This window comes from Salmo salar, chromosome ssa01, assembly GCF_905237065.1.
Source record: "Salmo salar chromosome ssa01, Ssal_v3.1, whole genome shotgun sequence".
NCBI lineage: Eukaryota > Metazoa > Chordata > Actinopteri > Salmoniformes > Salmonidae > Salmo > Salmo salar.
Window position 1 is genome coordinate 16,051,781 of NC_059442.1, and position 288,358 is coordinate 16,340,138.

The following is a 288,358-nucleotide window of genomic DNA, read 5'->3' on the forward strand; positions in this document are numbered from 1 at the left end:
TCTAATACCTCAAATGGACCATATCGCACACACACGGAAAGACACACACACACACACACACACACACACACACACACACACACACACACACACACACACACACACACACACACACACACACACACACACACACACACACACACACACAAACAGTCACACACAGCCAGATGGACTGCTGTGCTAAGGCTTAGTTTAATGACAAAAGGACCCTCAATCTGGACAAGCAGGCAGGGAGGGATTTATCTCTCACTTTAAAGTCCATCTGCGAGACGTTTGGCCTCAAACCCAACTGCTCAACCTCGCAGTCCCCTTCCCTTCTCTTCTCTTGTTTGAACAGCACCAAAACACAAACGCCAGAGGACACCGCTGCTCCAAACCTGTTTGCCAGTTAGCCGTGTGTACCAAATCTAAATAATAAAGGTTTGATCAAGGGAATCATACAGTCACACAGCCCCGGAGCCATATCGTAGCATGTGATCCTCCGCTAGCTAACATGAATCCTTTATTTATTGAGCCCAACAGTGTCCAAGTGCAGCCAGCAACCGGAGAGCAGAGAGAGAGAGAGGGAGATAGACAAGAGTGACAGCATGCAGATAGAATAGCTACCTATTTATATCCCGGGCCATCTGCAAAAGCTCCCTCTTGTCTTTGGTCATCCTGTTCCACAAAGGCTGGAGGCAGATTCCAGCAGCCGCCGCATTCACTATTCATTCCAGGAGCCAGGCGGCCCCATATGGATCCGGCCCACTGCTGTGCCGAGCAGAGCCTGTTTTCCCCTGGATTGACATGGTAATGAAGTCCTGGTGCAATGCTCTGAAACTGAAAGAGACTGGGCCCAGTGTAGAGCCCCGACTCCCTCCGTTTCTTTTTCTTTCTCTCCTAAGGCCCCTTCTTTCTTTATGCTTGCTTCCTTTCACCCTATTCTCCTTTCTTTCTCTTTCTTTCTCTCTCTTTCTTTCTCTCTCTCGACCACCCAAATGATCTCATAATTTTTCTCACATCTGTGAAGAGGCTAATTTGGCCTTTGGTGCTTTATAGTGCCTGATCCCTCTCCTTCAATTGGCAAATGGATTCTTCTGAAGGATGTCCAATGAACACTTGTAGGCCTACATAAAGCCAGGCTAAAGGTAGAAATGTCCCCTAACCACAGGTCTAGGAACAGATGAACCCCTAATCCCTAGGATAAAATATGCATTTAGTTTCCTTTTGGCAGAAACTTCATGGTCTGAGCCACACACGAACACACATACAGTCTGGGAAACACAGAAAAGGACTTACACCCACCCACACACACACACACAGACACACACACCATTTTTTTCACCAGTAAGGGGATCTGAGACTCCCAGCATTTTTTCTGCTCCTGAGGGAAGTGAGGTGGGGTGCTATTGGACAGACAGGAGTGACAGTCTCCACATCCCCTTTCACATCTCACATCCCCTTTTCCTTACTGTGGAACTGGCCAGTGGGAGGGGAACTGGCCAGAGGGAGGGGGGCTTCTGTGGAACTAGACAGAGGAAGGGGGGCTACTGTGGAACTGGCCAGAGAGAGGGGAACTGGCCAGAGGGAGGGGGGCTTCTGTGGAACTGGACAGAGGAAGGGGGGCTACTGTGGAACTGGCCAGTGGAAGGGGGGCTACTGTGGAACTGGCCAGAGGAAGGGGGCTACTGTGGAACTGGGCAGAGGAAGGGGGGCTACTGTGGAACTGGCCAGAGGAAGGGGGCTAGTGTAACCGATGTAAAATGGCTAGCTAGTTAGCAGGGTGCGCGCTATTAGCATTTCAATCGGTGACATCACTCGCTCTGAGACCTTGAAGTAGTTGTTGCCCTTGCTCTGCAAGGGCCGCGGCTTTTGTGGAGCGATGGGTAACGATGCTTTGAGGGTGGCTGTTGTCAATGTGTGCAGAGGATCCCTGGTTCAAGCCCAGGTAGGGGCGAGGAGAGGAACGGAAGCTATACTGTTACACTACTATGGAACTCGTCAGTGGGAGGTGGGCTAAAAGGCAGCTAAAACAGGTCTGGGGCCGATAAGAGTGTGGGTGATACCATGAAAAATGGGCCCTAAAGAGAAGCCAAAAGCTTCAGGGGCCCCACTGTGGAACTGACCATAAACAGACCATCTGTGTCGGCTGCCCTTTATCCCCCTATCAGGCGATTCTCTCTGTCCTCCCATCCAACCAGATCTCAGAGGCCTTCGGAATTTCACCGCATCTCATTAGCATTGCTGAATTATTCATGAGGATCATCTCTGTATGGGGCTGGGGGCAAAACTTTGTAGCTTCAAACGCTGGCAACGAGAGTCACAACATGTGACTGTGTAGATGCTACACGCTCCTCAGCACCCAGTCACAGTCCTAATCAGCACTCTGATGATACAGCTTATGAATAAAGGCATAGATACATCTTATAACCTGTCTTATGAGTTATAATCAATGAATAAATAAATGAATACAACATGAGAATATATGAACACAATAAGGGATCAGCATCGGAGTAACAGAGCTGGAAAGATTGTCCAACCAGTGTACTAATCTGTGCCATCTATGTGCTTGCCTAAAGATTATAGCTACCTGCGAGAGATCACAGTGGAGTATAGAAGGGTGTGTTGTTGGTACCATTCTTGTGCTACTGCAGTAGTCACCTTGGGAGACAGAGCCTGGGGCTAAGGCCAGCCCAGTTAGACCTGTATACTGAGCAGACCCTAACCTAATTAGCTGTCGTCCCAGTGTCAACACTGCTGCGCTCTCTGATAAAAGACATATCAGTGGCCATTTTCTTTCACACACTGATAGGGGGTAAACATTGTCATTTTTTAAAAAAGGACTTTCACATCTGCAATGTCTATTTTGTGCCTGATGTTGTTGTGCTATCTGGGACTTAGCAGTTAGCGGTTAGCCATTTAGCATTACAGTTGTGCTATGCTTTTTCAGATCTGAACAAAACACAAATAATCTCACCACACACATCTCAAGTGAGGTCTAGTAAAGATTAAGACAAATTCCCTGGTTCTGTGACCACATGTTTTTTGTCAAAGACTACAACAGCATATCAAAGAGAAGAATATCCATAGAGGAGAAATGTGGAGTTTTTGTGTGAACAGATCTCATAATAACACATCCTAATATTTCCTTTCTCAACGCAGATTTTATCCCTCTTCAGCTTCATTACGGCACATAAACATTTGTACCAAGACCTCAATTAGAGCAAATCAAATATGGTCGCCCGGCACTGGTATCCAGGCAACGGTTGCTTTTAATGCATCGAAAACCATTCCAGTAATTCCATTTATACGGATAAAACACTCTCGCAAATAGATTACCTGCTGCATGTGATCTCCCTTCTCTGTGAAATCGTGGCACAGGGCCACATCCTCCCACTGCCTCTAAGTCCATTAAAATACAGATGAGAGCATTTTACTGCATGGGGCCAGAAGCGACACCTCCCATCTAATCCGCTAACAAATAAAAACATCAGATGAATTACGTGTAATCGAGGGGCGCTATAACCTGGCACCGGCATTGGAGAAATGAAGCAAAATGAGGCTTTATTTGGGTAAATATTTGGATTTCATCTGATTAAGCTCTGTTCTGGGTGTATAATTAGCTAGTATGTATAGACTGAGAAAACGGGTCTATCTTGGAGAGTGCTTACGTTAGGTGTACTGCTAACTGTTCTGTTTGGCACTGGTGCCTGTGTTCGCCACGTGGAAGGAAGCCTACATGCAAGATGTATGTATGCAAGATTTGGGAGGAGCTGCAGAAAACGTTTAAACACTTCTTTCCATTTTGAAAAGTTCCAGAATTTTCTAAAGTCAATTCCGAGACGGTCTTTCATAGACGCCTCTCTCCATGAATGGTCAGCACAGCAGCACACGTGAAACACTCAATATCTTCAAAGCCAAGCACACAATACTGCCCTGACAGCCCAATCGTTCCTCTGTCGGAATCTCATCTCCTTAAAGCACTATTTATTCAGCACACATCCTTTTAATGCCTGGTCTTGGCAAGAGAGCCTGAAACCCTGCACCTTAATTCCATTAGCCTGTTCCTCCAATGAGGCCCAATAATCTAAGGCTAACAGGAACACAGACTCTCCCTCTGAAAACACAGGGCTTATTCTCTCAGGAGCACTTTAATATCACTAATAGCCTCCAAAGTTTTCATCAATTATTCTGATATACAGTATGTGTAATGCCAAGCCAGTTTAGGCTAATGTGCAAAGATGGATGAAGATATGAAACGCCACACGGACATTCAGAAGCTAATATCAGTATACAAAAAACACATCATCCCTTTGTTATAACACTGTGATTACTATTTAAGGTAGTACTCCACAACATAAGGGCATTTTTTTGGTTATTTCACAAGCAGAATATGGACCACTGCTATTGCACTCGTGTAATAACAAAAAACATAGAACTTGCAATTAGAAACCAATTACAGTACTAAAACTGTTCCTTCTAGTAATAGTGGGAAGGAATATGCATACGCTTAAACCTTATCAGTCTATGTCGGGACTGCAGCTTCCCACCATTGTGGGTCAAAGACAGGCGCTTCATTTCAGTCCTCAAATGGGGCTTAGCTATTGTGGATGAGAGACTGGAGTTTCACTTCAAATGGGGCTTAGTTATTGTGGCTCAAAAGACTGAATCTTTATTTCAAACGTGACTCAGCTCTATAGAGGGGATTCTTTTAGACCCTGATGCCCTTGACGAGTCAGGGGAGGGACATTGGAGAGAGCGAGAGAGAGAGAGGGAGAGAGAAAGAGAGAGATAGATTGACATAGAGACAGAGAGAGATCATTCCAAAGGAGAAAGTGCAGGATAAAGTGTTTGTACCTTTGTGTCTGATCCTATAGAGAGTGTGGGAGAGAGGGGTGAGGAGGAGGGTGAGGAGGGGTGAGGAGGAGGGTGAGGAGAGTGAGGGGGGTGAGGGAAGGATAAGAGCCAAAGAGGATTAGGGGCCGTGAGACCTTTGTTGTTGTGATCAGTTAAAAGTACTAGCTCTCAATCACCCACCTGGCTAGTTGAATGCACTGGACCAGCACATTTGTGTGTGAAGAACGGGAGTACAGGCCACCTTGATGAAGCCTGTAGAGAAAAGAGAACTGACGTCAGTTTGACATTTCAGACGTTTCAGAGTGTGTGAAATTAGTTTCAGTTTGTTCCAATTTGCATGTTTCACGTAATGGCATGATCAAATACACTACAGTTTTTACAGAGCAGCAGCCAAGTAAGACAGGACCTACTGGGATATACAGTATATGGTAACCATAACAACACCAAGGAACTCTACACCTATTACAAACACATGACCCATAAATTACCCCCTCGCAATAACAACTCTAAGTATGGGTGGTAGGTGTGTGTGTGTGTGTGTGTGTGTGTGTGTGTGTGTGTGTGTGTGTGTGTGTGTGTGTGTGTGTGTGTGTGTGTGTGTGTGTGTGTGTGTGTGTGCGTGTTGGACTTGTTCTCTATTCCTTGGTAGTCGGTCAAGCCAGTCACATGGAGAGGAGTGTGTTTCCTACATTAACTCTCTCTTCCCTCTGCGCTGTATAAACAGTGCAAGATTGAGTAAGAACAACATAGCTGTGGGTGATACCTAGGAGGAAGTGAGCCCCGGTGAAGGCATGGGATAGGGGTTAGGCAAGCGGACACTGGGTCTGGAGTGTGCCGTTAAAACTCAGGCAAGACAGTTACCGCAGAATCCAAGAAGTTGCAGGCAGAGGCGGTATCACAAGCCAGTTTCAGGGCTCAGGCACAACTCTCAATTCCCCATCGGTTAGGAGATCATGGGACATGGGATTGAAATGACACCGACATCACATGTCAGCGTTGTGTCTGAAACTTTACATAGACTATCATGGCGCGCAACACAAACACAAAATGATTTAAATCACAAATAAAACCAAACCACCTGACAAACTGACACATTTGGGAAATCCATTCCTATAGGTTTAGAACAACAAGGCACGCCTGTAACTTCAATACCACCATTATCACCATGGATCAGACTGTTGCCTTGGCTACAGATTAAGCTTTCACTCAAAGGATGGACAGAGGAATGAAAAAAGGACAGCAGTAGACCTTCCCCTCCATCTCCTCCCTCCCCCCTCCTCTTCATCCGAGGAGGCTGGTGGGAGGATCTATAGGAGGACGGGCTCATTGTTATGGCTGGATGGAATTAATGGAATGGTATCAAACACATCAAACATATAGAAACCACATCTTTGACTCTGTTCCATTTATTCCATTCCAGCCATTACAATGAGCCCATCCTCCTGTAGCTCCTCCCACCAGCCTCCTCTGCTTTTCATCCCCCAGAAGTGCCAGCTGTGTGCCAGGCGAGGGGGGTGAGGATGGGAGTAAAGGGGACACCAGGAGGAGGGTTGGAGTGGGCCTCTCCAGCCTGAGCCTTCTGGCTGCGTCTCAGGGAGATACTGGCCCTTTGTCTCCCCTCCAATCTGGCCACATCTCCCCCTAAGCATCCTGCTTGCCTGCCTTGGGCTGCCTGATGCATGCTGTAGCCTCTCACATATCAATGGAGCCCCAATTGGGTGGTCAGACAGAGACAAGCCCAGCTAGGATGGCTAGTGAGGGGTGGCAGGGATTGTGGAGGGCCAGCTCTATGTTCCAAACTGGAGACTGTCTGTATGATTGGAGCTTCTGGTGTTGGTTGGTTCTCAGTAATTTACAGCCCACATACTTGAGTTCTATGTCTATTGTCCAATTGTCATTGTATCGTAACTGTAAATTATTCTTAGTTTTGCATAGGAAATATATTGAACTTTGTAACAAGCACATTCATATTGTCAGTTGAATAACTTATTTATATATTTCCTCAGCTTTTCAGTGGTTTATTATGTCCAGAGTGAAAGCGTGAACTTGCTATTATAGCCATTAGCAGTCCAGATATCGGACTTTCTGATGCATCAAATTGGTATAGCCTAATGGAACAAAGTGACTTCGGGTGACAACCTATTCTTCCAAGTCGAACAATAGGAAAACACTAAAGCCCCGCCCCTGCGGTCGATGTTGCTACAAGAGTCGTGCGCAAATGTTTTATGTGTACACTACTGCACCCGACGGCCTAGCGGTAACCTCTCAATCCTGCTCAATCAACAACAGAGCACTATGCTTACATCGCGAATACAGATTGGACACATATGTAAACTTCGCTGCGAACCGGTGCCGCTTGGATGCCCTTCTTCAGTAAGCGAAAGGAACGCAGAACTCGCTCAAACCGAACCTGAGAAATCATTTTACCTCAGCCCCTATCATAATCGGATGATGAGGATAATAGACCGGATGATTTATATATATATATATATATATATATATATATTTTTAAAGGTGGTGTGTTAGATAAAAACGAGATATAGGTGCAACTTTATAGGCTAATGTTAAGATTGATCTCACTTGTTTTCTGAAACGCGTTTAAAGTAAGCTTTGTCTGCAAGTTTTTCTTTAAACAGGCTATATATAATAAGCAATCTATTCCTATGTAATTATTAGCACTGCATAAAAAGGCTTGACATTTTTGTTTTGCTATTTTAAAAAGGCTGGCCGTTTATTCGAACCATTTTATTTTACAACTAAACTTCTTTGACGCAAAATCTTCAATTATTGTGATAATGATCAATCTTATTTGATCTATAGTAGCTAGACTGAACGGACCCTACAGTATGCCTTCACAATGTTCATAGACTAAAATAACACTTTTAGGGATAGTCAAAAAGTGCCTACTTTGTTGCAAAAGGCTGACAATCAGGTATGTGGAGCTGCAGACAATTTCTGACGCTGGCCTGTGGGGCTCACGTCAACTATAGTCTACTGAACAAAAATATAAACGCAACATGCAACAATTTCAAAGATTTTACTGAGTTACAGTTCATACAAGGAAATCAGTACATTGAAATAAATCAAGTAGGCCCTAATCTATGGATTTCACATGACTGGGAATCATATAGGAGGCTGGTAGGAGGAGCTACAGGAGGACAGGCTCATTGTAATGGCTGGAATGGAATTGTTGGAACAGAATCAAACATGGTTTCCATATGTTTGATGTATTTGAATCTGTTCCGTTTATCGCATTCCAGACATTACAATGAGCCCATCCTCCTATAGCTCCTCCCACCAGCCTCCTCTGCTTGGAATACAGATCTGCATCTGTCGGTCACAGATACCTTAAAAAAAGGTTGGGGTGTGGGTAAAAAAAACAGTCAGTATCTGGTGTGACCACTATTTGCCTTATGCAGCGCAACACATCTTCTCATAGAGTTGATCAGGCTGTTAATTGTGGCCTGTGGAATGTTGTCCCACAAGTTTCTGGATATTGGCAGGAACTGGAACACGCTGTCGTACACGTCGATCCAGAACATCCCAAACGTGCTTGTCGTGATGTTTTTATTTAATTTATATTCATTTTTAATCCCAGCCCCCGTCCCCACAGGAGGCCTTTTGCCTTTGGTAGGCCGTCATTGTAAATAAGAATTTGTTCTTAACTGACTTGCCTAGTTAAAAAAGGTTAAATATATACAATTTTTTTAAAGCTTAATGGGTGACATGTCTGGTGAGTATGCAGAACATGGAAGAACGGACATTTTCAGCATCCAAAAATTGGGCTGTACATTATCATGCTGAAACATGAGGTGATGACAGCGTATGAATGGCACGACAATGGGATCTCGTCACAGTATCTCTGTGCATTCAAATTGCCATCGATAAAATGTAATTGTGTTCGTTGTCCGTAGCTTATGCCTGCCCATACTATAACCCCACCGCCACCATTGGGCACTCTGTTCACAACGTTGACATCAGCAAACCCCTCGCTCACACAACGTCATACATGTGGTCTGCAGTTGTGAGGCCGGTTGGACATACTGCCAAATTCTCTAAAATTACATTGGAGGCGGCTTATGGTAGAGCAATGAACATTCAATTATCTGGCAACAACTCTGGTGGACATTCCTACAATCTGCATGCCAATTGCACTCGCCCTCAAAACTTGACACATCTGTGGCATTGTATCGTGTGACAAAACTGCACATTTTAGTGGCATCTTTTTGTCCCAAACACAAAGGTGCACCTGTGTAATGATTATGCCACACCTGTCAGGTGTATGGATTATTTTGGTAAAGGAGAAACGCTCAATAACAGGGATGTAAACGAATTTGTGCCCAGAATCTGAGAGAAATAAGCTTCTTGTGTGTATGGAACATTTCGGGGACATTTTATTTCAGCTCATGAAACATGGGACCAACACTTTACATGTTGCGTTTATATTTTTGTTCTGTGTAGTTGGCAGTCCTGCATTTTTTTATTTATTTGGAGTGGTTGAAGCTTTTATAAAAAATATGTTTAATGAAGAATCAAGTTCTAGTTCAGTTTCCCTGAGATGTTAGCAATTGTCATGTTGAGGAAGTAAAATATATTTTATATTTGAATTGATATTCGAATTGTTTTATATTATTTTTATTTGCATATCTACTTCAGAATGCTTTGAAAACTAAAACTTGGCCTCTATTGTTTAATGGGACAGATGTGTCCAAACTCCTTACTTTGTTATGCTGGCAGCTAGTCCTTTTCTTGTCAAATTATTTTTACAAACTGAAGAAGGGAGACTTTTCCAACTCAAATGTAAGTTAAGAAATGTTAATAATGCAGGTGTGCGGGCCCCGCAGCACCGAGGTGACGAATCAAACTCCGATCTCTCACAGTTCGGTTCCATTGATCAGCTGAGACCTCGCGCTGATTGACAGCCCCCGTCGCCATAGCAGCCGCCTGAGTGGCGCCGTGAGGACTGGCCCGAGGGCTGCTGTGAATGGGTGACGTCACGGGGCTGGCGCCAGAGAGTCTGCGAGAGTATGAGCTCGCGGCGCAATTCAGTACTGCCGCTCGCTTGGTGCCAATTCATCACCTGTCAGGGATCAGTCAGGGTGTCATGCGAAATGTACACAGCTGTGAGAACAAAAAGAAGAGAGAAAATGAAAAAATCGGATTAGGCCTACACCAGATGTGGACACGACTGCAAGAATTCCACATCACATCACAGTAGAAATGCATAAAGGCTTGTTAAGTAGGCGAAGTTGTCTCTTGGCTGCAAAATCAAAACTGTATAATGTTTGTAAATTGCTGCCTTCCAAACATTAAATAGCCTCTTTTTATGCAAGTGTAGGCTATTTCTCTTTGAGAAATGTATTTGTCATTGAGAAATGTCAAGCATGTTGCAGAATAGTTGGTGGGTGGGTAGATGGTGATGTGCATTTGTTTGCATAAGATTTGTTATTGCACATGAGAGCTCAGTCTTAACAGAGGACAGACTACATACACCAAACATCATAATCAATTGCACTGTGCTTGCCAGGATTGCATTTTTTTATTAAAAATACTGTATTTGTTCTGCAATACTATTTAGGGCTTTTGGTGTTTTGCAGCGCATTTCTCTCAAATCTATTTTACCGTCATTTTTGGAATAGTATCCATATTATCATTGTTATGAAATATATCCACACAAAAAAATGTATTTTCAAAATAATATTTTGTTGCAGCTGTGCTCAAGGAGAAGACACACATTCTCATCCATTGAAGACGTTGTCACTATGACCCCTAATGCGTTTGTTAAAAATTCATTGACTTTTGTGAGCAACCCAATTTAATCCACAAAGCAAAACGAATACCCGCTGCAGCCCACAACAGCCCCGGGGCAATTCGTTTGTGCCGCATCACTCCGCGCGCTTTGGAGCTCATTGCACGGCACCAGTTGGATAATGCAGCGTTTAATTTATACACAGGAATGCTATTATAGCCTTAACATGTTCGCAACCGAAGGATCTGTTCAACAATGAATTACATTATTGTCAATCTTTGAGGTCATATAATGGCCTTCCTAACGAAATGTTTTCTACATTGTGTTGAGGACCTTAAACACGGTGTCAATCCAGATGTCATCCAAGTGGCCCTATACACATTGTGACAGTCACTCACTTTGACCAGTGGTCACAGATTTCTCACAATAATGTGCATAATCATACACCTATATTATTTCAAATATTCCCTATTCTGCAGATTCAGAATCCATATTTCCCCACTGATCCAATGCGTGCTCAAGCATGCCATATAGGCTAGGTCCGAAGTCCGGTTTAGCCAGCCGGTTTAATGACCCATTCAAAGTTCACATTTCTCTTATCACCAATTTATACATAGCCGATGTAGAGATAAATTATATCAGTCCAAATGTATTCATTCAACATCTGATGTCGTGCCCTGGAATGCAATTTTAATAGGCAATTCCTACAATCACAATTCCTAGTTTTTCCGAATCTTTAGAAATACAATGTGTGTGTAGGCTACCCATAATTTCAAACAAGAGATAATGATGAAATGAATCACCAGGATGTAGTGTTATGTTGACAGTGAAGGAATGTGTGAGATCGAGACCTCTCCTAATCTTGACTATAAAGCAAGATATTGTGACACTTATCAGCCCCTTCACCTTAATACATCGTGATGCGTAATTGCGCAATTTACGCATGGATACAAATCATTCTAAGGTTTCGTATTTAATATTCTTAAATTAATTCATTGAGAAAGGCTTTAAAACAACATTAAAACCATCAGAGAAATGCACGCTCCAGCTTGACAAGCTCCTGGTTCCAAATTACAAATCATTAATTTTCTTGATCAGAAACAGGTAAGGGCTCAATTTTCCAAATTGCCCACCGGAGCTGAAGAGCGCTCTTACAGTGCCACCATCAACATGCGTTTTCACTGGCTGAGAAGACGGAAAAAAGGAGGGACCTGACTGTGAAGCATGCTCAAGCAATGGTTGGGCACGAGGGGAGTGATTGACGTAGCTAATCCATCCAATCAGCACCAATAAAACCCCTGCGTAGCAAACCCAGCCTGCTGGCTATATAAACCACAATGACAGCTTGTTAAACCAGTCCGTTTGCTCACCGACCGTCTGTGAAGGAATAGAAAGAATACTAAAACAAATATCTCAACGAACGAACTGAACGTCTCACACGAAGTGTCAATATGAAAGCGATAAGCCCAGTAAGGTCTTTCCGGAAAAACAGCGCGAATCTGTCTGAACACAGTCTGGGAATCTCTCGGAGCAAGACTCCCGTGGATGATCCTTTAAGCCTGCTTTACAACATGAACGACTGCTACTCCAAGCTGAAGGAGTTGGTGCCCAGCATCCCTCAGAACAAGAACGTAAGCAAGATGGAAATCCTGCAGCATGTCATCGACTATATTTTGGACCTGCAGATCGCACTTGACTCCAATGTCGCAATAACGAGCCTCCATCACCCGCGACCAGGACAAGCTACACCCAGGACTCCCCTAACAACTCTCAATACAGATATCAGCATCTTGTCATTACAGGTAAGGATGGGCCGGCCTACTATTGTCTGAAATATCCAAAGAATATAAACAAAGACGTAGGCTACATTTGGTTGGGTCGATTTTGCTAATGGTGTGAACGTATTTGAGTGTTTTCTATGCGTAATTATGGTCTATTGTGAAATTACACCATTTGGTTACAAAAGTCATGTTTTCCATTATCAAGCTTGAGAGGGTAGGACTTTTAATGTGTACGCTCATTAATAATTCCACGTAGGCCTATTTGACTGCGGCAGTGCTAATGAAGGCTTGTTTTTCAGTCTCCGGAGTTCCCATCAGACCTGATAACGGATGACAGCAGGACTCTTCATCGTTAAAGCGGTAAGTACGCTTCTATCACCTGTCTGCAATATTATGTCTGGGATTTGCTTGTCCATTAGCCTACTACATCCTGTTGTGGCAGAATAGAAAGAAAATGAACGCCAGTGTGTTTCTGACAGTATAATCACGCTCATTGTTAATGGTTCAATATATAAACGAAATGCATTGCATACATTTTTTTAAACAGTATAGGCAATTATTTGTTATAACGTCGTAATAGCACAGCTGCAGCGACGCTGTCTCCAATGCAGAGCATCTGTAATATAAAATAAATGGTTCAGATTACTACTAGATGTCTGCACATAATTGGTGCAATCGGAGGCTAGGCGCCAGTTGAACTGCAATTACGATCTGATTCTCTCCCAGATTGTAGGCTGAAGTTGTGTGCGAAAGTGCCTTATGCTGCTCTAGTGTCTGTCTGTACTGTGTGTGTGTAGGCTACATCTGGAGCCCAGGGTTTGCTCAGTATTTGAGTGTTTGGTTAAATCTTAATACTGCGGCTTCCTCCCTGACGCCAGTCTGTCCGGATCTCTGCCCTGTTTGCATTTTCTAAACATGCCTCTCCTTCTCAATCTTTTTCAGGCGTTTGGTTAAGAAACAACACACACAGGACCTCGGAACCGGGCTTTTTTCCCTCTATTTTTGTCCTCAGGTTCTGGAATTTCTTTAATTGAATCAAAAGACTTTGCTTAAAGGACAATCTATGTGATGTGTTTTCAGTTCGGACACTCATATTATTTAACTTAAGACTTTTTTTTTGTCCTTTCTTGAAATGGAAGGCGCGCTATATTCCCGAAACTGGGAGAAAAACAAATGAGAGATTATTGTCACAAGGATTTCCCTTTATCCCCCTTGAAGTCTTTTTTTTTTTTTGCGGAGTTGACTCGTGAATAGAAGACACATTGGTTAGTTACTGTATAAAATGTAGTCTGTCTTGTCAGAATTGTTACTCTTCTTGGCACATGAAGGACTGGACATTGTAAAAAATGAAATGAACAAGTGAAACCTTGTGAACTCGCTCTGAGGTTTATCTTGTATAGTTAAAGGAATTGCACATTTCTGCAAAAGTGTAATGCTGTACTTAATTATGCTGAAACTTTTTATAAAAGTAATAATGTAAATTGTACCTTTTTTATACAAAAAATAAACCAAATGCATTATTTGAGCATGTTTTCCTGCTGTATGGAAACTTGTAGCCTAGATGACAGACTGCGAGATATGCTTGAGTTTGCAAAAGGTAAAGACTGACACTTTTATGTCTGGCTGAAAATGGTTCTGCAATGCCAGGTTGTCACGAGTTTCAATTCCAGCTCGTTAACAGGCCTATTCAGTGGTAATGTCAATCTTTTATAACAGTTGTCAACTGAATGAGACGGATGAGAAATTCTTGAGTCATTTCTTTGGAGTGCAATGGACAAACTATACAATTCTTATTGACTACGTGAGTCTTTTACAGTTCACACACAGCAGGACTCTAGTTGACCTTTCATCTTGAGTGTTCAGGAATTGAGTCCTAATTCTACCTCAAAATACAGACTGCAAGGGCATTGTATAGGACATTGGGCCATTAACCCGATTCTCACCTGAGAATAATTCTGCATTAATCTGCTCCTCGGGAAACTGCTAACCTCTATAAACACTTCACAAAACAATGTCATTTTAAATGGCCTGCCAGTGTTGAACAGACTATTTTGTAGAAAAGAAACACTGAGCCATTTCATAGATTCCCTTCAAATGGCTTGGATTAACCATTTACCATGCAAGCCTAAACTATTGCATTTGAAGCATTGTTCCATTTGTACAGGTAGAAAAAGCTCAGGTTCACAATTTTCCCACAAGTCTCATTGGCAAGCTCAAATTCCTTAATTAACAGTACACTCGTAATTGAGCCTATACTTGTGCCCAACATACAAAGGGCATATAATAGTTTAAAATATAATTACATTGCATATGTATATTGTGACATATCAACTAACTTCAAATCATCTTTTCCCCACAAGTGAAAGTTCATGGCCAAGGTTTAGTGACCAAGGCTAATGAGGGTTTTTATGGGGAGTCCGCCACCTACTGGTGAAAAAAGTACCGCGCTGACGCCAGCTAATGCAATTGCGTCTTAACCCATTCTATACTGAACAAAAATATAGACTCAAATAAAGTTTATATAAAGAAATAGGTCAATTGAAATAAATTCACTAAGCCCTAATCTATGGATTTCACATGACTGGGAATGCAGAGATGCATCTGGTTACAGATACCTTTAAAAAAAAAAGGTAGGGCCGTGGATCAGAAAACCAGTTAGTATCTGGTGTGACCCTTTTCCTCATGCAGCGCGACACATCTCCTTTACATACAGTTGATCAGTCTGTTGATTGTGATCTGTGGAATGTTGGCTCTTCAATGGCTCTGTGAAGTTGCTGTATATTGTCAGGAACTCTAACACGCTGTCGTACACGTCAATCCAGAGCATCCCAAACATGGTCAATGGGTGGCATGTCTGAGTTTGCAGGCCATGGAAGAACTGGGACGTTTTCAGCTTCCAGGAATTGTGTACTGATCCTTGCATCATGGGGTCGTGCATTATCCTGCTGAAACATGAAGTGATGGTGGCGGATGAATGGTACGACAACGGACCTCAGGATCTCATCACGGTATCTCTGTGCATTGAAATTGCCATCGGTAAAATGCAATTGTGTTCGTTGTCCGTAGCTTATGTCGGCCCATACCATAACCCCACCGCCACCATTGGGCACTCTGTTCACAACATTGACATCAGCAAACCACTCGCTCACACAACGTCATACATGTGGCCTGCGCTTGTGAGGCTGGTTGGACGTACATCTGTGGCGTTGTGTGAAAAAACTAGACATTTTAGAGTGGCCTTTTATTGTCACAAACACAAGGTGCACCTGTGTAATGATCATGTTTTTTTTAATCGTCTTCTTGATATGCACAGTTGTCAGGTGGATGGATTATCTTGGCAAAGGAGAAATGCTCACTAACAGGGATGTTAACAAATTTGTGCACAACATTTGAGAGAAATAAGCTTGTCAGTATGGTCAATTTCTGGGATCTTTTATTTGAGCTCATGAGACATCGGACCAACACTTTACATGTTGCATTTATATATTTGTTCAGTGTGTATGGGAGCATGGGATATTCATTTAATTCAATTAAATAATGGCACATTTTGAACAAAGGGGCCAACTTTTGAGCTCAAAGGAAAAGTATGTTTATTATTTCACAAATACATGGCTTCACATTGCACTCGAATGGTTCAGAACCTCGGATGGACATCCGTAGTGCATGGGAAACTCAGGTTTACCACATCACTGTTCACACTAAAGATTTCAAATATTTTTTAAATTACAGCACAAAATATCAGTATATTTTTGGTCAAATAGACCTTTCAGTCACATGGAAAAAAAGGTGTCGGAACGCCAATCCACAGCCACGCTACATAAATTAACTCTGAAAATTACATGTTTTAATAGGTACTTGATAACTAGAAATTAGGAAAACTTATTTTGTTTTCAAGCACATAAAGCCAATTCAGAATTCAGTAACCAATCACAAAGTACAGAACACATTGCACCAACACACACCACTGTACTGTAATGTCCCCACCACAACACAACATTAATACCGACATACACAGAACTCCATAATACACTACCATTATCCAACAATTCACTACCATTCTTTAACAATTCACTACCATTATTTAACAATTCACTACCATTATTTAACAATTCACTACCATTATTTAACAATTCACTACCATTATTTAACAATTCACTACCATTCTTTAACAATTCACTACCATTCTTTAACAATTCACTACCATTCTTTAACAATTCACTACCATTCTTTAACAATTCACTACCATTATCCAACAATTCACTACCATTATTTAACAATTCACTACCATTCTTTAACAATTCACTACCATTCTTTAACAATTCACTACCATTCTTTAACAATTCACTACCATTCTTTAACAATTCACTACTATTCTTTAGTAACAGGTAAAGTGAACATGACAGCACACTTAATTGAATTAGAGGGCCATTTAAATTTGACGTATATTCCATGTCATCGTCATTAACTTTCAAATGATTTCACAAAATCTATTCAGGACATTGAATTTCTTCAACCCAAATTATTAAATATTTCTATGGTTGGAAAAAAAGGTGATTCTCTTCATGTAAATTGATTGATCCGCATATCAACTTCTTCTCTGAAATATTTTTTAAATGAAGTCACAGATTAATAGTCCTGTTTTGATTGCCATCCATATCAATGTAACACAAGACTGGTAAAAGGCATTTATTTTTTGTAGCACATCACAACATCAAACATCTATGGTACCTCCTCCAAAAAGGCCAGGGCCCCTCTCACAGGACACTCTCTCTCTCGTCCTCCAAGACGATAGCGTCAGGGGCCCCTGTGCAGCCTTTGAGGGCCTTGCCGGTGCCCAGCGCCCTCTTATGGATGATCCCACACAGGTTCTGGTTGTGGACGGGCCTCGTGGTGGAGGTAGAGCCGGTGCTGGAGCCTGGGGTGATGAGGACTGGGGTGGAGCTCTCTGTGTCTTGGTTGTCTTGGCTAGTGTTGGTGGTGGCAGCATTGTTGCTGCTGTTTCTGTTGTTGTTGAGCGTGGTGGTGCTAGGGGTGCGGTTGAGGTTGCTCACGGAGGAGCTGGAGCGGAACCAGGTTTCGTCGGGACTGGAGGCCATTAGGCTGCCCTCGGACGGGGCCTCAGAGCAGATGGACATGCGGGTGATGGTGGAATCCTGAAGGCCGCTCAGACTGCTGGGCAGCAGGCCCCTCTTCTTGACCAGACCCTCCAGTTCCAGTTTATTAACCCCTTCCTCTTCTGCTTCCACTAACACTTCTTCCAGGGAGTGGTCTGAGGAGCTCTCGCCAGACCTCACACCCGAGTCGGACGAGTCCTTCTTGTTTAGGGCGATGTTGCTGGGCGCTTGGGCACCCCCTTCGTTGAGCAGAGGGGTGTTTTCTGATTCCTCCGGCCCGGACCCCTCCTCCTCGTTGCTGGGCACCTTGTGGTAGCGAGGCCCTGGTCCCTTTACCTTGGAACTGCCTGCTTTGGAGGCGTCAAGCTTCTCATCCTCTTCGCTGATGGGGTCCAGGGGCGTATCAGTGTCAACCACGTCCGTGGCTTTAGCACCTCTCTTGGTAGGGAAAGAGGGCTTACGGCCATCCTTCTCGGACCCGTCTTTGGCTTTCTCCTCTGGGTTTCTGGCATCTCGGTATTGGAGGAACTGGCCCAGGTGGGGCTGGACAGACTTCTCTCCCCCGCCTCCAGCCACATCCAGCTGGGTCATCTGGGCGATGTACTCACGGTAGGCATCGCGGTACTCTGCCTGCTGCTTGTCCGTAAGCTTGCAGATGTCGTTGGATGACTCCTGGGAGTTGAGGCTGGACATACTCGGGGTATGGTGGGTGGCCGCCTGGGGGAGGGGAGAAGAAAAGGGGAACAGGGGGTATAAAATGTTTTGTTATGGTTGAGGGGGGAACGAGCGGGTCATGGACGTTACTGGTATGGGCGAATGGGTGAGAAAAAGCACAAACTCATGAAGTTTGTGGTTATGGCGCTGCCGTTGAACTTACAATGCTTTATTTGAGAGCAGAGAGAGCAAAAATAACAGCTTTTCTAACACCCTGCCTTTTGGTGGTGGTGTCTGTCCCCCGCCACCTCAACTTCCTCAACCAATGACTGCTTGAGTAAATGTAGATGTGTGACTGCTTAGATGTGTGACTGCTTAGATGTGTGACTGCTTAGATGTGTGACTGCTTAGATGTGTGACTGCTTAGATGTGTGACTGCTTAGATGTGTGATTGCTTAGATGTGTGCTTTAAGGGTGTTTGGATGGCTTGGTAAGTGTCTGTGAATGTGTTTATCTGTGTTATGAGCAGAAAACAGTGACAGAGTCTATGTATGTACTGTGTGTGCATATGGACGTGTGTTTCAGTGTGTTTGTGTGTGTGTGTGTATGTATGTGTGTGTGTGTGTGTGTGTGTGTGTGTGTGTGTGTGTGTGTGTGTATGTGTATGTGTATGTGTGTGTGTGTGTGTGTGTGTGTGTGTGTGTGTGTGTGTGAGCTGAACCCCTCACCATGGGCCAGTGCCGTGTAGTCTCTCTGCGTGTCTGGGTGGGTTCCTCCAGGCTCAGGCCCACGTTACTGAGCTCCTCGAAGCTGAGGTTCAAGACGTAGCCGCCCACCTCACGGGGAGCTCCCTGGCTCTGCTGCCTGTCCGTCTCCATGTTGACCACGCTGCTGCCCTGCTCGCTGGCCGCACGGGATTCATCCTGCAGGGCCTGGCCCTCCCTGTGACGCTGGCCCTCCACGTTACGCTGCTCCATCACCTGGGAGACAGAGGGAAGAAGAGAGATGACTTAGACAGGCAAATATACTACCAGTTCTAGAGTAAACCTGTCACCACAATACAAGGTAGAGAATTAACATAGGAAATAACCACGAGCTACAGAGCCAATATACAGTATAACCACTAACTCTACAGAGCCAATATACAGTATAACCACTAACTCTACAGAGCCAATATACAGTATAACCACTAACTCTACAGAGCCTATATACAGTATAACCACTAACTCTACAGAGCCAATATACAGTATAACCACTAGCTATGAAACCCAACATACAACCATTAACTCTACAGAGCCAATATACAGTATAACCACTAGCTATGAAACCCAACATACAACCATTAACTCTACAGAGCCAATATACAGTATAACCACTAGCTATGAAACCCAACATACAACCACTAACTCTACAGAGCCAATATACAGTATAACCACTAACTATGAAACCCAACATACAACCATTAACTCTACAGAGCCAATATACAGTATAACCACTAGCTATGAAACCCAACATACAACCATTAACTCTACAGAGCCAATATACAGTATAACCACTAGCTATGAAACCCAACATACAACCATTAACTCTACAGAGTCAATATACAGTATAACCACTAGCTATGAAACCCAACATACAACCATTAACTCTACAGAGCCAATATACAGTATAACCACTAGCTATGAAACCCAACATACAACCATTAACTCTACAGAGCCAATATACAGTATAACCACTAGCTATGAAACCCAACATACAACCATTAACTCTACAGAGCCAATATACAGTATAACCACTAACTATGAAACCCAACATACAACCATTAACTCTACAGAGCCAATATACAGTATAACCACTAACTCTACAGAGCCAATATACAGTATAACCACTAACTCTACAGAGCCAATATACAGTATAACCACTAACTCTACAGAGCCAATATACAGTATAACCACTAGCTATGAAACCCAACATACAACCATTAACTCTACAGAGCCAATATACAGTATAACCACTAGCTATGAAACCCAACATACAACCATTAACTCTACAGAGCCAATATACAGTATATCCACTAACTCTACAGAGCCAATATACCATATAACCACTAACTCTACAGAGCCAATATACAACCAACAGAAATAGACTCAACACAACATCTATAATATGCCTGATAACCATCGAATACTGTATGAAACCAATACATCACCATCATCTTAATAGGTTACAAACACAAAGTAAGTACTAGTATTTTAGTTCAATACAGAAGGCACCACGGATGGTGATGCTAGAAGTTCAGTTGAACTCTACAGGGCCTGTAGGGATAAGTGGTCCGGTGTCCACGTCAGATGGCTTGGGATGTGCTTCGAGGAAGAGAACATGCTAGTTTTCGTAAAGCTGCGCAGCTGCTTTTCAGAATCAGACCGCTGGACTGCGTGGAGACTGGCTGACTGCAGCTCCCACTGACAATAACCTTCCTCCAGATCTCAGGCTGGACGGCCCTGTCCTGGCAACACAACGTTAGTTCGTGGAAGGAGGCTCAAACGGACATCTGATCAACGCAAGCTACATGTGTTCCTGATTCCAGCCCCTCGAGCGAACAAAGCAGACTGCAGACTTTCTCTTAATACGGATTATAAAATCCTCCGATGTCTCCAGAGAAGGCTCAAGACGCCCCGATTTTAAGAAAACAAAAAAACAACACACAAAAACACAACTCCGGTGAATAAAAATCAGGATGCTGATATTAAAGTACACATTAAATGAATAAAATAAAGATGTAAAGTATTTCAGAGCGGAGGTGGAGGTTTTGTCTTACCATGCCTCTGAAGAGCTGCCAGTCCCCAAAGTTCATGTTCATCTCATTCTTCAGCTCTTCCAGGTTGCACTGAGACAGCACCCTTCCATTCACATTGGCCTAACACAGAGAGAGGCAGAGACAAGTTCACTACTAACCAAATACAGGTACATATGGCTGGTTTGGACACAGATAAAGCCAAATCCTGGAGTAGAAAGCACTTTCAATGGAGATTCTCAATCAAGGTAGATTTTTAGTCCAGGACTATGCTGCTAGGCCTAATCTGTGTCCTGGAAACAGCCCCATACTGTATAAATTAGGGCATAAATAGGCATAAGTTGAGTAAAGTAGGAATAAGTTGATTGAAGTAGGGCCATATGTTCAATAAATAAAAGTAGAGGCATATGGAACTCTTTCAGATGGCACGAAACCCTTCTAAGAGGTTAAAGAAACGTATGCATTTTCAACAGGAGTCCTGTTTTCAAAAGGCGAGCTTGTATTCCGTATATTTATATACTTCCGGTTCTGTACCTCACCAAACAAGGAGGACTTTTCACATGAAGACACAAGAAGCGTTGTTAGCTGGGCTGACTGACTGTGGTCTAGAAGCTTTCATGACATCCTGTCTATAGATCATTTATAAATGGACTAGAAGCTGCTCAATGCAGACAGAGACATTAGCTGTTTTGTTGAGCCATATGAAGTTGATAAAGATATTGATAGACAAAAATAAACCTTGTGTGCAAATGGAAACAATTTAGAATCTTTTGTATAAACATTATTGACTAAGGTGTTGTATAAACAGGAGCAATATGTATGTGTGTGTGATGGTGTGTGTGTGTGACGGTGTGTGTAGCAGGCCTGACCTTCTTGATAGTGCCGGTATATTGGCCCAGCATGCTAGAGTCCATGCCGGCGATCTGTTTGACGCGCTCACACACGGCGTCCGTGTTCAGAGAGCTGAGGAGCACCACAGGGGTTCCCGGTAGCCCAGAGGCAGAACCCTGTCACACATACACATACGTCCACACAGACACACAGAATCACCCATTGACGTTGGAGCGTAGCAGGGCTCACTCACCACCACTGCAAAGTCATACGGTTAGTGCAAACTGATAGCACAACGCTTCAATAACCACAGAACAACGTTTCAACAACCACAGCTAGCTTAACATTAATGGTGGTTAACACTGGAGTAGCTATTCACTGCAACCAGAAACACTATTCCCTTTTTCACAGCATAGCACAAAGACAAAACACTCCAAACCAAATGCATTACTCTTTGTCAGTGCAAGCACCTGTGAGGTAACAATACTAGAGCATGGTAACGAGCAGCACCAGCTGTGCAGTATGGTCTCTGTTGGGTGTCTGCATGTTAATCTGAACACACTGTTGATGGTAGTGCATTATTCACTGTACACAGACGAGCCGTGTGTGTGTGTGTGTGTCTCTTCCACTGCTCTCCTCCTTGAGGCTAGAAGAGTGGTCAATACCCTCGCCCCTAATGCTCTCTAACCTCCCAGCTAGCCTGATATGCCACCCACTAACAGAGAAACAAAACAACCCTTCTCTCTCTCTCAGACTGAGCATCAACAAAACAACAGCTTTGTTGACTTGGGCGGGAAGGCGCCGAGGCTTAGAAGACGTCTGTGCTTGCTCTTTTGCTGCGAAAGCTTGCTAGAGAAAATAAGCTGTACACGTCTTAACAGAGCCTAGCAGAACGGGGGGGGGGTAACTGTAGTCAGAGGGTGACGCTGACTTGGGGAGGTTAGCTAATGTACACAGACAGTCCTGGAGAGCGCAGCGTACTGCGGTGTCAGCTGCACTAATAGGCCAGTGTGTGTGTGTGTGTGTGTGTGTGGCTTTAGCAGGTAACACACTATCTGCATGTCTTTCCCTGATGCGTTGTATAGAGGTTTCTTATGTGTCAGTTTGATTAGCATCCATATTAGCATCCGTTAAAAGCACCGGAGAGCAATTATCCTGTACACTGTAGAGATCCTCAATAATGATAGCCCAAATGATTTCTGTAGATTAACAATTTCTGGCTGGCATTTTAAATCATGCTCCTTAATTTGGTCTTGCAAATTTGGCAAGTAAAACGTTCTTTCTAGAAGGGTAGTGAGGTAGAAAGGTAGTGAGGTATAATGGTAGTGGGGTAGAAAGGTAGTGAGGTAGAAAGGTAGTGAGGTATAATGGTAGTGAGTTAGAAAGGTAGTGAGGTAGAAAGGTAGTGAGGTATAATGGTTGTGAGTTAGAAAGGTAGTGAGGTAGAAAGGTAGTGAGGTAGAAAGGTAGTGAGGTATAATGGTAGTGAGGTAGAAAGGTAGTGAGGTAGAAAGATGGTGATGTGGTGAAAAAGTTAGAGATGGTGAAATCCAAAGAGATGAGTGTACCTGTTTGGGTCTGAAATGCTGAGACAAGAACTGCTTTGGGGGGAGAAAGAGAGGCAGAGAGAGGGGCAGAGACAGTGGCATAGAGACAGAAAGGCAGAGAGACAAGAGGCAGACAGACAGCGGCAGACAGGCAGAGAGGTAGAGATTGATAGAGGTAGAGAGAGACAGACAGACAGACAGACAGAGGCAGACAGGCAGAGAGGTAGAGATTGATAGAGGTACAGACAGACAGACAGACAGACAGACAGACAGACAGACAGACAGACAGACAGACAGACAGACAGACAGACAGACAGACAGACAGACAGACAGACAGACAGACAGACAGACAGACAGACAGGACCACGACATTAGGCCACATGCTGAATTCATCATAGAACACAAGAGAACAGGAGACACATTCACGTCAGACTAGACAAGAAAACATTTATCTTGAAACACAGCGGGCAAAGGCACTTTTACAGCATCCCATCTAGCAAAGACTGAAACTGAAAAGCCATTTAGTTCAGAATTATTACAGGAGGAAATGAAATATATTTTTTATAGAGCGCTTTAAGAAGATAATCTTTGCAGAGAGGACGAGCAGCACAGAGCATGATGTTTGTAGAGAGAGAGAAGCGTAAGGAGAGAAAGAGCGATATCCCCCACACAGAAAAGCAGAAGTTTCCACATTGAGGAAGCCTTAAAAACTGGTCCTCCACCCAGACTGTGTAAGTGTGACTGTGTGTTACACTGTGCCAGTGCGTGTGTGATTACGTATACACATGTGTTTGTATAGGCACGCAAGTGTGTGTGTTTACACACGCAAGTGTGTGTGTGTGACAAGAGACCCCTGTGTGAGATAAGGCTGTAATTCCAGCAGTGTGGGGCGTGGGCAGAGCAGAGGGATGAGGAAGACAGAGGAAACAGAGAGGAAACAGAGAGGAAACAGAGAGGGTGAGGCAGTGCGGGGCGTGGGCAGAGCAGAGGGATGAGGAAGACAGAGGAAACAGAGAGGAAACAGAGAGGAAACAGAGAGGGTGAGGCAGTGCGGGGCGTGGGCAGAGCAGAGGGAAGAGGAAGACAGAGGAAACAGAGGGGAAACAGAGAGGAAACAGAGAGGGTGAGGCAGTGTGGGGCGTGGGCAGAGCAGAGGGATGAGGAAGACAGAGGAAACAGAGAGGAAACAGAGAGGGTGAGGCAGTGTGGGGCGTGGGCAGAGCAGAGGGAAGAGGAAGACAGAGGAAACAGAGAGGAAACAGAGAGGATGAGGCAGTGCGGGGCGTGGGCAGAGCAGAGGGAAGAGGAAGACAGAGGAAACAGAGAGGAAACAGAGAGGAAACAGAGAGGAAACAGAGAGGGTGAGGCAGTGTGGGGCGTGGGCAGAGCAGAGGGATGAGGAAGACAGAGGAAACAGAGAGGAAACAGAGAGGGTGAGGCAGTGTGGGGCGTGGGCAGAGCAGAGGGAAGAGGAAGACAGAGGAAACAGAGAGGAAACAGAGAGGGTGAGGCAGTGTGGGGCGTGGGCAGAGCAGAGGGATGAGGAAGACAGAGGAAACAGAGAGGAAACAGAGAGGGTGAGGCAGTGCGGGGCGTGGGCAGAGCAGAGGGAAGAGGAAGACAGAGGAAACAGAGAGGAAACAGAGAGGGTGAGGCAGTGCGGGGCGTGGGCAGAGCAGAGGGAAGAGGAAGACAGAGGAAACAGAGAGGAAACAGAGAGGGTGAGGCGGCGTGGGCAGAGCAGAGGGAAGAGGAAGACAGAGGAAACAGAGAGGAAACAGAGAGGGTGAGGCAGTGTGGGGCGTGGGCAGAGCAGAGGGATGAGGAAGACAGAGGAAACAGAGAGGAAACAGAGAGGGTGAGGCAGTGCGGGGCGTGGGCAGAGCAGAGGGAAGAGGAAGACAGAGGAAACAGAGAGGAAACAGAGAGGGTGAGGCAGTGCGGGGCGTGGGCAGAGCAGAGGGAAGAGGAAGACAGAGGAAACAGAGGCCGGGGAAGGAGAAATCATTTCTGTGAGGAGATAAGCTCTGTGCTCATTGTGCTGCTGCTGGCCCCAGCCTCTGATGCTAATCCCTACTCACCCACGATATAGCCGCTACGCTATCTATCAACTAAGCCTAGGCAGTTACGCTGGCTGCACACATGTACAGACTGTGTTATATATACTCACATACCAATAGAGAGGAGAGCGTATGAGAGGGATATAGAGAGAAGCTCTGGTGGGATACTGATGGGGATGGAGAGACATAGAGAGGTCAGTAGGGACAGAGAGCCTATATTAGATCTGTTGGGCTTCAATGGTGACGAGATCAGTCAGACATGTTATGCTGCACTAACCAAAGGAAAACTAAACTGAGACATTGGCCCTTTTATAATGTGTATCTCCATGACTGATTACCACATCATTACATTAACAGTGTTTCCCCTATGACTGATTACCATGTAATTACATCATCAGTGTTTCGCCTATGACTGATTACCATGTAATTACATCATCAGTGTTTCCCCTATGACTGATTACCATGTAATTACATCATCAGTGTTTCCCCTATGACTGAATACCATGTAATTACATCATCAGTGTTTCGCCTATGACTGATTACCATGTAATTACATCATCAGTGTTTCCCCTATGACTGATTACCATGTAATTACATCATCAGCGTTTCCCCTATGACTGATTACCATGTAATTACATCATCAGTGTGGCTCCATGACTGATTACCATGTAATTACATCATCAGTGTTTCCCCTATGACTGATTACCATGTAATTACATCATCAGTGTGGCTCCATGACTGATTACCATGTAATTACATCATCAGTGTTTCCCCTATGACTGATTACCATGTAATTACATCATCAGTGTTTCCTCTATGACTGATTACCATGTAATTACATCAGTGTTTCCCCTATGACTGATTACCATGTAATTACATCATCAGTGTTTCCCCTATGACTGATTACCATGTAATTACATAATCAGTGTGTCTCCATGACTGATTACCATGTAATTACATCATCAGTGTTTCCCCTATGACTGATTACCATGTAATTACATCATCAGTATTTCCCCAATGACTGATTACCATGTAATTACATCATCAGTGTTTCCCCTATGACTGATTACCATGTAATTACATCATCAGTGTTTCCCCTATAACTGATTACCATGTAATTACATCATCTGTGCTTCCCCTATGACTGATTACCATGTAATTACATCATCAGTGTTTCCCCTATGACTGATTACCATGTAATTACATCATCAGTGTTTCCTCTATGACTGATTACCATGTAATTACATCATCCGTGTTTCCCCTATGACTGATTACCATGTAATTACATCATCAGTGTTTCCCCTATGACTGATTACCATGTAATTACATCATCAGTATTTCCCCAATGACTGATTACCATGTAATTACATCATCAGTGTTTCCCCTATGACTGATTACCATGTAATTACATCATCAGTGTTTCCCCTATGACTGATTACCATGTAATTACATCATCAGTGTTTCCCCTATGACTGATTACCATGTAATTACATCATCAGTGTTTCCTCTATGACTGATTACCATGTAATTACATCATAAGTGTTTCCCCTATGACTGATTACCATGTAATTACATCATCTGTGCTTCCCCTATGACTGATTACCATGTAATTACATCATCAGTATTTCCCCTATGTGCAACTAGCAGTGGTGCACCGGCGCTGCTAAATCGTGGCCGCCACTGCAAAAAAAAGGGAAGATCCCAATCCCCCCGCTATCTCTGCCACCGCTGCTGAAAGAAATCCTAGGGGAAACTCTGAACCGCCACTCATCTATACTTACTTGGACTTCCTGTGAACTAGTCCTATATGAAGATGCTTCCTATGTAGAATGGGAGCAGGCGCACTCGCATGGTGGTTAGTTCACTCCTGGACAATGAGACTCACATTCAAACAGGACTGAGCTATTACACTTAGCTCCAGAGCAGGCCATGGGAGCCACCGGTGCAACTAGTCAACATGAGACATGACATTGTCACTGATATACCCTGTCAGCTTTCCAAACCATGTTAGTGTATCTGGTTGATGGACAAGGTTAGCCATGTGTGTGAGTGCATAGCCTTTTGGTGAGTTTTTGTGTGTGGCGAGTCATAACAGTCAAGATGAAAGGACACAGATGCTTCAGCGAACGCCAACGCTCCACACCAGCCTGTCGTGTTACCATAGGGGGGTCAGTGGTAGTGGGGGAGGGGAGGCCCTCTCTGGGATCCTCAGCAATTACATCCTGACATGGGCACAGAACAGGGCACGGGGTGGGTCACAGAACTGGGCACAGAACGGGGAACGGGGTGGGTCACAGAACTGGGCACAGAACAGGGCACGGGGTGGGTCACAGAACTGGGCACAGAACGGGGCACGGGGTGGGTCACAGAACTGGGCACAGAACAGGGCACGGGGTGGGTCACAGAACTGGGCACAGAACGGGGCACGGGGTGGGTCACAGAACTGGGCACAGAACGGGGCACGGGGTGGGTCACAGAACTGGGCACGGAACAGGGCACGGGGTGGGTCACAGAACTGGGCACAGAACAGGGCATGGGGTGGGTCACAGAACGGGGCACGGGGTGGGTCACAGAACTGGGCACAGAACGGGGCACGGGGTGGGTCACAGAACTGGGCACAGAACGGGGCACGGGGTGGGTCACAGAACTGGGCACAGAACGGGGCACGGGGTGGGTCACAGAACTGGGCACAGAACAGGGCACGGGGTGGGTCACAGAACTGGGCACAGAACAGGGCATGGGGTGGGTCACAGAACAGGGCACGGGGTGGGTCACAGAACTGGGCACAGAACGGGGCACGGGGTGGGTCACAGAACTGGGCACAGAACGGGGCACGGGGTGGGTCACAGAACGGGGCACGGGGTGGGTCACAGAACGGGGCACGGGGTGGGTCAGGGGGCATTGGATATAGGAATAACCTAAACTAGAGCTGGAGCAAAATAAGATTGGGGTGTATAGGGGGTAAAAAACACATGTCTACACAAACTCCTTGGAGAGTGAAAGGGGTTCATTTCATACAGGCTGCTGACCCACTGACCCGCTGCATTAACCGGATTGTATTCATCCAATGAACAACACAAAGAGAAACAGGCCCTTTTACTTTTTTGGGAGGAAAATAAAAGTGTTGAGAAAATGTAGAAAGGTGAACACGTGTTTCACAAATAATATTGTCAAACAGAATCAGAATCAAAACAATTGTAAAAGTAATCGGCGCTTAACCACTAAGGCAATAAAAAAACTGTTACTATGACTACTATCTACTGACTAGCTACTAGTGCTAGGTGTGCTACTGACAGGCAGCGCTCTGTACTTACAAGCCCATTGGGGTCCCTTGGGTAGCCTGCTTTGAAGGAGGGGCGTGACTGGGTCGGGGCAGGGTGAAGATGGGAGCTGTATTGATGCCGGGGAAGGTGATACACATGATTGGGAAAATAGGGCTATATGGAAACCAGGGAGAGAGGAAGGATGAAGATGGAGAATGGTTAAAACATGTGGATTGTATGAGGGACCATTCATACGCATACACTGAGTATACAAAACATTAAGAACACCTGCTCTTTCCATGACAGACTGACCAGGTGAATCCAGGTGAAAGCTATGATCCATTTTTGATGTCACTTGTTAAATCCACTTCAATCAATGTAGATGAAGGTGAGGAGACAGGTTAAAGAAGGATTTTTAAGCCTTGAGACATTTACATTTTAGTCATTTAGCAGACGCTCTTATCCAGAGCGACTTACAGTAGTGAATGCATACATTTCATACATTTTTTTCTCCGTACTGGTCCCCCATGGGAATCAAACCCACAACCCTGGCGTTGCAAACACCATGCTCTACCAACTGAGCCACAGTTGAGACATGGAATGTGTATGTGTGTCATTCAGAGGGTGAATTGGCGAGACAAAAAATTTAAGTGCCATTGAACAGGGTATGGTAGTAGGTGACAGGCGCACCGGTTTGTGTCAAGAACTGCAACGCTGCTGGGTTTTTCATGTTCAACAGTTTCCCATGTGTATCAAGAATGGTCCACCACCCAAAGGACATCTAGTCAACTTGACACAACTGTGGGAAGCATTGGAGTCAACATGGGCCAGCATCCTTGTGGAACACTTTCAACACCTTGTAGAGTCCATGCCCTGACGAACTGAGGCTGTTCTAAGGGCAAAAGGTGTGTGTGTGGGGAGGGGTGGAACTCAATATTAGAAAGGTGTTCCTAATTTCTGGTACACTCAGTGTATATCTACATTAACCCCAGAACTGTGAAGAATAATTTTTTCGAGATGAGGTCAGCACTGTCACATTTCAAAATGAGGTTAAGTAAGTAAACGGCCCTGTCTTGTGAGGTCTGTGCACTGAGGTAGCTGGGCAGTCACATTAACAAACAGAGGTAAGTAACCATCACTTAGTAACCAAGTCCTGTCTGTATGCGAAGGTAAACTGAGGTAGGTACAACTGCACTGTGATTCTTTTTAGACTAAGGTATGAATGGGCAAGACAAAATATTGAAGTGCCTTTAAACAGGGTATGGTAGTAGGTGCCAGGCACACCGCTTTACTGGTATTCTGAAGTACGTTGAACAAACCTTCGCTACTCTACTATATACTAAATGAATGTGTACTGAGCTACGTTCAGGTGCAGTCATCTGCCTGTCTGCTGCTGTGTTGTGTTGACGTCTCACCCGAGTGTAGAAGGGGTGCTGGGGGGCAGGCATGCTGTAGTAACTGCTGTGGGGCTGGGGGGGCACAAGCCCTGGGGGGGGCAGGGAACCAACGTAGGAGCCTGTGGGGGAGCAGGCGGCCGAGTGCTGGCCGAAAGAGGAGGGGGTGCGGGCTGGGACGTCCTGCAGGGGCAGCGTGGGATAGGCCACTCCTCCAATGTGCATCTGCTCCCTGGCAGCACGGACATCTAATGGAAGAGAGGGAGAGGGGAGGAGAGATGAGAGAGAGAGCGGGAGAGAAAGACAGAGAGAGAGGGAGAATGGGTGGAGAGACAGAAAGATGTAATGAAAGAGAGGGAGAGGAGGGAAGGAAGAGACATTTCATCTGTGAGGCTGATGTAGATCACATCTTGACCCCGAATATAAAGACACTTTAGATCCACCCACTCAAACTGATCATTCAAACTCAGCCAATCATATTTGATCATTCTTATTGAGTTCAAATAGAGATGTTCTGTGGAGAGCAAGCAAATCATATTCCACATACATGGAGAAACTTTGATTCTGTGATTGAGTGTACTTGATGGAGAAGGGTGTAAATTAAACTGTTCTTTATAGGCTTTACTGAAAATAGACAACGTTCATTCAAACTGTCACTTTTGCCAAGAACATCGTCTTTTTAACTGATGAATTGTATTTTGACAAATAGAGTTAAAACATAGTAGAATCAGTGGCCTGGTAAGAAACAGGAAAAAAACGTCTCCGTCATAAGAGTGTCTGTTGTTGAATGATGGGTTGAGTAGAGACCCAATCCTGCAGTAGGGAGCACAATGGAGGCCTTATGTCCACTGGCTTTATGCCCACTGGCTTTATGCCCTCTGGACACAGGAATGGATGACTGGCTAGGGACAGGGGTATACAGTTGAAGTCAGAAGTTTCCATACACTTACGTTGGAGTCATTAAAACTCGTTTTTCAACCACTCCACACATTTCTTGTTAACAAACTATAGTTTTGACAAGTCGGTTAGGACATCTACTTTGTGCATGACACAAGTAATTTTTCCAACTATTGTTTACAGACAGATTATTTTACTTATAATTCACTGTATCACAATTCCAGTGGGTCAGAAGTTTACATACACTAAGTTGACTGTGCCTTTAAACAGCTTGGAAAATTCCAGAAAATGATGTCATGGCTTTAGAAGCTTCTGATAGGCTAATTGACATCATTTGAGTGAATTGGAGGTGTACCTGTGGATGTATTTCAAGGCCTACCTTCAAACTCAGTGCCTCTTTGCTTGACATCATGGGAAAATCAAAAGAAATAAGCCAAGACCTCATAAAAAAATTGTAGACCTCCACAAGTCTGGTTCATCCTTGGGAGCAATTTCCAAATGCCTGAAGGTACCACGTTCATCTGTACAAACAATAGTACGCAAGCATAAACACCATGGGACCACGCAGCCATCATACCGCTCAGGAAGGAGACGCGTTCTGTCTCCTAGAGATGAACGTACTTTGGTGCGAAAAGTGCAAATCAATCCCAGAACAACAGCAAAGGACCTTGTGAAGATGCTGGAGGAAACAGGTACAAAAGTATCTACATCCACAGTAAAATGAGTCCTATATCGACATTACCTGAAAGGCTGCTCAGCAAGGAAGAAGCCACTGCTCCAAAACCGCCATAAAAAAGACTGAATACGGTTTGCAACTACACATGGGGACAAAGATCGTACTTTTTGGAGAAATGTCCTCTGGTCTGATGAAACAAAAATAAAACTGTTTAGCCATAATGACTATTGTTATGCTTGGAGGAAAAAAGGGGAGGCTTGCAAGCCGAAGAACACCCTCCCAAATCGTGAAGCACGGGGGTGGCAGCATCATGTAGTGGGGGTGCTTTGCTGCAGGAGGGACTGGTGCACTTCACAAAATAGATGGCGTCATGAGGCAGGAAAATTACGTGGATATATTGAAGCAACATCTCAAGACATCAGTCAGGAAGTTAAAGCTTTGTCGCAAATGGGTCTTCCAAATGGACAGTGACCCCAAGCATACTTCCAAAGTTGTGGCAAAATGGCTTAAGGACAACAAAGTCAAGGTATTGGAGTGGCCATCACAAAGCCCTGACCTCAATCCTATAGAAAATTTGTGGGCAGAAATGAAAAAGCGTGTGCAAGCAAGGAGGTCTACACACCTGACTCAGTTACACCACCTCTGTCAGGAGGAATGGGCCAAAATTCACCCAACTTATTGTGGGACGCTTGTGGAAGGCTACCCGAAACATTTGACCCAAGTTAAACAATTTAAAGGCAATGCTACCAAATACTAATTGAGTGTATGTAAACTTCTGACCCACTGGGAATGTGATGAAAGAAATAAAAGCTGAAATAAATCACTACTATTATTCTGACATTTCACATTCTTAAAATAAAGTGGTGATCCTAACTGACCTAAGACAGGGAATTTTTACTACGATTAAATGTCAGGAATTGTGAAAAACTGAGTTTAAATGTATTTGGCTAAGGTGTACGTAAACTTCCGATTTCAAATGTAGGTCATCTTCCAGAGGAATGGATGACTGGCTAGGGAGGGACAGGCACACTGGTCACCTTCCAGAGGAATAGATGACTGGCCTGGGAGGGACAGAGGCACTGGTCACCTTCCAGAGGAATGGATGAATGGCCAGGGAGGGACAGGGGCACTGGTCACCTTCCAGAGGAATGGATGACTGGCCAGGGAGGGACAGGGGCACTGGTCACCTTCCAGAGGAATGGATGACTGGCCTGGGAGGGACAGAGGCACTGGTCACCTTCCAGAGGAATGGATGACTGGCCTGGGAGGGACAGGGGCACTGGTCACCTTCCAGAGGAATGGATGAATGGCCTGGGAGGGACAGAGGCACTGGTCACCTTCCAGAGGAATGGATGACTGGCCAGGGAGGGACAGGGGCACTGCTCACCTTCCAGAGGAATGGATGACTGGCCAGGGAGGGACAGGGGCACTGGTCACCTTCCAGAGGAATGGATGACTGGCCAGGGAGGGACAGAGGCACTGGTCACCTTCCAGAGTGGAAGGTGGGCTAACAGAGGAGATCACACACACACACACACACACACACACACACACACACACACACACACACACACACACACACACACACACACACACACACACACACACACACACACACACACACACACACACACACACAGATTAATATTAAGACAAATACACACACACTAAGATGTAGAGACATGTACACATCAACACACAGACACAACAAGCATACACACATGCACTCATCTCATACACATAAGAACTGTCCTAAAATACAAAATCTATTAGAATGGATAACTGGCCAGAGAGTCACTGGTCACTTTTCTGTCCCTGTGACCACCATGACAAAGGCGGTCTCTGCTGGTCAACAGACAGACTCATTGTGACACTGTGGTCACTAACAGCATGGTGACATCACAGTAAGGCCAGGGTAACAACTGTTATGGTGGATAAATACATCATTTGTATTAACTGACCAGCTCAGCGCACAGTGACGCCTGTGTGACAGCCCGGAATTGTCCCAAACACCATGTGGCCAATAAATGAGTAGGTGAGCATTGCGTCATTCACACTAAATAGCATCTCTGCTGATAGTGACGTCAGCCCTTTGAGCTGGATAGCTGATCAACTGTTGTGTGAGAGTCTTTGGCAGCATTCAAATGCGTTTGGTTGCAGATCAATGCGTAAGCAACAATTTAGCTAATTACACCACCTCACTTCTCCCAACACGTCTCCTGCTCCAGATGACTGTGTGATCTCCAGATGACTGTGTGATCTCGCTCTCTGTGGCCGATATGAGCAAAATGTTTAAAGAGGTTAACAATCAGAAGACTGAATACCAGGGCGCGTCTCTCAAAGCATGACCAGCTGTCAAGCGTCTTCACAGACATTTACAATCTCTCCTCGTCCCACTCTGTAATCCCAACATGTTTCAAACTGACCACCATTGTCCCTGTTCCCAATAGTTCCAAGGTAACATTCTGACATGACTATGGCCCTGTAGCACTCACATCTGTAATTATGAAGTGCTTTGAAAGGCTGGTCATGACACACATCAACACTATCATCCCAGACACCCTAGACCAACTCCAATTCACATACCACCTCAACAGATCCACAGATGACACAATTTCAAATGAACTTCACACTGCTCTCTCCCACCTGGACAAGAGGGGAAATAACTATGTGTGAAGGCTGTTCATAGCCTACAGCTCAGCATTCAAGACCATAGTCCCCTCCAAGTTAATCACCAAGCTAGGGACCCTGGGACTGAACCCCTCCTTCTGCAGCTGGATGCTGGACTTCCTGACAGGCCGGCCCCAGGTGGGGAGGGTAGGCAACAACACCTCCGCCACACTGACCCTCAACACGGGGGCCCCTCAGGGGTGTGTGCTTAGTCCCCTCCTGTACTCCCTGTTCACCCACGACTGCATGGCCAAGCACGAATCCAAAACCATCATCAAGTTTGCTGACGACACAACGGTGGTAGGCCTGATCACCGACGGCGATAAGACAGCGTATAGGGAGGAGGTCAGAGACTTAGCAGTGTGGTGCCAGGACGACAACCTCTCCCTCAACGTCAGTAAGACCAAGGAGCTGATCGTGGACTATAGGAGAAAGAGGGAAGAGCAGGCCCCCATCCACATCGACGGGGCTGTTGTGGAGCGGGTCGAGAGCTTCAAGTTCCTTGGCGTCCACATCACTAAGAACTTAACATGGGAAAAGTAAGGTGGACTGAACACAGCGGTGCAGATAAAAATTTAATAATAACAACACAAAACAAATGATAAGGCTAGAGAAAGGTATCAACCAACATTACCAAAACGATCAACACCCAAACATGACAGAGGGTAAACATGGAGAACCAATCCCCAAAAGAAAACGTGACTCCTTGACGGACACAGATGATTTATGCTTTTCACAACTGGGAATGGTAAGGGGATTTGTTCAAGCTAAAAGGTACAGTCAATGAGATTGAAACAAACGTTAATGAACTTAAAAAGGAGAACATGTTTCTGAGAGAAGCCTTACTTGACCTACAGACTAGATCTATGATAAAAAATCTGATACTTACTGCTATCAAAGTAAAAGAAGGGAGAAGATCCTGAAAGTGTGGTAAAATAATTCTATCTTACAGCGCTACAGAGCCCAGGTGATGGTGTCGGCAAAATCCAACTCGAACGTGTACAGCGTTTCGGAAAGAGATATGAGCACCCAATGGCTGCCAAATTTGCATTCTTCAGAGATAAAATAAATGGTTAAAAGCCTGGGTAAAAGACTTGCATGCCCGAAAATAGGAATTAATGATCAGTCCCTGAAGGAAATTGCAGAACGGCGCAAAGTTCTGTACCCAATCTTCAAGCAGAATAGATTAAAAGGGAAATGTGTAGCTTCGTAATCAATAAACTGTATATAACCAAATGTTCTGAGACACAAAGACTACTCCATGGCTATTCTAAATATTACAAAGTTCCCATAGAGGAGTGGAATAATGGAACACCCAATAATATCCATGGTAGGGATTGTAATAAAGAAATATGTAGGAAAACAATAAAATACAACAATTGATACAAAAATAAACTACAACTACACCATCCCATTCAAGATAAGGAATGTTTCAAATAATTTGAATTTGACTTAATTAGTATTAAATAGATAAGACGGCATTAGAAGAAAACATCATTAGTATTAAATAGATAAGTCAGCATTAGAAGAAAGCATAATTAGCTAAATAATACATCTAATATAAGGAAGCAGAACACAAAAGTACTCAATCAACATGGTAGAGATAAAACACAGCAAACAGGGGACATAGAAGGCACAGTATGTGGGTATGTGCAAGTGTATTGTGATGGAAGGTGGGGTGTGTGTTTTTGTGTTTGGAAAAGTGTGGAGTTAAGTGAGAGAAAAAGGAAAATGGTTGCATATCCCAGAGCCCATGTATAGTCCTCAACACTATACTCTAGACACCCACCTGAGCGACCCATACACTAAGAAGAAGTCCTTATCTGTTTTATGGGCCTAATGTAAGTAGTCTATACGCAGCCAAAACAGAAAGATTAATGCGTTCAGAGAGCCACTGGAGCAGCACAGCCCCCTCAAGATTCTGAGCCTGCCTGGCAGGGTTGGTCCTACAAAGCCAAGGCCCCCTGATGGGAGAGCATAATATACAAGCAAATTCTCAAAGCTGCTAATGAGAACCTTGACGACCTTGTACCTAGCCGGCGGGGATTCCGGTGGGGTGCCCCCACCCAGGTAGTAGCAGTGCTGGCAACACTAGCTGCAGTAACCCATTGGGAGGGGGTCACACTCGGATAATCAGAAAGGGGGGCAAATTACTGTGGCCCTGTTGGCACAATTAATCAAAGGTCTGACAGCACGGAGATGCTTGGGAAAATGGTCAAAACGGGGGACCAGCGTGTGGGTGTTTCAGGGTATAGGGGTGTATCTGAGCCCCATCATCTAGGACTTAACATTGGTTAATAAAATCTCCCAATTTTTACTAACTTTTTTTTTTTACTAAATTTTGCATGCCTTCTCAAAAAGCTGCAACTGTATATGCATTCGCACATTAAGTCCTTTCTTGAGTTGGGCTCGGGGATGGAAAAACATCTGAGCTTGTGGTTGTTTGTGGGGGAAAGGGGTTGAGTGTGTATGAGTATGTTTGTGTGTGTGTATCCCACATCTGTTGGCATGGGGTAAAGATGTAAGGGACAATATAGGATGAATCACAATTATTGCTTGCTAAAAGAATAATTACTTGCCAAAAATGTAATTGATGTAATGGCAATCCTGGTTATAGGTATTAATCCTTCTCATCAACTTCTTACAATATTACGCATATTACTCGTTCATTTTGGAAATTAAGAGATACAAGCTTTTTTTATGTACAGTACCAGTCAAAAGTTTACACACACTTACTCAAGGGTTTTACTTTATTTTTACTATTTTCTACATTGTAGAATAAAAGTGAAGACATCAAAATTATGAAATAACACATATGGAATCATGTAGTAACCAAAAAAGTTTCAACAAATCAAAGTATATTTTATATTTCAGATTCTTCAAAGTAGCCACCCTTTGCCTTGATGACAGCTTTGAGCCAATCAGTTGTGTTGTGACAAGGCAGGGGTGGTATACAGAAGATAGCCATATTTGGTAAAAGACCAAGTCCATATGGCAAGAACAGCTCAAATAAGCAATGAGAAACGACAGTCCATCATTACTTTAAGACATGAAGGTCAGTCAATATGGAACATTTCCAGAACTTTGAAAGTTTCTTCAAGTGCAGTCGCAAAAACCAGCAAGCGCTATGATGAAACTGGCTCTCATGAGGACCGCCACAGGAAAGGAAGACCCAGAGTTATCTCTGCTGCAGAGGATAAGTTCATTAGAGTTACCAGCCTAAGAAATTGCAGCCCAAATAAATGCTTCACAGAGTTCAAGCAACAGACACATCTCAACATCAACTGTTCAGAGGAGACCGCATGAATCAGGCCTTCGTGGTTGAATTGCTGCAAAGAAACCACTACTAAAGGACACCTATAAGAAGAAGAGACTTGCTTGGGCCAAGAAACATGAGCAATAGACATTAGACCGGTGGAAATCTGTCCTTTGGTCTGATGAGTCCAAATGTTAGATTTTTGGTTCCAACCTCCGTGTCACTGTGAGACACATAGTAGGAAAATGGATGATCTCCGAATGTGTGGTTCCCAACGTGAAGCATGGAGAAGAAGTGATGAGGCTTTGCTGATGACACTGTCTTTGACTTATTTCGAATTCAAGGCACACTTAACCAGCATGGCTACCACAGCATTCTGCAGAGATACGTCATCCCATCAGGTTTGCGCTTAGTGGGACTATCATTTGTTTTTCAACAGGACAATGACCCAACACACCTCCAGGCTGTGTAAGGGCTATTTGACCAAGAAGGAGAGTGATGGAGTGCTGCATCAGATGACCTGGCTTCCACAATCACCCAACCTCAACCCAATTGAGATGGTTTGGGATGAGTTGGACCGCAGAGTGAAGGAAAAGCAGCTAAGTGCTCAGCACATGTGGAAACTCCTTCAAGACTGTTGGAAAAACATTCCAGGTTATATTTTAATTTATTTAACCTTCATTTAACTAGGCAAGTCAGTTAAGAACAAATTCTTATTTACAATGACGGCCTACCCCGGCCAAACCCGGATGACGCTGGGCCAATTGTGCGCCGCCCTATGGGACTCCCAATCATGGCCGGATGTGATTAAGCTTGGTTTCAAACCAGGGACTGTAGTGACACCTCTTGCATTGAGATGCAGTGCCTTAGACCCCTGCGCCACTCGGGAGCCCCAAGTGAAGCTGGTTGAGAGAATGCCAAGAGTGTGCAAAGCTGTCATCAAGGCAAAGGGTGGCTACTTTGAAGAATCTAAAATATATTTAGATTTGTTTAACACTTTTTTGGTTACTACATGAATCCATATGCGTTATTTCATAGTGTTGATGTCTTCACTATTACTCTACAATGTAGAAAATAGTAAAAATAAAGAAAAACTCGAATGAGTAGGTGTGTCCAAACTTTTGACTAGTACTGTATATACATTTTGTAATAACTATATATAATACAAATCGAGGTGAGGATGTTTAAAATGCTTTTGGCAGTTGATCTGCTTCTGTTCTGTGGGTGGCAATGTGTTCTCTTTTCGAAGGATGGGTCCCGGTCTCTCGGGGGCCCTGGAATCCGGAGGGACAGGGGTGGTCTGAAGGTCACTGGGATGACAATCGAACTTGGGATGGGGAGAGGGAGTTTAGCAGGTGGACTAGTGGAGAACAATTGGAGGTTTACTTAGTAGCAATACAAATATCATATTACAGCTATATGGACACTCAAACACCATGGTACTTTTTAATGGTAAGTTTACAAACATATATTATGATACATAGAATTTAAATTTGTATCTCATTATGGTAAATGGTGAAATGTTAATAGCCAGTTAAAATCCTAATGGCTTAGCAGATAATAAGAAAATACCATCAGTATTTACCTGGCTAAAGAGAAGGAATATAATATCTATTGTTAACAGGAAAGTCATTCAACAATTTTAGACGAAGTTGTGTGGAAAAAGGACTGGGGGGGGGGCGAAATGTACTTGGACAAAGGAACTCAAAAGGGGTGACGATATTAATTAACAATCATTTTCCACAAGGTAGATTGACGATTGATGTTATTGGACCATACACGGACATGGCTCATTCATCTATAAGGTCCAAATAATGATGATCCATGCTTCTTTGAAAATATATCTAATAATTTATCAAACCTACAAGCAATACAATACTCTATTATTATGGTGGGAGATTATAATACAGTTTTAAATACCTCAATGGACTGTAAAGGAAATAACACTATACACTATCACGCTCACGCACTTAAGGAAATCACAAATGTCATGGATATATTGGAACTAGTGGATACAGTGCCATCAGATAGTATTCAGACCCCTTAACTTCTTTGGGATAGGGGGCGGTATTTTGACGTCCGGATGAAAAGCGTGCCCAAAGTAAACTGCCTGCTACTCAGGCCCAGAAGCTAGGATATGCATATAATTGGTAGACAGAAAACCCTCTAAGGTTTCTAAAACTGTTAAAATAATGCCTGTGAGTATAATAGAACTAAAATGGCAGGCGAAACCCCGAGGACAAACCATCCCCCCCAAAGACAAACCACCCCCCTCCCAAAAAAATCATCCTACCACTGATTTCAATGGCTGGCACTTTTATAATAGGGCGGAATCGTGCCCAATTGCAGTTCCTAGGGCTTCCACTAGATGTCAACAGTCTTTAGAAAGACTTTCAGGCTGTTTTTTGGAAAAATGAGCCAGAAATTTTAGTTTTTCTAGGTGGCTCCCATTTTGGCTGTAGTGTTTCCAAGCGTGTGAATGAGAGCGCGTTCTTTGGTATTTTTCTTTTTTTTGCTTTTGCCGTAAAGCTAACTTTTTAAGTTGGGCCCTTCAGATCTTCAAAAAGTTCTACAGCTGCAACATCGAGAGCATCTTGAATGGCTGCATCACCGCTTGGTATGCCAAATACACCGCCCTTGACTGCAAAGCGCTACAGAGGGTGGTAAAGTGAACTTTTTCCACATTTTGTTACGTTACAGCCTTATTCTAAAATTGATTAAATTGTTTTATTCCCCCTCATCAATCTACACATAATACCCCATAATGACAAAGCAAAAAAACGTTTTTTAGAAATGTTTGCTAATTTATTAAAAATAAAAAAAACGGAAATATCACATTTATATAAGTATTCAAACCCTTTACTCAGTACTTTGTTGAAGCACTTTGGGTAGCAATTACAGCCTCGAGTCTTCTTGGGTATGACGCTACATGCTTGGCACACCTGTATTTGGGCAGCTTCTCTCATTCTTCTCTGCAGATCCTCTCAAGCTCTGTCAGGTTGGATGGGGAGTGTTGCTGCACAGCTATTTTCAGGTCTCTCCCGAGATGTTTGATCGGGTTCAAGTCCGGGCTCTGGCTGGGCCACTCAAGGACATTCAGAGACTTGTACCGAAGCCACTGCTGCGTTGTCTTGGCTGCGTGCTTAGGGTCGTTGTCCTGTTGGAAGGTGAACCTTCGCCCCAGTTTGAGGTCCTGAGCACTCTGGAATAGGTTTTCATCAAAGATATCTCTGTACTTTGCGCCGTTCACTCTCTCGTCGATCCTGACTAGTGTCCCAGTCCCTGCCGCTCAAAAACATCCCCACAGCATGATTCTGCCACCACCATGCTTCACCGTAGGGATGGTGCCAGGTTTCCTCCAGACATGACGCTTGGCATTCAGGCCAAAGAGTTCAATCTTGGTTTCATCAGACCAGAGAATCTTGTTTCTCATGGTCTGAGAGTCTTTAGGTGCCTTTTGGAAAACTCCAAGCGGGCTGTCATGTGCCTTTTACTGAGGAGTGGCTTCTGTCTGGCCACTCTACCATAAAGGCCTGATTGCTGGAGTGCTGCAGAGATGGTTGTCCTTCTGGAAGATTCTCTCATCTCTACAGAGGAACTTTAGAGCTCTATCAGAGTGACCATCGGGTTCTTGGTCACCTCCCTGACCAAGGCCCTTCTCCCCCAATTGCTCAGTTTGGCCGGGTAGCCAGCTCTAGGAAGAGTCGGTGGTTCCAAGCTTCTTCCATTTAAGAATGATGGAGGACACTGTGTTCTTGGGGACCTTCAATCCTGTAAAAATGTTTTGCTATGCTTCCCCAGATCTGTGCCTCGACATAATCCTGTCTTGGAGCTCTACGGACGATTCCTTCGACCTCATGGCTTAGTTTTTGTTCTGACATGCACTGTCAACTGTGGGACCTAATATAGACAGGTGTGTTCCTTTCCAAATCATGTCCAATCAATTGAATTTACCACAGGTGGACTCCAATCAAACTGTAGAAACATCTCAAGGATAATCAATGGAAACAGGATGCACCTGAGTTCAATTTCGAGTCTCATAGCAAAGGGTCAGAATACTTATGTAAATAAGGTATTTCAGTTTTTTATTTTTAATACACTTGCATAAAATTATAAAAACCTGTTTTCGCTTTGTCATTAAGGGGTAGATCGCTGATGTTTTATTGAATCCATTTCAGAATAAGGCTGAAACGCAACAAAATGAGGAAAAAGTCAAGGGGTCTGAATACTTCCCGAAGGCACTGTATATGGAGGCTTAAATATCCTGACCTAGTGAGATATACAATTGAAGTCGGAAGTTTACATACACTTAGGTTGGAGTCATTAAAACTCGTTTTTCAACCATTTCACAAATTTCTTGTTAACAAACTATAGTTTTGACAAGTCGGTTAGGACATATACTTGGAGCATGACACAAGTCATTTTTCCAACAATTGTTTACAAACAAATTATTTCACTTATAATTCACTGTATCACAATTCCAGTGGGTCAGAAGTTTACATACACTAAGTTGACTTTGCCTTTAAACAGCTTGGAAAATTCCAGAAAATGATGTCATGTCTTTAGAAGCTTCTGATAGGCTAGGTGACATCATTTGAGTCAATTGGAGGTGTACCTGTGGATGTATTTCAAGGCCTACCTTCAAACTCAGTGCCTCTTTGCTTGACATCATGGGAAAATCAAAAGAAATCAGCCAAGACCTCATAAAAAATTGTAGACCTCCACAAGTCTGGTTCATCCTTGGGAGCAATTTCCAAATGCCTGAAGGTACCAAATGCCTGAAGGTACCACGTTCATCTGTACAAACAATAGTACGCAAGTATAAACACCATGGGACCACGCAGCCGTCATACCGCTCAGGAAGGAGACGCGTTCTGTCTCCTAGAGATGAACGTACTTTGGTGCGAAAAGTGCAAATCACCCTAGAACAACAGCAAAGGACCTTGTGAAGATGCTGAAGGAAAAAGGTACAAAAGTATCTATATCCACAGTAAAATGAGCCCTATATCGACATAACCTGAAAGGCCGGTAGGCAAGTAAGAAGTCACTGCTCCAAAACCGCCATAAAAAAGCCAGACTACGGTTTTATGGCATCATGAGGCAGGAAATTATGTGGATATATTGAAGCAACATCTCAAGGCATCAGTCAGGAAGTTAAAACCTGGTCGCAAATGGGTCTTCCAAATGGACAATGACCCCAAGCATACTTCCAAAGTTGTGGCAAAATCGCTTAAGGACAACCAAGTCAAGGTATTGGAGTGGCCATCACAAAGCCCTGACTTCAATCCTATAGAACATTTGTGGGCAGAACTGAAAAAGCGTGTACAAGCAAGGAGGCCAACCAACCTGACTCAGTTACACCAGCTCTGTCAGGAGGAATGGGTAAAAATTCACCCAACTTATTGTGGGAAGCTTGTGGAAGGCTACCCGAAACGTTTGACCCAAGTTAAACAATTTAATGGCAATGCTACCAAATACTAATTGAATGTATGTAAACTTCTGACCCACTGGGAATGTGATGAAAGAAATAAAAGCTGAAATAAATCATTCTCTCTACTATTATTCTGACATTTCACATTCTTAAAATAAAGTGGTGTTCCTAACTGACCAAAGACAGGGAATTTTTACTAGGATTAAATGTCAGGATTTGTGAAAAACTTCATTTTAAATGTATTTGGCTAAGGTGTATGTAAACTTCCGACTTCAACTGTACATGGCAGAGGTTCAATTAAGCTAGTCGTCTTGACTACCTTTTTATGTCATTCTCGCTGGCACCAAAAGTAAAAAAAACAGTGTTGACCGGGGACAGAATGCGGTCAGACCATCAAATAACTGGCATATACATTACTCTTACAGAATTTCCACATGGACATTTTATCAAAGCCTATTGGATGATAACTTGTTTTTAACCCAAGGGGGTTGGCTATCATTGTAGTGACTGGCTGTATTGATACACCATCCAAAGTTCAATTCATAACTTCAACATGCTCAAAGGGAATTCGGATATTACTCATCCTAATCAGACAGGTTTTTTTTACATGGATGATACTTTGGAGATAAAATAAGAGAAGTACTGGAAACAATAGAACACTATGAAAAATCTGGAAAACCAGGCCTGGCATTCATTGCTGACTTTGAAAAGGCTTTTGATAAAGTACGACTAGAATATATAAATTCCTGGAATATTTCAGTTATCGAGAATCTCTTATAAAATAGGTTAAAGTTATGTATAGTAAGCATAGGTGTAAAATAGTAAATAATGGCTACTTCTCAGAAAGTATGTCAAGAGAAGTAAAACAAGGCTGTCTACTTTCGGCATATCTATGTATTATGGCCATCGAAATGTTAGGTATTAAAATCAGATCCAACAATAATATCAAGGGGTTAGAAATCAAGGGCTTAAAAACAAGGTGTCATTATACACTGATGTTTCAAGCTTTCTTTTAAATCCACAATTTGGATCCCTCCACAGCCTCATAGAGGATCTAGATACTTTTTCTAACCTCTCTGGATTAAAACCAAATAATATTACATATTGGATCACAAAAAAATACAACTTTTACATTACCGTGTAGTTTACCAATAAAATGGTCTGACGGTTATGTGAACACACTCGGTATACATATCCCGAAAGAAAGAAATTATCTCACTACAATACATTTTAATAGAAAATATGCAAAAAATAGATAAGACCTTGCTACCATGGAAAGGAAAATACCTGTATATTTGTGGAAAAATCATCCTGACTAACTCTTTAGTCATATCCCAGTTTACCTATTTGCTTATAGTCTTGCCTACTGTACACCTAGCGAACAGTTTTTGTAATTATTTGAGAAAAAAATATAAAATTTTATTTGGAACGGCAAGCCAGACATTTTAAAGCATTAGACCTCTCACTAAAGATTTCAGTCATACAAAAGTTATACTTAAATCCAAACTGGTTCTCTAGCAAATTAGTAAGAATGTCTCACCTTATGTTCAAGAATGTCACTTTTCCCTTTATTCAGATTACAACCTCTCACTTTCGGTTATTTGAAAATGAAATCATCTCCAAAATATCGCAATTCTTTAAACAAGCCATAGAAAGTTGGTTGCAATTTCAGTTTAATCCACCAGAAAAGACAGAAAATATAATACAACAAATATTGTGGTTAAACTCAAATATATTAATTGATTAAAAAATATATAGATATATTTTTAAAGGTATAATCTTTGCAAATAATATCATAAATAGGACAGGTGGAATTGTCACACATGCAGCTAACAAAAAAATATGGAAATGTCTGATCTACCCAAAATGACAACCAACTAACTGCAGCATTACCGCAAAAATGGAAGAGGCAAGTGGAAGGGGGAAAAAGTAAGGAATTTATCTGTCAGCACTGCATTAAAGACCCAAATTATTAAAGAAAATTGGGATAAATAAAAACCAAAACATTGACAGCTGTGCAATTTTCAATGTACAATCCCAGCTCTGCAGATTTTGATGCGAAGAGACAGTCATGAGATCATTTGTTTTGGTACTGTCAATACGTAGCTTGTTTTTGATCACAGGTCCAGGAATGGCTGAAGAATTGCAACATTTACCTGGAGCTAACTCTGTATATAGCACTACTGGGTGATTTGAAAAGTCGTAGTCAATCGATCAATAATATAATAATACTTTTAGCAAAAATGTTTATCTTTCATTTACAATCTGTTGAAACTATGAGAATAGAAAGGTTAAGAACTTTTGTGAAACACCACAGCACAGTTGAAAAATATATGGCAAATAGATGGGAGGGGTTGAGTGGAGCTGAAGGGTGGGACTAATAACAACAAGATAACTAATGTATAATATACTGTGTCCGTAAAATGTATATAGGTTCAGAACTTTTGTGAAACAGAACAGTTAAAAATATATGGCAAATAGAAATCAAACTGGATGGTCTTCAGAAATAGATGGGAGGGGTTGAGGAAGGATAGAAGTAAAAACAAACAAAAGAGAACTACTGTAAAGTAGATTGTGTCCGTAAAATGTGTTTATAAGCTGGAAATAGAAGCCTTAGTGTTGTTGTTCATTAGTTTACTCCAATTAGGGGAGGGGTGGTAGGGTTAGTGGAAAATAATAAATGAAAATATATTTTTAAAAAGAAAAAAAGAACTTAACATGGCCCACACACACACATAGTCATGACGAGGGCATGGCAGCGCCCTTTGCCTTTCAGGAGGCTGAAAAGATTTGGCATGGGCCCCTCAGATCCTCAAAAAGTTCTACAGCTGCAACATCGAGAGCATCTTGAATGGCTGCATCACCGCTTGGTATGCCAAATACACCGCCCTTGACTGCAAAGCGCTACAGAGGGTGGTACAGATAGCCCAGTACATCACTGGGGCCGAGCTCCCTTACATTCAGGACCTCTATACCAGGCGGTGTCAGAGGAAGGCCTTTTCACTCTGCTACCATCCGGCAAACGATACCGGAGTATCGGCTATCGGCCATACAAGCTTCAAGACAGCTTCTACCCACAAGTCATAAGACTGCTAATAGCCAGACTGAGAAAGTCAATTAATGTTACCCCAACTATTTGCACTGACCCTATACACACTAACTAGACTATATATACACACCATATACACACTCACTAGACTATATATACACACACCATATACACACTCACTAGACTATATATACACACCATATACACACTCACTAGACTATATATACACACACCATATACACACTCACTAGACTATATATACACACCATATACACACTCACTAGACTATATATACACACCATATACACACTCACTGGACTATATATAAACACCATATACACACTCACTAGACTATATATACACACCATATACACATTCACTAGACTATATATAAACACCATATACACACTCACTAGACTATATATGCACACCATATACACACTCACTAGACTATATATACACACCATATTCACACTCCCTAGACTATATATACACACCATATACACACACTCACTAGACTATATACACACTCACTAGACTATATATAAACACCATACACACACTCACTAGACTATATACACACCATATACACACTCAGTAGACTATATATACACACCATATACACACTCACTAGACTATATATACACACACCATATCAAATCGAATCAAATTTTATTTGTCACATACACATGGTTAGCAGATGTTAATGCGAGTGTAGCGAAATGCTTGTGCCTCTAGTTCCGACCATGCAGTAATATCTAACAAATAATCTAACCTAACAATTTCACAACAACTACCTTATACACACAAGTCTAAAGGAATGAATAAGAATATGTACATAAAAATATATGAATGAGCGATGGCCGAACGGCATAGACAAGATGCAGTAGATGGTATAGAGTACAGTATATACATATGAGATGAGTAATGTAGGGTATGTAAACATTATATAAAGTGGCATTGTTTAAAGTGGCTAGTGATACATTTATTACATCAATTGTTCATTATTAAAGTGGCTTGAGTTGAGTCAGTATGTTGGCAGCAGCCACTCAATGTTAGTGATGGCTGTTTAACAGTCTGATGGCCTTGAGATAGAAGCTGTTTTTCAGTCTCTCGGTCCCCGCTTTGATGCACCTGTACTGACCTCGCCTTCTGGATGATAGCGGGGTGAACAGGCAGTTGCTCGGGTGGTTGTTGTCCTTGATGATCTTTTTGGCCTTCCTGTGATATCGGGTGGTGTAGGTGTCCTGGAGGGCAGGTAGTTTTCCCCCCGGTGATGCGTTGTGCAGACCTCACTACCCTCTGGAGAGCCTTATGGTTGTGGGCGGAGCAGTTGCCGTACCAGGCGGTGATACAGCCCGACAGGATGCTCTCGATTGTGCATCTGTAAAAGTTTGTGAGTGTTTTTGGTGACAAGCCAAATTTCTTCAGCCTCCTGAGGTTGAAGAGGCGCTGCTGTGCCTTCTTCACCACGCTGTCTGTGTGGGTGGACCATTTCAGTTTGTCCGTGATGTGTACGCCGAGGAACTTAAAACTTTCCACCTTCTCCACTACTGTGCCATCGATGTGGATAGGGGACTGCTCCCTCTGCTTTTTCCTGAAGTCCACGATCATCTCCTTTGTTTTGTTGACATTGAGTGTGAGGTTATTTTCCTGACACCACACTCCGAGGGTCCTCACCTCCTCCCTGTAGGCCGTCTCGTCATTGTTGGTAATCAAGCCTACCACTGTAGTGTCGTCTGCAAACTTGATGATTGAGTTGGAGGCGTGCATGGCCACGCAGTCATGGGTGAACAGGGAGTACAGGAGAGGGCTGAGAACACACCCTTGTGGGGCCCCAGTGTTGAGGATCAGCGGGGTGGAGATGTTGTTACCTACCCTCACCACCTGGGGGCTGCCCGTCAGGAAGTCCAGGACCCAGTTGCACAGGGCGGGGTCGAGACCCAGGGTCTCGAGCTTAATGACGAGTTTGGAGGGTACTATGGTGTTAAATGCTGAGCTGTAGTCGATGAACAGCATTCTTACATAGGTATTCCTCTTGTCCAGATGGGTTAGGGCAGTGTGCAGTGTGATTGTGTCGTCTGTGGAACAATTGGGGCGGTAAGCAAATTGGAGTGGGTCTAGGGTGTCAGGTAGGGTGGAGGTGATATGGTCCTTCACTAGTGTCTCAAAGCACTCATGATGACGGAAGTGAGTGCTACGGGGCGATAGTCATTTAGCTCAGTTACCTTCGCTTTCTTGGGAACAGGAACAATGGTGGCCCTCTTGAAGCATGTGGGAACAGCAGACTGGGATAAGGATTTATTGAATATGTCCGTAAACACACCAGCCAGCTGGTCTGCGCATGCTCTGAGGACGCGGCTGGGGATGCCGTCTGGGCCGGCAGCCTTGCGAGGGTTAACACGTTTAAATGTTTTACTCATGTTGGCTGCAGTGAAGGAGAGCCCGCAGGTTTTGGTAGCGGGCCGTGTCAGTGGCACTGTGTTGTCCTCAAAGCGAGCAAAGAAGTTGTTTAGTTTGTCTGGGAGCAAGACATAGTGGTCCGCGACGGGGCTGGTTTTCCTTTTGTAGTCCGTGATTGACTGTAGACCCTGCCACATACCTCTCGGGTCTGAGCCGTTGAATTTCGACTCTACTTTGTCTCTATACTGACGCTTAGCTTGTTTGATTGCCTTGCGGAGGGAATAACTACACTGTTTGTATTCGGTCATGTTTCCGGTCACCTTGCCCTGATTAAAAGCAGTGGTTTGCGCTTTCAGTTTTGCGCGAATGCTGCCATCAATCCACGGTTTCTGGTTGGGGAATGTTTTAATAGACGCTGTGGGTACAACATCACTGATGCACTTGCTAATAAACTCACTCACCGAATCAGCGTATTCATCAATGTTGTTGTCTGACGCTATGCGGAACATATCCCAGTCCACGTGATCGAAGCAATCTTGAAGCGTGGAATCCGATTGTTCGGACCAGCGTTGAACAGACCTGAACACGGGCGCTTCCTGTTTTAGTTTCTGTCTATAGGCTGGGAGTAACAAAATGAAGTCGTGGTCAGATTTTCCAAAAGGAGGGCGGGGGAGGGCTTTATATGCGTTGCGGAAGTTAGAATAACAATGATCCAGGGTTGTGCCAGCCCGGGTCGCGCATTCAATATCCTGATAAAATTTAGGGAGCCTTGTTTTCAGATTAGCCTTGTTAAAATCCCCAGCTACAATAAATGCAGCCTCAGGATATGTGGTTTCCAGTTTACATAGAGTCAAATGAAGTTCTTTCAGGGCCGTCGATGTGTCTGATTGGGGCGGGATATATACGACTGTGATTATGATCGAAGAGAATTCTCTTGGTAGATAATGCGGTCGGCATTTGATTGTAAGGAATTCTAGGTCAGGTGAACAAAAGGACTTGAGTTCCTGTATGTTGTTATGATCACACCACGTCTCGTTAATCATAAGGCATACACCCCCGCCCTTCTTATTACCAGAGAGATGTTTGTTTCTGTCGGCGCAATGCGTGAAGAAGCCAGGTGACTGTACTGACGCTGATGACGTATCCCGAGTGAGCCATGTTTCCGTGAAACAAAGAATGTTACAATCTCTGATGTCTCTCTGGAAGGCAACCCTTGCTCGGATTTCGTTTACCTTGTTGTCAAGAGACTGGACATTGGCGAGTAGTATGCTCGGGAGCGGTGCGCGATGCGCCCGTCTACGGAGCCTGACCAGAAGACCGCTCCATCTGCCCCTTCTGCAGTGCCGTTGTTTTGGGTCACCGGCTGGGATCCGATCCATTGTCCTGGGTGGTGGACCAAACAGAAGATCTGCTTCGGGAAAGTCGTATTACTGGTCGTAATGTTGGTGAGTTCACGTTGCTGTTATATCCAATAGTTCCTCCCGACTGCATGTAATAAAACCTCATATTTCCAGGGGTAACAATTTAAGAAATAACACATACACACTCACTAGACTATATATACACACACCATATACACACTCACTAGACTATATATACACACCATAAACACACTCACTAGACTATATATACACACCATATACACACTCACTAGACTATATATACACACACTCACTAGACTATATATACACATTACATTTTTTTTTTACATTTAAGTCATTTAGCAGACGCTCTTATCCAGAGCGACTTACAAACCACATATATATATATGTGACTATATATGCACACCATATACACACTTACTAGACTATATATACACACACTCACTAGACTATATATAAACACCATATACACACACTCACTAGACTATATATAAACACCATATACACACTCACTAGACTATATATTCACACCATATATACACACTCACTAGACTATATATATACACCATATACACACTCACTAGACTATATATACACACTCACTAGACTATATATATATATATATATATATATACACACTATATACACACTCACTAGACTATATATATAGTATATATATATATATATACACACCATACACACACTCACTAGACTATATACACTGCTCCAAAAAATAAAGGGAACACTTAAGCAACACAATGTAACTCCAAGTCAATCACACTTCTGTGAAATCAAACTGTCCACTTAGGAAGCAATACTGATTGACAATAAATTTCACATGCTGTTGTGCAAATGGAATAGACAACAGGTGGAAATTATAGGCAATTAGCAAGACACCCCCAATAAAGGAGTGGTTCTGCAGTTGGGGACCACAGACCACTTCTCAGTTCCTATGCTTCCTGGCTGATGTTTTGGTCACTTTTGAATGCTGGCGGTGCTTTCACTCTAGTGGTAGCATGAGACGGAGTCTACAACCCACACAAGTGGCTCAGGTAGTGCAGCTCATCCAGGATGGCACATCAATGCGAGCTATGGCAAGAAGGTTTGCTGTGTCTGTCAGCGTAGTGTCCAGAGCATGGAGGCGCTACCAGGAGACAGGCCAGTACATCAGGAGATGTGGAGGAGGCCGTAAGAGGGCAACAACCCAGCAGCAGGACCGCTACCTCCGCCTTTGTGCAAGGAGGAGCAGGAGAAGCACTGCCAGAGCCCTGCAAAATGACCTCCAGCAGGCCACAAATGTGCATGTGTCTGCTCAAACGGTCAGAAACAGACTCCATGAGGCTGGTATGAAGGCCCGACGTCCACAGGTGGGGGTTGTGCTTACAGCCAAACACTGTGCAGGACGTTTGGCATTTGCCAGAGAACACCAAGATTGGCAAATTCGCCACTGGCGCCCTGTGCTCTTCACAGATGAAAGCAGGTTCACACTGAGCACATGTGACAGACGTGACAGAGTCTGGAGACGCCGTGGAGAACGTTCTGCTGCCTGCAACATCCTCCAGCATGACCGGTTTGGCGGTGGGTCAGTCATGGTGTGGGGTGGCATTTCTTTGGGGGGCCGCACAGCCCTCCATGTGCTCGCCAGAGGTAGCCTGACTGCCATTAGGTACCGAGATGAGATCCTCAGACCCCTTGTGAGACCATATGCTGGTGTGGTTGGCCCTGGGTTCCTCCTAATGCAAGACAATGCTAGACCTCATGTGGCTGGAGTGTGTCAGCAGTTCCTGCAAGAGGAAGGCATTGATGCTATGGACTGGCCCGCCCGTTCCCCAGACCTGAATCCAATTGAGCACATCTGGGACATCATGTCTCGCTCCATCCACCAACGCCACGTTGCACCACAGACTGTCCAGGAGTTGGCGGATGCTTTAGTCCAAGTCTGGGAGGAGATCCCTCAGGAGATCATCCGCCACCTCATCAGGAGCATGCCCAGGCGTTGTAGGGAGGTCATACAGGCACGTGAAGTCCACACACACTACTGAGCCTCATTATGACTTATTTTAAGGACATTACATCAAAGTTGGATCAGCCTGTAGTGTGGTTTTCCACTTTAATTTTGAGTGTGACTCCAAATCCAGACCTCCATGGGATGATAAATTGGATTTCCATTGATTATTTTTGTGTGATTTTGTTGTCAGCACATTCAACTATGTAAAGAAAAAAGTATTTAATAAGATTATTTATTTCATTCAGATCTAGGATGTGTTGTTTAAGTGTTCCCTTTATTTTTTTGAGCAGTATATATACACACCATATACACACACTTTTACACTCAATTTGCTGCTGCTACTCTGTTCTTTATTTTACTCTTATTATTATCTATCCTGATGCCTAGTCACTTTACCCTGCCTTCATGTACATATCTACCTCAAATACCTTATTATTATCTATCCTGATGCCTAGTCACTTTACCCTGCCTTCATGTACATATCTACCTCAAATACCTTATTATTATCTATGCTGATGCCTAGTCACTTTACCCTGCCTTCATGTACATATCTACCTCAAATACCTCATTGATCTGGTACTGGTAAATACCTGTATATAGCTCCACATTGATCTGGTACTGGTAATACCTGTATATAGCTCCACATTGATCTGGTACTGGTAATACCTGTATATAGCTCAACATTGATCTGGTACTGGTACTACCTGTATATAGCTCCACATTGATCTGGTACTGGTAAATACCTGTATATAGCTCCACATTGATCTGGTACTGGTAATACCTGTATATAGCTCCATATTGATCTGGTACTGGTAATACCTGTATATAGCTCCACATTGATCTGGTACTGGTAATACCTGTATATAGCTCCACCTTGTTCTGGTACTGGTAATACCTGTATATAGCTCCATATTGATCTGGTACTGGTAATACCTGTATATAGCTCCACATTGATCTGGTACCGGTAATACCTGTATATAGCTCCACATTGATCTGGTACTGGTAATACCTGTATATAGCTCCACATTGATCTGGTACTGGTAATACCTGTATATAGCTCCACATTGATCTGGTACTGGTAATACCTGTATATAGCTCCATATTGATCTGGTACTGGTAATACCTGTATTTTGCTCCATATTGATCTGGTACTGGTAAATACCTGTATATAGCTCCACATTGATCTGGTACTGGTAATACCTGTATATAGCTCCACATTGATCTGGTACTGGTAATACCTGTATATAGCTCCACATTGATCTGGTACTGGTACTACCTGTATATAGCTCCACATTGATCTGGTACTGGTAATACCTGTATATAGCTCCACATTGATCTGGTACTGGTAATACCTGTATATAGCTCCATATTGATCTGGTACTGGTAATACCTGTATATAGCTCCACATTGATCTGGTACTGGTAATACCTGTATATAGCTCCACATTGATCTGGTACTGGTAATACCTGTATATAGCTCCACATTGATCTGGTACCGGTAATACCTGTATATAGCTCCATATTGATCTGGTACTGGTAATACCTGTATATAGCTCCACATTGATCTGGTACTGGTAATACCTGTATATAGCTCCATATTGATCTGGTACTGGTACTGGCACTGGCATGTATCCAAAAACAGTCTCACAGTAGTAGTGGTGACATTGGATCAGTTTTCCCTTTTAGATCATAATGAATAAGATTACATGGACAGGAGGGGCCTGATCCTGGGTCCGTACTGCTACTCTGATATGTTTTATGAATAAGGGCCTATAGGTCTTTGAACTAACTGAGTGTAATGACCATTATAATAGTGAAAAGTGGTACTTGTGTGTAAATATAAGGACCTGCAATGATCTCGCGGAGTTTGGGGTCCAGGTTGACGGTGCAGGGAAGGAACATCTCCACGTCGCGCGCTGTGAGAACGGGTGTCCGCGAGGACAGGAACACTTCGAAGCTGCGGATGTCCCCGTCGATCTCCAACAGGGGCTCCACGTCTTTGGTGGTGGGGATGTTTTTGGAGATTCTAGAGAAGAGGAAACGAGAGAGAGAGGAAATAGGAGGGAAGACCGTTAAAGATGACACTGAGATAGCTTGTCTATCTCTAGTAGGGGCCGTGCAGCGGTCACCGCTACTCTTGCTGTTCTGGTGTCACGAAAGGAGAGAGATAAGTCCATTTAGCTGGTGACTGATCGCTCCAGTTTGTTATCTGGGTCTGACAGCAGAGGAAGCACAAGAGGATGACTATCAGAGGTCTGCTGCTCAGACTCATTAAAAAGCTGTGTTGAAATGGGAGCCTTCTGCAAACGAGGATGTTTCAGCTTTGTTTGTAGCCTCGAAGTAAATATATATATTTATGGAGATATCATTGAACGTTATCTTCCAAACAGTGCAGGTCCATCCATTACATACAGATGTACGGACGGTGAACCAACTGCTTTGTGAACTTCTTTCCCCCCCAACCACCAGAAAATGGTATCAGATACATTTAACCAGTATTGTCTTTCTTATTAGAAAGGTTATTCAACCACAGCATAAAAACAGCACATATTGTTCATGTGACACCATTCATTCTTATGTAAAGACTCGATACACATTTGAAGCCAAGGAAGTCAGTTAAGATAGCATCTTGTGTGGGATATTTATGTAGACATATCATGCGCAGATTGAGCTAATCCAGGAAGTGACGTTGCAGACAAGCTCAGTGCTGCCCCATCTGAGAACATCAAATTGAAGGCCCGTCTGGTGTAATAGAAGCAATTATTGGTTCCATGATTGTCTTCAAAAAATGTATTTATTTAAATTAAGATTGCAGTACCGCAGTCGGCCTTGAACTTTGTGGCTTCAATGAGAGGGTGCAGTCGTTCTCCCCTGATCCATTCTAAGGCAGCATGGAATATATTATTAGGTAAAAATGTGAAAAGTACATATCAGTGAAACACATTATTGGAAAAGTACATATCATTATGCATGAGGAACTCAGCATGTCTACCCTTCTATGAAAACTAATTCAAATATTACATTTTAGAGTGTGTGGATGGATGTCATAAAAAACAAGAAAGGGACCAACATCAAACATTTATGTGACTTGATTTTGTAGGAAAAACTGACAGGAAGCAAACATTAACAACATACATCACTGGTAATCTGTTGATCCATTTAACCCCCATAATAATATAATTCAGACATGAAAATATGAACTGCAGTGAGATTCATGTCTCAGGCCATTCATCATTCATCCGTGTGGGCGTCGGTCTTATCAGATGAATGAGCAGTTTTCTCCAGAACACAGACCTTTCTTTTGCTTATCGTTTTTCCCTCTCTGTATATTTCTCTGTCTCTGTCTGTGTGTTTTAAGTTGTGGGAAAGCTGGGGTTTGGAGGGTATTTCCCATTGCCTGATCTGTTTTGGGGGAGGAACAGAGGTTGGTCTCTCTGCTGGTTGATTAGCCCCTCACTGCACCATTGTGAGTGAGCTCACGGCCTGGCCTGGGCCCAGCTTTGCTGCTGTCAGCTAATCACATTTCTACAGGACGAATTTGCTCAATTTGCGGAGGAGAAATCGTTACACAATTGAAGCTCAGATATCTTAATGGCCAGCTGAGCTGAGATCTGCTGGGTTAACAGACTGGGGTTAAGACCTTCCGAGGCATCGTTGTTTTACCCACACAGTGCATACACACACACAAGCAGGAACACACACACGCAACCAGATGTATAGATGGCTAAATGCTGTTACAGAATCAGTGGTCTCTGCACCTACTGACACGCAATCCACAGTCTACAAGCTCCTGACTCAGAGACCTCAGTAGCAGAGACCAGTGATGATTTGCTCTAGCTAGTGTTCTGGTTAACTGTGCTACTCCACATTTGACCTTGATCAACCTAGGTGAAATGGGGTCAGAATAGTCTGAACAAGTCTACACAGATTGTTATTAGTGTGGTTCATTTCTGTGTCAATTAAATTATCATTACAAAATAAAGGAAACACTTGAGTAAATGAGGGATACAAAGTAGTGTGGTTCTTCCTGAGTTAATTCAACAATTAACATGTATAAAAATGACAAGTTGCTCATTATTTTTGCTACCATGGCTAGAGGAAGAGATCTCAGTGACTTTGAAAGAGGGGTCTCAAAGGAGCATAGGGGGTTTAAAGGGTGTGTGTGTGTGTGTGTGTGTCTCAGTCAGTAGATCTCAACCCATTTGAATAATTATGGGAGATTCTGGAGCGTCGCCTGAGACTGTGTTTTCCACCACCGTCAACAAAACACCAAATGATGGAGTTTCTCGTGGAAGAAGGGTGTCACATCCCTCCAATAGAGTTCCAGACACTTGTAGAATCTATACCAAGGTGAATTGAAGCTGTTCTGGCAGCTCGTGGTGGCCCAAAACAAATCAAAGTTTATTGGTTGCTTACACGGTTATGCAGATGTTATAGCAGGTGCAGTGAAACACTTGTGTTTCTAGCACCAACAGTGCAGCAATATCTAGCAATACAATATCACACATAATCCAAAAGTAAAAATAAAATTTAAAAAAGAAATTAAGACATATCATACCAAGTAATGTCAAAATCCCAAATATAAATATATACAGTGCTTCAGAAAGTATTCACACCCCTTGACTTTTTCCACATTCTGTTGTGTTACAATTTAAAATTGATTAAATTGAAATTTTGTGTCACTCACTACAAACACACAACACCCCATAATGACAAAGTGGACTGATGATTTCCGATTTTTTTTTTTAACAAATTAATTAAACATGAAATGCTGAAATGTCTTGAGTCAATAAGTATTCAACCCCTTTGCTATTGCAAGCATAAATACATTTCCTTAACAAATCACATTCCGTAATAAGTTGCATGGACTCACTGTGTGTGCAATAACAGTGTTTAACATGATGTTTCAATGACTACCTCATCTCTGTACCCCACACAGATAATTGTAAGGTCCCTCAGTTGAGCAGTGAATTTCAAACACAGATTCAACCAAAGACCAGGGAGGTAGCAGTCAAAGTTTTGGACACACCAACTCATTCAAAGGTTTCTTTATTTTTTACATTGTAGAATAATAGTGAAGACATCAAAACTATGAAATAACACATATGAAATCATGTAGCAACCAAAAAAGTGTTAAACAAATCAAAATATATTTCATATTTGAGATTCCTCAAAGTACCCACCCTTTGCCTTGATGACAGCACTCCTGCATTGTCTTGGCTGTGCGCTTAGGATCGTTGTCCTGTTGGAAGGTGAACCTTCGCCCCAGTCTGAGGTCGAGAGTGCTCTGGAGCAGGTTTTCATTTGGGTTCTCTATGTACTTTGCTCCATTTACCTTTCCCTCGATCCTGACTAATCTCCCAGTCCCTGCCGCTCAAAAACATCCCCACAGCATGATGCTGCCATCACCATGCTTTACCGTAGGGATGGTGCCAGGTTTCCTCCAGATGTGACGCTTGGTATTCAGGCCAAAGAGTTCAATCTTGGTTTCATCAGACCAGAGAATCTTGTTTCTCATGGTCTGAGAGTTCTTTAGGTGCTCCAAGCGAACTGTCATGTGCCTTTAACTGAGGATCTGGCCACTCTACCATAAAGGCGAGATTGGTGGAGTGATGCAGAGATGGTTGTCCTTCCGGAAGGTTCTCCCATCTCCACAGAGGAACTCTGGAGCTCTGTCAGAGGGACCATCGGGTTCTTGGTCACCTCCCTGACTAAAACCCTTCTCCCCCGATTGCTCAGTTTGGCTGGGCGGCCAGCTCTAGGAAGAGTCTTGGTGGTTCCAAACTTCTTCCATTTAAGAATGATGAGGCCACTGTGTTCTTGGGGAACCTTCAATGCTGCAGAAAGTTTTTGGTACCCTTCCCCAGATCTGTTCCTCGACAAAAACCTGTTGCTACAGCTTGGAGTCCACCTACGGTAAATTCAATTGATTGGAAATGATTTGGAAAGGCACACACCTGTCTAAATAAGGTCCCACAGATCACAATGCATGTCAGAGCAAAAACCAAGCCATGAGGTGGAAGGAATTGTCCATGGAGCCTTTGTGTGTCTTTCCAAATCATGTCCAATTAATTTAATTTACCACAGGTGGACTCCAATCAAGTTGTAGAAACATCTCAAGAATGAACAATGGAAACAGGATGCCCCTGAGCTCAATTTTGAGTCTCATAGCAAAGGGTCTGAATACAAATAAAGTATCTGTTTTTTATTTTTAACACACAGCAAAAATGCCTAAAAACCTGTATTAGCTTTGTCATTATGGGGTGTTGTGTGTAGATTGATGAGGCCTAAAAACCTGTATTCGCTTTGTCATTATGGGGTGTTGTGTGTAGATTAATGAGGCAAAAAAATGATTACATCAATTTTAGAATAAGGCTGTAACGTAACAAAATGTGGAAAAAGGGAAGGGGTCGGAATACTTTCCGAATGCACCGTATGTGATGGGATGTATAGACATTATGGACAGTATGCAGATATACTATATAAATCCATCTGTAGAACACGTAGGATAGAATAGTATATGTACAGAAATAGTTGAATAGAATAGGCCTTGACTAAAACACAGTATATACATATGAAATTAGTAAAACAGCACGTAAACATTATTAAAGTGACCAGGGTTCCATTATTAAAGTGTTGCATGTCTATGTACAGTTGAAGTCGGAAGTTTACATACACCTTAGCCAAATACATTTAAACTCAGTTTTTCACAATTGCTGACATTTAATCCTAGTAAGAATTCCCTGTCTTAGGTCAGTTGGGATCACCACTTTATTCTAAGAATGTGAAATGTCCGAATAATAGCAGAGAGAATGATTTATTTCAGCTTTCATTTCTTTCATCACATTCCCAGTGGGTCAGAAGTTTACATACACTCAATTAGTATTCGGTAGCATTGCCTTTAAATTGTTTAACTTGGGTCAAAGGTTTCAGGTAGTCTTCCACAAGCTTCCCACAATAAGTTGGGTGAATTTTGGCCCACTCCTCCTGACAGAGGTGGTGTAACGGAGTCAGGTTTGTAGACCTCCTTGCTCGCACACGCTTTATCAGTTCTGACCACTAATTTTCTATAGAATTGAGGTCAGGGCTTTGTGATGGCCACTCCAATACCTTGACTTTGTTGTCCTTAAGCCATTTTGCCACAACTTTGGCAGTATGCTTGGGGTCATTGTCCATTTGGAAGACCCATTTGTGACCAAGCTTTAACTTCCTGACTGATGTCTTGAGATGTTGCTTCAATATATCCACGTAATTTTCCTTCCTCATGATGCCATCTATTTTGTGAAGTGCACCAGTCCCTCCTAGAGCAAGGCACCCCTACAACATGATGCTGCCACCCCCGTGCTTCACGGTTGGGATGGTGTTCTTCGGCTTGCAAGCCTCCCCCTTTTTCCTCCAAACATAACGATGGTCATTATGGCCAAACAGTTCTATTTTTGTTTCATCAGACCAGAGGACATTTCTCCAAAAAGTATGATCTTTGTCTTCATATGCAGATGCAAACCGTAGTCTGGCTTTTTTATGGTGGTTTTGGAGCAGTGGCTTCTTCCATGCTGAGCGGCCTTTCAGATTATGTCGATGTAGGACTTGTTTTACTGTGGATATAGAAACTTTTGTACTTGATTGATTTGCACTTTTCGCACCAAAGTACGTTAATCTCTAGGAGACAGAATGTGTCTCCTTCATGAGCGGTATGACGGCTGGGTGGTCCCATGGTGTTTATACTTGTGTACTATTGTTTGTACAGATGAATGTGGTACCTTCAGGCATTTGGAAATTGCTCTCAATGATGAACCAGACTTGTGGAGGTCTACAATTGTTTTATGAGGTCTTGGCTGATTTCTTTTGATTTTCCCATGATGTCAAGCAAAGAGGCACTGAGTTTGAAGGTAGGCCTTGAAATACATCCATAGGTACACCTCCAATTGACTCAAATGATGTCAATCAGCCTATCAGAAGCTTCTAAAGCCATGACATAATTTTCTGGAATTTTCCAAGCTGTTTAAAGGCACAGTCAACTTAGTGCATGTAAACTTCTGACCCAACTGGAATTGTGATACAGTGAATTATAAGTGAAATAATCTGTCTGTAAACAATTGTTGGAAAAATTACTTGTGTCATGCACAAAGTAGATGTCCTAACCGACTTGCCAAAACTATAGTTTGTTAACAAGAAATTTGTGGAGTAGTTGAAAAATTAGTTTTAATGACTCCAACCTAAGTGTATGTAAACTTCCGACTTCCAATAGTACATAGCCTCTAAGGTGCAAGGTTAAGTAACCGGGTGGTAGCCGACTAGTGATATTGATTAAGTTCAGGGCAGGGTACTGGGTGGAGTCCGGGTAGTGATGGCTATATTACAGTCTGATGGCCTTGAGATAGAAGCTGTTTTTCAGTGTCTCGATCCCAGCTTTGATGCACATGTACTGACCTCACCTTCTGGATAATAGCGTGGTGAACAGGCTGTGGCTCAGGTGGCAGAAGTCCTTGATGATCTTCTTGGCCTTCCTGTGACACCGGGTGCTGTAGATGTCCTACAGGGCAGGCAGTGTGCCCCCGATGATGTGTTGGGACACCGCCTGGAGAGCTCTGCAGTTGCGGACGGTGCAATTCCCGTACCAGGCGGTGAAACAGCCCAACAGGAGGCTCTCAATGGTACAAATGTAAAAGTTTGTTAGGGTCTTAGGGGCCAAGCCAAATTTCTTCAGCCTACCAAGTTTGAAGAGGCATTGTTGCGACCTTCTTCACCACACGGTCTATGTGGGTGGCCCATTTCCAATTGTCAGTGATGTATAATCCAAGGAACTTCTCCACTGCGGCCCGTCGATGTGGATGGGGGCGTGCTTTCTCTGCTGTCTCCTGAAGTCCACGATCAGCTCCTTCGTTTTGTTGTTTTCCTGGCACCACTCCGCCAGGGCCCTCACCTCCTCCCTGTAGGCTTTCTCGTCATTGTTGGTAATCAGGCCTAACACTGTTGTGTCGTCTGCAAACTAGATGATTGAGTTGGAGGCGTCCGTAGCCACGCAGTCATAGGTGAACAGGGAGTACATGAGGGGACTGAGCACGCCCCCTTGTGTTTTCTTATTTTTTATTTCACCTTTATTTAACCAGGTAGGCTAGTTGAGAACAAGTTCTCATTTACAACTGCGACCTGGCCAAGATAAAGCATAGCAGTGCAACAAAAACAACAACAGAGTTACACAAACAAATGTACAGTCAATAACACAAAATAAAATAAAAATAGAAAGCTCTATGTACAATGTGTGCAAATGTAGAAGAGTAAGGAGGTAGGCAATAAATAGGCCATAGAGGCGAAAATAATTACAAATTAGCATTAATAATGGAGTGATATATGTGCAGATGATGATGTACAAGTACTGGGGTGCAAAAGAGCAAGAGGGTAAGTAATAATATGGGGATGAGGTAGTCGGGTGTGCTATTTACAGATTGTCTGTGTACAGGTACAGTGATCGGTAAGCTGCTCTGAAAGCTGATGCTTAAAGTTAGAGGGAGAGATATAAGACTCTAGCTTCAGAGATTTTTGCAATTCGTTCCAGTCATTGTCAGCAGAGAACTGAAAGGAAAGGCGGCCAAAGGAAGTGTTGGCTTTGGGGATGACCAGTGCAATATACCTGCTGGAGTGCATGCTTCGGGTGGGTGTTGCTATGGTGACCAGTGAGCTGAGATAAGGCGGGGCTTTACCTAGCAAAGACTTATGGATGACCTGGAGCCAGTGGGTTTGGAGACGGATATGTAGTGAGGGCTAGCCAACCAGAGCATAGAGGTCGCAGTGGTGGGTAGTATATGGGGATTTGGTGATAAAATGGATGGCACTGTGATAGACTACATCCAGTTTGCTGAGTTGAGTGTTGGGGACTATTTTGTAAATGACATCGCCGAAGTAGGATAGTCAGTTTTACGAGGGTATGTTTGGCAGCATGAGTGAAGGAGGCTATGTTGTGAAATAGGAAGCCGAATCTAGATTTCATTTTGGATTGGAGATGCTTAATGTGAATCTGGAAGGAGAGTTTACAGTCTAACCAGACACCTAGGTATTTGTAGTTGTCCACATATTCTAGGTCAGAACCGTCCAGAGTAGTAATGCTAGTCGGGCGGGAGGGTGCGGGCAGCAATCGGTTGAAGAGCATGCACTTAGTTTTACAAGCATGTAAAAGCAGTTGGAGGCCACGGATGAGTGTTATATGGCGTTGAAGCTCGTTTGGAGGTTGTTAGCAATGTTCAAAGAAGGGCCAGATGCATACAGAATGGTGTCGTCTGTGTAGAGGTGGATCAGAGAATCACCAGCAGCAAGAGCGACATCATTGATATACACTGAGAAAAGAGTCGGCCCAAGAATTGAGCCCAGTGATCGCCCCATAGAGACTGCCAGAGGTCCGGACAACAGGCTCTTGGATTTGACACACTGAACTCTGTCTGAGAAGTAGTTGGTGAACCAGGCGAGGCAGTCGTTTGAGAAGCCAAGGCTATTGATTCTGCCGATAAGAATGCGGTGATTGACAGAGTCGAAAGCCTTGGCCAGGTCGATGAAGACGGCTGCACAGTACTGTCTTTTATCGATGGCGGTTATGATATCGTTTAGGACCTTGAGCGTGGCTGAGGTGCACCCATGACCAGCTCGGAATCCAGATTGCATAGTGGAGAAGGTACGGTGGGATTTGAAATGGTCGGTGATCTGTTTATTAACTTGGCTTTCGAAGATTTTAGAAAGGCAGGGCAGGATGGATATACAGTGGGGAGAACAAGTATTTGATTACCTGCAAAATCGGCAGTGTTTCCTACTTACAAAGCATGTAGAGGTCTGTAATTTTTATCATAGGTACACTTCAACTGTGAGAGACGGAATCTAAAACAAAAATCCAGAAAATCACATTGTATGATTTTTAAGTAATTTATTTGCATTTTATTGCATGACATAAGTATTTGATCACCTACCAACCAGTAAAAATTCCGTCTCTCACAGACCTGTTAGTTTTTCTTTAAGAAGCCCTCCTGTTCTCCACTCATTACCTGTATTAACTGCACCTGTTTGAACTCGTTACCTGTATAAAAGACACCTGTCCACACACTCAATCAAACAGACGCCAACCTCTCCACAATGGCCAAGACCAGAGAGCTGTGTAAGGACATCAGGGATAAAATTGTAGACCTGCACAAGGCTGGGATGGGCTACAGGACAATAGGCAAGCAGCTTGGTGAGAAGGCAACAACTGTTGGTGCAATTATTAGAAAATGGAAGAAGTTCAAGATGACAGTCAATCACCCTCGGTCTGGGGCTCCATGCAAGATCTCACCTCGTGTGGCATCATTGATCATGAGGAAGGTGAGGGATGAGCCCAGAACTACACGGCAGGACCTGGTCAATGACCTGAAGAGAGCTGGGACCACAGTCTCAAAGAAAACCATTAGTAACACACTACGCCGTCATGGATTAAAATCCTGCAGCGCACGCAAGGTCCCCCTGCTCAAGCCAGCGCATGTCCAGGCCCGTCTGAAGTTTGCCAATGACCATCTGGATGATCCAGAGGAGGAATGGGAGAAGGTCATGTGGTCTGCTGAGACAAAAATAGAGCTTTTTGGTCTAAACTCCACTCGCCGTGTTTGGAGGAAGAAGAAGAAGGATGAGTACAACCCCAAGAATAACATCCCAACCGTGAAGCATGGAGGTGGAAACATCATTGTTTGGGGATGCTTTTCTGCAAAGGGGACAGAACGACTGCACCGTATTGAGGGGAGGATGGATGGGGCCATGTATCGCGAGATCTTGGCCAACAACCTCCTTCCCTCAGTAAGAGCATTGAAGATGGGTCGTGGCTGGGTCTTCCAGCATGACAACGACCCAAAACACACAGCCAGGGCAACTAAGGAGTGGCTCCGTAAGAAGCATCTCAAGGTCCTGGAGTGGCCTAGCCAGTCTCCAGACCTGAACCCAATAGAAAATCTTTGGAGGGAGCTGAAAGTCCGTATTGCCCAGCGACAGCCCCGAAACCTGAAGGATCTGGAGGTCTGTATGGAGGAGTGGGCCAAAATCCCTGCTGCAGTGTGTGTGCAAACCTGGTCAAGAACTACAGGAAACGTATGATCTCTGTAATTGCAAACAAAGGTTTCTGTACCAAATATTAAGTTCTGCTTTTCTGATGTATCAAATACTTATGTCATGCAATAAAATGCAAATTAATTACTTAAAATCATACAATGTGATTTCCTGGATTTTTGTTTTAGATTCCGTCTCTCACAGTTGAAGTGTACCTATGATACAAATGACAGACCTCTACATGCTTTGTAAGTAGGAAAACCTGCAAAATCGTCAGTGTATCAAATACTTGTTCTCCCCACTGTAGGTCTATCACAGTTTGGGTCTAAGGTGTCTCCCCCTTTGAAGAGGGGGATGACCGCGGCAGCTTTCCAATCTTTGGGGATCTCAGACGATACGAAAGAGAGGTTGAACAGGCTAGTAATAGGGGTTGCAACCATTTCGGCTGATAATTTTAGAGAGGGTACAGATTGCCGAGCCCAGCTGATTTATAGGGATCCAGATTGTGCAGCTCTTTCAGAACATCAGCTGTTTGGATTTTGGTGAAAGAAGCGGGGTGGGGGTTTGGGCAAGTTGCTACAGGGGGTGCTGAGGTGTTGGCTGGGGTAGGGGTAGCCAGCTGGAAAGCATGGCCAGCCGTGGAAAAATGCTTATTGAAATTATCGATTATCGTAGATTTATTGGTGGTGACAGTGTTTCCTAGCCTCAGTGCAGCGGGCAGCTGCTCTTATTCTCTATGGACTTTAGTGTCCCAAAACTTTTTGGAATTAGTGCTACAGGATGCACATTTCTGTTTGAAAAAGCTAGCCTAAGCTTTCCTAACTTACTGAGTATATTGGTTCCTGACTTCCCTGAAGAGTTTCATATCGCGGGGGCTATTCGATGCTAATGCAGAACGCCACAGGATGTTTTTGTGCTGGTCAAGGGCAGTTAAGTCTGGGGTGAACCAAGGGCTATATCTGTTCTTAGTTCTACATTTTTTGAATGGGGCATGCTAATTTAAGATGGGGAGGAAAGCACATTTGAAGAGCAACCAGGCATCCTCTACTGATAGGATGAGGTCAATATCCTTCCAGGATACCCGGGCCAAGTCGGTTAGAAAGGCCTGCTCGCTGAAGTGTTTTAGGGAGCGTTTGACAGTGATGAGGGGTGGTCGTTTGACCGCGGACCGATTACGCACGCAGGCAATGAGGCAGTGATCGCTGAGATCCTGGTTGAAGACAGCAGAGGTGTATTTAGAGGGCAAGTTGGTCAGGATGACACCTAAGAGGGTGCCCATGGTTACAGATTTTGGGTTGTACCTGGTAGGTTCCTTGATAATTTGTGTAAGATTGAGGGCATCTAGCTTAGATTGTAGGACGGCCAGGGTGTTAAGCAAGTCCCAGTTTAGGTCACCTAACAGTACGAACTCTGAAGATAGATGGGGGGCAATCAATTCACATATGGTGTCCAGGGCACAGCTGGGGGCTGAAGGGGGAAAGGTGGATTTTTTTTTGTAACAGTATTTTTATTGGAGTTTCACAATTTTCACCCATATTAAGAGATACAACGACAAAGACAAGGCAAAAAAAACAGCACTCACTTACACATATCCGTATGTGTACACACACACACACCATTTCTCTCCCCGCTCAGCGTTTCTCTCACCCCATCCCCCTCATTGCGTCTCTCAATACATACATTTTAAACAAACAAACAGAAATTAAAAATAAAATTAAATAAATAAATAAAATAAAAAAAGCTCAGTTTAAACCAAGAAGTTGGGTTCCCCACATGGGACGTACAGTGTAATTCTGAAATACATAGATCACCATTCTAAGAGAATCCTCGCAGCATAATAGCTGATACTTCAGGTTCTAGGTAATTTAGGTAAGGTTCCTATACTTTGTAGAACTGATCTGTCTTAGAATGCAATGTACATGTCAAATATTCCAGCGGCACCCATTCAAATAGTATCTTATGCCAATCTTTAATAGAGGGAACCTTATCACTAATCCACTGTAAAAGTATGTTTTTCCTCACTGCGAAGGTGAGGATGTTGTAAAGCCTCCTCTTACCCACAGAAGTTACATGCCTACTAGGGAGACCTAACAGTAGAGAAACTGGGTCCAATTCTAGATCGACCCCTAGGATCTTTTCAATTTCTTGCAGAACACCAGACCAATATCTTTGTATTTTGGTACATGACCATAAACAATGTGTTAGGGTGTCTGTATCAGTTTTACATTTAAGACATTGAGGAGAAGAGGAAGAGGGGCTAAAAGCATGTCTGCGATTTGGGGATATATGCAATCTGTGTATTATTCTTAATTTAATTGCTCTAGTACAATTACATATAGATATTGTTTTTGCATATTTCCAAATGTCCTCCCACAGAAAGGTGGATTTTTAAAAGAAGAAGTTCAAATTGTTTGGGCACAGACCTGGATAGTATGACAGAACTCTGCAGGCTATTTCTGCAGTAGATTGCAACTCCGCCCCCTTTGGCAGTTCTATCTTGTTGAAAAATGTTATAGTTAGGGATGGAAATTTCAGGATTTTTGGTGGGTTGCCTACCTTCACTAAGCCAGGACTCAGACACGGCTAGGACATCCGGATTGGCCCGTGTGTGCTAAAGCAGTGAATAAAACAAACTTAGGGAGGAGGCTTCTAATGTTAACATGCATGAAACCAATGCTTTTACGGTTATAGAAGTCAACAAATGAGAGTGCCTGGGGAATGGGAGTGATGCTGGGGGCTACAAGGCCTGTGTTAACATCTACATCACCAGAGGAACAGAGGAGGAGTAGGATAAGAGTACAGCTAAAGGCTAAGAGAACTGGTCGTCTAGTGTGTTCGGAACAGAGAGTAAAGGGGGCAGGTATCTGGGCACGGAAGGATAGATTCAAGGCATAATGTACAGACAAAGGTATGGTAGGATGTAAGTACAGTGGAGGTAAGCCTAGGCATTGAGTGACGATGAGAGGTTTTGTCAACAGGGCTAGCTAAGGCATATTGAACAGGGCTGGAGGCTCTACAGTGAAATAAGACAAAATTACTAACCAAAACAGCAATAGACAAGGCATATTGACATTAGGGAGAGGCATGTGTAGCCGAGTAATCATAGGGTCCAGTGAGTAGCTAAGCGAGCTGGAGGCATGGAGATTCAGATAGCTAGCAGGCCGGGGCTAGCAGCAGGCTAGTGGATGGGCCTCAGGGGGACGTCGCAACGTGGCAGCCTGTTGAAACCCCCTCGGACGGTTACGTCGGCAGGCCAGTTGTGATGGATCGGCGGGGCTTCGTGTCGGCAGCAAATGGTCCAGGCCAATTGGCAAAAGAGGTATTGAAGCCCAGTGATTATCTGATGGACTTCTTCAGCTAGCCGGGAGATGGGCCTAGCTCGAGGCTAACTCCAGGCTAACTGGTGCTTGCTTCGGGACAGAAACCCCCTCGGACGGTTACGTCAGTAGACCAGTCGTGATGGATCGGCGGGGCTCCGTGTCGGCAGCAAAGGGTCCAGGCCAATTGGCAAAAGAGGTCATTGAAGCCCAGGAATTGCTTGATAGATTTCTTTGGCTAGCCGGGAGATGGGCCTAGATCCGAGGCTAGCTCCAGGCTAACTGGTGTTTGCTTCGGGACAGAGACATTAGCCAGGAGTAGCCACTCGGATAGCAGCTAGCTACCTGCGATGATCCGGAGTAAAGTTCAGAGCTTGCGGTAGGAATCTGGAGATATGGTGGAGAAAAGCGGTCCGATATGCTCTGGGTTGATATCGCGCTGTGCAGGCTGGCAGGAGTTGACCGGGCTGAAGCTGGCAGATGTCCCAGTTAACGGTGATGGCTAACTAGCAGTGGCTAACTGACTACTAGCTAGTAGCTAGTTAGCTGGCTAGCTTCTGAAGGGGGTTAAGGTTCTAAAGTATAAAAAATAGCAGATCCATACCGCATTGGGTGAGGCGGGTTGCAAGAGAGTATGTTCAGTCCGTAGATGGAAAAAATTAGATAAAAAATATATACAAAATATATACGAAGAAAGAAACGATATATACAAGGCACGGGACAAGACAATCAAAACATCCCACTGCTACACCATCTTGGATCAGGGCTGCCTACCTTCACCACCTGGGGGCGGCCTGTCAGGAAGTCCAGGACCCAGTTGCACAGGGCGGGGTTCAGACCCAGGGCCCAAGTTGAATGATAAGCTTGGAGGGTACTATGGTGTTAAAGGCTGAGCTGTAGTCAATGAACAGCATTCTTACATAGGTATTTCTCTTGTCCAGATGGGATGGGGCAGTGTGATGAAAATTGCATCATCCGTGGCTCTATTGGGGCGGTATGCAAATTGCAGCGGGTCTAGAATGCCAGGTAAGGTGGAGGTGATATGATCCTTAACCAGCCTCTCAAAGCACTTCATGATGACAGAAGTGAGTGCTACAGGGCGATAGTCATTTAGTTCAGTTACCTTCACTTTCTTGGGTACAGGAATCATGGTGGACATCTTGAAGCAAGTGGGGACAGCAGACTGGGATAGGGAGAGATTGAATATGTCTGTAAACACTCCAGCCAGCTGGTCTGCGCATGCTCTGAGGACAAGGCTAGGGATGACGTCTGGGCCGGCAGCCTTGCGAGAGTTAACACGCTTAAATGTCTAACTCATGTTGGCCATGGAGAACGAGAGCTCATAGTCCTCTGGAACGGCCCACGTCAGCGGCACTGTTATCCCCAAAGCGGGCAAAGGTGTTTAGCTTGTCCGGGAGCAAGACGTCAGTGTCTGCGACGTGGCTGGTTTTCCCTTTAGAATCCGTGATTGTTTGGAGTTCCGGCCACAACTCCACTTTGTACTGACATCTTGCCTGTTTGATTTCCTTTGTATTCAACCATATTTGCAGACACCTTGCCGTGGTTAAATGCAGTGGTTCGTGCTTTTAGCTTTGCGCGAATGCTGCCATCTATCCAGGGTTTTTAGTTTTGATAGTTTTTAAATCATCACAGTGGGAACAAGATCCCTTATACACTTCCTGATGAACTCAGTCACCGTGCCAGTGTATACGTCAATGTTATTCTCAGAGGCAACCCGGAACATATCCCAGTCCACGTGATCAAAACAATCTTGAAGCATGAATTATGATTGGTCAGATCAGCGTTGAAAAGAGCTTGGCATGGGTACTTCCTGTTTGAGTTTCTACCTATAGGAAGGGAGGAGCAGAATGGAAACATAAATAAAATACTGCAAAGTTGCTTAGGAGCCAGAAACAGAGCCGCAATGTCTATCGACACCATCTTGATACCCTAATCTCACTAACAAACACATGGTCCACTACCAAACACACACAGTCTCAAACATACAAAAAACACAGTCCACTACCAAACACACAGTCTCAAACATACAAAACACAATGTCCACCAATGTTCCCTCTAAGCTGCGCATGTGAGCGGCGGTGCACTTGCTCCAGGACTGCTGTACAGAAGAAATGTTACGCAGAAGAAATGCTACGCTGCGCAGAGACGGAAGAGATTAAGGGTACAGCCTCAGCGTTCACTGTAAATACTCGCTGGAAGTTGCACAAAATTCGCACAATGTTCAAGTTTCTGCTCACAAGACCTAAAATTTGCTCAGTGCCCCCTAAAAATGTAAGGAACATTGGTGTCCACTACCACACACACCTGGGATGCTCAGTGCCGATGGGGATTTCCATAGAAAGATGCATGGTAGTGAGGGAATGTGAGTTTGACTCCATTTCCCTCACGCTGAGAGCCTTGTGCTGGTTGTGCTGCTCAAAGACGGAGAACAACAGGAGCCAGTGACACATGTACACACACACACACACACACACACACACACACACACACACACACACACGCCACTGAGGGGGACAGTGGTTACAGAGTACACACTCCACTACTGCCCATCTATCTAAAGAATCTTAAGTGATGCGTTGTCTTTCTTAAGAAAGCCCAGAGCAATTCCTCATAGTTTAAAAAGATTATGCCAAAGAATTGCAAATGAATGTGGCCACACAAACGTATTCTGAATCCTTCCCCTCGGACGTCACCGATCATGGATGTTTTATATCACAAATGGATTAATACATTATTTTGAGTATTAACTCCCTATAACACGTATTTCACCCAATATTTTTTAAAGGACCAAAGAGTTTGGTCTGCTTCCCGTTGTCATTTTTGCCCTGGAAAAAATATTGGGATACTGGTATCGTCACAGCCCTAGAGGAGAGTCAAACATACTTTTACTGAGATAGAGCTACACGTGAGTACTTAGAGGAGTCTTCTATTGACTCTGGTACATTGAGGCTCACAGCACACATGATGTTACCAGCATCTTCCAAAGACAACTAGAAGGGCCTGCATGGACTAAGTAAATGCATCCATCCCTGTGGCACTGAGACCCCATTCCTAGCATTCATTCACACCAGGCTGTCTAGTCGGAACTGTCTGCTGGCAGCCACCAATGAGCCACAAGGGACTGAGCCATCCAAACGTCATCCCCCTTCATACCAGTGGCCATGTTCTGATAATAGCACAGGTCAGGGAAATCAGACAGGTTCACATGATGGCATGGGTTTATTATCTGGTGTAACACTCCCAAGTGGCTCAGTGGTCTAAGGCACTGCATCTCAGTGCTAGAGGGGTCACTACAGACCCTGATTCGATCCCGGGCTGTATCACAACTGGCCATGATCGGGAGTCCCATAGGGCAGTGCACAATTGGCCCAGCGTTGTCTGGGATAGGAGGGGATAGTTTGACCGGGGTAGGCCGCCATTGTAAAATAAGAATTTGTTTTAACTGACTTGCCTAGTTAAATAAAGGTTAAATAAAAAAATTAAAAACGGCATCCAACATGTTAACCATCCAACGGTGGCACGAAGAGTACCCTTTTAACTGCTACCAAATATGTGAAAGGGACACTTCAAGAGACAGATTTTCAGTCAATTGAGGAAGAGTGGTTGGCCTTGACATTAAGTCATTGATGTTAATAGCTTTTGACACTGGTGGAGGGAGATAGGAGTGGCTTTTTTCGATTGCCTATCAGGCCATCTTTCATGAGACTGACAAGCTGGAGGATTGCACTTTGGCGAGTCCAGAAGCCAACATGTTACTTTTAAAAGGCTGTAGACAGTGAAATAAAGCACATCAGGAATCCTGCAGCCGGTTTCTCACAATAGCCCCATTGATGGGATTTTGCGTTACAAGCACAGCCTCGTATTCACTGTCTGTGTTGCAGCGCCTAGTGCTTGGGAGGTTTCTAGGCTTCTCCAAATGCTAATCGATCCCAAAGCTGGCTCAGCGAGCCTTTCTTCTCCTCCAACACTCCCACATACTGCAGCTGACGGGAAAGAGAACATTTCTCCCTCAATTCCTCCCCTCTCCTCCCTCTGCAGGCGCTGAATGTGCCACTTGACTTTGCTTACAGCCACCCTCTGTGTGTGGACCACGTGCGGATGCCCCACAATGAGGCTCAAAGCATTTCCATAAAGGTTCCCGGAGAGAAGCGAAATGCCAACACACATTTGTTTTTCGGAGGGCCATAAAGAGAAAGAATGTTCGGCTGTGAAGAGAACAACAGTGGTCAGTCACAATGGTGAGCCCAGGCCTTGGTGCTTTCCTCAGGCCGACAGGCAAATTAGAAAGGACGGACAGGCCTCTAACCAACGGACGGACAGGCTGGAGCGTGGCCTTGTAGCAACAACACTCCAGAGTGGAGTATTATTGTGCAAGAGGAGCTTACCAAGCCCTGGCTACCCAAAAGCAGAGAGCAAATATGTTTTCACTTGAGATGACACCATGTTTTCCTCTACTTAAACCATTGTTTCTTTGGCCGAATTATCAAGAGTTATTTACAGAATTATGCGTTCTTTGCTTGGGTCTCGTCTTCTCTCGGCTATGCCAGCGGACATTAAAAGCGAATTTGCTTTTCATATACATCCGTGTCAAAGTTTGAGACTGTAATTCCATTCCTATGTACTAAGCCGGACCTTTGCATTTGAAATGGACCACAGAGAAATGCAGCATAATAGGAAACATACCACTCTGATAAAAACGCTGCAGCCTCTCTGAAATGGGGTTGGGATTTAGAGTTTCTCTGAAATGATTAAACTCATCTGTACACAAACCGTCCCGTTCCAGACCTCAAAAACCTTAGCTGAACCCTTCATTCAAGGGAGATGAACTCAATTCCTGACAAACCCTGTACAGGATATTAGGAAACCGGGCCCAGTTTGATGATTTATGTAAAAGGGAACATTTTGAACTCCAGTCCACTGCTGAGTGTGGCTAAGAAGTCAGTCAATGTGGGTGTTTGATGCGTGTCAGGATGGAGACGGTATATGAGTCAAACATCCGGACCGAGCCCATGTCCTAAACGACCCATGAGTGATTCATGTAAACCTTCTAGGTAAATAAAGTTTGTTATTTTCTAGAAAAACATGAAAACAGCCCCAACAGGTAATCCTAACATCATTGAGGAGGAGATACCTCAGACACAGGATGACCTGGTGAAGAGTCAGACAGAATCATAAAGGGAGAGAGAGAGATGGTTCTATTTGGGGATGACCACTGATTCATTTCTGCACCTCGCCTCTATTCGCATTCCTGTCTGGGAAAGGGAGAAAGAGGGGCCAGCTAAGAGCAGGATTCTCAAGAATTAGTTCTCAAGAATGATTCCAAGTTCTTAAAAAAAACGTATAACTCGTCATCCAAGAACTCTGTATCAGATAAATGTGATAAATCCTTAAGCTATACAGTGGCTGCATAACTATGGTCAGAATAAGAAGCTGCTTTTACATGGTGGTGATGAAAGACACCCCGTTCTTTTTCATTGCTCAGGTTTAAAACCAGATCGAGGGCTTTCCAGAAAAGACTTCTGAGAAGAGTTGGCATTTTCACGCCCAGGCTTTCCTCCACACACCTTTATCTCTAGTGACCATCCTTTCCTCTATGCTTGCTTGCCCCATTTGAACTTTGTGGGCCTGGGTGCCACCTCAAAGTTTGAGGGGGTTGAGTGTGCACTAGGCCCTGCGACAAGGAAGTCACCCTGACCCTCGCAGCCCAGCACTTCTATTTATAATACGCCTGCCACCTTCTCCCACTCACGGCACAATAGAGAGGGAGGGAGATCACTGATATGTCCACAGGCACATCCAGAGAGACAGACGCCAGCATAAACATGCTCGCTCACCCACACAAATGCTCATGGGCTCACCACACACTAGCATATACAATAGCACACAAAGCAAAAGTGATAACAGTGTAGTCACACAGTGTAGTCACAGGTAAAAATAAGCACAACATATACCTGGGCAGTTTGTTTCCTTATGTTCTGATTATGATATTTAGTCTTTGATAGTCTTTCCTTGATTTACATCATTTTATATCACTGTCGGCTATACAGCCGATTACAGACTCATTTTCAGCCGGGTACTTTTTCCACTTAAATTAACTAGGCCACTTTTCAACTAGCTAGTCAGAAAAAAAAGTCTGCTGAGCCCTCTCCCGCTAGAATGAATGATATGCATCTTCTAGCGATCTATTGATAGATGTGATGTCTGTCACGCCTCTAGGTACTTGGGTGTATGTGTTGTGTGAGCTGTGGTTGTAGTCTAATTTCTTTATGTGGAGGGAGAGAGCATGAATTTGCACGTCCCATATAGTATGTTAACAATGAGTCAAAATCCACTTAACCTATTGTTTTCTGTGACATTCATTTATTTATTTTTCTTTCCTATGGAGAGTCCGACATTAACGATCGCCCGGGGCCAGTAAAAACATGTGCCGGGCCAGAGCATCTCATCAGTCAACTTTCACGGGCATTTTTGCATTCCAGTTCAACATTTACCTGCCCTGTCGCAGTCTACCATTGAAGACTACACTCGTAAATGTCATGCTATTTGAGCAATATGATTGGCCGTTCATTCAAGCACCACCATACTCCCGCGAGTTCTTGAGCAGTACAAGTTGATGCACACGCAAGCTGTTCAGAAGTTCTACTCACTGAGCTTATTTATTTTAGGCAAAGTGATTTACAAAAGTAAACCTTCAATTGTGAACATTCTAGAAATATGCTGACTACTGTTGATAGTCTGCAAAAAGAAAGCTATAAAAAAGACACCTGACATTTCTAGTCTATGTAGCCATGTTGATGTCTCTCTGGAACGTTTCTCTTAGCCCTCTAGAGTCGATACCTGCGGCCCCGCGGAAACCTAATTAGCATAATAAAACAATTCCCATCCAAATCAGTCAGTTAAAACTAGAGAATTCAGGTGTTTTTGCATGTCATTTCCTGTGTCTCAATCCACTGCATCCACCGATGTCACCCTTCCTCATCTGCTGTGAAAAGTGGCAGATCTAGAGCGGTGTTTGTCAGACCATGAGACATACCGAAAATCGGTCTTCTCACGAAAACGTTGCGTCCGAACGGTTTGGCTCCTCTATTGAAAGATGAGACTCTCACAAACACAGTGGTATTCCGTTTTGCATCAGGGGACTCGTCTGAAGTCGATCCATCCGATGTGACAACTTCTGTAGCGTCTGAACAGTTTGGGCTACACACTAATACAGTATTACTCGTCGATGGAGTGTCTCACAAACATGTATATGTCAGTTGTTTTCCACATCTACAAGCCTCACAAGACAAGTCTCAAGGCAGACAGGTACATGAAGTATATATGTAGATAGTTTAGTGTCTAAAATAAGGGGTTAAATACATTTTAAATTGTTTCCTGATATTTGTTATAGCTCTCAGATATAGGACAGACACTTCAGAACATAGTCCCCAAAAATTCTAAAGGAAGTATCTGTTTATCCATATGAAGCTGTTATTTGATGCATTTCCACGGGCTAATAGCAGTAAAGCCAAATTCAATGTTTCATCAAATATTTTTTTATATATTTTACCTTAATATATTTTACACCCCCAACCCTAACCCTAGCTGGACTCGTTTATTAAAGGTGTTGAACTGACTGAATAAAGTCGATCTCATATATCCTTCCCATTCATAAATTATACAACGTACTTCTATATCTATGGTATCGCATTGGGACAACTAAAGATCTCGTTTGTATTTTCGATATGAAGTTCATCAGAACTTGCCAGACAGTGATGTTAAAGTGAGTTACTCTTCAGTAGCCTACAGAATTGCTTCGGTAAGAGAGCTGTTCATTTGGCTCCCTCATTTGTGTAATGGTAGGCTTTTTGGCGATTATCTACAGATAAATTATTAAAACATTTGATGAAGATGGTGAATCCTCCTCACTGCAGGAACAATAGGTAGGCTAGTGGAGAAAGAGCCTCACTCTGGTCCAAAATATGATAAAAGAAAACAGATTGTATTGTTTTAAAAGCAAAAATTATATTTATATGGTATTTTGAAAGATACTGATATACAAAGATACTGATAACATGACCAAAAAGTGTGTGGACACCAGCTCATTCTAAAATCATGGGCATTAATATGGTGATGGTCCCCCCTTTGCTGCTATAACAGCCGCCAGTCTTCTAGGAAAGCTTTCCACTAGATGTTGGAACATTGCTGCGGGGACTTGCTTCCATTCAGCCACAAGAGCATTAGTGAGGTCGGACACTGATGTTGGGTGATTAGGCCTGGCTGGCAGCCAGCGTTCCAATTCATCCCAAAGTTATCCGATGAGGTTGAGGTCAGGGCTCTGTGCAGGCCAGTCAAGTTCTTCCACATCGATATCAACAAACCATTTCTGTATGAACCTCGCTTTGTGCATGGAGGCATTGTCATGCTGAAACAGAAAAGGGCTTTCCCCCGGGCCTCCCGAGTGGTGCAGTGGTCTAAGGCTCTGCATTGCATTGCTAGCTGTGCCACTAGAGATTCTGGGTTCGAGTCCAGGCTCTGTTGCAGCCGTCCGCGACCGGGAGACTCATGGGGCGGTGCACAATTGGCCCAGCATCGTCCGGGTTAGGGGAGGGTTTGGCCGGCAGTGATGTCCTTGTCCCATTGCGCACTAGCGACTCCTGTGGTGGGCCGGGCGCAGTACACGCTGACATGGTCGCCAGGTGCACAGTGTTACCTCTGACACATTGGTACGGGTTGTGGGCATTGTGTCAAGAAGCAGTACGGCTTGGTTGGGTTGTGTTTCGGAGGACGCACGGCTCTCGACCTTCGCCTCTCCCGAGTCCGTACAGGAGTTGCAGCAATGAGACAAGACTGTAACTACCAACTGGATACCACAAAATTGAAGAGAAAAAGGGGTAAAATATAAAAAAGAAAAGGGCTTTCCCCAAACAGTTGCCACAAAGTTGGAAGCACAGTTGGAAGCACTAGAATGTCATTGTAGCGTGTAGCATAAAGATTTCCCTTCACTTGAAATAAGGGGCCTAGCCCGAACCATGAAAAACAGCCCCAGACCATTATAACTCCTCCACAAAACTTAGTTGGCATTATGCATTCGGGCAGGTAGCGTTCTCCTGGCATCTGCCAAACCCAAATTCGTTCATCGGACTGCCAGATGGGGAAGCACAATTCATCACTTCAGAGAATGCGTTTCCACTGCTCCAGAGTCCAATGACGGCGAGCTTTACACCACTCCAGCCGACACTTAGCATTGCGCATGGTGATCTTAGTCTTGTGTGTGGCTGCTCGGCCACGGAAACCCATTTACTGCAACTCCCAATGAACAGTTATTGTGCTGACGTTGCTTCCAGAGGCAGTTTGGAACTCGGTAGTGAGTGTTGCAACAGAGAACAGACGATTTTTACATGCTACGTGCTTCAGCACTCGGCGGTCCCGTTCTGTGAGCTTTTGTGGCCTACCACTTCGCAGCTGAGCCGTTGTTGCTCCTAGACGTTTCCACTTCACAATAACAGCACTTACATTTGACCAGGGCAGCTCTAGCAGGGCTGAAATTTGACAAACTGACTTGTTGGAAAGGTGGCATCCTATGACGGTGCCTCGTTGAAAGTCACTGAGCTCTTCAATAAGGCAATTCTACTGCCAATGTTTGTCTATGTAGATTACATGGCTGTGTGCTCGATTGTATACACCTGTCAGCAACAGGTGTGGCTGAAATAGCCAAATCCACTAATTTGAAGGGGTGTCCACATACTTTTTTATATATAGTGTAGGTCTACTGATTTAATCAAAGCATTGACTATGGAGTAATGGGGAGCCTGGCTGGCTACTTTTTCTATTTGGCTGGCTACTCCATGTGCTTGTGGAAAACACTGTTTAATCTGAAAACAGTCTTGATCTCTTGTTTCAAAGTGTTTAATTAAGTTCAACTTATGAAATAATGAAAGGGCTCAAAGTGGATTTAATAACAAGGAATGCTACATAACAGACCCCTTTTCCATCACATAGCTATTAAAGAAATGCTCCGGAACTTTGGCAACTTCTAAGTACTTTTTAAACCTCCTGCCTTGGGCTGGATGTGTCAATGTGTACTTCATACATGCATCCTCTACTCTATGAGCGGAATTACTGTTTTACCTCAATTAGCCACGAAATCCTAGTTTGAAAGCGACTGTTTTTCTGGAAGCTGTGCCGCACCATTTTCCCTCACGTGGGCCAGTCCCCTAGCAATTCGAGTTCTAGCCAATGAGCTTCAGCCCCCCCCCGCCATTTGAGTGACAGCTAGCAAGATGCACACACAGCAGAGCAAGAGAGAGAGCAATGACGTGGTGCGCATATCTACATATGTGTGACAATTTTCGGGGAGCACTTTTGGCTCGTCAGCAGTACTTTTAGAACTACTGGCTAAAAAGTATACAAAAGTACCAGAGTATGTAGTGGTAGGGAAATGTGGCATCCCAGTGCCGCTTCATCTGTGCCGCTTCATCTCCACAAAAACAAACACTCATATCAGGGACTCACCTCAACAAAGGTTGGGCCTGTGGACATCGACCACAGCTCTGTACGAAATTGCTTTTATGAATTTTCTTCACATTTTGAGCCATAGACTCTGTGGACATTTTGTTTCCTCTGTGGGAGCCTGGTGGAGCTCGTCTAACTCCTGCTGATTCATCCCTTAGTCACAACGGCCCAACACCTGAGGGATGTGTGTAGCTAACACACCCACACCCGGGCCCTGGTGCTTCTCACATCTTCACACACACAACAGATGGGTAGTGCTGGACCAGTCCAGGGCTGTTCCCACTGGAAAAACATGTCCATATGAGAGGCGAGGGCAGAGTACGCCTCTGTGAAACATCACCACCTGGACTGACCAACACTCTCAGCCCACCTGAGAGAAAACATGCTTTACTACCAGGTGGACACTGGACACAGCAACGACCAGGGCATAGGGCATTAAAGTGGTCACTGCTCGTACACTTTTCTGTTCAGTACTTGTACCAATACTCTGGGAATCATTTCTAAATTATGAAATCCCCCCACCAGTCCCAGTAGTCGCTGGAACCTATAGTCAGAGTGCTATGTCAACGTGCCAACAATCATGGTTTATGAGGACACCTAACCTTGACAAGGGGTATTCACATCAGCCACAATTGTAGTCCTGTAGACTTCATAATAGCTCTGTATAGAGGTCCCTTCACCCTCTCCATCTCCCCTATCTGGAGGTCATACGGTTTGGCACAGACACTGTGTGGACTCAATAAAGAGCTCCCTATCAGAGATAGACCACACTCTATTGGGAAATGGCTTTTCAGCAGCTTTATAATTTAGAGCGCTTTAGGGCCTCTTGGCAAATAACGGCAGCGCTATTGAATTACAACAGTACTCTTTCCACCAAAATGCCTCCTGAAGGATTTAGCTCAGGGACAAAAGGATCCCTCTGAGGGAAAGGCGACAGGGAGAAAAGTGTTTTTCTACTGTTAGCAGTGCAATCAAGATTTTACAGACAAATTGTGTACGTGATGGAAATATAGTATTAACAATAGCGTACCGAGGGAGAAAAGCAAAAAGACATTCAAGGGCATCGAAGTTCAAAAGTTTTCCTGGAAAAAAAGCTACTCTTCTTTTGTGGCCAAGTATTTAGAAGCTTATTAGGATTTTACATAAAGGGAATCACACACATTCTCTTTAGAAAGCGCTTTTATCTCAACACGTAATTGCGACGAAATTACAATAATTGTCCCAATTAAAGTAATCCCGAATGAACAGTATGTCATCTTAATGTTTCAGTACTTGGGAGAAGAGGCTTCCTAATTAGCCCAAATTGCCTTGCCCGTATTCATTTCAAGTGTCATTAGTTAAAAGTTTTGAAGCGCTCAGAGAATCGCTTGAATGCCTGGATCCGGGCATGTCTCTGAGAGGCCAATTGTTCGCTGGATCAATGAGGGAGGGGAGGATCGTTACAGCGGCAGATTCAGAGAGAGCAGAACATATAGACGAAAGCATCAGAGTTAAATACCTTCCTGCTAAAGAGAGTAGCCAGGGACAACTTAGTGATGGAGGCCTCTGGCCAAGCAATAACGCCTAGCTGGAAGTTTAAGAAACATTGTTCTTGTACTGGGATGTTGTAATCTACACTGAACAAAAATATAAACGCAACACGTGTTGGTCCCATGTCTCATGAGCTGAAATTAAACATTAAACAAAAAAATCCATACGCACAAAAAGCTTATTTCTCTCACAGTTTGTGCACTAATTTGTTTACATCCCTGTTAGTGAGCATTTCTCCTTTGCCAAGATAATCCATCCACCTGACAGGTGTGGCATATCAAGAAGTGGATTAAACAGCATGTTCATTACACAGGTGCACCTTGTGCTGGGGACAATAAAAGGCCACTTTAAAATCTGCAGTTTTGTCACAATGCCACAGATGTCTCAAGTTTTGAAGAAGCGTGCAATCGGCATGCTGACTAGAGAATTTGGCAGAAGCCCAACTGGCCTCAAAACCGCAGACCAGGTGTAACCACACCAGCCCAGGACCTCCACATCTGGTTACTTCACCTGCAAGATTGTCTGAGGGGGGGTGGAGGGGAGTAATGAGGAGTATTTATGTCTGTAATAAAGCCCTTTTGTGGGGAAAACTCATTCTGATTGGCTGGGCCTGGCTCCCCAGTGGTTGGGCCTATGCCCTCCCAGGCTCACCCATGGCTGCACCCCTGCCCAGTCATGTGAAATCCATAGATTAGAGCCTAATGAATTTATTTCAATTGACTGATTTCCTTATATGAACTGTAACTCAGTAAAATCTTTGAAATTGTATTTTTGTTCAGTATAATTCAATGAATTAGTAAAAACAATGTTTCCTATGTGTAATAATAAGAAATAAATGCAGAAATGTATTGAAACATGTTCTCAGTGCAAAGGAACTATTGGTTTGCCTTAACCCAGAAACTGAATACAGCTTTTGAATAGTGTGATGTTGTGAGAGACAGAACGAGCCATGGAGAGACATATGGGCCAAGGCTTTATTGAGTAGTTGAGAAAATTATTTTTGGTGCGTGACACGCATTCCTGGCCTTCTGTTTCCAGTGAGGGGCTGTGTATGTGTATGTGTGTGTGTGTGTGTGTGTGTGTGCGAATGAAAGTGCCTTGCTCGTGTCTCAGAGTCTGATTAATTACAGTGACCCTCAGAGGAGCAGGGGGTGACATATGTTCCCGTGCCGCGCTGCTCCTGTGTGAGAGTTTGGAGGCTTGGAGGTGTGTGTGGAGGGCACCGGGAGACGGGGGGCTCAGGTACTGAGCCAGGCCTGTGCGGGTACTGCAGGGGCATCCTGGCACAGACAGGGCACCAGATGTCAGAGCAGACCCAGGACCCGGCTCCGGCTTGAAGGACTGACCAAACAACACTTTTCAAGCTAAAAATCCAATTGGAGCTCCCGAAATAGACTCCCTGAGGATCTGACTGGGCTCAAACTTCCCCACAGATCCCGGATACCGACAGCCGGAAAGCTCTATTCGTGTTCTTTTGTGATCGCCAAAATAGTTTCCATTTGCTGCTTTCCGGAAGCTTGCTTTTTTGGTGCGATGCTGAACATAACATACCACTCTCGAGTACTGATCTGAAGATATGTATTCCTGGTCTGAGAAAAACCCAAAACAGAACCCAGCAGCAGTTATTCATCAGTACAACGACCAGAGGGACCCTGATTCACATCTCTATTAAAAACTCAAATGAGAAGGCTGCTTAGAGCCTTTTACACCACAACTCACAGACTCTCAAGACTCTAATTCAATTTGAGCAAAACAACAATAATATGCCATCTTGATTGAAATAGTAAACCTGACAGCTATAAATACTGGAATTCTCAGAAACACTTTCCGTAAGTGCGCTAGGCAGGCACTGTACACTGGCTCGCAAGTGAGACAAATATGTTGGCCGTTGCTGTGTGTGTATCTGTGTGAGACTGTGGTTTGGGGCTTTTAACTATTTTGATAGCCTGTTGATGTGATAACAGGAAAGCAGAAAGCATGTGTCTGAGAAGTCCGACATGCTACGCTTACATAAACCTGTTACTGAGAAAGAATAATTCTGCTGCATATTTTTTGCAAAAGGACATTGTGACAGTTACACAGAAGAACATGACTAACATGACTAGGCTATATAGCTAATATACTAATAAGACTATAAAATACACTGAGTGTAACAAGCATTAGGAACACCTTCCTAATATTGAGTTACACCCCCCCACCCCCCTTTTGCCCTCAGAACACTCAATCCGTCAGGTCATGGACTTTACAAGGTGATAAAAGCATTCCACAGGGATGTTGGCCCATGTTGACTCCAATGCTTCCCACAGTTGTGTCAAGTTGACTAGATGTCCTTTGGGTGGTGGACCATTCTTGATACACACAGGAAACTGTTGAGTGTGAAATCCAGCAGTTGCGGTTCTTGACACACTCAAACCGGTGCACCTGTCACCAACTACCATAGTCCGTCCAAAGGCACTTAAATATGTTGTCTTGCCCATTCACCCTCTGAATGGCACACATACACATTCCATGTCTCAATTGTCTCAAGGCTTAAAAATCCTTGTTTAACCTGTCACCTCCCCTTCATCTACACTGATGTGGATTTAACAAGTGACGTCAATAAGGGATCATAGCTTTCACCTGCATTCACCTGGTCAGTCTATGTCATGAAAAGAGCAGGTGTTCCTAATGTTTTGTCCACTCAGTGTATATCACATCACTGTCTTCCAACGACATGCTGCTCTCTGTGGCCTACATGGGCTGCAATAAACCTTAGAGAGAGAGCACTCTGCAGAGAGAGAGAGAGCACCACTCTGCCTTATGACTGAGATGTGGAATGACAGTTGACCTATGAGGAGTTGACTCACCCCACATACACTTCAGCAGTAATCTATTCACTTATTAGACGCTTTGGGGAAATGAAGTGCTCTAGTGTAGACCACTGAGCATCACACCTCCCCCCATCAACCTCTCCCCGGTCATGTTACACTCCAATGAAAACTGACAAATCCTTCATGAGGGGTAAAGATAGCAGTAAAGATAGTTTATTTGATTATGCCGTGAACAATTATCTAATTGGCGGTTGAGCAGAAGAGGAGATGGCAAAGGGGTGCTGAGTTTTGGTTGAGAGAGAGGACGCCGTGTTGACCTGACCACAATGCCACCGTAAAAACAAGAAGCAGCTATCTGGTCCTCCAGGGAGACAGGGGCCTGAGGTTGAAGTGAGGCAAACGACCATCAAGAAAGACAGGGAGTGTGACTCACCCGGCTATAAAAAGAGAATGGGAGCCTACATGACGCGTCGCATTAGAAGAGGCGCTTCGGGGAGAGGAAGAAAAAGAGCAGTGAGAAAGAGAGAGAAAGAGAGGGAGAAAGAGAGGGAGAAAGAGAGAAAGTGAGAGGGAGAAAGAGAGAGAAAGTGAGAGGGAGAAAGAGAGAGAAAGTGAGAGGGAGAAAGCGGGGGAGAAAGTAAGGGAGAAAGAGAAAGTGAGGAAGAGAGGGAGAAAGCCTGATCAGTGGGGAGATCTCTCCAGATAAGGGCCGCTTGGCTCAGCGTGGTGTCCAAGTTGGTTTGGTGCTTCCTTTCATCACTTATTGCCATTGCAGTGGCCATTTCATACGCAGCGGCAGTCACGTTTTGGAAACAGACAGTGCATTGATGGAGGGAGGATAGCCTAACATGGCCATTTTAGATGATACCTGCAGGTCAAACTCTTTGCTTAGGAGTCCTTCTAAAGCACAAGTTTATTATACAGCACAAGTCTATTTCACTCTGAGGAAGACGTCAGCTTGATGTCGAAACGTCAGTCACCTGCACTCATCCTGAACAATGGACTAAAGTGAGCAAATAAGAAATGTATCTCTGCCTTGTTTTTTGAGTGCTCCAACTCCTCTGCCTCGAATTAGTCCTTTTGGAAGTTTTTTTTGGTAAGCCATTTTGTTGGATTTTTGTCACTGTTGTGGAGCACCTTTGTCTGCTGCAGCAAGGAGGCCTTCCTGAACTGTCCTTTAGATGCGCTGCCTCATATATATTTGTCCAGAGCCATTTATTTGACCAGAAGCTCAGTGAAGGATGGGGATGGAGGGGGAGTGGTGATGACTGTGTGACACTGAGTGCCGGTGACACTTCAGCGCCCCAGGAGTCCTGGGCGCTAGTGTATTGTGACAGAGTGGCAGAGTGCAACCTTTAAAGGGCAGCTATTGATGCAGAACAGCTCCAACCCTAATGACTCAGACTATGTGCTGATTCCCTTCCCCTTGTCCACACTCTCATGCCTCGTTAACCAGTCACTGGCTGTGCTTCATACACTTTATCATTTCAATCAACATATTAATAATGATATGCTTCTTATTTCAATGCATTCAGCTACGTGATTCGAATACAAGGTGGAAATACAGTCTATTTAGTGGTGTTCAGAGAAACCTTCGGGTGTCCGTACTACTAAATGGTGTGGTGGTTGAAGTGGATATGAAGATCCTCTGCTGCCCTCTACTGGTCAATATGATTTTTTCTACTGGTTTTCAAATAAACTTTCTTTCATTGTCCAGTAGCCAAAAAGCACAATCCTAGTCATATTAGCAACCCATGCTAGTTGTTGCATCTTTAGACAGATATTTTCATCTGTCTCATGAAACCGCTTACATGTGCGGTGTAATTTTGACAATGGTGTTTTTCCGCAAATTGCATTATGGAACGCTACCTTGTGCGCATTGCTGCACTTATATGTGAAGAAATAATAGTTTATCAATACTGGAAGCTAAACGTTCTGATCTGTTGCATCAGACTCATTGTTTAAAAAAAGATATGTAGCTTAGGCCTACTGGTTGTATGAATTTGGGATCTATAGTCCAACAACTGTCCCAGCGTTTGTTAGGAATAGCTCATTCCTTTCTCGTACAGAACGACAAGTTGACCAATAGAATAGGTACACTTTTCTACTATGGGGGTTAATAGATTGACATAGACTAGTGAGCACGGTGGGTGGACACCCAATGCATATGGGTCCGGTCAATTTCTCAAACGTCTGGAAACGCTGGCGTGTGTGTGGTGGAAAAGGAACATTTCAGAAATAGTCTTAAACATCTGCTTGTGTGTGTCTGCCTGTGCATGCGTGCTTGTTTCAGTGCAGATGTGTGTGTGTGTACGTACCTCTCGTAGATGGTCTTCAGGGTGACCTGGTCTGAGATGCCGTCAGTCTCCTCCAGGAAGAGGATGAGCCAGGAGGTTCTGTAGGGCCACTCCTCCGTCATGTTGATCCATGACGCCAGACGGTCCCAGTTAAAGATGATATGATTGGCCCTCAGCAGACGACCTGGACATATCACACCCAAATGAAAAGTCAGCGACAGTTTCTCTACAAGTAGAGGGACTCTGTGTGCAGGCTTTTGTTCCTGCCCTGCTGTAACACACCCAATTCTACTAATCAGTGGCTCATCAGGACTACCATGATTAGCTGAAGACATTGTGTTAGAGCAGGGCTAGAACAAAATCATGCACACCAAGAAGGTTGGCCACCCCTAAGCGACTATAAGTGCCATGCTGGTAGGACACCCCTCCGCCCTTGGGTAATATAAAGGTCATAGGTCATCTAATAGGAGATGTGTTACCTGTATGGCTCAGTTGGTAGAGCATGGAGCTTGCACCGCCAGGATTGTGGGTTTGATTCCCGAGACCACCCATATGTCGGCTGAATGGCATATATTACCTGTGACAGAGACGATGTTGAGCAGCCTCCTCATGGTCTGGGGGCTGATGTCACTGAACCAGTCCTCAGTGACCAGCAGCTTGGTCAGGTCAAAGGACATCTGTCTGGTGACGGTCCTCTGAATCTGCCTCCTGCGGTATGTGTCCTACACACAGAGGAGACCTCAGATTAGCCTAAAGACTATCTTTATACTATTTGTAAATGCCCTTGGTCTTTCCACAATCCGGAGTGTTTATTTAGTCTGTGGCACATTTATATAATTAGAGTTGACCTTGTTCAACCTGTCCTATGCTCAACGTTTTAAGTGACCCTGTGACCGAGTGGGTGACCATCTCATGATGGCATCATCACCCTGTGCAGTATACCATGTGACCATGTGTGTGACCTCTAGTCTAATTCTCCTTCCTACACTTTCTCCATCCTTCCTTATTTCACCACTCCACCCATCCAACACACAAGGGCATCTGTTACTGAGCCCAATCAACTGGGAATGTCCCTTGTTGGACACAGAAATGCACTGTGTGCTACTGACATAGAGCCATCAGATAGGAGAGGAGACGACTGTTTTGCTCATCTTGTCCACAGTAAGACAGAGTAACTTTCCTTACACATTTAGACAAGCGTGTATTTGGATCCCCACTAGCTGTTATAATAACAACAGCTGCACTTCTTGGGGTCCACTGTAACCTATACGCAGGGAGTCAGGAAGCAGGTGTAGAAGGTGAGTTTAATCATAAGAAACATGAAGATAATCAAAACAGGAGAAGCGTACTGAACGTAAACAAAACCAATAGTGCCTGAAGACTGAAGTAACTGAGGGCTAAATAAAGGGAGAGTAATCAGGGTGATGATGATGATGAAGTCCTGGAGTGTGTAATAGTGGTTGCCAGGACCGCTGGTTAGTAGACCAGAGTGGTAGGAGGCGTGACATCCACACAGTGTTGTGCGTGTGGTTCATTAAACTATGAGGCTACATATCACCTCTTACGTGTGGAATGTTGTCTCTGCAGGACCACAATAGGAACTGATTGCTGAACAGTACAGCAGTGGTAACAAGAGGAGAAAGCTCCTCTGGTCATAAGCCTTCAGAACATCACCATCACCAAGCTGACTTCGACCTCACCGGTAGAGAGATAGTGTATGGCCAGTAATGAGTCAGTATTGGATCAGTAAGGAGGAGAGTGATTAGTTCTCCTTTGATCTTAACTTAGATGTTTTGGACATGCTCAAAAATGGAAAATTATTGGTGAAAGTTAATAGTATTATAGTTTTATTGTTCGTTTTTTTCTGAATAACCAGACTATCAGGAGCAATTGTTGAATTTTGATCATGAAAAGCCACTGTGATAGTTGGAATCTTTCCTCCAAACAAGCAAACTTACTTTGTTCACATCAGGCCAGAGCCGAGCCCCCATATTGTTTACAAGCCTAAGCTGGCCTCGCCTGCCTCCCATGACATCTTGTAAAGATAGACTCGGCTAAAGATCCACAACTCGCCTCCCCTGCCATCTTGTAAAGATCAACTCGACTAAAGATCCACAACTCTGCAATTAAGCAGCTGAGAGACAGAAAGCTTTTGTTCTCCCTCCATCCTCCAATCCTTTTTAGCTCCTCTTGTAAAGAGAGCCCCTCACTGCTTCCTGGCAACCAACGAGAGGGCCAACAAAAAGAAGCGTGCGCCGAAATAAAAAAGGACCCAAATAAAATAACAAAAAAACAAGAAAATAAACCAGGCGCCCAAACAAACAAACAAACAAACAAACAAACAAACAAAATGGGGTCCTCGCAAAGGGAAGGAGGCAGAGCCACTTAGCCTCCCACCAGCAGCCGCGGGTGCCAGTGTTTTGTCACCGGGACCCACTGCTGCTCCTCCCTGCCATTAGGCAGTGTGGCGTCGCAGCAGGAAGGATAAACAGACATTGCATCAGAGGCTCCTCCACAACGAAGACACAGACACTGGCTTGTTTGCTCCCGACCTCCTCCATCCCTCTCTGCTATGTTCCCCACAACGCTGGAGGAAGCTAGCTAGGCCCCCGTGCCTGTGGGATTTGGTGCATCATCTCACCCTTTCTATGTTAGTCTTCTCCATCTGTGTCTATGAGAAAATAAACTTCTGTACCACTTCAGAGGTCTGAGGTATTTCACTGAGCTTTCATTGCCAGGACAGACGACCAATCTCCTCATGCTCCTTGTTGAATCACTTGTCTTTGTGCCAGAACTCTGCAGGTAGAGGCCTCTGCAGGTCCTGTGCAGGTAGAGCCTGGTCCAGCCTGGGCATGGATAGAGAGATAGGGGAGAGAGTGGTGGATGTCTAGAAGAGCTTACTCTGCGGTTGAGGGCCGTCTTGCTGCCAAACTTGGCCTGATCCCCCAGACTGTTCGAGGACAGCTTCCTGTCCATCTCCTCATGCCATCCTGTGAAGAGAGGAGTGGAAAAGGAGAGAAAGAGGAGAGAAAGAGGAGTGGAGAGAGAGAGAAAGAAAGAGAATTAGGACAATCAAGGATGTCTCATCACAACACCTGATATAAAGTATCAACCTATTCAGTGAACACATACGATTCCTATTTCCTACTCAATCATAGCAAGATAGAATGTTAGAGCCGTAACCCCATGAAACCCATAGTGATTGTGTGTGTGTGTGTGTGTGTGTGTGTGTGTGTGTGTGTGTGTGTGTGTGTGTGTGTGTGTGTGTGTGTGTGTGTGTGTGTGTGTAAAAATGTGCACCCCTTTGGGTCCCCAGGACCAGGATGAAGAAACACTGACCTATGTGGGTGTATGCATTCAGGCTTTTGTGTGTTTGTGTGTGTGTGCATTCCTGCAGGCCTGCCTATGCATATGTCTGCGTACCCTCAGGGTTGACCAGGTCTCCGTTGGGAGTGGGGTCGGCCATGCACAGCTTCCTGGTGGTGCTAAGGCCTCGGCTGTTGAGAAAGACAGGCAGGTGGACGATGTTCCTCATGTAGTCGTGGCCGTTGATGTTGGAGTCCCTGAGCACGCTGTTCAGGTTCTGGTTGATGGCCTTGATGATGATGTGGGGGTCACTGGCGAAAATAGAGATGAAGGGGCCTTTGGAAAACAGCACCCTCACCTGGTGGAGGAAGGGAATAGCAAGAGGATTTATGACCAGGACCCATATCCACAAAGCCTCTCAGAGTAGGAGTGCTCATCTAGGATCAGGTCCTCATCTGACCATATAATCTTATTCATTATAATGTAAAAGGTTAAACTGATTCTGGGTGCATTCACTACAGTGCTCATCTGTGGTGTTTGGAATGATAAAAGCCTGAAATCCACTGAGCATGAACCTTGTGTGTCAGGTTTGTAGTGTCCTATTAGTGTATTCGTACACACGACTGGTAAAAACTACTCAACATCAACTTCTTAAAATCTGTCAACTGCGGACATCATTTGTAGTTTCTTGTTAGTTTGTGGGCTTCTGTTGATCACATTTCTGTTAATCACATTTTGTTTCTTAAGGAGCATGCAACAACAATTCCGCTGGGGGGACTCCCTACTACTAGTCTCTCTAAATGAATGTGGTGAGACCTGATGGAGGACAGGCAGTACACACACAGCGGGACTTTCCAAGCTGATGATGAGAGACGTCGTCCAAGTGTCACAGGATCCTGATCTGTGCTTTATTTACAGTCTATTAGCTGCAGTGACCACCCTCGGGCGGGCGCAACCAAACAACTATCTGATTATACTGAGTTTGTCCCTGTAATTCACTTATAGCTGATCATCACTCGTTCTGTACCTCTTCCAACCCCTCCTATTCATATCCATGTACTCATTATATGACTATAGCGCTGTTATATCATACATCTATCTATCTGCAATAACAAATGGAAAAATATTTAGTTCACCGAAAAATTACATTTGCTAATATTCGTATATAAATGAGAAACAAGAAGATGAGAATTTAAGAGTGTCTCATTGATTAATTTGTGCCACAAATGGGGCTTTTGAGAGTTAGCTGGGAAGGAGGCGCTGGTTCGTTCGCACAGAAGATTTCATTAGCGCACAGGAGGCTGTCAAACTACTAGGGGGATTACTTGTCCCCAAATAATAACATTTAGCCGGAGAAAATTCTATTACTCCAGCTGGAAAGAGGAATTTGAACTAAGTGGAGCCTTTAAAGGGGCAGAGCGTTAAAGGGGATGGCTACTGTATATGTGCTTTGTGTCCATAGTCAATACTATTTGTACTTTGTGAAAGAGGCTTTGAAAGGTAAATCGTGGTAATATGTTATTTTACGACACTATAGGAACTTTTCCGCATGAGTTTGACTTTGGTGCCAATGATTAATTACCAATGAGTCATGGGTAATGACTTAACCCTGGGTGGTTATGGGTAATGACTTAACAGTGGGTAGTTATGAGTAATGACTTAACCCTGGGTGGTTATGGGTAATAAATTAACCCTGGGTGGTTATGGGTAATGACTTAAAGGTACTACACACAGGATATTTTGTTGAATTTTTGCATTGTAATTTCATATATCTGTAGTAATAGTGGAATGGTAGTGTTTCACATTATTACTTACCTGCCAGTGTTGTGATTGGCTGTGATATTCACCTACTGATTTCTCCTGCCGGAGCTGCATCTGTTGTCAAGATGGGAAAGTCGTTCTGACTTTATGGCTGTGTTATCTAGTGGAAATTGCCCTGTCATTTCCTAGTTGCAAAAATTCTACACTGTTTGCTCAATTTATGTGAGAAAACAAGCACTGACTAGTGTAGGGAATTGTTGTACTATCTAAATTTCTGTGAAATATATTTTCAATAACAGCAAATATCGTTTTTACAGCTGTTTGAAGCTGGTGGACCAAAACTGAAAGCAAACAGCTCAAGCTCGAGTCTCCACCATTTTACGGGGAAATGGGATGTGGGAGAGAGGGGCGATTTGTTTTAAATGCAGCCTAGTGCTAGGTGAATTGCAAGATATTTCACAGCGATTTAGATGGAACAATGATTCCCTACATTATTCATTGCTTGTTTTCTCACACAAATTTAAATTGAGCGAACAGTGTAGAAAATGACATAGCAATTTCCACTAGATAACACAAACAAAGTCAAAACAGCTTTCCCATTTTGACAGCAGATGCCGCTTTGGCGGGAGAAATCAATAGGTGAAAATAGCAGCCAATCACAACACTGGCAACTAAATAATACTCTGAAACACTACCATTCCACTATTACTGCAGATTTATTATGGACATTTTCTGAAATTACAATGCAAAAATGTAATAAAAAAATCCTATGTGTTGCACCTTTAACCCTGGATGGTTATGGGTAATGACTTAAACCCAGGTGGTTATGGGTAATGTCTAAACCCTGGGTGGTAAGAGGTCATGTGTGTTTTGTAATGTAGCCATTGTTACAAACAGACACACACAGCACACACACTTACATGCTGACCACACTGTCCGCAAGCGTTGCAAAATAAATGTACACATACATGTTATTCAATCATTGCCCCCACACTGCTCGTGAGCGTCTGCGTGGCCAGTCGCTAAAATAAAACTTGGTTCTATTTGTGATGCTCAACGCGCACCAAGTCCTGCCTCTCCCATCTCCTCATTGGTGTTTAGGAGCATATACCCACGTGCCATCTCCTCATTGGTGTTTAGGAGCATATACCCACGTGCCATCTCCTCATTGGTGTTTAGGAGCATATACCCACGTGGGTGATGGAAAGATGAACTGACATCCACACTCCAGTTGCAGGTTGCCAACCGCCATAAAAAGTCAAAAGAAGAAAAAGAAGCCTGAAGGAAGGAGGAGAGATGACGAGAAACGAATTTGGTTTACCGTTTTATCTGTGGATTAATTGTTGGAGTAGAGGACCTTGTGCATTTCAGGTAAAATAACAACCAAATGTTTATATCCCAGGACAAATTAGCTAGCAGCAGCAAGCTAGCTAGCTAAATTGCCATAAATGTTTAATGCTTTTCGACCTGTCCCCAAATGAATATAATTGGTTCAGAGTTTGTTCTGATATTTCAACCTGCGTGTCCTGATCGCGTCTGGCGTGGGTGAACAAACGGACGAACGCGCACGTACGGTTTGGTCAGCATGTTACACACACACACACACACCGTGTCGAGCATCTGCAGCACTTTGTCCTGCTCGCAAGCGTCTAGGCCGTCGATGATGACCGTCATGCGGGTCTGGTTCTGGGTGAAACCGTCGATGGTCTTGGCCATCTTTGACATCAGCTCCACCTCCTGCTTCAACACCTGGCATGGAGAAACCAAACACACACACACACTTCATCAATCAGTACACACTACATATTATATTCAATAGACATACAGACATATGATTACATCTAATTAACAACACAGTTTCTATCATTTTTTTAAACATTGAGCTTTTAAGTGTCTAACATTATCATGTAACCAAACATCTGAGGAGTGAGACTGCCCCAGTAGAAATAATATGACTGTTTACACTACCTTCATGAAGCCCTCGCTCTTCAGCTTGTGCATCTTGTTGGCAGCACTGTGCAGCCTCTTCCTCTGAGAGTTGAGGACGGAGTCGGCTACCTGCCACCAGGTCCTGCAGTTCAACAGGAGGGCCAGGCCCACCACACTGGCCATGGCGATCAGCACCGCGTTCACCGTCAGGTTGTCATGCTGCACCTTCATAACAAAATAAACAAGTTCCACTTTTAAAAAGTTGTTTTCAATTATTATGACTTTTTATGTACAGGGGAATCATACACAGACCCAAGTCACACACAGTACTGCACATACTGGACATGGTGTGTGTGTGTGTGTAGGTACCTTGAAGATGGCCAGCAGTGCCATGGCGGTGATCAGGCAGCCCAGAGTCACGACAAACAGCATGAAGCTGGGCACGCAGCACGTCTTCTTCCACTTCTTACCTGGGGGGTTATGCAAGCGATAATGCATGAAAGAGTGTGCATTATTAGGGCCTGGACGATACCAGCATCGCAATACTCATTAGTATCGTGGCAAGGAAACGAAACACGAAGCGGATTAAACTCTTTATGAAAACTGCCCTAATAGTGGAAACAAACTTCATTATGTTGTCATCCAGAGTTACATTTACATTCCAAGCTATAGCACACAATATTTTACATACAGCAGGTTTTTAAAGGACTATAGAGTTTGGTCTGCTTCGTGTTTACATTTTACCATGGAAAAAATATTGCAATACTGGTATCGGGGCGGCAGGTAGCCTAGTGTTTAGAGCGTTGGGCCAGTAACCGAAAGGTTGCTGGATCGAATCCCTGAGCTGACAAGGTAAAAATCTGTCGTTCTGCCCTTGAACAAGGCAGTTAACTGACTTCCCTAGTTAAATAAAGGATAAATTAAACAAAAATAAATAAAAAATCGTCACAGCCCTATCCATTATAGGGAAATAACTATGCCCTTCCTGTAGACAGACAGGAGGCCAATGACAGCCACATTAACACTGACTGTGCCCTACCTAGTCCCTTTACCCCTACCTACATGTACAAATGACCTTAACTAACCTGTACCCTACCTAGTCCCTTTACCCCTACCTACATGTACAAATGACCTTAACTAACCTGTACCCTACCTAGTCCCTTTACCCCTACCTACATGTACAAATGACCTTAACTAACCTGTACCCTACCTAGTCCCTTTACCCCTACCTACATGTACAAATGACCTTAACTAACCTGTACCCTACCTAGTCCCTTTACCCCTACCTACATGTACAAATGACCTTAACTAACCTGTACCCTACCTAGTCCCTTTACCCCTACCTACATGTACAAATGACCTTAACTAACCTGTACCCTACCTAGTCCCTTTGCCCCTACCTACATGTACAAATGACCTTAACTAACCTGTACCCTACCTAGTCCCTTTACCCCTACCTACATGTACAAATGACCTTAACTAACCTGTACCCTACCTAGTCCCTTTACCCCTACCTACATGTACAAATGACCTTAACTAACCTGTACCCTACCTAGTCCCTTTACCCCTACCTACATGTACAAATGACCTTAACTAACCTGTACCCTACCTAGTCCCTTTACCCCTACCTACATGTACAAATGACCTTAACTAACCTGTACCCTACCTAGTCCCTTTACCCCTACCTACATGTACAAATGACCTTAACTAACCTGTACCCTACCTAGTCCCTTTACCCCTACCTACATGTACAAATGACCTGTACCCCTGCACATTGACTCAGTACTGTTACCCCCTGTATAAAGCATTGTTATTGTGTTATTTTATTTTTTACTTTATTTAGTAAATATTTCCTTAACTCTATTTCTTGAACTGCATTGTTGGTTAAGGGCTTGTATTTGGCGCATGTGACAAATAAAGTTTGATTTGATTTTGATTTGAGTGTACAGGAAGTACACCGTATAAGAGACAGGTAATAAGACAAGATTCTAAAGGATATCCAAAGTGGACACATAAGATAGTACCTTGGTTCTCCTCGTTCTTGAACACTCTGAAGAGGCGGGTGGCCATGAAGCCAAACTCCCTCTCACAGGCGTCAGACAGAGTGGCTATCATCTCTGCCATAGACGTCTCTCCTCCCACACTGGACAGACGGTTGTAGTCTGTGAACAGGAACCTGACACACACAAGGAAAATACTTTTTCTATTCAAGGCTGTACACATCAAGGTGTAAGTGTATATATATATATGTGTGTGTGTGTGTGTGTGTGTGTGTGTGTTCATCTGTGTGTCCTGTATGTGTATTACCTGACAGGCAGGGCGCGGGTGGTCTGCTCAGGCAGCTCGGGGGGGTTGACGAACATGAGTTTAAGAAGCAGCTCCAGGTAGCCCACCTGACGGGCCAGACGGGTACTGAGGACCCACGCCCAGTTCCAGTTCTCCCCCTCACGATGACCCCCATAGTACACCAACACTGGAGAGAGAGAGAGAAGAATACATCATATTTCTGATTGACCATCAGACTTTCACCCACCTACGTTGACATCCAGTGGCAAGAACCTTAAAAATGTAGTTTTATTTAATGAAACACTGTACAGCTGCTCAAAACTAACAGACCAATGGCGCCCTCTAGTGATATAATACGTGCAACTTTCCCTAACTGCATAACACCCAGGTATTCTATTGTATACTATTCTCTTCCGCTCCATTCTACTCTACTCTATAAGCATCTCTACTCTACAAAATATTATCGTCTTCCGCTCCATTCTATAAACATCTCTACTCTTCAAAATATTATCGTCTTCAGCTCCATTCTATTCTACTCTATAAGCATCTCTACTCTACAAATTATTATCGTCTTCCGCTCCATTCTATTCTATAAGCATCTCTACTCTACAAAATATTATCGTTTTCCACTCCATTCTATTCTATAAGCATCTCTACTCTACAAAATATTATCGTTTTCCGCTCCATTCTATTCTATAAGCATCTCTACTCTTCAAAATATTATCGTTTTCCGCTCCATTCTATAAACATCTCTACTCTACAAAATATTATCGTTTTCCGCTCCATTCTATTCTATAAGCATCTCTACTCTACAAAATATTATCGTTTTCCGCTCCATTCTATTCTATAAGCATCTCTACTCTTCAAAATATTATCGTTTTCCGCTCCATTCTATAAACATCTCTACTCTACAAAATATTATCGTCTTCCGCTCCATTCTATTGTAGTGTTTCTCACCAAAGAAGACATAGAGCAGGGCGAGGAGGCTGAGGGAGACGGCGATGGCCAGGCGGTGGGTGACTGTGAAGCCCAGGACCAGAGCTACAGAGCCACACAGCAGCAGCGTGAGGAACACCACCAGCCAGGAGAACTGGAACAGAGGTTCAATCTGCTGGCCCGCAAAATTCTTCATCTCATCTGTAGGTGGGGGGGAAGCAGGTTACACATAAGAATAGGCAACTGCAAATGAGTCAGGGCCTTTAGCTGGTCCTGCCTAACACAGAGACCTACACATGAGTCAGGGCCTTTAGCTGGTCCTGCCTAACACAGAGACCTACACATGAGTCAGGGCCTTTAGCTGGTCCTGCCTAACACAGAGACCTACACATGAGTCAGGGCCTTTAGCTGGTCCTGCCTAACACAGAGACCTACACATGAGTCAGGGCCTTTAGCTGGTCCTGCCTAACACAGAGACCTACACATGAGGCACTAAGGCAGAGAACTGGGACTGAGTAAAAATGAAACACATTGTACAGGTAAGGTCCAGAACTTTACTAAATAGGCTGACATGTTCACTTTGAGATTGATATTGCTGTTGTAGTAGTATTTTACTATTTTTACATGAGCGCGCTTCGAGACACTTCAGCTGAAACAAAACAGTCAAAAACAGCCTCAGTGGTGTTCCTGGTGGTCCTCTTACCCTCCAGTTTCTTGAGCAGGAAGGACTTGCCGCTACCCCACTGGGCGTACAGGCCCACACAGATAGGAGGCTGCATGGTGGGCTCACTGAGAATGTCTGCTAGGGCACTGCTGTACAGATCATACCCCAGCATGTCACCATCAGACTCAGAAGGAGACAGGTGCTCTGACAGATATGAGAGAGAGAGAGAGAGAGAGAGAGAGAGAGAGAGAGAGAGAGAGAGAGAGAGAGAGAGAGAGATCATAACTTGATAAATACCACAATTTATCCAAACTAAGAGTGAGCGAGCTAAACCTTCAGAGTAATGATTCATATTAACAGGTGACTTAAATAATAGCAGTTGAATGTTATATTTTCTTTGTTACATTTTTCTTTCATAATAACAGGTTCAAATTCAACACTAGAGTACTTGTTAACTATATCTGTTTTAATATGCATGTCTTCATGATAAAGTATAATTTCTCACTGGCTCCAAATATCTGGGTGAGGATGCTTTTCTGGTGGGTGCAGTCAATGTTGTAAGGCGTCTCGCCGGCCTTGTTGGGGCGGTAGAGCAGGCGGCCATCTTTAGGATTCCTCAGGAGGAGCTCAGCCAGCTTGCGGCTCCGCCCTCTGATGGCAATGTGAAGGGCTGTGTCTCCTTTCTGGACACGGGGAGAGAGAGATGAGTAGAGTAGAGTAGAGTAGAGATGATTAGAGTAGAGATGAGTAGAGTAGAGTAGAGATGATTAGAGTAGAGTAGAGTAGAGATGAGTAGAGTAGAGATGAGTAGAGTAGAGATGAGTAGAGATGAGTAGAGTAGAGATGATTAGAGTAGAGATGATTAGAGTAGAGATGAGTAGAGTAGAGTAGAGATGATTAGAGTAGAGTAGAGATGATTAGAGTAGAGATGATTAGAGTAGAGATGATTAGAGTAGAGATGATTAGAGTAGAGTAGAGATGAGTAGAGTAGAGATGATTAGAGTAGAGATGATTAGAGATGATTAGAGATGATTAGAGTAGAGATGATTAGAGTAGAGATGATTAGAGTAGAGTAGAGTAGAGATGATTAGAGTACAGAGGATTAGAGTAAAGGTGATTAGAGCAGAGGTGATTAGAGCAGAGTAGAGTAGAGTAGAGATGAGTAGAGTAGTGGTGATTAGAGTAGAGATGAGTAGAGTAGAGATGATTAAAGTAGAGTGGAGATGATTAGAGTAGAGTAGAGATGATTCGAGTAGAGTAGAGAGGATTAGAGTACAGAACCTGTGATGATATTGGAAAGACATAGGCTCTATATGTTGTGTTTCTCCAGTACCTTGTCGACAGCTGCCACCTTGGCCCCTCTGTGCAGGAGCAGCTCTACTATCTCAATGTTCCTCATCTTGGTGGCTTTGATCAGAGGGGTCTCTGAATCCTGAAATACACAACATCATCATCATCATCTCAGACCTAGAGAATATAAGCAAGCAAAGGTTTATTTGCAACTTTAATGACTTGTGAAAAGAATCCTTTTGAAACAAGGATAACTTCATCATGATGTGTAGAATTTCAAGTGAAGAATGTGTCATAGTGCAATGAAATGACTGTCAATTAACATAGAGCAGCTGTGGCTGTTCCTTACCTTGGTGCAACTCTCAGTGTCCGGGTTGCACTGGAGGATGTCTGTCACCATGGTGGCATTCCCTTTCTCTACCGCCCAGTAAAGAGCAGTCTTACTGTCCTGTTTAGCACAGTTGAGAACATGGTCGTATTCATTAAATCAAATCAAATGTTCTTTGTCACTTGCTTCATAAACAACCGGTGTAGATTAACACTGAAATGCTTACTTATGGGTCCTTCTCTATCAATGCAGAGTTAAAGATTAAAATAGTGACAAGAGGAATAAATACACAGTGAATAGCGAATAACAGGCACCAAACAGAACAAAACTGACAGAAACAGGGAGGGACTACCTGAATATGTCCAATAAGAAATGTTTGTTTTTGTTTTCCATTGTAAAAAGTTTTGCTACAGTGTGCCCTAATGAATGGGACCAGTAATGGCATGATGATAGATCAAATAAATGTTAAAGGCCCAGTGCAGTCAAAAATGGGATTTTTCTGTGTTAGATATATTTCCACACTATGAGGTTGAAATAATACTGTAAAATTGTTTTAAATTATGATAATGCCCTTTTAGTGTAAGGGCTGTTTGAATAGATGCCTAAAACTTTTAGCCTGTTTTGGTGGGATGGAGTTTTGGCCTGCCTTGTGACATCACCAGGTAAAATTAGTTAATAGACCAATAAGAGAGGGTTCCAAACCGCTCTGCCAATAATAGGTTGTTTTCAGTTTTCCCCTCCCTACTCAGACCACTCCCAGATAGTCCTAGCTAAACTCTTGCTTGAGAAATTGCTCTTCGCTAAGAAGCTGGTTTTTTTTTCAATTAAAATGGTTAAAAAAAAAAATCACAGTAAGGTGATTACCTAGAAATTGTTACCCAGAAATGATTTGATATGGAGATAGAAATGGCTGCATTGGACCTTTAACAATGTGGATGTGTCACATTAGAGACTCCTACCTGTCCCCTGACGTCAATGTCGGCATATTTGTTCAGAAGGGCTCTGACGATCTCCACGTGTCCTCCTCGCACTGCTCCAATCAGCACCGTCTCCCCACTCTGTGTGACACACACAGGAAACACCACAGGCTTTCACTACAGAGAACACACACTGAATCATCTCACAACAGAGGAGGTAGACTATACTGTATAGCATGACCTTTATCATTCAGGTTGATATAATCCTGTCTAGCATGACCTTTATCATTCAGGTTGATATAATCCTGTCTAGCATGACCTTTATCATTCAGGTTGATAGAATCCTGTCTAGCATGACCTTTATCATTCAGGTTGATATAATCCTGTCTAGCATGACCTTTATCATTCAGGTTGATAGAATCCTGTCTAGCATGACCTTTATCATTCAGGTTGATATAATCCTGTCTAGCATGACCTTTATCATTCAGGTTGATATAATCCTGTCTAGCATGACCTTTATCATTCAGGTTGATATAATCCTGTCTAGACTCTACGCTGTGTATTAGCAGGGTTGTCAGGGCAACATTTCAGCTAATCTTTAGTGACTGGTGATGGTTGCCTACCCTGTCTGGTATGTTGACCCTCCTTTAAACTAACCATCTTTACCTACAGTATGTATCTCTTCCTATCTAGTCTATAGCAGTGGGCACCAACCGTTTCTGAGTCAAGATCCCATTCGCAGTCTAAAAGCAAGCTGAGATCTACTGCTCAGATTTACATTTTTTACATTAACCTCACACAAACAGTTCTGTAGGAATGACGTTTGGGCAGTAGGCCTAATACATTATCACAGCATATTGGCTATATGATTGGCCTGCCAATATTGTTAATCAGACCATATTATATTTCAAAACTCGAGCTTTGATAACAAAATAGATCAGTTGGTTTAGCACTTGTGAGGCACTGTGGAGCATGAATCGAAATCTTTCGGTTTTTTATTTTACTGGACTGATGGAACATGCATCTGATGGTCAATGAGGTCAAATCACGACATCAGTAATCTTCAGGTCGAAAAGTCGGAGCTCTAGAAAGATGCTTGAGTTTCCGACTTGGAATTTAGAGTTGGATGACCGTTCAAAACTATTTTTCCCAACCGCCTCTCACAGTCCCTGCTCTCTCCTTCCTTTCCTCTGGTGAGACTGACCAGAGAGAGGGGACACCGTCTTCCACCGGATGGTGAAACTCGAGTCGCACCGCATCTGCCTCATGCACAAATTCATGTTGTTCCTATGACCAGAGATATTAAAATAAACACGGCGAGCTGCTAATAATAATAAAACGCACAGCTATCGCTACGTGGCTACTCATTCACTGCAGCTGCAGTCCGAGCGGAAGTACGGAGAAGCACATTTTGTAATAGTGTTGAATAAAAACAGTGACAGTGCTGAATATAAACTTTAACATGAACTCACTCAAAAAAACAGCAGCTCTTTGCTGTATTCATTGACAGTCTCTCTGTGGTCATGGTTTTAAAAGTTATTAAATCTTATGTAGGCTAGTAGCCTATTAAAAACGTGGCTGTGGCCAGGGTCACGGAAGCTCTGTAGCCATGGTGATTTGAGCTATCTGATTGGGCAGCGCAGTAGGTGCACTCGATTTAGTCACAGTTTGTCTCATGGGAACACTTTGCTTACCCGGTGCGCAGGACTTTTGAATCGCGATCGACCAGTTGGCAACCACTGGTCTATAGTTGTCACGTGTGCTCCCTCTCTGGCCTCTAGGTCCCCAGGCTGCTCGTTATGGCGCACACCTGTCACCATCGTTACGCGCACCTGCGCATCATCAGACTCACCTGGACTCCATCATTTCCCTGATTACCTTCCCTATATATGTCACTCCCTTTGGTTCCTTCCCCAGGCGTCCTGGTTTCTGGTCCTATGTCAGTTCTGTGCCTTGTTTGTGTTTCTTATTTTTGTATTATGTTGTGTTTAATTATTAAAACTTGCTTCCCGACTCTCAGCGCACATCACTACAATAGCCTGTGTTGTTGTCACCTACCCTGTCTGGTATGTTGACGTAGGTGCCAGCATCCAGCAGGTCCTGCACTATCTCAGTATAGCCCTCCTTGGCAGCGATCATCAGGGCTGTGTTGCCGTCCTTGTCTGTCATGTTGACATTGGGGTTCCTCTTCAGAAGCTCCTTCACCACCTCATTGAAACCACCCCGCACCGCCACGATTAGAGCTGTCATGGAATTCTGATAGGGAGAGAATAACAGTATGATTTGAGTGATTTAGCACAATGCTGAGAGGGGAGAATAACAGTCTGATTTAGCACAATGCTGATAGGGGAGAATAACAGTCTGATTTAGCACAATGCTGATAGGGGAGAATAACAGTCTGATTTGAGTGATTTAGCACAATGCTGATAGAGGAGAATAACAGTCTGATTTGAGTGATTTAGCACAATGCTGATAGAGGAGAATAACAGTCTGATTTAGCACAATGCTGATAGGGGGAGAATAACAGTCTGATTTAGCACAATGCTGATAGGGGAGAATAACAGTCTGATTTGAGTGATTTAGCACAATGCTGATAGAGGAGAATAACAGTCTGATTTGAGTGATTTAGCACAATGCTGATAGGGGGAGAATAACAGTCTGATTTAGCACAATGCTGATAGAGGAGAATAACAGTCTGATTTAGCACAATGCTGATAGAGGAGAATAACAGTCTGATTTGAGTGATTTAGCACAATGCTGATAGGGGAGAATAACAGTCTGATTTAGCACAATGCTGATAGGGGAGAATAACAGTCTGATTTGAGTGATTTAGCACAATGCTGATAGGGGAGAATAACAGTCTGATTTAGCACAATGCTGATAGGGGAGAATAACAGTCTGATTTAGCACAATGCTGATAGGGGGAGAATAACAGTCTGATTTAAGCACAATGCTGATAGGGGAGAATAACAGTCTGATTTGAGTGATTTAGCACAATGCTTCCAATTGGTATGACTGGGAATATCATCTGGGAAGCCTTTATTATACAAGGCCTCATGTACATTTCAATCACAACCTCTAACAATACTGAACTTGTTTGGTGAAAATAGCAAACAAACAAATGCCTGTCTTGCGTGAACCTTTAGTGAGTCGTTGTGAAGGGCCAAACTATTATTTGTGACCGTATAGGGATATCCTGGAGTTTTAATGAGAGTAGGGAGGTCCACTTACCGCTCCCTCCTGGTCTACATCAGCCCCATTGACCAGCAGGTGCATCACACTGTCAAAGTGGCCTTTCCTGGCTGCCCAGATCAACGGGGTAGTGCCATACTGAGAACAGGGAAGGAGAGAGAGAAAGAAAGACAGCATTGATGATTATTGAAACACCTTAAGTAGGGTCATTGGCATAGTTTAAATAAGATCCTAACTTACTTTAGGTTGCTTTTTTAAAATCATTTTGTAGAAGACAGAACCGGTGGTGAGTATGTGTCTGTGTGCTTACCTTGTCAGAGCAGTTGACTTTAGCGCCATGCTTAATGAGGAGATGGACGATCTCAGCATGGCCTCGTCCGGCTGCCCAGATGACAGGGAACACACTGTACTGGAAGGACAGACATTAGCATATTTAACTAACACTGTAATACACTAATGATATACAGTACCTAATTATGACAATCAGTTATTTAATGTATGAATAAATACAAGGTCTAAAGCTCTTTATATAGGAATAGTACCTGGCCAGTGATGTTGGGACTAGCTCCTTTCTCCAGCAGCAACTGGGCCACCTCCACACGACCCTTATAGGAAGCCCACATGAGGGCGCTCCATCCCCCCTGTGACAGACAGACAGACAGACAGACAGACAGACAGACAGACAGACAGACAGACAGACAGACAGACAGACAGACAGACAGACAGACAGACAGACAGACAGACAGACAGACAGACAGACAGACAGACAGACAGACAGACAGACAGACAGACAGACAGACAGACAGACAGACAGACAGACAGACAGACAGACAGACAGACAGAGACAGAGACAGCAGCGGAGTGGTCATATAGCACGACATGTATGTAGCCACACAGTGGATTTAATACTGTTATTAGTACAGACAGGCTGGCACCAAACACTACTGTTATTAGTACAGACAGGCTGGCACCAAACACTACTGTTATTAGTACAGACAGGCTGGCACCAAACACTGCCATGACTGATGTCACCTTAGAATAGAACAAGTCCACTAAATAAAACATCTGAAATGAAAACAGCACATCTCAGAAGGTAAAATGTATCTTAAGTGAGAAAGCTTTGGTCATGATGACACTCATAATGAACAAAGAGGCATTAGTCTTTTCTCCATTACCCCCCCCCACCCACCCCCCAATGCTACTTAAATATCACTCTCTGAATGCTTTAATTTGCAGAGGAAAACCAAAAGGCTCATCTCTCTCATTGGCATATTGCAAAAACAAGGCATTTAGAATAGCCTTGACAATGAACTATACTGTGAAACGTGAATGAACACAGAACTGTGGAAAGATACTATAGGATATGAAATGGGCTTCCTTCCACTGAGAGGTTGTTTTACAGTTATTAACCAGGTTAATGTACTCCAGACATCCAGAGCTCACAAAATGCAATTATTACAAAATGGAGGAGATCATACTGAAGCTAATGGAATCGTGTCCGAAGATAACGGATGAATCACTACAAAGTAGGCCGTCATTGTAAATAAGAATTTGTAAAAAAGGTAAAATACATTATTTTATTTTTTTAAATCAGCCTGGAATGGATTGCAGTGACACATAAAAAAAATAGAGGAATAATGTGAAGAAACTAGTTCTACCATTGTATGTCAGGTCTGGTAGTGTGACAGCAAAAAATAAAGAATATCCGTGCAAATGGACCAATAAAGCAAGTATTGTATTGTATTGTTTTGTATTCTGCGGTTTAAACCAATCAGCATTCAGGATTAGACCCACCCGTTGTATAAATTGTATTGTATTCTAGCTCTCATACGGAATATCCTATGGACACTATTAATGCCAGATACACTGCTGTGCCAGAGTTGTAAGCTACCTTCTTCACCCCAGAATGTTTTAGACATGAAAGCTTTTCAAAATATATTATTACCCAGAAAAAAAGAAGATCAAGCATAATCATCCTTTCATCTTTTTCTGAAGATGTTTTTCCTAGCTTTTTCAATGAAACTAGTCTTTCAAGAGAAATGTTACACACAGGTTCAAAAGCTTTACTGCTTCCTTCAGAGTGCCCACTCTGCCAATGTCTCTTCCCAATACCCAGTACCCTCCCCTCTCCTCTCCTCTCCTCTCCTACCATGTCCCGGTGCTCCAGGCTGGCATTGTTGGCCAGCAGCTCCTTCACCACCTCCACATGGCCCTCCTTAGCCGCCGAGATCAGCGCCGTCCAGCAGTCCTGTTGACGGGCAGAACACACAGGGGTTAGACTGGGTCGCCACGGAAACCCCAATCACGTCATGGCTCCACAATGCTGTACCTACCAGCTGGTCGTACCAGGTGCTCATGGATGCAGGGTGGAGACAGTTAGTGTCAGACAGAGAAAAGAGAGAGAAAGAGAAAAAGAGAGGGAGACGGTGCCCAGGTCTGGTCAGTCTCACTCAGTCTAGTGTAGTGAGAGTCTGAGTGTGTGTGTGTGTGTGGTTTAGTAAGAGGGTGTGTGTGTGTGTGTGTGTGTGTGTGTGTGTGTGTGTGTGTGTGTGTGTGTGTGTGTGTGTGTGTGTTGAGAGTGGGTGTGTTGATGGAGACAGCAGATCTACACCCTGTCATTTACTCTAACTGAGGCCTGAGGCATTCTACAGGTGTTCATTATGGGGCTCTGTATTAACCCAAACACAGTGTGGTGAGTTCTGCAGCCTGGACACTAAGACCTCTGTGCCATGTCTGAATAATGTGGCTAAAATGACACCAAACCTCGAAGCCATGGTCGAACTACCATTTGGTGTGTGTGTGTGTGTGTGTGTGTGTGTGTGTGTGTGTGTGTGTGTGTGTGTGTGTGTGTGTATGCGCGTCTGTGTGTGTGTGTGTGTGTGTGTGTGTATGCGTGTCTGTTTACCACATCATCCAGGTTGACATTGGCTCCCCTCCTGAGGAGCTCCTGGACCATCTCTAGGCTGCCCTGCTCTGATGCCACCATCAGGGGAGTCTGACCATTCTGAGGAGACAGAGATAGAGAGAGAGAGAGAGAGAAGAGAGATAGAGAAGAGAGAGAAGAGAGAGAGACAAACAGTTATCAATCACACCAAAGTAGCCTAACAACTAAGCCCAGATTTCATTGGAGCATCACTTTAATACGATGATATAATTAAGCAATAAGGCCCGAGGAGGTGTGGTATATGGCCAATATACCACGGCGAAGGGATGTATCCAGGCACTCCGCTTTGGGTTGTGCATAAGAACAGCCCTTAGCCGTGTTATATTGGCCATATACCACAAACCCCAGTGGTACCTTATTGCTGTTATAAACTGGTTACCAACGTAATTAGAGCAGTAAAAATAAATGTTTTGTCATACCCGTGGTATACGGCTGTCAGCCAATCAGCATTCAGGGCTGGAACCGCCCAGTTTATAATGTGGTATGAAAGATTCAAAAATGGGTTTACACAGAATACTAATGACTGTTTTAGTTGCTTATTCACCTGGTAAAGTGTTAAATATGTGATGGTTGAATTATTTGGTCGATTTAAGCTGCGATCACACAGGCAGCCCAATTCTGAGATTTTTTCCACTAATCACATTGACTAATCACATCAGATCTTCTCACATCAGCTCATTTTCAGAAAAGAATATCAGAATTGGGCTGCCTGTCTAAAAAACAATCAGCATCCAGGATTTAAAATCTTAAATAAAATGTGAGGGGTATCCTACGAAGCAAGCTAGATCTACTCAGGGTTTTCTAAAGCTCAGGCTTCATCCGTACTACTACGGTGGATATTGCTCTAGCTTGTAACTGCGTGTGCATGTCACATATGGCTAGTGGCTGAACTCTTCATTGAAACAATGTTAAAGGGGAAGTTCACCCATTTTTACATATGGCCTTATTTTCATTCTTTCTGTGCTAGTAGTTGATCCCCGAAACAATTTTTCTTAAATATTTCGTTTCATTTCAGAGAAAAAAAAATCTCACATTTTGCTGAGTCATCGCTTGCCATTGACTACAATGCATTATGTAAATGTATCTAAAGCATGTTATGAAACACTCCAAACCAACTCCTATTACATCACAATCTCACTCTGGATAATATCTCTGCACTAAATGTTGTTGTTTTTCCCCACCGTGCCATAAATCCATGTTTGAATGATGCTGTTTACAATAACAAGAAAAAAGATGCAGACATGGATTTATGGGACAGTGGGAAAAGAAATCTAAATTAAGTAGAGCGACATTATCCAGAATGAGATTGTGATGTAATATGAGTTTGTTTGGAGCGTTTTATTAAGATGCTTAGAAACATTTTCATAATTCATTGTCGTCAATGGCTCAAAAATATAAAAAAAACTGTTTGGTTGATCAACTACAAGCATAGAAAGAATGAAAATAAGGCCACATGTAGAAATGGGTGAACTTCCCCTTTAATGTTTGCTTAGCAGTGCCTTCCACTCACCTCGCTCCTGCTGTCCACCTCCTTGAACTTGTCCAGGTGGGCTTTGATGGCCGGCACGTTGTCCTCCTCCACGTAGCTGAACAGGCTCTGGATGGCCAGAGAGGTGCTGGTGTCCATGGCTACGCCTCACTGCCACGACTGAGACACACAAAGAGAGGGGTTATTATGACACATAAGCCTGGCTGGCACAGTAGCTGGCTGGACATATTTGAAGCTCATGTTCACAAGAACATCATAACAAAACATCCGTCCAAAAGGCTTCGTAACAGCTTCTACCCCCAAGCCATAAGACTCCTGAACAGCTAATCAAGGGCTACCCAGACCCCTCTTTTACGCTGCTGATAATCTCTGTTTATAATCTACCTACATGTACATATTACCTCAATTACCTGAACTAACCGGTGCCCCCGCACATTGACTCTGTACCGTCACCCCCTGTATACAGCCTCACTTGTTATTTCACTGCTGCTGTTTAATTATTTGTTACTTTTATTTTAAATGTTTTACTTATCAAACTTTTTTTACTTAACACTTATTTTTTCTTTTTTTTCTTAACTTCTTAAAGCATTGTTGGTTAAGGTCTTGTAAGTAAGCATTTCACTGTAAGGTCTACCTACACCTGTTGTATTCAGCGCATGTTACAAATAATATTTGATTGTTGATCGCTTCTCACGTCATTTCCGGTCACAACTTGCAGACTTGTTTACGTGCTGCTGTGCGTTTTGTTGCTAACCTTACTTTGCTACCTGACGGTTTTTACTTTTAATTACCATTTATATTTTTAGTTTTTCCCTCGCTCAACTTTTTTTTCATTCAACTTTTTCACTCCGGACGCTTTATCTAGACGTGATTCGTCAGGACCTCCACCAGCCGAAGCTAAGTAGTAACATTAACATGATGCCTTCTAATTGCAGTCGCTGTACTCATAATATACAGGAGAACGATCGCCTTACGGCGAAGATAGCTGTGCTGCAAGCCCAGCTTCAGACGCAATCGTTAGGCAAGGGTAATTTCAGTGTAGGAAAGGATGAAACAGCGTCTGTGCCACCAGTAAGTACAGATAGTAGTATAAATGCTCTCATCTTATCTACGAACATAGACAGGGCTCTAACTCCCCTAGCTCCACAATGAAATAGGGTGCAGGCCAGGCAGCAGGCTGTTAGCCAGCCTGCCAGCTTAGTGGAGTCTGCCACTAGCACAGTCAGTGTAGTCAGCTCAGCTATCCCCATTGAGACCGTGTCTGTGCCTCGACCTAAATTGGGCAAACCTAAACATGGCGGTGTTCGCCTTAGCAATCTCACTGGAATAAAGACCTCCTCCATTCCTGCCATTATTGAAAGAGATTGTGATACCTCACATCTCAAAATTGGGTTACTTAATGTTAGATCCTTCACTTCCAAAGCAGTTATAGTCAATGAACTAATCACTGATGATAATCTTGATGTGATTGGCCTGACTGAAACATGAATTTACTGTGTTAAATGAGGCCTCACCTCCTGGTTACACTAGTGACCATATCCCCCACGCATCCCGCAAAGGCAGAGGTGTTGCTAACATTTATGATAGCAAATTTCAATTTACCAACAAAAAAATGACGTTTTTCGTCTTTTGAGCTTCTAGTCATGAAATCTATACAACCTACTCAATCAAGTTTTATAGCTACTGTTTACAGGCCTCCTGGGCCATATTCAGCGTTCCTCACTGAGTTCCCTGAATTCCTATCGGACCTTGTAGTCATGGCAGATAATATTCAAATTTTGGGTGACTTTAAAATGGAAAAGTCCACAGACCCACTCCAAAAGGCTTTCGGAGCCATCATCGACTCAGTGAGTTTTGTCCAACATGTCTCCGGACCTACTCACTGCCACAGTCATACTCTGTCCTGTGGAATAAATGTTGTGGATCTTAATGTTTTTCCTCATAATCCTGGACTATCGGACCACCATTTTATTACGTTTGCAATCGCAACAAATAATCTGCTCAGACCCCAACCAAGGATCATCAAAAGTCGTGCTATAAATTCTCGGACAACCCAAAGATTCCTAGATGCCCTTCCAGACTCCCTCCACCTACCCAAGAACGTCAGAGTACAAAAATCAGTTAACCACCTAACTGAGGAACTCAATTTAACCTTGCACAATACCCTAGATGCAGTCGCACCCCGAAAAACAAAAAACATTTGTCATAAGAAACTAGCTCCCTGGTATACAGAAAATAGCCGATCTCTGAAGCAAGCTTCTAGAAAATTGGAATGGAAATGGCGCCACACCAAACTGGAAGTCTTCCGACTAGCTTGAAAAGACAGTACCGTGCAGTACCGAAGAGCCCTCACTGCTGCTCGATCATCCTATTTTTCCAACTTAATTGAGGAAAATAAGAACAATCCAAAATGTATTTTTGATACTGTCGCTAAGCTAACTAAAAAGCAGCATTCTCCTAGAGGATGGCTTTCACTTCAGCAGTGATAAATTCATGAACTTCTTTGAGGAAAAGATCATGATCATTAGAAAACAAATTATGGACTCTTTAAATCTGTGTATTCCTCCAAAGCTCAGTTGTCCTGAGTCTGCACAACTCTGCCAGGACCTAGGATCAAGGTAGACACTCAAGTGTTTTAGTACTATATCTCTTGACACAATGATGAAAATAATAATGGCTTCAAGCTGCATACTGGACCCTATTCCAACTAAACTACTGAAAGAGCTGCTTCCTGTGCTTGGCCCTCCTATGTTGAACATAATAAACATCTCTCTATCCACCGGATGTGTATCAAACTCACTAAAAGTGGCAGTAATAAAGCTTCTCTTGAAAAAGCCAAACCTTGACCCAGAAAATACAAAAACTATTGGCCTATATCGAATCTCCCATTCCTTTCAAAAGATTTTAGAGAAAGCTGTTGCGCAGCAACTCACTGCCTTGCTGAAGACAAACAATGTATACGAAACGCTTCAGTCTGGTTTTAGACCCCATCATAGCACTGAGACTGCACTTGTGAGGGTGGTAAATGACCTTTTAATGGTGTCAGACCGAGGCTCTGCATCTGTCCTCGTGCTCCTAGACCTTAGTGCTGCTTTTGATACCATCGATCACCACATTCTTTTGGAGAGATTGGAAACCTAAATTGGTCTACACGGACAAGTTCTGGCCTGGTTAAGATCTTATCTGTTGGAAAGATATCAGTTTGTCTCTGTGGATGGTTTGTCCTCTGACAAATCAACTGTAAATGTTGGTGTTCCTCAAGGTTCTGTTTTAGGACCACTATTGTTTTCACTATATATTTTACCTCTTGGTGATGTCATTCGGAAACATAATGTTAACTTTCACTGCTATGCAGATGACACACAGCTGTACATTTCGATGAAACATGGTGAAGCCCCAAAATTGCCTTCCCTGGAAGCCTGTGTTTCAGACATAAGGAAGTCGATGGCTGCAGATCTTCGACTTTTAGAGTTCGGACAAAACAGAGATGCTTGTTCTAGGTCCCAAGAAACAAAGAGATCTTCTGTTGAATCTGACAATTAATCTTGATGGTTGTACAGTCGTCTCAAATAAAACTGTGAAGGACCTTAGTGTTACTCTGGACCCTGATTTCTCTTTTGACGAACATATCAAGACAGTTTCAAGGACAGCTTTTTTTCCATCTACGTAACATTGCAAAAATCAGAAACTTTCTGTCCAAAAATGATGCAGAAAAATTAATCCATGCATTTGTCACTTCTAGGTTAGACTACTGCAATGCTCTACTTTCCGGCTACCCGGATAAAGCACTAAATAAACTTCAGTTAGTGCTAAACACGGCTGCTAGAATCTTGACTAGAACCCAAAAATGTGATCATATTACTCCAGTGCTAGCCTCTCTACACTGGCTTTCTGTTAAGGCAAGGGCTGATTTCAAGGTTTTACTGCTAACCTACAAAGCATTACATGGGCTTGCTCTTACCGATCTTTCCGATTTGGTCCTGCCGTACATACCTACACGTACGCTACGGACACAAGACGCAGGCCTCCTGACTGTCCCTAGAATTTCTAAGCAAAAAGCTGGAGGCAGGGCTTTCTCCTATAGAGCTCCATTTTTATGGAATGGTCTGCCTACCCATGTGAGAGATGCAGACTCAGTCTCAACCTTTAAGTCTTTATTGAAGACTCATCTCTTCAGTAGGTCCTATGATTGAGTGTAGTCTGGCCCAGGTGTGTGAAGGTGAACGGAAAGGCACTGGAGCAACGAACCACCCTTGCTGTCTCTGCCTGGCTGGTTCCCCTCTCTCCACTGGGATTCTCTGCCTCTAACCCTATTACAGGGGCTGAGTCACTGGCTTACTGGTGCTCTTCCATGCCGTCCCTAGGAGGGGTGCATCACTTGAGTGGGTTGAGTCACTGACGTGATCGTCCTGTCCGGGTTGGCGCCCCCCCTTGGGTTGTGCCGTGGCGGAGATGTTTGTGGGCTATACTCGGCCTTGTCTCAGGATGGTAAGTTGGTGGTTGAAGATATCCCTCTAGTGGTGTGGGGGCTGTGCTTTGGCAAAGTGGGTGGGATTATATGCTGCCTGTTTGGCCCTGTCCGGGGGCATCATCGGGTGGGGCCACAATGTCTCCCAACCCCTCCCGTCTCAGCCTCCAGTATTTATGCTGCAGTAGTTTATGTGTCAGGGGGCTAGGGTCAGTCTGTTATATCTGGAGTATTTCTCCTGTCTTATCCGGTGTCCTGTGTGAATTTAAGTATGATCTCTAATTCTCTCTCGGAGGAGGAGGACCTGAGCCCTAGGACCATGCCTCAGGACTACCTGGCCTGATGACTCCTTGCTGTCCCAGTCCACCTGGCCGTGCTGCTGCTCCAGTTTCAACTGTTCTGCCTGCGGCTATGGAACCCTGACCTGTTTACCGGATGTGCTACCTGACCCAGACCTGCTGTTTTCAACTCTCAAGAGACAGCAGGAGCGGTAGAGATACTCTGAATGATCGTCTATGAAAAGCCAACTGACATTTACTCCTGAGGTGCTGACCTGTTACACCCTCGACATCCACTGTGATTATTATTATTTGACCCTGCTGGTCATCTATGAACATTTGAACATCTTGGCCATGTTCTGTTATAATCTCCACCCGGCACAGCCAGAAGAGGACTGGCCCCCCCTCACAGCCTGGTTCCTCTAGGTTTCTTCCTAGGCTCTGGCCTTTCTAGGGAGTTTTCCCTAGCCACCGTGCTTCTACACCTGCATTGCTTGCTGTTTGGGGTTTTAGGCTGGGTTTCTGTACAGCACTTTGAGGTATCAGCTGATGTAAGAAGGGTTTTGGTTAAATGTCAGTCAATATGCTTATGAATGTGTTACGGCTTATACATACATAGGCTCTAAGCCAAGCAATGAAAAAAAGGGGATGTCTGTTGTCCACTTGCTGCTTTCGGTTTTAAAGGATGGTATTTCTTTGAGCTTTAAGCTCAGAAATGTTATCAGTTGAAACAAAGATCTCACTTGGTGGCAGCAAACAGTGAAAAGTGCAGACTTTCACTTGCATTTCACACGGGCCTAATAAGGAAGGCAAAGTACATGAGACTGGGCAGCAGCTCATTATGACAGTAGGCTATGGAGGACATGAGACTAGGCATCAACTCATTATAACACTAGGCTATGGAGGACATGAGACTGGGCATCAACTCATTATAACACTAGGCTATGGAGGACATGAGACTGGGCATCAACTCATTATAACACTAGGCCATGGAGGACATGAGACTGGGCAGCAGCTCATTATAACAGCAGGTAATGGAGGACATGAGACTGGGCAGCAGCTCATTATAACACTAGGCTATGGAGGACATGAGACTGGGCATCAACTCATTATAACACTAGGCTATGGAGGACATGAGACTAGGCATCAACTCATTATAACACTAGGCTATGGAGGACATGAGACTGGGCATCAACTCATTATAACACTAGGCCATGGAGGACATGAGACTGGGCAGCAGCTCATTATAACAGCAGGTAATGGAGGACATGAGACTGGGCAGCAGCTCATTATAACACTAGGCTATGGAGGACATGAGACTGGGCATCAACTCATTATAACACTAGGCTATGGAGGACATGAGACTAGGCATCAACTCATTATAACACTAGGCTATGGAGGACATGAGACTGGGCATCAACTCATTATAACACTAGGCTATGGAGGACATGAGACTAGGCATCAACTCATTATAACACTAGGCTATGGAGGACATGAGACTAGGCATCAACTCATTATAACACTAGGCTATGGAGGACATGAGACTGGGCAGCAGCTCATTATAACACTAGGCTATGGAGGACATGAGACTGGGCATCAACTCATTATAACACTAGGCTATGGAGGACATGAGACTAGGCAGCAGCTCATTATAACAGCAGGCAATGGAGGACATGAGACTAGGCAGCAACTCATTATTACACAAGGGCAGGGTCTAGGCCTAATATGCCAATTTCCTTTCACTTTCAGCGATGGCCTAATGCTTAAGTGTGAGGCAATGGGACGGTAGGCGGTCATTAGGCCTTAGCCTACATAGCATGATTGAGTTGAAGTAATTCTCCAACAAATCAGATAGGGAAAACTTTTAAGGATTGGCTTGGCTAAGTGGAAACTGAGTGTTGCCACGACTTGCAGAACTATGCGGTACACTCTTAGAAAAAAAGGTGCTATGTAGAACCTAAAAGGGTTATTTGGCTGTCCCCATAGGAGAACCCTTTGAAGAACCCTTTTCGGTTCAAGGTAGAACACTTTTGGTTCTAGGTAGAACTCTTTTGGGTTCCATGTAGAATTCTTTCCAGAGGGCTTTACATGGAACTCAAGAGTTCTACCTGGAACTAAAAAGGGTTCTACCTAGAACCAAAAGTGTTCTACCTTGAACCAAAAAGGCTTCTTCAAAGGGTTCTCCTTTTGGAACCTTTTTTTCTAAGAGTGTATGCTCGATTAACCTCTTGGGGTTCCCTGCCCGGTATTGGGATTCATTGTCAAGAGACCATGGCGGGAAATTCAAAACTGCAAGAATCTAATAATTTCAATTTCTCAAACAATCAACTATTTCTCACAATTTGAAAGATAAACATCTCCTAAATCCAACCACATTGTCCGATTTCAAAGAGGCTTTACGGCGAAAGCATAAAGTTAGGTTATGTTAGGAGAGTACATTGAAAATAGCTGTGTGTAATGTTTTGTCAATTCAAAGACAGGCGTCACCAAAAGCTAAAACCAGCTAAAATTATGCACTAACCTTTGACAATCTTCCTCAGATGACACTCCTAGGACATTATGTTATACAATACATGCATTTTTTGTTCCATCAAGTTCATATTTATATCCAAAAACAGCATTTTACAGTAGCGGTGAAATTCAGATTTTTTTTTCTCTCAAATGCTTCCGGTGAACAACGTTGCAATTTACAAAATTACTATTCGAAAACATTGGTAAATTATAATATTGTCATTCAAATAATTATAGTTTAACATTTCGTAAATGCTACTGCATTGCCAGATTTTAAAATAACTTAACTGGGAAATCACAATATTCCCAAATTAGCATAATTTTAAGCAATATTGTGAATTTCAACCCAAGACAAAAAAAGAGACGAAAAGGTCTTCATTTGGCAATGCAGCCTGACAATCTATGCCTAAACAAAAAAATATTAATTTAAGACTTATATAATTAATTAGGACTAGAGGTCGACCGATTCATCGGAATGGCCGATTAATTAGGGCCGATTTCAAGTTTTCATAACAATCGGAAATCGGTATTTTTGGACGCCGATTTGGCCGATTTAAAAAAAAAAAAATGTACACCTTTATTTAACTAGGCAAGTCAGTTAAGAACACATTCTTAATTTCAATGACGACCTAGGAACGGTGGGTTAACTGCCTTGTTCAGGGGCAGAACGACAGATTTTTACCTTGTCAGCTCGGGGATTCAATCTTGCAACCTTACGGTTAACTAGTCCAACGCTCTAACCACCTGCTTTACATTGCACTCCACGAGGAGCCTGCCTGTTACGCGAATGCAGTAAGAAGCCAAGGTAAGTTGCTAGCTAGCATTAAACTTATGTTATAAAAAACTAGCAATCACTAGTTAAGTACACATGGTTGATGATATTACTAGTTTATCTAGCCTGTCCTGCGTTGCATATAATCGCTTAGGTACACGTTGCTCCAACGTGTACCTAACCATAAACATCAATGCCTTTCTTAAAATCAATACACAAGTATATATTTTTAAACCTGCATATTTAGTTAATATTGCCTGCTAACATGAATTTATTTTAACTAGGGAAAATGTGTCACTTCTCTTGCAAACAGAGTCAGGGTATATGCAGCAGTTTGGGCCGCCTGGCTCGTTGCGATCTGTGAAGACTATTTCTTCCTAACAAAGACAGCCGACTTCGCCAAACGGGGGATGATTTAACAAAAGCGCATTTGCGGAAAAAGCACAATCGTTGCACGAATGTACCTAACCAAAAACATCAATGCCTTTCTTAAAATCAATACACAGAAGTATATATTTTTTAACCTGCATATTTAGCTAAAAGAAATCCAGGTTAGCAGGCAATATTAACCAGGTGAAATTGTGTCACTTCTCTTGCGTTCATTGCACGCAGAGTCAGGGTATATGCAACAGTTTGGGCCGCCTGGCTTGATGCGAACTAATTTGCCAGAATGTTAAGTAATTATGACATAACATTGAAGGTTGTGCAATGTAACAGGAATATTTAGATTTAGGGATGCCACTCGTTAGATAAAATACGGAACGGTTCCGTATTTCACTGAAAGAATAAACGTGATAGTTTCCGGATTCAACCATATTAATGACCTAAGGCTCGTATTTCTGTGTGTTATTATGTTATAATTAAGTCTATGATTTGATAGCGCAGTCTGACTGAGCGATGGTAGGCACCAGCAGGCTCGTAAGCATTCATTCAAACAGCACTTTCATTTTGCCAGCAGCTCTTCGCAATGCTTCAAGCATTGCGCTGTTTATGACTTCAAGCCTATCAACTCCCGAGATTAGGCTGGTGTAACCCATGTGAAATGGCTAGCTAGTTAGCGGGGTGCGCGCTAATCGCGTTTCAAACGTCACTTGCTCTGCATGGGTAACGCTGCTTCGAGGGTGGCTGTTGTCGATGTGTTCCTGGTTCGAGGCCAGGTAGGAGCGAGGAGAGGGACGGAAGCTATACTGTTACACTGGCAATACTAAAGTGCCTATAAGAACATCCAATAGTCAAAGGTATATGAAATACAAATCATATAGAGAGAAATAGTCCTATAATTCCTATAATACTACAACCTAAAACTTCTTACCTGGGAATATTGAAGACTCATGTTAAAAGGAACCACCAGCTTTCATATGTTCTCATGTTCTGAGCAAGGAACTTAAACGTTAGCTTTCTTACATGGCACATATTGCACTTTTACTTTCTTCTGCAACACTTTGTTTTGCATTATTTAAACCAAATTGAACATGTTTCATTATTTATTTGAGGCTAAATTGATTTTATTGATGTATTATATTAAGTTAAAATAAGTGTTCATTCAGTATTGTTGTAATTGTCATTATTACAACAAAAAAAATTAAAAAGCGTCCGATTAGTCGGTATCGGCTTTTTTGGTCCTCCAATAATCGGTATCGGCGTTGAAAAATCATAATCGGTCAACCTCTAATTAGGACTATTTAGCCTACCCACTCTTAATAATATGAATGTCCGTAATAAGCTATTTGATCCTCGGATAGGCCTAATTTGTTTTTCAATATCATAAAACATTTGTTTTTTAAATGTACAGCAAAAATTTAAATTCTGTCTGTAATACGATTATAAAAAATATGCATGTTTTGAGAACCAGTGACTGGCTAAATTGGTCTGCCACGAAAGAGCAGATGAAGAAATTGAATCAGTCAACACGTCTCTATTCAACCTCAATTATCTGCCCATACATAACTCTAAAGAAAGTATGGCTAGGTTAACAGGCTTTGTTAAAAAAAAGGTCTATAATAAATTTTCTCTCCGATCAGATCATTCTGTCATACACACAACTGAGTAGAGCCTTTGTTTACAGTTCAGTTATTGAGGCAACAGGAACCTGCTGAGCTGACACACCCTCATGTGTCTCAGAGGCAGCACAGCTGCTATAAGCAGCGCCAAAGATTAGACAGAGTGACACCAGGCAACAATCAATGAACCTCAAGGATTCTCTGCACGTAGTATTGAGTGAGGAGCTCACCACTTCACCTCATCCACTACCATTGCAAAACAGAAACCAACAAAAGACCAACAAAGAAACACCAAGAGGTAGCCTAAGACAAGTATACTAAATAGTCTTAGTAGTACACAGGCCTCAAACATAGCAATGAGCAAAGTCCAATAATTAACAAAGAACTAAGTGGCTTACCTTTATGGAAAATGTCAGTTTGACTGCACTGAATGGCAATGGTTGTTCTTCAATTACTATCCCTCAGCCAAACTGACTGAGTATCAACAAGCGTTGCCTAGGCTCCACATCCCTCCCTGTCCCTGACTGCCATGAATAATTGATGAACAGGCAGAGCAACGCCCAAACCCCTCTCCAACACAATAGACACACGCCACCATTACCATACGTGACATGCTCTACTGTTCCAACAATAGAGTTGTATGGGTACAGGCTTTAGATGTGAATGTAGGTATATTTAACTGTTTAGGCTATGCATTCATGTAAAAAACAAAACAAATTAACGTAGGAATCAACGAGAAAGTATAATGAGCATTCATTGTCACTGAATGCATCTTTTCTTGGCTTACAAAAAGTGATGTTTCAATAATGCAATGGTCAAATACCAATTCATCAATACATATTACTTTCTCATGCACATTTACAATAAAAAAAGTAAGCAAAAAAGTGTTAAATATATTTTCAGTTGTTTAACACTTTTTTGGTTACTACATGATTCCATGTGTGTTATTTCATAGTTTTGATGTTTTCACTTTTATTCTACAATGTAGAAAATAGTAAAAGAAAAGAAAAACCCTGGAATGAGTAGGTGTGTCTAAACTTTTGACTGGTAGTGTAGGTCTAGGTCCAAATGCCACAAGAAGGACAAGGTTAAAGGGATACTTTTGGATTTTGGAAATCAGGCCCGTTATCGACAGTACTTTCCCAGAGTCAGATAAACTTGTGGATACCATTTTTATGTCTCTGTGTCCAGTATGAAGGAAGTTTGAAGTATACTAAACAAAAATATAAACGCAACATGCAACAATTTCAAAGATTTTACTGAGTTACAGTTAATATAAGGCCCTAATCTATGGATTTCACATGACTGGGAATACAGATATCTGTTGATCACAGATACCTTAAAAGAAAGTTAGGGGTATGGATCCGAAAACCACCACCATTTGACTCATGCAGCGCGACACATCAGCAGTTTTGCTATTTAGAGGGACTAATGGTAAAGAAAGGCAGATGGCCGATAGACTACAAAAAGCCAATATCAACCCGATATATCAGCTCGGGCCGATTATCCATCGTTCTCTACTAGCAATTTCCTTCAAACTGCACACAGAGACCTAGAAATGGCATCCACAAGTTCATCTGACTCTGGGGAAGTAGATAAAGGGCCTCATTGCCAACATTCTTAAGTATCCCTTTAAGACTATCTCCCGACATCAACCTCATACCTCTGTTATGTGTGCACTGCTGGCGGGAGAGATTAAGTTCCAAGATCTCTAAATGTAACCAGTAAGCTCGTTATAGCCTGTCTGTGGAGGTGAAACTGCTGAGGATACGTTTCCATGGGATGTGTTGCTCACAACAAGGTCTTATTTTTGGAACAGCAGAGGGACAAGGGTCAAACAGCTTAGAATAAAATGTATCCTGAATACAGCCTATGTACAGAGAAATGTATCCTGAATACAGCCTGTGTACAGATAAATGTATCCTGAATACAGCCTGTGTACAGAGAAATGTATCCTGAATACAGCCTGACTACAAAGAAATATAGCCTGAATACAGCCTGAATACAGAGAAATATAGCCTGAATACAGAGAAATATATATCCTGAATACAGCCTGAATACAGAGAAATATATCCTGAATACAGCCTGTGTACAAAGAAATATAGCCTGAATACAGCAAAATATAGCCTGAATACAGAGAAATATAGCCTGAATACAGCCTGAATACAGAGAAATGTAGCCTGAATACAGCCTGAATACAGAGAAATATAGCCTGAATACAGCCTGAATACAGAGAAATATAGCCTGAATACAGAGAAATATAGCCTGAATATAGCCTGTGTACAGAGAAATATTTCTTCATTGGGTCAAGGCGTAACATATAAATTAAGAATCATAGGAGACTAGGCTATATAAAGGCTCTACACTGAAATGTTTTACAAGGAGTACACGTGCTCCTAAGTTGAAAAATGTAGGAGCTAGAGGTCGACCGATTAATTAGGGCCGATTTCAAGTTTTCATAACAATCGGTAATCTGCATTTTTGGACGCCAATTATGGCCGATTATATTGCAATCCACGAGGCGACTGCGTGGCAGGCTGACCACTTGTTACGCGAGTGCAGCAAGGAGCCATGGTAAGCTGCTAGCTAGCATTTAACTTATCTTATAAAAAACAATCAATCTTAACATAATCACTAGTTAACTACACATAGTTGATGATATTACTAGTTTAACTAGCTTGTCCTGCGTTGCATATAATCAATGTGGTGCCTGAAATTGTGTTACTTCTCTTGCGTTCAGTGTAAGCAGTGTCAGGGTATATGCAGCAGTTTGGGTCGCCTGGCTCGTTGTGAACTGTGTGAACACCATTTCTTCCTAACAAAGACCGTAATTAATTTTACAGAATTTTACATAATTATGACATAACATTGAAGGTTGTGCACTTAGGGTTGTCACCCGTTCTAACGGTTCCGTATTTAACTGAAAGAATAAATGTTTTGTTTTCGATAGTTTCCGGATTTGACCATATTAATGACCTCAGGCTCGTATTTCTGTGTGTTTATTATATTATATTTAAGTCTATGATTTTATATTTGATAGAGCAGTCTGACTGAGCGGTGGTAGGCAGCAGCAGGCTCGTAAGCATTCATTCCAACTGCACTTTCCTCCGTTTGCCAGCAGCTTTTCGCAATGCTTGAAGCACAGCGCTGTTTATGACTTCAAGCCAATCAACTCCCGAGATCAGGCTGGCAATACTATAGTGCCTATAAGAACATCCAATAGTCAAAAGTCTATGAAATACAAATGGTATATAGAGAAATAGTCCTATAATAACTACAACCTAAAACTTCTTAACTTGGAATATTGAAGACCCATGTTAAAAGGAACCACCAGCTTTCATATGTTCCCATGTTCTGAGCAAGGAACTTAAACATTCGTTTTTTTACATGGCACATATTGCACTTTTACTTTGTTCTCCAACACTGTGTTTTTGCATTATTCAATGTTTGCATTGTTTCATTATTTATTTGAGACTAAATTGATTTAATTTATGTATTAAGTTAAAATAAAAGTATTCATTGTTCATTCAGTATTGTTGTAATTGTCATTATTACAAATATATACAAAAATCGTCTGATTAATCGGTATCGTTTTTTTTGGGTCCTCCAATAATCGGTATCGGTGTTGAAAAATCATAATCGGTCGACCTCTAGTAGGAGCACATAAAGACTTTTAGGAGCGCAAGGAAAAATATTTGAGGTATTAATGATGAGCATTGCCAGCAATTACAAAATACTGTTTTTTTCCCCTAGGGGCACTGTCCGCCCAAATAAAAATTCCAGGTAGCACAGTAAAATATTTAGGAGCATATGCGACCAAAATGGTAGCCCTGTATAGCCCTGAATTGCTGTTTTAATATGCCAATATACAGTAGCTCCTAGCTAACAGATTGTAACAGGCTAATATAATGCTCCATTAGCCATTACAGGATAGTTAGGGGAGAGTGGGGTAAGTTGAGCCATTGTTTACATTCAGCATCACTCAGTCAAGGGAAATATAGCATTCTTTCTAACGAAGATATCCACATATATTTCAGGATGTTGTGTATCCCTGGAAATAAATTAGAATGAATGTAAAAATTAAAGTTTTGAAAACATAGCTTGTTTTGGCATAATTTACCACGGGTATGAGGTAATTTGAGCTGCTGGACAGGGTAAGTTATGCCGCCTACACATTTCTGTACTGAATTAAATATTACCACAACCTTTTCAAAACCATAGCTCGGTTTCCATCCCAATTGGCAACAGATTTTCATGCAAATATTCTTACATCTGCATCAAAACAATATGCACATTTTCCCACCAGAGATGTGTGTCCATCAAATTGACTTGTTGCGGATAAAAAGCAGTGCATGATTAAGTAGTGCACATAAAAATAACTTTTGCGGTTAAATTCCCATGTACAGAATAAAATATACTATTTAAAATGGGTTTCTATCGCATTTTCAACTCTACTGATGGTTTTGTCCCCCACAAAAATTGCACTTTCACCACCCTGTGAAGTTCATCATCATTTATTTCATCTGTAGCCTAATAAATTGGATGGTTTCCCAAGTCGTAGTGTGAGAACCACAAAACAAGTCATGACTCCAAGCTTACTTCAATATGATGGTTATTATATCTATATTTGCGCATAATGGCATTTCCACTGCCATTTCTCGCATGATTAATTATCAGACACAAAAACATGCCACCTTGTCTAGCGTATTTAGTTTTGTAGACATTTGGAAAGTTTACTGACAAATTTGCTGTTTCCATCTGGCCTGTCGAGACATTTTTTATCCAACATGTACTGCTACTTTACAAGCATAAAAAGGTTGAATGGAAACCCGGATAACTCTTAAATGTAACTAAATATAATCTAAAATGTAATCCACGTAATCCCAAAAACCAATTAAGGTTATTTATCATGAGAGAGCCATAAACAACTAGTAATGCTGCTTACTCCATGAAAGGTTCAAATCTCACCGTTCTGGTAAAAATTGCTGGTAAAACACTACATAAAAGAGAGACAGACCTAAGACAACAACATAGCAAGGCAGCAACACATGACAATGCAGCATGGTAGCAACACAACATGACAACAACATGGTAGCAACACAACATGGTAGCAGCACAAAACATGTCACAAGGGCAGAAGGTATCAGAAGGTATAATGATCAAGACATCACGCAAGTAGCCACAACGGTCATTAAGAGTGTCCATGTCTGATTCTTTGAATTAAGAGATTGAGATAAAACTGTCCAGTTTGAGTGTTTGCTGCAGCTCGTTCCAGTCACTAGCTGCAGCGAACTAAAAAGAGGAGCGACCCAGGGATGTTTGTGCTTTAACAGAATGTGACTGGCAGAACGGGTGTTGTATGTGGAGGATGAGGGCTGCAGTAGATACAGATAAAGTCGGAAGTTTACATATACCTTAGCCAAATACACTTAACTCAGTTTTTCACAATTCCTGACATTAAATCCTAGTAAAAATTCTTTATCTTAGCTCAGTTAGGATCACCACTTTATTTTAAGAATGTGAAATGTCAGAATAATAGTAAAGAGAATGATTTATTTCAGCTTTTATTTCTTTCATCACATTCCCAGTGGGTCAGAAGTTTACATACACTCAATTAGTATTTGGTAGCATTGCCTTTAAATTGTTTAACTTGGGTCAAATGTTTTGGGTAGCCTTCCACAAGCTTCCCACAATAAGTTGGGTGAATTTTGGCCCATTCCTCCTGACAGAGCTGGTGTAAGTGAGTCAGGTTTGTAGGCCTCCTTGCTCGCACACGCTTTTTCAGTTCTGCCCACAAATTTTCTATGGGATTGAGGTCAGGGCTTTGTGATGGCCACTTTCAATACCTTGACTTTGTTGTCCTTAAGCCATTTTGCCACAACTTTGGAAGTATGCTTGGGGTCATTGTCCATTTGGAAGACCCATTTGCGACCAAGCTTTAATTGTCCTGACTGATGTCTTGAGATGTTGGTTCAATATATCCACATAATTTTCCTGCCTCGTGATGCCAGTCATCTCTAGGAGACAGAACACGTCTCCTTCCTGAGAGGTATGACGGCTGCGTGGTCCCATGGTGTTTATACTTTCGTACTATTGTTTGTACAGATGAACGTGGTACCTTCAGGCATTTGGAAATTGCTCCCAAGGATGAACCAGACTTGCGGAGGTCTACAATTTGTTTCTGAGTTCTTGGCTGATTTCTTTGGATTTTCCCATGATGTCAAGCAAAGAGGCACTGATGTAAATAAGGTATTTCTGTTTATTATTTGTAATAAATTTGCTACACAAAAAAAAAACAGTTTTCACTTTGTCATTATGGGGTATTGTGTGTCGATTACTGAGGATTTTTTTTTCATATAATCAATTTTAGAATAAGGCTATAACGTCACAAAATGTGAAAAAAGTCAAGGGGTCTGAATACTTTCCGAAGGCACTGTATGCGTTGTCAGTGGCTGTGACGTAGGCTTCAGCCAGGAGTTGATGGACAGTCTGAAGAGCAAATGAAATGGTAGGAGGGACTTCAGGTGGTGTCAGACTTCACATCCTGCTTCACACAGGCAGCAGAAACATACTCCTGTGTCTGTATATATACAGTACCAGTCAAAGGTTTGGACACACCTACTCATTCAAGGGTGTTATCAAGGCAAAGGGTGGCTACTTTGAAGAATCTCAAATTATAACACACTACCGGTCAAAAGTTTTAGAACACCTACTCATTCAAGTGTTTTTCTTTATTGTTACTATTTTCTACATTGTAGAATAATAGTGAAGACATCAAAATTATGAAATAACACATATGGAATCATGTAGTAATGAAGAAAGTGTTAAACAAATCAAAATATATTTTCTTTTGAGATTCTTCAAATAGCCACTCTTTGCCACGATGCCAGCTTTGCACAGTGTTGGAATTTTCTCAATCAGCTTCACCTGGAATGCTTTTCCAACAGTCTTGAAGGAGTTACCACATATGCTGAGCACCTGTTGGATGCTTTTCCTTCACTCTCAATTTGGTTGAGGTCAGGAGATTGTGGAGGCCAGGTCATCTGATGCAGCATTCCATCGCTCTCCTTCTTGGTAAAATAGCCCTTACCCAGCCTGGAGGTGTGTTGGGTCATTGTCCTGTTGAAAAACAAATGACAGTCCCACTAAGCCCAAACCAGATGGGATGGTGTATCGATGCAGAATGCTGTGGTAGCCATGCTGGTTAAGTGTGCCTTGAATTCAAAATAAATCCCAGACAGTGTCATCAGCAAAGCACTCCCACACCATAACACCTCCTCCTCCATGCTTTACTGTGGGAAATACTCAACAATAAATGCGGAGGTCATCCGTTCATCTGTCTCACAAAGACACGGTGGTTGGAACCAAAAATCGCAAATTTGGATTCCAGACCAAAGGACATTGCTCATGTTTCTTGGCCCAAGCAAGTCTCTTCTTCTTATTGGTGTCCTTTATTAGTGGTTTCTTTGCAGCAATTTGACCATGAAGGCCTGATTCACCCAGTCTCCTCTGAACAGTTGACATTGAGATGTGTCTGTTACTTGAATTCTGTGAAGCATTTATTTGGGCTGCATTTCTGAGGCTGGTAACTTTAATAAACTTATTTGCAGCAGCAGAGGTAAAGCTGGGTCTTCCATTCCTGTGGCGTTCCTCATGAGAGCCAGCTTCATCATAGAGCTTTATGGTTTCTGAGACTGCACTTGAAGATACTTTCAAAGTTCTTGAACTGTTCCATATTTACTGACCTTCATGTATTCATTTCTCATTGCTTATTTGAGCTGTTCTTGCCATAATTTGGACTTGGTCTTTTACCAAATAGGGCTATCTTTTGTATACCATCCCTACCTTGTCACAACACAACTGATTGGCTCAAACGCATTACGAAGAAAATTCCACAAATTAACTTTTAACAAGGCACACCTGTTAATTGAAATGCATTCCAGGTGACTTCCTCATGAAGCAGGTTGAGAGAATGCCAAGAGTGTGCAAAGCTGTCATCAAGGCAAAGGGTGGCTATTTGCAGAATATCAAATATATTTTGATTTGTTCAACACTTTTTTGGTTACATGATTCTATGTGTTATTTCATAGTTTTGATGTCTTCACTATTATTCTACAATGTAGAAAATAGTAAAAATAAAGGGAAACCCCGGGAATGAGTAGGTGTATCCAAACTTTTGACTGGTTCTGTATACATACATACACACACACTCATACACATATATACACATATATATACACACACACACACACATCTCTCTACTATATATATATATATATATATATATATATATATATATATATATATATATATATATAAAGCTCTATGATGACTGGTTCTGTATACATACATACATACATCATACATACATACATACATACACTCTTCTCTCTCTATATATATATATATATATATAAAGCTCTATGATGACTGGTTCTGTATACATACATACATACATACATACATACATACATACATACATACACACACTCTCTCTCTCTTATATATATATATATATATATATATAAAGCTCTATGATGACTGGTTCTGTATACATACATACATACATACATACATACATACATACATATATACACACACACACACATCTCTCTCGATATTATATATATATATATATATATATATATATATATATATATAGTCTTTACAGGGGACTCTTATTTTGAAGGGAAAAGAATCTGCGCTCGTGCTGCCAGCATCGCTGATATCGTAGACAGAAGGGTTCTAATATCCTGCTGAAGCTAACTAGCTACCATGCTTGCTAATCACAAAAACCCAGGTTGCTTCGAATCTTACCTTTTAGGAGTAATAAACAATACAACCTCCTCTCGTCCAAGCTGGGTTACCCTGTGCTTCCTTTTTTATTTTCCAACGTTCCGTTTCTTGACTGTTTTGACACCACAACCATGTTGTAACTTTCAGGCAGTTTAGCTAGCTAGGAACATTTGACGATTTGAGTGGCTTGTAAAATCTCCGCCTACTATTACAGTGAAGGCGTGGCATGGAGAAAAGTTAGCAAAAAAGTGTCAACAGCTGCACGGTGCACGCGGCCGCAGTACGCGCTTACCTTACGGGTCAACGTTTCACCGCCTCATCTGTTGTTGTTCAAGGCTAGAAGTGTGTTGTTCAACACTGGCCTGCCTTACCATGTAAGCTAGTTAATTGATATGCCTACATTACATTGCATAACCAAAAAAAAAAATGACCACGAAACGTATATAATCAGCTGGTTTAATCAGTAGGCTACTGCCAAGAAACATACATCACCAACACAGTCAAGATATATAACTGAAACATTTAGACAAAACAAAAATACATAGGCCTATGTCCCAACAGCCACAGACGGTTACAAAAAAGCATTATTACAAGAAAGTATAAAAGTGGTCAGTGCTTCACAGTGTTGACAAAAGTGACCAACTTGACACCACCCCCACGTTTTTGTGAATAATAAATAAATAAAAAAACAGCCATTTATTAAAATGATACTCTTATTTAAACAAAGATAGCCTAAAGAACAGCCAGGTGAATTCAGGAAAGGCAAATTTGGTATGACTTATGTTAATTTCACACGTGGTATTGGAAGTGAACTAAAGCAAAACAAATTAAAAAAACTAATGTCAGAATACGAGACTGAATATTCCTCAACCTACTCAAAACCAGGTCAGCGTATAGTAGATTAGAAAGATCCTCCAATAAACTTTTAATCCAAATGAACTGTAACTTTTAAGAATGCTAGCATAAACTGGAAAGCAAGCAGTGTAAACAGTAAAGGGTAGAAAGCTCACTCACAAATCTCCTTAGCTGAAGTGAAGACAGATGCACAGAAAGGCATTGTAAAGATAATAATACAATTGGTTATTCACTGTATTTATTTATTCCTTGTCACTATTTCTATTATAATATATATATATATATATTTTTTTTTTAATCTAATCTTTAACTCTGCATTGTTGGAAAAGGACCTGTAAGTAAGCATTTCACTGTTAGTCTACACCGGTTGTCTATGAAGCGTGACAAATAAAATTTGATTTCATCAACGCATCCCAATTTCTGGATTCTTGGAATAAGAGTCATTTGCATTATACAATCTACCGAATAATGATAGCTAATGCCTGGGAGAGGACTTGGTGGAAATATTCCAAATATGATCCAGAACTGATATAGCATTCAGAGCCATGTTTACTGACACTGATACATAAGTATTATTAGCAGTCGTGTGGTCCTGTCCACTGATGGTGGCAGACGGTGGGATCAGACAAATGTGTTGCGTCTTACATGCATTTCCAATAATCTGCATTTTACCATAGACATGACTGTTCAAAACAAATGCTTCCAAGTTTAATAAAAGGACAAATATACAGAACCTCCCTCTCACACACACACACAAATAAAGCAGAGGATTCTTATTTGTTTTAGGTTGGGAAAGGAGAGGGATCTCTTAGACCCAGATTTCAAGCTTTTTCATTTCCACTGTGCTTCTGATTAGGTGCAGGCCAGTGACTTTGTGCTCCTGAACCTGTCTCATTTTCCAAGCGCTCTTTCTAGAGACCTAGAGGGTCAGAGTCAGACACTTATGGTATATCTCAAATAGTCCAAAGTGGCATAATCTTCTTTCCTCCATCTATACCAATTTAAAATAACTGGATTTGTGAAAGCTTGGCTGGTATCAATGGTAGAGATCTACCATAGTGCTTTCACTGGGCCTATACTTTCAGACTAGTGAGGATGAAGGGAAGGAGACAAGGAATGGAAGCCATGTAGGACTATTGGGATGCACCCTAACACATCCCTATCAAATTATCCCATGAGGATAAAATATTTCTATCCACACTGTGAATCCCCATCCCTTTTTTGCCTTCTTCCCCTTGCATTTCCCTGGCAACTTCCCTGTGTAGCACTCCACACTCACATTCCTATCAAAAGTGCAAAAGAAGGAGAGCGAGAAGACTCTCTGGTTTTAAATCTCTTCATTAGTGTTAAAAAAAGTATTTTTTTATTTGACGACATAAAATCTGTTTTTTTTTTCTTCCCAAAGGACTTATACAAATCTTTCATTAAGTTCTTTCTAGACACAAAAATAACAATGATATTTTCACATACGTATCTGGGCCGTTTATGACTTGGCACTTTGGACATATGGAGCAGTTTGGATTGATCTGCTGGTTTGGGGTAGCCTGGATAAACCACACAATGTTGCACAAACAATTGCGAGCATAGTGTTCAGTCTAGTTTAACCAGGCTAGATTTGGGTGGCCATGCAGTGCAATTTTCAACTAGTTGGTAAAGGTAGCATCCCTTTCCTTTCATCAGGCATTATGCCTTGGCTACAAATACACTCATAGACCACATGAACATCTAAAAATCACATAAATACACAAATTTATGGAAGGAGTATGCACGTTAGAAAAACAAGATGAATTAAGATTACATTGGAAAACCCGAATCTACTGCATTGTTACTCATGATCACAAAAGAAAGCCCCAAAAACGGGTTCATTGGCTGCCATTTTGGTTGTACTACAGTACTAATCCAAGTCTTACCATCTAATAAATGTTGTATGGTCAAAAAGGTGTTAAATGGCTGCCTGCACTGTATGAAATGGAATGTTCCATACCCAGGGGCGGACTGTCAGATAGGCTGGTCCATTTTAAGCCCAGTGGGCCTGTGTAACTTTTTTTTGTAGCACAAAATGACAATTATCTGGCTAACAATGGGGACTTCAAGGAAAGAAATGGGCCGGTGTGGGGGCCTCGAGGAGTGTTAGAAATTCCATGGCCGATTCCTCGTCCCAGTACGCCTTTGTCCATACCTCTGCAGAAACTGGGCGCTGTGGAACCTTAGCCTACACACGTTCTGGTTATGCTCATGGGCTGTCCTCTGCACCACAATCAACACCCCCCTCATAGAAGAGTTGGTTGGACCCACCAGATGTATCTCTTACCCCAGTGGTTCCCACATTACAGTAATGATGGAACCTCTTGGGTTGTGGCTTATGTCTGGGATATGGCTTTGAATATGATTTTGTTTATTAAAAGGGTCACAAAACAATTGAGCATACGAGTTATGCTTCATAATTGGAGCATAAGAATTAAGCATTAAACAAGTAAGCATTTCGTTGGATGGTGTATACCATGTGTATCCTGTACATATGATTAATAAAAACTTGAAACATAATAATAATGTAAATTTTTCCATTATTCCCAAATAATATTACATACAGTAGGTTTCCCAAACGTCAAACACATATTGCCCAACCTTTAGTGTTACTGAAAGGAAATTCAGACACATCCAAGTCAGCTTCATTTGGACTACAGTGTAGCTCTGTAGCTTTAGAAACATAATTCACTTTACAGTTAAGCTTCAGTTAGTGTGATATTAATCATCACATCCTATATCTGATTACTCATACAGTATGGTCACAATACAGTTTGTTGCATTTCATTTAGAGGCTATGGATTCAAAAACTAATAGAGGGAGATTTTTATTTAAGTAACTTTTCAGAAAGTAAATCTAACATAGTCGTAGATTTCAAACCACATTAATAGTACTGAACTTGTAACGGATGCTACAGAGGCAGGCAAGACATCTGAACCTAGAGGAAACCTACAGTTTGTAATCAATTACAGTAGGAAATTAAACCCATGTCAAAAAAAGCCCTTAAAAACAATTAATCTAAATCAACAGTCACCGTGAACACACTTATTTTGTAACGCACCCTCATTTCTATAGAAGGAGTATCATTCCAAAAAAGCAGCAGATATGAAAAAAACTAAAGTGACAGTAATCAAACAATGCTTAGAAGATCCTAAGGCAGCCTGCTTGGAGTTGGCATCAGACAAAAGTTAGATTTCTTTCATATATTTCTCTCACTTTTCTACCACGCCTCTTTTTCTAGTAGAGGTTACATCCTTTTCGGACACTGACAAAAACCCTCTAGATACATGTCTGACTAGCCTGTATAGCGCCCTATACATGGCGGAGGTCCAACGACAACTGCTTCATTTCCCAACGCCACAAGATCTCCCCTCAGCACAACCATTCTCACCCTGCAGAATATGCACCTAGCCTGGACGCTAACCTGCTAGCAGTACATAGAGGGTTTAAGGCAACTTCAGAGCCTTGGCATTCTGTCGATTAGCATTGCACTGTTAGCATCATCGCTAATGTCATTATTTTCGCTCATTAGATCCTAGCCATTTGGTGGCCCTCAGATACCACTCTCTCTATCCATTCCTCACATTTCTTCTCATTTCTCCAAAGCATGATTTGCGGTCTCTCCTCGCTAATGGAAGGTTTGACGGGTTGTTGTTGGTTGTTGTTATTTGTGTTTGTTATTGTCGGTTATGCCAGTGTTCTTGTCAATTTTCTGGGTTCTTTGTGGTATCAAAGAATTGCCGCACTTTGTCTCAGTGTTGGAGCAGAGTTCTGTTCTCCCTGTGCCGGTTGTTTGAGCGCTGAGGTGTGGGGGGAGGGGCTTCCTCCTAGGTCTCATGTGGCTTTGTGTTTCTGGTTGCAGTTGTTGTCTGTGATGGAGTGGCTGTTGTGGTCTTCGGTCAACCCCCCCTGTAGGCTGTTCTGCTGCTGTTGCTCCTCCTTGATGCGGATGTGCCGGGGCTTCACTGGAAGGACTATCACAAGGACCAGGCAGGCTATGTGTATGCAGTAGTACCATGACCTGGAAAGAGAGGATCAATCAATCAGTGAATCAATGAAGATGTCATCCGCTCCGTATAGCACTGTTCACAAATGCATGTGTCACATAACCGCCATCCAGGCCTAAGCCCCTGAAAGAACATGCCAAGGAGAGTTTTCTATGTAGCGTTCTATGTAGATTCCAGAAGAGTTCACAAAATGTCACTGTGAATATAAATTACTTGTATTCATTATGGGTGAACGAGTCCTGACAAGTTATTCTAGCTAATCCTAATGAGAAAGAAAATCCTGCCCGCTATGTACCGACAGTGTATTGTGACTGTGGGATTATTAAAGTCCACACCTGGTCAGCAGCACAGTGGACCATTAAACCCTAAAACAGAAGACCATGTCCTCAAGGCACCTCATGGCTTCAGACTAGGTCTCCCTCCCTCCCTCCCTCCCTCCCTCCCTCCCTCACTCCATCCATCCATTCCAGCAGCCAGCCAGCCACTAAAACTCTCCTGTTTAATGACTGGGGTTTATATGCCTCTCAGCCTGGCAGATTTAACAACCTTCCGCAAAATGACACCGTAGATTTGCTTCTATTTCACTGGAGTGCCCTGATCACATATAGCCCCTGTTTATTTCTCCCCGTCAATCGTCCCGGTCTTCTAGTCGTTAAGCTGTCTCGTTAACAGTTTGACGCTGAGGGAGGCCACAAAGAAAGTGGAACAGAGGTTCTTTTCTGTGCCGTGTCCCTGTCTGTGCCTTACTCATTTGCATATCATTGGCCTGCATTGTTAAACTGGCATTTGGAGAAGAAAAAAAAAATCACTAAGAATCACAGGGGTTTTGAACTTAGTGGTGCTTCCCACGTTTCCTAGGACCAAGCCATGAACATTTGTAGTCTACGCAAGCATCGATAAAGTTACACTGTTTTGAATATACATTGTTACATATAACATAACTTCTTACATATGTATTACATTTCAAAAGAGCTGGTAGAACATGTGGAATATCAGTAACGCCACTCACCTGTAGAACTTGAGTGACGGCCCAACGGCCAATAGAACGAATGGCACCACCGTGTAGCAGATGGCGATCTGAGTCCCCGCCCACGTGATGACATCGTAGACGCTCCTGTGTGTCGTTGAACCCAGGAAGTAGGGTCTGATGTTGTGTCTTAGCTGGAAGTGAGCCACAGGAAGAAATTGTGAATAAATCACAAAGTCAATGCAACATAATGTTTTAAGATACAGAAAGTAACAATAAGTATTGCATAAATCAGAGAAGACGCAATGGAGGTTAGAGAAGATGGGCCCATTAGTGAAGGCAGTTACATCTCCAGGAACAAGTCAACACAAATCAGCTTTCAGACTGAAATGGCCTCTTGTATCCATTATAAACTAACTCCTAACAAGAAGTTGACTGACCCAGTTCTTTATACTACATGAACAGAAGCAATCAACTTGGACGGCCATCATTACTGCATAACTCACACATGACCAGTGTTTAGAATGCATTTTTAGTATCAATATGAATCTAGAGCTTTTTCTTTCTGAAATTCCTTTTCAGGATATCGTGGCTGTGTTGTGATTCGCTACCGTTCTCACCAAGGTTTGCACTCACTTCACTACCGCCTTGTGGTTTGTAAAACAAATGCACTGGTTTAACACACACGAAAACTCCCATAGGAGCCTGTGCTGATACCAATCATATGCTTTCGTTAAGCAAGTGCAAAGTGTATACTTCCGGATAGGGAATCGTAACATCTAGTTGTTTATCATGACAGCTTATGACTGTGTTATTCCTAGATGTGATGGAGAATGCAGCTGAGTGTGGAGGAGATGTGGAGGTTATCTAGGGACACCATCTGTCTACCACGGGCCTCTCTGTCCTCTATGACTCTCCTACGGTCACAATGATGATCCCCTGTCCATCGCCCCGTCTCCATCATACTGCTACACACCCGCCCCGTCCCCATCCCCATCATACTGCTACCCACCCCCACCCACCCCATCCCCATCATACTGCTACCCACCCCCACCCACCCCGTCCCCATCATACTGCTACACACACACCCAGTCCCCATCATACTGCTACCCACCCCCCACCCACCCCGTCCCCATCATACTGCTACACACACACACCCACCCCGTCCCCATCATACTGCTACACACACACCCCGTCCCCATCATACTGCTACACACACACCCCGTCCCCATCATACTGCTACCCACCCACCCACCCCATCATACTGCTACACACCCACCCACCCCATCATACTGCTACACACACACCCCGTCCCCATCATACTGCTACACACACCCACCCCGTCCCCATCATACTGCTACACACACACCCAGTCCCCATCATACTGCTACACACACCCACCCAGTCCCCATCATACTGCTACACACACCCACCCCGTCCCCATCATACTGCTACACACACCCACCCAGTCCCCATCATACTGCTACCCACCCCCACCCCATCATACTGCTACACACACACCCCGTCCCCATCATACTGCTACACACACCCACCCAGTCCCCATCATACTGCTACCCACCCCCACCCACCCCATCATACTGCTACACACACCACCCCGTCCCCATCATACTGCTACCCACCCACCCACCCCATCATACTGCTACACACCCCGTCCCCATCATACTGCTACACACCCCACCCCGTCCCCATCATACTGCTACACACCCCGTCCCCATCATACTGCTACACACACCCACCCCGTCATACTGCTACCCACCCCCACCCACCCCGTCCCCATCATACTGCTACACACACCCCGTCCCCATCATACTGCTACACACACCCACCCCGTCATACTGCTACCCACCCCCACCCACCCCGTCCCCATCATACTGCTACACACACCCACCCCGTCCATACTGCTACCCACCCCCACCCACCCCGTCCCCATCATACTGCTACACACACACCCACCCCGTCCCCATCATACTGCTACACACACACCCCACCCCGTCCCCATCATACTGCTACACACACACCCCACCCAGTCCCCATCATACTGCTACACACACCCACCCAGTCCCCATCATACTGCTACACACACACCCCCACCCCGTCCCCATCATACTGCTACACACACACCCCACCCCGTCCCCATCATACTGCCACCCACCCACCCCGTCCCCATCATACTGCTACCCACCCCGTCCCCATCATACTGCTACACACACCCACCCACCCCCATCATACTGCTACACACACCCACCCACCCCCATCATACTGCTACACACACCCCGTCCCCATCATACTGCTACACACACCCCGTCCCCATCATACTGCTACACACACCCACCCCGTCCCCATCATACTGCTACACACACACCCCGTCCCCATCATACTGCTACACACACACCCCGTCCCCATCATACTGCTACACACACACCCCGTCCCCATCATACTGCTACCCACCCCCACCCACCATACTGCTACCCACCCCCACCCGCCCCGTCCCCATCATACTGCTACACACCCACCCACCCCCATCATACTGCTACACACACCCCGTCCCCATCATACATCTACACACACCCCGTCCCCATCATACTGCTACACACACCCCGTCCCCATCATACTGCTACACACACCCCGTCCCCATCATACTGCTACACACCCACCCACCCCCACCATACTGCTACCCACCCCCCACCCGCCCCGTCCCCATCATACTGCTACACACCCCCACCCGCCCCGTCCCCATCATACTGCTACACACACACCCGCCCCGTCATACTGCTACACACACCCACCCCGTCCCCGTCATACTGCTACACACACCCACCCCGTCCCCGTCATACTGCTACACACACCCACCCCGTCCCCGTCATACTGCTACACACACCCACCCCGTCCCCGTCATACTGCTACCCACCCCCACCCACCATACTGCTACCCGCCCCGTTCCCATCATACTGCTACACACACCCACCCCGTCCCCATCATACTGCTACACACACCCCGTCCCCATCATACTGCTACACACACCCCGTCCCCATCATACTGCTACCCACACCCTGTCCATTACCCTGTCTCTATCATACTGCTACACACCCTTGCTCACTATTGCTCATGTGTAACCAGACTGAGCCCCCTCCCAAACACACAAACCCATCCGCCCGTGCCAAGGGGTATGTGCTTTAAACCCTAGCGGCCAGTGCCCAAGCCTCTTAAAAAAATCATATCAGGGTCACAGCTATGTTTCCCTGTGGTCTTCACATGAATATCCTCCCAGTCCACCACTTCACTTCTACTATATCAGAGGTCGACTCCAGGTCCAGTGGTGACTGACACATGCATTGACAAATGAGATGGGACAACACCAGCTAAAGACATCAATGATGTGCTTTTGTAACCTTGCCTGACACTTGAGGACTTGTGTTAGCTGCCAGAGTTAACACTTAGGCTTTAGCTCAGAGGGCTTATGCAGTTTTTGAGTTGGTTTGATTCCTGGTCGGTAACACCAGCTGTGTTGACTGTGTACTCACTGCCCGTGCTGCCATGGTCATACTGATGCCGGTGAGGAAGGTGAGGTAGTACCCAGGGTACACGCCGTGCCACATGGCCGACAGTAGGAAGGTGGCCGCCGTGGGGTTGATGGGACAGCGCTCATAGCACACCCTGTAGAGAACAGACATGGTACAGGTAAAGTATTAGCATACCAGCTAATGCTAATCACAATACTAGCATCTCAGCCTGAGTGCACATGACACAGATTCAGCATTAGCACACTAGCTTATGCTAACTATAGCATTAGCATCCCAATTTGTGTAGAGATGTGATCTGTGCAGAGATGATGGCAGCGCTAGCAGACCAGTGCAGATGTTTTGTATACTATATCTACAGTTTATCTACAATATACTATCATTTAGATTGTACTATCTACATGACTACTGTAGTAAGATAGTACAGAGTAATCTGGTTTATGATGCATTTTACCTTTTGAGCCATAGTGCTGTCTGGATATTCCAGTTGTCAAGGAACATCTTGAAACTGGTGGCAAACTGAAAAGACAGATGGTGCTGTTCTAGTAGTGAATGTAGCCAAACGAAGAAATACAAGCCTACACTACTACTACAGTACTAGTGAAAATGTGAAGAATAAAAAAAAGGTAGGGCCTGACCTCAATGTCCAGTATTCTCAAGTTGGATATCAGGTCCCATCTTGGGGAGCCATCTTTGTTGTAGCCGTTGAAGCCGAAGCCTGCAGCGTTGTTGATGGCATCAGCTGTTCAATTGGAAAACACAACAAAGGTTACCAGTGTCATGGACGTTGGCCTGTGGGTAAGGTTTATGACCCCCCCATAAATACCTTTCTCCCTTCCCCTCTCTCTCTGACTCTACTGAAGGACTGTTGAATAGCCTTTGTTAAACATAGAGAGTCTGGGAACATCAAACAAGTGGGGGAAAGGAACCATATTTCTGTAATAGAACCAGTTGGAAATATGCCAGGTACTTAATGAATATGATGTCTGTTCGGTTGTCATCTGAGACATTATGACTGATGACAGGACGACATAAACTGTACCTGGGAAAGTATACACTGTTAGGAGATTAAATGTAATTTTAGTTCCAAATGAGAGAATTGGGTTTTCATAAGGAAAGAGCCCTGACCAATCAGTGGCCCGCCCCTGTGAAGAGACGGGGGTTATAAACGATGAAACACACCCTTCTCCCCTCGCCACTATATAAGTCAGTGACGAAAACATAACCAGCCTGTTCCGGGTACGTGAGGTCTGCAGCCTCTGCGTTAAAAGGACACACATGTCAAGTACAGAACTAAGCCAACCTCAGCGTGAGCTTTGGTTGCGAATGGTATGAACTTTGAACCCTTATTCACTACAGAAGTGATACTTCCTAGCTGTTGAGTTAGCAGCGGCCGCTGTAGACGTGGGCTAGGAAAGGACGGACGACGGATCCAGTCTAACACACAACGAAGATACTACAATGTCTCCATTTTACCACCAGTGACATTCTTCCGAGGACAGGAAGATCTCTGTTGGCCAACACGGCCAGCATCTACGACCAACCTACCGAAGCGCAGCTCAGAGTAAATATTTATTGCATTTTCCTTTTCCAAATGGCCAGTAATTTAGAATGCATAAGATACTGTATTTACGATAGCAAAGCTGTTTCTGTGTTCCTTAGTCTTCCCGCTTTTTCATTCAAGCCGCCATGCCGGTTTAGCCCACTAGGGCACATTCTCCTATCATTTCCTTGTAACCATATCTGTTTATGCATTTCTGTGAATTATTTAGTTGAGTAAATAAACGATTTTAAGACGATGTATGGATGACATAGTGAAGACTGGGTTCGTGCAGATAACCAACAATTTACAACGTTTGGAATGAGACTAACGTGAGGTAAACTAACACATCATTAATCAGAGGACTCATAGATCAGATATTATAACATCTGAAAGTTATATTAGGAAAATTATAACTTTGTAATCTGAATATTTTCCTTGGTGCCCTGACCTCCTAGTTAATTACAGTTACACGATTAATCAGTTTAATCGCGTAATAATAATTACAGAGAGTCATTTGATAAACATGTCTTCAGTTTAATGATGCCAAAGACACGACACCAGGCAGAATGTCAGCGGCCAAGACAGAATAACAACATCTCTTACCGTCAAGACCATTCTGTTAGATGATAGTAGGCGTACTACTGAATGAACAGAGGCTCTGTGATAGTGAGTTCTCCACCTTGAGACTAGAGGGCAGTGTAACACCGCAAGTAGCCCAACTTTTATGTGAGTTTAGAAGGGCCACTATCAGAACCAATATCACCCTGATTTGTTATAAGGTGTGGCTAACACCCACATTATTCTGCCCCAGCAGCCTTCAAATCCCAAATACTTCACATATGCATTCTTTTTTTACTTCAGATTTAGTCACAGGAATAATACTAAAGTGCACTCACACAGGGTCCAAATGAAGTAGTACTTGGGCCGGGTGGCCAACATGGAGAGGTACAGGTAGAGGACCTGGAGGATGAAGGGGGTAGAGGCGATGAACTTGTCGTCGATGGAGCGCTCCACCGGACAGAGCTTAGACACAGACAGGAAGATGGCCAGGGAGATGGCACAGGTACAAAGTTTGGAGATAATGTCATTCTGTGGGGGGAAAAACAGATATGAGATAAGACATAAAGGAGGTCATACATGTTTATAAGTCTTACGAAGCATTATAACCAGATAATGCATTACACCTGCAGGCTAGGGTTACCAAAAGGTAATTGCTTAAGTCCGTTTATAGTTTAGCAATTTTTTTCAATATGTGAAGATGTGAACTCGAAGTCGATAGAACCAAAAAAAGTTAAAGCGGTCTAAGGCACTGCATCTCAGTGCTAGAGGCGTCACTACAGACCCTGGTTAGATTCCAGGCTTTATCACAACCGGCCGTGATTGAGAGTCCCATAGGGCAGCGCACAAGTTGCCCAGCGTCGTCCGGGGTAGGCCGTCATTGTAAATAAGAATTTGTTCTTAACTGACTTGCCTAGTTAAATAAAGGTATACTAGCATCTGAAATATTAGCTTTGTGTTATGCAAGAAACTTCGGAAATAGAACCTAGAAACGCCTATGCCATTATGTACAACAGCAGGAGCTATTTGACAGCAGTAAATATTGAACGTGCTGTGTTGCAGCTTTTGTGTTTTGAAGAGACAAAGAAAAAGCATGGGTACAGCTCTGTTCAAGAGTAGCCTACAAGTCCCTTAAAACACCCTTTAGGCTGACAGAACACTCCATATTTGACACTGCTTATATTGTGTCCCTTCCCTGAATACCTTCGCCATAACAGTAGCTCACTGGAAAAGCTCAACACTCAATCTCCGGAATGGGATATCAATTATACTGTACACAAACATATACAGTGCCTTCGGAAAGTATTCAAACCGCTTCACTTTTCCCATATTTTGTTACGTTACAGCCTTATACTAAAATGGATTTAAAAAAAATTATAATCCTCAGCAATCTACACACAGACACACACAATACCCCATAATGACAAAGGAAAATAATTTTTTGGAAATGTTTGCAAATGTAGATTTTTTTACAGAAATACCTTATTTACATAAGTATTCAGACCCTTTGCTATGAGACTCCAAATTGAGCTCAGGTGCATCCTGTTTCCATTGATCATCCTTGAGATGTTTCTACAAATTGGGAGTCCACCGGTGGTAAATTCAATAGATTGGACATGATTTGGAAAGGCACACACACCTGTCTATATAAGGTCCCACAGTTGACAGTGCATGTCAGAACAAAAACCAAGCCATGAGGTCAAAGGAATTGTCCAGAGAGTTCAGAGACAGGATTGTGTCAAGGCACAGATCTGGGGAAGGGTACCAAAAAATGTCTGCAGCATTGAAGGTCCCCAAGAACACAGTGGCCTCATTCTTAAATGGAAGAAGTTTGGTACCACCAAGACTTCTTCCTAGAGCTGGCTGCCCGGCCAAACTGTGCAATCGGGGGAGAAGGGCCTTGGTCAGGGAGGTGACCAACAACCCAATGGTCACTCTGACAGAGCTCCATAGTTTCTCTGTGGAGATGGTTTTCCTTCTGGAAGGTTCTCCCAGCTCTGCAGCACTCCACCAAATCAGGCCTTTATGGTAGAGTGGCAAGACAGAAGCCACCCCCCAGTAAAAGGCACTTAACAGCTTGCTTGGAGTTTGCCAAAAGGCACCCAAATGACTCTAAGACCATGATAAACGAGATACTCTGGTGAAAACCAAGATTGGACTCTTTGGCCTGAATGCCAAGTGTCAGGGATCGAGGGAAAGTTGAACGGCGCAACGTACAGAGAGATCCTTGATGAAAACCTGCTCCAGAGCGCTCCAGACATCAGACTGGGGCGAAGGTTCATCTTCCAACAGGACAATGACCCTAAGCACACAGCCAAGACAATGCACGAGTGGCTTCGGGACAAGTCTCAGAATGTCGTTAAGTAGCCCAGCCAGAGCACGGACATGAACCCGATCGAACATCTCTGGAGAGACCTGAAAATAGCTGTGCAGCAACGTTTTTGTTTTGTCATTATGGGGCATTGTGTGAAGATTGATGTGAAAACAACAATTTAATCCATTTTATAATAAGGCTGTAACAAAATGTTGAAAAAGTGAAAGGGTCTGAATACTTTCCGAATGCACTGTATACAGTACATACACACACGGCCAATCCCCCGCCACGCCCAACCCCTAAGTACCATTTTCATCCAGAAAAAAACCCTGGAATACAAAAAAATAAAATAAAAATTGCTGACACCATTCAAACCAGTGAACTTTAAAGCCAATTATCTCTGAATCATCTCTTTGAAGATAGAATCCTTTAGTCCCAAGCTCGCCACTCACTCTGTTGGTAATGCTTATAAATTCTAATCATAACACTAAAAGTAGCAAATACCCCAGATCATGGTCCTTCTTTGTTCTAGATTCGTGAGGAATCAGCCAATAATTCTATTCTACCAAGTTACTCCTGACCAGTCTAACAATGAGAGACAGGCAGTGTGGTACCTTGGGCGAGGGCTCTGTGTGCTTGTACTTCCCGTTCTCTTTTCCATTGGTCTCTAGGTGGCGAGGCTGGTAGGCCGTGCCCTCGATGAAGGCCATGTAGTCATTGTAGGAGCAGGTGGGCCCAGCCAGGATGCCCATGAAGTTACAGTTGTAGCTCAGGTACTCTAGCAGACTGGGCATCCTCCTGGGGGAAGAGGACAAGACCAGAAAGAGATGTGAGACAGAGATGCTGCTGTTAGCAACTAGAGGGTCAAGCCGAGGATCGTCTCTATTGAGTCATGCTAAAAAAAACATGGACGCACTGCATCCCGTTCTCTGAGCACAAAGGAGATTTAACTAAAAACTCTAACATACCTTACAAATAACTTGACCCTTGTCTCATTCCTATCCATGTGCCTGTTAGCACAGTAAGCAGGGCTACGTTACCCCTACACTGCCTTGACCCTAGATTAGGAACACGTATCCCATGCCTCAGCACTTTTGTTGTAGCATTCTAGCATGGCCACACTAATTTTACTAGTAATTTACAATAATGTGTTCTTAACTGGCTTACTTAGTTAAATAAAAGGTTAAATATAAATACTGAATCGCCACCCAAGTAGAGCAGTAGAGCAACAAGAGTAGAGACTTGAGTTCCAAAACGCATACTAACTGTACTATTTGTGACGTAAATTGAGTATGTTGTATGCTTATTGGTCATAGTATGGATATAGTTAGTATGCCAAACATTTCTGGATGTCATACTACTAGTAATTTGTTATGATAACAAGCTAGCAAGAAGTTGCATAGCAACAGCATCAACTTCCGGTAGACAGGTGAAGTGCTAGCACACTCAACTGATAGGATACCATTCGTTTACAGTATACTAAAATTAACTAATAGTATGAAGTATATGCTCATTTTGTAGTATACAGGATGGGTATTCGAACTCAACTCTTCCCTCGGAGGACAAATTGTTGTAAATTCAGGCAGACGCAAAAAAAGTTTATGAAAATGTCTGGGGTGGTGGCTAGTGAGGACATGAAGATCAGAGCATTCATAAACTTTTGTAAAATGGATGGTTGCGGTGCTTATGGTTCTAGGAGCCGATTTGTAAAGAGGCTTTGTTACACTGGCAGCATTTACATCTGTGTAGCACTTTGGAGGGAGTGAGTTCAGCCTTTCCCTGCCAAGTGCAATCTGTTGAGTATGGTGGTGGAGGTACTGCAAGGTCAGGGGAACACACTGATTGCTAATTTCTCGCTTCCCTGGAGTTTCTCTCAAAGTGAGCAGCAAAGTCACAATGAGCAGCTAATGTCACATTTCTGTCCTTTGGCCAAGGGGTTGGCTAGGTTAAATTGTAGTTGAGCTGTTTTAGGTATATCAGCAGATTACAATATTATAACATATTTGTAACTGTGGCAATTCAACAACAAACAAAAAAATCTCACAACGTTAAATTAAATTCCTTTCACAAGGTAGGTTGGCGCTCCACTCCTTGGTCACTGCCAGCTTCTTCCTGATTACCCTGGTCACATGACACGGGATATACGTGCGGTTGCCATGCAACCGCTGGGAACCCTTTGGAGCAGGATACAAACTCCTTCAGAGCCTCTTTCACAGACTGTGAGAGGAGCGCTGGGGTGTTTAAGTCATAATAAATCGCTCTAATTGTTGTTAATACCAGGAACATTCTGTTCTCAGTAATTTCATGGGAAGAAAATGGAATAATTTAAGATTCCTCCAGACAATCATTTCCATCCTCTCGTCCTCTTTAGAAACAATTGTCCAGTTGAGGCCTACATTTTACAGGGTACCTACATGATCTTTCTGTGTTGATATCGTTATCAAATCAGAGTAGAAAAAAAAAAAACACATGTTTGACACAATGGGAAAGAGAGGGAAAGAAAGACAGGGAAGGAGAAGGAGTGAGAGAGAACCAAAAAAAGAGAGGAACAAAAAATGTCACTGAACAACAGAAACTATACACGTGACATGAGTACTAGCTCGCGGCTACCATGGAGGCTTTCCCAGTGACCACGTCCCACAGTAATACCTTTAGTATGGCAGTAGAACTATCTCTAGTCCAGCTGGGAGAATAAAAACATACCTGGGTCACATACCTTACAGCTAGGCATCTCTGACTGGGGGTCAGCTGCTCCTCCTTCCTCGCCAAACCTATGGGAACACAGAGTCTGGTCACATGACTACATCCAACCCATCCCCACCCCCCCTAAATACATTAAACTCCTAATACATTATGCAGTGACCTGGGACTGTCATGACTGCACGCAGATATCCAGAGTAAGTAAGAAGTGTGTGCATTTGAATTCTAAGAAAAATGTGCCGAAAAACCACCTTCCTAATATTGAGTTGACGCCATCTACCTCAGCCAGAGCTGCTAGCCACTGCTAGCTACCGTGAGAGGCGAGGAAGAGATGGGAGTAATGCTCTGTTTACCAGGCTGTCATTCAGCTGATAACCAGATTCAACTCCTTATCAACGTCCAACGCACCGAACACACAGCAAATCATGCCGACCCACCAAAAACACACACACGCAACCATTAAGGCCTGTACACTAGGACACTGTCACACAGGCCTACACCGCAGTTGACAACTAGGTCTAGTCTCAGCAGCTATCCTCTTCCATGTCAGTCGGCTCTAGAAGTGAGAGGTGAGGACCTACAGTTTAGTCAACATGTCATTGATAATGAGGTTACACCATAATAGGCTATACTTCCAGTATGTTGTCCACTACATAAGATACAGAAAAGCAGCCATAAACTCTTCCTTTTCATATGAATGCTGCAGACCGGAACAAACATACTATTCAACAGCAATAACTGACACTTTCCCAGTGGCCCCAAGGGCTGTGTGGCCTAATGGCCAGTCAAAACAGAGGTCAAAGGCCATCCCTGTGGTGAGAGGCAGGGTCAGGGGTCGTGGGTAACCGACCCAGTGATAATGGAGCCCGGAGTCAGCAGAGGACAGGGAGAAGGAGGGGCTTATTACATAACCTCATTACCATGCTAATTAAACACTGTTTACCATCTGTGGGGCAGCATGGGAATTCCAGCAAACATTAAAGGGATATATTTCTCTCCAAAATATAACAGACGTTTCAGACCTCAAGAGGTCAAATGAGGAGATGACTTCACACGACATATGTTGTGTAGATCTGGCCAATCCCAAATGAATGGGAAAATGGGCACTGTCTAATTTCATAATTCTAAATGTTACTTATCTTTCCATTTTACTTGGGTGTACACTTTTTCCAGTGATTACACTTTGGTCACGTAATACATGACATGTTTCCCTCTACAGAAGAACATGTAGCTCTTAATGTGACATCCCAACTAATCCCTTAATTAGTTACAGTGGCCTTTTGACTGCTTCTGGACGTCTAACACTGGCGTTCTACTTTATAAGACTTCAAAAGGACTACAGCTATGTAATTCCCAAACCACCGCACGCACACACACACACACTGTACTGCACTGCTGAGGGAGCTTACAAGTAAGCATTTCGCTGTACTGTTTATACCGGCTATAAACTGTGTATGTGACGAATAAACAGGGATTTGATTTGACACACACAGTATCTGACATTATGGATGATTTGGTGTAGGGGAAAGGCTTACAGAGGACCTTGGAGAGGGAGGGACAGAACATTTCTTGTTACATACGTGTTTACAATGCCACCCCTGCCTCCTCAACTGACTCCACTGTCAAAATTCCTCACCATACAAGCACTGGAGCATCAATTACTGCATTATGCAACCTGTCGACAGAGGTATTTATTGAGAGCACTAGTTGAAATGGTATGTTTTTCAATTCAAAAGGAATAAAACCAGATGAACGGGATATAAAGGGGGACTATATATTGTCTGCAAGGTGCCAAACGCATCAATCAAATGTATTTATAAAGCCCTTTTTACATCAGCAGATGTCACAAAGTGCTTATACAGAAACCCAGCCTAAAACACATATGGAAACTTGCCTACGAAAAAGGCCTAGCAGCTGAAACCAATAATACAATTTGATGTTCATATCCCCTCTGATGTCGTGAATCTGTTTTTGTTAAAAAGGGGATCGCAGATCTCTCTCACTATGCATAGAACGTGGTAGAGTTCCTGACTTCCCATGCTAGTTGTAGCTTTAGCTGGCTGGAAAAGAGGAAATTGAGAGCAGTTCATAAAACCACTGTAATTGTCTCCCTCTCTGTTGCTGCTTTCACCTCCCAGGCAACTGCCATGGCAGCCTTATCAATGACGTGTTCCATCACCATGATGGCTGAAGTCCTTAGCCACACACACACACACACACACACACACACACACACACACACACACACACACACCGTGTCTCACCGTCATGTATCTCAAACGCAAGGCTGGTGATCTTCTGAGTGATGACCATCATTGGCCTATAGGAGAGAACACAGGAGAGGAGAGTAACCAATCACATGAACTTATATCATCCCTGACTGCTTCTGCTCACCTACACTGTAGCTACCTTCTTCATTACATAATATATTAACATCCCATCTCCATCAGGGATATATTACTCATTACAAACTGGGTGGTTCGAGCCCTGAAAGCTGATTGGCTGACAGTCGTGTTATATCAGTATACATGTATTTTTACCGCTCTAATTACGTTGGTAACCAGTGTATAATAGCAATAAGGTACCACTGGGGTTTGCTAGCTAGCTAACGAAGAACAACAAAGAATATCTAGTTAACAGAAGAAAAGAAAGAGAAAATCAGGACAGAAGAAAAAGGATATCAAAGTGAAACAGTTCTCTAAAGACACAGGAGACAATAATACAAGAAACAACACTTCTGTAGCTTGTCAACTATGTGTCTGTCTATCCCTGTTCTCTCCTCTCTGCACAGGCCATACAAACGCTTCACACCGCGTGGCCGCTGCCACTCTAACCTGGTGGTCCCAGCGCGCACGACCCACGTGGAGTTACAGGTCTCCGGCAGCCTCTGGAACTGCCGGTCTGCAGCCAACAAGGCTGAGTTCATCTCAGCCTATGCTACCCTCCAGTCCCTAGACTTCCAGGCGCTGACGGAAAGATGGATTACCACAGATAACACTGCTACTCCTACTGCTCTCTCTTCGTCTGCCCACGTGTTCTCGCATACCCCTAGAGCATCGAGCCAGCGGGGTGGTGGCACTGGAATCCTCATCTCTCCCAAGTGGACATTCTCTCTTTCTCCCCTGACCCATCTGTCTATCTCCTCATTTGAATTACATGCTGTCACAGTTACCAGCCCTTTCAAGCTTAACATCCTTATCATTTATCGCCCTCCAGGTTCCCTTGGAGAGTTCATCAATGAGCTTGACGCCTTGATAAGTTCCTTTCCTGAAGATGGCTCACCTCTCACAGTTCTGGGTGACTTTAACCTCCCTACGTCTACCTTTGACTCATTCCTCTCTGCCTCCTTCTTTCCACTCCTCTCCTCTTTTGACCTCACCCTCTCACCTTCCCCCCCTACTCACAAGGCAGGCAATACGCTTGACCTCATCTTTACTAGATGCTGTTCTTCCACTAATCTCATTGCAACTCCCCTCCAAATCTCCGACCACTACCTTGTATCCTTTTCCCTCTTGCTCTCATCCAACACTTCTCACTCTGCCCCTACTCGGATGGTATTGCGCCGTCCCAACCTTTGCTCTCTCTCTCCGCTACTCTCTCCTCTTCCATCCTATCATCTCTTCCCTCTGCTCAAACCTTCTCCAACCTATCTCCTGATTCTGCCTCCTCAACCCTCCTCTCCTCCCTTTCTGCATCCTTTGATTTTCTCTGTCCCCTATCCTCCAGGCCGGCTCGGTCCTCCCCTCCTGCTCCGTGGCTCGACGACTCACTACGAGCTCACAGAACAGGGCTCCGGGCAGCCGAGCGGAAATGGAGGAAAACTCGCCTCCCCTGCGGACCTGGCATCCTTTCACTCCCTCCTCTCTACATTCTCCTCTTCTGTCTCTGCTGCTAAAGCCACTTTCTACCACTCTAAATTCCAAGCATCTGCCTCTAACCCTAGGAAGCTCTTTGCTACATTCTCCTCCCTCCTGAATCCTCCTACCCCTCCCCCCCCTCTGCGGATGACTTCGTCAACCATTTTGAAAAGAAGGTTGACGATATCCGATCCTCGTTTGCTAAGTCAAACGACACCGCTGGTCCTGCTCACACTGCCCTACCCTGTGCTTTGACCTCTTTCTCCCCTCTCTCTCCAGATGAAATCTCGCGTCTTGTGACGGCCGGCCGCCCAACAACCTGCCCACTTGACCCTATCCCCTCCTCTCTTCTCCAGACCATTTCCGGAGACATTCTCCCCTACCTCACCTCGCTCATCAACTCATCCTTGACCGCTGGCTACGTCCCTTCCGTCTTCAAGAGAGCGAGAGTTGCACCCCTTCTGAAAAAACCTACACTCGATCCCTCCGATGTCAACAACTACAGACCAGTATCCCTTCTTTCTTTTCTCTCCAAAACTCTTGAACGTGCCGTCCTTGGCCAGCTCTCCTGCTATCTCTCTCAGAATGACCTTCTTGATCCTAATCAGTCAGGTTTCAAGACTGGGCATTCAACTGAGACTGCTCTTCTCTGTGTCATGGAGGCTCTCCGCACTGCTAAAGCTAACTCTCTCTCCTCTGCTCTCATCCTTCTAGACCCATCTGCTGCCTTTGATACTGTGAACCATCAGATCCTCCTCTCCACCCTCTCCGAGTTGGGCATCTCCGGCGCGGCCCACGCTTGGATTGCGTCCTACCTGACAGGTCGCTTCTACCAGGTGGCGTGGCGAGAATCTGTCTCCGCACCATGCGCTCTCACCACTGGTGTCCCCCAGGGCTCTGTTCTAGGCCACTTGGCTCTGTCATATCCTCACATGGTCTCTCCTATCATTGCTATGCAGACGACACACAATTAATCTTCTCCTTTCCCCCTTCTGATAACCAGGCGGCGAATCGCATCTCTGCATGTCTGTCAGACATATCAGTGTGGATGACGGATCACCACCTCAAGCTGAACCTCGGCAAGACGGAGCTGCTCTTCCTCCCGGGGAAGGACTGCCCGTTCCATGATCTCGCCATCACGGTTGACAACTCCCTTGTGTCCTCCTCCCAGAGTGCTAAGAACCTTGGCGTGATCCTGGACAACACCCTGTCGTTCTCCACTAACATCAAGGCGGTGACCCGATCCTGTAGGTTCATGCTCCACAACATTCGCAGAGTACGACCCTGCCTCACACAGGAAGCGGCGCAGGTCCTAATCCAGGCACTTGTCATCTCCCGTCTGGATTACTGCAACTCGCTGTTGGCTGGGCTCCCTGCCTGTGCCATTAAACCCCTACAACTCATCCAGAACGCCGCAGCCCGTCTGGTGTTCAACCTTCCCAAGTTCTCTCACGTCACCCCGCTCCTCCGCTCTCTCCACTGGCTTCCAGTTGAAGCTCGCATCCGCTACAAGACCATGGTGATTGCCTACGGAGCTGTGAAGGGAACGGCACCTCCATACCTTCAGGCTCTGATCAGGCCCTACACCCAAACAAGGGCACTGCGTTCATCCACCTCTGGCCTGCTGGCCCCCCTACCTCTGAGGAAGCACAGTTCCCGCTCAGCCCAGTCAAAACTGTTCGCTGCTCTGACACCCCAATGGTGGAACAAGCTCCCTCACGACGCCAGGACAGCGGAGTCAATCACCACCTTCCGGAGACACCTGAAACCCCACCTCTTTAAGGAATACCTAGGATAGGATAAAGTAATCCTTCTCACCTCCCCCCCCTTAAAAGATTTAGATGCACTATTGTAAAGTGGTTGTTCCACTGGATATCATAAGGTGAATGCACCAATTTGTAAGTCGCTCTGGATAAGAGCGTCTGCTAAATGACTTAAATGTAAATGTAAATGTGGTATATGGCCAATATACCATGGCTAAGGGCTGTATCCAGGCACTCCACGTTGCGTCGTGCTTAAGAACAGCCCTTAGCCATGTTATTGGCCATATACCACAGCCACTCAGGCCTTATTGCTTAATTGACCATCATTCAGTGAAAGCACTGGGAGCACTACCGTAGCCAACACGCGTAACCATGTCCTGGTAATGGAAGACGTTCTTCCTGCTGCTATCTGTTAAGTCGGTGTATGCTTTTCTATACGCACTGAAGACAACATGAGTGTCAGGTACGTATACCACATGACAGAAGAACTGTGGGTTGAAATCTTAAAGACTATCCTTATAAAAATGGGAGTATTCATTAGCTATAGGTTGCACAGATAATCAGGTTAAAGTTGGTAGCATGTTAAAGCTGGTAGCAGATTACTATATTGCATGGAATAGATTGTGCCCTGACCGTCTAACCCAGGGAGAAAGTACAAAACAGCCTATTAGGTATGACTTGATGATAATCAAAAGAGGCAAAGAGGGAGGTCTGCACTTGTGATGCTGTGGCTCTCCTACTGGGGTTGCTCAGCAACTGAACACCCCCTGCCCTAGCACACGTGTTTGGTTGTCTGGTTCACCAGCAACCCTGGAGGAGGTGGAACTGAAGTCTTGATCAATGCACCCCAATGTACATTACAGTTAAGTGCATTGTAGTTGCTGGACTTATTGATTTACTCCACAGCTGGTTAATGTGGTACTAACAATACTTGGATAGTCATAGTGCAGGGGCATTCGACTCCAATTCTCGAGGACTGCCATGTCTGCTGGAATTCTCCGCTCCCTTCTCACTGATTAATTTGCATGTATGAATCAATGTCATTGAAAGTCAACACAACACCCAGAAGTTACCCGGTGAAGTCTGCAGAGTACATGCCATAGTCGAACACGTAAACCCGGGTGATCTGGCAGAAACTGAGGTAGCCCAGAGCCACGATGAAGCACAACCTGTAGAGATAGATAGAGAGATAGAGAGATAGAGAGAGAGAGAGAGAGAGAGAGAGAGAGAGAGAGAGAGAGAGAGAGAGAGAAGACAAGGTCAGTCTGAGGACAGCCACTTTCCAATGTCTATACTTGCATATCACATAGAATATATTCCCAATATATTGTTTCATACTAGGTAGTGTGACGACCCTCCCACTGTCTGCCGAATTCTCTCTTTGCTCTTGTTTTCCTTAATAGGATGTCGGTGGGTGGAGCCGGGAGGGTCGTCAGTGAAATGGGACACACCTGGCATCGGGTGTGTCCCAGGATAAATGCACCTCTTCTCCATTCATTGAGGAGACTCTCTCCATGCAGACACAGATTTCGGTTGTGGAATTTTTGTGGCTGTTTGTTTGTTTGCGTTGGTACCTTTCAACACCCCTCATTATCACATTTATGCATGCAACCACTCACTTACACTACTGATTACACACACACACACACGTTAATTACATTTAGTTTAGTTAAATAAATATATTTTGTTATTCCTTATCTCCACGTTGTCTCCTTTTTTGTTACGCACTTTGAGCCGGTTCGTGACAGTAGTATGTTAGTGCAGATTTACATCAGAACAGAGTCCGGTAGTCGCTGGTCATTTTTAAATGATCCACACTAGCCATCGATCACGTTGAACGCATCCAAGACACACACACGAAAAAGTACGTGAACCCTTTGGAATTACCTGGATTTCTGCATAAATTGGTCATCAGATCAAATTTGATCTTCATCTAAGTCACAACAATAGACAGTGTGCTTAAACTAATAACATACAAATTATTGTATTTGTCTATATTTAAACATTCACAGTGTAGGTTGGAAAAAGTATGTGAACCCCTAGGCTAAATGACTTTCCCAAAAGCTAATTGAAGTCAGCTAACCTGGAGTCCAATCAATGAGATGAGACTGAAGATGTTGGTTAGAGCTGCCTTGCCCTATTAAAAAAAAAATACACAAAATTTGACTTTGCTATTCACAAGAAGCATTGCCTGATGTGAACCATGCCTCGAACAAAAGAGATGCTACTCTTACTACTCTCCCTAGGAGTGGCCGCCCTGTAAAGATGACTGCAAGAGCACAGCGCAGAATGCTCAATGAGGTTAAGAAGAATCCTAGTGTCTCAGCTAAAGACTTACAGAACTCTCTGGAACATGCTAACAACTCTGACAAGTCTACAATGCGTAGAACACTAAACAATAATGGTTTTCATGGGAGGACACCACGGAAGAAGCCAATGCTGTCCAAAAAAACAGTGCTGCATGTCTGAAGTTTGCAAAAGTGAACCTGGATGTTCCACAGCACTACTGGCAAAATATTCTGTGGACAGATGAAACTACAGTTGAGTTGTTTGGAAGGAACACAACACTATGTGTGGAGAACAAAAAGACACAGCACACCAACATCAAAACCTCATCTCAACTGTAAAGTATGGTAGAGGGAGCATCATGGTTTGGGGCTGCTTTGCTGCCTCAGAGCCTGGACAGCTTGCTATCGTCGACGGAAAAATGAATTCCCAAGTTTATCAAGACATTTTGCAGGATAATGCTTGGCTATCTGTCCGCCAATTGAAGCTCAACAGAAGTTGGGTGATGCAACATGACAACAACCCAAAACACAGAAGTAAAATCAACAACAGAATGGCTTCAACAGAAGAAAACACGGCTTCTGGAGTGGCCCAGTCAGAGTCCTGACCTCAACCCGATTGAGATGCTGTGGCATGACCTCAAGAGAGCAGTTCACACCAGACATCCCAAGAATATTGCTGAACTGAAACAGTTTTATAAAGATGAATGGTCCAAAAATCCTCCTGACCGTTGTGCAGGTCTGATCCGCAACTACAGAAAACGTTTGGTTGAGGTTATTGCTGCCAAAGGAGGGTCAACCAGTTATTAAATCCAAGGGTTCCCATACTTTTTCCACCCTGCACTGTGAATGTTTATACAGTGTGTTCAATAGACATGAAAAAGGTATAATTGTGTGTGTGTGTTAGTTTAAGACACTGTGTCTATTGTTGTGACCGATGAAGATCAGATAGAATTTTATGACCGATTGATGTGGAAATCGAGGCATTTCCAAAGGGTTCACATAATTTTCCACTGTATGTGGAGTGAGTGAGTACTGAGAGCTGCTGGTACAAAGCAGACGCTGATTCAGCTAGCTGTAGCATCCATCTTGTTCTCCTCAACGGAAGGCATCTTGGACATCAGAAAGACTCAGCTAGCTGTAGCATCCATCTTGTTCTCCTCAACAGAAGGCATCGTGGACATCAGAAAGACTCAGCTAGCTGTAGCATCCATCTTGTTCTCCTCAACGGAAGGCATCTTGGACATCAGAAAGACTCAGCTAGCTGTAGCATCCATCTTGTTCTCCTCAACAGAAGGCATCGTGGACATCAGAAAGGCAGTCAGGCAAATCAACTAGTTTTTGTTAGAGATGAGGAAGATTTGGTGGTTTGTTTGCATTCAGTAAGATGGTCATCCATGGTTACATGGCCATGGTTCTTTGGAATAGGATTAAGTGTCTATATTAATTGAATGCATTTCATGATGAAGGGCAATGGTGGCCGAAACATCAAGCTTTTTAACTTTGCTTAAATATTACAATGAGTTTTTTTTAAATGTTGAGCGAGCGTTACACCTTTTGCTTCTCCCTTATGAAAAGCAGACTGCCACTGTACTTGAGATAAGCACTAAATCAGGACTAGTTTAAATCAATCATCGACCAGCTACGCCAAGTCAAATGCAGTGCTTCCATGCCAAGTATATAGTGTAGATCAGAAATCACAATCTGTGATCTATAAGAGGAACTTTTTATTTATTTATCGCAATGAGCTGAAAGAGGTTAAACACTTTCTGAGAAATAGAAACAAATGCCAGTGTTAATCCCACAGGACAGCAAACAGCTGCGTACACACGCGTATATATATGTGTGTCGTGCGCATGTTTGGGTCTACAGTCTACCCCAAAGGTTAGCGATATATTGAGATTCCAAGCAAGGCTCATGGTTATTGGTATTAGAAGAGGGGGAGGGGCAAGAACAGGCAGTGGGCACAATGGGCATCTCAGTGCTGTGTGCCCACACTTGGCATGGCAGCCTGGTGAGAGGGTGGCTGGCAGCCTGGACAGTGGACACTAATGTATTTCCTTGCATGGGAGAGTGAGAAGTTGAGATCACTACCATTGTCCTCACAGAAGTCTGAATCCTCCGAGCTCCCTTAATATCAAAGGCAGTCAGTCGGAAACACCCCCAGACATTGTTAAAGGCATTCTACCGTCACTCCCTAAATTAGCCCTCAAAGACAAGCAGACGACTAACACCTGAAACTGATTTCACCATTAAGCATCCTTTACTCTCCTATCCAACCATTTTCTGTTCTGACAAAACTATATATCCTATTTGTCAATTTCTATTTTCAGTAGCCCTACTTTTATAATTCATGGGATGTTTTATGACTGACACAGTAGCAGCAGTATTACACTAACAGGAAATGAGCAACATGTAGCAGGGGCGGCAGGTAGCCTAGTGGTTAGAGCGTTGGGCCAGTAACCGAAAGGTTGGTGGATCAAATCCCCGAGCTGACAAGATAAAAATCAGTCGTTCTGTCCCTGAACAAGGCAGTTAACCCACTGTTCCTTGACCTTCATTGTAAATAAGAATGTGTTCTTAACGGACTTGCCTACTTAAATAAAAAGGTAAAAAAAACATGGAGTAGGCCCATACGGGACACGCTCTTCCTGATGTAATCTGCAGTAACTGAAGCATGGGTCTAAAGTAGACTGCCTCCCCACTGAGGGACGGCCTCAGACGGGGCAACTTGACGACTTAACCCCCTGGGAGGCCCAGATAAGTGGCAAAAGACAAGCAGCAAGATAATGAAAATCACTAGAGGTGAATAAATACAGGAATTCTGACTACACACTACACTGCCAACATATCTGTGACCACATGCTACTCTATTCATCTCTCTGCATGAGAGAGTAAACAATATTTGATGCTTGACACTCCTCTCACACACATAAAACGACCCTGAATGACACGAACAAACACGCAAACCAGAGCACACACACACCGTGTATGTACATTCGTACACCATACAGACACACATCCTGGATGAAAACATTTATTTACAAAAACAAATCAAAAGTCTGTTCTTAAAACCAAACTCTGGTCTGAATCGTCCTACACTGTGACACATAGGACCGGTGACTGATTGGATGCATCAGCTGAGGACGGTGTGATCCCTCCTCCTCACGTCACAACTCAATCATACTGACAGCTAGCCTGGGTGGGACCTTGTAACCATTGACAGTGGAGTTTGTGTTGAGGTCCGGTATATTGTGTTACATATTTGGTGTAAGGTGTGTGGTTGTATGGCCAGGTGGGGTATTAAGGATTGGTGTTTTGTGGTCAGATTTGGGATAGTGTTAAGGTTATGTCATGGGAACTGTCACTGCATTATCAGTGCTGTGCTCAGGTTTAGTGCCTTCATGGTTAGGCTAATGGCGGATATCATTGCGTGTTTAGGTTTGGTGTAGTAAGGGTCAGTGTTATCATATTAGCATTCAGGTTTATTGTTAAGTTTCAGGTCCAAGGTGGAATGCAGGGCTCCTTGCCAGCCCAGCGCAGCATTAAACATCACCAGGCCAGATTGAAGTGGCCCACGGCCCAGAGAGAGCAAGAGGAACAAATCAATGCTGAATCAATGGGCTTAATTCATTCCAGCAGCTCCAAGATGGGGGTTTCTAAAGACTATTGGGCTTATTTAGCATTTACTGTATTAGCCTACGTCTAGGCCTATGTACTTCAAACAATCACTGAATACAAAAACTCCACCCATCTGCAGTGACCATTCCACTCCCATTACCCCTGTTTGTGTTGCTCTCCTGAGGAACATTTGCAAGACCAGAGTCATCGTCGAGTTGCCATGCGACGCGTCCAACTGCAGAACCAGCCAACTGTCCACTCAGTCACGGGGCAGACGTGTCTCGGAGGTGACGCTTTTATTAGTGCCATTTCAACCGGCGGGGAACAAAAAGCCAACCTGTTGCTCGTGTTTCCAGCCAATGAGCTGGCAGCGAGCCTCGGCCCAAAGCACTTAGCATTCCCGAGCAGTGCGTTAGCTTGCCTGGACCTCCGCCGCCTCCCGATGCCCCAACCCACGATTAATCATGCCTCATAACCCCTCCAATTACCCTAATATAATAGGACAGAAATCAGGGCAATTTGCTGCAGAGTGCATAATATACCCATGTGTGGGAAAATGGGCCTTTTTCTGTTGCCAGGCAGCAGGTAGGTTGGTTATGTAATTTCTTTCACAGGCCTCGCCACACAAAGGGACAGTGGTTCAGGCTTCAATAGCAACATGGTATGAATAACACAGCCTTTCATGTGAGCACTCTTTATCACCGTGTCCTTCACTCGCTTTGTCACCTCTCCCTCTCGATCGCTTACACTCCCTCTATTGTCAGGTTCTCCATTTCAAAGTCTCTGTTATCTGAATGGAGGTTTGAATCAGTAGCTCTCCAGACGTTCTGCATATACACCGTTTCCAGTTATAGACTTAATGCATTATCAGCAAAACACTTTTGGGATTCATTAAATACATGTCAATCCTCAGCTAAAAATAAATGCAAAGTACATTCATACAAACGGTCCATCTCCCCTTCCACAAGTCAGTGGGTTATAAACTGACTGCTCTAGTCCAGTATTTCTCAAGTGTGTTGTGGATAGAAATGAGGTCTTTTCATCCATCAAGCAGGTGGCGCTATTTGCACAGCAGGCAGAGAGAGCGGAGGACAACATCTCTAGAACATTGGCCGACCTTTCTCCAGGCACATTCAACAGGTGAATGAACAGACAAGTTGAACATTACCCAGGAGAAAATAGAGCTGCTGTCGCAACAGCAACTGAATGACAAGTCTATGTGTGTAGCCTAGCACCAAACAGAGTGTGTGTGTGTAGCCTAGCACCAAACAGAGTGTGTGTGTGTAGCCTAGCACCAAACAGAGTGTGTGTGTGTAGCCTAGCACCAAACAGAGTGTGTGTGTGTAGCCTAGCACCAAACAGAGTGTGTGTGTGTAGCCTAGCACCAAACAGAGTGTGTGTGTGTAGCCTAGCACCAAACAGAGTGTGTGTGTGTAGCCTAGCACCAAACAGAGTGTGTGTGTGTAGCCTAGCACCAAACAGAGTGTGTGTGTGTAGCCTAGCACCAAACAGAGTGTGTGTGTGTAGCCTAGCACCAAACAGAGTGTGTGTGAATAACAATACCCACATGCAGTTGACTTCTTCCTTCACCAAAACATTCATTGACACCCTTACATTTCTATCCAATTTCATTGGTCACATACTTAGCAGATGTTATTGCGGGTGTAGTGAAATGCTTGTTAAACAATGGCCATAACTATATGTATATGACAATAGTTGAAAATATAGTGTTGTACTTTGCACATTGAGGAGCTAGGCTACTCCATTAACGTGGTTTTCAGAGGAAGTGCAGTCAGGGGATTGGGGACGGTTGTATATGCATGTTTGTTCTGCTCCATTTGAAGTCTATAGGAGATGGATTTGCTCTCGTGGGGCTTGCTAGCATTCCCAGCACCAGCCTCCACTGGGTTTAATGCTTCCCAGGAAATTCCATTATAATCTGCCTGGTGAGGTGTCTGGACAAAGGCAGCAGGATGGAGGTGAAGAGGGAGATCGATATGAAGGAGGAAGGGATGAGTAAGCAGAGAGAGATGGAGGGAGGGATGACTGAGGAGAGCGATTGAGAAGGAGATAGAGGAGAGAGAGTTGATATTGTAAATAATGCAGTCTACTTCCTCTCTACATACTTTATTAGAGAAACTGTAACCTTGTCTATCCTCCTGAGCTCAGTCTCCTCCTGAGCTCAGTCTCCTCCTGAGCTCAGTCTCCTCCTGAACTCAGTCTCCTCCTGAACTCAGTCTCCTCCTGAACTCAGTCTCCTCCTGAACTCAGTCTCCTCCTGAACTCAGTCTCCTCCTGAACTCAGTCTCCTCCTGAACTCAGTCTCCTCCTGAACTCAGTCTCCTCCTGAACTCAGTCTCCTCCTGAACTCAGTCTTCTTTCCTCTCACCCCCTCAGTCTTTAGCTACTTCCAATTTTGCCCGTCTCTTTTAGTCAACCAGACTTTGCGTTACCACTCCTCTCAGCCCTGAAGCAAACACTTAAGATGTTGATGAGAAAGATAGAGGAGAGAGAAATGCCAGCCCTAGGAAGGGTGCATCACGTCTTGCCAGGCTTCGTTCCCTATACTCGACTTGAGTGGGTTGAGTCACTGACGTTCTCTATTTATTTATGCATTTTTTATTTATTTAACTAGGCAAGTCAGTTAAGAACAAATTCTTATTTTCAATGACGGCCTACAGGGGAACAGTGGGTTAACTACTTTGTCAGCGCGGGGATTCGATTTTGCAACCTTTCGGTTACTGGCCCAACGCTCTAACCACTAGGCTACCTGCCGCCCCTTCATTCATCTTCCTGTCCAGTGTTGCCCCCCCCCTCAGGCTTGTGTGGTGGGGGAGATCTTCATAGGCTACACTCAGCCTTGTCTCAGGGTAGTAAGTTGGCCATGTACTCTTGATATCCCTCTGGTGGTGTGGGAGCGGTGCTTTTGCAAAGTGGGTGGGGTTATATCCTGCCTGGTTGGCCCTGTCCCAGGGTATTGTCGGACGGGGCCACAATGTCCCTCGACAACCCCATCTCAGATAAAAATGTTCTCCGGCACACTTAACTTTTTTGAGAAAAATCGTTATAATTTCATTCACATAGGTGGTCTCCACTGAGCCATTTACTCCCCATAACCAGTTTCACTCTAAGTAGGGCAGACTTCAAGCTGAAAATGTAGAGCTCGTCTCAATTGATTTCAGTGTTTGACCTCAGCCATAGTAATCAAGCAGTAGTGATACTACATGAAACTGTACACATACGGAAAGTTCACAGACCTATAAAAATACCTGTTATGGTAATGACGGGCTAAGTCAATTCAAAAGGTTTGTGGGTTCTAATAGACAAAAGCATCTGCAAGCTCAGCACCCACGTGACCAAGTTAAAGCTCAACCCACTCCACAAAAGGTTGAGTAAGGCAAACGCTGAGGCTGAACTTCACAACCAGGACCTGCTTTGAGGTGTGGTCCAATCAATCTCAGCTTGGATGACCGCCACATTCCTCAGCTTCCTAGTACCTCACAGCAACACTGACCTGGAATACCAGGAAATTAAAAAGGAAGAAAATATTTCCATGAAAAACACCTCAGCTGCTGTTAAATTGAGGGCTTTGTTTGTTTTGAAATGTCATCTCTGAATACGATTAAAGTGGACGGTTACCGAGTGCACAATTATGGAGTGGACACTTACTGAGCATATTACAATTAGGGCCCTCTATTGTACTGCTGCGGTCATCGTGATGGATATTGGAGCTGGGGTATTTTTAAAACCTTCCCTTAGGAGAGAGCTTTCACTTCTTTCCACACCTGACCTCATAGCCTTGTCCCTCCGTAAAAATAACCACAGAAGGTGGCTGGGGGGGGGGGGATAGCTGGCTGAATGGCTCAGACTGTTTGGAGGGAGGGGTGGGGGCATGGACACAGATGGGCGCCTGAGGGGTAGTGCCATCACCATCAGGAGTCTAGGCTCTTCAGCGCCAACAGAACAACGCTCTGCAACCTGAACTAAAACAATCATGGTGAACCAAGGCCAGTCTCCTTCTTCATATATATTGATATTACACTTAATCAAAATCCTGTTAAAGATGAATTGCAACAGCTGGGCACAAGGCCAAGTCCTTCCTGTTGCTGGGTAGAACATCCTGGAACACCACTCTAAAAAGGCCAATAACCTTCCAAATGCAGTTCAATTCAATTCATTAGCCTTGTGACAAGATGGACTACGTCAGTATAGAGTGTTATTGATTTGTCTTCTGGAAGCAATGCTTTATGCAAAGCCACAACGTCATGTGTTGGCATTACGTGTTCACTGGAGACTTGATTCAGACAATCTTGGACTTGTTCACAGCATGCTGCCAGTGAATGAGCAGTTTACTTCACATTAAATAGAAACATGACTCACTTGTGCATGTGCTCCAGCCCAGCGAACATCATGATACTGTAGGTCAGGCCACTCTGGACCAGGAAATGTAAGGCGTACCTGTTGAGAAAAACAAACGACAAGGGGTCAGATCTCTCTCTCCCTCTCTACCACCACCACCACCTCTCTCCCTTCCCTTCCCTTTTCATTCCATATTGAGGAAAAACATTTCTGAAGGTGGCAAATAAATATCTAGTGCCATGGAGAGGGAAAGTAGTGTTGGAATGAATCCAGGCAGAGCAGCACTCTGGGACAGTTTCTCACCAGAACTAGGGCCATACAGGAATAAGAAAGTTTAGCGTGACTATAGATAGTGAAAAGTTACTCCTTATAGACGGGTTGGTTGTTTATCAACAAGAGCAATGCATGTGCAACTATGGGGCAAAATCAACGTGGCTTAGATTGTAGACAACATGTAAACTATATTTCGTCTCCAATGTTTATTGAAAACATGAAAACATTTGCACAATGAGCACTTGTCTCAAATACATCGTTAGTTGTATGTTAGCTAGACAATTGAGCCATATTAGCATAGACATGACATCAGTCAAAACAAGATACGGTTTCAAGATAAAACTTGATGAAATTAGCCACCTACGATTCCCCACATGGGAGCTTCTTGTCATTGTATCTATCGCTGCTAGCCATCACAACAGACTTCTGCTCCATTGAAGCATTGTTTTCATGACGTTATCAGCTAACCCGTCCTTATCCGCAGCCCTGAGATCTCTGTACCATGTTATGTCTCCATCTCTGAGGACTGACTGACTCTGTGGGCTCTCATCACCACCACAACCACAACCATCACCACCGACAGACTGTGCACTTTCAAGGGCGTGATGAACCAACATGTTCCCGAAGGTGAGATGACAGTATATTAGTGTGTTACCAACACAACAGCAGGGGGTACCTCCGAAACTATCATGGGGACTGTCAATTTATCCAAGGTGTACTGCCATTGGATAGCACCAACTACCATATATACTGTAGTATGTAGTATGGTCAGGTCACATGGGCATTTAAGAGGGCTGGTAGTCCCATAGAAAGATGGAGTACATTTTTACCTCCTGTGGTGGTTACCACTAATAATACACAGGCCTGTTCATATGATAGTGTTAGCTTCTCTGGTATTCTGTCAACATGTCAGCCAGGAGAGGTGCAGGACAAAGGAAGGCCCGAAGGGCTGAATCTTGATAAAGTCCAACTTGGGAAAAAGAACACTGATGTCTGATATAGCCCCATGATGAATGCATGATAAACACACAGCTAGAGGTGTGTTCTGGAGGACGGGATTCAAAAAGGGCCTTTTTCTCCCCTCTATCTACGGACTGGTGGATGATTTGAGGGCAGATAACTAAGTCTAACCATGCTGTACTCAAGGACACGTCTACTTTGTTTCTGCCTCTAGGCTCCAACTAGCCTACAGCTATCCTCTGTCCCTTCTGCAACACTGGAGATGTACTTCACCTAAGGAACTCCAACTCTCCAGAAAGATATGGGGGGGAAAAAGAGGGTATGTGATGGACAAATACATCCACAGTAGGGATGGACGATAGAGGTAAGCATATCGGAATCGGCCAATATTTGCTAAAAATGCCAACATCGGCCGGATGTTTAGTTCAACGCTGATGTGCAATTCCGACGTCAAAGCTGACGTGCATACCTATATAACGTAGGTAGATGTAATGACGCCACGCGAAATGTAATGCTACACGTGCAACACAGCATTCCTAACCTAGCCCACAGTGTTGATGGAGTAGTCAACAAGTCAAGCAGTCATTTGAAAGAGTAAGATATTTTCAGCGAGACAACTCAAAGGCGAAATCCATTAAAAACGCCAAGATAATGGAATTCATTGCCCTTGACAATCAACCATTCCCTGTCGTGGGTGATGTTGGCTTTCGCCAACTGGTCGAGCACCTACCAAGTAGGCGCTATTTTTCAGATGTTGCCCTACTGGAGTTACACAGTAATAGTGTCACTGCTAAAAAAAAAAAAAAAAATGTAAACACTGTCACTGCTATTAGCTTCACTGCTGACATTTGGACCAGCGATATCTGCCCCATGAGCATGCTGAGTCTGACAACACAGTGGGTCAACACAGATTTCATATTGAAGTCGTATTGCATGTTCATGAATGTGCTGGTTGTCATACTGCTGCTGCCATTTCAATGGCATTTGAGAACATGAACACACTAGCTAGCTCCATTTAAACTACTGACTGGAGAAATAAGCTCATCAACTGCGCCTGCAGCAGACGTGAAAGCCTCTGTCATGGCATTAAAACACCTGCTCAACAAAGCGAGTCGGTTGCATTCTCTTTACTGTGTCGCCACCATGCTCGATGCTATGTACAAGGACCGCTACTTCGATGCAGACAAGAAACAGGGTTTATGTGAAATGTTACATACACAGCTGGACAAGATGGAAACGGACACAGTGACAGTGCACACCGACAAAGAGAGGCAACGGACAGACCGAGCTGAAACTTCACTGCTTGACGTGATGAAATCCTGGTTGAGACTGAAACAACGAAACAGCACAGCAAGTGAAAGAAATAGGTTTTGATTATGTTTTCCTGGTAATGGGGACATATGTGAATCACCCAAACAAATATTTTTGGTCTGTGTAACTTTTATTTTTCTAGGCAAGTCAGTTAAGAACAAATTCTTATTTACAAATGACGGCCTACCCCGGCCAAACTCGGACGACCCTGAGCCAATTGTGCGCAGTCCAATGGGACTCCCAAACACGGCCAGATGTGATACAGCCTGGATTCGAACCAGGGACTGTCATGATGCCTCTTGAACTGAGATGCAGTGCCTTACACCACTGCGTCCATGTGCGTTAACTATTTAACTGTACTAGAATGCTTAAAAGTTAACATTTACAGGTATCGTTTATTTTGGCAAGGAAAATATTGGATATCAGTATGTGCCAAAAACTGTCATTTCGGTGCATCACTAATCCACAGCAGTAAGATGGTGATGGACAAATATATCTACAGTACACAGCAGCATGGTGGACAAATATCCAAATACACTCAGCAAAAAAAGAAACGTCCCTTTGTCAGGACCCCGTCTTTCAAAGAATTCATAAAAATCCAAACAACTTCACAGATCTTCATTGTAAAGGGTTTAAACACTGTTTCCCATGCTTGTTCAATGACCCATAAACAATTAATGAACATGCACCTGTGGAACGGTCGTTAAGACACTAAGCTTACGGACGGTAGGCAATTAAGGTCACAGTTGTGGAATTTAGGACACTAAAGACGCCTTTATACTGACTGAAAAACACCAAAAGAAAGATGCCCAGGGTCCCTGCTCATCTGCGTGAACGTGCCTTAGGCATGCTGCGAGGAGGCATGAGTACTGCAGATGTGGCCAGGGCAATAAATTGCAATGTCCATACTGTCAGACACCTAAGACAGAGCTACAGGGAGACAGGACGGACAGCTGATCGTCCTCGCAGTGGCAGACCACGTGTAACACCAGCACAGGATCGGTACATCCGAACATCACACCTGCGGGACAGGTACAGGATGGCAACAACAACTGCCCGAGTTACACCAGGAACGCACAATCCCTCCAGTGCTCAGACTGTCCGCAATAGGCTGAGAGGGACTGGAGCGAGGGCTTGTAGGCCTGTTGTAAGGCAGGTTCTCACCAGCAACACCGTCGCTGGACCAGACAGGATTGTCAAAAATTGCTCTTCACTGACAAATCCCGGTTTTGTCTCACCAGGGGTGATGGTCAGATTCGCATTTATCGTCGAAGGAATGGGCATTACACCAAGGCCTGTACTCTGGAGCGGGATCGATTTGGAGGGTCCGTCATGGTCTGGGGTGGTGTGTCACAGCATCATCGGACTGAGCTTGTTGTCATTGCAGATAATCTCAACGCTGTGCGTTACATTGAAGACATCCTCCTCCCTCATGTGGTACCCTTCCTGCAGGCTCATCCTGATATGACAATGCCACCAGCCATACTGCTCGTTCTGTGCGTGATTTCCTGCAAGACAGGAATGTCAGTGTTCTGCCATGGCCAGCGAAGAGCCCGGATCTCAATCCCATTGAGCACGTCTGGGACCTGTTGCATCGGCGGGTGAGGGCTAGGGCCATTCCCCCCCAGAAATGTGTGGGAACTTGCAGGTGCCTTGGTGGAAGAGTGGGGTAACATCTCACAGCAATAACTGGCAAATCTGGTGCAGTCCATGAGGAGGAGATGCACTGCAGTACTTAATGCAGCTGGTGGCCACACATTTACGTCATTTAGGAGACGCTCTTATCCAGAGCGACTTACAAATTGGTGGATTCACCTTATGATACCCAGTGGAACAACCACTTACAATAGTACATCTATATCTTTTTTGGGGGGGGGTTAGAAGGATGACTTTATCCTATCCCAGGTATTCCTTAAAGAGGTGGGGTTTCAGGTGTCTACGGAAGGTGGTGATTGACTCCGCTGTCCTGGCGTCGTGAGGGAGCTTGTTCCACCATGTGACGTGAGAAAACTTGGGAAGGTTGAACACCAGACGGGCTGTGGCGTTCTGGATGAGTTGTAGGGGTTTAATGGCACAGGCAGGGAGCCCCGCCAACAGGGAGTTGCAGTAATCCTGACGGGAAATGACAAGTGCCTGGATTAGGACCTGCGCCGCTTCCTGTGTAAGGCAGGGTTGTACTCTGCGAATGTTGTATAGCATGAACCTACAGGATCGGGTCACCGCCTTGATGTTAGCTGAGAACGACAGGGTGTTGTCCAGGGTCACGCCGAGGCTTTTAGCACTCTGGGAGGAGGACACAATGGAGTTGTCCACCGTGATGGCGAGATCATGGAAAGGGCAGTCCTTCCCCGGGAGGAAGAGCAGCTCCGTCTTGCCGAGGTTCAGCTTGAGGTGGTGATCCGTCATCCACACTGATATGTCTGCCAGACATGCAGAGATGCGATTCGCCACCTGGTTATCAGAAGGGGGAAAGGAGAAGATTAATTGTGTGTCGTCTGCGTAGCAATGATAGGAGAGACCACGTGAGGATATGACAGAGCCAAGTGACTTGGTGTATAGTGAGAATAGGAGAGGGCCTAGAACTGAGCCCTGGGGGACACCAGTGGTGAGAGCACGTGGTGCGGAGACGGATTCTCGCCACGCCACCTGGTAGGAGCGACCTGTCAGGTAGGACGCAATCCAAGAGTGAGCCGGGCCGGAGATACCCAACTCGGAGAGGGTGGAGAGGAGGATCTGATGGTTCACAGTATCAAAGGCAGCAGATAGGTCTAGAAGGATGAGAGCAGAGGAGAGAGAGTTAGCTTTAGCAGTGCAGAGAGCCTCCGTGACACAGAACAGCAGTCTCAGTTGAATGACCAGTCTTGAAACCTGACTGATTTGGATCAAGAAGGTCATTCTGAGAGAGATAGCAAGAGAGCTGGCCAAGGACGGCACGCTCAAGAGTTTTGGAGAGAAAAGAAAGAAGGGATACTGGTCTGTAGTTGTTGACATCGGAGGGATCGAGTGTAGGTTTTTTGAGAAGGGGTGCAACTCTCGCTCTCTTGAAGACGGAAGGGACGTAGCCAGCGGTCAAGGATGAGTTGATGAGCGAGGTGAGAAGGTCTCCGGAAATGGTCTGTTACTTTTGACCCCCCCCCTTTGTTCAGGGACACATTATTCCATTTCTGTTAGTCACATGTCTGTGGAACTTGTTCAGTTTACGTCTCAGATGTTGCATCTTATGTTCATACAAATATTTCCACATGTTAAGTTTGCTGAAAACACACGCAGTAGACAGTGAGAGGTTGTTTCTTTATTTGCTGAGTTTATATCTACAGTACACAGTAGTATGACGGTGGACAATGATCCAAATGACACCTACTCATTCAAGTACATTGTATACTAATAGTGAAGACATCAAAACTATGAAATAACACATATGGAATCATGCAGTGACCAAAAGAAAGTGTTATATCAAAATATATTTTACATTTCAGATTCTTCAAAGTAGCTACCACTCTTGACATTCTCTCTAGCTTCACCTGGAATGCTATTCCAACAGAATGCTTTGGTAGCCATGCTGGTTAAGTGTGCCTTGAATTCTAAATAAATCAGTTTCACCAGCAAAGCATCCCCCCCCACCATCACACCTCCTCCTCCATGCTTCACGGTAGGAACCACACATGGGGAGATCATCCGTTCACGTACAGTAGTCTGCATCTCAAAGAAACGCAGTTGGAACCAAACATCAACATTTTGGACTCAGACCAAAAGACAGATTTCCACCGGTCTAATGTACATTGCTCATATTTCTTGGCCCAAGCAAGTCTCTTCTTCTTATTGGTGTCCTTTAGTAGTGGTATATTTGCAGCAATTCGACCATGAAGGCCTGATTCATGCAGTCTCCTCTGAACAGTTATGTGTGTGACTTGAACTCTGTGAAGCATTTATTTGGGCTGCAATTTGAGTCTGGTAACTTTGATGAACTTATGCTCTGCAGCAGCTGTAACGATGGGTCTTCCATTCCTGTGGTGATCCTCATGAGAGTCAGTTTCATCATAGCGCTTTATGGTTTTTGCGACTGCACTTGAAGAAACTTTCAAAGTTCTTGAACTTTTCCAGATTGACTGACCTTCATGTATTAAAGTAATGATGGACTGTCGTTTCTCTTTGCTTATTTTAGCTGTTCTTGCCATAATATGGACTTGGTACTTTACCAAATCAAAGTTTGTCACGTGCGCCGAATACAACAGATGTAGACCTTACAGTGAAATGCTTCCTTACAGGCTCTAACCAATAGTGCAATAAAGGTATTAGGTGAACAATAGGTAGGTAAAGAAATAAAACAACAGTAAAAAGACAGGCTATATACAGTAGCGAGGCTATAAAAGTAGCGAGGCTACATACAGACACCGGTTAGTCAGGCTGATTGAGGTAGTATGTACATGTATGATATAGTTAAAGTGACTATGCATATATGATAAACAGAGAGTAGCAGTAGCGTAAAAGAGGGGTTGGTGAGTGGTGGGTCACAATGCAAATAGCCCGGTTAGCCAATTTGCGGGAGCACTGGTTGGTCGGCCCAATTGAGAAATTCCACAAATGAACTTTTAAACAAGGCACACCTGTTAATTGAAATGCATTCCAGGTGATTACCTCATGAAGCTCGTTGAGTATGCCAAGAGTGTGTAAAGCTGTCATCAAGGCAAATGGTGGCTATTTGAAGAATCTCAAATATATTGATTTGTTTAACCCTACATGGATTCCAAATGTGTTAATTAATAGTTTAATGTCTTCACTATTATTCTACAATGTAGAAAATAGTACAAATAAAAACTGTGAACTGACTAGGTGTGTCCAAACCTTTGACTGGGACTGTATATGTACAGTACACAGCAGTATGGTGGTGGTGATTGACAAAGATCCAAATAGTACAATGTGGCAAGTTCTTGGTAAGTCCCCTAGGGCGTTGTGTGTCCTCAGAGTCTGAAGCACGGCAGAGGAATGGAGTCAGTGTGCGTGCATCATTCAGAGTCAATATGTCAGACAGAATTGAGTGGTAACAGGACTGTGGGAAGAGAAGGAGTTATAAAGTAAGTCAGTTCATCCCTTCTGGGAGTGTTATAAAGTCCGAAAGCTATGGGCAGAGTTAGAATGCTGGCTGTCAGAAGTTTTAAATGTATGTTTACTTTTAATCCGTCTATCTGCATATCTCAAGACACGGCATGGGGGTGCAGTGAGATACCCAATAATGGGTTGGACAATATTATTTATTTTCGTCACTTACATCAAAGAAGCTATTACTTAAATACTAGAAGTCAAATGACACTCCAATGTTAAGAGAATGGAAAAATCTAATACTTTATTATTTAAATATTGGAATAAATCTGTCTAAGTCATATGGAGGCAGAGTCTAACAAGCATTGGAAACAACATTGGGTGTGGATACCATGGGAACATGTGGATCTGAGCAGGTGGGATGTCATTCATGTTTGTTGAAATGTAAATGTTAAAGTTGTCTGTTCTTTTTGTCAAAGTATGTTTTTGTTTATTGAAAAAAATCTAAAATCTATATAAAACCAAAAAGGAATGGCTTGTCAGTGACTGTCAAACTAAAGTGATAGAAATGAATGCAGTTTATGGTACTACTGTCCTCTACGTATTCTACATTCTAAAGCCGTGAAGGTGTGTTCCACAGATGACTAACAAGACATTAATTACACTAAAAGCAACACCACAAAATTTCATCTGACCACAACAGTATCACCTTACCATCAATATCATGTACCGATGGTGGCAGCACATGATCAAACATGCGCAGAGCCGCTGCCATGGTGGAATGACGCAGTTAGCGTTTCACACACTTAGCATTTTCCCGTACACACCGAGAGAGAACCCTAAGGGGCACACTGCCAAGGGACGGCCGGTTGTTTATAACGGGCCCAACGGCTTCCTAATTGGATATCAATTGCCTCTGCATCGACCAGTTTGCCTTGGCCCGTAAAGGATGGAGGGAGGCAGAAGAGATGGGTGGAGGGAGGGAGAGACGGATGGACGACAGGGGTGAGGGGGAGGCTCTGAGAGACAGTTGAAGAAAGGTGTGAAGGAGAGAGAGGGAAGAGTGTGAGAAGCAGGAAGGGGTGATGAAGGGAGAGATGGAGGGAACCAGGGACAAGAGAAATAATTTGGGGAAGAGAGATGAGGGTGAAAAGATGTGTCAGTAACAGCACTCACCAGCCGAAGCAGAAGAGAGCCAGGTAGAAGCCCAGTAGCGTGGCCACCACATGTCTGATGAAGGGACTGGTCTTACTGGGGTGGAGATACAGACGGAACCAGAAGGCTGTCAACAGGGCAAACAGCTGACACACCACAAAGTTCACCTGGGAGAGGAGACACACAAAAGGAAATAATCAAAACTTTTGTGAGTTTTGTACAACAACAAAAAAAAACTGCTTCTATTACCAGGTCAGACTGTAAGAACCATTACTAGCCGTGTACCAGGTGATGCACACACGCACGCACACACACCTCATCCTCAAACAGACACCGCTGCTGTTCCATGTCATACAGACATTGAACCACGAGACACTTCGTTTCACACAGAATATTTAAATACTTTATTCCTGACATACTTTTTGAGCACCAGAATGAGCTATGTTTATTTATTACTGCAAATGACTGTCCTATCATTCTTAATTGTCATCAGGTGTTACCTTAAATAACTATAACGAGGATATATTTATTTTAACTAGGCAAGTCCGTTAAGAAGAAATTCATATTTACAATGACGGCCTACAGGGGAACAGTGGGTTAACTGCCTTGGCCAGGGGCAGAAAAACAGATTTTTACCTTTTCTGCTCGGGGATTCGATACAGCAACTTTTCGTTACTGGCCCAACGCTCTAACCACTAGGCTACCTGCCGCCCCGTCTGGGGGCCATTTGATCAACTGTTCAGCAGTCTTATGGCTTTGGGGTAGAAGCTGTTAAGAAGCCTTTTGGGCCCAGACTTGGCACTCCGGTACCACTTGTCATGAGGTAGCAGAGATGACAGTCTATGACTTGGGTCAGACACCGCCTGGTATAGAGGTCCTGGATGGCAGGGAGCTCGGCCCCAGTAATGTACTGGGCCGTACGCACTACCTTCTGTAGTGCCTTGCAGTGGGGTCCCAAGCAGTTGCCATACCAAGCGCGGTGATGCAGCCAGTCAAGATGCTCTCAATGGTGCAGCTGAATAAATTTGAGGATCGGAGGGCCCATGACAAATATTTTCAGGCTCCTGAGGGGGAAGAGGCCATGCAGTTGTGGGTGAACAGGGAGTACAGGAGGGGACTAAGCACGCACATAGGCAACTCATTTTGTACAAAGAAATGTAACATACAAAAACACTGATTGTATTGAAAAGTGCAACAGCAAACATTTATATACGGTAGGTGATTAAAACAACCTTTATTGTATTTAAAAGTGGAACTGCAAACAGTTATCCATTACGGCATTCAGCTAACAGATTATTAACTATGTAAGGCAACATGGACTATGAACTGATACCTGGAATGTGAAATAAATTAATTATTTGATCTCACTAACAAATCAACTTGCTTTTAGGGTAAGGGTTTAGGGGTAGGGACATCCCAAAAAGCCCAGATAGCTCTAACCCTCTTCCCGGATAGTGTCAATAATATGTAGGGTTGATTTGTAATCCATTCTTTTTCTGGGTGAGTAACATGGTTCCGAATTTGGCTAAAGCCATCTTCTCTTTGACAGTAAGCGGTGTTACATTTAATCTCTAGCTCAGTGAGCTCTGCCTGTTGACCAGCCTGGGCTGCCACCTGTTGCCTGTCAAATTTGGCTGCCTGGTGGTAGAAATACTGATGTTGCTCCAGCTCTGATGCACTTGTCCTGGCATTTGATGTGCTTTTGGCTTTGGTGTTTTAGGTTGCAAGACCCAAATAAGTCTTCCTGCTGCTTTTACTCCACACGTTGGACAGTACATTGGGATGCTGGATGTGCTCCTCCTTAGCCACTAGAATTTGCAAAAAGCAACCCCTCTTGAAACACGTAGATATTATTTTTTTTCTTTGAGGTGGTGGATCGGTAGCAGCATCTCCGACATTGTCATCATCATCTTCTGGTTGATCGTTTTTTGTTAAAGAAAGCTTGAATTCCAGTGCATTTCATTGTTGTTCTTACTAGCTAGCTTGCTATCGAATGCCATTACTTAGCTCAGGGAAGAAAAAAACTAAAAGACAGCACAGTTCTGAGGTAAAGTTTGCGTGAAAAGGGATTGTTGTGCCGGTTGTGTGCCCCGCACATGATTCATTTAATTAGCTACATTTAAACATTTCTAGCATTATGATTGGTTTGTTAACATTTATCAGCCTGTGTTTGAGCAGTGAAAAGAAGTGTGTTGCTGCAAAATATCGTTACCCATCGAGTTTATTGGATAATTGTTTTGTTGCACGGTGCTCCCAAAATGAAAGTAGTGGAGCCAGACAGCTGCACTGAGTAGATGTGTACATATGTATAGATTCCATTTTGATAACTGTTACAGGTGTTAATCGGATTCATCCTTGATTCCTTGTTTTTATTTGGACTTTATTTGTTTGACATTTTAATGCATTGTTAGACGCTAGTAACATAAGCATTGCTGTGCCCGCTATAACATCTGCTAAATTGTGTATGCGACCAATAAACTTTTATTTGATTTACCATCCTAAATAAATCAGATTTGTTAACTGGAAGAGAGCAGTGCCTTTGTCTCTCTGTCGCTTCTGGAAAGAGACACTATTACAGCACCGTGGCAGCTGGCACTACTACACAGGAGAATACACTGTTGATAGAACCCAAGCTCTTTGATAAGGCTGTTTGCATGATAACTGGATAAAGCAAGCATAGAGGACACATTTTTTGTTCTTTGTGGAAACTGTTTGGTTTCCTCCTGCTTATTCTATGTTAACAAAGCCTGACATAAAAGCTACCAACATCAATGATCAACTCAACGCAAGACTGGTGACGCTTTGTCACACACACACACACACACACACACACAGAGTATAGCCCATCTTATCAATTGTAGTAGGCACAATTATTTCAGAAGCCGGCATGCTGCTAAAGTCAACAGTAGGACATCAACTATCGGTTCCACCCAGTCTATCACCTTTGCCTTTCCGTGCATCATGGCACCCTGGAGACAATAACAGTGTGCACAGTAACTGTGGTCACACCCAGGGCTGTGGCGGTCATGACATTTTGGCAGCTGGTGATTGTCAAGCAAATAACTGCCGGTCTCACGGTAATTGACCTTAGTTAACGTAAACACATTAAGCATCTCCTGGCTTCCACACATAGCCTACAAGCCACTGATGCAGACCTTTGGAACATCTACCTTTTACAAAAGTGTAATAAATCCATGAAATATAGCCTACACAATCACAATAAATCAAATTTGTAGACAAGTCTAAAGAAACATGATTTGAAGAAAATGTAGTCTATTTCAGAAGAACAGAATAGCATACTCTGAGTTGTCCTTATGTTAGGCCCTGATCTGGCTATGCCATATTGCTGTGGGCTACACTAGTTCATTAAGCAGACAAGACTTTGGGATTCTTTTATAGTATGAAGAATACAATTGAACATAGCGGAATAAAATCTCCAAACATTTGAGGGCGTGCACACATGCGGATATTCTGTGTTGAGCAGTTAACAAAAGAAACAGGTACTCCTATAGGCTTAATTTAGAGTTATTCATGTAACTTTAGTTGCGATACAAATGTTGGGCAATATGTTTAGATTTATAATACATTCTAAGGCTGCATCATACAACTCTAATGAGGACTTGAAAAAGAATTGCATGAAAGGCATGAGTTTTGTTTTTTGTGCAGGCTGTACACAGTTAATCAGTCTCTCATTAACAATTTGAAAAGCACTTGATAGTGCCTCGAATTTCCAGGCGGCATCCTTTTGTGTGGCCGTAATACCCCCTAAAAAAATCCATGCCTGTTGCGGCCAGTGGCCGTTGTACCCTTGGGAATTATAATAATTATATTCATCGCTTCTCCCGGCTGCTTGATCCGAAGCACTTCTCACTCAAATGGCTCTCCATCACGTGACCGGGTCTCTCACACAGGCTACAAGTGAAGACAGACACATCTGGGACGCAACTGTGCGCGTCCTTATCCAATTCCAAGGCGCATATTGTAGATATTGGAAGAGTAGGCCTAACGAACAGCAAAAGCACTAGCCTATGTCAATCTACTATCCACCATAGTACAAAAGTTGACCTATTCTATTGTGTGTGAGAAATAAATATCCCACACATAGTCTGGGACAGTTGTGGGCTGAGATAGATCCCAAATTAATACCACCACTAGCATCAAATAACCTTTTTTACTCAATGTGGCTGACGCAACAGATCAGAACGTTTAGCTTAAAATGTTGATAGCCTAATAGTTTATTTCTTCACATTATAAACACATTAGTGGGAAAACACCATTCTCAAGTGACCGCAAATGCGAATATACATGTAATGCTTTTAATATAAAAAGGTGCATTTATGTAATTTTTTCCCCCCAAACTTGGAAAAACTCACATCCTGTTTATGTACGCCAGTTAGGCTCTACACCCGTTGTAAAGCAGATTAATGTGCTTAATTTTAAGAAGTTATTTGGCCACTTTAGTTGTGATACAAACCTTATAGGCCACATGAGGTGTGCGACTATGATTACAAAAATCACGCGTTTCTCGCCTTAGCTGGGCAATCAAGTGATAGGATTAAATCTAGAATAGTCCGATGGGTGACAATATTAGCCTATCTTCACATTTACTAAATAATGCGGGAATTTTTATTTATTTACAATGGACAATTATCATACACCTGTCTCAATACAGGGGCAGCGGGAAAAATACATGTCATCTATGCACTTAAATATTAGGATGCTTTTCCTGTGGTTATTAAGCATGCCAGCCAGGTAGGCTATACTCCTGTTGTAAACAGATAAGCAATGTGCTTAATTTTAGCAAAATTGATAGATAAATAAATACATAAATAAATACATAAATAATAAAAAGTAGGCCTAGCCTATAGAAAGCCGATGGGATCCTCTTTTTAAATAGAGGCCTTCACTGTTTTCTCAAGCAATTGCATACCCTATAGAAATGTTGTTTGATTAGATTTGCGAACACATTTGCATTGATGTCAGAGTGATTAGAGGGACAATAGAGTGCTGAGTACCAGGCAGTTAGCATCTATGACCATCAGCAGCATCAGAACGTGGAGAAGCCTAATTACCGTGACTAAATGTGCACGTGGAATTTGACTGCCATCATGACCCCCGGTGTGGCGGTAATATGGTCACCATAACAGCTCTAGTCACACATCCAATCTACAATGACAAATACTAGTTGTATTGTGAGTACCACACCCTTTCTATTCCTAATGGTATTTCACTGTACCATTCTCCCTCCCTCCCACATACAGTAGAGTATACCAAAGGGCTGCTATAGTGGAGTACAATCACTCAGAGAAAAACCCACTAGGACTCTGACTAAGCTATTTAAGCTAATGTGGTGGGTGGGGATTGTGTGTGCACGTTTGTGAATGCATGCGTTTATCTTTGCCTCATCCTTTGGTTCCTCTCATCCTCCACAGTGGTCCCATAGTGAATCTCATTCATTACGGGAGCAGATTAACATGCGCCTCCATTTGGAAGGCAAGGCTAAAATTACATTTGGAACGCTTTTCAGATTGACTTCAGCTCAGGTCTGCACTTTCCCATCATCACCTGCTCCCAGGAGCCTGAGCCACTACATTTGATTGTTTCTTCTCCACTCTAAGTACTGCGTTTCACTGTGTGCACAGAGCTCAGGGGGGATTCTGAAGCAAGACGGAGAGAAAATCGACTGGAAGTGATACAGAGCATCTCCTAGTTCTCTTCTACTAGTACTACTGTAGTCCAGTCCCTAGACTCTATGGCCGGCCGGGCCAGCCAGCCCCCAGACTCCATGGCCGGGCCCTAGACTCCTCAGATACTTTCAGAGTAGTGCGAGACTAATCACGTGTTGTTGCAGTGAAAACTATGAGTGTTGGGAGGGCTATATCACCATCATATCATCACATTGCCATAATAACACACCACGATGAACAATGGAGAACATACGTACAGTTCATATAAATAACAAACAATGGCATTCGGCCACATGCTAATCCACCTGCTACACAGGCAGGGAGCAAGGGCACTGGAACCAATGGCCAGTAGATAATAAAAACAAGAATACAGTGAGAGAAGGCCAAGGTTGTTTTATTCGCTAATGTGTCTGAGCGCTAGGGGAAAGAAGCTTTTTCCTCGGCATTATCCAGATTGACTGTGGCTGGAGGGGTTGGGTAAGAATAACATTTGAAGTCAAATCAAATTTTATTTGTCACATGCGCCGAATACAACAGGTGTACACCGTACAGTGAAATGCTTACTTACAAGCCTTTAACTGCATTGCTGGTTAAGTAAATAATAAATGTAACAAAATATGTAAGAGTTAAGAATAACAAATAATTAAAGACAGCAGTAAATTACAATAGTGGGGCTATATACAGGGGGTACAGGGTCAATGTGTGGGGGCACCGGTGCCGAGGTAATATGCACATGTAGGTAGAGTTATTAAAGTAACTATGCATAGATAAGTCCTCATTCCTTTAGGATTGATGAGTAGGGTGAAATCTGTCTGAAGCTGTGATGAAAAGGTGTGTGTGTCAGGGTTTCCATCAGCCCCCAAAAATTAAAAGACGATAAATACAACTGAACCGGTCGATAGGGTAATTCGCATAATTTAGTGGAATTAAATTGGAGAGAGTGCATTTGAGTTAGTCGTCATGCACCTTACTTATCCAACACAACTATTCCACGCACACAGAACCTATTTAGAGCGGGATTTCTCCTGCAGCCTCTCAGCAGGCCAGGTACTTCTATGCATGCTCAGGCAGTAATGACAACAGCTGACCTCTCTGCAAAGAAAGTGAGGTCCCTGATCTGAGAGAACAACGCAGTTCGCTAAAACAAGTCGCTCACTATCACTTTAGTCTCTCAGGCCGTTAATACACACTAGAGGTTGACCGATTAATCGGAATGGCCGATTTCAAGTTTTCATAACAAAATCGGTATTTGCCAATTATTATTATAATTTTTTTACACCTTTATTTAACCAGGCAAGTCAGTTAACAACACATTCTTATTTTCAACGACGGCCTAGGAACGGTGGGTTAACTGCCTTGTTCAGGGGCAGAACGACAGATTTTTACCTTGTCAGCTCGGGGATTCAATCTTGCAACCTTACGGTTAACTAGTCCAACGCTCTAACCACCTGCTTTACATGGCACTCCACGAGGAGCCTGCCTGTTATGTGAATGTAGTAAGAAGCCAAGGTAAGTTGCTAGCTAGCATTAACCTGTCTGGGCTAGGGGGCAGTATTTTCACGGCCGGATGAAAAACGTACTACTCTCTAAAACGTTACTACTCTGGCCCAGAAACTAGAATATGCATATTATTAGTAGATTTGGATAGAAAACACTGAAGTTTCTAAAACCGTTTGAATGGTGTCTGAGTATAACAGAACTCATATGGCAGGCAAAAACCTGAGAAAAATCCAAGCAGGAAGTGGCCTGTCTGAGAAGTAGTGTTTCATCTTGGCTCTTTTTATTGAAGACTCAGGATCTGTGCAATAACGTGACACTTCCTACGTCTTCCATAGGGTCTCAGAGCCCGGGAAAACGTTGAACGATATCGAGGCAGGCTCTGGCTGAAACACTTTATCGCTTTTGGCAAGTGGCCACTCAGAGTACTATGGGCTTAGGCGCATGCCCGCTTCGACCGAATGGTTTCTTTTCCTTTGTCTGTTTATCTAAACGCAGATTCCCGGTCGGAATATTATCGCTTTTTTATGAGAAAAATGGCATAAAAATTGATTTTAAATAGCGGTTGACATGCTTCGAAGTATGGAATATTTAGAATTCATTTGTCACGAATTGCGCCATGCTCGTCACCCTTATTTAGCCTTTAGGATAGTGTCTAGAACGCACGAACAAAACGCCGCTGTTTGGATATAACGATGGATTATTTTGGACCAAACCAACATTTGTTATTGAAGTAGATGTCCTGGGAGTGCATTCTGACGAAGACAACAAAAGGTAAGAACATTTTTCTTATAGTAAATCTGACTTTGATGAGTGCTAAACCTGCTGGGTGTTTAAATAGCTAGCCCTGTGATGCCGGGCTATCTACTGAGAATATTGCAAAATGTGCTTTCACCGAAAAGCTATTTTAAAATCGGACATATCGAGTGCATAGAGGAGTTCTGTATCTATAATTCTTAAAATAATTGTTATGCTTTTTGTGAACGTTTATCGTGAGTAATTTAGTAAATTCACCGGCAGTGTTCGGTGGGAATGCTAGTCACATGCTAGTCACATGCTAATGTAAAAAGCTGGTTTTTGATATAAATATGAACTTGATTGAACAAAACATGCATGTATTCTATAATGTCCTAGGGTTGTCATCTGATGAAGATCATCAAAGGTTAGTGCTACATTTAGCTGTGGTTTGGGTTTATGTGACATTATATGCTAGCTTGAAAAATGGGTGTCTGATTATTTCTGGCTCGGTACTCTGCTGACATGATCTAATGTTTTGCTTTCGTTGTAAAGCCTTTTTGAAATCGGACAGTGTGGTTAGATTAACGAGAGTCTTATCTTTAAAATGGTGTAAAATAGTCATATGTTTGAGAAATTGAAGTAATAGCATATCTAAGGATTTGAATAACGCGCCACAGGATTCAACTGGCTGTTGAGTAGGTGGGACGCAAGCGTCCCACCTAGCCCATAGAGGTTAAGTTAAAATAAGTGTTCATTCAGTACTGTTGTAATTGTCATTATTACAAATAAATAAATAAATAAATAAATAAAATCTGCTGATTATTTGGTATCGGCTTTTTTTTTGTCCGCCAATAAATCGGCGTTGAAAAAACATAATCGGTCGACCTCTAATACACACCCTCTCAAACAACACAGACAGTGTGTTCCTTAAAATCAGGGCCCTCATTGGGGACTCATCTGGAAAGATGAAGGGGAGGAGATCGGTTAAAGAACATTTTTAAGCCTTGAGACATGGATTGTGTATGTGTGCCATTCAGAGGGTGAACGGGCAAGACAAAATATTTAAGTGCCTTTGAACGGGGTATGGTATAACAGCAACACTGCTGGGTTTCACTCAACAGTTTCCCGTGTTTTTCAAGAACGGACCACCACCAGGATATCCAGCCAACTTGACAATTGTGGGAAGCATTGGAGTCAACATGGGCCAGCATCCTTGCGGCGTGTTTCGACACCTTATAGAATCCATGCCAACGAATTGAGTCTTTTTGGAGGTCAAAAAGGGGTGCAACTCAGAATCAGGAAGTTGTTCCTAATGTTTTGTACACTCAATGTATGTATGTATGTATGTATGTATGTATTATACACACACTGCTCAAAAAAATAAAGGGAACACTTAAACAGCACATCCTAGATCTGAATGAAAGAAATGTTATTAAATACTTTTTTCTTTACATAGTTGAATGTGCTGACAACAAAATCACAAAATTAATCAATGGAAACCCAATTTATCAACCCATGGAGGTCTGGATTTGGAGTCACACTCAAAATTAAAGTGGAAAACCACACTACAGGCTGATCCAACTTTGATGTTATGTCCTTAAAACAAGTCAAAATGAGGCTCAGTAGTGTGTGTGGCCTCCACGTGCCTGTATGACCTCCCTACAATGCCTGGGCATGCTCCTGATGAGGTGGATGGTCTCCTGAGGGATCTTCTCCCAGACCTGGACTAAAGGATCCGCCAACTCCTGGACAGTCTGTGGTGCAACGTGGCGTTGGTGGATGGAGCGAGACATGATGTCCCAGAGTGCTAAGAACCTTGGCGTGACCCTGGACAACACCCTGTCGTTCTCCACTAACATCAAGGCGGTGACCCGATCCTGTAGGTTCATGCTCTACAACATTCGCAGAGTACGACCCTGCCTCACACAGGAAGCGGCGCAGGTCATCTCCCGTCTGGATTACTGCAACTCGCTGTTGGCGGGGCTCCCTGCCTGTGCCATTAAACCCTTTCAACTCATCCAGAACGCCGCAGCCCGTCTGTTGTTCAACCTTCCCAAGTTCTCTCACGTCACCCCGCTCCTCCGCTCTCTCCACTGGCTTCCAGTTGAAGCTCGCATCCGCTACAAGACCATGGTGCTTGCCTACGGAGCTGTGAGGGGAACGGCACCTCCGTACCTTCAGGCTCTGATCAGGCCCTACACCCAAACGAGGGCACTGCGTTCATCCACCTCTGGCCTGCTGGCCCCCCTACCTCTGCGGAAGCACAGTTCCCGCTCAGCCCAGTCAAAACTGTTCGCTGCTCTGGCACCCCTATGGTGGAACAAGCTCCCTCACGACGCCAGGACAGCAGAGTCAATCACCACCTTCCGGAGACATCTGAAACCCCACCTCTTTAAGGAATACCTAGGATAAAATATATATATATATATATAAAAATGAAACATTTATTTTTTTAAATAGCTGCCCTTGTGTGCACTTCCGATAATACCGTACACCTCGGTACGGTACAGAAACGTTATGAAAATCTGGATACCAGCCAAACCTAGAGTCCGCTGCTGTCTGGCGTGCAGATGGAGCGACAGTTAGCGGCTACTGGCGCTAATTTTATTTAACCAGGTAAGCTAGTTGAGAACAAGTTCTCGTTTACAACTGCGACCTGGCCAAGATAAAGCAAAGCAGTGCGACACAGACAAGAACAGAGTTACACATGGAGTAAACAAACAAGCCAATAACACAGTAGAAAAAAGAAAGTCTATATACAGTGTGTGCAAAAGGCATGAGGTGGTAAGGCAATAAATAGGCCATAGGAGCAAATAATTACAATTTAGCAGATTAACACGAGTGATAAATGAGCATATGAAGATGTGCATGTAGAGATACTGGTGTGCAAAAGAGCAGAAAAGGAAATAAAAACAATATGGGAATGAGGTAGGTAGATTGGGTGGGCTATTTACAGATGGGCTATGTACAGCTGCAGCGATCGGTTAGCTGCTCAGATAGCTGATGTTTAAAGTTGGTGAGGGAAATAAGTCTCCAGCTTCAGCAATTTTTGCAATTCGTTCCAGTCACTGGTAGCAGAGAACTGGAAGTAAAGGTGCCCAAAGCAGGTGTTGGCTTTGGGGATGACCAGTGAGATATACCTGCTGGAACGTGTGCTACGGGTGAGTGTTGTTATCGTGACCAGTGAACTGAGATAAGGTGGAGCTTTACCAAGCATAGTCTTATAGATGACCTGGAGCCAGTGGGTCTGGCGACGAATATGTAGCGAGGGCCAGCAGACTAGAGCATACAGGTCGCAGTGGTGGGTGGTATAAGGTGATTTGGTAACAAAACGGATGGCACTGTGATAGACTGCATCCAGTTTGCTGAGTAGAGTATTGGAAGCTATTTTGTAGATGACATCGCCGAAGACGAGGATCGGTAGGATAGTCAGTTTTACTAGGGTAAGTTTGGCAGTGTGAGTGAAGGAGGCTTTGTTGCGAAATAATCACTCTTAGCAGAAAGCCTGTGTATCATTTCAGGAGGTATTTACAGTACACAGGTCCTTTTGTTTCTATTCACGCCCAAACAGTAGGAAGAAAAAAAAAATGGTGGCTCTGGCCTCTTGTGTTCTTCCCAGTTCTATTGTCATCAGTATCATTGTTTAGGGAATGAATGCTCCCAGGGGCTAACGAGATGATAATAAATTCATTTGAGATAGTGAATGTAAGCTTATAAGGCAAAATGAGGTTCTCCATGGATAGGGTGGAGGGGAGGGATGTAAGGATAAGGTGGAGGTAGGGCTGGGAAATATGGCCCAAAAATATGTAGGCTTTATTTTTAAACAAATATTTAAAATCGCGATTTGACTTGTGATTTTTATCAAACTTTGGTGAACTGTTGGAAAGGTGGCATCCTATGACGGAGCCACGTTGTATATGGAGTTTGCATGGCTGTGTGCTTGATTTTATACACCTGTCAGCAACAAGTGTGGCTGAAATAGCAAAATCCACTAATTTGAAGTGGTGTCCACATACTTTTGTATATACTATATAGTGTATGATAACTTGTCATAATGTGTCAAACTGGCTTACATTTTGTCAGGTATTTTCCACAAGTTAAGCAAAAGCTTTTACCATGTAGATAATGTTGCCTTGCCTATGGTTTTATTGCTGTCATTTATTTGACAGTTACAGCTCATAATAGTAAAAAAAAAAATACAAAAAAAATATATATATATATATATATAAAATAAAAATAAAGTCAGCACACATGCAACCTGTTGCTATAATAATAACAAGTTGACTAGTTTGCCAAAAAGCACATGGTTGTTCATCAAAACTCTTGGAAGAATGTTCTATGGACAGACGAGTCAAAAGTATAACTTTTTGGATGACGTGTCCCATTATACCCGAAAACACTGCATTTCTGGGTTGGCACACCTCCCTTGGGTTGTGCCGTGGCGGAGATCTTTGTGGGCTATACTCGGCCTTGTCTCAGGATGATAAGTTGGTGGTTGAAGATAAAGTGGGTGGGGTTATATCCTTCCTGTTTGGCCCTGTCCGGGGGTATCATCGGATGGGGCCACAGTGTCTCCTGACCCCTCCTGTCTCAGCCTCCAGTATTTATGCTGCAGTAGTTTATGTGTCGGGGGGCTAGGGTCAGTCTGTTATATCTGGAGTATTTCTCCTGTCTTATCCAGTGTCCTGTGTGAATTTAAGTATGCTCTCTGTTTCTCTCAGAGGACCTGAGCCCTAGGACCATGCCTCATGCCTGGTCCCGTGTGGCTCAGTTGGTAGAGCATGGTGTTTGCAACGCCAAGGTTGTGGGTTCGATTCCCACGGGGGACCAGTACGAAAATAAAATAAATGTATGAAATGTATGCATTCACTACTGTAAGTCGCTCTGGATAAGAGCGTCCGCTAAATGACTAAAATGTAAAATGTACCCGACATGACTCCTTGCTGTCCCCAGTCCACCTGGCCGTGCTGCTGCTACAGTTTCAACTGTTCTGCCTGCGGCTATGGAGCCCTGACCTGTTCACCGGACGTGCTACCTGTCCCAGACCTGCTGTTTTCAACTCTCAAGAGACAGCAGGAGCGGTAGAGATACTCTGAATGATCGTCTATGAAAAGCCAACTGACATTTACTCCTGAGGTGCTGACTTGTTGCACCCTAGACAACTATTGTGATTATTATTATTTGACCATGCTGGTCAATTATGAACATTTGAACATCTTGGCCATGTTCTGTTATAATCTCCACCCGGCACAGCCAGAAGAGGACTGGCCACCCCTCATAGCTTGGTTCCTCTCGGTTTCTTCCTAGGTTCTGGCCTTTCTAGGGAGTTTTTCCTAGCCACCGTGCTTCTACACCGGCATTGCTTGCTGTTTGGGGTTTTAGGCTGGGTTTCTGTACAGCACTTTCAGGTATCAGCTGATGTAAGAAGGGCTATATAAATAAGTTTGATTTGATTTTTGATTCCACAGTATGAACCTCATACCAACGGTCAAACATGGTGGTGGTCGTGTGATCAAGTCTACATGAAAATGGCTAAAATGAAACAAAATGTTAGTTTTGGAATGACCTATTCAAAGTCCAGACCTAATCCTAATTGAGATGTGGCAGGACTTGAAATTAGCAGTTCATGCTTGAAAACACACAAATGTCGTTGAGTTACAGCAGTTCTGCATGCAAGAGTGGGCCAAAATTCCTCCAGTGACGTGAGAGACTGATCAACAACAGGAAGTTTTTGGTTGGAGTCTTTGCAGCTAAAAGGTGGCACGACCAGTTATTGAGTGTAAGGGGGCAATTACTTTTTCCACACAGGGGCATTGGGTGTTGCATAACTTGCATAAAATATGCAAAAGTAGAACAAATTTGAAAGGGGGCAAATACTTTAACGGCACTGTATGTAAAAACAACCGTTATGCTTTATGTATGACCTACATAGAAGACGAGTGTCAGCTAATTAACGATTTCACAAAATGAAACCAATACTCCATGCAAGGCTATCCTCAATCCCCCCTCAATGCCTGCTCATAAGTAACAACAAATCAAAAGTAAATAGAGAAGCAATGGCTTCCCATGCCAGCCAACTTCAAAAAGTGTTTACCTGACTGATGGTTTTAGATGTAATTTCACACTTTGATTACTATAAACTGTTCTCTTCGTGGAGTGGGTAAATGGTGGCTGGTGACATAACATGCTTACATTTATCATTGACTAATCTGTGGCCCGCAGTGGCAAAAATAGCAACCCAGCAATCAGCACGGTCCAGAAAATTGCAGAGATGGAGACCAAACAACTGTGAGAGAAAAAGCACTACAAATCTCATCCCATCTAAACTTACATGGGATAGCCTAAATTAAGACACCAATTCCAAAGAATCCCTGATATTAGCCTACACTTCACATTTTGGTGACATTCATTGCTTGTTTAACCGAACACACTGGTGTTGTCAGAAAACATCACATTTTTGTCTCAAAGAGTGATCTGAGTTGTGGCTATAGTGTTGAGACTGTTGGCCTGTGTGTTCCCCTGATCTTCTACAATCATTGTTTTTCTCAATTTCCTTCCTCTATTGAGCAGCTTGTTGCTAGGGAGCGCTGTTTCATCGTTAAGCAGAAAGTAGTTATTGATCGGTGGATTGAATGACATCCCTTTACAAGTGGTACCTGCTGAATGGACCAGACTACACTTCACTACTGACACTGTGTGTGTGTTGTTATAGGAACAGTGATCGAACACTCCATCAAGCCAAGAAACAGCCACATTTTCAAGTCATTACCAAGAAACATTGCGCTGCACAACCAGTGGTGTACTGGAGGGTAAACAGTTTAGCCCCCTCCCTCATTTTTTGGTGTGACAATTTACCCACCTTTTGCTGAAAACTGCAATGAAGGCAGGCTTTACTTTTTTCACAGGGACCGGTGATCAGAGTATATCACTACATCACTGTGTACCACACTACCATATTGCAAGCTAGAATAAACACATGACCACTCCTCTGCATCGATTCCTCTAACTACGGGTCAAAGGTGCAGACTGCTCTCCAAAGGCAGTAGTTGACTTAAGTGACCTATATTAGATTACACTACCCTCTAATCATAATAAAACCAATACAATCATACCATTGCAAAGCTGCTGAGCAATGACTGCATACAAATGAGGACAGGCTCTTAGCTGCCGGACATAGTGTCCTGACATGATGCTTGGTTCAGAGCTAATGGAGAGATAGGCGCGAGAGAAAGGAGCGAGAGAAAGGAGGAGAGCCAGGTGTCCAGAGGAGAGCTGACAGCTCTCTGCTCTCCTCCCGCTGCCAGCCCTCCACCACCCACAGCCATCAGGCTCCCTTCTCTCCTACACAACAATTAAACCTGAGAGAAAAGGGAGTAAAGAGAAAGCAGGAAAAGGGAATTGAGAGAGAGAAATTCTGTGGCAGAGGGAAGCGAAGAAAGAAAATAGAGGAGGAAGTTTGATATGAGTGAGAACAATACAGGGAGGCAGAAACAAGCGGGTCGGAAAAAAGCCTAAGTGTTGATGGAAGCACCGAGCATGCAGACTCATGAAGTGAAACAAAACTTGACAGAAATAAAGTTTGCTGGGTAGCGATAATTTTTTAAATGAGGTAAAAATGGAGTGACAGTGGAACATGCACAGTAGTTGTAGCTTTAAGGGGTTGATAAAGAGACTGAACTGACTGTCTCCTCTCCTGTGGTTTCCATAATGAGTTGCAGGAAGCCTGCTTATCTGAGCCTTCCACTCCAACCAGACACTCTCGTCACTCAGCTCCTCGGTGGCGTTTTACAGCGTTGCCCTACTCCAGGATAAACAGAATGCCACAGCAGTTCCTCGGCTTAACGCCAGTCAGTGCTAACTACCGCTTCCTACTGTAGGCCAACATCTGCATGCCGTAGCCTCCATCTGTTTCCACTGAGAAGGGTTAGCTAGGGCCCTGCTCCTCACAGATGGGGCCTTTTCTAACAGACACCTAAAGTGAGAGGAGGGTGAAGGGAGGAGTCAATCCCCAGTCTGGGTGGATCAGACTGAACCCAGGCGTGAGTGAGTGAGTGGTGAGTGAGTGAGTGAGTGAGTGAGTGAGTGAAATGGCATCAGCTCCTTTAGAATGTACACAAAAATGCACAGCCTCCCAACCATTTGCTAGCATGCCAAGACTTGCAAGCGCACATAAACTGACAATTATAGGTCTATACAAAAACACATAGGCTACACATACACTATATACATACATATACACATACATACAAAAGTATGTGGACACCCCTTCAAATTAGTGGATTCGGCCATTTCAACCAAAGAGCTCAGTGACTTTCAATGTGGCACGGCTATAGGATGCCACCTTTCTTGGTTCGTCATGAGAAATGCCAAGTATTGGCTGGAGTGGATTCTGGAACAGTCGATTACACTCTGGAAAAGTGGAAACGCAGCAAAGGGGGGGACCAACTTCATATTAATGACCATGATTTTGGAATGAGATATTCAACGAGCAAGTGTCCACATACTTCTGGTCATGTATTGTAAGCCTAATTATGCCACCAAGTACAGAGAGTGCCAACATTGACATGCAGAGCATAGTCCTCCAAAAATATGCCTTGAGTTTTCCCCATTCAGACTAGACTGAGAAAACAAAAAGCCATACACATCCTACTCTACAAAAAATTGAGAGAAGGCTTTTTGTGCACATGACAAATTTCTGGGATCATTTATTTAAGCTCACTTTACACGTTGCGTTTTATATTTTTGTTCAGCATAGATTAAAGGAAAATCCTCGTGTAGGTGAGAGGCTGTCTGCACAAAGGGAGCATTGTTAACATTGAAGACATTATCGTTTCTCTTCAAACCTGCATCCTCTCTTTCAGGGAATTGAAACTAAGTACATTTGGGCCACTGTGGTGGCTGAAGAGAGCTTCTGCTGCATTTTTGTCAGGGAACCAATCATAGCGCAGAAACATCAGAACAGTGAGAAAGAGAGAAGGACGATGATTACAACTAGTGTTGTAATGATGACAGCGCCAAGCATCATCAACAGAAGCAATGTCTGTCTAAATAACTGATATGAAAGTACGTACTCTGGAATACCATAACTGACCATGTAAAAACACATTCTAAAGCGTCTGTTATTCAGAGGGTAGAATCTATAAAGACGGCAACAGTAAAGGACAAGACACTGAATTATTAAGATGCACCAGTGTGTGTTTGTAAAGGGTCCTTCACTCCTCTGCACTGAACTGAAAACCCGGGATAGGTGAAAGCAAGATGGTAGATTGGGGATTTGCGTCACATATCAAGGTCATGCCATCAAGAAAGGAGATGCAGAAAAAGCCATTCTAGACAACAGAAATGCACCCATGGACTTCCTGGCTCTGTAATGTCTATACAAGATGGCGGTGGTCTTGGGTATGGCTCCCAAACGGACCAATGGACGGACTCCAGTAAAACGTGTGTATAAAAGGGTAAGAGAGTGATATATTTTAACAATGGGTGATAAAGAACAGATTCATCTATAATACAATATACTGGCATCCAATGTTGTAGCGCATGTTCATACAAAAATCTGAGGTCAAATTTCAGTAAAAACACATAGCATTGAGTGTTCCATAGCATTAGCATTGAGTGTTGTAAAGTTAATGATCAGAGCGAAAGTGATACATTCCCTCTGTATTCCTAACCGGATTGCTGGTCATTGTACCCAATGCTAACCACGTAGAGGAACAATTACCAAACAACCTCTGAGTGAGTGCTGAGCTAGGGAAGGAGGGCACAGGGGTGTTGCTGTCAACACAAACTTCTCAAGTGGCCTTCTGATGGCCACTTGAATTTAGCATGCAGGCTGTAATAAATCTGCTGTACTGCCAGCCTTGTTCAAGTGATGCAGATAGAGGTAGTTAAAGATGCCTATAGAAGCTGTGTGTGTGTGTGTGTGTGTGTGTGAGAGAGAGAGTGTATTTCTTTTACACAGCTATTTTGGTTCTCAGGAACAGGTGATAACTGCCTCAATTACTGGTGTTCACATATGTCACATTTCATTAATCACTTGCCATTCTTACTTTCTGGGCAGCCATGATTGAGAATTACCCTGTAATCAACAGGTATAATTACAACACCACTGAAAGGACTTGATTTGAAATTTCGTGCAGAGAGAATCATTTCGATGCATCTCATGAATGGAGAAGAGCTCTTTGAAGAAAGGCTTAGCTAATCTTATGAAATGCTTCAGACTTCCTTGAATATTGTTACGTTTATTTTGGGACACGGAATAGACAATCTGCTAAGCAAATACAATCGGTCTGTCCTTTTGCAGAGACATTTAGATTTGCCATGAATGTCAATAGCCCTGGTTACTCTGCCTGAAAAGGCATCTAACTACTACCTAACAGTAAAAAGGTCTGGCTGCTTCAACCTTCTGCAAAACATAGCCTAGATGAATTTGACAAAACATAGGAAATTAAGTTAAGGGTACTGAATCATCTATGACAAATAGCAATTGAAGTTTTCAAAGCGCACGTTACGCTTAGCGGTGTCTGAAAATGAAAGCACTAAGGTCAAGATGCACTTAAAGAGAAGCTTATGTGGGGGGTGGGAAGCATGAGGCCTTTCCCCACAACTAGCCACCTGCTAACATCCTACGCATGTGGCTAAAACAAGAGGCAGGATTATTTAAGCCTGAATAAAAGCCAAAGATAACTATGGCAGCATTTATTCACTTCAACCTCACCTGGATCTCCTGTATGGCCTATATCTGATGTTGTATGCTTAACTGTCAAATTGGCAATCGCAGTGCATTAAGCGGAAGCTATTTCATGGTTGTCATGCTAATGATAACCTTTGGAACCAAGATAATTAGCCTATTCAAGGCAATTTCTCAATTAACCAGCATGCCAGGAAGGCATGGAGATGAGTGACAAATGACAAGATAGATCTAGCTGGTGTGGACAGCAGAGAAGAAAGATGGCGAGGATAGTCATTGGTCTCACTAGAAGGTTCTTATGACAGGTTCTCAGAAGCTCCATTTCTTGGGCACAACAAGCAAGGAGCCAAGCAGTGTCTGACCACTTGGAGTTCACCGTCAATTCACTTCCTGACAGACATACACCATCTCGGTTTCTATGCATATCTTTGTCAGTGCTTTCACTTTAGTGTCAAGTGGAAGCATAGTCACAACACTGCTCAATGTTAGGGGAATTCCTTCAAAGAAACGCTTTGGCAACAGATTAAATAGTTAATTGTGATGAATGACAAAGCATGGGGTACAAAGGGTTTATGCGGGGGGGGGGGACTGAAGCATTTAACTTTGCGTCCTTTGCTTTTACGAAACCTCTCGGTTCACTGAACCTTGAACAATAGTGAGAAGAACACATCTCCCCGATCGCATTACAGTCAGCGAGACGGAATTCTTCTCTATGAGGAAACAATGTGTACTATGCAGGGTGGGCCTGACATGCTGCCAGTCAAACACAGACACTGAGGCCTGCAACACAGTCATTCTCAGCCAAGCAGGGTCAAAGTAAATAGTTTATTTCTGATTCCCGAATAAACTATCAAAACACAATTTTCTACAAATCTGTTTTGTTATGAAGACCACCGTTGTAAATTAGCCCTATAAAGAGTAGAGGTCCAGGAAAGACCTGGCGCTGTTGAAATGCCAGAAAGTATAAGAGCAAACAATGGCCGCCACACAGCCTCACCCACATTCTGCATTCATAAGTCATTCGGTGGCCCATGCCTCCACCGACGCCTTCTAGGGCATGCTCTTATGACTTGGCAGCAGCTGCCCTTCTTGTTTAGGAATAGCAAACAATCCAAGCTTTTCTTTGCCCACTGCTCAGTGTAGGCCTATGTGGAATTTAATTGTGCAAGGGAGGAGCTCATTTTGGCTGTCATGGCAACTTGCATCTAATCAACAGGGAAAGAAGGAGACGCACTAAGAAAGATGGTGGTGTCAAGAGGAGTGCTGAGTGCTCCCTTGGAACCAAAACAAAGTGTTCAATCGATTTGTTTTTAAACAGAAAAATTATATTTGTTTTATTCAACTGTTTCGACCAGCAAAAAGTAACTTTAAATCATTCCTTTCTGTTTACTTTGATCTGTGAAATCATTTTTTTTTTTTACATTTAGTTTCACATTAAATTACTTCACCAATGGATAGTGCAGCTTGCTATGGAGCAGGCAAGCAGACACTAGCAAGCAAACAAACATGTGGGTGCAGAGCGGCACCAGAATCAAAATAAAAACAGTTTACCCCTATTACAGGGGGCTGAGTCACTGGCGTTCTTCCATGCCGTCCCTGGGAGGGGTGCGTCACTTGAGTGGGTTGAGTCACTGACGTGGTCGTCCTGTCTGGGTTGGCGCCCCCCCTTGGGCTGTGCCGTGGCGGAGATCTTTGTGGGCTATACTCGGCCTTGTCCCGGGATGGTATGTTGGTGGTTGGAGATATCCCTCCAGTGGTGTGGAGGCTGTGCTTTGGCAAAGTGGGTGGGGTTATATCCTGCCTGTTTGGCCCTGTCCGGGGTATCATCGGATGGGGCCACAGTGTCTCCTGACCCCTCCTGTCTCAGCCTCCAGTATTTATGTGTCGGGGGCTAGGGTCAGTCTGTCACATCTAGAGTATTTCTCCTGGCTTGATGACTCCTTGCTGTCCCCAGTTCACCTGGCCGTGCTGCTGCTCCAGTTCCAACTGTTCTGCCTGCAGCTATGGAACCCTAACCTGTTCACCGGACGTGCTACCTGTCCCTGACCTATTCACCGGACGTGCTACCTGTCCCAGACCTGCTGTTTTCAACTCTCTAGAGACAGCAGGAGCGGTAGAGATACTCTCAAAGATCAGCTATGAAAAAGCCAACTGACACTTACTCTTGTGTTACTGACTTGTTGCACCCTCGACAACTACTATGATTATTATTATTTGACCATGCTGGTCATCTATGAACATTTGAACATCTTGGCCATGTTCTGTTATAATCTCCACCCGGCACAGCCAGAAGAGGACTGGCCCCCCCTCACAGCCTGGTTCCTCTCTAGGTTTCTTCCTAGGCTCTGGCTTTTCTAGGGAGTTTTTCCTAGCCACCGTGCTTCTACACCTGCATTGCTTGCTGTTTGGGGTTTTAGGCTGGGTTTCTGTACAGCACTTTGAGGTATCAGCTGATGTAAGAAGGGCTATTTAAATACATTTGATTTACCTTTTTGTTGTTAATAAATCCAATGTGAAATATGATAATAGTCTCCTTAGCTAGCATTGAAAAAGTAAATCATTGTTCTCTAATTAAAAATCTCTTTCCCTCATTTCTGAATGAGCCTGTAACATCAGCTTCAGTAGACTATACCTGCTTCAGAGGGAGGGGCAGGTAGCCTACACAGACAAGCAAAGATTTTCAGTTGGCAGGCAGACACTGGAATACATTTCTGAGTGACAGTGAGGGCTTTGCATAGGCACCTAGTTGGGTTTATTATAGGATTGAACAAAAAAAGATGCCGGGAGCGTAAAATAACGTTACTAACCAGATCCCATGCTTTTAAAATGCGTTCTCGGTTCTGTTCCTTGAAAAAACATTTACGGTTCCTTAACCAGGTGTTGGAACAGGTTCAAAACAATCAGAAATCCATAAATTGGCACTTCACTACATTTGCGCACAGCAAGCCAGTTCAGGTGCGTGTGCTTTCCGTCAACATTAAGAGGACAGAGAAACCAGGCACGTGATTGTAGGACTAATTAACAGAAATGAATGTAACCAAACAGCAGGGATGAACGGTAAATCTATTACTGGTGATATACACATACAGAAAACATTAACACCTGCTCTTTCCATGACAGACTGACCAGGTGAAAGATATGATTCTTTATTGATGCCACTTGTTAAATCCACTTCAATCAGTGTAGATGAAGGGGAGGAGACAGGTTAAAGAAGGATTTTTAAGACTTGAGACAATTGTGACATTGAATGGCACACATACACAATCTGAGTGTGAATGAGCAAGGTAAAAAAATGGAAGTGCCAGGTGCACCGGTTTGTGTCAAGAACTGCAACGCTACTGGGTTTCACGCTCAACAGTTTCCCGTGTGTATCAAGAATGGTCCACCACCCAAAGGACATCCAGCCAACATGACAACCGTGGGAAGCATTGGAGTCAACATGGGCCAGCATCCCTGTGGATGAGGGGGGGTGAAACTCAATATTAGGAAGGTGTTCCTAATGTTTGTTATACTCCGTGTATGTAATGGGGAATTTATCAAAATAAACAAAAAAGGGAAAACAATTACCACAAAACAATGGAAGCGCAAGAATTGGCGGGACACAGGTTAGCGCATTCTGGAGAGAGACAATTTCTTCACCACAAACCCCTCCCCTTCTTCTAGTCGCAACATTTCAAATAATATGCAAGACATTATCTTTTCACTGAGAGCTGCATCTCCATAATCAGCTAAGCCCATTGCCACAGGCGCTGCACAGATTGAAGGACTTCCCAACTAGGCACAGGCCTCCACACTTGTGATTTGAACCAATCCACAGCTATTGTTTTAAAAGAAACTAATGATCCTCTGTGGCTGAGTCAAGCTCTCTGGTTAAGTACGTTGAATAATTAAATGAATTTCTGTATAGACAGGAGTAATTATATCAAACTTTGACAAATGTATTTAACATCTCCTACGGTTACTGAAACTTGTCCTTTGCTTAGGATACTCATCACATTAGGAATTGTATTTTATCGTTAGCCTGCAAATACTTTATTATAAAAAAGGTGACTTTATACTCAGCACCCCCTACTCAAAACATCTTCCCACAGCTCTGGAAGCTACCAGCTTCATCTTGTATTGGAAAAGTGTTCTAGCCTGTAAGGACATTGTTTTGCGAACAGTTTCAACATGCATTGTGGCATTATTCAAGTGTGTTTAATTGAAGCCTGAGAGGGGAGCTGACAATGCAGCCCAGACAGCTCTAGCAACGAATGATTAACTGGAGCAGGTACTAACTAGCCTCTTCGCACTATAAAGAGGCTGCAGTAAGACAGACTTGATCCTTTCAGTCACGTGAGACATTTCACAGCACTGAATGTAACAAAAACTAAAGTACTGAATGCCTTAAAAAAAATAAAGTATAATTGTATCAAAAAAGTCCAAGTTTCGATATACCGTGCAACACTAGTGTTTATATACACGTTACCATTCCCATGACTGTCTATGTAATGTACCCGCCTACAGTCCATATCGCTTCAACATTGACAAAACAGCAACAGATGACCGACTAGTCTGACTGGCTGCATTCATCTTATTATTACATAACCAAAAAAGTATAACAATTTGTCACAACACACACACACACATTGGATAGGTCCAGTGAAATGTGTTGTATTTAAATGGGTCAGCCATAGTATTACGCCTGGAGAAAATGAGGGTTACATGTCTTGCTCAAGGCCACAGACACGTGTCACCTTTTCGGCTCGGCTATTCGAACCAGCAACCTTCGGTTACTGGCCCAATGCTCTAACCACCAGGCTACCTGTCGCCCTACTAGCTGTATATCTTTAGAAACACCCCCATGTGGTTCCATTAAACCTCCCCATGACATCACTACACACAGTATATCTTTAGAAACACACTACTATGTTAAATTAAACCTTAAATAGTGCTGCCTTCGCACACAATCCAAGATTAGAAGCACACAGCCCAGAAATAATCTCTTTGAAGAAGCACTACTTATTGGGGCCTAACTCCCTTCAGCTAGAGTCAGGCGATGATAAATATAGCCTCGTCACTCATTAGCATTTTGCCATTTTTCCGTGGAATACCGTTATGACATTTTCCCCAGCGCTCATCTTATTTACATCTGCTCCGATACAGGACATTGGCGAACGGCTGCGAAAAAAAGCTAAGTTGGCAGATCCATAGATCCAAATCTAGAAGGACAACAGCTGATGAATGGGAGAGAGAATAAATGAAGGTCGTGAGATGGAGAGAGAGAATAAATGAAGGTCGTGAGATGAGAGAGAGAGAAGAGGTTTAAATAGTCATACATCTTGTGCATCAGCAAAAAAATGTTAAATAAAGAGGTTTTATTGTCGCAATGTAGTATAGGATGTATATTATGACTATATTAAAGTCACTGACATGAACAGGAGACCTGTTTAAATGTAACACTGAGGCCAAGGACGTTGGCTACCTCATCACTGAAGCAGAACAAACCTTGACAGTGTAAACATTTAATTAAGCAATAAGACACGAGGGGGTGTGGTATATGGCCAATATACCACGGCTAAGGGCTGTTCTACACACGACGCAATGCGGAGTACCTGGATACATCCCTTAGCTGTGGTATATTGGCCATATACCACAAAGCCCAGAGGTGCCTATTATAAAACAGCAAATGTGGCTACTCTAGCCAACTGTACGGGTAGGCTAGTCTGCATGGGTAGGCTAGTCTGCATGGGTAGGCTAGTCTGCATGGGTAGGCTAGTCTTATTATGGATAAGAGCGAGAATATTTGTAGACACTCAATATTTATTGATAAGGCATACCTAGCTCATTACCATGCACTTTCTCCACCCTGTGAAGTTCATCATAACCCATTTGATCTGTAGCCTAATAAACAACATGGTTTCCTGAGTCGTAGTGGGAAGACCACACACATACAAATCTCATTACTGCTTTTTCATTTTACTGACAGAAATATCACACCATGTCGAACGAACACATCCTGTTATCACAGCTGTCGTGATTATTATTTATAAATATATACACTGCATATGGAAACGTCGTTGTTAAGGGAGAAAAATCTACCAAAATAAAATGCATAAATCTTTTTTACTGCAGTCTTTGGACAAAGACATCAAGGCTGTGTTGGAATCAGCAGGAGCCACAGTGGTACTGTTCAGTAGGCCTACAAGATGAGGTACTGGTGCTGTGATGAAGCTGAAAGCCCTAAATTCTTATTTCACTAACAGAAGACAAGGATAGGCCCCTCTTTCCACATTCTATTGCCCAGTCCAACTCTCAAACCTAATAAAAGCCTCATTCATGGCCAACACACCCACTGCAAGACAGTATGCTTTCAACTTTCATCTCCCCAGCCACACTTCTCCCCCCCAAAGCAAAGGACAACAACAAAAAAGACCGCTACAGAAGAGAGGGGAGGCGGGGGTTGCATGTCTACTCAGGTTAAACATCACAGCATGCCACACACCTGCAGCGAGACAGGGGCTTGGCCTATGCCATTGCTCTGCTTTGAGTCTGGGTAAGAGCAGAGAGAAGTAAAGTCTTTAGCTTCTATGAGGATTTCATCAGTCTGCCTCCCCAAGTCAGCCCCTGACAATCAGGATTTCATCAGCAATGAGAAAGGTACAGCCCCAGTCTGTATTCACTGCAACAAGTGTATTTTCTGTGAGAGTACAGTCAGGGTTTCCATTAGCCGGTAATAGCAGGATTCTGGCCAATTAAAATAAATGAAAAGCTGTTAAATAAAATTGCCGCCTGCAAATTGTCCTGGAGAAGAAAGTTCCCATTGCGAAATAATGCATTTTAGCCTATTGATTGATTAAAATATTACTGGATGTAGCCAGAGAGCTGCTGATACAACTCAAACAGCTGTTTGTTGCTGCTGGAGTGAAACGTGCTTTAATGAGCCCAATCATTGCCACAATTAAAAATTACTATTTCCCCCCCAATTGGTAATTGAAGCGCGCTTTCCATTCAAGTGCATAGACAACTAGGCAGGCTTCAGTGCATCACGTTGCAATGAGCTGGAGGCAGTACACATTTTGAAAACATATACTTCAATTGTTTGAAACCTGAAAGTTTTACTACATATTATTATGGAGGCAAGTCTTACCTTGCTTCAAAGTAGCCTAGCCAAAACCCAACCAAACTTGCAAGCATTTATTTTATAAAAGACTCCATACGCCATTGAAACGAGTAACCTTTTTCTCTCAACCTGTTCTATTGGTTTTCAATTCAATTCTCTTTCATTGTCCAGCACACAAAGGCAAAATCCTACGCAAACTCGGCAAAAAAAGAAACGTCCCTTTTTCAGGACCCTGTCTTTCAAAGAATTCTTAAAACTCCAAATAACTACACAGATCTTCATTGTAAAGGGTTTAAGCACCGTTTCCCATGCTTGTTCAATGACCCATAAACAATTAATGAACATGCACCTGTGGAATGGTCATTAAGACACAAACAGCTTACAGACGGTAGGCAATTAAGGTCACAGTTGTGGAAAGTTAGGACACTATAGAGGCCTTTCTACTGACTCTGAAAAACACCAAAAGAAAGATGCCCAGGGTCCCTGCGTGAACGTGCCTTAGGCATGCTGCGAGGAGGAATGAGGACTGCAGACGTGGCCAGGGCAATAAATTGCAATGTCCGTACTGTGAGACGCCTAAGACAGCGCTACAGGGAGACAGGACGGACAGCTGACCGTCCTCGCAGTGGCAGACCATGTGTAACGCCTGCACAGGATCGGTACATCCGAACATCACACCTGCGGGACAGGTACAGGATGGCAACAACTGCCCGAGCTACACCAGGAACACACAATCCCTCCATCAGTGCTCAGACTGTCCGCAATAGGCTGAGAGAGGCTGGACTGAGGGCTTGTAGGCCTGTTGTAAGGCAGGTCCTCACCAGACATCACCTGCAACAACGTCGCCTATGGGCACAAACCCACCGTCGCTGGAACAGACAGGACTGGCAAAATGTGCTCTTCACTGACGAGTCGCAGTTGTCTCACCAGGGGCGATGGTCGGATTTGCGTTTATCGTCGAAGGAATGAGCGTTACACCGAGGCCTGTACTCTGGAGCGGGATCAATTTGGAGGTGGAGGGTCCGTCATGGTCTGGGGCGGTGTGTCACAGCATCATTGGACTGAGCTTGTTGTCATTACAGGGAAGACATCCTCCTCCCTCATGTGGTACCCTTCCTGCAGGCTCATCCTGACATGACCCTCCTGCATGACAATGCCACCAGCCATACTGCTCGTTCTGTGTGTGATTTCCTGCAAGACAGGAATGTCAGTGTTCTGCCATGGCCAGCGAAGAGCCCGGATCTCAATCCCATTGAGCACGTCTAGGACCTGTTGGATCGGAGGGTGAGGGCTAGGGCCATTCCCCACAGAAATGTCTGGGAACTTGCAGGTGCCTTGGTGGAAGAGTGGGGTAACATCGCACAGCAATAACTGGCAAATCTGGTGCAGTCCATGAGGAGGAGATGCACTGCAGTACTTAATGCAGCTGGTGGCCACACCAGATACTGACTGTTACTTTTGATTTTGACCCCCCCCTTTGTTCAGGGATACATTATTCCATGTCTGTTGAACTTGTTCAGTTTATGTCTCAGTTGTTGAATCTTATGTTCATAGAAATATTTACACAAGTTTGCTGAAAATAAACACAGTTGACATTGAGAGGATGTTTCTTTTTTTGCTGAGTTAATTAGCAACCCATGTTAGTTGTTGCATCTTTAGATCTCCCCTCTTTCTACATTTCTAATGTATATATTAATCTCGATCACATGAAACTGCTCAGTGGTGTTTTCCTGCTAATTGCATTATGGAATGAACATTCGCGCAAAGCCTACCTCCTACTGCTGCGCTTAAAGAAAGTGAATAAATAGTATATCAACATGTTATGCTAAATATTCTGATCTGTTACATGACCCTCATTGTTTAAAAAAATAAATACAATTTAAATGTAAATATAGGGATGTAGCCTAGGCCTCCTGGTTGTATGAATTTGAGATCTATCGTTCCACAACTGTCCCAGAATCTGTTTGAAATAGGCTTTCTTTCTCACACAGAACAATCTGACCAATATAATAGGTAGATTGTTCTACTATGTGGGAAAGTGGATTGACAAGTTTGAGGAAGCCAATTTTCACCATAAAAAAATATTAAAAAATGCACCTTCATGTAATGCTTTATTATGCATCCTCGCATTTGCAGACTTATGTAAGACAGGCTACTATTCCTAATGTGATGATTAGATTGGATTAGTGTTAACAAAATGTTACAAACTATATGATACCAGTCCAAGTATCGCAATACAACGGTGTAAAAAAATAAATAAATCTATGACCTAGCATCCTGTTCGTCCTGTCCCCCAGACACTTGCTCACGTTTTCTGAAAGCTCTCCAAAAACCTAGCACTGAAATTCACACTTCTACTCAATACTGCATAGAATGGCTGATTTGCTCATATTTGCAAAGACCTACCTGTGATTTGGCTGGAGGAATATATACACTGAACAAAAATATAAATGCAACATGTAAAGTGTTGGTCCTACATTTCATGAGCTGAAATAAAAAAGTACCCATACATTTTTCCATATGCACTAAAACCTTATTTCTATCAAAATGTTGTGCACATCCCTGTTTGTGAGCATTTCACATTAGCCAAGATAAATCAATCCATCTGAGAGTTGTTGCATATCAAGAAGCTGATTAAACTGCATGTTCATTACATAGGTGTACCTTGTACTGGGGACAATAAAATGTACAGTTGTCACTCAACAATGCCACAGATGTCTCAAGTTGAGGGAGTGTGCAATTGGCACGCTTACTGCAGGAATGTCTACCAGAGCTGTTGCCAGATAATTTAATGTCTCTACCATAAGCCGCCTCCAATGTTTGTTTTGGAGAATTTTGCAGTACGTCCAACCAGTCTTACAACCGCAAACCATGTGCATGGCGTGGTCAAGCGGTTTGCTGATGTCAATGTTGCTTACAGATTGCCCCATGGTGGTGGTGGGGTTATGGTATGGACAGCCATAAGCTATGGACAACTAACAATTGCATTTTAAAGCGGTGGAAATTTGAATGTACAGAGACACCTTGACAAGATCCTGATGCCCATTGTCATGTCATTCATCCGCCGCAATTACCTCATGTTTCAGCATGATAATGCACAGCCCCATTTCGCAAGAATCTGTACACGTCCCAGTTCTTCCATGGCCTGCATACTCAGACACATCACCCATTGAGCATGTTTGGAATGCTCTGGAGCAACAGCATGTTCCACTTCTCGCCAATATACAGCAACTTCGCATGAGGGAAATGGTGGTCACACCAGATACTGACTGGTTCTCTGATCCACATCCCTACCTTTTTTTAAGGCATCTGTATTCCCAGTGAAGTGAAATCCATAGATTTCAAAGGACTGATTTCCTTATATGAACTGTAACTCATTAACTGGTTGTGCCACCTTCAGCTGCAACCAAATATTTCCTGTAGTTGATCAGTCTTGCTGCATGACCCAGCTATCACCACCATGCGTTTGAGGTTCTTACTGTGGAATGCAGTGTTTGTCAGGCGTAACGTGACCCGTGTCGTCCAGAAAGTTACACTTTTGAATCATCGGTCCATAGAGAAATCTTCCATGAGTCTCGATCATCCAGGTGCTTTTTAGCAAACTTGAGTCAACTTTTTGGATAACATAGGTCCCATTATGCCAAGCGAAAACCAAACACTGCCTTCCTCAGTAAGAATCTCATACCAACGGTCTAGCATGGTAGTGGTAGTGTGATGGCTTGGGGATTGTTTGCTGCCTCAGAAGGAACCATGAATTCTGCTCTGTATCAGACAATTCTACAGGAGAATAAATCAGGTCATCCGTCGAAGTCATTCAACAAGACAAGGATCCAAAACACACAAGTCTGCATTAAAATGAAGTTTTGGAAAGGCCAAGTCAAAGTACAGAATTAATCCCAATTGAGATGTTGTGGCAGGACTTGAAACAAGCAATTCATGCTTAAAAACCCCAAAATGTTGTTGAGTTAAAGCAGTTCTGCATGGAAGAGTGAACCAAAATTCCTCCGCAGTAATGTGGGAGTGCTCAACAACTACAGGAAGCATTTGGTTGGAGTCATTGCAGCTAAAGGTGGCACAACCTGTTGAGTGTAAGGGGGCAATTACTTTTTCCACAAAGGGGAATTGGGTGTTGCGTAACTTTGTTAATGAAATAAAATAAGCATTTGTTTTGTCATTTGTAAACTCAGGTTCCCTTTATCTAATATTAGGTTTTGGTTGAAGAGCTGATAACGTTCAGTATCAAAAATAGAGAAATCAGACAGGGGCTTTGACAGCAGTGTATACAAAATGCATGTGAATCCCGATAGTAAGAAAAAACACCTCAGGGAATATGGGTCATATTTTTTTTACCGTTTAGGCTAGAGACAAGTCGTTTTCCTTGTTGTAAAGCTGCAAGCATGCCAGTCACGAAGCACTGCTCCATTTTCCCGCTGACACTCAGAGGCTGCATGACAGTGAACTTGTAGTCTACTCAGACTGGTCTATGCTCTCAGTTATAACAGGCCATGAAATGATACAACGTAGCAACATTGCTCACTGCTCCAATTTAACAAAATGTACAAATCTAGCAGAAGATTCATGAGGGTCTGGATCCCCGCTCGCCAAAACAGCTAAATGATATATAAAAATCTGACTGAGGAATAGACGTGAATGAAGAGCAGACGGAGAGCAGCAGGTGAGTGTGGGCTGCTGGGAGAAGCAGGTGAGTGTGGGCTGGTGGGGGATGCTGAGAGCAGCAGGTGAGTGTGGGCTGCTGAGAGCAGCAGGTGAGTGTGGGCCGGTGGGGGCTGCTGAGAGCAGCAGGTGAGTGTGGGCTGCTGAGAGCAGCAGGTGAGTGTGGGCTGCTGAGAGCAGCAGGTGAGTGTGGGCTGGTGGGGGCAGCAGGTGAGTGTGGGCTGGTGGGGGAAGCAGGTGAGTGTGGGCTGCTGAGGGAAGCAGGTGAGTGTGGGCTGCTGAGGGAAGCAGGTGAGTGTGGGCTGCTGAGAGCAGCAGGTGAGTGTGGGCTGCTGAGAGCAGCAGGTGAGTGTGGGCTGCTGAGGGAAGCAGGTGAGTGTGGGCTGCTGAGGGAAGCAGGTGAGTGTGGGCTGCTGAGGGAAGCAGGTGAGTGTGGGCTGCTGAGGGAAGCAGGTGAGTGTGGGCTGCTGAGGGAAGCAGGTGAGTGTGGGCTGCTGAGAGCAGCAGGTGAGTGTGGGCCGGTGGGGGATGCTGAGGGAAGCAGGTGAGTGAGGGCCGGTGGGGGATGCTGAGGGAAGCAGGTGAGTGAGGGCCGGTAGGGGATGCTGAGGGAAGCAGGTGAGTGAGGATTGGTAGGGGATGCTGAGAGCAGCAGGTGAGTGAGGGCCGGTGGGGGATGCTGAGGGAAGCAGGTGAGTGAGGATTGGTAGGGGATGCTGAGAGAAGCAGGTGAGTGAGGGCCGGTGGGGGATGCTGAGGGAAGCAGGTGAGTGAGGATTGGTAGGGGATGCTGAGAGCAGCAGGTGAGTGAGGGCCGGTGGGGGATGCTGAGGGAAGCAGGTGAGTGAGGGCCGGTGGGGGATGCTGAGGGAAGCAGGTGAGTGAGGGCCGGTGGGGGATGCTGAGGGAAGCAGGTGAGTGAGGGCCGGTGGGGGATGCTGAGGGAAGCAGGTGAGTGAGGGCCGGTGGGGGATGCTGAGGGAAGCAGGTGAGTGAGGGCCAGTGGGGGATGCTGAGGGAAGCAGGTGAGTGAGGGCCAGTGGGGGATGCTGAGGGAAGCAGGTGAGTGAGGATTGGTAGGGGATGCTGAGGGACGCAGGTGAGTGAGGGCCGGTGGGGGATGCTGAGGGAAGCAGGTGAGTGAGGGCCGGTGGGGGATGCTGAGGGAAGCAGGTGAGTGAGGGCCGGTGGGGGATGCTGAGGGAAGCAGGTGAGTGAGGATTGGTAGGGGATGCTGAGAGCAGCAGGTGAGTGAGGGCCGGTGGGGGATGCTGAGGGAAGCAGGTGAGTGAGGGCCGGTAGGGGATGCTGAGGGAAGCAGGTGAGTGAGGATTGGTAGGGGATGCTGAGAGCAGCAGGTGAGTGAGGGCTGGTAGGGGATGCTGAGGGAAGCAGGTGAGTGAGGGCCGGTAGGAGATGCTGAGAGCAGCAGGTGAGTGAGGGCCGGTAGGAGATGCTGAGAGCAGCACGTATGTGAGGACTGGTAGGAGATGCTGAGAGCAGCAGGTGAGTGAGGGCTGGTTGATTACAGCTGCCACGTGATGTGCGCATGAAAGTGAAGTGGATATTATTAGACCTGCACATACAACAGGCTGTTGCTTCAATTAAACTGAATCTATAAACAAAACTGACTTTATAAACATTTTCTAACAGGCGCCAGCAGGTTATTTAGATCGGTAGGGCAGAATAAGCCGGTAGTATCATATGAAACGGTACTCTAAGATGTTGGTATCATAACGTACTGTGATATTAGCGGGGTACCGGTATACAGTGCAACACTAGATTGAGTTATATTATTAGTCTAAATTAGGGCTATCCAATCACAGTTCACAAAAAAAGACAGATCAATGCTGTGCGTAGTGGATTAAAGTAGGCCTAGGCTAGATCAGATCGCATACAAGGAATTCTACTACACTTAATATGACTGGAGACATTAGCTAAATTCTTTTTAAATAGGACAAAAGTTTGAGGGTAGCCTACTCTGCTGCCACTGACAAACAGATGAATAAAAGTTACGGTGTCTGATCCATATAATAGGCCTACTAAAAGACAAATAGAATGACGTCCATCTAACCTGGACGAGGAAATGACTGTCCAAAAACAAAACGAGTGGCACTGACCCAATGATAAAGACCGTGAATACGCACACTCAACCCTAGGTACAACTACTCTTATTGAACAGAAATCATTTCTCAGTTTAAATGCTAAAAAAAGGTAGCAGAGGCAGTGACCAGACAGATGTAGAAAAGGACTGTCAAAATGGAAGACAAATGCCAGGTGAACAGCAATCATTTGGATTCATTCAGTTTGCCATGCATGTGCTCCTGAAGAAAGGGATAGCTGGAGGCAGTGTAAAGCTGAATAGAGTTTAGAAATACATTGTGTAGCATGATAGCTGGAGGCAGTGTAAAGCTAAATGGAGAATTTTTTTATTTTTTGGGAGAATAGCTTAGAGCTCAATCCTTTCTTTTAAAGTGACCTCTCTCCAGTACAAAGAAAGGACCACTGGCTGGCTCACACACACACACACACACACACCCCCTGCGGCGCGTTCCTCTCTGTGCTGATCTACTGAACACAGGCAGGCTCCGCGGCCGAACCGGGCTATTAACAGCCGGAGGATCGTCAGGCATTTCCCACAGGGCGGCCAGCACACAGCCTCAGAGATACTACCTTAGTGTACGTCCTGACATCCAACTACACACACAAGCAAGCCCATGCAAGTACACAGCCAGTGTGTGTGTACCTGGAATCTGGGGTATTGACATGGCCTGAGGCATAATAAAAATTCACGTGCAATCTCCCATAAAACCTCTTAACATAAACTAAAGCCAGCTTCTCTCACCGTATCCTTCCTCTTACCAAAAGGCAGCGTTTTATACTGAAAGTGAACACATTCGAAACAATCTGTTCCCACTAAACACATTGTTTGTGTTGCAAGCTACCCAAATACAGGCTAACATTATTCAGCCCAAACATTATATGGACTTAGATTTCTGACACGTCATATGTGCCTTACAGAGAGCTTCCTGTGTGGAGGTCTGGAAGTGGTTCATTAAGGCTGCTAGGAAATGTTATGGTGATTCAATTTGGGACTGATACATTTGTTTGTCTTGATGTCACAAGCATTTCCATGCAGGAGCTATGTAACCATGTCAACAGAGAGTAAGCATAGCATCTAACAGAAAGAGAAAGGAAGGGACAGAGAGGCAGATGCTACAGAGAAAGGCAGGAGAGACAGGGAGAGAATGCCTGTGTGGGTTGTTTTACATTATATCAAATGGACAACGTGTGTGTGTGTTTGTGTAGGTTCACTGTACATTGATGAGCAGCATCAAAAGCCACAGCTGTACAGTGTTTCTATGTCCTCAGTGAACATCCCTTTGTTTTTCTCCTCTGAGCCCGCCATACCATTTTCCTTTCTCGACATTGTTTGACGCCTCCAAAGTTATGCGCATATATCAGCTGAACTGGCTTACTTATGTAGGCAATATGACTTATTTGCATCGATGCAGTCCTCGCTCACTGGCTGTCAGCTAACGCAGGAGTCAGACTGAGGTGTTCTACTCTGTCAGGAGGCCTGTGACTCAGCCTAATAGGATCATGGATGGCTCTGGCATCAGTCCAAATAGCCAATAGTTTCTCTGTTGTTCTGATGCTTGGAGTGTGCTGCAGCAGTCCCAACCCAAGCAGTTCTGAGATGAAACCTAACCACAGTGTGAGGGAGTACATATCGTTACATAATACTACTTACAAAATGCTGTGCCAGGACAATGATGTCATTGTGTTTACATTGTGGTTACAACGTACACAAAGGTTCAATTTACATGTCATGGAACCTCTCATAGCCAGGAGGTCAGGGAGCAGTTGAAGTGAGGTTTTACCTGAAGTGCAGTATCCCCTGGAAATTTACAGTAGGCTAACATGTAACTCTACATCACATTTTGAGTGGTGTGCTTCTAGCGGTGACTGCTTGGGTCTTTCCAGGACTGTTTACACACTTGTTAAAATATGTTCCCCTCAGAGCTCCATTTATCCTGGGTGAGGACAAGTTTGTCCAGGAATAGTCTAGAATCCACCCCTCAGGCTTTAGGAGAGACCCTGGAGTCTGACTCACCTCAGCGGTGCCTGGGTTTGAGCCTAAGTCACTGCCTACAGTAAAACCCGATGGGCCCCTTCAGTGACACCAGCCTGGCTTCAGGAAACCAGCTGACTGCAGCATATGGGAGCAGTGCCAAGAGGCAAAGGGGTTTGTCTTTCGGACATTGTAACTCAGGGGGCCTGGTGTGGCGGCAGTGACTCGGAAAGGCTGGTAAGGCTTCATGCGTTCCCATGCTAACGCTGGGAGACTGAGGAATAGGCTGGCCATCTCTCCTTTCCTATTCACACAAAGCTGAGGGGACAAATAAAATAAAACATTTAAAAACAAAGTCACATTACACAGCATGAAAAACAGCCTGCACTTGGGTGTTAATGTTTCAAATACATAACCCAACTTTCACTGTTTTACCGTTCATTCAGACACGCGGCCTTGGTCAAAATCCTGTAGTAACCTTTAAATCAGTACAGAAAGTTCAAAGACGTGCGTTTCGCAACACTAGCTCAGCAGTAGACCTAGAAAATGGTTTTGAAATCTGTCACCACTGATGGTCTACTGCAGCGTTTACAGCCTAAAAATTAACCTACCACCTTACTTCCTCATTTTCTCTTAAGATACAGAAACCAAAGTCCTTCCTCTCTTCTTTAATTCATGCTCCTTGGTGCTTCTACCTAAGAGCTTTCTTTTACTCGTTCTGTGACCTTGCAAGCAACCAAGTCAGACCGCTAGCCTGCTTTTGGCTATCGTCATGATGTTAGATATTCTGTTTGTACCTTTGAAACTATTTGCTTGTATCAGGGTATGCAAATATCCCTTGTCTAAAGTGGTGTGGGGATTTGAAAATCCCATCTGTGAAGGGACATTGGTGGGGGAATTTCCATAGGGTGACTTTGTTGTGTTGAAAGAAAGGACTCCGACTAGAAGAGACCTTTTCTGAGCAGCCAGCCACTTGTTTTTCCCTACCTCTACTAGGATAAATTACACTTTAAAAATCGATGTGCATTGTCTCTGCAGGGGTTTAATTTCGGTTTGTGGTCACAACCAACGAGCGCCATGGCAGACATTTTAAGCATCCTAAATGAACAGCTATTAGCCTCTGTCACACACTGGGATCAATTACCCTGAACACCTCCTTGATGTTACTGGCCAGAGTGAACGCGTTCGCCATCTGTCCATTGGGAGTGTGTGTGGACTAGAGGTCTTCATGGATCCACCTGTACCCGAATACTGAGACCGAGATCCATAATTCTAAATCATGTCTGCTCTTGGATTGTCATGGGTATCGGGCACGTGTCATTTTAACTGACTTGTCCGGAAGAACCCGAACCCCTCTCCCGCTTTGGTTAATAAAGTAGCTTTAGAAAATTACTTTTTTTGCTGCTTCCCTCACTCGGTTTGAACCGGGTCCGATCTATACAGAACGGGTCTAGATGTCCTCGAGTCCATTGGGAATGGGTCCGTATATATAATAACACAGATTCCCGGTCGGAATATTATCGCTTTTTTACGAGAAAAATGGCATAAAAATTGATTTTAAACAGCGGTTGACATGCTTCGAAGTACGGTAATGGAATATTTAGACATTTTATGTCACGAAATGCGTCGTGCGCGTAACCCTTATTTACCCTTTCGGATAGTGTCTTGAACGCACAAACAAAACGCGTTCAACTATGGATTATTTGGGACCAAACCAACATTTGTTATTGAAGTAGAAGTCCTGGGAGTGCATTCTGACGAAGGACACCAAAGGTAATAACATTTTTCTTATAGTAAATCTGACTTTGGTGAGTGCTAAACTTGCTGGGTGTCTAAATAGCTAGCCCTGTGATGCCGGGCTATCTACTCAGAATATTGCAAAATGTGCTTTCACCGAAAAGCTATTTTAAAATCGGACATATCGAGTGCATAGAGGAGTTCTGTATCTATAATTATTAAAATAATTGTTATGCTTTTTGTGAACGTTTATCGTGAGTAATTTAGTAAATGTTTAGTAAATTCACCGGAAGTTTGCGGGGGGGTATGCTAGTTCTGAACGTCACATGCTAATGTAAAAAGCTGGTTTTTGATATAAATATGAACAAAACTTGCATGTATTGTATAACATAATTTCCTAGGCGTGTCATCTGATGAAGATCAAAGGTTAGTGCTGCATTTAGCTGTGGTTTGGGTTTATGTGACATTATATGCTAGATTGAAAAATGGGTGTCTGATTATTTCTGGCTGGGTACTCTGCTGACATAATCTAATGTTTTGCTTTCGTTAGTAAAGCCTTTTTGAAATCGGACAGTGTGTTTAGATTAACGAGAGTCTCGTTTTTAAAATGGCGTAAAATATTCATATGTTTGAGAAATTGAAGTAATATTATTTCTAAGGTATTTGAATAACGCGCCACAGGATTCCACTGGCTGTTACGTAGGTGGGACGATTTCGTCCCGCCGACCCTAGAGAGGTTAACAAAGTAAAATGTAAAAGAGAACGATATCAACCCTCAAAGCGCACACTGAAATAATTTGCTGCTGATAAATAGCCATAACAAACTCATCATTACACTATTGTGGTCTTTCTAAATTAAATCACTCTTTACCCTCCTTATAATTCATTTAGGCCTAATTTAAATTACATTGTGAAGTAAGGTGCACAAGTGTCACCCATTCCATTAACTTGTCATTCATTCAGTGAGGAGAGAGACGCATTAGTACCTGGCTGGGTACCAAAGTCATACAGCACATTGCCTTGGCGGGTTAAATTAGTAATAGGTGTGGGGGATTTATTTTAAATAGATAAAGGCTAAATACTTTTGTTTGTGATTTCAAAAGTCATGGAAGGAGCAGAACATTGCTTTTTATTTTATTTTTTATTTACAAAATCTAACTTCAGTGGCCGTTGGCGGTTAATGGCATGTTTGAGGGGAAAGGTTCCCAGAATGCTGCGCAAGCAAGATGACTTCATTGCTACGGTTAACCCATACTGTTTTTAAACACTCAAAACTAGTGAAACAGCTCAACAAAATAGATCTCCCTCAATAGCCACATGCAGAGTGAGATAGTATAAGGTAGACACAGAGCAAGACCTGTACTCAACACCAACAGGTGAATTTAGGCCCATGTTATTTTAACTGGGCTAAAATAGGTTACTGTAACTCAATAGATTTGAGCTCTTGACAATATTTGCTTTCAGCTTCCACAGTGGCAACATTCATGAGTCACAGTGGTTTACAGTGGAGTCTGATAACTAGTGTAGGTGGACTGGTCAGGGGTCCGATGGTTTCAACACCACACTTAACGTACATAACCCAACTCACGGGTTTCATGCAGAAAATTGAAATATAATTAGAGGAATAAACATTCTAAAACTGTACAACCTTGGTTGCCCCAGTAACACACCTAATCCAGAAAATAATATAGCTCGTTGCTAGGATACCCCTTGCCACGGGAAAGGGGTGGCTGAAGTGCATAGAAATGGGACAGAACCTTTCAGCACAGAGCCAGGGGCTGTGGAGAACAAACATTAAACCATTCATATCCGAGGACCATACGAGACCACTTTTCGAAAAGCAGGCTAGTTTCTTTGAAGCCAACAGTGTATTCAAATTAATATCTATCATTTGAACTGGTTAACAATAGTGTTTAAATAACCCGGAGTCACCTCTTCACTGTTGAAAGTTGAGACTGGTGTTTTGCAGGTACTATTTAATGAAGCTGCCAGTTGAGGACTTGTGAGGCGTCTGTTTCTCAAACTAGACACTAACGTACTTGTCCTCTTGCTCAGTTGTGCACCGGGGCCTCCCACTCCTCTTTCTATTCTGGTTAGAGCCAGTTTGCGCTGTTCTGTGAAGGGAGTAGTTCACAGCGTTGTACGAGATGTTCAGTTTCAAAAACAAGGACATTTCTAAGTGATCCCAAACTTCTGAACGGTAGTGTATATATATATATATATTTATTTATTTTTTTTCCCCTTACGTAATAAGGCCAAATCTGATCAATACAGGTTATTTAACTTAATTCCCAATTGATTGCTCTGAGAGTGATTGGAGTAATACTAGGGGGGGGGGGGCTGGTCCTTTTTGTTGTTTTATTAAAGTGTGCGTCGACTTACTGAGAATTCAATAAAACCCTCAATTGAACAGTTAGTGTTCTGGTCAGTATTTAATTCAATATGAGAACTGTAGCCAAATGAATGCAGGTCCTAGCGCAATAGTTACACCATGTTAAGGTTTGGGCTATTAGTTTGCTCATCAAGCTCCTTAGGTCTCTGTAAAGCTCTTATATTATGACCAACACTAACCATATCCCTGGAGAAATCACACTGGCTCACCATCGTTCTTCAGTACATCTGTAGCACTACACATAAGTAAGCAGCAAAAGAAAATCTATTGGAACAAATACACTCCCCTGAGGTGCACCAATTAGAGAGAGCAGGGAAGGGAATGAGCCTCCCCTGAGAAATCAGGGATTAGGCTTTTCGTCCCGGAGCTATTACTATGGGGCTAGGGACTAGCAACCACAACAAGCGTTCCTCCATTACAGAGCTATCACTAGGGGGCTAGCAACCAGCCTACCTCCATTATTGAGCCATCACTAGGGGGCTAGCAACCAGCCTTCCTCCATTACTGAGCCATCACTAGGGTGCTAGCAACCAGCCTACCTCCATTACTGAGCCATCACTAGGGTGCTAGCAACCAGCCTTCCTCCATTACTGAGCCATCACTAGGGTGCTAGCAACCAGCCTTCCTCCATTACTGAGTCATCACTAGGGTGCTAGCAACCAGCCTACCTCCATTACTGAGCCATCACTAGGGTGCTAGCAACCAGCCTTCCTCCATTACTGAGTCATCACTCGGGTGCTAGCAACCAGCCTTCCTCCATTACAGAGCCATCACTAGGGTGCTAGCAACCAGCCTTCCTCCATTACTGAGCCATCACTAGGGTGCTAGCAACCAGCCTTCCTCCATTACTGAGTCATCACTAGGGTGCTAGCAACCAGCCTTCATTATAAACCACAGAGGGAGGTGACAACACAGCAGGCCCATGGAAAGCGCAGCAGCAACGAGAGAAGGATTGTCTTACAGACATGGAGAAATAAAACCACATACTGACAACTTTTACATGCACACTAATAATTTGATAAACTGATTATGGCAGAAGGCCAAGTACGGCATTAGTCATGTCAACACCTTGCTTTGCTGATCTTAAAACGGAAGTCATAATTGAAGTAAGCATACATCGATTAAAATAGCTAGTTTTCTGAGCAACATTTCCCATGACTAGGACATGTAAGAGGTTATTAAGCATTACAGCGGTGTATATGAGCTACGTGTGTGCCAGCACCAGGTAGCGCAAGCCTCCCTCTTACTCGTGGGTTTTTCTGAACTCCCTTCACTAAGTATGTATCTTATAGTTTTCACATACAAACTTTATATGTCCGAATTAAAAAGTCTTGACAGAAATAACATGGTCACCGTGGTAGAATGTTTATTTTGATTGGCAATTTTCTGCATTTATCAAAAGGCCCATCAGTAGCCTGATTTCAGATGTGTCCATGTAAACAGGATTATTAGGGAAATCGTACTTCTTGCAAAGCATAGAAATGTTTTAAACAAACTATTATATTACCCTGACTATCCACAACAATCACATTATGTGCATGTAACAAACTGTATTCCAATAAAATCACAGAGTTCAGCATTAGTGAATGCTTTGAACATACAATGTATCCTTTTCTCCAGAGGAAAAGTCCCAGAGCTGCAACAAGTTCAGGCTGAGCAGTGAGATGATATGAAGCACTCAGAGTAAACCACTGCCTTAGAGCATTGGCGTTCTGCTGAGGCTTACGACTTCATTGTAACAACAGGTTGCTCTGCGTCATATGAGAGTTTACAAAAAGCCTTTAAGTCTGGCATTGTAGTGTGGTTAAGGGCCTCAGTGTCCACTACTTTCTCCTATCATGTTAACTTTCAAGGAGGGACATGGAAGGGTTAATAAAGAGGAAAAATAGAACTTTGTCATTTACTATTAGCATAATTTATTATAAGAAATGCTGTCGAGTTACCAAATATAGTGATCTATGTACTTTGCTGTGTGACATTGACACATTCAGTTCAGCTGTTGCTTAGAAAAATGTCACGACACCAATGATTTTCACACGACAAACTAAATATTACTCTGGGAGTGTTTCCTTCTCTCCCTCTCTAATTGGAACGTAGTCATGCTGATGTTTGACAAAGATGAAGAGGCCCGACTCAGCCAAGCCATGCCGTTTACTATAACATACGTCATTCTAAAGATAGTGCATTCACCACCAGACACAGCTTTCTTTAAAACATGTTTTTTTTTGTTTTTTACAATTCCACACTAATGCTATTTGCACCAGTTATAACAGCAGATGGACTAATATGGAAAAAGATGAAACCACAACAATAATGACCCTATTAAGGAATGCAGGGTTTGGATTATAAACGCTATTTAAGTCACAGCACGGGATTAGGCATGTGGTCAAATAACAGTGTTGCCAGAACATGTCATTATAGAGCAGCAATACATGATTGCAAATCTGGAATTCCAGTGACACACATGGGCCACTCCTGGCCCCCAGGCAACGGTCAATGGTATGTTACACAGGATGAACACTTGTGCAGTGACTCATCGTAATGCCAATGGGCCTATGAGAAACCCCTAGGCTATTAGTTTGACTAACCATAGAACTAGGCTAATTATGTTGAACAACCTATCCTAATAAGAACTTCTCAGCATGACAAGCTAGACCAAAGACTTCCTTTAAAGCCAGACAGGTGATCACATGACCAAGAGTATGTCAACCTGCAGGCATGCTATAACAAGTCCCACCCACACAAGCTTGCCTCAGTGTGGGTGAAAGGGGTGTGGTACAGAAGTATATCATGTGGAGAGCCAATTTCACAGTAGGCCTACACCAAGAAAGCAGGGAGGGGAGCTGGCTAGGGCCTGCTCAGATTACACTGCCCCCATTACAGAACTAACACATTGGTAGCGAAGCTAGTAGTGGGCGTGGCCAACAGCACGGTTTTAGAGGCCCTCTTGGCCGCAGAAACAGTTTGCCGTTTTAAAGTCAATTTCCTACAATGCTACACATTTTTCCATTGCTTATGCCTTGTTCTTGTGATATTGGAGTGACTCAAACATAAAATCAATGGGGGCTCCCACACAATGACAATTTGGAATTTTAGATTCTCCCTGACGGTCAAGTTTTTATTTAGGTGATTGTCAGTTATCAAAGATGATCTTATTTAAAAATGTATAGCACCATTATCTTTTCTATACACTGAAAAATGTTTTACCATCCAGAAAATGAACACTTACTCATCACGATAAGTAGCCTATACTAGAGAGATTTTACGTTTGAAATGAAAATAAGTTTGCTAATATGAGTAATTGCTAAAGTTCAGTTGGTAAAGCAAAAGGCTCTCGTAAACTTCAAACCACCAGCCCCTTCATATTTACATGCACATATAAAAAGAGTAAAGCGCATCTAAACTAAATCTAACTTCCTGTACTTGCTGTATAGGGCGTTCTGAAACATGCCATCAACAAATGGCAGAAACTCATACAAGTGAAGTAGAAACCATAAGACTGATAGTGCCTTCAGAAAGTACTCATACCCCTTGACTTATTCCACATTGTTGTGTTACAGCCTGAATTCAAAATGGATTAGCCTAGATAGACTCCTCCCCCCCACAATACATAATGAGAAAGTGGATACATGTTTTCAGAAATGTTGTCATATTTATTTAAAATTAAATACATAAATATCTAATTGACATAAGTCCTCATACCCCTCGCCATGACACTCCAAATGGAACTCTGGTACATTCAATTTCCTTGAGACTCCAACTTGATTGGAGTACACCTGTGGCCAATTCGATTGTTTGGACATGATTTAGAAAAACACACCAGTCTATATAAAAAAGGTCCCACAGTTGATAGTCCATGTCAGAAACTACACTACACTCAGGGCTCCAGAGTGGCACAGTGGTCTAAGGCACTGCATCGCAGGCATCACCGGACGTGCTACCTGTCCCAGACCTGCTACTTTCAACTCTCTAGAGACAGCAGGAGCGGTGCTGACCTGTTGCACCCTCGACAACTACTGTGATAATAATAATAATATTATTAATAATAATAATAATAAGACCTTGCTGGTCATTTATAAACATTTGAACATCTTGGCCATGTTCTGTTATAATCTCCACCTGGCACAGCCAGAAGAGGGCTGGCCACCACTCACAGCCTGGTTCCTCTCTAGGTTTCTTCCTAGGTTCTGGCCTTTCTAGGGAGTTTTTCCTAGCCACCGTGCTTCTACACCTGCATTGCTTGCCGTTTGGGGTTTTAGGTTGGGTTTCTGTACAGCACTTTGAGCCATCAGCTGATCTAAGAAGGGCTATATAAATACATTTGATTTGATCACTACAGACCCTGGTTTGCTCCTGGCCTGAATCACAACCGGCCGTGATCAGGAGTACAATAGGGCAGCGCACAATTGGCCCAGCGTCGTCCGGGTTAGGGGAGGGTTTGGCCGTGGTAGGCCGTCAACGTAAATAAGAATTTGTTCTTAACGGACTTGCCTAGTTAAATAAAAAAATACCATTAAGTCCAAGGAACGGTCCATAGATCTCCAAGACAGAGTCGTAATGAATTTAAAACAATTTCAAGATTGTTTAAAGTTTCCAAGAGCAGTGGTGTCCATCATTGGGAAAGGAAAACATATGGAACTACCCAGACTGATTAGAGCTGGCCATCTGACCAAACTGAGCCTCCGGGCAAGAAGGACCTTGGTCATGGAGGTGACCAAGAACCCAATGCCCACTATGAAAGAACAAGGGTTCATTGGCTGAGCTGGGAGAACCTGCAAGAAGGACAGTCTACAGCACTTTACCAATCTGGGCTTTATGGGAGAGTGGCCACTCCTGAGAATAAAAAATAAATACATTTTTTTTAAAACTCATGACAGCATGCCTGGAGTTTGCAAAAACGCACGTGAAAGACTCAGAGCATAAGGCAAAAGATTCTGTGGTCTGATGGGATAAACATTTTACTCTTTGGCCTGAATGCAAAGCGCTCTGTCGGGAGAAAGCCAGGCACAGCTCATCACCCGTCTAACACCATCCCTACCGAGAAGCATGGCTGTGGCAGCATCATGCTATGGGGATGCTTTTCGGCGGAGACTGGTCACACACACCAGCGGTGGGTTTGTCGTCAAAAGATGGATACATGTGCAGAAAATAACCTCATACCTACTGTAAAATATGGTGGTGGATATTTTATATTATGGGGTTGTTTTGCTTCCACTGGTCCTAGGGCTCTTGTTAAGGACAACAGCGTCATGAACTCTACCAAGTACCATGACATTTTAGCCAAAAACCTGTGTGCCTCTGCCAGGAGGCTGAAACTTGGCCACAAGTGGCTCTTCCAGCAAAACAATGACCCCAAGCACACATCAAGTCCACAAAGGAATGGTTAAATGATCACAATATCAACATTTTGCAATGGACATCTCAGTCTCTGGACTTGAACCCCATTGAAAACATGTGGTTTGAATTGAAGAGGGCAGTCCATAAGCGCAGACCAAAGTATATGAAGGATCTGGAAAGATCTGTATGGAGGAATGGTCTAAGAAAATGTCTTGCTCTGAGTAATTGTATCAGTATAAAATGTTTTGCTCATCTTTATTGAGGGGCCAATCATTTTGGAGGTGACTACATTTAATTTAGAGCTACTTGAGCCATAGACAGCTGAGGTAATATAGACCACCAGTCACCAGTCAACTTTAGAGCTGGACACTATGTTGCTACCTGTATTCCATGTAATGATATCTTGCGTTATTGTTTAAACCACAATGGCCAAACTCTTCACCTGATGTGGACAATCTGATGGCAGATCCCTGCCCATGCTATTTATCCTTTTTCTCCCTGCTGAGTGGGACTGAGATTAAAGTGATTTCGAGCAGAATACTCTTCCACATTTTGTAAATATGCAATCCAGAGATAAGAGGGGCGGCAGGCATCTAAGCAGTTAAGCGCGTTGGGTCGGTAAATGAAAGGTCGCTCTTTCAAATCCCAGAGCCAACTAGGTGAAAAATCTGGTTGATGTGCCCTTGAGCAATGCACTCAACCCTAATTGCTCCTGTAAATCGCTCTGGATTAGAGCTTCTGCTAAATGACTCAAATGTAAAATGAGGAGACGTTAAGAATACAGGCATGAATTGCAGGTGGTTGCGAACATGTCGTCCATCGGTCTTTCATCAGAGGTCTGGTAGCATAAAAGGAGAATGCAAACAAGCAGTGTCAATATGGATGAAACAGAAGCTAAAAGATTTGCCCCAATTTATGATAGAATACATTCTCCCACAGCTGCTATGTTGTATGGCTGGGCGATATGGACATCATAACACAATATTATTTATGTTATTTTATGTTTTTGAATAATACAAGTTCTATATATGCTTTATGAGTAGTTATGTGGCAACAAATAAGTGATTTCAAATGCGGCTTCCTCCATTTTGTTTGATTGATACTGTTCATTTCCTACACTTTTTAAAATATAATTTACACACTGTGCTACGCAGGGCTGCATGATATGGGCAAAAAAAGCAACGCCTAGTTAATTGTTTAACTGTTGGAATATAGTGGGCAGCACATTAAAGTTCGACATAACATAGAATGAATAAGCCAGGAAGGAATTATTGACAGGGTAGGAACCAAATGTTGGTCAATGTTTCCAGGGGACCCTAATTTGATGCTACATTTCATGCTGTTTTTCTTACCTCGTGTAGCTAGCTAACATATTCATGGATGGGTGGAAGGGACGCGTTGTTGTGTCTGGTTGAGCTGGAGATAAGGAAACGGCGTCCCTTGAGAGGGCAAGAACAAGATGTATGTCCGAACAAGTGCAGTATTATCATTAGGAGACGTATACTTGGAATACGGAGGAGGAATGGCGGGAAAAAGAGAGAGGCAGAGGAGGTAGAAGAGAGAGAGGGAGTAAGAGGGTGAACTTGAAATCAGTTAAAAGTGGGGGAGAAGGGAGATGGTTTGTTAAAGAATAATGGTAGAAAGTGTAAGCAGAGTGAGCTGTATGCCTGATCAAAGACAGGGGAATTGTGTGTAGATTGATAAGGGGGGGGGGGGGGGGAGCAAATACATTTTAGAATAAGGATAAAAAAAATGTGGAAAAAGTCGAGGGGTATGAATACTTTCCGAATGCAAGTTATCCTGTATGAGCTTTTTGTGCCAAATACATTACGTTGTTACAGGTGTCAAGCATATGGGCATTAGGCAAGGCAGCAGTGTGTATGAGGGAGGTTCCTAGGTGTGAGAAGTATGTAGAAGGGCATGAGACAAAGGAATGTGTAGCATTGGGAAAAGTAGTGGTATGTGTTAATTGTAGGGGTGCCGATGCGCCTAGGGTTCAGAAATGTCCGGTGTGAGAAGCAGGTTGAGGTTTCCAGGGTTAGAGTAGTGCAGAAGTTGTCAGCGTTTATAGTAATGGCTATTAACTGTACTGCAGGGATGGAATCTAAGTTGCAGAAAATTTTGGTTGAGGTGCGCTGCAGAGGTATTTGGGTGTAGGAGACTTGATGTCAGAAGAGTTACAGGTTGTGTTGAGTGGTGGTGTCCCATCCTTTCAGGCGGTTGGCCTGAGGTAGGACTACATAGATTTAAATAGTGGAGTAGGGTGGTGGATTTTTAGTGAGGGTAGGATTAGATGTAAGGGTATTTGTTTATTTTTTTAAGTATAAGGGAGTTATACTCCAGTCTAGTAGGTGGCGGTACATTTATTTTAAATATAACCTTTATTTAACTAGGCAAGTCAGTTAAGAACACATTATTATTTACAATGATGGACTACTTATTGGATACCAACCACCGTTAAACCTCATCGAAGTAGTAACATATTCATGATTCACCTATTCCTCTCTTATCTAAGATAGGCATGTTTGTGCAATGGTAGGATATCTAGGCCTACACCAGCACCAGGCTGTTTTAGCCTTCTGTTTGCGCCGACTCTTATAACATTTAGCAAGATAGCTAGCGATTAGCATTAGCGGCTAACAAGATGTATTTTAGCCACAACTTGCTAAGACAAGACAAACTAGCAGACAGTAGTTTGCAGACAGCAAGATACACAAACGAATAGTAATTATTGAACGCTTGTGGAAAGCAGCATCGTTGTCACCAACACCGTACTGCATCTATCTGACCGTGGAGACCGCAGAGTGAACAGTAAGAAAGTGTTCGTGACTCCGTGGTGGAGCAACCGCTCTCTCCTTGAGGGGCAGGGCTTGGTCTGAGTACAGGCATGCAGCAGCTGGGAGAAATACGACTCAACTAGCAAACGAGTTAACTATAAAAACGGACATTACACGGGCAGTACTTGCGTATCCCATTTAAGAAACCAAACATTTAAATACCATTATAGAAGGTAAAGTTAAAACCCAATCCTATCCATGCATCAATACTGGTATATAGTAAAATACGATATACCGGCCAGCCCTACTCTGTTGTAGGGGGCAATTCAGTGATAGCAAAGGGACACGAGGTTGAGTGTATATATTGAGATTTTAAACAGTATTGGGTTACTGTCCCCATCACATTTGGAGGGACAAACTGTTTTTTCATATACTGCTGTACACAACCCCTGGGGATCTCTGGAAGATACAGTTTGATATGATTGCAGAAGTCTCACAGTGACACAGCAGAGGATTAACAAAGTCCGCTGTGTGTGTGTGATAAACGGAAATGTGATTAGAATACAAGCATTAGTAGGCTAACGTCAAATCGACCCCTCTCGATATGCAATAGTTATCAATGGACCACACCTTGTTACACAACTGGTGGGCTACGTCACACACAGCGGGACACTGATTGTGGTAGGCTAGTCTAATCGCATTAAATAATAAGCGATTAGCTAGGAGAGACACTGGTATCAATTTAATTGATTAAAGGGATGACAAATTACTCGCTTGAGAAGATGTCAATGTAGACCGCTTTGTGTGAAGAAAAAAAAACGATTGGTGGTAGTATAGGCCTATAAGTTTTGCAACAGTGGCGCAGCCTAGGTGGAAATAGTGTTGAATGAATGGAACTTTCACTAAGCAAGTGTTAGGCCTAATACATTCTACAGTTCACAATACAAACAATTCAGTAAGGCACGAGAAACTGAAGTTAAAATTCTCCAACCGTTTCGAAAATGTAAAAGTATTAGTATCTAGTAGGCCTAAAAACATTTTTACAATAATGCAACAATCTAGCGAATGACGTCTCTGACTTTCTGATTAAGACCGCATTCAATCAGGTTATTTTAGCCTGCACGCTACAATCTCTGCATCACTAATGAAACCAGTTAACATACAGTAGTAAACCAAAGCCAAGTAGATAATCAATTCAAAAATAACAATTTTACCTGGTCTAGAGGAAGATTGATTATCTCGCTTATCGGCTGCAGTAAATTGGAGCCAGTGCAAGACGATGTGGTTTCAGTAGCCATTATTGAGGCCGTGAATCCTTGCTCCCCTTCGCCGTCGCAGATACACTCTCCTCCGTTGAAAAACTGCTGTTGCCGTTGCGACGGGCTACCAGGCTCGATGGTTGTCACCCGTGTTACAGCGCCACCAAAATCTTCAGCACATATCAAACAGCACCAACGACAACAAAGACAGTGTGGGCGGAGGGATATATTCCGAGCCCCCCCTCCATGACATGTCTCAGCCTATTGTATGGAGAATGGGATTTCAAGTGACCAATCAGATGTATGTGGATGGCACAGAAAATATTATGTACATTTTCACAAACGAATCAAATTTGAAGTCGTGGACTCCTCCCATGTACATATATTGCATTCCACTTGGAAAAGAAAAATGTCGCATTCAAAACAACTCGAACTCTGAAATCTCCGACTTTAGTGCTATGCGTTCAAGACAACTGGGAACTTTAGGGAAAAAATCGTTTTGAACAGTCATCCAACCTGAAGGTCACTGACCTAAAGATCACTGTCATGATTTGACCTAGTTATTTTCGGAGTTCACGGTTGTCATGAAAGCACCATATTCAAGACAACTGGTACCATGTACATATCAACTAGGAACTCGGAAATGGGAACTCGGAAATCTCAGAATTCCCACTTCAATGTGTTCAAAATAACTGGGAACTCTGAAAAAATAGCTCTGACTGTGAAATGTTTATTTGAAAAGTCATCCAATTCAGAATTCCAACTCAGGAACTCTGGCCTTTTTCTAGAGCTCCAACTTTCCGACCTGAAGATCACTTAAGGTCATGATTTGACCTCGTCATGATTTGACCTCCCTGTTGTTTTGAACACGGCATGTTTTGAATGCGTTGCCAACCCAGGGCACCAGGCCATGCAAAATGTTGCTGAACGTTCATCCTTACATCAGAACATGGGCTTATGTCAGAACTGGAAAATCTCTGACTTCCAAGCATTCAAGACAACTGGGAACTCGAAAAATACTAACTCTGACAGGAAAAATAGTTTTGAACGGCCAACCAACTCGGAATTTCAAGTCGGTAACTCTGGCATCTTTCTAGAGCTCTGACTTTCCAACCTAAAGATCACTGACGTCATTATTTGACATCGTTTTTTACCGAGGTCCCGTGCCGCGTTCAAAACAACTGGGAACTCGAGAAAAGGTAAAATCATGACATTAGGATCTTCAGGTCAGAAAGTTGGGGCTCAACTCTTTCGAGTTGGATGAACGTTCAAAACTATTTTTCCCACTCTGAGTTAGTTTTTTCCAGAGTTCCCAGTTATCTTGAACGCTCGGAAATCAGAGATTTACAAGTTCCCAGTTGATTTGAATGCGACATAAGCCCATGTTCTGACATAAGGATGAACGTTCAGCAATGTTTTGCATGGCCTGGTGCCCAGGGTGGGTGGAGATTTTACTTAAAGCTACAATATTTAACTTTTTGGGCAACCCAACCAAATTCATAAACAAATGTGTGTTATAGATCTGTCATTCTCACTGAAAGCAAGTCTAAAAAGCGGTAGATCTGTTCTCTATAAGCTATTTCTATGCTTCCCGTTCTTAAGTTTTGTTTTTGCATCTTTCACGTTGATTTTGTACAAATACACCATTTTTGGCTATGGAAAATATATTTCACAGCGGTTTAGATGGTACAAGGATTCTCTATACAATGACTGATTTTTACATAAACTGAAATTGGGTGAATTTTTTGAAATTTAGCAACCAGGAAATGGACACTAGGAAATGTCTCAAATGTGCAAACTCCATCCACCCGGGGCACCGGGCAGTGGTGGAAAAAGTACTAAATTCTCATACTTGAGTAAAAGTAAAGATAACTTAATAGAAAATCACTCCAGTAAAATACTACTTGATTAAAAGTCTAAAAGTATTTGGTTTTAAATATACTTAAGTATCAAAAGTACATTTTAAATTCCATATATTAAGCAAACCAGACGACACTATTTTAATTTTATTTACGGATAGCCAGGCTCACACTCCAACATTCAGACATCATTTAAAAACAAAGCATTTGTGTTTAGTGATTCCACCAGATGAGTGACAGTAGGGATGACCAGGGATGTTCTCTTGATAAATCTGCAAATTGGACCATTTTCTGTCCTGCTAAGCAGTCAAAATGTAACGAGTTCTTTTGGGTGTCAGGGAAAATGTATGGAGTAAAATGTACATCATTTTCATTAGGAATGTAGTGAAGTAAAAGTAAAAGTTGTCAAAAATATAAATAGTAAAGTAAAGTACAGATACCCCCAAAAACTAATTAAGTAGTACTTCAAAGTATTTTTACTTAAGTACTTTACACCACTTGCACCGGGTCATGCAAAACGATCTGGCACAGTGTTACAAAAACTATTACAATGTTACAGTGTGCATTATATTTTACAGTGTTACAGTATGAGGGAAATATTGTTACAGTATATCAGCAGTTGAAGCATTTGTTGTCCCATTGGGTTTGGTTGAACGTATTTGGATTACCATATGAAACTATTCCCTTGCCAAAACTGATTAAGAAAATGCTCTCATTTATCTCTTCGCAATCTGTTTTGGCTCTGGCATGCTTGCTGCGAGGTAAACCATACATTTGTATTTCTGTGAGGTAAGGATATAATGAAGCTAAATTGAACGTTCACATTCATTGGCTAGGTCTCTGCCTATGTTCAGTGCAGTGTATTTGAGTGTCAGCTACAGACTAAGTGTGTGATTTGCATCTAGTGGCCTAAAACACAGTGAAAATAAGGATATTTGTACAGAATAAAAAATATTCCAAAACATGCATCCTGTTTGCAATAAGGCACTAAAGAAAAACTGCAAAATATGTGGGAAAGGAATTAACTTTATTCCCTGAATACAAAGTGTTATGTTTGGGGCAAATCCAACACAACACATCACTGAGTACCACATATTTTCAAGCATGGTGGTGGCTGCATCATCTAATGGGTATGCTTGTCATTGGAAAGGGAGTTTTTTAGGATAAAAATAAACGGAATAGAGCTAAGCACAGGCAAAATCCTAGAGGAAAACCTGTTTCAGTCTGCATTCCAACAGACACTGGGAGACAAATTTAACTTTCAGCAGAACAATAACCTAAAACACAAGGCCAAATATAAACTGGAGTTGCTTACCAAGATGACATTGAATGTTCCTGAGTGGCCTAGTTACAGTTTTGACTTAAATTGGCTTGAAAATCTATGGCAAGACTTGAAAATGGCTGTCTAGCAATGATCAACAAACAACTTGACAGAGCTTGAAGAATGAAAATAGAATCATGTGCACATATTATACAATCCAGGTGTACAAAGCTCTTAGAGACATACCCCAAAATACTCACAGCTGTAATTGCTGTGAAAGGTGATTCTAACATGTATTGACTCAGGGGTGTGAATACTTACAGTACCAGTTAAAAGTTTGGACACACCTACTCATTCAAGGGTTTTTCTTTATTTGTACTATTTTCTACATTGTAGAATAATAGTGAAGACATCAAAACTATGAAATAACATACATGCAATCATGTAGTAACCAAAAAAGTGTTAAACAAGTCAAAATATATTTTATATTTGAGATTCTTCAAAGTAGCCACCCTTTGCCTTTGACAGCTTTGCACACTCTTTGCATCCTCTCCAGCAACTTCACTTGGAATGCTTTTCCAATAGTCTTGAAGGAGTTCCAACATATTCTGAGCACTTGTTGGCTGCTTTTCCTTGACTCTGCAGTCTAACTCATCCCAAACCATCTCAATTGGGTTGAGGTCGGATGATTGGGGAGGCCAGGTCATCTGATGCAGCATTCCATCACTCTCCTTGGTCAAATAGCCCTTACACAGCCTGGAGGTATTTTTTGGGTCGTTATCCTGTTGAAAACAAATGGTAGTCCCACTAAGCACAAACCAGATGGGATAGCTTATTGATGCAGAATGCTGTGGTAGCCATGCTGGTTAAGTGTGCCTTGAATTCTAAATAAATCCCAGACAGTGTCATCAGCAAATCACCCCCACACCATCACACCTCCTCCTCCATGCTTCACAGTGGGAACCACACATACGGAGATCATCCGTTTACCTACTCTGCGTCTCACAAAGACAGAGCGGTTGGAACCAAAAATCTCAAATTTGGACTCATCAGACCAAAGGACAGATTTCCACCGGTCTAATGTCCATTGCTCGTGTTTCTTGGCCCAAGCAAGTCTCTTCTTATTATTGGTGTCCTTTAGTAGTGGTTTCTTTGCAGCAATTCGACCATGAAGGCCTGATTCAGGCAGTCTCCTCTGAACAGTTGATGTTGAAATGTGTCTGTTATTTGAACTCTGTGAAGCATTTATTTGGCCTGTAATCTGAGGCTGCTAACTCTGAACTTATCCTCTGCAGCAGAGGTAACTCTGGGTCTTCCTTTCCTGTGGTGGTCCTCATGAGAGCCAGTTTCATCATAGCGCTTTATGGTTTTTGCGACTGCACTTGAAGAAACTTTCAAAGTTCTTGACATTTTCCGTATCAACTGAACTTCATGTCTTAAAGAATGATGGACTGTCATTTCTCATTGCTTACTTGAGCTGTTCTTGCCATAATATGAACTTGGTATTTTACCAAATAGGGCTATCTTCTGTATACCACCCCTACCTTGTCACAACACAAATGATTGTCTCAAACGCATTCAGAAGGAAAGAAATTCCACAAATTAACTTTTAACAAGGCACACCTGTTAATTGAAATGCATTCCAGGTGACTACCTCATGAAGCTGATTGGGAGAATGCCAAGAGTGTGCAAAGCTGTCCCTTGACAGTGGAGTTCTGACATGCATGACTGAAGTTGCAGGCTGACTTTTTCCTAAATATCTTAACACATTTCAACTGAAATCTGTTTTGTTGTGAGATCCTCAGGTAGTATACAGTGATTTTCATTAAACATGCAACGGTGTAGTTCCTTAACAATTATGCAAATATTACTGTAGGTGGATGGAAATTATCCAACCATTATGTAGAAATTATGTTGAATATAATAATAAACGACATTTATCAATCTGACTCCAATATCTGCGTCTCTAGGATTTGGTCATGGTAGCGAGCCTTGCGTCACCACTTAGTAGGCTATGACTTTAATGAACATTGCACCGTTATGCAATGATTTAGCGTTGGGCCAGTAACTGAAAGGTTGCTAGAGCTGTAAGGTAAAACTCTGTCGTTCTGTCCCTGAACAAGGCAGTTAACCCGCTAGACACTAGTGTTCTTAACTGACTTGCCTAGTGAAATAAAATAGATAATCCTAGCGACCAACGTTTGGAAGAGCTACCGTAAAAACGAAATTCGATTTCTCAATTCAACTAATAGTATTACATGATACATTACATACTACTCAGAGTAAAACAACATGTCTTCAATTCAGAATAATATCTAAGAGAAAAAACTGTGTGAGATATTGCAAACAAATTCTCAAAGAATTAACAAAAAATGTATCGTCCTTTTAACCAAATTCAAGCAGAAACTCACGCTCAACCTGAATTAACATTTCTTTGCAATTTGCTAGTTAATAAAAGACAGGAAAACACCCAGATTCTAATCAACTAAATGTAAATAATAGAAGCGCACCCTGTGTCGCTCCTCTTTGAACAATCTGCAGTCTGACGAACAAAAATAAAAGTTCCCCTGTAACTAAATCCATAGCACTTACAGTGCAATTAAAACCTTTAAAAATGCGTAGCTCTTTATGAACTCATGAAACAATCCAAGCATGACAATTTAATTCACACAGTAACAGATTTCACGATTTCCACTACATCTTGGGAGCTAAACAAATTCACAAATATCTTCTGATAATCTCTGACTGTGACGGGCGTCTTGTGCCCTCTGCTGGCCAGAACTGGTATCTAAATCTGAGTTCACAAACAGAATCAGGAAGCCACCGTTGACAGAACACAAGCCACTCCTACTCCTTTGAAGAAACATTTGAAGGAAAACGAAATTTAAAGCTATCTGGTACTCTTGCTGTTTGTTGGTGTGTGTTTGAAAATGACAGAGGCTATGGACTCGATCAGTTGTTCTATCTGTCTGGATCTACTGAAGAATCCAGCGACTATTGCTTGTGGACACAGCTACTGTATGGGCTGTATTAACAGCTGCTTCGATCAATATGATTCGAAAGAGGTCTACAGCTGCCCCCAGCGTAAGGAAAGCTTCATCTCCAGGCCCATTCTGTGGAAAAACACTCTTATGGCTGAATTGGTGGAGAAACTGAAGACAGAATAACTCAAAGCTTCTCCTCCTGCTCACTATTATGTTGGACCTGGAGATGTGGAGTGTGATTTCTGCACTGGGAGAGTGTCTGGCCTCTTACTGTGAGACTCAGACTCAATTTGTCTTTGAGGAATACATTGCATCTCATTAAGTCCATGCAGGGCATAACATGTTTCAAACATGGCATGCTTGAATACAAATAGTTGGAAAATTTGAATTTTCGAGTTTTTGTAGAAATACAGAGTAGGGTGTAATAAATGGCTAAATTAATTTCATGGGATTTCTTTTTCTGCAGAAACAGTTTGGGGAGAACATCAGGAATCCCAGAAGAAAATCCAGGATAGAGAGAAGGAGATACAGGAGCTGAGACGGGTTGTGGACTCTCTGAAGGTGAGTGTTGGGGTCATCTATATTTACATTATATATATACATGCATACAGTACATGCATACATACATACATTTCCAGTTTGTCTGGGGTCCTGGTGAGAGCTAAGTGAATGGGCTGGTTGACATGGACCCCTCTACTCTCTTTGTGTGTGTCCAAATAGCGCTCTGCACTGGCAGCACTGGAGGACAGTGAAAGGAGCTTTACTGAGCTGATCTGCTCCATTGAGAGAAGACGCTCTGAGGTAAAGGAGTTGATCAGAGCCCAGGAGAAGGCTGAAGTGAGTCGGGCTGAAGGACTCCTGGAGCAACTGGAGCAGAAGGTCGCTGAGCTGAGGAGGAGAGATGCTGAGCTGGAGCAGCTCTCACACACAGAGGATCACATCCATTTCCTCCAGGTGACATCACTAACTTAGATATACCTCACAAAATAATTTCCAAATGTCTATTTAGATTAATTTTCCAATTAAATGTACTTGTATTAAATTAACATCTAACTTTCTCAATACTTTTCCTTCTTTCTGTAGAGTTTCCAGTCTCTCTGTGTCTCTCCTGGATCTCAGGCCTTATCTCCTTTAAGCATTTGAAGACACAAGTCTCTGAACTGAAAGATCGACAACAAGACATATGCAAGGAGGAAATGGATAAGATATCTGGGGACGGTTGGTAAAATGCATTTCAAGATTTTGCATAGAATAATACCTCAAACTAACTGCATTACATACTACTAGACATAAAAGAACTGCATGACATGTATTTGTGATAGGACCAAATGAATGTATAGATATGGGTAAAGTTTATCTCATGGAATGGCTGGTCATTTCATCAACCAATTCCCATGTCTTGTAATAGCCCATCTCCCCTCTAGTTACCTGTATAACGTCTGATAGTGGACATGAATAATGTGGACCTGTGATACAGTATTTACTAGCCTGTCTGTCTCCACAGTGATTCGAGTTCAGATTGACCACCCTGCTGAGCCCAAGACTAGAGAGGAGTTCTTAGAACATGAGTAAACCCTGGACTTGCATGCGTGCACACACACACACACACACACACACACACACACACACACACACACACACACACACACACACACACACACACACACACACACACAGACTTTTAATCAAGTGATTTGAATCACTTTATTTTTCATCTTCTCAGACTCCTGCCAGCTGATGTTGGATCCCAATACAGCACAAGAGTACCTGTGTCTGTCTGAGGAAAATAGAAAGGTGACCATTAGTTCTAAGGTCCAGTTATATCCTGATCATTCAGACAGATTTACCTTCTTCAAGCAGGTGCTGTGTAGAGAGGCTCTGTCTGGAGCCTGCTACTGGGAGGTAGAGTGGAGCGGGAAGTGGGTTCGTATAGCTGTCTCATATAAAGGAATCAGCAGGAAAGGAGATGGTAACGAGTGTTTGTTTGGGGGTAGTGATCAGTCTTGGAGGTTTGACTGCACTCCATCCAGCTGCTGTTTCATCCACAATGATCACAGTACTGATATCCCTGTCCCATGCTCTTCCAGAGTAGGAGTGCACCTAGACCACAATGCAGGAACTCTGTCCTTCTACAGCGTCTACGACAAAATGACCCTCCTCCACAGAGTCCAGGCCACATTCACTCAGCCATTCTATCTTGGGTTCATTTGCTGGATCATCTGAAGATACTGACACCTATTCAGTGACAAAGCTATTAGTCTGCTGGTATTAGTCTGCTGGCCTTGTTGATACATGTACAGTAGGACAAAGATTGATTGACTGTGGCCGAAGTTTGATGTAAGATTGCAGGTATCATAGAGTACAGACAGCATAGTTGCTTAATTTGCATGTACAGAGGGGTGAACAAAACCAAGTGTATATTACATTTACATTTACATTTAAGTCATTTAGCAGACGCTCTTATCCAGAGCGACTTACAAATTGGTGCATTCACCTTATGATATCCAGTGGAACAACCACTTTACAATAGTGCATCTAAATCTTTTAAGGGGGGGGGTTAGAAGGATTACTTTATCCTATCCTAGGTATTCCTTAAAGAGGTGGGGTTTCAGGTGTCTCCGGAAGGTGGTGATTGACTCCGCTGTCCTGGCGTCGTGAGGGAGCTTGTTCCACCATTGGGGTACCAGAGCAGCGAACAGTTTTGACTGGGCTGAGCGGGAACTGTGCTTCCTCAGAGGTAGGGGGGCCAGCAGGCCAGAGGTGGATGAACGCAGTGCCCTTGTTTGGGTGTAGGGCCTGATCAGAGCCTGAAGGTATGGAGGTGCCGTTCCCTTCACAGCTCCGTAGGCAATCACCATGGTCTTGTAGCGGATGCGAGCTTCAACTGGAAGCCAGTGGAGAGAGCGGAGGAGCGGGGTGACGTGAGAGAACTTGGGAAGGTTGAACACCAGACGGGCTGCGGCGTTCTGGATGAGTTGTAGGGGTTTAATGGCACAGGCAGGGACCCCAGCCAACAGCGAGTTGCAGTAATCCAGACGGGAGATGACAAGTGCCTGGATTAGGACCTGCGCCGCTTCCTGTGTGAGGCAGGGTCGTACTCTGCGAATGTTGTAGAGCATGAACCTACAGGATTGGGTCACCGCCTTGATGTTAGTGGAGAACGACAGGGTGTTGTCCAGGATCACGCCAAGGTTCTTAGCACTCTGGGAGGAGGACACAAGGGAGTTGTCAACCGTGATGGCGAGATCATGGAACGGGCAGTCCTTCCCCGGGAGGAAGAGCAGCTCCGTCTTGCCGAGGTTCAGCTTGAGCTGGTGATCCGTCATCCACACTGATATGTCTGACAGACATGCAGAGATGCGATTCGCCGCCTGGTTATCAGAAGGGGGAAAGGAGAAGATTAATTGTGTGTCGTCTGCATAGCAATGATAGGAGAGACCATGTGAGGATATGACAGAGCCAAGTGACTTGGTGTATAGCGAGAATAGGAGAGGGCCTAGAACAGAGCCCTGGGGGACACCAGTGGTGAGAGCGCATGGTGCGGAGACAGATTCTCGCCACGCCACCTGGTAGGAGCGACCTGTCAGGTAGGACGCAATCCAAGAGTGAGCCGGGCCGGAGATACCCAACTCGGAGAGGGTGGAGAGGAGGATCTGATGGTTCACAATATCAAAGGCAGCAGATAGGTCTAGAAGGATGAGAGCAGAGGAGAGAGAGTTAGCTTTAGCAGTGCGGAGAGCCTCCGTGACACAGAGAAGAGCAGTCTCAGTTGAATGCCCAGCCTTGAAACCTGACTGATTAGGATCAAGAAGGTCATTCTGAGAGAGATAGCAGGAGAGCTGGCCAAGGACGGCACGTTCAAGAGTTTTGGAGAGAAAAGAAAGAAGGGATACTGGTCTGTAGTTGTTGACATCGGAGGGATCGAGTGTAGGTTTTTTCAGAAGGGGTGCAACTCTCGCTCTCTTGAAGACGGAAGGGACGTAGCCAGCGGTCAAGGATGAGTTGATGAGCGAGGTGAGGTAGGGGAGAAGGTCTCCGGAAATGGTCTGGAGAAGAGAGGAGGGGATAGGGTCAAGTGGGCAGGTTGTTGGGCGGCCGGCCGTCACAAGACGCGAGATTTCATCTGGAGAGAGAGGGGAGAAAGAGGTCAAAGCACAGGGTAGGGCAGTGTGAGCAGGACCAGCGGTGTCGTTTGACTTAGCAAACGAGGATCGGATATCGTCAACCTTCTTTTCAAAATGGTTGACGAAGTCATCTGCAGAGAGGGAGGAGGGGGGGAGGGGGAGGAGGATTCAGGAGGGAGGAGAAGGTAGCAAAGAGCTTCCTAGGGTTAGAGGCAGATGCTTGGAATTTAGAGTGGTAGAAAGTGGCTTTAGCAGCAGAGACAGAAGAGGAGAATGTAGAGAGGAGGGAGTGAAAGGATGCCAGGTCCGCAGGGAGGCGAGTTTTCCTCCATTTCCGCTCGGCTGCCCGGAGCCCTGTTCTGTGAGCTCGTAGTGAGTCGTCGAGCCACGGAGCAGGAGGGGAGGACCGAGCCGGCCTGGAGGATAGGGGACAGAGAAAATCAAAGGATGCAGAAAGGTATATGAATATGTATATGTATATGAACGCATAATGAGACATTCATGCACTGAAAGGAGTTCTTGACAGGTGAAAGAGTCCAATCATCGTTGAGTTCAGTTTATTCAGTGTCTGGTGGCACAACACTGCTGAACTATTTCCGTGGAAGAGACATTTGTACTTGATCGGGATGAGGTCGTTTGACTTGGTTGCTACGCAATAGATGAGGAGTTAATTGGCTCATTTCATGAAGTGGAGCTTTGGTTCATGTTCACTGTACATCCATTAGTTATTATTATTTGCAAAAGTGTGTAGCTACACTGTACTTGCCTATGTAACTACTGTACTATGTTAATACATTTGTAATAGGGACACATGGCAAAGTGAGACTGTTGTTTTTGTTCTAGTCCAATAAAACTGAGCCGATGATTGGTTGGGTTTTTTGTTTTACTATTCTCAGTGCAGCCTGTTGTTTGGAGTGGTTCAAGACCGCACAGATAACAAACAACAGAGGAGAGAAACAAAACAAAAAAATGTCGAAGATAAAGGCAAATGTATGCAAAAAGTAAAGAATTTAATAAAGTAGCCAATTAGTGAAGTTGTGAAGAGTTGAGTTCTAGTACAATGCTTGAAGTACAGCACTTAAAGCTGCTTCTTGTTCACTCCTCTCCATCTGTGCAGACACAGCAGGACACTGGCTTGAAAATCCTTTGGAGAACCCAACGGACTGATCCTTTCTTGGGTCAGATGGCAACAACCTCTGTAAATGTCAAGAAGGTGAAAGCCTTTGGTTACAAACACTGACCTGTTAATGGGCTCTACTACACCAAGCTGTCAAGACTAAAGGCATCGGTCTCTGTCAGTGTAACTCACCTGCTTTCACGTCCTCTCTGTCCTTCTCTTCCACCCGAGGTTGTCATTGGTTACCTCTACTGCTAAAAGTAGAACCCAACGCGCTTCGGCTTCAGTTTGCTCCTCAATTCATGCACCTTGGTAGGAAAGAGAGGTAGCAGCAGTGATCCCTTCCCTTTGCATTGGTTACCTCTACAACAGTCTGCAGACAGAGAACACACGTGACCCTCTCTACAAAATACTGCACACCTTTATATGTTTAGGGTCAAAGGCCATTTGTGACTAAGTAGCGGGTTAGTTATGGTGTGATTGTGCTGCATAGCACATTGGTCCTTGGAGCTGGAATGAGCTGTGCAGGTGTCCCTGCTGTCTACCTCTTCCTGTTTCTCTGCCTCTGTGTTCTGTTGTAGCCCAGAGGAGGCGTGGCCTGGTGTCATTGGGGTGGAGACTGGCATCACAGTAGACTCTGCGTAGAAGATGAGGCAAGTTTCTGCCACAGGGATGAGGATGGCCTCTGCGTTGGGGAGGACACGAGCTTCTTTATTGAGAATGACGTGAACCTCTGCATGAAGTGCAAGACTCACTGAGTGCGTGCGAGCGGAGGGGGCAATGTGGGTCAGGTTGAGCCGATGGGCTGTGAAACCTACCAAAAGCTTGCCCAGGAGGTTTTCCACAGGGAGGGACTTGGCGGCGTGGGCTTCAAAATTCTCTGCACCTCATCCACCACTGTAGAGCAGATTAATTCTGCACTTTGCATCTCCAGCAGTTCCTTCTCCCCAGAAGCGACTGGATGGTAGTGACGTCCGCAGCCCGGGAGAAGGGAGCCAAAAGGGGAGGGCCCTTGAGACCGGCGCCAGAGAGCTTCTGTCCTAGGGCCACCACCATGCCCATGGCTAGGTCTCTCAGCATGGTGGAATGGGCCTCTGAGCGACCATCCTCCGGCTGGGGCCACAGGGCCAGGAGCAGTCTGGGCTCCATGCCACCTGGGACTATAGTTGACTAATCCAACTGGGGGACTATAGTGATGTGCAGTTAGCAAACAATTTGTTATTTTTTAACAACTCTTTTTACTGACTCGAGAGTCTGTTTAAAAAAAGATATAATTCTGAGTGACTCGTTGATTTTAGTCATTCGTTTGACCTGCTAGTGCTGGCCGCAATGAGTCCAACGGCAGGATTATAGATGCCCCTCCGGCTCAGATGTGCCCCGACCACCAACTGTCTATCATATGCACTCAGGGAAATAGATCATGAGCATAGAGAAGAACTGATAACTGATCGCATGGTGCAAGAATGACTGCAATTAATTGATTGTTGAATGTAATGATGGACACAACAGCTTTGTAGAACCAAAACATACACAGCCTCTGTTCAACAAACTCGAACTCAAGAACGAATCGTTTGGGGGGGCTGCAGTTTGCGAACAACTTTGTGCTTATGTATTTTATAAGAGGCTGTGACCAAAACCTGAACACTCGTAGTTGTACTAGCACCCTCAGGGCTGTCAACCTCACACATCTCCACACATGTCTTTTGTCAGCAGCAAAGATAGATTACATATCATGTTATTTTGTCCACACCACAGTGCTACAGAACACCTGTTGTAGCCTCAGGCTAACAAACCAGACAGATTCACGCACACAGTCATCCTCACTGTCTGTGATTCTAATCTGTAGACCAATGAGCTGTTTTGTCATGGTCATGGAGGGAACTGTGAGTAGCCTACAAACACTTTGGATACAAACCACAACAGCTGTCTTCAAGATGACTAAGGATACGTCAAAGATGACTTCAAGAAGTCAAGAGGCATACTTCTTCCTTTAAGCAGATGACTGAGTAATTTTGTAGTCAAATGCGACATATGTATTGTGATGTTCTAATGGTCTGGAGCCCCCAATACAAGCCCCATTTGGACAAACACACTTTTTTACCCATTGAAAGCTACTAAACTAGTGTATGTCTTCCCCAGTGGAAGCAGAATACGGAATACTAAACACCCTGTAATCCACAGTATCATCTCCGCAAGCTCAACTCAAACAGCTTTGAACATCATTCCATACTGTTATTCTCATCGTTATACAGGTGAGCCAGACTGGCACAGTATGATTGGAATCCCTATGCCCATGTTACTGTAATCACACCACATCGCATCTGGATGTGTTCCTCATGTATTCCACCAAGGACAGTACAAACTGATTTTTCAGTCATACATGACATCAAGGAAGTTGTTATTCTAAGTAAATATAGGACTTTGTTGCTAGGGGCTACCACTGAATGAACACCTGCTTTGCACATGTACAGTCCCACATAGGCAAACGCCTCTATAGCGCCTTGCGGTCAGATGCCGAGCAGTTGCCATACCAAGCGCTGATGCAGCCAGTCAAGACACTCTCAATGGTGCAGCTATAGATCTTTTTGAGGATCTGAGGGCCTATGCCAAATCTTTTCAGCCTGCTGAGGGGGAATAGGCGTTGTCATGCCCTCAGATCGCCATGATAGGTCCTGTCACGTCCTGACCAGTAATAGGGCTTATTTGTATTGTAGTTTGGTCAGGATGTGGCAGGGGGTATTTGTTTTATGTGGTCCGGGGTGGTGTTTTGTTTAGAAGGGTGTTTGATTTATTATTTCCGGGTTATGTTCTATGTTTTTTGTATTTCTATGTTCTCTCTAGTTTAGTATTTCTATGTCTAGGTAATTGGGTGTTGGACTCTCAATTGGAGGCAGGTGTTTTTAGTTGCCTCTGATTGAGAGTCCTATATATAGGTATGTGTTTTGTGGGAGATTGTTTCTGTGTATAGCGTCAAGCCTTACAGGACTGTTATTCGGCGGTGTTTCTTTTTGTGTACGTGTTTCTTTTTGGTTCACCTTCTTTGCCAACTAAATAAAAAAGAAGATGAGTGCACATTTCCCCGCTGCGTCTTGGTCCGCTTTATCCGACGACAACCGTTACAGGTCCTTAGCGATATGGGCATCAAGGAATTGAAGCTCTCAACCCTCCGTTTCCTGTAGTCCACGATAAACTCCTTTGTCTTGCCCACGTTGAGGGAGAGGTTGTTGATCAGGGTCTATCTAGGAGTTTCACTGCAGGTCTGAGAGAAGTATATACAGTATGCAGTCAGGTCTATTGTTCCTATTCCTAGCCTCTATCCAACCTCATGTCTGAATCAAGTAGGACCAGTGTGGGCATATGAATGTTGTATTTTGACTTATGAAACATGCTGTATTGTAATAGTTTTGAGGTGTCAACGGGAAGAGAGAGATGAGACTACTGTCTAGCAAACAGAGATATGGCTGAATATCTACTCCTTTTTACCACAGCCCTGTCAACAATATTCGTGATTCAAGTCAGAGTCCTTGTGTTCTGAATATAAATTGTTAATTTGTACACAGAGATAATTTTTCAATCTCAATTTTCGCATTCTCATTTGAATCCTCTGGGCAGATCTGGGTGTAAATTATTTCCTACTCATTTTAGTGTCTTGATTATTTATTGATACAGAGTCCTCCTGGACTCCATCTTGTTTCTTCTCCCAGATGCCCACATCCCCTTCTGAATACTGTTTATGTACTACAGGCCTTACATAATCACTGTTAAACATTTACAAAGAGATGTTTACACACAGAGAGAGAGAGAGAAAGAAAGAGAGAACACATTTAATTGCGTTCATTATTACTGCCCATTTTTGTCTGGTTCTATCTCGAGACCACTGGCTGCCAGTTATATCCTCCAACACAAAGAGAGACACAGAGTTGGCATCACCATGGCAACTTCCTCAAAGCTCCAGAACATAAACTTCCATCAATGCAGCAAAGTGTTACAGACTCCATGAGGGGTCTATAGTTTGAGTGTGTGGTGAGAGAGGAGAGTCCAATGAGAGCTTTAAAGGCCAGAGAAGTACATGTCAGAGTGATGAATGGCATTTAGGAGGGCCCCACTCAGATGCCCATCCATACAATAGAGAGAGACACTGACGCACTGCCTGGGATCAACAGCCCTGACAATGACTGTGTGAGTGTGTGTATGTGTGGGAGGGGCGGTGCCGTGTGTTTATGTATGTGTGTCTGTGTGTGCATGCGTGCGTGTGTACGTGTTAGTTTCCGAACTTGCCAAATAATCCAACAATAGACCTTATCCTATTTCTACTATTACTATAGTGCAATAATACCCCCAACACATTCCTTCGTTCACTGTGAATTACATCTGTCAGGCAGCTAAAACTGCATTGACCCTGAAATGAAGGACAGGGTCATTCAGCTGGCATCCTTATATAGTTAATATAGAGTGAATAAGAGGCGAGAGATGAGGATGAGACAGGAAGTGTCTTTTTGTTGGACACAAATGTCGGCCAGAGGTCACTCAATGTATCGGGTCTCAGAATAGAACAGCACCCCGACACAGAGATGTGTTTATTTTGCGTCTGTCTGCAACTCCTCGTGTCTGAAAATCATGTTATGACTCTTTGGCCAATTTGCTCTTTCTCCATCCCTCATCCCCCATCCCCCATCCTCCATCCCTCATCCCCCATCCCCCATCCCTCATCCTCCATCCTCCATCCCTCATCCTCCATCCCCCATCCCTCATCCTCCATCCCTCATCCTCCATCCCCCATACCTCATCCCTATCCCTCATCCCTCATCCTCCATCCCTCATCCCCCATCCTCCATCCCCATCCCCATCCTCCATCCCCCACCCCCCCATCCTCCATCCCTCAACCTCAATCCCTCATCCCCCATCCTCCATCCCTCATCCCCCATCCCTCATCCTCCATCCCTCATCCCCATCCCTCATCCCCCATCCTCATTCCCCATCCTCCATCCCTCATCCCCCATCCTCCGTCCTCCATCCCTCATCCCCCATCCCCCTCATCCTCCATCCCTCATCCCCCATCCTTTATATTCCATCCCATCCCTCATCCTCCATCCTTTATCCCCCATCCTCCATCTCTCATCCTCCATCCTTCATCCTTCATCCCTCCTCCTCCAACCCCCATCCCTTATCCCTCATCCTCCATCCCTCATTCTCCATCTCCATCCTCCATCCCCCATCCCTCATCCTCCATTCTCCATCCTCCCATTTCCCACTAACGATGTCTATATACAGTGCATTCGGAAAGTATTCAGACCACTTTACTTTTTCCACATTTTGTTACATTACAGCCTTATTCTAAAATGGGTGAAATACTTTTTCCCCCTCATCAATCTACACACAATACCCCATACTGATAAAGCAAAAACAGGTTTAGAAATTTTAGCAAATGTAGAAAAAAAAGAAAAAAAAGACTGAACTATATTTACATAAGTATTCAGATCCTTTACTCAGCATTTTGTTGAAGCACCTTTGGCAGCGATGACAGTCTTGAGTCTTCTTCGGTATGACGCTACAAGCTTGGGGAGTTTCCTATTCTTCTCTGCATATTCTCTCAAGCTCTGTCAGTTTGGATGGGGAGCATCAGCTATTTTCAAGTCTCTCCAGAGATGTTCAATCGGGTTCAAGTCCGTGCTCTGGCTGGGTCACTCAAGGACATTCATAGACTTGTCCCAAAGCCACTCCTGCGTTGTCTTGGCTGTGTGCTTAGGGTCATTGTCCTGTTGGAAGGTGAATATTCACCACGGTCTGAGGTCCTGAGTGCTCTGGAGCAGGTTTTCATTGGTCCTGACTAGTCTCACAGTCCCTGCCGCTGAAAAAAATCTCCACAGCATGATGCTGCCACCAGCATGCTTCAGGCCAAAGAGTTCAATCTTGGTTTCATCAGTCCAGAGAATCTTGTTTATCACGGTCTGACCATCGTTTAGGTGTGTTTTGGCAAACTCCAAGCTAGTTGTCATGTGCCTTTTACTGAGGAGTGGCTTCTGTCTGGCCACTCTCCCATAAATACCTGATTTGTGGAGTGCTGCAGAGATGGTTGTCCTTCTGGAAGGTTCTCCCATCTCCACAGAGGAACTCTGAAGCTCTGTCAGAGTGACCATCGGGTTCTTGGTCCCCTCCCTGACCAAGGCCCTTCTCCCCCGATTGCTCAGTTTTGCCGGGCGGCCAGCTATAGGAAGAGTCTTGCTGGTTCCAATCTTCTTATACACTGCTCAAAAAATAAAGGGAACACTTAAACAACACAATGTAACTCCAAGTCAATCACACTTCTGTGAAATCAAACTGTCCACTTAGGAAGCAACACTGATTGACAATAAATTTCACATGCTGTTGTGCAAATGGAGTAGACAACAGGTGGAAATTATAGGCAATTAGCAAGACACCCCCAATAAAGGAGTGGTTCTGCAGGTGGGGACCACAGACCACTTCTCAGTTCCTATGCTTCCTGGCTGATGTTTTGGTCACTTTTGAATGCTGGCGGTGCTTTCACTCTAGTGGTAGCATGAGACGGAGTCTACAACCCACACAAGTGGCTCAGGTAGTGCAGCTCATCCAGGATGGCACATCAATGCGAGCTGTGGCAAGAAGGTTTGCTGTGTCTGTCAGCGTAGTGTCCAGAGCATGGAGGCGCTACCAGGAGACAGACCAGTACATCAGGAGACGTGGAGGAGGCCGTAGGAGTAAACAACCCAGCAGCAGGACCGCTACCTCCGCCTTTGTGCAAGGAGGAGCAGGAGAAGCACTGCCAGAGCCCTGCAAAATGACCTCCAGCAGGCCACAAATGTGCATGTGTCTGCTCAAACGGTCAGAAACAGACTCCATGAGGGTGGTATGAGGGCCCGACGTCCACAGGTGGGGGTTGTGCTTACAGCCCAACACCGTGCAGGACGTTTGGCATTTGCCAGAGAACACCAAGATTGGCAAATTCGCCACTGGCGCCCTGTGCTCTTCACAGATGAAAGCAGGTTCACACTGAGCACGTGACAGACGTGACAGAGTCTGGAGACGCCGTGGAGAACGTTCTGCTGCCTGCAACATCCTCCAGCATGACCGGTTTGGCGGTGGGTCAGTCATGGTATGGGGTGGCATTTCTTTGGGGGGCCGCACAGCCCTCCATGTGCTCGCCAGAGGTAGCCTGACTGCCATTAGGTACCGAGATGAGATCCTCAGACCCCTTGTGAGACCATATGCTGGTGCGGTTGGCCCTGGGTTCCTCCTAATGCAAGACAATGCTAGACCTCATGTGGCTGGAGTGTGTCAGCAGTTCCTGCAAGAGGAAGGCATTGATGCTATGGACTGGCCCGCCCGTTCCCCAGACCTGAATCCAAATGAGCACATCTGGGACATCATGTCTCGCTCCATCCACCAACGAACGCCACGTTGCACCACAGACTGTCCAGGAGTTGGCGGATGCTTTAGTACAGGTCTGGGAGGAGATCCCTCAGGAGACCATCCGCCACCTCATCAGGAGCATGCCCAGGCGTTGTAGGGAGGTCATACAGGCACGTGGAGGCCACACACACTACTGAGCCTCATTTTGACTTGTTTTAAGGACATTACATCAACGTTGGATCAGCCTGTAGTGTGGTTTTCCACTTTAATTTTGAGTGTGACTCCAAATCCAGACCTCCATGGGTTGATAAACTGGATTTCCATTGATCATTTTTGTGTGATTTTGTTGTCAGCACATTCAACTACGTAAAGAAAAAAGTATTTCATAAGATTATTTATTTCATTCAAATCTAGGATGTGTTGTTTAAGTGTTCCCTTTATTTTTTTGAGCAGTATATTTAAGAATGATGGAGGCCACTGTGTTCTTGTGTACCTTCAATGCTGCAGAAATGTGTTGGTACCCTTCTCCATATCTGTGCCTAGACACAATCCTGTCTCGGCGCTCTGACAATTCCTTCGACCTCATGGCTTGGTTTTTGCTCTGACATGTACTGTCAACTGTGGGCCCTTAAATAGACAGGTGTGTGCCTTTCCAAATCATGACCAATCAATTGAATTATACCACAGGTGGACTCCAATCAAGTTGTAGAAACATCTCAAGGATAATCAATGGAAACAGGATGCACCTGAGCTCAATTTGGAGTTTCATAGCAAAGAGTCTGAATACTTAGGTAAATAAGGTATTTTCAATTTTTTTATATTTAATACATTGCAAAAATGTCTATAAAACCTGTTTTCGCATTGTCATTATTGGGTATTGTGTGTAGATTAATGAGTAAATTATTTTAAATAATCCATATTTGAATAAGGTTGTAATGTAACAGAATGTGAAAAAAGTGAAGGGGATACTTTCCGAATGCGCTGTATATCTGCCGAGTGAACACTGTCTGATCCTTCTAATAGTCCTTACACCTCCGGGGGATTTCTTCTTCAGGAGGAGCACTTTAATACAATCATTGGTTAGGCTATTTTGTGCGACCTGCTGGAGCCAATTAAGTGTCTCATCAGGGCGACATCGTCCAATCAATGAGGTCTTGTTCTCCGAAAGTCTCAGATTACATTGTCTGGTTTTCTAAGAGATGGAAACACGCTGCATGTTCAAATATCGATTCCAACATAACTCTATGAAATAGATGCAAATGTAGTCTGCAAGCCTAGTAATATAGTGTAATATCAACTTTAATCTCCACTATATCAGGATAAGGTAAGACCCAGATGCAGACCGTGTCAAAGTAACAATGTTAATTACAGCAAGAGGCAAGGTACAGGATGGCAGGCAGGCTCAGGGTCAGGCAGAGTGGTCAGGTGGGCAGGTTCAGGATCAGGACAGGCAAGGTTCAAAAACCAGGAGGGCGAGAAAAAGAGGCTGGGAAAAACATGAGCTAACAGCACAAACAAGACGAACTGGCAACAGACAAACAGAGAACACAGGTATAAGTACACAGGGGATAATGGGGAAGATGGGCGACATCTGGAGGGGGGTGGAGACAAGCAAAGACAGGTGAAACAGATCAGGGCATGACAGTACCCCCCCCCCCCATACCTGGTTGACCGTGGTGCCGGCAGTGGAAGTCGGGGCGATGAGGGCTGGGTCCAGGATGTCTCTAGCGGGGACCCATCACCTCTCCTCCGGGCCATAACCTTCTCAGTCAACCAGGTAATGGAAACCCCTTGCCCGGTGGTCGAACCCTCAGGAGGTGTCTCAACGTGTACGCCAGATGGGGGGGGGGGGTAAACGTGAGAAGGTGGAGTGGCTGATAAGATGCTGGGTTACTGAGGGGCTGTGGGGTTACCACTGTGGTAGGCTGCCTTCCAGACAACCCGCGGAATTGCTCCAGCAAACCGTCCAATGCCCAGTCATGGCGTTCAGCCAACGTTTGGACCCCCTCCATAAGGCCACAAAGCAGTTCCTCGTGGCTCCTTGGGAGGAGATGGCATCGTGCAGCTGGCCCGGCTAGTTTGTACTATCAGGATAAGGTAAGACCCAGATGCAGACCGTTTCAAAGTAGCACTGTTTATTACAGCAACAGAGGCAAGGTACAGGATGGCAGGCAGGCTCAGGTCAGGCAGAGGCCGGAAATACAGATAGGGGCAAAGGTACAGGACGGCAGGTAGGCTCAGGGTCAGGCAGAGTGGTCAGACGGGCGGGTTCAGGACAGGCAAGGGTCAAAAACCAGTAGGGCGAGAAAAAGCGAGGCTGGGAAAAAAATGGAACTGACAGGACAAACGCTGGTAAGCTTGACAAACAAGAACAAACTGGCAACAGACAAACAGAGAACACAGGTATAAGTACACAGGGGATAATGGGGAAGATGGGCGACACCTGGAGGGGGGTGGAGACAAGCACAAAGACAGGTGAAACAGATCAGAGTGTGACACACTATTCATTATGCTAGTATTGGTATTGGGACTCAGGAAGGCTTGTGAACTTTGCACTGTTTTATGCATTCATTGTGGTTTGATAAACCACAAGATACCACACACCACATGTTTTATTTTATTTCACCTTTATTTACACAGGTAGGCCAGTTGAAAACAAGTTCTCATTTACAACTGCGACCTGGCCAAGATAAAGCAAAGCAGTGCGACAAAAAAAAAACACAGAGTTACACATGGGATAAACAAACATACAGTCAATAACACAATAGAAAATTCTATGTACAGTGTGTGCAAATGTAGAAGATTAGGGAGGTAAGGCAATAAATAGGCCAAAGAGGCAAAATAATTACATGTATGTTTGGCAGCATGAGTGAAGGAGGCTTTGTTGCGAAATAGGAAGCCGATTCTGGATTTAATTTTGGATTGGAGATGCTTAACTACTCTTCCCCATTATCCCCTGGAAGGAGAGTTTACAGTCTAACCAGAAACCTAGATATTTGTAGTTGTCCACATATTCTAAATCAGAGTAGTGATGCTAGTCAGGCGGGCGGGTGTGGGCAACAATCGGTTGAAGAGCATGCATTTAGTTTTACTAGCATTTAAAAGCAGTTGGAGGCCACGGAAGGAGTGTTATATGCCATTGAAGCTCATTTGGAGGTTTGTTAACACCGTGTCCAAAGAAGGGCCAGATGTATACAGAATGGTGTAATCTGCGTAGAGGTGGATCACAGAAAAGAGACAGCCCGAGAATTGAACCCTGTGGCACCCCATAGAGACTGCCAGAGGTCTGGACAACAGGCCCTCCAATTTGACACACTGAACTCTGTCTGAGAAGTAGTTGGTGAACCAGGCGAGGCAGTCGTTTGAGAAGCCAAGGCTGTTGAGTCTGCCGATAAGAATGTGGTGATTGACAGAGTCGAAAGCCTTGGCCAGGTTGATGAAGACGGCTGCACAGTACTGTCTTTTATCGATGGCGGTTATGATATCGTTTAGGACCTTGAGCGTGGCTGAGGTGCACCCATGACCAGCTCGGAAACCAGATTGCATAGTGGAGAAGGTACGGTGGGATTCAAAATGGTCGCTGATCTGTTTGTTAACTTGGCTTTCAAAGATTTTAGAAAGGCAGGGCAGGATGGATATAGGTCTAGAGTGTCTCCCCCTTTGAAGAGGGGGATGACCGCGGCAGCTTTCCAATCTTTGGGGATCTCAGACGATACGAAAGAGAGGTTGAACAGGCTAGTACTAGGGGTTGCAACAATTTCGGTGGATAATTTTAGAAAGAGAGGGTCCAGATTGTCTAGCCCAGCTGATTTGTAGGGATCCAGATTTTGCAGCTCTTTCAGAACATCAGCTGTCTGGTTTTGGGTTAAGCAGAGGGCTTGGGCAAGTTGCTGCAGGGGGTGCAGAGCTGTTGGCCGGGGTACGGGTAGCCAGGTGGAAAGCATAGCCAGCCGTAAAAAAATGCTTATTGAAATGATCGATTATCGTAGATTTATCGGTGGTGACAGTGTTTCCTAGCCTCAGTGCAGTGGGCAGCTTATTCTCCATGGACTTTACAGTGTCCCAAAACTTTTTAGAATTAGTGCTACAGGATGCAAATTTCTGTTTGAAAAAGCTAGCCTTAGTTTTCCTAATTGACTGTGTATATTGGTTCCTGACTTCCCTGAAAAGTTGCATATCGCGGGGGCTATTCGATGCTAATGTAGAATGCCACAGGATGTTTTTGTGCTGGTCAAGGGCAGTCCAGTCTGGGGTGAACCAAGGGATATATCTGTTCTTAGTTCTACATTTTTTGAATGGGGCATGCTTATTTAATATGGTGAGGGAAGCACTTTTAAAGAGCAACCAGGCATCCTCTACTGACGGGATGAGGTTAATATCCTTCCAGGATACCCGGGCCAGGTCTATTAGAAAGGCCTGCTCGCAAGTTGGTCACGATGATATCTAAGAGGGTGACTATGGTTACGGATTTAGGGTTGTACCTGGTAGGTTCCTTGATAATTTGTGTGAGATTTAGGGCATCTAGCTTAGATTGTAGGATGGCCGGGGTGTTAAGCATGTCCCAGTTTAGGTCACCTAACAGTATGAACTCTGAAGATAGATGGGGGTTGATCAATTCACATATGGTGTCCAGGGCACAGCTGGGGGCTGAAGGGGGTCTATAACAAGCTGCAACTGTGAGAGACTTGTTTCTGGAAAGATGATATCAGCCTCACACTGGCCCAGGTTACAGACAGACCTGAAATACACCCCCATCGATTTCCCACACGGAAACCACATTTAAAGAAAATGGTTAAGTGCATGCATACACCTCCTATTTTTGTGAAGGAAAACAAAACCCTTTTAGCTCTTTTCTTCTTAGGCAGAAGGAAGGGACCGTCAGTATTCACTTTCCTTGAGCCTGACCTCATGTCCCCTCTCTCTATCTCTCTGTCTTTCCCTCTCTCACCCCTTTCTCTCTCCCTTCCCTCTCTCTCCCTTCCCCCTCTCCCTCCTTCTCTTCATCTCCCTCTCTCTCTCTCTCTCTCCCTCCTTCCCTCTTGCACCTTAGAAATAGCCTTGTTAATTCAATAACAAAACAAATGCCTGTACTCTAGCTCTTCCTGGAAGCCCGTTTCTCTCCCTGCCACAGCAGAGAAGCAGCATCATTTCAGATTCATTGCATTGCGGGTGCTGTTGCTGCCATGTGTGAATGTGAATTCATGCCCTGGAGGAATGGGAAGAAGATAATGTGACTGCTGCTGAGGGGAAAACAGCTCATAATAATGGCCGGAACGGAGCACATGGAATGGCATCAAACACCTGGAAACCATGTGTTTGATGTATTTGATACCATTTCACTGATTCCTCTCCAGTCATTACCACAAGCCCGTTCTACCCAATTAAGGTACCGCCAACCTCCTGTGATGCCAACCACCCCAGAAAACACGTTCCCTTATTATTCTGATACCCCGGTGTGGAGATAATGACCACCCCAGCAACTACTTAACCACTAGCAAGCACTGCAGTGGCCACACTATAGATGCAGGCTGGGTGGGAGGGGAGTGAATGTGAGTGAGCAGACCCAAATTTAAGGAGGCACCTTTACCTTCCCTAAAATCACCAGTGATTGTCCTTAATTACTCAAAGTAGCATCTCCTGCTGACTTTTATGGACTGTTTTTCTGAGTTTTCTGACTATTTACTACAACATAACAAATGATGTGTATAGCTGGGTGGCCTGGGACTGTAAATACCAGTCTACAGTTAGGTGAACAGATTAGGATAAAACAACAGAGCAATACTCAAGGTGACTCAAGGTGACTTACAGAGCTTGGCTGGTGGCGAAGAGGTCGCTGGTTCGGGTCCCTGATTTGACTTGGTGGGAGATCTGTCGATGTGCCCTTGGGCGGGGAGTTTGACCCATGGTTCCTCCTGTGGTTCTCTTTGGATGGGAATGTCTGCTAGATGACTGAATGTAATGTAAATGTTGAGCTGCTTTAAATGCAGGTAGACTGATTTAAAATTCAATAAAACAATAATAAAAAGTGACTTACAATAGGGTCAATATTACAATACTCCTGTGGCTTATTATACTGGATCTTTATCTTATCATACTGGATCTTTATCTTATCATCCTGGATATTTATCTTATCATACTGGATCTTTATCTTATCATACTGGATATGTATCTTATCATACTGGATCTTTATCTTATCATACTGGATATGTATCTTATCATACTGGATCTTTATCTTATCATACTGGATCTTTATCTTATCATACTGGAGCTTTATCTTATCATACTGGATCTTTATCTTATCATACTGGATATGTATCTTATCATACTGGATCTTTATCTTATCATACTGGAGCTTTATCTTATCATACTGGATATTTATCTTATCATCCTGGATCTTTATCTTATCATACTGGATCTTTATCTTATCATCCTGGATATTTATCTTATCATCCTGGATCTTTATCTTATCATACTGGATCTTTATCTTATCATACTGGATCTTTATCTTATCATACTGGATATGTATCTTATCATACTGGATCTTTATCTTATCATACTGGAGCTTTATCTTATCATACTGGATCTTTATCTTATCATACTGGATCTTTATCTTATCATACTGGAGCTTTATCTTATCATACTGGATCTTTATCTTATCATACTGAATATTTATCTTATCATACTGGATCTTTATCTTATCATACTGGATCTTTATCTTATCATTCTGGATATTTATCTTATCATACTGGATCTTTATCTTATCATACTGGAGCTTTATCTTATCATACTGGATCTTTATCTTATCATACTGGATCTTTATCTTATCATCCTGGATATTTATCTTATCATACTGGATCTTTATCTTATCATCCTGGATCTTTATCTTGCCTCTTATGTGTTAATCCTTTCATTATAGCTTTAGCCTGATAAAGAATAGGGCTGGTAATGCAGGCTGTTGTGTTTTGTTGATATAATCGATTCTAGTGGATGCTAAAATACTACTCTTTTTACCTTTTTTCTTTAATACATTGGCCTAATATTTCAGCTAATACAGTATCTATGGTATTCTGCAAAACACTGACATTTTGTCCAATGTTAAAAGAACTACTATTTCGAATCTTCTCCCTCTCCAAGAGGGATCGAGGTTTCAGCCCTGTCACACAATATCAATCATTGAGGACTTGCTTTTATGTGATTGACACAGCCATAAACGCAATCATATGTTTTCATCAACATTACTGAGCATGAGGGCCTTCTTTTACCAACACTCTGAACCCCTCAGTCTGATTGAACTCACCCGTCTATATCTATGAAATCTCCACTGAGGATAGACTTTGAGTTCATATGCTGGGTTAGCATCCTCAAGCAATGCTAGTGATGGGAGGATTGTGGCTAACGGTTAATTTAAGCAATACCCAGCAGCAGGACCACCACTGTCCTCCCGATTCAAATGAATGAACAACATGCCCCAGAGATACACTTTCATCTTCCACATCCATCCATCTCAGCAGATCTCTCTCTTTTATACACCAGTTCAAATGCATCTCAGTCTTCTTCTACTTTTGTAGTGGCAGTAGTGAGGCTTTCTGGGAAGTTCACTATGACAGGTTGCCACTTAGGAAGGGGGGTTACAGAACTGTCAGTGTTCTGACATGGGTTTATAGTTCTTGAGAGACACTGATTCAGTCCAGGCTTAAAAAGCAATTCGCTCACAAACGGTTACCCAGGGTTATATTCAATTAAGGTGATAGGAGTCGGCAGCCGTGGTTGTAGCCGGCTAGCCCTCTCCAAAGCCTTATCCATTTCAGCCAGCTAAGAGCATATGAAAAGGTCTGCCCTCTGAGACCCATGTACTTCTACTGAAATACAGCATACGCTCTAAATGGGTTTGATATTGAAAGTGGGATAGAGGAATGTGCTATATTGCATTCTCTACTACATGAGCAGACTAGAGTGCTCTGGCACAACGTGCCTGTCACCACTGCCTGTCATCTCTGATATATTACTCAGTGAGTAAAAGTGCCCCCATCCAAATGACAACAAAGGGACTAATACGGAGAGAGAACGGAGGTACCTTCCACCTCCATTTATTAATCTCATAAAGAGACGGGTCTCATCTGTCAAGAATGTTGAGTTGCAGCTTATAAAATGCAACCTCAGAATGAAAAATGTGTTCCCAAGCTGTTCCCATGCGAGACAAGAAGGTGTCAATCATCAAATAACTCTAAATGAGATTTCCCATGAATGACAAATAAAATGACTCTTTGTTTGTGTTTTACAACCATAAAGCAACAGCAAATTATGGTTCAGAGAGGTTATATGAATCCTTTTCAGCTTCATAATTCTGTGTATTATTGATAATACTATCAGCATTTCAGATGCGTTACAATTACCAAATCTATTGCCGAAACACTACCAGTATACCAAATATATATCACTGTTTCAAATTTGTTTCTATATTATTTAGTGTATTGTAGCTAAGGAACAGGTGCTACTTAGTTGATTGCATTCCAGGGTTTGCGATTGAGTGAGAGGATTCCCTGTGTGGGGGTTAGGACGTGATGAGGTGTGGGGGTGGGGTGTGGAGACCAGGAGATGATGAGGAGGGTTGACATGTTCCCTGTCAGAGAAAATGAAAGGACTGAGACACCCTATATGCTTGGGCAGGGTTGGGGAGTATCAGATTACATGTAATCACTTAAATGTAATCATATTACAAAAAAAATGTGCCCATGAGCAGTTACATTACCAGCAAAAATAATATAAATCAGATTACAGATACTTTAGAAAAACTTGATGATTACTTTTAAATTCAGAAAGGATGTTTACGAAAAAATAAATGATAACTTTCTTTTTCTTAACGACAGCATTGAAAAAAGCCTAAAGTTTAAGATTGTTCCACCTGAAAGTGTGACCACAAGTCAGAGACCACTATGATGACACACCAAATGCGTTTTTTTTTGTCTTCTCATGCCGCTTAAGGGGAAAGTAATCCAAAAGTAACTGAAAGTCATCAGATTACATTATTGAGTTTAGGTAATCCAAAAGTTGCATTACTGATTACAATTTTGGACGGGTAACTAGTAACTGTAACGGATGGCATTTAGAAAGTAGCCTACCCAAGCCTGTGTCTGTGCTTGTGGGAACTAATCCTTCGGGAAATCATAATGACTATACCATTTAGACATTACTCCAGGAAGATGTCATTGGTAGTCTATCGCACACTTCCTGATGTTCAGGTCTTTAGAGATGCCTTTAATTAGGTCGTTTTAAGCGGTAAATCAATAGCTTGATGTCCTTGATCTTTTCAAAGTTGGGGGACACTGAGAGTCATCAGTCAGAAGCTTTCATTTTTACACACACGAGTGCACGGAATTAGGCTTAGAGGTTAAATGGACAAAAGCTATCATATAAAAGATGAATCAAGTCGCTTCACTCTTTAGAAGTGGTATAAATGTGGGAGAATGTATGGCACATTTGTAAATCCCTCTGAACTGCTGTATAAAACCTCTCAAAAACAGCAAAACCATCTGACATCATAGATTATCGCATGCAACAGACAGACTTTATGAATTGCAGTTAGCTTCGGAGAGTGCGAGAAACAATCTATCTTTACCCGCAAATTGAATTCCCATTAATTTGGTAAGCTGTAATCGAAACTGACTTACTATGCCCTAATTGACATTTTCACCTTGCCAAAAAATAGAATCCCTTAATCCTACATTGAGTTGAGGAAAGCAAAGCAGTCAGTGTCGGATCAATGTGACAGACAGGGACAGACAATATTAGATCAGAGATGTTGTAACCTTTTTACAAACCACAAAGTTGACACATTCAGCCTGAGGATTGTGGAGCTTTGGTTTTAACAACAGAGTCCTACTGCAACTCACCTTTCAAAATATCAATCTCTGTTTATTTACTTATCGTCACAGTTCGTGTAATGACAATATTGACAATGATAAGAAGAGGTATTGGGGATGAATACCTATGTTATAAGTATGAGTAAGAAGATGCAAGCTGGTCTGTTGATGAAACTTGCAGGCAAGAGTGAAAGGTGCTAAGTATTTGACAGTGATGAGCCGATGAGCAGATGACATCACATTTCATGCACCACCATCTGTGAGTTATAAAAAGCTCATAGTCAAACTAGCCCGCTGATCCTTCAGTGTTTTCTCTGCAAGGCATCTGAAACCACGGAGAGAGAGACTTCTGTGCAGTGCACAGGTGGAGGGAAAGTACGAGAAAGTAGCTTTGGGTTAAAAATAGGTTTCCTCTAAGATTACAGTGGTTTTAAGAAGAGGATTTGTTCCTATTGTGAGAGAGGAATTGGCTTGTTACAGAGAACTACTCCCCTCCCCCATCTTCCATTTCCCTCAGTATAGTTCCATTGTCCTACTGTAGACCAAAAAGAGCCTGAGAGACCATTCAATTCATGCCTGCATTCAGCCCATTTGTCTAACAAGCATTGGTTTAGCGTGACCACAAAAACAACATCTTTCGGAAAGGCCAACACAGTTGACTGTGCCAGACCCTTTCAGAGTAGCTAGGCATTCTTATTTATGGAAATTGTGCCCTCTTCATGTTAATCCACAAGAGACAATACCAAATCAGAGCACGTACTGGAATGTTATATTCTTCAGATCGAACATCAACTTCTTCAAATCCTGTTTGAAAGTGGAAAATGATTTGCGTGGTTCTTTCACCTGTGAAGGAATAAAGCGCCGGCAGTGGAATTAGGAAAAAGTGACATAACAACCATCTAGATCATTGCTTTGGAATGATGTTAGTTTACCATATCAAGTGCCAAGTCAATGAAATGTCATTGGATGTGTGGGGTTTCTCTGACCAGAATCAGAAGACGGAATGTAACAGAACCCCACCCCATGGGTCGGCCTTTTCAATGTAGGACATAATGGTAATCATGAACATCCAAGAGACCTTTAATACAGAATTATGTCTGCTTTGGCCTACTGTTCTCTGTGTCTGCAACTGTCTTTGGATCCTGGCTCTGTGTAAGTAATACTCCATATTGTATGAATGTGAATTATGTATCTCTACACTGTAGTATGATTATTCTGAAAGAAGAAAGCCGTTTGGCATATACTACATCAAATGAAATGCAGAATCAAGGGATTGTTAGACTTGTGTTAGGTGCATTTGAAATTCTAATTTCAAAGAAGTTCTCCTCCAGCAGTGCCAATACCTTTATGTCATGCATTGATATCTGCAGTAACAAACACAGTTGGCTTTCCGAGTTGATATTCACTGCATCTGATATTTTGATTATTCTCTGTCCGGCAGAGGATGTCCACTGACTAATAAACAAGCTTGTTTTCAGTTTATTAGGCAGACTGACAGTTTCTGATTTCGAAGCTCTTCATTTTTTTAGATTTTTTAATTGAACTTTATTTATACAGGGTTTTCTCATTGAGATAAAATATTTTTTTCAAGGGAGACCTGGTCCAACAGCAGCAGGGGGAACAAAGTTTCAGACAAAACAACTTACATACACTAACACAACATTGAACAAAACTATAGACACACATACAGTACAACAATTACATATTTTTATTTATTTATTTGACCTTTATTTAACTAGGCAAGTCAGTTAAGAACAAATTCTTATTTTCAATGACGGCCTAGTGGGTTAACTGCCTTGTTCAGGGGCAGAATGACAGATTTGTACCTTGTCAGCTCGGGGATTCGAATTTTCAACCTTTACAGTTACTAGTCCAACGCTCTAACCACTAGGTTACGCTGCCGCCCCCTATAACGTAAAGAAACACAAATGTCATAACTAAAAAACAGCTGTCCTAAAGACAATTACACTCTTCTATGATATTTACACCAACTGTTTAAACTCCACCAACGTGACTAGGTCATCAAATTGGCAACAACTCGGCTGTAAAAACCAACAACAAAACATTGAGGCATCACAATATGGATACTGGTTTTAATCCAAGACTATATGTACATCCCACTGGGCACACACTGGTCGCATCAACGTTGTTTCTATGTCATTTCAATGAAATTACATTGAACCAACTTGGAATAGACGTTGAATTGACGTCTGTGCCTAGTGGAATGTTATGTTGGCTAAAAGAAAAGTCTGTCCTTGAGTTTCATTTTCAAACTTTCGATGGGCACAGGGATGGATAATCATCCAGGGCCCAGATTCACCCAGTCAGGTCATGTGGTCAGGAGAACACCGAGCCCATACAGAGATGACTGAATGATGATCCTTTCAACCACATCCCAGAGAGTGACCATGTGCAACAATGTGAACACATGTTAATAATCAAGGTGGGATGTGTCTACCTTTGGCCTCAGTGCTGTAACTCTGGCTGGCAGATGTTCTGTGGGAGTGAGGGTCAGCCCGAGCCTCCACACTATCAACTAGTTCATTTAGCAGCATGTTGAGAGGCGTTGCCCAGCTAAAATAATGTGTTGGGGGTACTGAACGCAGCCCAGTGTTGTGATTTAAAAGCTGCCCAGGGTTCCAGCCTGCCGCTGGGTCTCTATTTATAAATGGTGGCGGCCCCGCCGAGGTTGAATGAACCAGGGAACGTCAGCAGATTCTTCATCACAAAGCCCAGGAAAAACACAAGCCTACTGGGAGCTGAGTGAATCGCTCCTTCAAGCTCCCTCTGAAAACTACAGCATGGGAGAGACTTTATTTATTTATTTTTACTTCTCAACAATGTTTTGGAAGCAATATGAAAGTTTAATATCTATTTCTGGCTGTACTTTCTAAAAAACAAGTGAGTGTTTCCTCCCATGAGGATACTCTGCTCACTGTATCATGGCAGTACTAATATGACTAGATATAATTGGTGTATGCTTTTCTAGTAGAGTGCACAGAGATAGAGATAGTAATCCTCTACTAAATTATCATTTTAATTAGTCTTTTGTTCCGACGCAGCAGGGTGCAACGCTAGCATCGCCATAGTAGAAACCACTTGTCAGTGTAAACATTAGTTGTATGAATGCTTCTTAAAATGGGAGCCTGCCTTCCCTCCATGGCCAAAGGTGGACAGAGAGAGGAAGCAGGAAACATGATGGGGAAGTGAACTGGAAGTGATCATCGTGTCATAAGAACCAAGTGTTCAGGTCTCTGTCTCAGTCTGCCTGCCTGCCTATCTGTCTGTCTCTCTATTGGTATTTCCTTCTCTCTACATCTCTCTCAATCCGTCTCCTTCTCCTCTTGTTGAATTAGGCTTACTGAAATGACAGAAGGAGTCAATCAGGATTAAGGCTTTTACATTACAAAGTCTACCTACTCTCTGGAGCCCTACAGGAAGAAAGCAAGTGCTACAGGATGTTAGTGTTATCATACATTCTACAATAAAATAATAATGAAATGAGAGAGAAATAGACATATTTTTAAACCACTATTTTCTCATATGACAGGCAGGATTGTTTGATATAGCAACGTCAAAAGAAGGCTCTTCTGATAAACACTTAAATATGCATGTTCTGTATTTATCACTTTATTCAAAGAGATCATGTTTTCCCCAAACATAAAAAGTATCTACATTTTTAACCATCAAACAGCATGGAAAATATAGCCTAACCCTTTTGCAAATGCACCATAAAATAATGAATAATGCACTCTCTAGTGACTTTCAAAGACTTTGAATGTCAAGCTGTTGCTAATAATTATTTCATTTCCTCAAGCTTTCATTTTATAGTCCATTTAGGTGGCAGCTAGCCTAGCGCAGTGGTTCCCAACCTTTTTCGGTTACTGTACCACCAACTGAATTTTGCCCTGCCTGGAGTACTTCTGAAGTACCCCCCCATGTGCATTTTACCAGTAGGTCTATGGTGTCATGAGTCTTCTCAAGTACCCCCTGTTTATAGGCCAAGTACCCCCAGGGGACCTAGTACCCCTGGTTGGGAACCACTGGCCTAGTGGTTAAGTGTTGGGCCAGTCACCAAAAGGTCACTGGTTTGAATCTCTGAGCCCACTAGGTGAAAAACCTGTCAATAGGTACTTAATTTCTCCTGTAAATTGCTCTGGATTAGGGCATCTGATAAATGACAAAAATGGAATTGACAGAAGTAGGTCAAAACAATAAATTAACTGTCATTTAATGTGAGTAGGAATTAAGAAAATAGATCTTAATCTGACACAGTTTAATCTTAAAATTGATGGAAACATAATAATAAACAGATTCAGTATTATTTATATAGGCTATTTCAGGAGTTTTGATCTACCTTAAAAAACCTCTGGATGCCGCTGTAATGATGACAGAGACCACGCCTTCCATCGACTCTGATTGGGTCAAATTGACCAGCTGGTGATCTCCATTGGATAGTGCACATCCATTGAATCCCTCCTTCACCTTTGTCAATTTCTGAGCTTGCGTTAGAACGCCTCGTTGTTTCCCATGCTTTGAAAGAAGTTCAGAAGAGAGAGGGCACCTACAGAAGAGAAAATCATAGAAGCTTAATCTTTTTGGATTTCCCTGCAAGTCGAGTGGGACCCGCCAAATTGACGGGGAAGAGCAGTGACCGCGAGCCATCTGGAATCGGAAAGGCTACGGCAGCGACTGTTACAATCAGGCGCGCAACATTGTTGCAGGGTGACTGCTCGAGCGCGAACAAGGGAACAACACATCCAGCGATGGTTTACATGAGAGCATTTTATCAGACTTTTATATTATTGTAAACGTAAACTTTTCTCAAATTCGAATTAAATCCCGGGTGTTTAACAGGAAGGAATACAATATATTTTCTAAAAGGATAAAGTATGCCGGACCAAATTACAGTGTCCGAGTTCATGGCGGAGACAAATGAAGATTATAAAGCGCCAACTGCATCAAACTTCACCACCAGAATGTCCCACTGTAGGAATACCGTGACTGCTTTGGAGGAGGTGAGTGGTGTGCTGAATTCCAAGGCCTATGGGCTACTTCAAGGTCCACATTCGGTAGCATCACCGGACACATTGAAGGTTATAATCCATTACTTAGACCTAGTTGTAGTACCTATGTCGGTTATAAAGGTACCCTAAACTAACTGGCAAAATGCTATATTATCACAGTAGGATTTTTTTCCGAATGGTTGGGCGTTTTCATTAAGCACTAGAGCCATTTGTTCTGCATTGCTCTCACACACAGAGGAAAGTGGAAACTTGTTTTCTCCAATTAGGCTACTAATCGTCATTTATTTTACACCGTTCTGATGTTGCTGTTATGTACAGAATATAATAATAGCCACTTAGTTTTTATTGGATAATAGAACTGCATAATCGGTATTAGCCGCTTTGTTTACTTGGGACATCCCCTTTGACCATTAGTTTGCAATCAACGATTTAAAAAACGAATATCTTGGCCCAGATGACAATATCGAGAGTTTCCCAGGAAAACATGGACAGTTCAATGGAAACGGTTATATCATGCAAACAATGGCTCTACATTTTATTTATTTAAAAAAAAAATGTCTATTGAGGAATAGAATAGCTTTGCAATTAATGTGGCACCTGTTCAAAAAAATCGGTATTTATTTTGCATCAATAGGCCACGCCCGAGGACAGGACTTTTCCTGTGGTTTATAGATGGGTACACTTTGCCCCAGTATCTGTGCGTTTGAGAGGTCTCTAACAGCACAGATACCGGGCAGGTAAGCTTCATCAAACTTACAGGTCGTTAACAGAAAGAACACTTCCGCTTTGTTCTATGAAAACCCACCCCCACCACCTAACCCTATACAGCCTAATGAGAGCACTGACTGAGCATTTCCCACATGGGTATCTTTTTTAATTGTGCCTGCCCTCGAGCCATTATATGTTGTGTATGAAATGCCCAGTCACAAACAGATAAAGATGTCATCCATAAATGCAACATTTCATAGCAGTCATGTGTTGGGATAATACTGATTGGCAGTCAAAGGAGACCCACCTAAGCCCTTGTTCATGTCCCCAAATCTTCTTTATTGCCATTGTTTGCATGCAAGGTGTGCTGCTTATCTTCATCCATGTTGATGAAATGCTGAAGGAGGGACAGTAGGTTCATGCTAAACAAAGGTAGTCAGTTTGTCCTCCTCATGCATGCATACATACAGACAGTACCTCCTTATGATAGTACGTTTTCCCTCTCTTAGATGTTATTTGACTTGAGAGAATATTACACAATATTACACGCCTCAAACTTTGAGTGCATGTTGTCAGAATGACATCCTGGCAGCGGATTGAGGCCTTGATTCCAGGGAAACTCAGACCGATTTATCTACACACCTGAATTAGAGAGAAGGCTTGTGTTTCTGGAGGTCTGACGGGGCAGGCACCTGTTGGTGCTTAATCTTTCTACAGACGCCTAAAGGTGGAACGCTGATCCCTGGTGTCAGTTTCGATAAATAAATACAAATCTGGATCAAAATGGTTGGATTGAATTTAAGTGGCCTAGTGGGGCCAGAAGTTTTTTTTATTCTTGATGACCTGACCAGGAAAAGCTGGTTTCACTTGTTACCACAGCGACAAAGTCATAATTATGGCTAAGCCCTGCCTATGTCTACAACTTGTTTTTTTTTATAAATCTGATTTTAAACCACACTGGTAACCATATGCCTAACCTTAAATTAAGACCAAAAAGCACAATTTTGTTTTCATGGCTGTGGTAACTAGTGACAACTGGAAATGCACTGGGTTAAAGGTCGTTATCAATAAAACATCACAAAAGACCCCCAGCTCCGCTAAAACTGTTGACAACTACGTGCCATTTCCAAGGGATTGTTAAATACATTTGATCAATTATTTGGTTTTAATATCATCACCTCTTAAAAAGCATAGTCAGAACTACACATTTCAGATTATTCCACATTTAGCTCTATTATCAGGGTTATACAGCAAGTAACTAACTGTATGCTTTCATGACCAGTAAATATCAACTGATCTTTTCATTTCAGAGCCTATCCATTTGGCTTGTAGCTAGCTAATCAAACAATGTGTCATTGGCTTTTGGAAAGAGCTTGACATCGACATGTCCTGGTAAAGATGTCAGTCGGACTACTGTCATCACCACTATAGATGGCAAGTAAATATAGCCATCTAGTTTATCCCCTGACATGTAGCTTGTTAACTTGCCATATTGACATAATCTGTTATAGCTAGCTAGCCAGTTTGATGTGGTCCGTCAATCAATGCAGCCTATCATATCTGTCAGCAGCATCATGATTAAATACTCTTATTAAAAACAGTGTTGCAAAGGGGATAATGTTAGTTAACTTTGCTAGGTAGGCCTACGTTGGTTGGAGAATAAAGTACATTATGTTTACTTATCACTATGTTTAGCCAACTGGACCCAGGTTCTACCGGTAGCTTTCAAAGTTAACATTATCAGCTAATAGTACATCTGCAAATGCTCCCTTCTGCTGCTTGACAGGCAGAGCCCACAAAGGATGGGAAATTCACCTAAACCACTCATACTGGTCAGGTATAGTTCACTTTTATTTTATATCACTCAAATATTAAATCCATGGTCACCAATATTGAGCCATATCTTGAGGCTACCCTTACGTATCTAGAAATACATGATCACTTGATCAGTTACTTGCTGTATCATTTTGATGATAGAGCTAAATGTGCACAATTGTATTGCATGAAATAATCTGACATTTCTAGTTCTGACTAAAGAAAGTATTCACACCGCTTGACTTCTTCTACATTTTGTTGTTACAGCCTGAATTTAAAATGGATTAATTTCAAATTTGTTGTCATTGGCCTACACCCAATACCTCATAATGTCAAAGTGGAATTATGTTTTTTGAAAATGAAAGCTGAAAAGCCTAAATAAGTTCAAGTCACATAAGTTGCATGGACTCTCTGTGTTTAACATGATTTTTGAATGAGTACCTCATCTCTGTACCCCACACATACAATTATCTGTAAGGTCCCACGGTCAAGCAATTAATTTTCAACCCAGATTCAACCACAAAGACCAGGGAGGTTTTCCAATGCCTCGCAAAGAAGGGCACCTATTGGTAGATGGGTAAAAATAAAAAGCAGACATTGAATATCCGTTTGAGCATGGTGAAGTTATTAATTACACTTTAGATGGTTTATCATTACACCCAGTCATTAGAAAGATACAGGCGTTCTTCCTAACTCACTAGCCGGAGAGGAAGGAAACCGGTCAGGGATTTCACCATGAGGCCAATGGTGACTTTAAAACAGTTACAGAGTTTAATGGCTGTGATAGGAGAAAACTGACAATGGTTACTTCACAATACTAACCTAATTGACAGAGTGAAAAGAAGGAAGCCTGTACAGAATACAAATATTACAAAACATATTTTTAAGCATAGTGTTAGATGCATCATGTCATGGCTATGCTTGTGATCATTAAGGACTGGGGAGTTTTTCGGGATAAACAAATGTATGGAATGGAGGTAAGCACAGGTAAAATTCTAGAGGAAAACCTGGTTGTCTGCTTTTCACCAGACACTGCGAGATTAATTCACCTTTTCAGCAGGACAATAACCTAAAATTCAAGGCCAAATCAACACTGAAGTTGCTTACCAAGAAGGCAGTAAATGTTCCTGAGTGGCCGAGTTACAGTTTTGACTTAAATCTACTTGAAAATCTATGGCCAGACCTGAAAATGGTTGTTTAGCAATGATCAACAACCAATTTGACAGAGCTTGTTGTAAGGCCTCATGTCTGTTTGCCCAATTAGACACTGCAGTGAACTGTGAACACCTCTACATATTGTGTCCAGCCAGTTGCCTGGACTCAGTAATATACTCACAAGGTGCCTTGGATTGCAGCAGTGTTTTTGAACATGTCAGTGTCATTTCTAGACCCATGTTCCTTCTTACTGCTCTAGTATTGTAATTTATGACCTATGAAGAAATGCAAACCATATTTGATTAATCCAGCTGATTTTAAGGAGGTGAAAGGTCGCGTGTGTGTGTGTGTGTGTGTGTGTGTGTGTGTGTGTGTGGGAAGTAGGTTAATCATGCCTATCAATGGATACTGCCACTGGGCACTGTCAATCAGAGAAGCAACGTCCTATTAAAATGTAATGAGGCAAACAGACAATTCATATTCCTCCCTCCATGTTAATGGCTTAGCAATAAAGATCTGCTTTATTTTCTGTATACACTAAAGGCTTTCACATGGGCATTAGGTGACATCACAGTCTAGAGTGCACGAAGGAGATCTGATGGGGCTGTTTTGGATTCCCAGCATTGTGCTGATTCTGTGACTAGAGAATTGTCTTGCTATAAAATTGCTAGCGTCTCCATTTTTCCCTTGAAGTGACAGTTGAGGACTGTCTGAATGTAGCCTACTCAAGTCTGTATTTCAGCACTGAAAAATGTCAACAGTGCAGCAATGTTTCGCAATATATAGAAAAACCATTGCTATTTCAGTTTTGATCATTGCCTTTGATAATTGTCAGCTTGGTGTTTTAGGCCTACACATTTTAGCATCCAAGTTTTGGTTTCACATTAAACTAGGCACTTTTGTGCTAAGGCTGTACTTATTGGAGTGAGAGATTAATTGTGGGAGGGGTGCGATTAGTGTGAATATCTGTGGACCAGATGGCATGACGTCTGCTTCACGTGGGCCGATTCCAGTCCTATGTGATGATAGCTTGTCTCTTATGAGTGCTCTGGAATGAATGATGTGCTCACCCTTCATCCTCAGACTGGACTGATGGCATTGACCAGGTCTGTTCAGATGAGCCTGCTATCCCCACAGTGTAGCACAGGGAGACACACTATCTAGGAGACACTGCCACTTACAGGGCTTAATGGGACCTAGTCTGTTGTGTGATTTATTTCTACATAAACCAATTACAGTGGACAGAACTTTAATTAGGCTTGTGGATTGTAAAAGCTTTGTCTCTCTTCTCCAAATAAATGGGCTTAATGTGTCCAGCAGAGGTGGAGCTACTAAAAGAGTTACTCGGATTACCGTGGCCTAAAAACCACAACTATAAAAACAGTTGGTCCACGAAGAGGATGTTTGTGTCATTGTGTCCCTCTGGGTTGCTGTAAAATGAGGCAACTTCTCCATGCCTTTGTTCTACCTGCCTTTGTTGTAATTTTACAAGAGACCTGGTTTATATTAGTCTGATCACATACATTCTCATTTTGAGCAAGGAAGTCTCTTTGACTGTGCAGAAGTTACTTTGCTTTGGCCACAGTCACAATGGGAACGAAGCCTCAAGTACTAAATTGCTGGTCTGACTGACTATCAGCGTTGAACAAAGGTTGAGTAATCCATAGTGCTTTGATATGACTGTTATTGTTCTTCTGGTTTTATGGAACTTCAGCTGTCAGCCATTTCTGATTTATGGGTTGCAAACAAACTGCAGTTTCCTACTCAAAGGTACGTACGTGTGTGTTACAGGATAGCACATCAGAGTGCGAAACCCACACGTGTTGCATAAAATGGGCCTATTCTTTGTGTTGGCCTGTAAATTGGATGATGTTACATGTTCCCCGACTGCACCCATTGTGCAAACACGGGCCTTCCTTTCACAGAGAAACATTCCTGGAATCTGAGCATGGCAGTGGCCCACACACGATCACAATAAGGGGTCCAATGTTGGACCAGCCAGGCTCATTGACTCTGTCTCTCTCCTCCATACATACTGCTCATTTTTCTCAGTTGAATCATGGACATTTACAGCCAGCATTTTGCATGGATTTTTTGTTGTTGTTGTCGTCCTGAACATACATTCCTGCACCCTCTGGATATTTTATCCTGGCATGTTGTCTTAACTGCATCGTTCTGGTTAAGAATGTTGTCCTAACTGCATCGTTCTGGTTAGGAATGTTGTCCAACTACATGGTTCTGGTGAGGCATGTTGTCCAACTACATGGTTCTGGTGAGGCATGTTGTCCAACTACATGGTTCTGGTGAGGCATGTTGTCCAACTGCATGGTTCTGGTGAGGCATGTTGTCCTAACTGCATGGTTCTGGTGAGGCATGTTGTCTTAACTGCATGGTTCTGGTGAGGCATGTTGTCCTAACTGCATGGTTCTGGTGAGGCTTGTTGTCTTAACTGCATGGTTCTGGTGAGGCATGTTGTCCAACTGCATGGTTCTGGTGAGGCATGTTGTCCAACTGCATGGTTCTGGTGAGGCATGTAGTCTAACTACATGGTTCTGGTGACGCATGTTGTCCAACTACATGGTTCTGGTGGGGAATGTGGTCTCAACTGCATGGTTCTGTATGGAGATTATTGGGAAGTATCAGGGGAATGACCGTGGCATTCCTGGCATTCGGGGAAACTGTTTGCACCAGCCCTAATCTCCTGTGCTGAGTGTGTTCTATGTATCTGGTTAACATTGAGGAAGTGGTCTCCACTCCATACTTGGTGGTTTCTAATTGAATTCCCCAACATTGTGAAAAGCAGTGGATTGCGGATGCGGTGAAGGTGACAAAGAAGCGAGGAAACAAAACACAAAGCGCATTCATTTCTTTAAGAAAACAGCCCTAATGTTCGAAACAAACATCGTTGTTGTCATTCAGAGAGACAATTATTTATTTTCCAAGCTACACAGAATATTTAACAATCAACAGGTTCCTCTTTGCGTACTGAGAAATGGATGCAACTTATATCCTTTATAAAAGATTATATCAACAATCTATCTTCCAGCCACCCCAGGCTGCTTCACTCTGCGGTGTGTAATCTGCAGGTTTAACAGTAATATACTCCTGACTGTATCTACAGACAAATAGTAATAGGTTTTCTCATGGAGCCTGCAACCCTATTCCCTCTAGATGAGCAGCCTGGTGGTATGTCCGACAACCCTTCATTATTTGTTGTGATTCGGTGTTTGTTATTTTATTAGGATCCCCATTAGCTGTTGCAAAAGCTGCAGCTACTCTTCCTGGGGTCCACACAAAACATGTCAGAGCTGTGTGTAAATAGACTATATGCAAACAATTTGGGATTTTCTTCCCGGGCCAGTGGAAGGCATCACCTCATCATTCCTAGGCATAGTCCGTGGGAACCACCAGGCTGTGCTGGAGTGAGCACCTGTAGCGCAGAACAGGTGGCATGGAGGAACGTTTTAACAAGGCCTCAGACACCAAGGATAAAGTATGCAGAGACAATCAATGAATGAGCTGCCCAGACTGCCAGCCACCTTGGCCTGCATCCTCTTAACCTCTATGCACTCCATCAACAGCAGGTGCATTTCAAGAGCGGCAAATTTGAATCCAAATAAGTGTCAAAATTCAAATTTTTCAAACATACAACTATTTTACACCCTTTGAAAGATAAACATCTCCTTAATCTAACCACGTTTTACGATTTCAAAAAGGTTTTACGGCGAAAGCATAAATTTAGAGTATGTTAGGACAGTACATTTACAAGAGTTGTGTGTAATGTTTTGTCAATTCAAAGACAGGGTCACCAAAACCATAAAACCAGTTAAAATGATGCACTAACCTTTTACAATCTCCATCAGATGACACTCCTAGGACATTATGTTAGACAATGCATGCATTTTTAGTTCTATCAAGTTCATATTTATATCCAAAAACAGCGTTTTACTATGGCATTGATGTTGAGGAAATCGTTTCCCTCCAATAACCGGCAGTCAAGTCAGTACCACAAATTAAATAATTAAAATTAGAAAACATTGGTAAAATATTATATTGTCATTTAAAGAATTATAGATTTACATCTCTTGAACGCAATCAACTTGCCAGATTTAAAAATAACCTTACTGGGAAATCACACTTTGCAATAATCTGAGCACTGCGCCCAGAAAAATACGCGTTGCGATACAGACTAGACGTCATGTTGGGGAGATCTAAAATCGAAAATACTATGTAAATAATCCATTACCTTTGATTCTCTTCATCAGATGTCACTTCCAGGTATCACAGGTTCATAACGAATGTAGTTTTGTTCAAAAAAGCTCATCATTTATGTCCAAAAATCTCCGTCTTGTTAGCACATGACCTAAGCCAGCTGGACTTCTCGTCATGAACGAGGGGAAAAAATATATTTACGTTCGTTCAAACATGTCAAACGTTGTATAGCATAAATCATTAGGGCCTTTTTTAACCAGAACATGAATAATATTCAAGGTGGACGAATGCATTCTCTTTTATACCGTATTGGAACGAGGGTACCCAACATGAACTCGCGCGCCAGGTGTCTAATGGGCCATCATCGTTCCATGGCTCTTGTTCGGTCAGATCTCCCTCCAGAAGACTCAAAACACTTTGTAAAGGCTGGTGACATCTAGTGGAAGCAATAGGAAGTGCCAAAATATTCCTCAGCCCCTGTGTTTTTCAAAGGCATAGGTTTAAAGGTAATACAACACATCAGGTATCCACTTCCTGTCAGAAAATGTCTCAGGGTTTTGCCTGCCAAATGAGTTCTGTTATACTCACAGACACCATTCAAACAGTTTTAGAAACTTTTTAGTGTTTTCTATCCATATATAATAAGTATATGCATATTCTAGTTACTGGGTAGGATTAGTAACCAGATTAAATCGGGTACATTTTTTTTATCCAGCCGTGCAAATACTGCCCCCTAGCCCTAACAGGTTAATTAAGGAGCTTATTATACTTAGTGTAATTGAAATGATTTCGCTGGAAGGATCACCACATTTAGACCATTTCTCCTCAGAGCTTTGGAACAAACCTGCCCCATAGTAAATATGATCCCCTGCCAGATTCTGTCTGAACTGGTTAATGACCTACGGTTGTTCCATCTGGACATTGGAAGCTGGTTAAGTGTTTTTTGTTGCCTATTTTTTAGGCAATGTTTTTTTTGTCTACATCCTCACTTCTGACAGTCTAGTTAGCAAACAAGCAGAAATACCATGTGGTAAATGTGTATGTGGCCAATACAATTTGATTTGGTATCACACAACCTTTCTATCGGAAACTATGAAAAGTCCTCTTTTGTCACCCTAAGAGTACCCAGCATATTTCTTCCAATGTGTGTGTTTGAAGCATAAGGTATCTTGTATAACTGGAGCCAGGGACAGCAGGCTCCCTGTTATCTCCCAGTCTCAGGCTCTCTCTCTCACTCTTTGGGGCCTTCCTACAGATGAGAAGTCCCCCCCCCATGTGGCTAAACAGTGGAAAGGTGGGAGGGGGGACGGGTCACGGTACTTTCCCAATCGATTTGGGGCCAGGGCTCCCCTTGGTGACCCTGGGCTGTTGGGATACAATATCCCCCCCACTGCCACTACACAGGATCATTCATCGGAATAAGGGGGTGCGAGGAAATCTTATTAATAGGACGGTGTGTGATCGGAGACAGGGGTCAGAAGTGCACCGGCCTTTGTTGTACATGGGAGTGTGGAGGCCCACCGTCAGGGGGCCTGTCACAGATTGCCATGAACAGCTCCTTTTTTAAGTGTTCCCTGACAGGCCGTGCCTCTTCATTAATGAACTACTTCATTGATTTGTTGCCATGGCCTCTGCACAGGAGCAGAGCAGTTTCCTCAAATTCTTTTAATTGTGTTACTGGGTTGTCGTGTTCACTTAACTGCAGTGGGAGGGCATCCCGAGTGGCGCAGCGGTCTAAGCCACTGCATTGCATTGCTTGGTGTGTCACTACAGCCCCGGGTTCAATCCCAGGCTGTGTCACAGCCGGCCGTGACTGGGAGACCCATGAGGCGGCGCACAATTGGCCCAGCGTCATCCGGGTTATGGGAGGGTTTGGCCGGCCGGCATGTCCTTGTCCTATCGCGCTCTAGCGACGACTCCTCTTGCGACTCCAGGCCGGCTGCCTGCAAGCTGACTTCGGTTGCAAGTTGTACGGTGTTTCCTACGACACATTGGTGCGGCTGGCTTCCGGGTTAAGCGAGCAGTGTGTCAAGAAGCAGTGCAGCTTGGCAGGGTCGTGTTTCTGAGGACGCATGGCTCTCGAACTTCGCCTCTCCCGAATCCGTACGGGAGTTGCAGCCACGGGACAAGACTGTAACTACCAATTCGATATCATGAAATTGGGAAGAATAAGGGGTAAAAGTAGCAACAACAAAAATAAACAATTTCCCATTTGAAAACTGTAGTGGGTTCATGGAGGAAGGGCTTTCAGATGGGTTCTCTCTTTGAGAAGTTGGATGTGAGTAAGTCCTCAACGAGGTCTTATGATGTCATTAATGGCTAGGTTTAGGTTGTTCTTTACATGACTGGAAATGCTGTTCGCAATTATGCCTCTTTCAACAGATTTTCTACATGAATCAACAAAAGACGGGTTAAAAGACTGTTTTAGAAAACAGAAACTCAGGAACTTAGTTGTAGATATCCTTAATGTCCTTCCTCATACTATATCCATGTGTCAAGCAGGTCTGCCTCCCTTGAGAGTTGGGACATGCACAATGTACCCATTCTTTCCACATATAGTAAAGCTGAAAAAAAACTACAGAAATTTGCTGAGAGATTTAAGCTGTTCCCAGAGGGGCACAAACTTTAATACAGTCAAATGTATTATGCCTCTGCCTAACGTGGTTCTGTCAAAGTAGTGCCTCTGCCTACTTTGGAGCAACGTTGTCTTAGTACTCCTGGAGACAGGAATTAAGTTGGATCAGAATCCTTAAAAGTAATAAAGTCCTCAGATTTCAAAGGAACTTTATACAGAGATTGTTTATTGCTTTTCACAGCAGATACACTCATGCAGTTATATCCCTTCCGCAGCACACTGGACCATATGTTTTCCAAAGTCACCAGTTGATCCTTTCCAGGTGAACGCAGTCTCTCACTCCAAGTCCCTCAAGCATCCTCAATGCTCCTTGTATGCAACTATGGCACTTTGCTTTTGGCATTGCTAAGTTTCCGCAATGAGGCCTACACATTGGTAAATACGAGCAGACCAGAAACGGTGCTTACGCTGACTGGATTTTATGGGGGGCAAGACACATTTGGTCTTAATTTACCCACCCCTCCCTCACGCTGAGCTTTCATCAGTCCCCTGCTAATTTATAAACTTTGTTAAATACTTCCTTATTAAGTCAGACTCCTTTTAAAATGGTGCTGTCGGGTCTCTTTCCTGATTTTTCCACCCAGTTCAAAAGCTCTATTTTTTTCATTAAAATCTTGACATTTGTATTCTCAGTTGGTAGACTCTGGGCATAATCAGATCCTGAATTTCCAGTTCAACAGTTGTTCATCGTACAGCCTACCAGAACATTCCCACTGAGAGTGAATGCGGGTCACTGTGTCACACCTACAACTAACAGTCTTGAGTGTGATTCAGTAAAAGTGTACTGCACCCCTGGGGATTGGCCAAGCTCCCTGTTTGTCTTTCAGACCTTTTCACCTCTTGATCACTCTATTAATGACCAATCATTGAAGTCCCACTTGTCCTCACTGCTCAGTCACCTCAATCTTCAAGCACATCACATCAGTAGTATACAGCACCTTCAGAAAGTATTCACACCCTTTGACTTTTTCCACATTTTGTTGTAACAGCCTGACATTAAAATGGATTCAATTGAGATGTTTGGTCACTGGCCTACACACAATATCTCATCATGCCAAAGTGTAATTAAGTTTTTTCAAAATGAAAAGCTGAAATGTCTTGAGTCAATATTTATTCAACCCCTTTGTTATGGTAAGCCTAAATAAGTTCAGGAGTAAAAATGTGCTTAAGTCACAATTAGATTCATGGACTCCCTCCGTGTGCAATAATAGTGTTTAACATGATTTTTGAATGACTACCTCACACATACAATTATCTGTAAGGTCCCTCAATCGAGCAGGGAATTTCAAACACAGATTCAACAACAAAGACCAGGGAGGTTTTCCAATACCTCGCAAAGAAGTGCACCTATTGGTAGGTGGTTAAAAAATTAAGCAGACATTTTAATATCCCTTTGAGCATGGTGAAGTTATCAATTACACTTTTGATGTTGTATCAATACACCCAGTCACTACAAAGATAGCAGTGTCCTTTCTAACTCAGCATTTATTTATTTTTTTGCAACGAGGCACTAAAGTAATACTGCAAAACTGTAGCAAAGTAATTCCGTTTTTGTTCTTATTACAAAGGGTTATGTTTTGGGCAAATTGAATACAATACATTAGTGAGTACCTCTCCATATTTTAAAGCATAGTGGTGGTTGCTTCATGTTATGAGTATGCTTGTAATCGTTAATGACTGGAGTTTTTCAGGATAAAAAAAGTCAGAATGGAGCTAAGCACAGGCAAAATCCTAGAGGAAAACCTGGTTCAGTCTACTTTCCACCAGACACTGGGAGACATTCACCTTTCAGCAGGACAATAACCTAAAACACAAGGCTAACTACGCTGGAGTTGCTTACCAATCTTCCTTAGTGGCCGAGTTAAAGTTTTGACTTAAACCTACTTGAAAATCTATGGCAAGACCAGAAAATGGTTGTCTAGCAATGATCAACAACCAATATGACAGAGCTTGAAGAATTTTGAAAAGAATAATCGGGAAATGTTACACAATCCAGGTGTGTCAAGCACTTAGAGACTTACCCAGAAAGACTCACAGCTGTAATTGCTGCCAAAGGTGATTCTAACATGTATTGACTCAGGGGTGTGAATACTTATGTAAATTAGATTTCTGTAATCCATTTCTAATTCATTTGCAAACATTTCTAAACATGTTTTCACTTTGTGTTTTCTCTCACCCATCTAAACAATCATTTTAATCCATTTTGAATTCAGGCTGTAACACAACGAAATGTGGAATAAGTCAAGGGGTATGAGTACTTTCTGAAGGCATGCTCTTCAAGAGGTGATGATATTACAACCAAAAGGTTAACATTTATTTAACAATCCTTTGAACGCTATGTAGTTTAATGATTTTAGCGGCGCTGGGGGCAAGGAGCAGCCAAATCGAACACTTTGCACCGGAGTGTCATGTTTTATTGATGACTACCTTTAGCCTGTAGGTGTTCAGATCTGGCTATGGTTGTTTTGTAGCTGTTCCTCCTTGTGGTCAACTCTGCCCTAAACCTTCACACGGTCTCTCAACAGTATCTTGGAGAGAGTGGGTCTGTGTGGAAACTGCAAACAGCAGTTTTAACTTTCTGAAGGCACTGTATCTTTTCAATTGTTCCCTGTAAATTGGTGATGTTGAGATGAACAGATCTTCTCACACGGTCTCAAATAGCCACTAAGTGTTGAAAAGCCCAAATCCCTCTGCTTTCCAGGCATGCCACATCTTGTCCAGTGTTCACAGGCAGTGGTTGCTGAAATGAAATCTGAGAATCATCTTGCACCCAAACCCCAAATGCATTATAACCTGTGAGAATCTGTTCAGACTAGACGAACTTGAAAGTTTGTCAACGATGGTTGAATAAACCAATCTGCGGTGCGGAATGTTGGTCCTCATGTGTCAAAGTGTCCATATGACACCCCATTGACAACAAAGGAAGGGGAAATGTCTTTGAAGTGGTCAATTGCCGGGCAGAGGGTCATTCAATTGGCAAGTGGTTTCCCCAGACACAAATGGAGCCATCCATTGATGTAGCCTATAGCTACACCAGGGTAGGGCTGGGCAATACGGCCTAAAAATCATATCTCCATTTATTAATTTTTTTCAAACATATGGGCAATTCACTCTAATGTACTTGTCCTCTTGCTCAGTTATGCACCGGGGCCTCCCACTCATCTTTCTATTTTGGTTAGAGCCAGTTTGCACTGTTCTGTGAAGGGAGTAATACACACCGTTGTACGAGATCTTCAGTGTCTTGGCAATTTCTCTCATGGAATAGCCTTCATTTCTCAGAACAAGAATAGACTGACGATTTTCAGAAGAAAGATCTTTGTTTCTGGCCATTTTGAGCCTGTAATCGAACCTACAAATGCTGATGCTGCAGATACTCAACTAGTCTAAAGAAGGCCAGCTGTATTGCTTCTTTAATCAGGACAACAGTTTTCAGCTGTGCTAACATAATTGCAAAATGATCAATTAGCCTTTTAAAATGATAAACTTGGATTAGCTAACACAACGTGCCATTGGAACACAGGAGTGATGGTTGCTGATAATGGGCTTCCGTACGCCTATGTAGATATTCCATAAAAAATCTGCCGTTTCCAGCTACAATAGTCATTTACAACATTAACAATGTCTACACTATATTTCTGATCAATTTTATGTTATTTTAATGGACAAAAAATGTGCTTTTCTTTCAAAAACAAGAACATTTCTAAGTGACGTTAGTGTATATCTCCATTTTAAAACTAAAAACCATTTTTATTTGACAATTAAAGGTCAAATACACTGCATTTCAAACAGTCAGCAATAATCTAATGAATTCAGGGCTCATGAAATTATACCTAGGCTAAATATAAGCCTCCCACAACCTTAAGACCCACTAAGGTCCAGCTAATCTTTATATTTTAAGTTTAGCCAACTTGGATCCATTTGCTAGCTAACAAGGCAGGACAGTTGAATTGTTATGAACCCACCTTTCTGTCCGTGTCTAACTGTTTGAACAGCATGCTAGCCTGTCCACTGTGTTCAGATGTTGAAATCAAGTAGCCTACCTTACTTTTCAGAATGAGAACAAGTTGCAAATTCTTTAAATAATTGTGTTTTTAGGTTTATTGCATGTTTATAAAACACACACTAGACAGCTAAAATGCTGCTACCGGTATTTGGTATTGCAATGCTGGGCGTGACGACAAACTGAGCATTTATTTTCCAGAATCAATGTTCATTGATACTCTCGTTTTAGTAGTGTCTGCTCTGCTCTCAATGTGAGCAGTTGAGACATAAAAAGGGTATTGTTAGAAAAGGTAACTTCTCTATTAGAGACAATAATACATAGTAAAATAATGTCTCTGATTCTGTTGGCCCAAACCTCAAATGCAAATAGCGTGTTTGAAACTGCTTGTCAGAGAGGAAGAAGTGATCTCTCATCTTTGTTGTGGAGTGCAGGGGCTTGGTGTGTGTTTGTAAAGCATAGAAGAATGGACGCCAAAATCAGTCCAAAAGAAGCCCAATGCGTTTCTGTGGGCTTATTTTGGACCTTTAGCTTGTCGCCTGTTTTCCTGTCTTTTGGGTAGACAGACTCCTGCTGTTATGGCGGATCTCTGGTGTAAATGAGAAGGTGTGCACAGCACAGAAGGAGACGAGACCAAAATGACAACATGAGAACAAGCGGACATAAACACTCATAAAAACGTATTGCGATACAGGCATTTGGAATATTGCGCAAAAACATTCTAAATAATCAAATTCGATTTATATATTGCCCAGCCCTGCACAAGGGATTCGGCACTGCCTGGCTTTCTATTTCGAACTAATGTTTTTCTTTGCAGCTTTTAGTAACTCCGTTTTATGTCCTCACCAAAGTGTGAGGATTATTGCTGGCAGGTGGTGACTGTCCAGGTCTAAGGGTTTCCCTTTTGTCGTTTTCACCAGTGAGTAGTAAAGCACCAAACGCCTATGAGTTGTGTTTGGACAGTTTTATTTTTTTTAATAAGTGGAAGTCGTTACCATATCAAATTTTATTGGTCACATACACATGGTTAGCAGATGTTAATGCGTGTGTAGCGAAATGCTTGTGCTTCTAGTTCTGACAGTGCTGTAATATCTAACAATTCCACAACTACCTAATACACACACATCTAAAGGGATGGAATAAGAATATGTACATAAACTCAGCAAAAAAAGAAACGGCCCCTTTTCAGGACCCAGTTTTTCAAAGCTAATTTGTAAAAATCCAAATAACTTCATAGATCTTCATTGTAAAGGGTTAAAACACTGTTTCCCATGCTTGTTCAATGACCCATAAACAATTAATGAACATGCACCTGTGGAACGGTCGTTAACATTTACATTTAAGTCATTTAGCGCAGACGCTCTTATCCAGAGCGACTTACAAATTGATAAGACACGAACAGCTTACAGACGGTAGGCAATTAAGGTCACAGTTGTGGAAAGTTAGGACACTAAAGAGGCCTTTCTACTGACTGAAAAACAACAAAAGAAAGATGCCCAGGGTCCCTGCTCATCTGCATGAACGTGCCTTAGCCATGCTGCAAGGAGGCATGAAGACTGCAGATGTGGCCAGATGTGGCCAATAAATTGCAATGTCCGTACTGTGAGACGCCTAAGACAGCGCTACAGGGAGACAGGATGGACAGCTGATTGTCCTCGCAGTAGCAGACCACGTGTGACAACACCTGCACAGGATCGGTACATCCGAACATCACACCTGCGGGACAGGTACAGGATGGCAACAACAACTGCCCGAGTTACACCAGGAACGCACAATCCCTCCATCAGTGCTCAGACTGTCCGCAATAGGCTGAGAGAGGCTGGACTGAGGGCTTGTAGGCCCCTTGTAAGGCAGGTCCTCAGATGTCACCTATGGGCACAAACCCACCATCGCTGGACCAGACAGGACTGGCAAAAATTGCTCTTCACTGACGAATCGCGGTTTTGTCTCACCAGGGGTGATGGTTGGATTCGCGTTTATCGTAGAAGGAATGAGTGTTACACTGAGGCCTGTACTCTGGAGCGGGATCGATTTGGAGGTGGAGGGTCCGTCATGGTCTGGGGCGGTGTGTCACAGCATCATCGGACTGAGCTTGTTGTCATTGCAGGCAGTCTCAATGCTGTGCGTTACAGGGAAGACATCCTCCTCCCTCATGTGGTACCCTTCCTGCAGGCTCATCCTGACATGACCCTCCAGCATGACATGCCACCAGCCATACTGCTCGTTCTGTGTGTGATTTTCTGCAAGACAGGAATGTTAGTGTTCTGCCATGGCCAGCGAAGAGCCCGGATCTCAATCCCATTGAGCACGCCTGGGACCTGTTGGATCGGAGGGTGAGGGCTCGGGCCATTCCTCACAGAAATGTCTGGGAACTTGCAGGTGCCTTGGTGGAATAGTGGGGTAACATCTCACAGCAAGAACTGGCAAATCTGGTGCAGTCCATGAGGAGATGCACTGCAGTACTTAATGCAGCTGGTAGCCACACCAGATACTGACTGTTACTTTTGATTTTGACCCCTTTTTGTTCAGGGACACATTATTCCATTTCTGTTAGTCACATGTCTGTGGAACTTGTTCAGTTTATGTCTGTTGTTAATCTTGTTATGTTCATAGAAATATTTACACATGTTAAGTTTGCTGAAAATATACGCAGTTGACAGTGAGAGGACGTTAATTTTTTTGCTGAGTCTATAAATACAGTGAAGGGGAAAATAGTATTTGATCCCCTGCTGATTTTGTACGTTTACCCACTGACAAAGAAATGATCAGTCTATAATTTTAATGGTAGGTTTATTTGAACAGTGAGAGACAGAATAACAACAAAGCAATCCAGAAAAACGCATGTCAAAAATGTTATAAAATGATTTGCATTTTAACCTGTTGAGGACAGACGTTCCGCTAGCGGAACCCCGTTCCGCCTGCGAAACCCCTAGCCAACAGCCAATGGCATCGCACGGCGCAAAATAAAAAACCAACTAAAATACCACAATTCAATTTTCTCAAACAATCAACTATTTTACACCATTTTAAAGATAAGACTCTCGTTAATCTAACCACATTGTCCGATTTCAAAAAGGCTTTACAACGAAAGCAAAACATTAGATTATCTTAGGAGAGTACCCTGCCAAAAATAATCACACAGCCATTTTTCAAGCTAGCATATAATGTCACAAAAAACAAAACCACAGCTAAATGCAGCACTAACCTTTGATGATCTTCATCAGATGACACGCCTAGGACATTATGTTATACAATACATGCATGTTTTGTTCAATCAAGTTCATATTTGTATCAAAAACCAGCTTTTTCCATTAGCATGTGATGTTCAGAACTAGCATACCCACCGAACACTTCCGGTGAATTTACTAAATTACTCATGATAAACGTTGACAAAATACATAATTATTTTAAGAATTATAGATACAGAACTCCTTTAAGCAATCGCGGTGTCAGATTTTAAAATAGCTTTTCGGCGAAAGCACATTTTGCAATATTCTGAGTACATAGCTCGGCCATCACGGCTAACTATTTTGACACCCACCAAGTTTGGGACAACCTAAACTCAGAATTACTATTAGAAAAATTGGATTACCTTTGCTGTTCTTCGTCAGAATGCACTCCCAGGACTTCTACTTCAACAACAAATGTTGTTTTGGTTCCAGATAATCCATAGTTATATTCAAATAGCTCAGTGTTCAGGTCACTATCGGAAGGGTGACGCGCGAGCGCATTTCGTGACAAGAAAATTCTAAATATTCCATTACTGTTCTTAGAAGCATGTCAAACACTGTTTAAAATCAATTTTTATGCTATTTTTCTTGTAAAATAGCTATAATATTCCAACCGGGCAACGTTGTATTCATTCAAAGGCTGAAAGAAAAACATGGAGTAGTCTCGTGAACGCGCATCTCCAGTGTCACTGTCCCCAGGCTGACCACTCACAAATTCTGCTGCTGTTCTTCACCCAGAGACAGCAGACACCCCATTCCACTTTCTGGCGGCTTTAGAGAGCCAATGGAAGCCTTAGAAAATGTCACGTTACAGTACAGATGCTGTATTTTCGATAGAGACGTAACAGAAGGACAACAAATTGTCAGACGGGGCACTTCCTGTATGGAATCTTCTCAGGTTTTGGCCTGCCATACGAGTTCTGTTATACTCAGACACCATTCAAACAGTTTTAGAAACGTTAGTGTTTTTTATCCAAATCTACTAATTATATGCATATTCTCGTTTCTGGGCAGGAGTAGTAACTAGATTAAATCGGGTACGTTTTTTTTATCCGGCCGTGAAAATACTGTTCCCAAAGAAGTTAATGAGGGAAATAAGTATTTGACCCCTCTGCAAAACATGACTTAGTACTTGGTGGCAAAACCCTTGTTGGCAATCACAGAGGTCAGACGTTTCTTGTAGTTGGCCACCAGGTTTGCACACATCTCAGGAGGGATTTTGTCCCACGCCTCTTTGCAGATCTTCTGCAAGTCATTAAGGTTTCGAGGCTGATGTTTGGCAACTCGAACCTTCAGCTCCCTCCACAGATTTTCTATGGGATTAAGGTCTGGAGACTGGCTAGGCCACTCCAGCACCTTAATGTGCTTCTTCTTGAGCCACTCCTTTGTTGCCTTGGCTGTGTGTTTTGGGTCATTGTCATGCTGGAATACCCATCCACGACCCATTTTCAATGCCCTGGCTGAGGGACGGAGGTTCTCACCCAAGATTTGACGGTACATGGCCCCGTCCATCGTCCCTTTGATGCGGTGAAGTTGTCCTGTCCCCTTAGCAGAAAAACACACCCAAAGCATAATGTTTCCACCTCCATGTTTGATGGTGGGGATGATGTTCTTGGGGTCATAGGCAGCATTCCTCCTCCTCCAAACACGGCGAGTTGAGTTGATGCCAAAGAGCTCCATTTTGGAGATGGTATAAAATACAGTATATACATTTGAGATGTGTAAGATATGTAAACATTGTTAAAGTGGCATTATTTAAAGTGTCTAGTGATCCATTTATTAAAGTGGCCAATGATTTGAGCCCGTATGTAGGTAGCAGCCTCTGTTAGTGATGGCTGTTCAACAGTCTGATGGCCTTGAGAAAAAAGCTGGTTGTCAATATAAGCTGGTACACTGATTCTTAGTTTACCATTTTGTTTACCTTGTCGGGTGTTTTTTAATGGACATGTTGTGTTTATTGTTGCAGGTATCAAATTGTATTTGTGAATTGCGCCTAATACAACAGGTGTAGACCTTACTGTGAAATGCTTAATTACAAGCCCTTAACCAACAATGCAGAATTTTTTAAAGTATGAAAATATTTGCTAAAAAATAAATACATTAGTTTATTAAAACTAAAAAGGAAAAAAAAGTACTAGTCCTGCTTACACGTCAGACTCCTATTTTACAGTGCAATTGAGAGCGGACTTCAGTGTTTTTATTGTGTGTGTGTTCACTTGACTCACTCATTGGTCAGAAGCTGCGAGGTCTTGTGACATCGGTAGAGAGAGAGTAATATGCCCAGTGACGACGCTGACTCTGCGCCGGCTGACTTTCCCACTCCCTCAGGGTAACTGCATACATTACTGTTCTGTGTCAAACACAGGAACTACAGCTTGTTAGTGGTCCCCTTAATGGCGCAATGGACCTGTTCAGATATTTACTCAGTTGCTCCAAATTGCTTAAAGTTGTGAATGAAGTGCTTGAAAGGGTTTTTTCCTTTTTAGTTCTCACCCAAATTGTGAGTGCATAGGCCTCAGGCAGTAAAGCGCACAGATATGGACATTGAAGTAGGCTGTGCTGTTTTTTTAATTCTCTGTGCTCTTCTTTTCAGGCACGTTTTCTGCTCTGAGTCGTCGGATGTTAATTAGTTCAGTTAAATGACATCAGTCTTGTTCTTTTAGAGCTCTGAATATCTTTACCACAAGGCAGCTCCTATCGTCTCCTACCTGCTGTCAGGATGCACTCGCAACTACGCACTTCAGCCAGGAAGCTATAGAAGAGGTGTTTGTGTGGTCATGTGTTTTTAAATGTGTTGCCGCTTTCCCACTTCTGTTTGTCCTTCTCTCGACGGAGAGGCCGAAGGCCGAGCGCTGACCCTGTGCCGCGCATCTACAGCTATATCACATGCTCTGTGTCGGGAGGGCCTCTGCCACGGCAGCCTGCTCCCCACGGCCGTAGCTGCACATATAGACTTCATTACCCAGACTCCCTTCTGCCTTGTTTAATCCCCCACCCCCAATCTTGCTACATTTCTCAGAAATATAGGCCTAGTGAATGAGACCCACAATCCAGTAATAACTGTACGCCATTTACAAACCAGGGTGGTGTAGAATAAACCCTAAGGCAGAAACACTGATGCCACAGCAGTCCTTTCTTTTCAGGGTGTTAGTTTGCTCTATAACATCTATAAACATTGGATTAGAATCAAAGTCCCCCTCCCAGTACCCTCAATGAATTAGATAATTACCCCAGACTGCCCCCTTTCTTGGCGAAGTTTCAACTCGCGTCACCGACTGTTTCCTTGTATGACTCCAGTATTAGGGGATTTTTTGTGTGATACCAGACGGGAACCAGACGTGTTTTGTGGGTGTCCCTCCCTGCTCCCTCCCATGCTCCTCAGCAGTTCAAAGAAGGCGTGGTGGCGACGTGACCGACTAGTTTGTGCCGAGACTAGGAGAGCTGGCTATGTAGATTAAAAAGTGCCGACCCCACACGACTGCTTTGTTTTCTCTGAGTGGGAGTCTGTGGTAGTGGGGGTCGGGTTGAATTGTGCTGGGGTCCAAGCCACTAGACGTGCCGTCATCAAATAGTATCGTGACATGAACAATGAGGTAGGTTTGCCCCTGTCACTATACAATATGCAATCATCCAGGAATGCCTTTTATGCCAAGGAACTAATCTAATCCTGGCATTTTGATTGCTCTTCGTCTCAGGGAGGGAAAGCACAAGTTCCCAGATTGTCAACATATCTTTTTCTCATGTCCCTTATTCACCGAAACATCTGCTCTTTTTACTCATCTTGCCCAATTCCTACTCCCCTGGCCTTACGATGGCCTTGGAAACAGTGGACATAAAATATGTCTCTGCGTGTGTTGACAGAGAGGCAATTTTTTTGTTACAAAACAAAACTAGTCTCTAGCCAATGTGATGATAGCATAGCCTAAAAATACAAATCTATTTTAGGAAAACTACTTAAAACATTACACTGTTGTTATTCCAAGACTTGCACCCTCATTCGTTTCACATACAGTAGAAGGAGAAAGGGAGGTTGAAATATACTCCAAACTTACAAAGAGACTGTAAAATGGACGCTCTATGAAATGCTCATGAAATAGGAATGACCCTCCCCAGCTAATTTCTCTCCATATTTTTGTTTGGGAGACCTGTGGATAATGTAGACGGTTTTGGGAGACTGTGGATAATGTAGACGGTTTTGGGAGACTGTGGATAATGTAGACGGTTTTGGGAGACTGTGGATAATGTAGGCGGTTTTGGGAGACTGTGGATAATGTAGACGGTTTTGGGGGAGACTGTGGATAATGTAGACGGTTTTTTGGGGGAGACTGTGGATAATGTAGACGGTTTTTGGGGGGAGACTGTGGGTAGTGTAGTGCAAGTGCTTTAGGTATTAGGCCTCGCCTTCTCAGCTGATATCTAAGCCAGGCCCAGACGGCAGATGTGGGGGTCTGTGTTGGTCAGCCATTCTGGGGTTAATGGCTGTCTGGCAGGAATTGGTGTTTTTCTCCAGTCATGGCGGTGATACTGACAGCCAGGGGGAAGTGGGATGGTAGCAGAGCCAGAGAGGTTGTTAGTGTGGTTTGGAGGAAATATGATTCCAATATGGTCATGGATTTACTTGTAAAGCCTTAAAATAAGATCTGTGCTCGTCGTTTCCGTATTCTTTTATAGCCAATTAGATCGTACAAGGATTTTCTAGGTATTCAAGAAGTGTTAGTGTAATCGCATGGTAATAAATCCACTAGTAAGAACCCAATTTTGTCCATTGGCAAAACATTTTTACGATCGCTCATATTGCTGGTTATGCTAATAACTGGTGAATTAATTCAGAAATCTGTTATTGCCATCCCTTTAAAAAAAATAAAAATAGATATATTTCTGCGCAACTCAAAATACTTCTCTGTGAAGTTACATGGCAACATCTAGATGCTGTAGCCTGCCCTATTTGTCATCTGACTCCGGGCCGGCTGTTTCCTGATGATAATGCATTTTAAATTTAGAGGGAATCTATCAAAATTGACAAGGAGCTTTGAAACCTTAGCCCTCTCTGTGTCCTGGGAAGTATAATGTGACTCAATCGTTCGGTCACGACCCTGCGTGCTCAGATAGGAGAGAGCCAGATGGAGCCTGATGTCATGCATTAAGACTCATTATTTCATTCGATCTTCTCAACTGAAGCAAGGGCATCGTCAGAACCAGCAAGGGAATTCAAATTCCCAAGAAATACTTTGTTTATCCTCTGTGAAACATTCTGAGTTTGCGTGAATGTGTTATCTTGGAACAGATTCGAAGGCCCAGCAGTGTCCTATCATGCTGCAGTACAGTGGTGGAAATCCCTTCTTGTTCTTTGCTCATTGGGTTAAAAGCCTCTAATTTTAGAAACTGCTGCTTCAAACAGCAGAACATACAAAAGAGTAGACTCTTTCTTGGTGAACTCTGATTCGTCATTGGTTGGAATGATGAATGCCTCAGTGAGGAAAGAATGCCTCAGTGAGGAAAGAATGCCTCAGTGAGGAAAGAATGCCTCAGTGAGGAAAGAATGCCTCAGTGAGGAAAGAATGCCTCAGTGAGGAAAGAATGCCTCAATGCCTCAGTGAGGAAAGAATGCCTCAGTGAGGAAAGAATGCCTCAGTGAGGAAAGAATGCCTCAGTGAGGAAAGAATGCCTCAGTGAGGAAAGAGTGAATGTGTGAGGAAAGAGTAAATGTGTGAGAGTGATTGAGGGCTGTGTTGTGTTCAGCGGCACTTGGATTATGTCTCCGTCTGTCCCTGTGCACACACCCAATTTCCTGACAGAGCACTCTCTCCAGATTGAAAGTGTCTGCTGAGGTGTGATGCTGCTTGATGGGCTATGTGCGTTTTGTGAATGTGAAGGCATTTCCAATGGACCTCGGATTGATCAAAGCACTGCTGTCGATATAAATGCGCATACTGGAGCTTTGGCCGGGTTAGGCCGTCATTGTAAATAAGAATTTGTTCTTAACTGACTTGCCTAGTTAAATAAATAAATTGGCCAGTGAGATTGATGTGAAGATGGGGTAATTTAGCAAGTATGCTACATGTTGTTCATGACCGATTTAGCATTGATTTTATGTGGTTGTCAACAGACCATCTTTGACGCTCCAGCTTCAAACGATTCTACAAACTTGATGTGTTACAAAATGTGTCAGATGTGTTGTGAGCAATTATCAAGATCCTAGCAAACTGGCTAATCCTCCAGCACCTGCTAGGCTAAGTAAACGACAAAGATGTCTTGATCATGCTTTTCGTAAAAGCTTTCGGTGAGTTTCAAACAGGGTTCTGATGTGCAGTTTAAAACACAAACGGTGTATCAATATCACACTTGCCTCCTAGCTCTGTGGATGAACTAGGTAGGTATGATCTTCTTAGTGTTTTACAGTACATCCCTGTAGGTGTGAGAGCTTTATCTTTAACATATTGTTGACTTGGCTGCCTTCAGTGAAAACACATGGCGAAAGCCAGAAGCGGCATGCTCTCCAATGTTCTAAATCAGCCGTCCGTTTGGTTTGTGCCTATCCAGAAAGCCGGCAACCATCTTGCCAGAGAGGACAGCTACTCTTAGTAGTCTGCTGAATCTGAACCCATCACACCACAGTGACTTAGTCGGCACATTTCTACCACGGCTGCCAGACCTCGCAAGTTGTTTTAGGGGCTTGTATAATTTCTCTCTTCTGTGGGGCCTCCCCTGCTGTGTTGATCGCCTACCTCTGCCAGCCATGTCTATGGCTTCAATCAAACAACACTTTGATATTGCAGCTACAGGGCAAAGCTAAGACTCCACTGACTGACTGCTGCGGAAGCTCGGTGTGTTCAGACTGCATAATTGACATAGGTAATAAAACTCTGGATCTGAGTAACATAGAGCTACAAATAGATTTATATCTCTGTCCTGGTTTAATAACTCTGTCACTGCTTGGTGGTATCATCCTCAAGGAGAGAGGAAACTAGAAATCAATGGAGATCCATTCTGGATATTACAAGTCCCACAGTTGCTGCATACTTAGGGAGGGATGATGTCAGCAGAAATGCGTTTAGGTCAGGGTTCTTCAACCCTGGTCCTGGAGAGCAACCGTCCTGTAGGTTTTCGTTCCAACCCTAATCTAGCGTACCTAGACTGGGGTTGGACTGAACCTGCAGGACGGTAGCTGTCCAGGAACAGGGTTGGAGAGCCCTGGTTTAGGGCATTATCACTATACCAACGTTTCCCAAACTTGGTCCTCTGGACCCCAAGGGGTGCACATTTTGGCTTTTTGCTCTAACACTACACAGCTGATTCAAATGATGAAAGCTTGATGATTAGTTGATTATTTTAATCAGCTGTGTAGTGCTAGGTCAAAAACCAAAACGTGCACCACTTGGGGTCCCGAGGACCAAGTTTGGGAAACCCTGCACCCTCATGAGTCTAAATGAAATATCTATTTACATAAGCAGATATCCAGACCAGGGCTAGAAGGAGAGTGTTTGAGCTTAAGGTGATATTGGATGGAGAAAAACATTTCACAACTATGCATCTCAGGTTCCACTTTTAAAGGGGATTCACCTATATTGTGGCCTGTATTTTGTTTCATAACTTGCTTTGAACAATGCCTCCAGTGTGGTTGAAAACCAGAGTTTCATTATGTGTGGGTTCTGGACTTTGTTTTGGTCTATGAATCCAGATGGTCTCTGTGGAGCTAATAGTATTGTGTTTTATGCGAGTCATATTTTACACTAGACTGGCTAATGACTCATTTTTTTACAGTAGAATGATCAATGGGAAACTCTTGGGACCAAATTGTTCAAACAAAGCTGTGGTTAGGATAACTCCATCTATATCGATGGCCTTTGGTTGTTTGTTTGACAACTTCAATTGACAACTTCAATTGCTGCAAAGGATTGCTTGCCCCTGACTGACACAGTCAGCAGCGGCAGCACTTGCAGTAAATGTTGTGTGGTAAATGCTTGTAGGCTGTCTTGGGAGAATCTTAGGAGGCCTGTGTTGTGTGACTCAGCTAGTGGTGGACAGGGAGCTAGGATTAAATGGGAATACTCAGGTGGAGATCTTGTTAGCGTCTCATGATCAGTAATTGTGTTCAGCTAGTATCATGAAGTTTTTAGATTTTGTGTTAACTGTTTTTCTCTCTTCTGGAGAAAACGTGACTTAAAAGCCACGATCAAAATGACTGTTTGAGCACTTATGGGAGAGTTATTTTTCCTTCTCTTCTGACAGAGAGGGTTATTGTAGGGAAACGTCCAGAAGTGGGATGTGGATTTGGAAGTCAATAAGGTCTCACACAGTAGGCCCAGTGGTGTCGTAACTCGGGGCAATGCCGCTGCACTGCCTCCCATTGGCCAGATCTCAGAGGTCAAGTTTAGGTAAGACGCAGCTCTCTTGCTTGGGACAAGAAACATGAACAATGGACATTAGACCGGTGGAAATCTGTCCTTTGGTCTGATGAGTCCAAATGTGAGATTTTCGGTTCCAACCGCCATGTCTTTGTGAGACACAGAGTAGGTGAACGGATGATTTCTGCAAATGTGGTTCCCACCGTGAAGCATGGAGGTGTGGGGGTGCTTTGCTGGTGACACTGTCAGTGATTTATTTAGAATTCAAGGCACACTTAACCAGTATGGCTTCCACAGCATTCTGCAGCGATACGCCACCCCATCTGGTTTGCGCTTAGTGGGAATAGGATTTGTTTTTCAACAGGACAATGACCCAAAACACACCTCCGGCCTGTGTAAGGGCTATTTGACCAAGAAGGAGAGTGATGGCGTGCTGCATCAGATGACCTGGCCTCCACAATCACCCAACCTCAACCCAATTGAGATGGTTTGGGATGAGTTGGACCGCAGAGTGAAGGAAAAGCAGCCAACAAGTGCTCACCATATGTGAGAACTCCTTGAAGACTGTTGGAAAAGCATTCCTCATGAAGCTGGTTGAGAGAATGCCAAGAGTGTGCAAAGCTGTCATCAAGGCAAAGGGTGGCTACTTCAAAGAATCTCAATTATAAAATATTTTGAATTGTTTTAATACTTTTTTGGTTGCTACATGATTCAATATGTGTTATTACATAGTTTTGATGTCTTCACTATTATTCTACAATGTAGAAGGAAAAAAAGATAAAAAACTTGAATGAGTAGGTGTGTCCAAACTTTTGACTGGAGCTGTAGGTTGCCTTTCTTGTGTCAGTAAGAGGCCACCGCTGATAAATGTGAATAAACACATCGTCAGCTTTTGCCCACTCCATGAAATACAAAACCAGCAAAAACGGAGCACAGAGCACTTCTAAGGCCCGAGTACTGGGAGATACTGAATGACATTCTGGATATAAAACATCACAGAGCCTTTTCTAACATAACACTGATTCAGGCTTAGTTGTTCTCTCTCATGGCTAGCAGTGTAGCGTGGGGAATACTGTTTATGTTAATCTGTGGAAACTGAACGTAGCTTCTTTGCCTGGGTTATTTTGCAGTTTTAGTAGATTCAGACTGAGGCAAAGATGATGATCTGTTGAATGCCGTGAGATTGGGAACAAGGGCAGAGTGGCGCCGGGTGGACCTACTTAGTGAAGCACAAACCAATCCCCCGGTGACCCTCTAATCATCGGTCGGTTTCTTAGTACAGTGGTGCATTGTCTCAGCTGGAGTCAGACAGCATGTATGTGTAATGTAAGTGCATTAGTGTGTGTGAGGCAATTAGCTTGTGTGTTAGCTTTGTGAGTTGATTTCTGTGCATGCTTTGTAGTGCTGAGCGATTAGTGCTTTTTTGAGGTCTGTTAGGTTTCAGTTCGATTTATAAAAAAAAAAAGATCATGATTTCGGTTTCGATTGAATTTTTTTCAACATGAAATGCACTATGCATTATGGGGGTTGAATGCTATAACACAGAATAAAACAATTAATATAAGTCCCATGATGGAAGTGACTGTCCATGACTGCTTGTCACTTATTAACCATCACTTACTCACAGTACTTTACTATAATAAAATATTGCAGATGTTGTGTATATTACATTTGATTACTTTATTATTTCATTAATGAAATAATAGCAGGCGTGAAAGAAACAGACTGGGCATGTACAGTAGCTACACAATGGATTATGGTCATTGTAGTTAATTATCACGTTTTCTGCAGTAAACTGTGTAGAACATTGGCCTGTTGGAAACTACAACTCCCTGCTACAAATCAGATCATGCCTGAATTGTTTGATCTCTAGAGACTCTGTGCATTGAGCTCACAGAAGAAGAAAAAAACCGAAATGGAATTGAAGTAGTTGAACCTACATTGATGAATTGGTAGTTTAAAAAAATAAAAATGACCAACATTTTGGTTAATCGCTCAGCACTAATGTGTTTGATCTACAGTACATCTTATAGTATCTAGTATCTCTACTTGCACATTCATCTTCTGCACATCTATCACTCCAGTGTTTAATTGCTAAATTGTAATTATTTCACCACTATGGCCTATTTCTTGCCTTACCTCCCTTATCTTACCTCATCTGCACTCACTGTATATAGACTTTTTTTATATTGTGTTATTGACTGTATGTTTGTTTATTCCATGTGTAACTCTGTTGTTTGTGTCGCACTGCTTTGCTTTATCTTGGCCAGGTCGCAGTTTTAAATGGGAACTTGTTCTCAACTAGCCTACCTGGTTAAATAAAGGTGAAATAAAATAAATAAAAATGATAGAATAGGCTTCTCATTGGTGTGAGATAGCATCAGCCTGACCTACCTCCATAGCTGAACTGGTCCCCGATTTGAACAGGCCTCCTGTGGTCTGTATGGATTCCTCCTGCACTCCTCTCTCCTTCCTTCTCTCTCCCCTCTTCCACCAGACTGGAGATCAGTTGGATCTATTTATAGTATTGTCTTGAATAATGAATCACCTGCAGACAGACAGGAGGCTGTGCCGTGCCTCGTCTCACACTCTCTCACACACACAGATGCAAGTCACACACACCTGCTACCAAAAGTCAAACACACCTGCTACCCACACACACACACCTGTGGGGCGGCAGGTAGCATAGCAGTTAAGAGCCGAAAGGTTGCTGGTTCGGATCCCTGAGCCGGCAAGGTGGAAAAATCTGCCCTTGAGCAAGGCAGTTAACCACTAACAACATCTTCTCCCCGGGCGCTCAGATTCAGAGGGGTTGGGTTAAATGGGGAAGACACATTTCGGTTGAATCCATTCAGTTGTGCAACTGAGTAGGTATCCCCTTTCCCTGTGTCCACATTGGCTTTTGGCAAGAGGACCGCTATCAATGCCAGAGATAAGAGAAACCCTCCATCCTTTAATCACTAAATCAGGAAACAAAAGTACCTCAGAGCTCACAACATTACTGCCATCCAATATTACCCTTGGAAGTAATTCAAGCACGGCAAAATCAATGCTACAGTTTCTGTGCCATATGGATTCAATTGTGATTTTGAACTGACAAGAACTGGACTTCCTTCCTCCCCCTTTCTCTCTTCCCTCTTTCTGTCTCCTTTCCTCCCTCCAGGCGCTGGATGTGGACCGCAGTGTGCTGTACAAGATGAAGAAGTCAGTCAAGGCCATCTACACCTCAGGTCTGGGTGAGTGAGAGGTTTATGCTCATTTACAGTTAAAACATCATACCTCTCTCTATGGTCTGGAGGTTGACAAGGGTTAGCGGTTAATGCTATCTTTGGTTAAAGCTGTCAGGGTCTGGGTGACCGAAAGGTCCATCTAATGAAAGGTCAGGGTTCAGAGCCACCTGTGACGATCATTTTAGAAAGTCAAAAAGCTGGTGCATTCGGAAAGTATTCAGACTCCTTAACTTTTTACACATTTTGTTACATTACAGCCTTATTCTAAAATAATGTATAAAAAAAAATAAAAAAACTATCACATTTACATAAGAATTCAGACCCTTTACTCAGTACTTTGTTGAAGCACCTTTGGCAGAGATTACAGCCTCGAGTCTTCTTGGGTATGATACTACAAGCTTGGCACGCCTGTATTTGGGGAGTTTCTCCAATTCTTCTCTGCAGATCGTTTCAAGCTCTGTCAGGTTGGATGGGGAGCGTCGCTGCACTGCTATTTTCAGGTCTCTCCAGAGATGTTCGTTCAGGTTCAAGTCCGGGCTTTGGCTGGGCCACTCAAGGACATTCAGAGACTTGTTCCGAAGCCACTCCTGGCGTTGTCTTTGTTGTGTGTTAAGGGTCGTTGTCATGTTGGAAGGCAAACCTTCGCCTCAGTCTTTCATCAAGGCTCTCTATACTTTGCTCCGTTCATCTTTGCCTCGATCCTGACTAGTCTCCCTGTCCCTGCCGTTGAAAAACATCCCCACAGCATGATGCTGCCACCACCATGCTTCACCGTAGGGATGGTGCCAGGTTTCTTCCAGACATGACACTTGGCATTCAGGCCAAAGAGTTCAATCTTGGTTTCATCAGACCAGAGAATCTTGTTTCTCGTGGTCTGAGAGACTTTAGGTGCCTTTTGGCAGACTCCAAGCGGGCTGTCATGTGGCTTTTACTGAGGAGTGGCTTCCATCTAGCCACTCTACCATAAAGGCCTGATTGATGGAGTGTTGTAGAGATGGTTGTCCTTTTGGAAGGTTCTCCCATCTCCACAGAGGAACTCTGGAGCTTTGTCAGTGACCATCGGGTTCTTGGTCACCTCCCTGACCAAGGCCCTTCTCCCCCTATTGCTCAGTTTGGCGGGACGGCCAGCTCTAGGAAGAGTCTTGGTGGTTCCAAACTTTTTCCTTTTAAGAATGATGGCGGCCACTGTGTTCTTTGGGACCTTCAATGCTGCAGACATTTTTTGGTACCCTTCCCCAGATCTGTGCCTAGACACAATCCTGGTCGGAGCTCTTCGGACAATTCCTTTGACCTCATGGCTTGGTTTTTGCTCTGACATGCACTGTCAACTGTGGGACCTTATATAGACAGGTGTGTGGACAGGATTTGGAAAGGTAATCAATTTAATTTAGCACACGTGGACTGCAATCAAGTTGTAGAAACATCTCAAGGATGATCAATGGAAACAGGATGCACCTGAGCTCAATTTTGAGTCTCGTAGGAAAGGGTCTGAATATTTATGTAAATACGGCATTTCTGTTTTTTTTAATTTAGAATACATTTGCAAAAATGTCAATCTGTCCATTTGAGGGGGGAAAAAATATTTATCCAATTTTAGAATAAGGCTGAACCTAACAAAATGTGGAAAAGGTCAAAGTTCAACGGGTCTGAATACTTTCCGAATGTAGCCATATCTAGGAAAACAAAAGTTCCAAAGGCTGGGCCTAATATATTGTATATGAGGTCATAGAATAAGTTTTGTAGTGATGCCTATGTTGATGATGTAAAGAATATTTCCTGGTCTGTGGTGTGTAATGAGGAGCACAGTTACTAATAAGCATGCACCCATTAAGAACATGACTGTGATAACTGTTAAATCCACATGGATTGATGACAAATTGTATGGTTGAGAGGGATGAGACAAAAGGAATGGCCAATAAGTCTGGCTGCACAACCGATTGGCAAACGTACTGCAAATTGAGTCATGCGACTAAACTGAATAAAAAGGACAAACTGTACTATGAAACAAAGATACATTAAATAGAGTGATTGTAAGAAACTTTGCCTGTGTGTCTATGTATGCGGATGACTCACGTCAGCTACTGCGGGGCGCGGGCGACACGTCAGCTACTGCGGGGCGCGGGCGACACGTCAGCTACTGCGGGGCGCGGGCGACACGTCAGCTACTGCGGGCGCGGGCGACACGTCAGCTACTGCGGGCGCGGGCGACACGTCAGCTACTGCGGGGCGCGGGCGACACGTCAGCTACTGCGGGGCGCGGGCGACACGTCAGCTACTGCGGGGCGCGGGCGACACGTCAGCTACTGCGGGGCGCGGGCGACACGTCAGCTACTGCGGGGCGCGGGCGACACGTCAGCTACTGCGGGGCGCGGGCGACACGACAGCTACTGCGGGCGCGGGCGACACGTCAGCTACGGGCGCGGGCGACACGTCAGCTACGGGGGCGGGCGACACGTCAGCTACGGGGGCGGGCGACACGTCAGCTACTGGGGGGGTGAGTGAAATGACTGCAACACATAAAGATCTGCAGTTAGTTTTAGAATGAGCTGTCTATTTAAACTACTAGCACAGCTCGGACACCCATGCATACCCCACAAGACATGCCACCAGAGGTCTCTTCACAGTCCCCAAATCCATAACAGACAATGGGAGGCGCACAGTACTACATAGAGCCATGACTACATGGAAGTCTATTCCACATCAAGTAACTGATGCAAGCAGTAGAATCAGATTCAGAAAACAGATAGAAATACAGCTTATAGAACAGCGGGGACTGGGAAGAGACACACACACACAGGTACAGACACACACACACTCTACACACTATCATTGTAATGGTGGCATTATGCATTCTGTATTGTAGATAAGTAGTGGTGTAATAATGTTGTACTGTTTTTTATATTTTGTTTTATCCACAAGTTCCCTGGGGAGGTTACTGGGGAAATGATTATGGGTGGCACTTGCGGCAGGAAGTAGCGAAGTACTGCGTTTGGCTCGGCGGTGTTTTTGGTTTTAGAAGCTAGCCAACTGGGATCAGCAATAATCAGATATTCACTTGCTAGATGTTTAAATGTTACGGAGCCGGGGACAACATGTCCTGTTCGTGGTTGTACATACAACCAGACAAAACTTAATGATTGGCTTAAATTGGAGGGCTTCGACCATAAACCTAAAACTAAATCAGAATGTTCTTGTCAGAGATGATACAGTTTCCATCGCCTCCCAAATGACGACGAAGCGTAAGGAAATTGGCTCAAACTTAAACTTAAAAAAAGCTCCCAAAAATGGTATGTTTGCTCGTTTCACTTTGTTGATAAGACGCCAACGCAGGATAACCCACACCCAACGCTCTTTCTGGGTTATGAGAGGCCACCAGAGAAGAGACGCCGCCTCAGCAGGAGGGTTGACAGACATGTCACAAGAACAGGTATGTCGACTAGTTGATATTGCGTGTTTGTCTTCAGTTTTTGTTACTAGAATCTGACTACGATAGCTTCTAGTCAGGGTCTGAAATGAATCTCTTCAATTTCTACCAGCCACTTTTTTTTAAAATCCGCCACAATATGGTACATATTGTGGAACCTTAATAACCTCTTAGGTTATTCTTCTATTCATTTATAATAATATTATCTGCCATGGTGGCACGTGACCTGAAATGTTTACCTGCCACAGCCAACATTTACCCTGTATTTGGTAGGTGTTAATTTCATTCCCTGTTCTAGCTAATAGATACAGAATATTTATTTTGAAAATATTAAACCTAGTCTATGTATCCCACTGGGTTTAGAGTGCTTATTTGCAGTAGAGAATACTCTGATAAACGCTATAAGGCACAGGGAGTTTAAAATGTTTTTAAAAGTATCCCTAATTAGTGTATTTGCTTTTCCAGATCCTTATCAAATAATCTCATGAACTAATCATCTATATTCAAATTCAACTAATCATCACCTGCAGATGAGCCTGGTGTGGTGGAGGTTTCTGAGGAGCCAGGTCCTATTTCAAAGACCTTCCATGATGCACAAACACAGTGGTCAGACCCAGCAATGGAGGACCACAACTACTCCAAAGGGCCTATCATCACTGTCTGTTGCAGATGTTACATTGAAAGATGATGCAGACAGTCTGCTGTACACAGGGATTCCACTACAGATGTTACATTGAAAGATGATGCAGACTGTCTGCTGTACACAGGGATTCCACTACAGATGTTACATTGAAAGATGATGCAGACTGTCTGCTGTACACAGGGATTCCACTACAGATGTTACATTGACAGATGATGCAGACTGTCTGCTGTAAACAGCGATTCCAATACTTTAATTCAACACTCGTGTGTCTTGCTTCCAAGGTTTTTGCCCCCACATCATCAACAATGCCGGTTGTAGACCAAATTCTGTTGACACTAATGAAACTTGGACAGAACTTTGTTATAGCTGATTTAGCAAGACTCTTCAAAAAGTCACCCGGTCAGGTCAGTAAAACATTGAAATTCTGGATAGATGCCATTGCTGTGCACACCAAGGATCTAATTCCATGGCTGCCTCGTGAGATGATAAAGGCTACTATGCCACAAGCTTTTCAGAAGAATTTTTCAAACACAACTTGATATTGATTGTACAGAAAGTGTTTTGCAGAAGGCTAAATATCTGGACTCAAGAACTGAATCTTAAAGTCACTGCTATGCCAGTAATACTGTAAAATATCTAGTAGCAACTGGTCCATCAGGAATGGTTGTGTTCATTACAGAGGCTCATGGTGGGAAATGTAGCGATAGGTTCATAACACAGAACTCAGGGTTTCTCCACCATTTGCGTGCTGGAGATGAGGTGATGGGGGGCCGTGGCTTCACAATTAGGGACTTGCTAGAGGAATGGAATGTACGCTTGGTCTTACCAGCATTTACACGCAAGCAATGCCAGTTGACAAATGAGCAGGTCACTCGCACACGACGCATTGCTAATGTCCGTATCCATGTGGACCGAGCAATAAGGCGTCTTAAGGTGTACAAGATTCTCTCACAAACTGTGCCTATTAGTTTGGTGCCTAAAATTGACAACTCTTGTAGCTCTTGTAAATCTCTTGTAAATCTCAGAGGAGAGCTTATAGACGCAATGTCTAAGACAATCAACCTAACTAACAACATGCACCGATCGTTTATTTATTCCAAAAATGTGCATCACTTTATTCCTATTAATGAACTGCAAAACATTGTCAGCATTTGTAACATTATTTTATATTCCAACTGTTAGCTGCATTTGTTTTAAATCATTGTTTTGTCATTGTTTTGTCAGCTCGCACAACTGCCTGTACCAACATGCCTATTTTAACTGCTTCTGTCCTATGAAAAATAAACTGGTGAGAGATCATTACACTGTGTTTGTAGGTATATCTCTTAATGAATTGATTATCTAATATATTAGTATCTTATGTATTTAATATATATTTATTAAAACAGTACTTCATGAAGTAAGTGCATGCTAAAACTAATTGAATTGTGTTTGCTCCACATATTCAATCTTCTGCTCACCCACATTTACTTAAAGAGACCAGGTACTTTGGGCAGAGATGTATCTCCTTGTCAGCCAAATCATCAGCCAACCTAGGTAGCATGTGTAAAAAGTAGAACTTCTGCAGCTGTTGCACATGTGCATCTGTGTCTTTATCAAATGGAATGTCCACTTCTATGTGCTCGCTTGGTGTCCAGACAACCAGCTTGCAGCTCTGTAGGCACATGTGCATCTGTGTAGTCTTTATCAAATGGAATGTCCACTTCTATGTGCTCGCTTGGTGTCCAGACGACCAGCTTGCAGCTCTGTAGGCCCAGGTATATCATAGTCACTTGTGTCTGAAAGAAGGAATAAGAAAGCACATTGCCACAAAATTCGGATTAGTATGAGTTTACAATACAATGTTCAATACTTGTAATAATAATCTATTTTCTTGAATACATTTTTACCCATCTGAAGGTAGTATCCATCTTTTCCATTGGGGTGAATTAGGTACTGTCCATCATCCAAGCTTTTGATGTCACCATTTGGCTGACTCAGAAATTCTGTCAGATGTGGAACTCTTGAAGGGGCACTTGATCTCAAGGAGCTGTGTTGCATCAAGGATCCCATCTGGGCTGGCTCCCAACCAAGGATGGTCAGGGTGCACCATCAGGCCTCTGTTCTCCACAACATGCCCTCTGCTCTCCAGGAGTGGGATGACATTGACTTCATTTTCTTTGCCATGCTTTGTTGCTGTATTCAAATCAAATCCAATTTTATTGGTCGCATACACATGGTTAGCAGATGTTAATGCGAGTGTAGCGAAATGCTTGTGCTTCTAGTTCTGACCGTGCATTAATATCTAACAAGTCATCTAACAATTACACAACAACTACCTTATACACACAAGTGTAAAGGAATGATTAAGAATATGTACATATAAATATGTGGATGAGCGATGGCCGAACAGCATAGGCAAGATGCAGTAGATGGTATAGAGTACAGTATATACATATGAGATGAGTAATGTAGGGTATGTAAACATTATATAAAGTGGCATTGTTTAAGTGACTAGTGATACATTTATTACATCCAATTATTAATTATTAAAGTGGCTAGAGACTGAGTCTGTATGTTGGCAGCAGCCACTCAATGTTAGTGATGGCTGTTTAACAGTCTGATGGCCTTGAGATAGAAGCTGTTTTTCAGTCTCTCGGTCCCAGCTTTGATGCACCTGTACTGACCTCGCCTTCTGGATGATAGCGGGGTGAACAGGCAGTGGCTCGGGTGGTTGTTGTCCTTGATGATCTTTTTGGCCTTCCTGTGACATCGGGTGGTGTAGGTGTCCTGGAGGGCAGGTAGTTTGCCCCCGGTGATGCGTTGTGTAGACCTCACTACCCTCTGGAGAGCCTTATGGTTGTGGGCGGAGCAGTTGCCGTACCAGGCGGTGATACAGCCCGACAGGATGCTCTCGATTGTGCATCTGTAAAAGTTTGAGTGTTTTTGGTGACAAGCCACATTTCTTCAGGGAGAAGAGGCACTGTTGCGCCTTCTTCACCACACTGTCTGTGTGGGTGGACCATTTCAGTTTGTCCGTGATGTGTACGCCGAGGAACTTGAAACTTTCCACCTTCTCCACTACTGTCGATGTGGATAGGGGGGTGCTCCCTCTGCTGTTTCTTGAAGTCCACGATCATCTCCTTTGTTTTGTTAACGTTGGGTGTGAGGTTATTTTCTTGACACCACACTCCGAGGGCCCTCGCCTCCTCCCTGTAGGCTGTCTCGTTGTTGGTAATCAAGCCTACCACTGTAGTGTCGTCTGCAAACTTGATGATTGAGTTGGAGGTGTGCATGGCCACGCAGTCATGGGTGAACAGGGAGTACAGGAGAGGTCTGAGAACACACCCTTGTGGGGCCCCAGTGTTGAGGATCAGCGGGGTGGAGATGTTGTTTCCTACCCTCACCGCCTGGGGGCGGCCCGTCAAAGTCAGGGACACTGTTACACAGGGCGGGGTCGAGACCCAGGGTCTCGAGCTTAATGACGAGTTTGGAGGGTACTATGGTGTTAAATGCTGAGCTGTGATTGATGAACAGCATTCTTACATAGGTATTCCTCTTGTCCAGATGGGTTAGGGCGGTGTGCAGTGTGGTTGCGATTGCGTCATCTGTGGACCTATTAGGGCGGTAAGCAAATTGGAGTGGGTCTAGGGTGTCAGGTAGGGTGGAGGTGATATGATCCTTGACTAGTCTCTCAAAGCACTTCATGATGACGGTTGCCAGTGAAGGTTGGGTACAAATGCTCATTTACAATTTTTTTGTGGATCTGTGGTGTTTCGTTTGGAGACTCATTTCGCTGTGCTGGCTGTCAGACGCAGCTTCCTAGCATCATGCAGTAGCTGTGAAGCACTTTGGATCTTGGTTTCTTCCATTAATGTAGCTGCTTGTACGGGGGATCATTTGATGTAGGCCTCATAAAACATTGTGCACTTCCGACAGGTTAGTGTTGAGCTGTGTTCAGTGTGTTCGTGTGGGCTGAATCATGTTGGCTTGGCCTGCCTTGCTGCTGATGTCTACATCTGCTCTGTAACTTAGCTGAAGAAGACCAATTGTCTGGAGCCGAAATAGTGGGGCCATTACCGAGGAGTTGATGTGGCTTGTGAGCTCTGCATGGTTCCTTAAAAGTCGGGAGGTTGTGGAATCGTCCTGTGACAACGTTGATGGGTCTGGATATGTGTGGTGGGGTCTGTGGTGTTTAAAATGAATGTTTTGCCTTCCTCAGCCCTACATTTTTCCTCACACCCGAGTTCCACTTCCTTTGCACGTCAGTGCATGTCATTCCTGTTTTGCCTTGCCTGACTGCACTCTCAACCTACATTGAAGAAAATATTTTTAGTTATTATCTAACCCAGTGTTTCCCAAACCTCTCCTGGAGTACCCGTTGTCCTGCACTTTCATGTCATTTTTGGTCATTACTTTACTGACCTTCCACAAAATTGCTGCAGCATGACTACAAGAGCATCCTGGCACTGCAATACATGAGCAACCCACTGTCTGTATGACACCAGTCGTTGATGCGAGTACCCATGCCTTGTGATGAGATGCGTGCAGGCTTTGACTCGGCTCTGTCTGCTTTTAGGTAGACAAGGTCGTCTCCAACATCCTTCAATAACACCCGACCGACTTTGTTACTGTGTAGGTATTGGTACGCCTCCAAACTTTTTAAGTTGCTCATCGCCTTACCATCACAAGCTACAGATTCAACAAAGGAAGTAAATATGCTACCGTACTTGATACACTTCTTCACGTCATCTTCCCAACCATCAATTACGGAGGGTAAAGGTCGGCTGATATTACCCTTTTTGATCTCCGTCAGGTTGTGTTCCCACATTTTTAGTTTGGTAAGCTCTTTATGAATGAATGAAGAAACCTTTTATTTACTTCGAACCGGAAATAATGCCCATAATTCGCAAAAGGCATCATAGGACACGGGGAACTCGTGGATATGTGATGGAAGTGCTTTAATGTGTTTGGACCCCTAACACATGGGGTTCCCTAATAAATGCAAATACACATCTGTTCCCCAAACACTAGAGTGTGGCTGAGAGAACAGGAATGCTGACTGACTGTCAATGCTGGTCACTAGGCTGAATATGCTAGGGTTCCCACTGAGGAGTCAATCCCTGTGTACTGGAGAAGGGCCACTGGTGGACTGGCTTTGGGTGTGGGTGGGTGGGCGGGCATGGAGCTCATCAGCATGTGTACTCTGGCTGGCTGTGACAGTAGGGTGTTTCCAGCACTTTGTGTTTGGGCTGTATGACAGGGTCCTGCTGAGAGTGTACGGATGGTTTCTCTCTCTGTGCTGAGCTGGGCTCTTTTCTGGGGGGTCACTGCTACCTCTGTTCAAGGGGTACAGCTGTCTACTCCAGACCGTCGAGAAACGGCTGTGCCAAGGCACACCCATTGTGTGAGTGCTTGTGAGGGTGTGAGTGGCTCTGGGAGGTTTTTTGAGCCTACCAAACGAATACCTGCGTTTTGTACTGAAGACTGGATTTGAATTTTGCTGGTTGGTTACTAGGCAACATCTGCATAATTTGCTATGGTATCACCATCCGTTAAAGGATATTCATAATGGATAGAATTAATAGTGTTGACTGAATCTTCTCGAAAACAAGTGGCTTAAATTCTTTAAAACCACATTTAGCTTTGAATCACTTTCGGTAAGAGGCTTTTTGGACCTCTTAATAGTTGCAATCTCATGGTTCTCACCCCCTTCCATAGACTTACACAGTAATTATGATAGGTTGGGGAACTTCCGGAGGACGTCCTCCAACCTATCAGAGCTCTTGCAGCATGAACTGACATGCCCACCCAATCAAAGGATCAGAGAATGAATGTAGAACGTAAAGCATAAGCTACAGCTAGCTAGCACTGCAGTGCATAAAATGTGGTGAGTAGAGTGAAAGAGAAAGAAAGACAATAGTCAAACAGTTTTGAACAAATTCATTTCTTCCAAAATGAAGGAGAAGCAAGAGGGAAATAGAGAGATTTTGTCTTTTTTTTTTTCCAAGTTTCACTTACTTAGCTAGTAAATGCAGCTAGCTAGTTTAGCTTACTCAAACACCCTGCTCAAACAGAGGGATGCTATGTTAGCTAGCTGGCTATAACTGTCCAACACAACACTGGAACTCTTCCATGTCAAGGTAAGCTTTTGGTTTTACAAATGTATTTCCACCAGTGCCCGGTGTAGGTGCTAAACTGCTTACTGACTCTACATTGTAACGCTATTGCATGATTGTAGCGGGTTTACTAACGCGTTAGTTCTATTAGCTATGTTGACTATGACTTTACTTTAGCTAATATGGTGACAACTATGTAGGCTCTGTATAGTGGTTATGATATGGTTTGTCTTGGAAAGGTTTTTTCACCTGGTCACATACAGCTAATGTGTTGTGCTTCGAAGTCCACAAGCGAAGGGAAAAGGTGAGGAGAGTGCATAGTTGCGAGAAGGAATAAAACGTGACTGCTATGAAAGTGAACTGAGTTTCCACGTTATCAAGGGTTTATTCATTCTGTCGATTCTGTTAAAACGTTTCTTAAAAGTAAGCAAATGGAACCAAACAGGGATAAACATATCTGAATTTGTCCAATAGAATTATCTGAATTTGTCCAATAATTAATTAGATACAAGTGTCAAGAATGCTGTAGAAAAATCTAAGTATTTGTACTGCTCTGGTCATTGATATGAAGAGGGACGTTTTGCAAAGTAAAATGTTCTGAAGTTGTCACTCACGTTAGATTTCAATCCGTCCTTGACATTCCACTACCACTGTTCTTTCACGTTGTTTGTCACTCAATCTTGTCATCTTGAGTCACCTTTCTTGATCTGTAGACAAAGCCATCTTTACTTGATCTATTTTGAACACAACTCACACTGCCTTATGAGCAGCACCTAATGCTGATATTTACCTCAAATTGACAAAACCATCAGTGGACAAAGCAAATCTAGACACCCAGAACTAAATCTAGGACAAAACGACCATTGACATCTTTGAGTTGTACCTCCCTCTCGTATTCATTAATCTACACAGGCCCTTTCTGAATGTACCCTCAGTCAGAACACAGGGTGATTACATAAGAGGAGAACACTTGGTGACTTTCCAGTCTTCCTGAGAATGAATGTTGTGAATTAAGACGCTTTTTCCTTAGTTGAGCTGTGGGATCTTGGATTTTCTGGCCCTTCTTTATAGCAGAGACTTTCTGTGCCAATATAAACAGTGAAAGCTTGTTGCCGGATTGTTAGAATTAGTGGTAAAGTTGATTCCAATGCTAGCTAGCATCATATTTAACGCTTGTGTCAGGCTCTGGATAGAACCTTAGGTATATATCCTAACCTTGACCTTTTTAAGAAAAATGTAAATGTATGAAATGTCAACAACTCAACATTGTTGTCAGTGAGATTGTGTGTTAGTATGGTCCAGTCAGGAGGTCTAAGCGACATTGTGTCTGTTCTGCTTGGTATTATAATGTGGGCTGGAGGCACTGAACTGAACAGTGGCATTCCTGCTGCTGCCAGAGCCCAGCCCAGACTTCCCTTGATGTGGGCAAATCGCTGCATTATTCAGCACAACCTACACATCTCTCCCAGGCTCCCTATCCTACCCACGATCTCAATCAGTTTCCTGGACCTCGCTCTACTGTGGTGAAATATTCATCCCTGACAGTTTCTCTCTCTTCTTTGCTCTGTATCTTTTGAATCTGTGTTGCTGCTCACCCTCCATAGCTTTGACAGATACGACCTTCACATGCCCAGGATTGTAGTGTTATTCCATACACAAATATCATGTCTAGAAGACTCCTGCTACAAACTCCTGCAGTTTGGACATTGTATTATCCTTCAAACTGACAAGTTCCTCCAGCAACACTGACAAGCTATTTTATCTCTCCCTCCCTCCCTCCTTTCTCATATGGAAGTAAAAAGAATGCTTTTGAGAAAATGAGAAGCCAGCTATGTTGTCGAATGGACAAGCATTGTTTCTTCAGAAAGCAGCATCCCATATATTCTGACCTGTTACAGTTGATCTTGGCAACCTCTTTTGCATGTCATAAACAATCAGTCAGTTAGTCAGTCGTAGTGACCATAGAGCAGAGAAGATGATAAAAGCCAA

General features: G+C 43.5%; 4 protein-coding genes, 1 non-coding gene and 1 pseudogene across 16 annotated transcripts in view; 4 read left to right on the plus strand and 2 right to left on the minus strand.

The window, feature by feature from the left end:
• Window positions 1-11,925: 11,925 nt before the first annotated feature.
• LOC106566577 (DNA-binding protein inhibitor ID-2) lies at window positions 11,926-13,891 on the plus strand. The gene is made up of 3 exons (XM_014134753.2): window positions 11,926-12,387; window positions 12,666-12,726; window positions 13,309-13,891. The coding sequence occupies exons 1-2, from the start codon at window positions 12,037-12,039 to the stop codon at window positions 12,720-12,722; spliced, it is 408 nt and encodes a 135-aa protein (XP_013990228.1). The 5' UTR covers window positions 11,926-12,036; the 3' UTR covers window positions 12,723-12,726; window positions 13,309-13,891.
• Window positions 13,892-15,939: 2,048 nt separating this feature from the next.
• Window positions 15,940-124,393, minus strand: LOC106566340 (kinase D-interacting substrate of 220 kDa B). Of its 5 annotated transcripts, none has more exons than XM_014134305.2 (31): window positions 124,203-124,393; window positions 105,378-105,515; window positions 103,829-103,927; window positions 103,073-103,171; window positions 101,466-101,564; window positions 101,234-101,332; window positions 100,963-101,061; window positions 99,790-99,987; window positions 97,774-97,872; window positions 96,836-96,934; window positions 96,530-96,628; window positions 95,702-95,879; window positions 95,236-95,400; window positions 94,554-94,733; window positions 93,618-93,783; window positions 93,335-93,486; window positions 91,680-91,780; window positions 91,350-91,535; window positions 90,990-91,130; window positions 87,738-87,978; window positions 87,216-87,304; window positions 84,892-85,036; window positions 84,336-84,498; window positions 53,642-53,820; window positions 30,045-30,271; window positions 28,681-28,803; window positions 27,526-27,588; window positions 21,798-21,935; window positions 20,953-21,051; window positions 18,863-19,114; window positions 15,940-18,197 (listed from the first exon to the last, which is right to left on the minus strand). In XM_014134305.2, exons 2-31 carry the CDS (start codon window positions 105,492-105,494, stop codon window positions 17,121-17,123), a joined length of 5,172 nt encoding a protein of 1,723 aa, XP_013989780.1. In that variant the 5' UTR covers window positions 105,495-105,515; window positions 124,203-124,393; the 3' UTR covers window positions 15,940-17,120. The 5 variants fall into 5 exon arrangements, with proteins under 5 accessions (XP_013989780.1, XP_013989865.1, XP_013989919.1 ...); XM_014134390.2 differs by lacking the exon at window positions 124,203-124,393 and adding an exon at window positions 115,784-115,910; XM_014134444.2 differs by lacking the exon at window positions 27,526-27,588.
• Window positions 124,394-124,623: 230 nt separating this feature from the next.
• Window positions 124,624-213,500, minus strand: LOC106566507 (lysophospholipid acyltransferase 2). The gene is made up of 13 exons (XM_014134629.2): window positions 213,230-213,500; window positions 165,331-165,476; window positions 156,595-156,672; window positions 147,382-147,477; window positions 142,953-143,008; window positions 140,705-140,759; window positions 138,603-138,786; window positions 136,013-136,205; window positions 134,212-134,315; window positions 134,028-134,092; window positions 133,577-133,709; window positions 130,077-130,228; window positions 124,624-129,081 (listed from the first exon to the last, which is right to left on the minus strand). Exons 1-13 carry the CDS (start codon window positions 213,311-213,313, stop codon window positions 128,895-128,897), a joined length of 1,533 nt encoding a protein of 510 aa, XP_013990104.1. The 5' UTR covers window positions 213,314-213,500; the 3' UTR covers window positions 124,624-128,894.
• trnaa-ugc (transfer RNA alanine (anticodon UGC)) lies at window positions 177,986-178,061 on the plus strand. The gene has a single exon. It is a non-coding gene; the product is annotated as a tRNA-Ala (tRNA).
• Window positions 213,501-219,589: 6,089 nt separating the features above from the next.
• On the plus strand, window positions 219,590-221,886 carry LOC106565919 (tripartite motif-containing protein 16-like; annotated as a pseudogene).
• A 24,427-nt stretch (window positions 221,887-246,313) lies between these two features.
• The window catches only part of LOC106566627 (arf-GAP with SH3 domain, ANK repeat and PH domain-containing protein 2), a 116,730-nt gene continuing 74,685 nt past the window's right edge, over window positions 246,314-288,358 (plus strand). For all 8 annotated transcript variants that reach the window (XM_014134877.2, XM_014134949.2, XM_014135269.2 and 5 more), the window contains exons 1-2: window positions 246,314-246,865; window positions 276,138-276,210. In XM_014134877.2, coding sequence (XP_013990352.1) covers window positions 246,740-246,865; window positions 276,138-276,210 — 199 coding nt within the window. In that variant the 5' untranslated portion in view covers window positions 246,314-246,739. The remainder of the gene's footprint in view (window positions 246,866-276,137; window positions 276,211-288,358) is intronic.

Bases quoted from the DNA above. Each gene is read 5' to 3' on its own strand.
- LOC106566507 (XM_014134629.2), bottom strand. From the start codon at position 213,313: ATGGCTACTGAAACCACATCGTCTTGCACTGGCTCCAATTTACTGCAG. The intron at 130,229-133,576 runs GTGAGTACACAG...GCTCACTTCCAG, and splicing joins TGACCATGGCAGCACGGGCA to CTAAGACACAACATCAGACC. The intron at 129,082-130,076 runs GTGAGTGGCGTT...CTCTCTTTCCAG, and splicing joins CCGTCACTCAAGTTCTACAG to GTCATGGTACTACTGCATAC.
- LOC106566577 (XM_014134753.2), top strand. From the start codon at position 12,037: ATGAAAGCGATAAGCCCAGTAAGGTCTTTCCGGAAAAACAGCGCGAAT. The intron at 12,388-12,665 runs GTAAGGATGGGC...CTTGTTTTTCAG, and splicing joins TCAGCATCTTGTCATTACAG to TCTCCGGAGTTCCCATCAGA.
- LOC106566340 (XM_014134305.2), bottom strand. From the start codon at position 105,494: ATGGACACCAGCACCTCTCTGGCCATCCAGAGCCTGTTCAGCTACGTG. The intron at 97,873-99,789 runs GTAGGTGACAAC...TGTGTCACACAG, and splicing joins ACGTCAACATACCAGACAGG to AGTGGGGAGACGGTGCTGAT. The intron at 84,499-84,891 runs GTAATATATGCC...TGATATGTCCAG, and splicing joins CAACATCGTCTCTGTCACAG to GTCGTCTGCTGAGGGCCAAT.